The 243793-nt window shown below is 28.0% G+C and overlaps 3 protein-coding genes and 1 pseudogene across 6 annotated transcripts; 1 reads left to right on the forward strand and 3 right to left on the reverse strand.

Annotated features, from left to right (window-relative positions):
- The first annotated feature begins 3396 nt into the window (after positions 1–3396).
- Positions 3397–6677, forward strand: LOC132943304 (glutathione S-transferase-like). Of its 2 annotated transcripts, none has more exons than XM_061012240.1 (5): positions 3397–3767; positions 3842–3995; positions 5281–5448; positions 5539–5681; positions 6302–6677. In XM_061012240.1, exons 2-5 carry the CDS (start codon positions 3866–3868, stop codon positions 6467–6469), a joined length of 609 nt encoding a protein of 202 aa, XP_060868223.1. In that variant the 5' UTR covers positions 3397–3767; positions 3842–3865; the 3' UTR covers positions 6470–6677. The 2 variants fall into 2 exon arrangements, with proteins under 2 accessions (XP_060868223.1, XP_060868222.1); XM_061012239.1 differs by having other exon boundaries at positions 3400–3662.
- Positions 6678–7650: 973 nt separating this feature from the next.
- Positions 7651–8402, reverse strand: LOC132942404 (zinc finger MYM-type protein 1-like). The gene is made up of 2 exons (XM_061010732.1): positions 8313–8402; positions 7651–7945 (listed from the first exon to the last, which is right to left on the reverse strand). Exon 2 carries the CDS (start codon positions 7925–7927, stop codon positions 7661–7663), a length of 267 nt encoding a protein of 88 aa, XP_060866715.1. The 5' UTR covers positions 7928–7945; positions 8313–8402; the 3' UTR covers positions 7651–7660.
- Positions 8403–15295: 6893 nt separating this feature from the next.
- LOC132942648 (uncharacterized) lies at positions 15296–242841 on the reverse strand. Of its 3 annotated transcripts, none has more exons than XM_061011214.1 (6): positions 242657–242841; positions 221426–221601; positions 56037–56203; positions 16744–16880; positions 16412–16588; positions 15296–15583 (listed from the first exon to the last, which is right to left on the reverse strand). In XM_061011214.1, coding segments are annotated over exons 1-6 (774 nt in total). In that variant the 5' UTR covers positions 242658–242841; the 3' UTR covers positions 15296–15467. The 3 variants fall into 3 exon arrangements, with proteins under 3 accessions (XP_060867197.1, XP_060867198.1, XP_060867199.1); XM_061011215.1 differs by lacking the exons at positions 221426–221601; positions 242657–242841 and adding exons at positions 110309–110525; positions 121524–121841; XM_061011216.1 differs by lacking the exons at positions 221426–221601; positions 242657–242841 and adding an exon at positions 121524–121843.
- LOC132942647 (uncharacterized) lies at positions 149501–152995 on the reverse strand (annotated as a pseudogene).
- Positions 242842–243793: the final 952 nt, after the last annotated feature.

Here is a 243793-nt window from a genome sequence, read left to right on the forward strand (position 1 = left end):
TTCCAAATTTCAAGTTCGTACGTTATGAGTAGTTTTTGAGATACAGTGATCAGTGAGTCAGTTGATTTGGATTTTATATAGATTTCTGTCTTACCCTCTCCGAAAAAAAAAAAATGAAAAATCGGGTGATGTGGTGACACTCAAGATGGTATTTAGAACAACTCTGTGAAGAAAAATTGGAAAAATATTAAATAGTGTCGTCACAAAATTGGAACATAAAAAAGGCCTGTTCTTTTATATATATAAATTATTATAAGGATTACATTATATAAATATATTTATTAGGAACAATTTGACTATAAGGTACATTATTAATATAAATGAACATTTTGACTCATTTTAATTATAATTATATTATTTGAATATTTGACAGCTATTGCTTATATAAGCAATTTTAAAATAAATAATAACTATACATTGTATTAAATTTATTGTTGTAGCACAAAAATAAATCCGTGTCATTTTTATCCATGGCTCTTCTTAGTCTTTATAGTGGCTCTTTTATCCGGTTACCCTCTTAATCATTGAATGTTTAGTGTATGTTGCCATAGACATATATTTTTTTTTTTTTTTGGTAAATGTGAATATTAATTTTTTAATTTTTTTTTAAATATGAATTATGAATATTGACGATTATTTTCGTAAGTGTAAATAAAACCTGGTATACGTAATTTGGAATGCACAATCGGCCTATAAAAAGGTTATTTGTAACAATAGCTAGGGAAAACACCCTATGCCTTTTTAACAATAGCTATGCGCAAACGGCCTATATAAAGATTTTTTGTAACAATAGCAATCGGAAAACACCCTATGCCTTTTTTAACAATAGTGATGCGCAAACGGCCTACAAAAAAGGTCATTCATAACAATAGCGATGCGCAAACGTCCTACGCCCGGGCCAACTGGGCCTTGGCCCAGACTAATCGAGCCCGGTTTTAATCTATACAGTAGTCAGTAGGTACCTACTGGTACTACTATACGTCTAATGTCTATTGTACGTAATATATTAAATGGATATAATACACAATGCCCTGCTCGCCCCCTCCCTAAGGTGCCTATGCCGTGCCAATACGTGCGGTTGTGGTTATGAGATATTTTAAATATTGAAATAAAACATACAACTATGAACACTTAGTATTATTTCAGTTCCACTATTGTCTTCAGAAAATTGTATAAATTATCATTTATTATTAATAAAATATGTTATATACCCACGCCTGACTTTATTCCATCATTAAATAAACATAAATTATTGTCAACGCAGGAACTCAACATTATATGTTATATTATACATTATTACGATGTACATATATAATTATTACTTGAATTTTTAAATAACAATCATACACAAGTTAGTCTTAAAAAAATGGTATCAATGAATTTTCCACCCCCTCCTCCATACTATTTATAAGTCTACATCAGGGGTCGGCAACCTTTTTAACCTTATTTTTTTCAATTTTTCATCAAGGGCTGCGTTAATAAAAAACCATTTAGGTCCCCGCCTATGCTGTTAAAAGGTGTCTCGCCTTTATTAAAGTATTGTTTTAACACGTCCATAATATAATCATGACCGATTTTAATGGATGCCATTGCATTTACGTCTCTAGTGGTCACGTTGGGCGAATTTATTATAGCAAGCTGACCGTCTTCAATTTTTTTTGTTAGTTCTTTAATCTCTTTAAAAATTGTTTCAAGATTTGTCTGTTCCTTTAAAAAATAAACATAGCAATGCAGTCGCACCTAATTATCGTGTGATAAGCGCGTATATCAAATTCGAATCTTGTATGAGAAAAATTATATATTGCAATTTTTTTCGTAACGTAACGTTTTTCGATTTCGATTATATGTGCCAAAGCAAAGACATAAAATGTCAAAAATTGTACATATGATATAATACTAATAATTGTATTCCTATTATATTTAGTTATTTTGTATGGAAATATAAGTATGAAAAAATACAAATTTTACAGAAAAATTTAATACAAAAAAAAATATATAGGTATAAAATTTAGTTGCTACTTTGCTAGTGTGATTTTTGAGTTTGAATTTTTTCCGCTAGTTCATATTGAATGTTGTTGATATTCTAAAAACTGCATCCACGTGTTCGTCGCTTAATCGTGAACAATATTTATTTTTTCAAAATTTAAGTACTGAAAATGTCTGTTCACACATATAAGTGCTACAGAAAGCAGTTATCATTTTTTTAGCAAAACTTTTAAATTTTAATGCGTTTAAAATCTATTTTAGAAAGACTTGAATAAAATATTATAAGTATTATATTTAATATAAGTATCTATTTGTCGTAATCGGCGATATATACATTATAAACGATTAGATTATACGACCTAGATTACGTTCTCCCTCATACCTTATCTCACTTTAATAGTTATGATTCGATTTTATTCATTACAATTTAAGATATAAAATTAAAACTTTAAACACCATGAAATATATTTGGAGGGCCACAGAAAAAAGTTCCGAGGGTTGTCGGTGCCTAGTCTACATGTCTGAATTGATCAGGAAAAGTGGCCCAGTCCAATAAAAACGTCTAGTTCCGCCTATGTATGTTGCCATGTTGGCAAGGAGCTTTTTTCCCTAGATTCTATAATATATTAACTATTATTATTGTTATATATCTTGATATACCTATTCAGCTGTAGATCGTAGATGATATAAAGGTGTATAATAATATTTCATTAAAAACTAAATGAAAGTTTTTAAAATTACAGATCGTATTTTTCATGATAATATAAGTAAATTAATAAATACTGAATAGTCTTTCTTAAATATATTATTAATTGTATGACAATATACAAATTATATTTTGTATATTGTTATATACCTATGTACCGGACTTTTTAGGCTTAGGACTTAGGTATCTATACTGTAGACTTTTTATGCTTTGGATTTTTTTACCGCGATTAATTCTGTAGTTTTATCGTGGTATTTAAAATTTTTATAGCTGAGAGACTTGAAGTAAAGACTTGAACGCGTATTTGTATCTTGTATGTACATCGTTCGCAGTTCACAGGTTGTAATATTATTTTGTCATTTTGGCAACACTGAAATCACGCATTCGTCCTAAATCCTAAATGCATGTATTGTGACGGCCATCAATAATTTATTATTATTAATGTTATTATAATAATATACTGGGGACACGAACATAATATTATAATAGTACTGGGAATAAGTGAATATGCAACTTAAATAATAATATTATGTTATCGTTATTTACGAATGGGCGTGGAATGTGAATCCACGACCGTGACCGTGAGTCACCACTCACCACTTACCGCTGTCTAACCGCACCATACCCCACCGTCGCCACTATCCACCGATCGAACCCCCCCAACATGGACTACCAAAACACCATTACCCCACCCCAATACCAGAAAAATGACCTCCAGACGAGATATTTTATATTGTTATTTTCGTTAGAATGGTAATGGTTTATTTTTTTAATACCTATATAGACAGTCAGTGTTGTTGACAGTAGACACAAGAGTGAGCGTCAGCACAACACTGAACACGAAAGGATCTAGATTCTAGAGTAGTAGTGTAACTACTAACTAGTCATTACACAGTACGCGGTTGTGTCGTGCACACCTGTTTAACGAACTCTGGCGGAATTTCGTTTGATAAATTATTCACACTCTTGGGTACTTATATTTTATAAACTATTGTTACTATTATAATATTCTCGATTCCTGTACGGGGCTGTACAATCATTAATATAGTATATTCAGTAAATACTTCAATTTAAAGTATTAATTGTATATACGTTTTTTTAAATACTTAAAAATTATAATTATTAAACTTCTGTTTTTTTTTTTTTTAGTAAGTCGTTACTATTTTTTCAAAAATGTCGTACAAAGTCACGTACTTCAACATCACTGCTCTGGCCGAACCCATCAGATTCCTTCTGTCCTACTTGAACATCGATTTCGAAGACTTTCGTTTTGAACGTGAACAATGGCCTGCACTCAAGCCTAGTAAGTTTTTAAGAAAACTCATATGTAGGCACTTAATATCTTCAGCTGCGAACACAGCACTTAATGATGTACCTACATATACACACACTATAGGCATAGTCACAAATAGAGGGATGGGGGGTTAGGGGCTAAGCCTCCCAAATGTCCATAGCTCCAAAACAATTCCTACATTTTGTTTTAAGCTTATTCAATATTATATCTAAGTAAGACTTTAGCCCCCCCCCCCCCAAATCCCAAACACAATTTGCCCCTATACCTATAGGCTATATTATATTTAAATAGGTACTTTTACTAAATACTATAAGTACTTAGGTATTACTTATACTTGCTTATTAAAATCTAAATCATTAACAATTTGAGTATACTCTGTTTGTAATAAGAATCATCTACGGCGCCGGACCAAAACAGGTTAGGTTAACACAATTATATCTGAGACTCCTCTTAACCCTGTAGATATTTTATGTATTTAAAATAATTGGAACTTTTCCGTTTTATCATACACCCTTTTCGCAATTTTTTTTTGTTTTAACGTATGTTAAGTATGCTGAAAACGTTGGTGAAATCAGAATTTGGATGTTGGACTTAGTTTTAAAGTTATATCTAATTGAAATTTATAGTATTTTCATATACACCCAGGATATCCAGAAATTGTTGTGTATAAATCTGTGGTAAATATAAATAATAATCACAGTTAGATAGGCATATATACCTTGTTATATATTATTCAGTTATGTATATAAGTGGCTTACATAGACCTTATACTCACAGACCGGACCTGTGAACTGAAATCGGATCCATGATAGGGGATCTGGTGGTAGTATAAACTATAAATATTTATTATAAAGCATAATGTAAAACTGCCTGTATGCAATATGCATCAGTCACTCAGAGAACTTGTTCGTCTATGAGTATAAGGTTAATAGTGATTTATTAACCTGTAATCACAGACTTCTATATAATATTGAAGTCTCTGTCTGTAATATATCATATTATTGTAGTTTTGATCATAGATCTATAAACTAATGGACAGTGCTTAGAGAGAGTAACCAGTGGACGAAGTAGCCAAGAGAGAAAGAACTATGCGTTTGAGACGTTACTGCGTTTTTCTCTCTTACTCTATCTCGTCCACTAACTGTAGGTAAGGTGGTATGATAGGTGCTTTTCATTAGTTCTTAGGTCTGTAGTTTTGTTAGGTCGATAATAGATATTTATATAACGTATAGATTATAGATAGTATATACTTAAGTTTATTGATTAAGTACTAAATTGTTTTCATTTGTCTTAGCCATGCCATTTGGCAAAGTGCCCGTTGTGGAAATTGACGGCAAAGTATTGAATCAATCAACAGCTATTACTCGTTATTTATCCAAAAAAGCTGGATTAGCTGGTAGTGATGATTGGGAGTCTATGTTAATCGATATTGCTGTTGATAACATTCATGATTTACGACAAGGTAAATATTAACTTAAGTGATTATTAACTATAATAAATATTGTTTAAATTATTGATGGTAAGTATTATAATATAATAAATATTTTTATAGCTATAGCATTATATGCATATGATCCAAATGAGGCAACTAAAGAAGCAAGATATGCACCTTTGATCAATGAAACAATTCCATTCTATATGGATAAATTTGAAAAAATTGTTGAAGAAAATAATGGATACTTTGTAAATGGAAAGGTAAAACTACCCTTTTAATTCAAAATTTAATTTATTCAACCTATTTATAATTTATCTAAAAACTAATAAAAACTGTATAAAAATATTGGATACAACTCAAATTTAAAATCAATTTTCTTAAATTTTATTTAGTTACAATAAACTATCTTTTGTTTCTTATTTGACGAGATAGTGATACAGGTTATCCTAATTATTGCCATACCTGATATCCACTGTCATTTATCTATTTACTATCTTCCTTTAAAGTTTAAAATACATTAATTAAAAAATTGTGAATTACAAATGTTAACTCTTACAAGGTGCCCCTTGTCTATTTTAGGCTCTAAGAGTGTCTACTGTCTATGCTTAAATTAAATTAAATTTTATTCACCAAATACTTGGTTTTATACTTAACCTCTGGTCTCATTAATGTTAGGCGTATTTAATATTTTCTTTGTTTTTAATTTATTATAATTAATTAAAATTCAACTTTAACATTAATATATTCATGCTTGTCAATTATTTATTTACATTTTCAATTACATTTTTTTGTAATAACTAAGATTTTAATTAATAAGATATTTATAAATTATAAGTAATTAAAGAATTTTTTGTTAATTATAATCTTATTTTTTTTTCAGTTGTCATGGGCCGATTTATTTTTTGTAGCTATTTTAAACTACTTGAATTTTATGGCAAAAATTGATATATTAGAAGGTCGTCCAAAATTAATAGCACTTAAAGAAAAAGTATTGGAAGTGCCTCAAATTAAGGCATGGGTTGCTAAACGACCAACAGATAATCCTTAAATATCAAACAGTATCAAACAGCACATATTAATAATAATAATAATAAGATTATATTTATTTTTAATTTAATAGGACCTCATTCAGATGAATTTTATTTTTACACATTTTATAATAATATAATTAAAATAATGTATTCATTTTTTTTTATATGAAAGTAAAGCACTTGAAAAGTTTTATGGAAGTTAATAAAGTATACATTATACAAGTATATAATTTGTGTTTCTTACCATATGGCATATACTTATTGAAGATTTAAGAGTTGTTATTTTTTTTATTAGATTTATCTATAAATATTGAATATTTTATAAATTTTTAACTACTTGATAATTTTCAAATTTTTGAATTTTGTCAATATATTTGAAGTTCAAATGCTTGTAAAAAAAAAATCATGCATGCATTTTAAATATTTTTAAATTGCGATAATAACAACTTATGTGGGATCATGTATTACATTTTCAAGCTTTATGAACAAGCTTCACACTTTCATCAACATCATAAAAAACTAAAAAAAATATGATATAGATAAATAGCTAAAAGTTTGTCTTAACATTTTGAAAATGCCCAGAGTACAGAAAATGGTAATTTAAATAATAGTTTAAAGTTTCAAGTTTCTAGGGTAATTTTTTTTTGTATAATAAATTAATAACTAAAGAATAAAAATCAGTTGAGGTTAAATCGTTTTTAGGTATACGCTTGAATATCCAATATTGTAAAAATGAGAACTTAAATTAATAAATTATTATTCATTTAATTATTAATTAATAAAAAAAGTGGGTAAGTGGATGTCGCTCTGCTGTACAGTAGGTTACAAGTGGGTCACTGTATAATGGATGGTATTTAATTTGAAATCAATGATATAATATGATAGTATACGAAAAACGATTCTAAGCGTCGCCAGTTTATTAGTGGATATTTTATATTATATTTATATTGTTATAACCAGGGCTTAAAACCATAGGCGCAAATCACCCAAAAACATTAGGGGGGCTTAAGCACCAAACATTTTTGAGGAAACAGACCAAACTCGTGAGGGGCTTCGCCCCTCACACACCCCAATAGTACTATACCATATATTATTATATAAATAAAAATATAAAATAAAAATCAAACAAACACAACTAAACATTTTATTATTATTATTTATTTATTAAAAATGTAAAGGCAACGTGCGCTTATTTTCAGCAAACTTATTTAAGCAATATGAATTATCGATAAGTCAGATAGTCTTTCCTGACCCATCGTGGTACGTGTCCAAGATTTTATTCTTCTCATTGCAGAAAAGCTTCTTTCACATGAAGCAGATGATATCGGCAAAACTAAGGCAACTTGAAGTAGCTTGAACAGATTTGGATAAACAGTCTTACTGATTACCTGTTTTAGCTCTTTTAAGCCAAATTTGTTACTAAGTTGAATTGCACAATTTCTAGCAACTGTCATTTCCGACTTTAAACACTCCATGTTTATTGAAAACAAATCCTAAATATAGAATTATTTTATTATATAAATGTACTTAATAAAATATTTAAAAGGGACTCAAAAATATTTTTCAAACCTTGTAATGGTTAATAAAATATAATGAATTGATAAAGTCAAGACTTTGAATTGGGCTTGGAACCGTTCTGGTATTATAATTTTTAATACAAATAGTAAAAACTATTTATAATTTATAATCAATGATATTATGTTTGTAATAACTAATAATTGATATTTGATAATATTATATATATATATTATTATATTATAGTGACGGTCGACGGGACGGAATGCAATCAAGCTACAAAATTATTTTAATCCTATTTTATGGAATTCCTCACTGCGGGTCTAATTAAATAAAACTATATACCTGTAGTGTCGTTGCGGTCGGTCTGCGTAGATTATAGATACTCCGAATTTTATTATTTACATACCTATATGTTTAACAATTTATTATTTCCCGTTAATATCATAATTTCACAATTATTATGATATTATATAATATGTTTTATACGTCATTGCAGTTAAATATATCCAGACGTAAACTCGACATATACATATTATTATATTATAAATAATTAAATAAATATAAAACTGTTTTTGAATTTTTAATAAATGTAATTAATTTGAAAATGTGATGGTAATAGTACTATAAGTTATAATCACGGGATTCGGGTTCATTAAAATAAAATTCAGGGTGCTAAGCACCCTTAGCACCCCTGCGATTTGCGCCTATGCTTAAAACCGTTATCAATGAGATCGGTAACCGGTTATCGTTTAATTTATATTCTGGTAACCGGTAACCGTAGACTGCGTATTAGGATGACGGATAACGAATCGAGTAATCGACAGAGACTTCAATAAAGTTTCTTAGACTTGAGGTTATACAGCTCTAAACATAGAGTGCGTTTCCTTTTTATTTAGGTTCTAGAGTAATTATTATATTTAAATATCTATAATACTAGTATCGCAGACGCCACGCGTACATAGGGCAAACGTTGCACATAACATAATCTATATTATCTACCAATAAGCGTGTTGCGTCCATCAGTAATTTTCCTAGTTATTAAATTAATTTTATTTTAAAGCGATTTTTAATTTTACTAGAACTTAGTATTATCAAAAACCAAAAATCTATAATAATGGTGTTCTGTTTTTTGATTCGCCACATTTTTTGAAGGGCCCTCCCTCGGCTCTGGGTCCGTGGCACTTGCCCGTCGTAACACCCTATCGGTACGCCACTGTGCCTTTAAATAATATGAATTATATAATAAATAAAAATCCTGCAGTACAAACATGGTAATCTTATAAGAAATAAAAAATATAAATATCTTAAAAAAATTTTTGTTTTCACTGGAGTCGACCAGGTAAAAGTGACCGTAGTCTGAGTGTTTATTTTTTTCAATCAACGATAGTTAATAATTACTCCGAACGAATTTTACACTTAGGTTACGACAATAACGGTGGTCGAGATACAGCCACAAATAGCCACTAAGATTATTGCAAGACACTCAGAACTCATCGAATATTTTTAAATCCAGGGAGGATTAGATGGAATAAGGAGTTCAGTGTTACTGAGGTCTGAGACCATTGGTGACTAGGTGACATGGTGCGTATAATGGTCACTAAGCCTGATTGAACGGCCCCTCCATTTAACCAATTAAAACTAAAATTAATTAAAACCACGCTCACTAATACACCTTTACGATTATTTCGTTGTTATTTTCATAATTTTCTCATAAACTACAAATACATATTTTATAAAACGCCCTATTTTAAGGACTTAAGTACCACTCGTGTTACATTTTCAATCAATAGTGGTATTACACGAGAATCGTCGAGTGTTGAAATATAAAACATTATATGTATCAATACCAACACATTCACAGCTCTTATCACAATCTAATATTATTATTATATTGTTTTTTTTATAGTAAAGTAAAAATAATATGCATGCTCTGACATAATTGATTATAATTATTAACCATTATTTTTTATTTTTGATTCTGAGCGGAACGATGAATGTGTTGATTTTACAATGATGTGTGTTTTTTATTTTATTTTTGTGTCTGTGTACACGCTAAATAGTCGAAATAATGCTCCGATTTCCCACTCCAGTATCTTGTTCGATGGGAAAGTGAATATTGTTGTTGCATTGGGAAGGTCAAAATTCCCAATAGTTTTCAAAAGCGCCGGGAAAAACGACATAAAAGTTAAGGAAAAACGGGAATTCTTACGCAAAATCAGTTTTCCACAAAAGCGATTTTGGTTTTTGGTGAAACTCTAAAACAAATGAACGTAATATACATGACATTTTCACTGGTCGTTTATAAAATTTTCAAAATATTTTGATTTATTTTTAACTATTTATAGGAACATTTTCTGTTTCCAATTTTATTAGTCTTGTTTTCTATGAATGTCAATAAAACTTTATTTGTCGGGTAAAAAAAGCTTGAAAATCGAAACAAGGCTCCTACTATATTGTTACGATGACATTTGAAAAATATTAAAAATCCTTAGTCACAGTTTTATTTATAAGCATTTAAAGTTCAAATAACAACATCAAAACAAAATACGGAAAAATCACGAAAATTAGCAAATTATTAAGAGTTGAGAATTCATAAAAATTTTTCTTTTTAAAACTAAGATTTGAAAATGTAATACAAGGTTATTCATAAGTTTGTCTACCTTTATCAAAAAAAAAAAAATGTTTACAAGCAAATCAAATTAAATTTTTATTAGAGTTTGAAATTCATATTTTCACAATATTGGATATTACATTTCTCATGTAGCGGTTTTGTTATTTTATTGTTATTCAAAAACGAATAACTGTAGATACATGAAAATTGTATTGAATGTTTATATTTTCGTTTTCTATACACCATACAATTTTGAAAATATTTTGACTCTTTTTGGTCTGTTTACGGACATTGTCAGTTTTCAATTTTTTTAGTTTTTTATTTCTATAAATATCAATAAAATTTTATTTGTTGGGTAAAAAGCATGACAATTTAATGTAAGGCTCCTGATAATATATTGTTACGATAGCAGTTGAAAAATATTAAAAATACATAAACACAATTTTTTTTATAAGCATTTATAGTTAATTTTCGATAAAAGTTATCACATTTAAAATTTAATAATTATTTTGTAGTTAAAAATTTATAAAATATACAAATTTTATAGCTAAGGATTGAAAATTTAAAATAATATTCCACGTAAATATGTTATTTATAAATTACTTTATTCACCTTAATATCATCAAATATACTTAGTAGTATCATAGGCTGACTGACCGTTTTCGCTCAGAATCGTTTTTCTTATATAATATAATGATATTATATCATTTAACTCAAATTTAACACCATCCATTACAGTGACCCACTTGTAACTTACTGTACAGCAGAGTGACATTCACTTACCCACCTTTTTTTCAATGTTGTAAATACACATTTTTTAAAACTTTCAAGAATGGAAATCATAAGTAATATATTAATTATTTATTTAGACTAACATGTTTTTTTATTCTAACAAATAATTATATAAATATTTTTTGAAGTAAAAATAATGTCGAAAAAAACATAATTATTCAGCTTGCATGGCAAATAACTCTATTTACAATTTAGTTTTTACACCATTGATCATAATCATATATTGCATTTCCCGATCGCTGTGACGATGTTCAATATAAACTGTCATAGTATTATATGTATTCATTTATTTCGCCGACGCTGAAATTGATTTTAGTTCAGTAATCACTTGTTTATTAATTTTACATTTTCAAACAAAATTTTTGTTTACGATTTTATCATCAGATAATTTTTTTGGTTAGGCATTTGGAGAGTCATTTATATTGAACATGGATCCTCCAAGCGAGTAACACATTTACGGTTAAAACAACAATAATCGGTATGACCTACTGGTAAATTTTACATAAAACGTATCATAAAAACAGTAATACTAAATGTAATAATATATTAAATATTACTTATAACTATCGTGTTATAACACATTATATAGTATAATTATTAAGGTTATCAACTATTTAGTTTAAAAAATAAATGAACAATTATAATATATTATTACATTATAATATGAATATAATATAATAATATCAATCTAGACTAATATTAATGTCAACATCAATGTATATTGTATACATACATTTAAATATTTAATACCTAGTGAACGTTGAATAGCTTTTGAGCCATACGTAACATATTTTAATGGTCTTCTGAGTAAATTTGTTCTTCCCGATTATGACTTATTAAAGTAGATTTTTAAACACTAAATAATATTACTTAATATTCATAATACTATGTTATCATTACAACAGCTTACAACAAGTATCATTTTACATAATTCGGTGATAGTTGGTGCTTCGAGGTTGTATAGGGAATATATATTTAACTAATATTTTAATATTAGACACTTTTATGTATTCACAAATATAAAATTGTGTTCAAAATAATATTATTCACAACAATGTGAACGGTTGCTTAAATGCATATAATAAATCTTATAAAATAAAAATATGTAATAATAACACTGAAGGAAGGTCATTATTTTATAAAGACAAAAATTGGTATAGGACCGATAAATGATAATATATTATTATTATACATTTTAAGATCGCTACATACTTAATTTATCATTAATAAAGTATTATTATATTATAATAATATATAAGTCAACTAAAGTAGAGACTGAAAGTGTTTCATGCGCATTTAATCCATTCATTTAAAAATGTACATTTTAATACAATTGTAATACTATAAACAGAAACTTGATCGAGATTACTGTTGTATATTATTTTTAATTATTCGACTTCAAATATTGTTTTAAATAATAATCGGAACGTAACAAACTAAACTAAGTATATAGGTGAGAATTAAGATAAACAAAATAGTTTAAATTACGACTGATATAATAGTACAAGTGTATTATATAATATAAAGGAAAAAATTGACACGAATATATTATTAAACATATATTAAATAATGGTAACGGTTAATACAAATGCAAAGGAATAAAATTTGCAGGTACAAGAAGTATTGTAGACTGGGAAAATGCACGACGCGAAGAAAAAAGTAAAACGGTATTTACTGTGTGGAATATTTCATGTAAATAATTTATAATTTAATAAAAAAATAATATAATGCTGAATAACCCAAAACCAGTACCTAATGGTCCTATAGGTATCCTACAGTCAATGTATTGCGTCGTAAACACTCGTCGTTGTTTAGATTTATTTTTGTTTTGGACTTCTTTTATTTAGGTACTTTGAAATTCCTGCGATGTAACGAGTTTGAGTAGTTGTGATATCGTTAGAGTTTATGCGTAGGTATACCATATACCTAAAGTCAATATACGGTGGAATCTCGATAACGGTCGGCGAAAACGAAAAATATCCTCTCAGAAGTGTCTTAATATGTGTAAATAATGCAGATGGGCAATTTTTTTTCGGCAATTAACTATATTCGTGTGCGAATAAATGTGATGTGATGTGATCATCACAGCTGGTTTCATTACTAAAGATACAAAATATTGTTATGATATACAATAGTATCGATTTGCAATTTATTCTCCGGGCAATTCGCAACATCAACCCACCCTTCGTTTAGCGCTAGTACTTTTTTATTTCACGTCCCTGCTAAACAATAATAAAACCGAATTGCCGAACATTATCTACGTAATATATCGAATAATGTGAATCTGACCATATCCGTGCAGAAAGAGGAAACTAAATAAAAATATGTATTGACGTCGCTCAGTATAGAGTAACCCACGTTCTACATATTATAATAGGTAGGTACCGTTTGCGAGTAGGTACCTCCTATACTCTTATTGAACTATTTAGTTTGTGTAGGTATACTTGAAAACATTTCCGCGGTGTTTAGATGAAACGGGGGTTTATTTTATGAGTGCTTGTCAGACAAAACGTCGCCTTTGAAAGGAGCTAGTTGTTCGTTTCGATGGGAGGGGTGGTGGTTTGGTAAACAGGGCCAAGAAACCGTGTCGCTCTTTATAATAAATTATTAGAAGCAAATATATGCGTAGTGTACCGACTAATTAATCCCTTTTACGATTGGCCAGTCGGCCGAGCCTCAGACGTTTAATCAAATCTCAGCCATTTGGTTGTACGAGTCAAACATAAACTTCTCGGACGATCGACGAACTTTTAATCGCTCGCAATATTATAAACGGACCAGAAAAACAAAATCGAAAAAAATCAAACTTATCGTTACACGTCAATAAAATAGTGTGTCACGCCTGCGCAAATCCCACGGAATTGGATGAGCATCGCGCAGAGTTCTACTAAAAAAGTAGCTGTTAGTGTTTTCTTTACACTACGGAACAGCTCTCAGGAAACCATTTAACCATCACAATAGTATAATACGTGGTCGGAGAAACGCCGTGGTTATCATATTTCCTAAGCTATGCAGTGACGAAGGAAACTGGGAAACTGACGGTCAAACGCAAAATCATAATTGGTAAATTGGAATAAAGTAAGTATATCAAATATATCTACTTTTAGACCACAGCGAGAGTATGTTGAAAACGTGGTTTAAATATTTTGCTGTTTTGTAAATTCGTTTGAAAATAGAATTAGAAAAATCAAAAACAGCTTAGCATAAATCACTAAAAAAAAAAAAAAAATAGAAAATAATAAAAACTACAGTGATTTATTCCTACTTTTATTTATTGTTCATACTAAACTGCTTATACCTAGTAATTTGTTTTAAAAAAATACTTCATACATTATATTATATTGTATTCAATTGTTGATAACTAGAATATTATCTCACACCCTGGGACTTGAGAGTTATCGAGATCCCACTGCATCAACATCGTTTATTATATTATATTATGTTTCCTAAAAATGTTTATATATATTTTATATTCCGACTTATATTAAAGTTAAGACAGAGAAAGTTTTGCAGTTTAACCACCAAACCACCTACAACTATTCGGGAAATTAACCAATTTTCACTTTTTCTCACACACAGGTACATAATATATACGAACACACATAACTTATGTCATAAACAATCCCGTTTCGATTTATAATAAAATAAAACAATTGAGATAAAATTTTCAAGTTCTACCTACTTTTTGGTCTTGTCTTTTATTATTTCTTCATAGTTTATAAGTAAGTATAAACAATGAATAAGGAAACTCGCTGTACTTATTTAGTCCCCGTACGATGACGTTTTAAATATTTATTTTGGGCATGGTTATAGATTTAACACGAATATTGATAAATTAAAATATATAACCATGTAAGATTTAAACAAAATGTTGTACCTATACGGATTAAATTTGTCATCAACCAGTCACCAAGCACTAAACTATATATTATTATTATTTATTATATAAACAATAATTAAACAGCGAACATAGGTTGGTCATTATTATTGGGGTATGTGATACAATGCTGGACTCGTGTAATAGAGACGGTGTTTTTATTTTGAGCTTGGAAAAATAATATCTGTGTGAGCTCTAATACAACGAATATAAAACATCAAAGGTAAGTTGGCCTACAAAAACAACAACATGAGCTGACATTGGTGTATATTGAATTTCTTCTTCCTTTTCGTTTCCATTTGCTGTTTTCTGGTTCTAACGCTGCATTTTTTTCTGCAAAAATAAATAATAACAATAGTATTATTTTTTTATAAAAAATATGACAAATAATGTATGTTGTATCAAAATAGTGAAATGAAGATCAACAATATAGAGTAAATTATCGTTAAAAAAATACATAATTACAGTAAAGTTTATCAACAGATTATTTTTAGAGAACAAGACTATTATACAAGAGTATTATCCTAACTCAAAAGTCATAAAAGATAACGAGCACATACATTTTGGGCAAATTTCTACCTAAAATGTGAATATTTTTGTACAAATTGATGGCTAGACACTTAACAGGATGTAATATTTTGACATTAATGAAAATTAATACCGGATTTGCATTTTAATATCACAATTACCGATTTTAAAAAATATCATGCGACTTAGACTTTGGAAACCTTTGTACAATTATACACAATTTATAAAGTTTCAATTGTTCATTATTATTTTCGCTTAAAAATAATTCCATAGATCCTACCTAAATTTGAAAATAAAATTACGGAGAATGTGTAATATCGAAAATAAATTTATTTGAAAATTAATTTTATTTTATTATACAAGAAGAAAGATTAAACATTAAACAACTATAATCTATATAAAACGTTATGAATATCAGAACATAAAATTTGGATTTTTTGATAAAAAATAAAGAGTGTTTTATTAAATTATATAACATAACCATCAAATATATTTACCGTAGTTTTTTTTTTTTATTTTTATCGTTTAAATAAAACGCAAAGAAAAATAATAATAAAAAATAAATGGTTTTTTGTTATACCCGCATATCGTGCATAATAATATACATAGTTATAACGTCTATAACATACATACCAGCTGCGGTGTCTTGTTGTGGAAGGAATTCTTGCATGTCTTGGATAAGTCTGGCCAGGTCTTGACTGTCTTTGGCTATACTGCAGATTTCTTCTTGGTTGAAGTCCGGTTGGATTTGCTTGCACAAAAGTATTTGGCTAATGACGTTGCCGATGTTTGACGGTCCGGCGCGGTTTTCTGTGCGATAAATAATAATAATAATAATAATAATAATAATAATATTATCGACAGGAAAACAAAGTTAATAATATTAATGTGTGTTTGCAGCTATAATGACACGAAATCATTAGCTTGTCATTTATTTGTGCGATTTTTTTTCGATTTTCACCAACCAAAATATCCGGTCATGTCCATCGGTATGAGCTGTACAAGACGACTACATTTTCCGAGTTCTCGTAACATCATCTGGCACAGGTAGAACAGCAGGGCCAACTCGGGGTGATCCAACAGCGATGATTCTAAATTTGACCTGGCAAAAAAAAAAAAAATCTGATATAATTCTTTTTTTTTTTTTAATCGCGCACGTTTTTTAAAACGAATTCCTAAACGTCATTCAATACATGTAAAATGTGTATATATATATTATACACACAGCTACATTTCGCTGGTGCGTGCAATATCGATCAGACGAGTGTCACTGTACCTATATACCTATACAATTTTGGGTGTAGGCAACGCTGCGCTGCGACGTAACTCCCCCGACCGGGCTGGCGAGATTCGTACATTATATATTATATATATTTATTGCATTTATAACGATTATACATATGTTGATATATATATATATATATATATACATACATACACATAATTTATTATCTATATACGTTGGAATGTAATTACTTTACCATGGGTATATCGTAAATTTAAAATGCAATTTAATCGGTATTGTTTTAAAAATACATTTTGTGCGCGCTTTGCCTATGTAGCTATGATATATTTTTGAAGACGCGGGCATTCCATATTAATTAGAAAACGAGTAGGTACATAGTTACATTTCAAAAATATTAACATCCGGATTTATCTTTTCTTATTCGACTTACATTTATTTTATGAAACATCAATTTTTCCCACAGATATTATATCGTTCCCGTTTGGTTCGAGGTTTTTAATAACTTTATATTTTGTTTAATACGTCAATTGGATTTAACGGAGTGTAGTTTGTGTAGCAGGCTGTAATGGTTTTCGAAAGAAAATCCAGTAATTATATCGACAGTTTGGGTAGGTATTCGTTTTGAAAGAAATGATTTGTTTACAGACTTTTAAAGTGGCCACATCTGTTATTTTGCTGAATAAAGGTAAAAATCCACATTTTAATAATAATTGATTAATAAAAACAATATGAGTTTGGATAATCAAAAAAAAAAAAAAAAAAAACAGGGAAAATGAATATAATTTATGAATGTTATATTATATATTTTATGAAACAATGTAGTAGTTAACAACTTAAAAAATTTTCATATTACGAAGAATTATGAAAAACCAATATTATTATAGTATTATTACGGTAGGTATAGGTTAGGTTAGGTACCTATTATATTATTTTAATGAATTATCCAGTAACTATTAAGAATAATGGTAAGACATGCTCACTGGTTCATATGAGAAACGACAACTTTCATAAAACCTTCCAAGTAACAGATATCCAAGATCCAAAAATGTCCATAGGTATTTCATTTAATTTAGCCTTTGATTAAAGTAAAATAAAAATTTGTATTCATCAATTAAAGTACCTGTCTACCTAATTATACTATCATTGTTACTATCGTATTATTTGATTATTATTATTATTTTTATAACTATTACGTATAATACATTATTAAAAAAGTGAAACGTAAACTGAACTATTCTAGAGTATTCTGTATGCACTATGTAGATATTTAAATATTGAAATACAGAATGTTTTATTATAAAATAGTATAAAAGGTATAATATTAGGCCAAGAAAATATAATATTATAGGTACTAGGTAATCCATAATATACATGATGGGCGTTTTCATATTGTGAATCAACGGATTTAAGAAAATTTGATTTCGATTTTTCTTTTCATTAAGCTATAATACTTAGGCAACTACATTGGATTATATTTTTATTTAATAATCGGAACCAAAATAGTTTTCTGAGTAAAGAGGTCTTAATCATCATAATGCATAATATTGCATATGTATATTATATCGAACCAACAGTCAATTATTTATTGACATTTAATGTTTGGATGTTGCGGACAGTGGTTTGTAAAAATTAAGTGAGATATCTGCCACTCCATTCCACTTATCTAAACATTGACATTAAAATGATTGTAAATAATTGACTATTGGTTTAGTATTTGATATTAAAAAATGATAAAAAAATCACTTGGTATAATAATGTATTTATAACTTCGCAAATAAAAATATACCACAGTAAAACACTTCGACTGGTCGCCGGTAACCATGTTTTTAGTATACCATGAAACACGCACTAATTTCTATACATGATATTATACCAGCTTTAAATATTTGCCCAACCACGGGGTTACTATATAAACTGTACAAGAATCATGGCAACCAAATGATTTCAAATCCGTAACAAATATTCCCGTTTAATCGTGCATTTAAACTCACTCGTGTGTATAGTACTCAACGTTATAATAATATATAGTTGTAAAGTTCTTATTGCGTTTTTGAGTGTGAGGATGTACATTGGTATTATAAACAAATGTGTCTACAATGTGTTGTATCTAATATTATTTAATAATATTACATAGGTAATATATGCTATATTCGATTTGTACAATACTATATCGTCTTTAGCAATGATCATGATTACACTTATGATAACATGTGTGTTGAGTACGAAATCGAGTCTTTGCGACGACGAATACCGAATTGAAAACAACGGCGAGGGTGAGTTAAATTATGTAAACGACAAAACGGCTCGCACGAATCGAATTATGTTTGTACCTAAATGCACGTAAACTATATTGTTTCAGTGGCTCGCTCACGAATATTTTACGGGGGTCGATTATTCAATAATCACTTTTTTTATTTGATTTCCGCATACAAGTATAGTATAACTACCAGACATATTAATTATATTAACATATAATTATACCTATATGTTAGCAGAAAGCTAGCAAATATAATATGTATTAAATGCCAGCGTATCTAGTAGGTATTATTGAGTACTTAGTTTGAGTAGTATCAATGAATTACGATTAAAATAGTTATTTGTTAAATTATTGAGTTATTACTTAGGTAGATATGCCTGCCTACCCATATAGTAATACAGTTGTTAAAATAATTTTATTAATTATATAATCTGTTAAATTTAAAGGTAAAAATTTAAAATATTATCAAGGGCCCATATAGGGCAAAATTATAAGTTATTTCTAATTATTAAATTAAGAGCAACTTTTGAGCATATTAAAATTGTAAATTTCTATTAGAATATTATATATTCTTTCATATGCAAAGTTATTCGCCAAGCATACTCTCCCCTTTTTTTTCAATAACGCAGTTATTCAAAAGCTGATTTTTAAAATTTTTAAATATACTTAAAGACCATATTTTTAAATTCTTGAGATTCTTTGTACTTACTGCAAGGAGTGTCCTGTGGAGATACAAATTTCTTTAATTATTTTGTAAATTATTTAGTGGTTTTTCCGAACATTTTGACGTATCAGAATAAAAATTGGCTAAAAAGTAATTAACTTTGTGCAATAAGGATAATAGGTCCACGATAATGGGTTCGTATGATATGGGGCTATACTGCTATATAGTGATTTGGAAATTTTAGTGATTTATATTAATCCATCAACATTAATAATTTGTAAAAATGGCTCAAGTGGATTCAATATAAAATCTATTTTATTTTTTTGTAAAACATTTTTTTAGGATTACCTATTATCTTTAGTAGGTACAAACATTTTAATAACTGAGAAATTATTCGTTCGAATTTTAACTAGATATATCAAAATTTTCAAAAAATTATTCGCTAAATAATTCATAGTAAAAATGTTCTCATTTGAAATACAGAAGTTTGTATCGTCACAGGACACTCCTTAAGTAGTAAAACAAAATTCTAAAATGTGAAAAATGATCTTTGAGTATATTTAAAGTTTCAAAATCAGAATTTGAATAAATTCATTATTAAAATAAAAAAATGGGTGTTAGCGTGGTTCGTGGATCACCTTGTGGATGATTTTTATTTGACTATAGTTTAATGGCATAAAAACATTTTTTAATGTTGATATTTCAAGCGGGAGAACATAAAAATTCTCGCTTATCCCTATTAGTATACGCAACATGCAGTTTTATTTATGTTAAGAATTAAATACAACTGTTTACTATTACCTACATGTAATATTGCACTGGAAGGTATTACATCTCATAATCTAAAACATCATTTGTGGCTTAGGGTGACGATAAAATTTTGAGAATTCTTTACTTTACAAATCCGAAATCGGGTTCATTTAAGCACCAAATGTTGTAATCCAACTAAACTATATTTTATATTGAGCGGAGCGACTATAGAAAGTTTGGAAATGTTCGGTATATAATATTGTATACACTATACATGTATACAACGTTTACAGATTGTCTCTACAGATTGGGTATCCAGCTTGTATATTTAATATGTTTAGGTACACACTAACACACTTGTATAAAAACTTCACAATGTCAAATCAAAGAGAAAATAAAATGGCGTCGGGTTTTGGACGATTTCTGTATCTGACATTAATGAACCTATACGCTGGTATAAATATGTTCATAGTACAAAGACCCGACGTTGACTTCATGAAAAGCGCCCGTGAAAAGCACTTGATTTATTCCTATATCAACAACCATATACATTATAAAATATACATAATATGTACTTTATTATTTTATATGCTTATGTTTACTCGTTGTTTTAGGAAAAAAAATTATAACTAAAAATGTAGACGTCATTTTATATTTGGTCGTGATACAAGCTGAATTTTCACCACACAAAACGTGCACATCACATGCTAAAATATATCCCAGCTCTAAAATGTTTTTAATTAAGGGGAAAAGTTTTATCAGTATTTTGCAATTAATTATTTTATACATGAAACAAAAACAAGATGAAAGGATAAACTTTCGTAATATTGGATCCTAAATCCAATATTTGGCGAGATCTTTTGTTTTCCTAAACGTAAACACTATACACTGTCCGAAAACAATAATAATAAAGGCCCCGTTGTTGATAAAACTGCTTATTCATTATGACAGTCTCAGACGAGAACACCGCATAATTACGGTCTGTTAAAAATCGCAAATTTAATCGTCACATTCCCCACGTCTTACATAAAACCATTGTGTGTCGTATGTGTGTACAATGTAAAATGTATACAATAATTATTAGTGATACGCCGAATCTGCACCGCCTCTGGATGGGGAGGATTTTATTAAATATCGAATGTCGCAGCCATCGAGCCTTTTTTTTAGACTTCTTCTTATAAAATAACTTCGAACGGTATCGGTATGTATATAGAGTACAGAGTGGCTTATATCTTCTTGGCCAATCCACTGCTCATCTAGTGAACACAGTTTAATAAATTAACTGACCAACGTGCAGAAAATTATATTCTAGTGGCGATCGGTGAAATATCATTTGCATTGATGGAGAACGTGGCTGGTACGTCGCCGAGCGAACCGGAATTCACGCACCGGAGATTGCACCGGGACTACCAAGTCGGCACAAGCGAAACGTACGAGCGTAATCAAGGGAGACGAAATGGTCGTCACACGCAGCAGGTGTACTTAAAGAAGTCGGCAGGGGTCGCTAAGGGCAGACGAAGCAATGCGTCTTACGGAGACAAGGAAAACTCAATGTTCGATAGGTACGAAGGCGTGTTCGGCCACTGCGATGGACGTGGAAAACGAGTTATAAGGAATTGACCACTTAACCGTCAAATGTTCGTCTTCGTCGTTGTAGTTTATAATAATAAAACAACAATGGTTATATAATTAATGATTCATTATACATTCAATTTGTTCGTAAGGTATTGATATAGTTTGTTATTATTGATTAAAATGTATATATATATACCTATCTAAATAATATATCCGGACGAAGAGCTTTTATTTATAATGTGTAGTTATTTAATTGAATTTTAACCTTCACAGCTATACAATAAATCACTAACTGCTGCAGCTGTACCAGTTTTTTTTTTTTGAAGCATTTTCGAAACTATAATACGATAGTAAAATAAAATACGTATTTCGATTTATTTTACGCGCGGAATTTTATCAATAGGTAACGAGGTATGTACTTGTTTTTGTTACGTAGTATACCTATATTATATTATATTATGCATTATAAGCGTATTTAGGCATATACATTATAAACTGTATACTAGTAAAAGTTTTGAAAATATGTTATTTCATTCGTACCCATGTATGAAAACAGACTGTATTCAACTCGATGTCTCGATAATAATACAATGATTAATTTCTGATACGTGGAAACATATAGTTTATATATGCGCGCACGTTATTCCTCTATATAGATTATAGGTATTCATTTATATAATTATATCTCACGCACGCTCAAAAAGTTATATAATAAGTACGTTAGTAATTTAATTAAAAAATATATCTGATTTAATTATTTTGAAAATAAATTTTCTCGCTGTTTGCACTTGTATTTACACAACTTGCATCCATAATAAATTTTAAAATACCTAGAAAACGACGGAAAAAATAATCAATTGTTCGCTTATACTATATATTAATAAAAACATAATAAATATAAAATAATATAATACCATACTTGTAAATGGTAATCTCCGAATAGTTTGTTTAGCACACTTACACAGTATAAACTATAAATGTTAACGTTTGATGTATTTTTCAATGTTTTGAGATAATTGAATTGAAAATTGCATACATTATTGATATAATTTGATAATAATCCTATTTTAATATTACGTTTTCAATATAAATAAAATATGATCATAATTTATATCCTATAATATGTACAAAGATGAGTACAAATAAATTAGTAGGTAATGAAATAAATAAATTATACTTGAATTGGCGTCACCTAGCTTGACTTTTGACGGAGGTAGTAACTGTATAAGCTTAGCCGAATCACTTCGGGCAAACTTGGCGATTGTACAATAACCGAATATATATATAAAAGGTCTTTCGTATAGATCATCCCATTAATCTTTAAGGTAAAATAAATTTGTACGTAGAACATTGGATTATAAATAAAAAAAAAAAAAGTTTAAAGCCAATTTTCAGTTTTATATAATAATTGTATAAACTAATCACAGAAAATACACTACACGTTTACACAGTTAACCTTCAGACATGAAAAATTATTCATTATTTATTAAAATAAAAAATGCACAGGTAGGTATGCAATTGATGAAAGTATAAAACATAAATAATATAATAGTATGTTTATATTGCAGGTATATTATGGACACTTTTTCGGGAAGTAAAACACTTGAAAAGTTTCGAGTACCTATACCTCTATTTATCGATTTGAAACCGAATCCAGTTGGTATTTAAAAGGGGTCTGTTAGTTTTTACTATTATTTTTTCAAAAGTATTACTGCTGGGTAATTTCTTTATTCATGTTACTCGCTGTCTTTTTTGTATTAGATCACAATATATACTTATTGTAAACATATATTACAGATTGTATATTTAAATAATAATAAAAAAAAAAACTATTCTTTTTAATGTAGTTTCCTCGAGCTTAAATAAAACTTATCCACGAATAGCGGTAAATATTTAACATTTTAACAAGGTAGCAAGGCCGTATCTGAGGGGGGGGGGGGCAGGGGGTCCAGAAGGTCTGGACCCCCCCCCCCCCCCAAAAAAAAAAAAAATTACTTCATTATGCCTTATTTTTAACCAAATATAAAAACATAAATTCAATAAAATTGCAATATCCATGTTTTGGACTCCCCCGAAAAAAATTTCTAGATACGGCCTTGCTAGGTAGTAATTACATAGTTGGCTAGGTATATTGTAAATGGGAACATCGTAAATTGTGAACCGTTATTCCGTTCACATTAGTTTTAATCAAATGCGATGATTTATAATTTGTTTTGAATTTATAATAAAAATAATACACTATATTATTATCCTGCACCGAGGTGATTTGAGTACGACAAACGCATTCAATACTCAGTAGTTATCATATTTTGTCTGTATTTTAATGCGGTTGATTAAATATTCTATAATCTATAAGATTATAGATAGCTTAATTATAATATTTATAAATTTATAATAGTGAAAAGTGGAGAAGTATAACCGCTCTACTGTACAATATGTGTCAATGGGAGTATGCCGTGTACCTTTTCATTGATTAATTAATTGTAATGTATGTGTTAAATTTGAATTGTCAGTCTATATTACTGTATATTTTATGATATATTTAAATTGCTATTCAAGTAACATTTATTTTACTACTAGAAATATGGTTGGTTAAATTATTTCTTACCAAAAACATTATACTTTTTAAAATGTCATTATGTTTATAAATTATATTAAATAATATTTTATATTATGGTTACAAGTTCCCATGAATAATATTTTTGAATTACAACAAGATAATTAAAATCGTTATTCTTCGTTTAAATATCTAATTTCGTATAAATTTGAACTTCAAATGTCAGTAAAAATAAAAAAGTGCTTATATAATAGATTTGAACAAGAACTACTTACGAGGAGTCTTGTATTAAATTGTCAAGCCTTAGCTATATAATTTTAAAAATTATTTCAAGCATAGAAAATAATAATATGGTGACAGTTTAATGGGTCTATGGTTATTTGTATTGAAGTATACTAAAAAACAAAATTGATTTTCTCAAAAATTGGGTTTTTGTAAACATTTTCGGTTTTCCTTATTAGATTCTGAGCGGAGCGAGGAAGCTAGTGGTTTTACAATGGTGTTTATTATTTTTTTTTTTATATCCTGTATACAAAATGTCTACAGATGGAGTGCTTTGATTTCAACATATAGTACCTTATCTTTTCGCAAATTGGATCAAGATGGTACTTTAGAGAGGTCATTTTTCGATTTTCTCAATAGTTATTTAATGCCACGGGAAAAACTACTGACAAATTACGAAAAACCGCTTAAAATGGGATTTTAATTTCTAACGATTTGTTTATCACCGTAGCAACGAATAAAAAATGATAATAATTTCATGTACGGTTAGGTTCATCTACGGTCATTTGTTTTAGAGTTGCACCAAAAACCAAAATCGATTTTCTCGAAAGCAAATTTTGCGTAAGAATTCCCGTTTTCCCTTCATTTTTCTTTTGTTTTTCACGTCACGTTTGAAAACTACTGAGAAATTTTTGACCTCCCAAACTACCAACTAGATTCACTTTCCTTTCAGAAAACGTACTTTTGAAGAAAATCCAAGCACTTTTAATGTCCTAAAAGGTGATAACAGACACAAAAAAAAAAAACACATCATTGTAAAATCAATACATTCATCGCTTCGCTCAGAATCTAAAAAAATCCAGACTGATAAACCATTTCTGCTCAGAATCGTTTTTTTCATACAATGATATTATATCATTGAATTCAAGTATCCATTATAAATTGTCCCATTTGTAACCTACTGTACAGCAGAGCAACATCCACTTACCCGCTTTTTTTTTTGTTTTCTCAATTGTTTTGAAAAATACAAGTAATGTTTATTTATTTTACTTTTGACCACCAAAGTCTCTACTAGTTCTAATTTACTATTAACAATCACTCTCACTGGAAACTTAAAGCATTTTTTTCTACAAGAAAAAGTCTAAGCAGAGGAATAATACACACTTCATATAAAATATGGATTTCGAAGAGATAGGTATTTCAGTAATAATTTGTATTTTGAAATATTATCGGTGTTTTAAAAATAATCATATGTCTTTATTATGTAAGTCAAGAAAATATTAGATTTTGTATGTTTAGCAATATATTGATTACCTTTATGATATAAGATACAACAATTAGTAAAAAAAATCATAATAAAATACCTATAGACTACAATAGGTCAATACACATTATATCTAATATTAATTACTATATAGATTATAGGCTATACATTTATCTATAGAAATTAATAGTAATTTAAAATCACTAATAATTAGATTCTTATAAGTTATAAACATGTTGTATAAGCTTCAAATATTTAATAATATTCCATAATATGGTTTTAATATTAAAAGATTAATATAAGTATTTTGAAAACACATAAAATAAAAATTCTCAGAAAAATATTGATCAAAAGATTACTTACATCAACGATTCCTTTTTAAAATTATAAAAAAATTTTCTTTGATTTATTTTTATTTTATTAGATTTTAAGCTAGGTGAAAATGTATCATAAATTTGAGTTATGTGTCTAAAACAATTTAATGTAATTTCTTAATGGTTTTTTTCTCATTGGAAAAGTAATTTGTAATCAATTTTAGATTCTGAGCGGAGCGATGAATATATTGATTTTACAATGATGTGTTTTTTATTTTTGTATTTATTTTAGATTCAGAGCGGAGCGATAAATGTATTGATTTTACAACAAAGTGTGTTTCTTTTTTAATTTTTTTAATTTTTTTTTGTGTCTGTCATCACCTTTTAGTACTGTAAAACTGCTTTGATTTTCTTCAACACTATCTTTTCTGAAAGGAAATTGAATCTAGTTGGTACTTTGTGGGGAGGGGGGGGGTTCAAAAGTATTAATTTCTATTTTAGTTCATGTTATTAAAACATTGGATATTCACTCGATTTTTCATGTAACGATTTTCTTATTTTGTTGTTATTCAAAAACTAATAACTACAGATACTTGAAAATTTCACTGAATGTTTATATTGGCATTTTCTATACACCATACAATTTTGAAAATATTTTGTCTTGTTTTGAGCTGTTTGCGGACAATTTCAAATTTCAATTTTTTTAGTTTTTTTTTCTATGAATATCAATAAAGTTTTATTTATTGCGCCAAAAAGCGTGGAAATGTAATACAAGGCTCCTGATATATTATTACAATAGCAGTTTAAAAATAATAAAAATAAATTGGTACAATTTTTTTTATAAGCATTTATAAAGTTCAAATTTTGACAAAATTTATCAAATTTAAAATTTAATAATTATTATTTTGTTAATAATTTATAAAAGTAATAATATATATTTATGCGCATCATAATCTAATTGGATAATTCAACAAATTTCAAGTTAATTACATAAACTATGCAGACTTTCCACGCAAGTAAGTTTTAACTCAAAACCCCCCGAAAACCGTATAAATTGACAGTTATGAAATTAGAGTGAATATTTATGGGCTTAATGAGTAAATGTACCGGATTTCGAACAATCGATCATGGTAGTGTTGGGTCGCGTAACGACGATGATCTCTAACCCAATAAATGCAAATCATAAAATATATCCATTATAATAATATTATTATGTCCGGCATCGCTGACGTTGACCGGAATTCGTCAACAGGCTTTAAATGGACCATCGAAGCAGGTAGTATTATATAATATATATAATATATTATGTGGATAATAGGTAGGCGTTGTTTGTTGACGAGATGTATTGTTTAGCCATTGTCGGGCTAAAGACACTGTGGCGTATAATATTTTACTATTTATTTCACACTGATGCATTAGGTACTAATCGAATTACCATTCAGTTAATACATTTATGTTGATAACTAGATTCAATTAAAAAAAAAAAACATAGAATTTCACATTACATACTTATGTGCCTAGGTATTGAATTATGTTTTTAATATTTCACTTTTTGTTTTGGATTCCATTCGGGGAAAATAAGCTGCACATGTAGGTACCTACTATATTATATATATATATATTATATTGGCCTAAAAATGATATGATTTGTATCTTCGTCGATTCTTGTCAATTGCACTTCTTGAGTTCTACAATCGTTTAACGAATGCAGCCAATCTACGCAAGAGTCTAAGCAGCGCAGCGTGAAGATTGTATTTCGTTTTTACGGTAAAATTAAAATATTACAGAGAAGTCAATATAATACTGGCCACACGTGATTGTTCAACTCCTTTTGGGTGTAACTCGCTGCAGTTAGTGCAACTCGGCCACCTTGGTAGGCGATGTGCGAAAATTCAATTTGATGCATGCTTGTACCTACCTGATTTCCCCGAATAACCAATGGCAATCAATAATAAATAAATAGTAATTTCTACTAATTATTTCTCCTATATGACCAACAGCAACCATTTATAAACAAAAATTTCCATCGTAAATCTCAAAATCGCTGTTTTAGCACCTCCAAGCGTTGGGCTTACCGGGACCTATTGTGAACCTAAACCATTCAAGGACTCACTCAAGCACACGCAAAAAATTTCATCAAGATCACTGCTTGGTTGGCAACTCTCGGTTTGAACTCCGACAGAAGAAATATAATATTATATATTAATATTGTATATATAAAAAAAACCCGAAGAAAATTGTGAGAATTTTCGCATACATTGTTGATATTACAATTTATTTGTTTTTAAAATTTTTATTTGGGGATATTTTTGTATCCTCGGTTTAAATAAAACGTTTATTCATAATTTTCAATATTATTTGATACAAAATAAATATAATATCTACATTTGATTATCAGTTTGAAAATTTCGAATATTTAAAAACATTATAATAAGATACGAAGTAACATAAAGCGTTGAATTTTCATTGGATAAAATTAAAAAGCATACATTGCGTATTTGTGTCTGTCTTAAGTCAAAATTGTATATGTAAATTTTTATTTATAGCATGTAAATTGTACATAGTTCAGAGTAATATAATATATTGCACTGAATGAAAGTCGAAATTAACAAGTATAATGTTTAAAAAGCTATTACGATTGTATTGTTATTGTTATGTAGGTCGTTGGGTATATGCAAATACCAGGGTTATTTATATATTATGTTGTATTTTTGTAAAAGAAAATTCTTAAATTTATGATTCTATAAACAAAACGTATTATTTATTTATGTTTATGGAACTTAAAGGCTAAAGCACCGTAACAATTCTTTTTATATTTTATGTATCAACTCTAGGATTGCATTAAAAACAAATTATATATTATAATATGTCATTATAATATATTATATGAATACAATATATAAGCAATATTTAATGTTAAAAGATAAACGTAAAAACAATTAAGAATAAACTTTAATGAGTTATAATTTTATAAATATGCCTTTCGAAGGAATGTGATAAATATAGTTATTATTATAGAATTTGTATTAGATCTGTTACCCACTATAAATATTATGTATCTATTATTTATAGTAACATGCTAATGACCAAGTTGTCGAAGCAGAAATTTTATAGATTTCAAGACCAATAAAAAAAAAAAAAAAAAAAAAAAAAAAAAAATATAGAATTTGTATTTTTAATATTTTAATAATTGTTATTAAATTTAACATTTTTACTTCCAAATTTAAATTTAAATTTGTATTCAATATGTTTTATTCAATTAAAACATAATATTATGCAGTATTAAGATATTAAGATGTCAATATACAATACCTATGTTTTATTATACAGTATTGTATTGTACTGATGTACTAAGTACCTATTACAATACTTTCATTTCCATAATGACTACAATTTTCAACAAAAATGTACCTACAGTTTGTTGTATTATTTTGTATTGTTATTAATGAGAAAAGCAATTCATTATATTATAATAAGTAGTTGTACACATTTCGGTAGTTACTGTAGAATTATGTTTTTTGTAATTATATGGAAAAGAGTATATACAGCTTCAATTACTTGATTACTCAATTACTAGTTACTACTCTATGTGCGTATTAACAATAAATGTATCCTAATGTCAGCGTAACATGATATACAATTATATATTTCGGGGGACGAGGTGGCCGAGCGGTCTAACGCGTCGACTGCGGCGCTGGCAGTCGCGGGTTCGACTCCCGGCCACTGGGCGGCATTTTTCTTCGGGCAAGTCACGGTGTCCGGAGAACAAGTGCCGCCATCCCCCCACCCCGGGGCACGGCAGAAACCTACGGGTGCCCCATTAGAAATTCTGCCAAACACAACACACACGTGTACCAACCTACCCAATATAAAACCTACCAAACCTACCCAATATAAAACCTACAGTACCCTCCCCACACCCAATGGCCTATGTTGCCGCGGGTTACTCAATAAAAAAAAAAAAAAAAAAAAAAAAAAAAAAATTATATATTTCGAAAATCGTTCAATACCTCCAGAAGGAACGTTTTAAATTTAAATTAATATTAATTTACACACACACACACACACACACACACACACACACACACACACACACACACACACACACACACACACACACACACACACACACACATGCATGTATGCATGTATAGTGTATACAGGTATACCTACTATGATAAAATATAGTATATGTATTATACACATACAACAATATAATAGTTTAAATAATTTTCTCTCTTTCACCGGACTATCGAGACAATATAGTTTAGCTGAATAGAAATATGGCTTAATAATGTTCTACTTTAGTTTTACTCATGACAATGTAATATGTATTAAAAACTTTAGCGGTTATTCGGAAACTTTTGAAATTGGTCAGTCGGCGTTCATCTTGTGGAAAACTTTTTCACAATATCATTTATACACACATAATATATATTATTATATATACAACAATATAATATAGGCAGTAGGTAGAATATATTATGTTAGAATAAATACTGGACAATATATAGTTTTGGAAACAAAATACTTGTGTGTATATTATTTGTGTTGGGCGCGTCACGTGTATATTTAAATATGTAGGCCGCTCGTTGGAAAATCCTGACTTGAAGGATGTCTTCCTCGGTGGAATGCGAATTTTTTTTCCAAGTGAATGTATAAGTGTATATATATATGAATCCAAAACTTTTCATCTAAAAATGTAAAGTGAAATATTTCAAAACGAACAGCTCTACTGGATTCTTGAACTTCAAAACAGATAATGTTGGGAAAACTTAGCTAATTTACAGGATATGATTCCCGTAAAAAGAAGACAATTTATAGCACGAAGATTATATAGATATATCAGTTGGTTTATTTTCATTAACAAATAGTTTTTTGTCCATTTCTTACTTCTCAGTTCTTTTTTTATAACTTTTATATATCCGTGATATTAAAAAGAAATATTTTGTAACTTTGGGTTTTGGGAATTAATCTTAAGTGAACAATAAATTATTACTGTGCAAGACACTCGACTATCATACTAGCCAGAACACCTTTATCCCAGTGAAATAATAACAATATTTTTAGAATAGGCTTCTTGTTGTCCGTCTTAAGAAAGTTTTAAAAATCCATAATTGTGTACTACCCAACAAATGACAATCAATAATAAACATTAAATTTAAATTTAAAAATTAAAACAAATAACTAATATCTAGATTACAATTATTATAATTAAGAATAAAACAATTATATCCTTAAATATTGTATAGGTAACCATCGATTAGTGCCATTGATAACCATATAGACTTATATAATTTCATGTCTGTAAAAAGGGTTTGGCTGTAATATGAAAATAAATAATTGTTAATTAAAATAACTGTGGTTGAGATAACCAATAAGTACCCAATATATTAAACTTAATGGTATTAGTTCCTACGATTTATTTCCACTTGATTGTATGAAATTGGTTTAAAAAACAAAAAAATGTGTACGACAATAATTAAAAAAATATTGTTTGGAATAAACCTAATACTAATAAGCGATATTATATCCACACGGTGTGGGGTTTTTTTTTTTTTTTGGGGGGGGGTGGGTGTATTTAATTAAAATTTAATTAATAATATTATAATTTATAGTTGTTATTGGATATAAGGTAGGTACCTAATACATTGTATATTATCTATTATTATACCTCTATTCAAATATTATATTTTCTAATGACTTGAAATCAAATACAAAGCGATACGAGAACGAAAAATAAAACGGTTAGGTATTATGCACGCCTCCAGGCACATACAATTGTATACAACAATATAATAATAATAATAATAGTAATAATAATAATAATAATAATAATAATAATAATAATAATAATAAAGATCCGTGCGAGAGTGGTTTGGAGCCGTTAACGCGTGAATGATGATTAATTGTCAAGTAGAAAACTCGTCCGGCACAGACTACACTCATTAGCGTGCGTAATAATTTACCCACACCAGGTCGGTCGTTATATTCTGCAACGACTGATATTGTAAATCCAAAAGTATTTTCCTAAGGTTTCCGCGGTGCAAGCGTGATGAATTGTCGGCGAAATGGCGAATGTTGTGATCATCATTCGCAGGCCGTTTGGCGGAGGCATTCTCGTCCGTGTGCAATGATCTGTGTTCGATCTCCGTTTTCACCTGCACGACGAACCGAAACTTTACGACAATACTGTTGGACGCCTAAAGTTTTTTTTGTTTTCCGAAAGACGTGAATATATGACAAATTGTTAAATTCCTATTACAAAATATAAACGAAAGTCGTCGCACATTCAAAACACGTTGAAACATACATATTGTGATTAAACAATAATAGATATTTTCTCCGTTATTATATACTAATTATTAGGTTTGTATGTATATATTTTTGGAGATCGCTGTTCTAATGTAACAAATATAGCGCAAAAAATATAATAATTTGTCAATAAAATACAATTTATTTATTGGGTAGTTAATGTTTGGTTGCAATTTCAGCTCTAATTCGATTATGCGGAATAGCCAACGGGCTACACGAAATCGTTAAGAAAATAATCGATATAACTGAACAACAAATAATCGATCTTAAAAAGTTGATTAACATATTTATTGTAGTTATATTTTGGTTACCATGGCAACAGAAATGATCGGAAAAAAATTTATCTAGCCCAAAAACATAAATTATATTATGTTGTATTATAATATTATTAATTATTATGTTATGTAAAAATAACCATATTTTTTATAAAACAATGAAATAAAAATACTTATAGTGTAAATGCATGATGTCGTTCCTGAACAACAACCAATTTTATGAGCTTATAATTCATCATTTAAGGTTCATAATTTTTTTTATAAATTTCCCATGTTATTTAAACATTAAGAAACTTAAAATAATTATTGCCATGAAAAAAAAATCACGCATTGTAGGGTTAACATAATATTATAGTTATTGTTTGGTTACCGTGACATCAGAAATGGTCAGAAAAAAATCGTATCTAGCCCAGAAACATATATTATATTATGTTAAAATATTGAGATTGTGGGAAAATAAGACCAAAACGTAAATGCCAAATTACCTTATAGTGATAATATTGTTTGGCAAAGAAATTTCAGTTGATCTTACTGTCCCCAAAAATGAACTAATTGTTTTACATCGGACTCGTATGTCTTCAATGTATTGTATCAATAGTTTATTCCTACGAAAAGTAATTAAATTAAATTAATATATATTATATATTATTATTTTAGACAAACAGGATTTGATACCTAGTCCGAGTTTGAGGAATACAATTCCGTCGAAATGTGGAATAATAATTTTTTACGGCCTATTTGAATTAAAAACTATTATCTATTGTAATTAATACTGAAAATGTTCAAAAAACATTATTTGAAAGCATTCAATTAATTTATAGCAATACGTCATTAGTCAGTACCATCCGTGATACGTCGCTTAAACATAGTACTAATAATAAATTAATAGGCACACGCGTGATAAGTTCACTACCGCAGGGTATACAAAATCATGTTTATTTAAACTAATTGAAATAAAATTCATTAAAACTATTGTTTTAATTGAATTTAAGGTTAATGTTGATGGATTCGTAGTAAATAACAATGATATAAAATTAAATATAATATGTCTTATAATAGAAGTTTAACGTTGAAAAATATCAGATGAAAGTGCCCAAAAAACTTTCAAGATTTCCTCTATAATTTGTATACACTGTGTAATAAAAACGATTACGGTCTAAAATAAATGATTATACTTTTTCGTTGATAAGATAATAAAATGAAAAAAATTGAGGTAGAAGGATATTATAATCAACTGCCGTTGTTTGACAGGATTTTCAACACTACTAAAAGGCTTCTCAACGAGTTTTCATCAATCCTGTTATTTTGAAAGCTTACTTTTAGCATTTGATATATATAGTAATATTTCCCCTTCGCGTTCATCCTTTAACAGCATTTTAAATTCTTCACTCACCTTCTGAAGAAATAACTGACAGAGCAAATTTTTTAGATAAAAAAAAATGTATTTATACCTATCCATATTTCAATTTTTTTTTTTATATTCTAGCGGTTTCATAACAAGAGTTTTACAAGACAACAGTGTTTTTTATTTACAAAATTGAATGGGTTAGGTTCTTAGAAAATTAGTTCAGTTAAAAAAAAAATATATGATATATTATACACACACTATTCTTTCTACTCTTGTCCCTTTAACATAATACGCCACCTGCAATATACAGCATAACATCGGTTACCTGTAGTTGGCAGGCACAGTTAATTAATTAATTAATTTTGCTTCCTAGCGTGGGTACCTATGAGTATCGATTTGCTACTTTGGACCCGATCGTTTTGCCGATCGTCGTTGTCGACCCACAAGGGCCTCACTTGACGCCAGTGAGTCTAATACTTTTCCGAGGGAGGTATTCAACTGCACACGGTTGGAACATTTCCCCGATTTCAGTGGGGCCAATATCGGATCGATGTATACTACAGTTTGGGGTTGATAATAATCGGCCGATGCGCTTTTCGCGAACCCGTCGACAGTAACGCGCTTATACCGGATTACTGACGCAACCGCAGGATACATATACTTCGTTCCGGGAAGTCATTGATCAGATCGGATCTCTGAGATACCCAGTCAGAATCTATATAGGTGCACGAATATATATATACAGGTAGGTATACTTCCTATGGTCGTTGTGCACTTTTTCATTTTATCTTTATAGGTACTGTGTTCCAAAAGAAAATGCCCTGTTTTCGCGCATGTCGATTGACGGCTACAGTGATGCTGAACTCCAACTCCTCCCCCCCCTCTCCCCCTTACATCGAATCCAAAGCCAACGATCCTGTTCCAACTCACCCCGGGATAGGTTAGTTTATTAAACGAAACGCTGCAGCAGTGAGCGGACTGGATATTTTCTTTCCTTTTTTAATAGAATATAAATAATATTATATTATAATGTAGGTAGGTACCTATACCTACTTTATATTAATTCTCGTTCCAGATTTGACACCCAATGTAACTTTTAAATACATATTTTGAAGACAGCAGTTTTATTATAGGACGATAATAGTTAATAATATTGTATATTATCTGTACTTAAATAAATTGTGACAGGAAACGAATATTATTTTTGGTTTTTATCACGCATATAGTTGCATGTGTAATATATTAATAATGTGTTATAACATCATCCCATCTTATCACATTAAATATCTAGCTATATATCTTACAAGAATTGGTTAATATGTATTATTAGCGGAAAATGTTAAAATTATTAATGTAAGATGAAAATGGAAATAATTTAAAGTTCTATGTAAATTGAAAAATAGTCAAATAGTGATTCTTTAGGTGTAACTTCTAATAATCTTATTTAACTATGTATCAAGTAGCGTTTGAAAATGTAAACTTGAGGAATATTAAAATATACCTACGAATAGTGTTTTCTGACTTTTTCAAGTATTGTAATCCAAAATTAGTTTTAGAAGTTTCAAAATTATAAAGCTTCAAGAAATTCATCATGTTATGAAATATAATTGTAAAAATATGTCGTTTCCTAGCGTAGACTATGTAATATTGAATTCTCTTGAGAATTTTTCAATTATTAAATGTCGACATAATAGTGTTTAAATTATTATTTTTTCCAGTAATAATTGCCTTCTAAATTTAAATATTTCAACAAAAAATTCACCAGAGAATTACAACTCATCATCATTTTGGGAATAATGAACATTAATTAAGGTTATACTTGTTATGCGCGAAGTAGAAAAAATATTATATATTTCATTGTTCTCTTAAACGAGATTGGAATCAGTAGGTTTTAATTTTTTTAATTTAATGACCTAACTTTCAGAGCAAGTGTTTATTTAGTGAATAGTTCTTCAGATATTATAATATAATTGACAGCGGATATCGATAAATTAGGTATTTTTTTTTAAAAAATTAGCAGTAATTTTAATAATAAAAAAATTAGCAATCGATGTATACGATGAATTAAATGCACGATGACGGATAAAGTTGCATGTTTATTAAATATTATCAAACAGACGTTGTCTTGCGATGATATTTTACAAACCAAAAAAGCATTTATTATTATACATTTTGACGATAAAAACATATTATTTCTGTATAAAATAATAAAACGATGAACTAAATAATATTATTCATTTAAAAGTTACAGAACAACATTCAAAAATAAGAGACATCAAAATACAATTCAAAAGTAAAGGGGATGAAAAAAAAATGATGCTTTGAGTTTTCAAAGTGCTAAAGTTTAATAAGCGATGTACAAAAAAAAAATATATCGAGAAGATTTATTTATTTATTTTGTCAAAGTTTTTGAGTTATCAAAGTTATATAGAGTTACATTATTATTATTATTTCAAGGATAAGCCACCTCGCTTAAATATTTATCTATTGCCTTGTCAAATAGACCTATACTTACCTACTTATAACATATTATAACAAATGTAAAAGTAGTATTATATAGTTTTTGTATTTGTAGAGTGCTCGAAATTATATAGTAAGGAAAAATTATACACTGTGGATTACACGTGGAGATTTTCTAATTTAGTGTGTTGAAATAACTTATGTTTTCCATTAGTGTAGGTACACCACACGATACATCTATCACAATTCGCAATGTACGTAGGTGCCTACCACAAACGAGAAAATACCTTCGCAGAGCACCATGTACGGCATAATAATTGTATTGCACAAAGTACCTACTGAAAATGTTGTTTAATAAATGGTTAATTTTTTGTAATTTTAAATATTTAAAAACATCAATTAGGCTAAAATGAATTAGCATAATATTAATATGTTGCACTATAATAATGTGTAGGTAATTATTTTTATACGATCAAATTATGCATTATATGAAACAATCTATATGAAATCAGTATTTTGTATTGTACTTACGTTTTTTTTCCACTTTCTATCATTATTTTTGGGCAAAATATTTCTTGGTATACACGTCGGAGCAAACATTTTAGATCAATAGACAATATTTTATGGTTTGACATCGTACGATGGTTTATAACTGTATAGTATACACTATACAGACATAACATTTATTAAAGAACTGCGGACTGCGGTATTATAGACACAGCTTTACACTGCATGCTCGTATATAATATAATGTGTAAATACTTTTTTTTCGTAAAATTTTACGGTATAAATTAATGAAAATACATGTTTTGTGGGAAAGTCGTTAGGTTTTAGATTTAATATACATAAATTATAATATATACCATTTAAATTAGTAAATGAGAAATTATTCTTCAAATAGTTAAGTCTGAACAAATTTACGAGTGTACTCTTCAATGAACTTGGACTTTAGATTTAAATTTGTTGTAAATTCATCGTTTTGGTTTAAGATAATTGTCAGATAATTAGTTTTAAATTTAACACGGTATTATAAGTAACGGCCATTAACAATGTATACACTTATAGAAGTATGAAAATAAAAACAAAAATCCAATTTAATTTATAATAAAATAAATGAGAAAATAAAACTTAAAGAAATAGTAATAGGAAGCTGCAGTTGGACATGATTATTATAACGTAATATGTTTCATAGTGAAATAATTATTTTACAATAATAATAATTTTTGCCATACATATAACTTAATTATTCGTTGTATTATTTATATTTTTAAATAGTAGTATGTCTCTATCAAAAATTAAGTTTAATTTTATTTTAGATTCTGAGCAGGACAAGGAATGGGTTGATTTAATGATGATTTGTGTTTTAAAATTATTTTTATTTTTGAGTTATTTCTTATTTTGAACCAACAATTATGCTTTATCTTTAAATTTGAGGATAGTGAATTTGATCAAGTTGATACCTTTTATAATTATAAATGCGAAATACTTACAAAGAACAGCGTGAAAACCAACATTTTTACGCAACACCAGTTTTTGCACCATCGATTTTGTATTGTGGTTGTAATTCAGATATTAGAAATTATGTAGATATCGTATAGATTTGAAATTTTTACCATATACCTATTTAAACTATAGAATTTTGCAGACTTGATAATATTGGCTCTTTTTTGTTTCTTGGATTATAAGGATTATAGACATTTTAATATTCCAATTTTTTAGTGGGCTTTTTATGCATGTTTGTGAATAGTTTCTCCATAAAAAAGCTTGAAAATTTAATACTAGATTTTAAGTTTTTCTTATAACAGCTTAAAAAAATCAAAAATATATAATTACAGTTTTTTTTATACGCGTTTGAAGTTTAAATTTCGGAAAAATTGGATATTTAATCGAAAAATAACGATTTGTCCTCAATCGATTTTAGTTATTTTTATGTAGTTCAAAAAAAATTAACTATTGAGACTCGATACTTTAGTTTTATTACTAATACATATATTATTATTATTTATACGGCAAATACAATGAAATAGGAAAATTATTACGAGTCATTTTAAGGTATTTTAGAGCGAACGTTTTCCATACCATTCGATATTTTGGTACTGACTATTCTAATGTATTATTTATATTCAATGTAAATGACAAAAATGAATTAACCTACGGAATCAAGAACATACTAATAAGTAATAATAGGTAATATTAAATGTAATAGGTATAAACTATTCAATTGACTATAGCCTTAGAAATAGCCGTCACCTTTGCTCAGAATCTGCTTTTTGGTATACAGTGATTTATTATTGAATTCAAACTGAATTCAACCATGACAGTGACCTAGGTACTCAATGACGTGTCACATACCCAGAACAAGCGAGTTTCTATGTTATATATTTCTTAGCTTCTATAAATAATTATTTTTTTAATTATTTTTACTCACCAGGTATACTCTTTACTTGAGATCTCTTGGCTAAGGTTATGATTTCATGGGTAATGTACACAATACACATTGGCAATCCATTTAAAATAGACCATTTTCAATGTTTATTTTTCGATGGGCTATGTACGTGATTGGGTAAGATCGACTTAACCCGAAATCAGGGATTATCCGTAATATAATAATAATTATATTATAACTACACGGAAAGTAACGGAAACAATTTATGGATATTTAATAATGGATTATTATAATTTATCGAAGTAAGAAAAAAAATATTCAACTATACTTGTGCACATCACACATGCATGTTACCTATCGTATATTTATTGCACACATACGTAGGTATATATTTTATAATATAGTATAGGTATAATACTTATATAGTGCTATAGACAAGCTTAGATTTATATGAACGCATTTGGTTTACATGAACCATACAATCAATTGGCTAGAATTATATATATATATATATATATATGTGTATATGTTCTAGTATCTTGGTTACGGTTGGTGTGGCAAGGGGGAGGTAAGTTAAATTAACAAACAACGGAATATCACTTGCAGCCGGCTTTGGGTAACGGTGGCGGAGCGGGGACGTATTATATAGCAGGAAGGAGTGCACGACAATAATATAATTCTCAATTATCTCAAATTACATTAAATAGTAATAAGCCTCTAACTCGATCAACATGCTTCAACGTTCTATAAATATTATAATGCACAATTTGAATTTTTGATGATAGTCACTATTAAATATTAACGCCTGTCTGCCATGTGCCTTCAAACCGTAATGGAACAATTGAGTTCACAATACTACTTTCAAAGAACAAAAAAAATAAATAGTATCTAATTGATTTGGGTGCAACTTTTGATAATTTAAAATGTTTTTGATAATGTAGCGTGTCGCTTATTCGAATTATTAGTCTTTATCCATATAGTAAGTTTCACAACATAATGCCATATTTGATATTTAAGTACACAATTCAGTGACCGATTATTATTATTTTTTTCATCTTCAAAAATGTTTTAATTGGAAACCGTAGGTACTTACACATGATATTTTAGTACATACACACACACACACATTCATGCAAATTAAAGCAACATATTGACTGTACGAAAACGCATGCAATCGATGCTTTTTTTAAATTAAAAACATTAGCCGAGGGACGTGTCCAGGTAGGCCCGCCAACCCTTTTTGTTAGAGGTTGTCTATATGGCAACTACTTCAGGATATGCTTTTGGTTGTGTTTCGCAAGTGTGTTGGGTTGCCTGTATGGTCCACCATCCACAATTGCCCGAATGGCGAACTCTAGCTTGTGCACATTTTAGATTCTGAGTGGAGCGACGATTGTATTGATTTTACAATGATGTGTATTTTATTTTTATTTTTTTTTTTGTATCTGTGTTCACGATAAGTAGTGGTATTAATGCTTCAAGTTTCAACTTCAGTATTTTTTCCGACGGGAACGTGAATCTAACTGGTGCATTCAAGAGGTCAAAATTTAAAATTCCCTATATTTTTCAAAATTGCCGGGAAAAACAACATTGAAAATTTAGGAAAAACGGGAATTTTCAGCAAAATCAGTTTTTGCACCATCGATTTTGTATTGTGGTTGTAATTCAGAAATTAGAAATTATGTAGATATCGTATAGATTTGAAATTTTTACCATATACCTATTTATACTATAGAATTTTGCAGACTTGATAATATTGGCTCTTTTTTGTTTCTTGGTTTATAAGGATTATAAACATTTTAATATTCCAATTTTTTAGTTGGCTTTTTATGCATGTTTGTGAATTGATAGTTTCTCCATAAAAAAAACTTAAAACTGTAATACATGGTTTTTCGTAAGTTGTTATTAGTGGAAATTAAAAAAAAAAAGATGATAATATGCAAATATTATTAATTCAACTTACCGGATACCGTATTAAAAATAATAATATGTAACTATAATATAATATAAAATATCTTAGGCTGACAAACCGTCTCCACCCAGAATCGTTCTTCGTATACAATGGTATTATATCGTATTATATCATTGAATTCAAATTTAACACCATACATTACAGTGACCTATTCGTAACCTACTGTACACCAGAGCATCATGATTTTTTAGTTTAATTTTCACTAAATATGATAAATTCAACGCGTTTTACACAAAATAGTACTCAACCCAGATATAAAATAATCATGTAGGTACTGCGTAGTATGAAAATGTCAAATGGAATGAAAAATGTTTTAAAATAAATCACTTAAATGTCATGTTTTTTAATTTTTATGATTGTCTGTTCTGTTGAATTTTCATTCATATTTTATCGTTTGCGAATCAAACTTTGTCAGTCACAGTACTCAAGTTTGTTTCTTTAGAAACTTAAATAGAAATCAGTTTTTTTTTCGAATACATTTCTTTTTTGATGTATGGGCTTATATTATTCGGATTTGTCATGTAATCTTACTTTAACCGTTTGTTTGAAAGCAGCTTTAAACTAGTCGAATTATGGCTCACATACTGCATACAGACAAGTGTAACAAATCACGTTGCTTTACTATTAGGACAGTGTAAGGAAATGATTTATTTAATTATTAGCCGTAGCCACGTTGAGATAAACTAATAAACTATCTGTGGTTTACATATTGTACATATTATATGCAGTGCATATTATGGCGAAACATTCGTAAGAGTTCTTTAGGAGACAGTCAATAAGTACTGCATACACACAAACGAGTCGGTATGCGAAAATAAATGTTCATTAAATTAAAATATGTTTATATGGTCACATGGATATTATATTATGTAACTGATGTATTAAAAAAAAACTTTTAAAGTTTAACCGCATATATGTACACACATGGCCGCTGTTTAGTGTATAATACAAACACATATCTTGTAAGTTGTAATAAAATAGGTTGTTAAGATCGCAAATAATAATAAATAACATGTCCTTATAAATTGTACAACTATATAATGGTGGTTCTGAGTTTCCGATTATGTATACGCAAGACTGTCGAGTATAAAAATAATAATTTGTCCTTCTTAAAAGATTAATGCCGTCGATTTGTATGAGACACTCAGTCGAAAACCCATTATAGTAAAATTATTATTTAAAATCTTGACGTTATTATTTTTTTTCGAGGAAAATCAATACAAATGACCGTCAGCCGTGCACAAAACGTCTATAGAGCAAAGTTTCCAGACTACTTATATACAGCTGTATATTTCTGCAATAAAATCGCTGTGAACAGCGTCGCTGCAGCATTCTATCTCATCGGCGAATAAATCCATATCGGAGATCGAATTTCGCCTACTTTACGTTTAGGATTCAATCATATTAACTGCCGTAGACGGACGAACTGCCTCTAACCGGCCTATCATCCCGGTCATCGCTACGCCGTCGCCGTGTCACCGCCGGAGAGATAGAATAGGAAATTTGAAACGTTGAAATCGTACGACGGGATGAAAGAGTGAAAATAATTAAGACGAGGTACCTGCCCCACGAGAGGAGTGCATGCCCTCCCCCCTTATGTCGCCTCGTGTTTACATAGTACACGCAAACGCTGTCGAATCGGCGGCGGTGGCGTAACGTCCGGAGTATAACACCACTCGCGGTGAGCGCAAACCGTTCAAAGGCTACGCGAGCGACAAAAAGCGCGCGCGCCAGCAGTCCTCTTGACCGCAAAGTAGGAATCGCATGGTGTGGTGGTGTGGGTGGGTAGGGAAGTCCTCGTGACCGGAACCGTCCGCGATGACGCGCGAGAGAACAAATCTCAAGATCGGTCGGCGACACGTTTTCGAGTGAGCGGGAACCAAAACAAAAAACAAAAAAAAAAAAAAAAAAATAAAAGTGTGGAAAAAAACCACTACCACAATTGAGAGATATCAAGTCCCTCCCTTCCCTTTGCCCCGCCAGTCGCTACACACTTTTCCCACCGGGCAAACGACCGTTGAACATTGAAAACGTCCACTCGACCTGTTTTTGTCTATTTGTTTGTCTGTTGTATGATGTATCTATATTATGTATATTGTATACGTCGTGCGCACTGGGCACCGTCGAAACGAGACCTTTGGAGGGTTAGGTATTCTAATAATTGGCCGGTTTCATGTTGCTAGTGAGTGACGTTTGAACTTCGAAAATCATTGATAATATAGTATTATACCTAGCTATTACTTAACTATAAGTGATTTTATGTTCTAGTTAACATTATATTATATACAGGGCCGTCCATACAATTAGCGGGGCCCGGGGCATAACTTTTATAGCGGGGCCCACAAAAAAAAATTGATGCATTCCACAGAAAGGAAATTATTGCTCCCGTAACTTCTCAAATTTCAAAACCAAGGGCTCCAGAAGAGAGTTGCTAGAGTGGGGCATGCCCCCCTGCCTATTTTATTTAATAATAATTGTCGTAATATTACTTGTAAAAAAAAAAAATAGTATGTGCTGTATTACCAGACTTTTTACATTGATCCCACACTCCTGTTTACATTTCTGCTGGCGCCCTTTTTCAGTATGTAAAGTATTTTTACCTATACAGTATTACCTTTACCAATACCTCACCTAACCATTTTGCACCAATTCATCATACACATGTATATATCATCTGTGATTAAATTACTGTATATTTTTATTATAGATTAATAAAATTATTTACTATAGGTAACGACAGAAATAACAATAATAATTAAAAATTAATTTTTCCTGATTTGAGATCAGCAAATGTGTCGATAACATCGTCGAAGTCCAATCCGTCTACTATTTCATTTTCAGATGTTCTATAGATATTATTGCTAAATTTGTAGTTTTATCTTGACTTAATGTTGTTCTTAAGTAATTTTTTACAAACTTTAATTTTGAAAATGATTTTTCTGCTGTCGCTGTTGTAACTGGTGATGTGAGCATAATTCTTAATGCTATAGCAACATTTGGATAAATATCACGAACACTGTCGCAAAGGATTTTTTGTAAGACTCTTAAAGGTGATGTACCTTTATCAATAATTTCTGAAAGAAGGCAAAGTTCATGTGCGTGAGCGCGGGGCCCAAACCAGAAGTCCAAGGCGCGAGGCCCGGGGCGTGGGGGCGCTCGCCCCGGCCTAGGGACGGCCCTGATTATATATAATATATTATACTATTCAGTTTGTTGATTAAATTTAAATTTCAAGCTAATTCCCGCAACCATTTTTAACGACAGTAATGTATAATGATAGTACTGTACAAGTTAGTTTCAAAACGTCATAATTTGAGTTGAACAATAATTGCCAGTCGTCTTGAATTACCAGTGATTATAATAGAATATAAGGGTTGTGGCACGCACAGACAACGAACAAATAAAACATAGTTGTAATAAGCTGTGTACATAATCAACCATAATTGGTTCGAAAAATTAAATTAAACCATCTGCGCCAGTATAATTTTACAGTTCTTATTATAGTGCCTATGAGAAAGCATTTTACATGCGTTACGTGAACGGGGTACGAGATTACGGTTTGCACTTTAAATTAATTTGTTGTTGTACTTGTTAACAACTATGTGTCCTAAGTGATCCCATTGTTTTCTTAAATAGTTTTACTTACTTTAGTTTCGCAAAGTTTCTTGGAGATAACCCTCAGTTTGTAAATTGATGGATATTTGACAATATCGTCGACCATGTGTTTCACAACCCAATGGTTTTTTTGATGCCCCCAGCGAATCGATTGATTTATACATTTTATTTAAATTTGTGAGTATATTGGGGCTTACTCAGAACAATTTATTTTATCATCAGCACTATTATGATATGCCCACTGTATATATTATATATCCCTATCTAGTTTTTGAAAAGTTAAAATGACAATTCTGAAGTCAAACTGAATTAAGAAAATACATTTTGTATACAAAGTGAATACCGATCTTCAAAAAAAAAAAAAAAAAATAATAAAAGACTAAAAACACTTCAAACACCTTTTACAACTTTTTGCGTACTGCGATGTATTTTTAGGGTAAAATAGGATACAAAGCTTTGGTGTATTTTAATTTATCGTGGTATAATGAATTTCACCGTAGATTCTTCCGGAGATTAAGGGTGTATATATTGTCTCAAAAAAAAGGACATCAGCGTTTTTAGTTTTTACTCCGTTCAACGCTTGGATTTTAAAATCATTGTGCACAGATGGTGCACATTGAAATTTAGTTTGTCGTGCAGTTAAACGAAAACAAATCACAAACAGTATGCGTACTACTATATTTGAATACATTAAAACAAAACTTTAATATCAACATTAATTTAGAAAATATTCGTCGCAACAAATGATAAAATATATTCGAGTTGTCACGTTGTACTAGAATTTGCGTGTTTGTTCATATTGATATCGTAATATCAATGTCAATAAACAGTTCGAGTAAGATTATATAAACACTAACTCGACGTTGAAATTATGAAACTTTAAATTATCATACAAGTCATAAAATATTGATAGGTACAGATAGATCAAATAAATAAAAGGTTTCGCGTAACAAAACATAATATAACATTTAAACATAAAAGCGTCATTAAATGCACACAATAAAATATATGCATACTACATGGGTATAATACATACGTCATACATTTCGTTTCAAATAAACTAAATAGTGCTAAGACGCTGCAGAGACTGTGACTTGTGGAGTACGGAGCGGTACTTTTATTATTTTGCATACTCTCTTTTTTTTTTTGATGGTCATTCATTTTAATTAATCTGACGCAATAGTCTGTAAAAAAATATTCATTTTTGTGTACTCTATACAATTGCAAATAAAGAACAACATAATATTATGAAAGGACTCAGGCGTATTTCGCAAGTGGCCTCTTGACGATTGTTTTTTTTTTTTTATAGAGGTTATGTTGTCATTTTGAATATTATGTTTATGAATTTTACATACCAAAAAAATATAGGTTTCAGAGAAAACTCTATTTGATTATAAATTAATCGCATTCATAGGTATACATAATATATATATAAAAATAAGTTTTTTCAACTATTTTTAAAATTTAACAAAACTACTGTGAAAATTTAACTAAAAATAATTTGTTTAATCTTTCAGTTTTTATAAAAAACATTACACAAATGCTAACATTTCAATATAAGCATAATTTTGTTTACCAAGATATTTAGGTATATTGTGAAGAGTGAGAATAAAAAAAAATAATATCATTTATACAAAAAAAGTAATTTATAATTATTGACAGAATTATTAACATTCGTATCATACTTATTTTCCAAACTTAAAACCATAATTATTTTTATTAATTTGATTTCGTTAAAAACGGATTTTTAACCTTATAATATTTAGATTCAAATCTAATAATTTACTTGTGAAAGTATATTATTAACTATTTATTATTTTTTTAAGCAACATAATATTGTATTTGTGTATCAACTGCTAATATTAATTTTGTTGAATAATTTTTTATTTAAGAAGATGTGTACTTTTTTTTTTTATTGAACTTGAGCCTGGCAACTATGGTCATTAGCTATTTTAGGGATTACGGTTGGCAAGGTTGGTACGGTTGAAATGGTTGGTTAGCAACACGTGTATATGTGGCGAGGTTTTCGACACTATGAACCCGGGTGGTCACTGGTCACCCATCCGGGAACTTCAATTGATTTATTCATCAAGGTTTCGTGAGATGTAAGTGTATGTAGGTACCTCCTTGATTGTATTACAGATAATTATCATTTTTAATTATTTATCTTAAATGTATTATCATTTATAAATGCTATTTTATAAATGTTTTTTTAGACTTTTAAATTATTGTCGTAATACATTTTACAAGGATTTGCATTCATTCAAGTCTGGCATTTATACTCCATTTATTTTCACTCACACTTTAGATTTTATATACTAAAAACGTGTTTAAGATACCTTTACGTTTTCATAGAGTTAAAAGTTTTACATGTCCTTTTGTTTTTGGCGTAAACAAAGGCACCAAAAGTTTATTCGTTTCCGGGACCGAAATTGTATAAATAAATGTATATATACATGTCTAAGCCAAAGCTTTGGGTCTCGTAATCTTCAGACCGTGTAATTATCCACGGTAAACCATTTTAATCGACTTTCTACTGGGTGTATAGAATAAAAGTTTAAATTGGTGCCGAAAGTTCTGGACGAATCTCCTTTCACTAGGCGTGAACAAAATAATTAAACAAACCAATTAAAATGCGGCCGTTATATAAAAAAAAAACGGATGGACATTTTTGATATCTCTGAGGAAAGAAATGAAACATGACTATATTCAAAATGCAATAACAACTTCAGGTTTGCGTTACCGACCCCGGAAATTCGACCGTGGAATTAAAATTAACATTCAAGTATTAAATCATTAATACACAGTGTAGTCACTATACTATACTATATTATAGTGTATACATTGTTGGCTAACATTTTTTTTTATCAAACAATCTCTCGGAAACAAATTAAAATTGTGTTGAGATTAAACTAAAAATTATGTGCAGGAACATTTGCAACATTACATTTTGAAAAATTAAAAAAACAAAATTTACATTTCAATTTTATAAAAAATATAATTTTTCATGCATTGCGCTTGTGCACTTAATAATAACACACAGCAAAAAAATTCAATTCATACAGTGAATATCTCTAGAACTCTGAATGGAAATAGTATTATGGAAAACCTCAAATTTGAATCGATGAAAAAACTTTTGAAAACTTATAGATGGTACTGCTCATTGTTTTTTTTTTTTTAATGATGAATCACTTTATTATTATAAAATATATTTTTTTGGAATATTAAAAAATTAGTTTATTTTTTTATTTTGTTTAAACAACTATGTGAGTGCACTTATTAGTTTACGTGAAATTGTTAGAAACCATTGGGAATAAAAAAATTCAATAATGAGACAACAAAACTGGTACCTAAATCGTGAGTTTAAATTTAAACTTGCTTTAGCTCAGGCAATGTTGAGTCCAAGTATATATTTGATTGGTCAACATAGATAAAAATAAATGCGTCTATTTCAATCTGATATCAAAAATAAAGGTTCTTAAAAGTTTCCTAAAATATGTATTTTAGCATTCCCCTGGCTTTTACCAGATCAGATCCAAGTTCAAGGACTATGGTAAGATTGTACACGTAATTTCGTGTTAACTTTTAATTGGAACACATTCAATATATTATAAGTAATCGGTATAAACTGTATAGTAGTAAGTAGTATAGTTAAATGTATTGTAGATTATAGGGTACGTAATATAAATGTTTTGATTTATAATAAGTTAGAGAATAAATCCAGGTTAACTGCGTGCTGTAGTGAAACATTTAAAAATAAATTAAATATTTGATAGGGGAAATTATTAATTTTGGTAAATACTTTATTACAATTGGCAATCCACGTAAGAATTCATTCTGTGTCACTGATTTTTTTATTATTATTTTTTTTTTTTTTTATATTATTTCTATTTTATTTTACAGTTCATGGCATATCAACGGGAAATGAGATAAAAATTGTCGAGGAAGAGAATAAAAAAGGTGGAAAAGTAACTTCGACAACAGTGTTCGTGCGAAATACAAAGCTAATGAACCCGATATTTTGGAAATGTGAAGTCGTACGACGTGCAAAATGCAATTTATATATATTATTATTAAATGTATATATAGGTATATCGAATATCTATATATTTTGTGTTACTATAACAACCAGGCTGGAGAAGTAGAACTCAAAAATACAGTAAAATTGTTTATTATATAGTTTTAATACAGCAAAAAAAAAAAAAAACATTGCACATTTATACTTTAATTCTTTATTTTTACCCAATAAGACTTGAAGTTAAATACTATTACTAACATCGGGAAAACTGCATTAACATGAATCGTAAAATAGTCCAGGTGATCGTTGAGTTAAAAATTAAACGTATCTAAGCTTATAACTCAGTAGACTCATTAGTGAAAATTCCATATAGGCTTCATCGTTTCAAATTTTAAAGTTTTAAAAATGTATTTTTTTTATATACAATTTATAGTTTACATAATTTTTAAATACTTGACATTTATGATGCAATGGTTAATTTGTTTTAAATTTTATTTAAAAAATCAGAAATATTAGGTTAGTTCTTCTTGGTATTTAGATTAGATATGCAATGCCGCAATGGTATCATATCATATAAGCTTATTTGTATTATATATTATACTCATCCATACCTAATCAATATGCATTTCGAAAATCATTCAAAGCAATGATTTATATCACTGCATTTAAATTTAAAATTATTGTACGTGTCTTGTGCCGAAATAAGGCTGTACTTTTTTTCCTCGCATTGTATACAAATACTGCAAAGACGAATGAAATATCGAGAAAAAAAATAAAAGTAGTATGATGAATTTACATTTTTTTTTTATTTTGAAATTGAAATCGTGGTATAAACTATACATATCGTCACAGGAGGGGCGTAAGAATATAATATATTTGATCAAAAACGATACTCATAAATCGAAGAAGTTGACAAGCAAGCGCCCGTACTAACGTATTTTTGTTCATTTCCACGTCCATATCATATTAAAAGAGTCTAGTCATAGAATTGATTTGCACACATAAACTAAGATATTATAATATAACGTTTATTTACGTTTGAAAAAGCGATACTATAGCACTTTGAGTGTTGGTCAAGGTTTTTTAATTATTAAAAAAATTACAATTTCCAATATTTTCGGTATCTAAGTACTTGCTAAAATTGAAAACATTAAAATATCATACAATCCGCTTAATTTTTCCTATCGTTTATTTTGTCGAATAAGCTTAATATTGTTATATGCTTAAAGCGATTAAACACAATGTTTCGTTTAAATAAGCACGATGTAAAATTTCCATTTTTGTGGCCAGAATAATAATCGTAACGTCTTAACGTAACATTGCAATATTTTGTAGAAGAACAAAAACTGGATGAATAATAAAAATAAACATTTGTTATTTTATTTTATCAAGTTTTTGTAGGGTTCAAACCGACGTAACACCTACTCAATAATTTGGTTCCGATTGTTGATTCATTAAATGCGCTCACTATATATTCTTAAATTATGATTCTATTACCCCATAAAATAGCTAGCCCGCTTTATTGAATTTACCTACTGCGCTGCCACATACATGACTATCCGCAAACTGTAAACTATAGTGATATTTAGGTAAACCTTGCGCATAAACTTAATACTATTATGTATGTATAATGTATAATACATTTCAAACAGGTCCTTCCTTTGTTCGTCGCCCTTTATCTATACATTTTAATATTAATTTAAGAACGAACAAACACAATTATTATCTGTATATTATACATTTAAAATTGAAACTTATTCCACTGCAGTTACTTATTATTACTGTTATATGTATTTTGTCTGTTTAATAATACATTCACGCTTTTATTATTTCTGGACAATACTTAATATAAATGTTTAAATGTATGTGCTTCTTCTCTTACTATTCGTATGAACGTTTTACAAAAAAAAAAACACCTATTTCGTATTTTAGTTTTTAAGTCTATAACTGAAAAATGTACCGACATTGTTTTTGATATACATTTGAATAACAAACAATAATTAACTATTATTTTTTTTTATTATATAAATTGGTTAGGTTACTGGTTTTTATACTTCGTATTTATTAGTAGCTTTAATAAATAATAATAAAAAAAAATATTTCGTATTATCCAACTTCGTTCAGTAAAATTAATCAATTTTGGATAAACTTTTGATTTTTTCAAACCTTTTATAAAAAAGTACTGAAATAATTTTTTCAAGTATTAAAAGAGCACGAATTTTTTTCAACAATCATGTTATTGATATCTATAATTTTATATTTGTATACAATTGTATACAATATGCTTCACGTATGGTAATATAAACTAATGCTAAAATATTATTTATGCAATATTTTGTGTACTTTTATCACTTGGAAAAGTTATTTCAGTTTTGTGGTTTGAAAAAATCAAAAGTTTACATAAGATAAATGTTTTTTATACTTTATAGACAATAATATATATATAATATATGATAATATCATGTATATAGTATGCATTTTTGTGTGAGTGAAAAAATGACGGTCAACGACTGAGTAATCTCCCCGAAATGTGTATACGAAAAATAAAGATTTTTGAGTAGGACAATCCCGCTCGAATATAGTGTGATTATGGTAATCACCATGGTGGTCACAAATAAAAATGGGCTGTGAACATACAAATTTATAGGTACTTACTAATCATGTTAAAAATGTAAAATTACAAATATAAGCTTCGTAATATTATTACAATAAATTAGTTTGGGGGACGGAGTGGTCGAGCGGACTAAGGCGTCGGCTGCGACGCAGTCGACCCGAGTTCGATTCCTCGGCCACGGGCGACATTTTTCTTCGGACAAGACGTAACGGTGTCCGGAGAACAAGTGCCGCCATCCCCCACCCGGGCATGGCAGATACCTACGGGTGCCCACTTGAAAATCTGCCAAAAACTACACACACGTGTTTACCAACCAACAGTATCCTCCCCTACAAAATAAACAAACAAACAGCTAATGGCCATAGTTGCAGGGCTTAATGACCAATTAAAAAAAAAAAAATAATAAATTAGTTTTGAAATGTCATCGTATTCTCTAATAATGATTATACCTACCTATATTGACGTATATTATATTATTATCGTGTGAGCTTTGTTATTAATTTATGAATAACAATTACTACAACAACAACAATAAAGTATAACATTGAGATTAAACTCGGTGTTTGAGTTTTCTTAAGATTTCGTAGTAAGCGATAAATGTTTAATATTATACTACTACTGTATAAGTTAAATTTCTCGTTTTAACAACTAAAGTATTAAATATATATTGTACACACGACACTATATATAGGATTTGTTTACTTTCTTTAGAACTTAGAAGTAAAGTTTTTGTAAGGTAATACAAAATGTATAGTAAATAATAATATTATATATACCTATATTATACATTTGTCATTGAAAATTATATTATACGTAATGTCGATGAGCATTAAATCCCTAAAATTAGTACCTATATTAATTGAAAAATTACATAATAACAACTAAAATTATTATTTTTAATTTAAATGACCAATTTTGTCAAAATTAAAATTCTATAATAAAAAAATGTTGCACATTTATTTTTGTTTTTTTTTTTTAAAATTGTGTAATACTAACCTAAAAGAACCTTGAAATAAATGTTCAAGCTTAAATTATTTACATTGAAAATGCATTAAACTGCATCAAATAATTTGCCAATTTTCATGATTTTTTAGACGAATTATGTTGAACTTCAAAGTTAAAATGCTTCTAAAAATAATTGTGTCCGTGTATTTCGATATTTTTAAATAGCTATAAGTACAACTTAAGAGAAATCATGTATTATGTTTCCATGAAAAATACTGTATCAACATTTATAAAAAAAAAAACTATTAAACTTGACAATTTCAAATGTCTATAACTAATTAATCAGGTGATGTATAATTTTATTGTAGTGTAAATAACTTAAAATATTTACCTATCATATCAATTTTAAAATATCTACTTTTATTATGTGGTTAGAATATTTACAGCAGCTTTACTATTTCTTAAAATATCATTGTAACTTAAAGTTATAAATTTATAACTTAAGTAGGTAAAAACTTCCTATAACAAAAAAATGACATTAAAATATATATTTTAATTTTTTGTATTCCCGGGAACAATCACTTAACATTCACTTGGGATTTTTAGGGAACGTTCTTGGGAATCTCCAGAAGTGCCAACCTTAAATGTGGTAAACAATTATTTCTATTCAAAATTTGTTCAGAGGATTTTATATTACATATTACATTTTCATTAGGTTTTCATTCTTTCTTATTTGGAATTTTTTCCTTTAGCTGCCTTGAAATTTTACTTGTCGCTATGTCTGTAAGAAACATGATTTATGACTAGTATATATTTTATACTAAATATTTTCTTGCTTTACTTCATAACGTACACGGGAATGGTTTGCATTCCTATTTTAAAAGAGAAATAAATGAGGTTCTTATAAAGGAATTTGTTCTTATATTTCAATTATTCTATTACTTTTTTTTTTGATACAGTAAAAAAAAAATTAGGGTAATAACGAGATAGTATCACATAAATATGTTCTATAAGCCTTCCTGGTGTGACAAGAGGTTCATAACATCCTTTCCCAAAATAGTGACTAATATTTTGTTGAAACGATTTACATCGATGATTATGATTTTCAAGAAAACAATTTATCATAACTTAAATTGTTTATGGAATCATAAAAACTCAATTGTAAAATATTTGTATTTACATTATCGCTATTAATTCCATTTCCATGCATTATACGTATAGCTAGTATATAATATTAAAATATTAATATATTATTGATATATTTTTTGATCTTTAGGCATAATGTTTAATAATATATTTCTGAAGTGAAACTTACATAATCATATTATTAGGCAGGTATATAATTTTTTTTTTTAAACTATATTTGGTTTTTACTTAATAATGTTTATATATTGGAAGTGAAAAAAGGTGGGTAAGTGGGTGTCGCTCTGATGTAAAGTAGGTTACAAGTGGGTCACTGTAATGGATAGTGTTAAATTTGAATTCAATGATATAATATCAATGTATACGAAAAACGATTCTGAGCGAAGATGGTCAGTCAGTCTATGATATTATACTAGTAAGTATATTGATATTATTGTGAATAAAGTAACTTGTTTACCTATTTACGTGGAACTTTGTTTTAAATTTTCAATCTTTAGCTATAAAAGTTGAACGTTATATAAGTTTTAATAACAAAATCATTTTTAAATTTTAGATTTGATAAATTTTGTCAAAATTCAAACTTTAAATGCTTTATAAAAAAAATGTGTGCCAATGTATTTTTAATATTTTTAACGGCTATTGTAACAATAGGTATATCAGGAGCCTTGTATTAAATTTTCACGCTTTTTGACTCAACAGATAAAACTTTATTGACAAACCTATTTTGTAGAAAAAAAAAACTAAAAAATTGGAAAATTGAAAATGTCCGTAAACAGCTCGAAACCAGTAAAAGTATTTTAAAAATGTTATCAAATATAGGAATCGATAAAATTAACATATGGTATACATTTAAAGTATCTACAGTTATTCGTTTTTGAATTAAAACAAAATAAAAAAATCGCTACATGAGAAATCGAGTGAATATGCAATGTTGTAAGAATATGAACTTCAAACGCTCATAAAAAATTAATTTGATATTCTTGTAGACATTTTTTGATGAAGGTAGACAAACTTATGAGAAATATTGTATTACTATTAAATTATAATTTGTTTTAGAGTTAGACTAAGAAAACCGATTTTGCGTAAAAATGCCCTATTTTCCTTAATTTTTATGTTGTTTCCCGGTGATTTTGAAAACTATCGAGAATTTTAAATGTTGACCTCCTGAATGCAGCAACTAGACTCATTTTCCCATCAAACAATATACTGTTAAAAAAAATTGAACCAGTCTTACTGCCCTAAACGGTGATGACAGTCCCACAAAAAAAAACACACACATCATTGTAAAGTCAACACATTCATTGCTCTGTTCAGAATCTAAAATTAGATAAATCTATCTAACCTTATTATAAAAAGATAAAAATATAAGACTGTAATATATATTTATCGAGTTTTAAATTTTTAAATTTGAGATGGACAACATTTCACTATTTGATCACGATGTTTAACATTATTGATATCATGTGATTTCATGTTCACACGAACGTATTTCATCAAACGTTGTGTTCTACTCTTGAAGCAATAATAATTATGTAATAATATTTCAATGCAGCGTTTGTTGTTGGAAAATGTAAAATGTATACAGTACTGCTTCCTTCTCGTGTGGTATAAACGTACAATATAACCATATTATGACGATACTCAAACCAGCAATTCACCTACTTCATAGATAATTGCTTTGCAACACTGTGGCATTCGATATTTATCACAATGACTGATATAACTTATAATTTATTCATATTTACCTATATGCAAGAATATACAAATATATCCAAAAATGATTCAATTAATGAACAATATATTGTACATCACAAGTGTCAAATCTGCCTTAAAGAAAATATGAACTTTAATTTTGATTAAATTACAATTTGGTTGTTATTATCATCAATTTAATGGGGTACATTGTTTAGTCATATACACTAAAATGCATTACTTTGCATTATAGTTAGAGTTTGTAAATACGGAATGGATACATAGTTTTGTCACACTGTATGACTGTATAAGTCAAGCGCAAACCCTAGTATTGGAATAGTATAAAAAATGAAATATTATCTACGGTTCTTTTTTTGGTACAATCAACAAATCAGAAAATAAATATGATATAGGACAGAGGTAGACGGTTTATTTAATAACTTTGATTTTTCTTGGTGTTCATAATATGATTATTATATATTATGAGAACATATTTGCTCGTTTGTTTTCATACTCTGAAACGTTTCTCAAAGTCTATTATTATTATTATTTTTTATTTAATCGAAGCTTCCTGAAGATTTAATTTCTTAAAAATGTAAGAATACAAGGAAATTTACTACGCTTACCCTCTCATCTGAGGTATGAGTAATTGACTTGTGTGTTTGCATGTATCCACGCATCCTCTTCGCAACTTTCGGATCTTTTCCCTTGTTTCCGGAGAATCTCTAGCCGTACCGATGTGCACCAGTAGTTCCCGAAACTGAGCCACTTGGCTATTGATTTCGACCACCAACTGTAAGTAGAACAATTTAGTAAGTAGGAAAAATTTTAATCGGTTGAAATGTATTTTGATGTATGCATATTACTATTGATGTGGTGGAATTACATTGGAGTTATAATACAGTGATAATAAAACGGATGGTATTGAACATGAAATACTATTTTAGATGATTTATAGAACCCATTTAAGTAATTTTATACGCCAAAGTCTGATAAGTGATAATTTATCTTAAAGAGTATTTCAATATACTAAACATGTGTACAAATTAATATAGGGTTAGCCAGGTACAATAATATAACTATATACAAGTTGATTCACCAAGCATGCTTACTCCGATTTTTTCTTTTAGTTTTGGATTTATTCAAATTTTGGTTTTGGGAATTTTTAAATATACTTAAAGACCATATTTTAAAATCCTAGAGATTTTTTATATTACTTAAAGAGTGTCCTGTGAGGTATAATATAGGTAGGTATATATTCATACATTTTCCAATTTAAATGTATTTTTGTTTTTAATGATTCATTAAAAAATTATAAAAATATTATACTAGGACAACGGAGCTGTTTTATTTACAATGTTTGAACGTATAAAAGTTCTTGAAAGTCGTGATGTCCAACTTTGCATGTAACGATAAGTAAATAATAATTATATTCTACAGTGAGCGAGTGAAATAAACAAGACTGATGCCTGTTGTCTTAACACTTTGCATTGTATACTATTACAAATAAAAATAAATAAACAGTGACTAAATATGCTTCAAAGACAAAATGTTATTTATGCTTTAGGTATAAAATACAAATATATAAAATATGCAATGTACATTTATTATGAATGAATGTTGATAAAAACTTGATTCAAGTAAAACGATTTCATTTTTTATTTAATCACTGAATAATGAATATATTAAACTTAAAAAAAAACTTTAGTAGGTGGTTTATTTAATTTTTAAAATTGTATATTGTTTCATCACATGTTATAAACATTACAATATTAATATAAAACATAGTAGGTAACTATAATAACATATTTATATTCTAATAATGTGCTATGTGAATTGTTTATGATGTCAATAATATTTTACAACATCTGTTAGATACATTTTCATTTTTCAATAAATGTATTGTTATGACAACAAATTGAATTTTTGAATTAATTTAACTAATTTTGCAATTTGTATGCAAACCATGGTAATATGTCTGCATATCAGTTTCACATATACTCCGATTACAGTAGATGGTTTCGCTATCAGCTGGAATGCTCAAAATACATTATCCGATCGAAATATATTATATTATACGACTATGAAGTGCCTGTGACCTAATCGAAGCAAACATTTTGATCAAATCTTTTTTTTGTAATCGTTGTTCTGTTATTTGCGAGCTGAACAAAAATATGTTACCTACTATAGTTTGTATTATTTTTACAATATACATTTATAGTATAGGTACCTATAGTATATATTGTCTGAATGTACCTTAGCCAAGTAAGTGGTGTGTATATATAAACAATAGGTACTGCCTTCGTTAATATTGACACAACTACATGTTTACGCATCCATGATATACATTTACGGAAACAATAAGTACCTAATATGAGTTATATAAAACAAAACATTTTTTTACCCATAAATTAACTTTAAACCATATTCAGTAATTACATTGTACTTATTGGTAGATTTAGGATGGTCACTGATCAGAATATATATTATACTTATGTAAACTTTTTATTCTGTGTTTGAACGCAGGATAGAAATAAATAATATACCGAAACTATAATTATTTTGTATTAAATAACACTTAAGCAATACGTACACAACGTTGGCCGGTAACTGTTCCTATAGACAAATAGGAGCTAACAACATTCATTCAGTGATCAATAAGTGCTGACTTTGTGAAAAAAAAAAATAATAATATATTTACCTATTATAATTTACAATTCATATTATTGATTCCTATTGACAACAATAATATGTTCACAGATCACAGCAGAGTACTTACTACAAATTTCTAATTATTCATATATTATTATTTATTACGATGCAGGTGAATTTTTTTTCCATTTAAATTTTATAAGTATCCTAAATTAAAATTTTATGTTTGTACGTTTAACTCAACATCACCCGATACATGGGTGATTCACCAAGTATGCTAACCCCCCCCCCCCCTCTTTTCTTCATTAGCACAGTTATTCAAAATCTGTTGTTTGGAATTTTTAAATATACTCTAAGACCATACTTTTAATTTCTTGAAATTGTTTGTACTACTTAAGGAGTGTCCTGCGGAGATACAAACTTCTGTTTATCAAATTAGAACACCCCTTTTCAACTGTCAATTATACAGTGGATAATTTATTGAAATTTGTTACGTATTAGAATCAAGATTCGTACAAATAGTTTTTTAGTTATTCAACTTTGTGTTCTAACGATAAAAGTCCATGGTAATGGGTTTATAGGATATGGAGGCTATAGTGGTGATTTAAAATTTAACCTGTCAATATTAATAATTTGTAAAAATGGACCAAGTATAATAAATAATAGATCAAGTTTTACATCTATTTTATATTTATGTAAAACCATTTTTAAGGACTATTACCGTTAATACAAACATTTTAGTGGCTCGGCGCGGCGCAGTGGTTGAAATTAATCACGCGACGTGATTGAGAGTAAGCAATGGCCGCTGCCACTAGTTCTCGGATGGGTGACCACCCGGGTTTTTAGTGCACAAAAACCTTGCTACACATAAACGTGTTCCTAACCGACCATACCGACTGTCCCAACCTTACAGACTAATGACCACAGTCGTCGAAGCCTTAAACCTAATAAAAAACAAACATTTTAATAACTAAGAAACTACTCGTTCGAATTTTGAATTAGGTAAATCAACATTTTCAAAAAAAATTATCCACTAAATAATTTACAGTAAAAAGGGGGTTCACATTTGAAAAACAGAAGTTTGTATCGCCACAGGATACTCCTTAAATAGTACAAAATATTAATTGTTAAAGAAAAAAATGGTGGTGAGCATACTCGGTGAATCATCCTGTATATATATATATATATTATATTATATACCTTTACTTTTATTACATTTATTCGTGAAATATTAATAATATGAAATTGTAATAATAATAAATATATTATGTGAATTAAATTATTGGTGATGAATGCATTAGCACTGTAAGCAATCAATTGCTTTATAGTAGTGTTTCAGTGTTCCAAACTTATAATTGAATATTTACACTAATACATTATTTATTATTATTATATGCTTAGAAAGGCATATGAATGGTTCAAATCATATAATGCTAAAATGGTGGAGATTACATGAAAACTTACTGTAATCCTCACCATTTTTTCGACTTAAAATTTGAATAACCCTGTATATAGATAGACAATGATATATTATATGCATCCAGTTAAGTTATCTTATTAAATATATAAATACATTCAACTTAACATTAATCTGACAGTGAAAAATCGTTATTAATTTACTTATTTTTGGATTGATCATGGACTAAATACTATGTTCACTCTTATTTTTTTTAATTTAATTTTAGAACAGTTAATACCATTTCTGCTTTTAATTTTTTATCTGTTTATGAATTATTTCCTTAATAGTTTTAAGTCAATTATTTTTTTTTAAAACTTGCTTAAACAAAATGCATAATGAATTAAAATACCGCCATTTATTTATTTTAATAAACTAATTTTTATTATTTTTTTGCAATAGAGACATCAAACAAATTGTAAATATTGATTTACACAATTTGGTTGAAGTTATATTTGAGTACAATTTATTGTATTTAAATTCTAAAAATTTAATTTTGTTTGTGTTCATTGAAAAAATAGGACTAATTTAATCGGTGATTGTACAAACTAACAGAAAACAGTAAGAATACATTAAAATACATAGCTGAATAAAAATATACTTATTATTTGTTAAGAAAAATCAGATCTACTATAATTATTAAATTATAAAGATTACAGACATAATATGATTTAAACAATAAAAGTTTAATATGAAACAAAAAAAAAGTATCAAATATTATGACCATTCCCACAAATAAGATAAAAACAAAAAATAGATTTGAAAAAAGTGATGTGGCAAGAACAATAAACTGCTAGAGTGAGACAAATTGATTGCGGGGATTAATAAAAAAAAAAAAGGTTTCTTTTAAATCAATTTTTCTTTGTCAAATTGAGTCAAGTTGAGTCTGTTCAAGACCGGTGAACATTCCTAGATTGCACTACCTAGGACGTATAAATGTGATACAGGTAAACGTGAAAAAGATCTTTCACGAGATTTCTATGTACAACCACACGTTTCAAAGTTAATCATAATCGTAATTAAGTTTATTCAACGTGAGAAAATCGTATATTGTTTTATACCGTTTCGTGATTAGAATGGTTTGTTCTGCACTCGTTTTTTTTTTTTTTTTTTTGGCCACTTGTTTATATAACAGAGATAATAAAACCGGTACATACAAAAATACGTTACGGTCAGAAGATAATTAGTAAACGAAGTCATATTATGTTCCATCCACAGTTGTGATATATTTTATATGAAATACATATTATACAATATTATTATACACATATATTAGTATTGGCTGATAAAACAACAGTGAGTCGAAAAGTCGAATTCGCAAACGGTCAGAAGGATTGAAGTAATTTCATTGTACGGCGTGGTGTGTGTTTGACGGCCACCTGGAAACGACTATTCCCCGACCAGCCACGGTGTATATCTTTGCTTACAATATTGTCAACGAGAAACCCTTTTCAGTCTTATTGTAATTGATTGTTGTCCCGTGACCTAGCTTTTTTTGTGCATCACATTCTGCCTCGAGAATTTACGGACAACGTTGAAATAAAGTTTCAATAAACAATATAAACGCAGAATATGACATATTGTATGTAGGACGTAGGTGTATTAGAATATTATGGGCGGCGTATGTTTTTAAAATAATATCATAGTTGGAGATATTATAATTGTGTATGAACGTCATGTGAAAACATTTAAGATGACTGTATGGACGTCTTTGTTACCTTAGAAACGAAAAAAACCAACTAAACATTTTTCATTGATTTGTTGGGACTTTTAAAAGACGTGATCCAATGATTTTTTCTAAACATAAAATTATTTAAAAAAAAAAATCATTCCATGCTTTGTCTGGTATTTTTTACTTGAAACTCTCGTTTTTGCGGTGTGACTACGATATTGGATATTTGGATGTATAAATACAGATAAAATACGACAGATGGAGTACAATGAGTACCTACATACATGAAAAAAAAAGATATATAGGTTGTGAAATCCGTGTGCTTTTCGTATTACATACCGCAGGACATTTAAAATCCATCTTAAACGTTTGTTATTATTTGGGAGGGAATAGAGATGTTTGCACTTACTCAATATTTTTCTGTGAATTTCTTAAGTTGGGTTACAGAGGAGGTGATTTATAGAAATCTGTGTCAAAATAATTTTGTTTCATTAAAAAAAAGTGGTAAGATAGTTTGAAATACTTAAACCGTCATACACAACATACCCCAATAAAACCAATTATAAACATTTTTATTTTGTTGACAATTTACATTTGAACTGCGAATATATAAACGTTAAATGTTTTCTTACTCTTAATATAATACGCTCTATTATAATATCATGTCAGGAACAAAATTGAAAACTTTGACACTGTTTTTATTTAGGTTTATATGTTTTATAATGTATCAGCGTAAACAATGATCATCGCTGGTTAAGGTAACTAATAATAATAGCGCGGTAATCACGAGAAACAATAACGATTGATATTAATTATTGATGCATTGAACCAGATCTAATTCTGACGATCCTTTTACTACATATTTATTACGTTATGTTTGCTATATTATACCCACGGACATGCAGGATTATGATATTATTTTCAACTAGGTATAATATATTATATTATCTGTGCCGACCGGTGGTAATATACAGGTAGGTAATAGGCGTTTCATTGCGATTTATGATTCAAAGTATTTAGTTGATCGACGAAGAAATGTTATTAAATGGACGTTATGTAGTTATTAGTTTCATGGCAATAAATAATAATAATATAGTATACAATTTGTGATACTTTAATATTCTATATATTTTTGAAATACTAGGTCTAGGCATATATATAAGTATGTGTGTTTTTTGATTTAAACTTTTAGCCTTCAATGTCTGTGGCCATCATTAGCCCTCGACAATACGTATAACGTATATAGTTCACAATACAGTAAGCGATTAAATTAAAGTATTAAACCATACTATACGGTTTGACATGACGATATCTATTAGGAATTGAATTACATTAGCTTCATTATTCTCGTCAAGTGCTTGATCCCAGGAGTCTGGTGGTAATAATAGTTGTTGGTGTTGGTGTATCTTTCAGCTTTCGATGATGAACTATCGATAATATTGTCAATATTCAATATTTATTTGAGTTTTTCAATTTTTACACATTTTTTCACGAAGAAAATTAACATTGTAAAATGTCTAATATTTATTTTAATGATTTTTTAATAAATTAATATGTATTATATTATTTTGAATCAAACAATCTGGAATAAATACCTGGGGGCCGATCAATACGTTTTAATTGAGGCTTACAGTTTAGAGCAATAAATATCTTCAAAAATTAATTAATTCCACATACAATATTGCTATATTATGTCCATAGTATGGATTTATATATTACTTATGATATACCTTGAAAACACTTTTTGCTACATGGAATTCATTTGGTCAAATATTTGGTTCTTGCCAGATGTGAATTGTTTTAAAATTACCTAATCCTAAAGCATAAACTATTTGATTAATTCGCCAAATACGTGTCAAATACACCAATAAGACTGGAGGAAAAATGTATTAATATGTTTGTTTAATCAATGCAATAATTTAGAATTAATTCTATGAATTAGTATTTATCCATGATAAAGCATCTATTTTTAATGTATGGACTCAGTGTTTCAGCGCGTATGAAATAAAAAAGTTATATTTTTGAGATACGTAATAAAATATAATGTCACGAATTTGTATTTTTGAGAAATGTTGAACCTGATTTCATTTATATAATATGTTTTACATTTTGATATAATAGAATGATTGTATTTAAGAAATCCAGACAATGTTGAGTCTTTGTCCTGATTGATATAATATTAGTTCGTAAAAATGATTTCCTGAATGTCATTCCTATTTTATTTTTCGATCATATTTCACAACGAAAGTCAATTTGAAAAACATAAATATATTGGAACGACTAAGTTTAATATTTTACTTTGTTCAATCTGCTTCCGTTTATGTTTTGATGAAATAATTCAACTGCCATGGAATATATTGTATAGAACATCCTATAAAATATATTCTGTACTCACAATTTTTAAAGTAGGTATATTATATAATATAAAACCAGAGTTGTAAAAGATGGCCTTTAAAATCGTAAAATAATATAGGTAACAGAAGTATGATCAAAAAGCAAATATCCATATTTTCCATATTCAAAGTAAATATGGCTGAATATAGTAAAAATATAAGGTATAAAAATGAAATCAGTTATTTTCCAATCACGAAATACACCACAGACTAAAATTGGTTGTTGAAAAATAAAAATTACACCCCGAGTTCTTAATATCCAACTAAGAATACTATTGCTACAAGTTCTATCGTAAATCAAAAAACTGCAAATCAATAACTTTTTTAAATATTACTCTTAATATTTAGAATTTAGATCATTGAAATGAATACAATTTATACCTCCATAAAAAATGTGTGTACTATTGTATATTTTATAAATAATTCTCCAAATTGCTGCATTAATTTCGATAAAATCTGTTAAAAATATTATTAGATCAAAGAAAGTGCGGGTGTAGGGTGGAAATATTTCTTCGATACCTTGAAGGGTTTATGACTTTATATAGCCTATTATAGTTTTGAATCAATAAACACATAAATGTTACATAATTTATTATATTATAATAATATTTTTAATATTACTTAATTCGCTCAATAACCAACTTAAGTAAGGTCCTCCAATTTTGTTTTCTCTGGTCCTGGAATCTGGATGAAAATATACATCGTTCGAGATTTTCAGAACAAGTTTGGCACTGACATTCAGATAACTCTCAAGTATGACATATATGTCGTCCGATGACTTTCATTTTAACATCGATATCTATTTATTAATTGTTAAATTTCTCACATGATAATTCAGGTGATTAGGAAATATAATAATAATAAATCATCTGTTTTTATTTTGGCATTTTATTATTATAGAAGTTGTCACAAATAACCATGTAAACCGATAACTAGACCTTAAAAACAGCTATCAACATGATGTTTTTTATTTTAAAAAAAAATACACCTGATATGCATCGGGGCCATTTCCAGGTAAAATTACACCGGTGAAGAAGACTGATAACTAGACATTTAAACACAGCTTTAAATTTTACTCTATTTGTAACACATAAAATACTGGGACCCCACACCCCATCCACCGCAGGTGGAGGGCCCAATAAAGACTAATTTACACTAAATAAAAAATCCCTTACATGCCTCCCAAGTCCCAAGTGACTAGTAATCCCAGCTATACCAACATGAAAATACTTATTTTCTCCTTGGAAGACATGTATTAATTTACTATTAATACGATTGTTGTTTATACTTAAGCATTCCGCTCGTATATATTAGTAATAATTTATTCTAGTAATAATATTATTATAAATACTGTTTGAGAAATTCAAGTAATACTCCATCTTACATAATATTATTTTACTTCAGAAATTGTATTACAATGTAATGTAATACATATGTGGATTAAGGATATCGTCATAATCAATTTTCATACAAATTGATAAATTGATAAATATTGGGATAGTTCTAAGCACACGCGATTTTTAAATAATGTTATATTTCCTAGTACTAATAGTGAGACGTTTTTGGAATTCAACTTTTTAATACACCATTTTATTTTCTCTGATAATATTGAATACAGAAGGAGTGAACACGGTGATTTTCAGCCAACAATTTCAAGTATTCAACCTCTACATTCCTACACATTGTGTATTCAACAACTATATCCCTTACATAGGGCACACACGGTGCCATGGTGGTAAAAGTTTCCCATTAAAATATCCAATATGTAAAAATAGATTTACCTATTATATGGTAGACTGTAAATTAATTTAATTCGTCCAATTTATCATGTCTCAGGAACCTGCTGTACAGTTAAATTTGTATGATAAAATTAAACAAAAATAAATAGTATTTAAATCTGACGTGACGAACAGCAGAGAACAGTTTAAATCCCACTTCCGAGGTTTTTATGTTAAGAGCTGTCTTACCTCCGCGTTTTTAAGATTACCGACTGTCGATGGAACATAGTTGCTTTCATTAATTACTTTTCTTTAAGGCGTTTGGCCTGCCTAACATTTATTTATTTATTTTTATTGTTGTGTCCGCTCTTCATAATTCGATCTCGTCACTCTAATGTAATTAACTCGAATGAAAATAAAACATAGAAAATATGAAATATAACGTTTCATTATATTTTCAATTTTGTCATTGCGTTCGTTTGGCCTTTGTCTCCAGTGATACTGCATGAATACGATGTCCGCCTGATTGTTGCCAGGTAATTAGAACGGAGCCAAACACCGGTATTCCGTAGCCGGTTCACAGCGGACGTCTGCGATCGACAATAATATTGTCTTTGACGAGTAGATTTGTCTCAGCGTGTAGATAAATCTATCTGCCACTGTAAAAGTGGCTGAGCATTTAGACTAGCAATGTCCAAGACGGTCGTTCGATCAACTCATTAATCACATCACCGATAGCCATATTACTTTTTTTATGCAGATTTCCAAGTTTACTGATCAGTGAACATTTGTAATCTATCGCAGCATTATTATTGTAAGACACGGACGCGCATTGAAACATTAATTTTCCTCCTTTAGTAGTAAAACAGCGGAACACTTTTGTACCTTTAATATATTTGAAATGAAATTACGAATTCGTCCCACACAAAATAAAAATTCAATTGTAAGACGTTTGGTCTAAAATTCCAATGAACACTTTTCAAGATGTGTAACGCCGCACATTTTGATTTCACGTCGGATTAGGTAATGTGATTACATTCAAACTGCGAATTCAAACACTCAAACGTCATTAATACTTTATATTATTTCAAAAACCAGTAAATAATATATATACACAGTACAATAGTACATGTTACTATTAAACATCTAAAAAACAATAATCCATCAATCACGATGCTATCGTATGATTTGTTTTAAAAAATATTTTCTTTGAAAGAGGCTAAGATTAACATTTTTTTTTTTTTTTTTTTTAGAAGAAAATCTATATCTAAGACGTAATGAGTATATTATGTGCAATAAGAGGGCAACACATAAAACATGATTTACATAATTTGGGGAAAGAAGCCACCCACTGATGACACTTTCGACTTGGTTTAAATCTTGTGTAATTTAATTATATGAGTAGTTTTTTTTTTTTATATTTAAAGTAATAAATCTCTGCACCATTTACGTTTGAGTCGCCTTGGAGGGCTACCTGGGATATTGAGGGATAATAAGTTCTTGATGAGAGAATTCGAATGGGAAGATAGACAGTTATGAAATTTTTTATAAAAACGTTTAGCTTCGTCATGAATAGTTTTTAAGTTACAATCTATATGTAGGGTATGGTTTAATATGTATGGCGTTAACTAATTTCCTTAAGATAATATTTTGGAAAGCTTGTATCTTAAGCAGATTAGACTTTTTAGCATTTCCCCATGGGATTGACATTAGAACATTTAATGTTGATACAATTTTAATTTTTCACAAATAGGTTTAAATAAGTGGAGTATACATTTATATATACAAAATATAAGAATAACAAATTAAGGATAATAATATTTTAGTATATGATTAACATTTAAAATGAAAATAAAAGATAAGACTGACGAAAATTTCCATAAATAGAACCACAACGAGAAACAGCTCATATTATATTGTATATTGCACCTATGTTATATTAATATTACCTATTTATTGCAATAATTATAACCTAATTTTATAACGATTTCCAATGAACCATTTTGGTTACACCTGCGCCGTTCCTGTATAATAGCGACAAGCATAAACCGAAGACTAAAATGTAAAACCAATATACAAGTCGTAGTTGAGGATGAACTATACTATTATATACGTGAATGATTTACGTAGATGATTTTGCATTGTTACGTGTACACACAGTGCGTATTTGTGTATAACAACAACGCACAGTATATTTATTAGCATTGGGTTCTATTGTCTGAAGCTTGCATGAGAGGGTGAGTTGGTGAGTATAGGTATATGTATAGGATAGGGTTATGCTTCAAGAATATATGCAGCACAATATCAAAGGGGAATTTATCTTAGACGTTGACAGTGAATTAATTCTTGTCTAAGCTAGCATTCATTAAACGATATATTTTGATATGATGTACCTATTACTTCAAAATTTTTGTGAAGAATGTATTATTGTATAATGTATTTGTTGGAATTATAAACAAAACACCCTATATAATGTAGTGTATAAGTAATATATTCACACTGTAGTTCATCAGACGCTGACTATACATTTTTATATACTACAGCATATTATATGTCCTGCGTAGTGTAGCCGGGTATACATAGTTAGTCGTTGATTTATATTACGCCTCGTAACACTATTGTACATCGTATCATTATACTTATTATTATATTATATATATCCGATTATATTATTATTTACCTTTTAACTTCTGTATATCTGTGTACTTCAACAGGTTATGGGCCCAGAGTAAGGTCTTTATAATAAAGTCGTGAATAATTAGTAAAATAATAATTGATTAACGAATTGCGTGTTTTTTGTGTACAGACAGTGTACAGCAATAATAATTCGCGAAGTAAGTGCAGTGTAGTGTGCGTGCGTTTCTTAGTGTGCAGATAGTGTACATCTACGTTTTGTTTAAATATGGAAAACGAACAATATAAAATCAACAAACTCAAAGATGCATCAAATTGGGACATGTGGAAATTTCAAATTAAGGTTATCATGAATGCAGCTGAAATATTTGATGTAGTAACAGGAAAATCAAAGAAACCAATTTTAGCAAAAATCGGTAATGAAACTGAAGATGAAGCGAGAAAAAGGCATAGTGTTGATTTTTCAATATGGAAAAGGGCAGATAATAAGGCTCAAAAATGTATCGTCACTTCGCTAGATGAACAACCTCTACAATACATTATGAACTGTGACACAGCAAATGGTATGTGGAACAAATTACTTAGTGTGTACGAACAAATGTCGGACACAAGCATAACAATAGTACAACAAAAATTCTATCGTTATACAATGGATCCTAAGGACAATATAGCCGGTCATATTTCGAAACTAGAAAATTTAAGTAGACAACTAAAACAATTGGGAGAACCTATCTCAGAATCAATGTTGATTACAAAAATTTTGATGACATTACCTGATAGCTATAGGCACTTCTACAGTGCATGGGACTCAATGAATAGTACAAATAGAACGCTAGAACAGTTAACCACTCGATTGATGGTGGAAGAAACACGACAAGTGCAAGGACAGGAGGTCCGTAACGATGGTGCTGAAAGTATTGCTTTGACTGCAAACAAAGGCAAGTATATTAAAAGTCAAAAATACGGGAACAAAAATGATAATACAAAACTAGGAAAATGCAACCACTGTAAAAAACCAGGACACTGGAAAAGGGACTGCAGGATATTCAAAAGGGAACAAGAAGAAAAGAAATCAACTTCCGGTTTGGCGCTTATTGGTGTACAAAGAAAAATTGAAGAAATCGACGACTCAGACAAATGGTATGTGGACTCAGGTGCGAGCGACCACATGACAAATCGGAAAGAGTGGTTCGTCGATTATAAAAATTTTGATGTGCATTCGCCTGTACGTATTGGAGATGGTAAGCACATTATGGCAGTCGGAAAAGGTAACATAAATATTCATACTTATGTTAACAATAAGTGGATAAAAGGCTACTTAAAAAATGTTTTATATGTACCTGATATAAAAGTAAATTTATTTTCTTGTGGGGCATGCCTTGATAAAGGAATTACAATGGTGACAGACAGTAAAGGTTGTACATTTAAAATGGATAATCGTGTAATTGCAGTCGGTGTTCGTGAGAATAAATTGTTTTCAATGCTAATCAAAACAGATATTTCACAGGAAATTGGACACTGTGCTAACGTTGCAGTTAAGAAATTAACATTAGAACACTGGCACAAAATACTATGTCATCAGAATGTCAAACATGTTCGTGAGTATTTAAAACACAATCAAATACAATTTACAGATATACAAGGACAGTTATTCTGTGAACCATGCATCTATGGCAAACAGCATAAGGAGACGTTCACTCAGAGCGAAACAATAACTATTGAACCAGGGCAAATAATACACAGCGACGTATGTGGACCCATGGAAGAGAATTCATTAGGAGGTAAAAGATATTTCATTATTTTTAAAGATGATTATTCTAAATATACTTATGTTTATTTTATGAAACATAAATCTGAGGTTAAAGAAAAACTTAATTGTTTTCTGAGTATGGTTAAAACTCAAACTAAAAATGTTATTAAAACTATTAGAAGTGACTGTGGATTAGAATATAAGAATTCTGAAGTTCAATCAATTCTAAATATTTTTGGAATAAAGCATGAAACAAGTGTACCTTATACTCCTGAACAAAATGGAAGAGCTGAACGTTCAATGAGGACTATTTGTGAGGCAGCCAGAACAATGATATATGCCAAGAATTTTCCAAAATCACTGTGGGCAGAAGCAGTCAATACAGTAGTGTTCTCATTCAATTATACTGGTAATTCAGGGAAAGTATGTAAAACTCCATATGAGTTATGGTTTGATAAACTTCCTAAAATAGAAAAGTTTGTAGAATTTGGAATAAATGCTTATAGTTTAGTTCCAAAACAACGACGAAAGAAGTGGGATGCAAAAAGTCGAAAAGGATACTTTGTTGGATATTCAGAAACTTCAAAAGGGTATCGTATTTGGTATAAAGAAAATAACGAGGTGTCACTTAGTAGAGACGTTATTTTCAAGGATGAAAGTGTTGTAAATGACCAACGTGTAGAATGTTCTAATAATTTAAATGATAGTAATAACATTGATGTTCTTAGCTTACACAAAGACGGCTCTTTAGAACACAGCAATACATCAGAAGAAGATGAAGTCATGGAAAATAAATTTGGGTCAATAAGTGTAGATGACAATGAAAAACAAGAACATGAACAAGAAAATGGATCAAATGTCAACGTGTACAACTTGCGAGACAGAAGTAATATTAAGAAACCATTACGTTATGATAATTCAGCCTTTTTCGTAGTCGAATCCGATCCAGTGAATTTCAAGGAAGCTGTGGAGTCACAAAATTCAGAAAAATGGATAGAAGCCATGAACAATGAAATGGAATTTCTTGAACAAAACGGAACATGGTCGCTCGTAAGTTTACCTAAGGACAGAACTATTGTAAATTGTGGTTGGGTGTATAAAACAAAATATAATGTTCATGGACATGTTGATCGATACAAGGCTAGGCTAGTAGCAAAAGGGTATAGTCAAATGTTCGGTATTGATTTTAATGAAACCTTTAGTCCTGTAGTAAAGTTCGATTCAATTCGGTCTATATTAGCTATATCAGCAGCAGAACAATTACAACTTCGACAATTTGACGTTCAAACAGCCTTTCTATATGGAGATTTGGACGAAGAAATTTACATGAGACAACCAGAAGGGTTCAACGATGGTACCAAAATGGTGTGCAGACTTCAACGCAGTTTATATGGCCTAAAGCAGTCACCACGATGTTGGAACATAAAGTTCAAAACATTTCTTCTTAACTTTAATCTATTAGAAACAAAAGCAGATCCCTGTGTTTTTGTTAATAGAGAAAATAACAAAGTATTAATCGTCGCTATATTTGTTGATGATGGTCTAGTTGCAGCTACATCGAGTCAAGATGTACATGCATTAATTGAATATTTGAGACAACATTTCAATATTACCGAAGGAGAATTGAATCAATTTTTAGGTACAGAAATTGAGCGAAAATCTGATGGATCAATTGTAATGCACCAAGGGTTGTATTGTAAAAGAGTATTGGAGAAGTTCAATATGACTGAAGCAAAATCAGTTCAAATACCAGCAGACCCTCAACATTCATTAGATGACAAGCAACAAAATACTAATTTAACTAGTAAAGTCCCATATCGTGAAGCAGTCGGAAGCTTATTATATCTCAGTCAGATTACAAGACCGGACATAACTTTTTCAGTAAATCTAGTTAGTAGATACATCGAGGATCCAAAGGAACAACACTGGACAGCAGTGAAACGAATTTTAAAATATTTAAAGGGAACTATTAATTTTGGATTGGTATTTAGTTCTAGACAAAAACTCATGTTAAAAGGATACAGTGATGCTGACTATGCAGGTGACTTGGATACAAGAAGATCAACATCAGGGTCAGTATTTACATTAGGATCTGGAAGTATAGCATGGAGTTCACGTCGTCAACAGTGTGTTAGCCTTAGCACAACTGAATCAGAGTACATAGCTTTAAGTCAAGCAGTACAAGAATTAACTTGGTTAAAATTGTTTTTAGGTGAATTGCTGGACCAGCCAAAAACGGTGCCAACAATGTATGGAGACAATCAAAGTGCGATTAAACTCGTAAAAAATCCAGAGTTTCATAGAAGAACGAAGCACATAGATGTTCGCTACCACTATATAAGAGAAAAGTTCAATGAGGGATTGTTTTCATTGGAGTACATATCCAGCAAGGAGCAGATTGCGGACATTATGACAAAACCAACTCCACGAACGCGGTTCAATGAGCTAAGGGAGATGTTAGGAGTTATAAATATTGATGTATAAGGGTATATTGTTTAAGGGAAAGTGTTGGAATTATAAACAAAACACCCTATATAATGTAGTGTATAAGTAATATATTCACACTGTAGTTCATCAGACGCTGACTATACATTTTTATATACTACAGCATATTATATGTCCTGCGTAGTGTAGCCGGGTATACATAGTTAGTCGTTGATTTATATTACGCCTCGTAACACTATTGTACATCGTATCATTATACTTATTATTATATTATATATATCCGATTATATTATTATTTACCTTTTAACTTCTGTATATCTGTGTACTTCAACAGTATTATTTTGTGAAATAATATTTGGAATTTTTATGTTCATTATATTTTATTAATATAGTGCATTTCAAACAAATTATTCAAATGGTATTTTTTGATTTTTTGGACGCCCCCTTCTCTTATGTACCTTGTTATTAAATCCACTACTATTTGGTCAGCGTTACGATTAAACTTTTTGTTTTTTGTCAGCGTCTTCTATAAGCATTGTTTCATAGACAAGTGCAAACCGTACACTGATATTCTGTATTCTGTATCTTATATTATTTAAATAAAGTGTTGAACAAATTGGAATAGAAAATGAATGGAAATTTCGAAGGTTCCGAGAAGGGACAAGGTAAATTGATATTACCCAATAACACTGGAGCATCTATTATCCAACTCAAATTAAGTCTTTTATATAATTTTTATATTTATTAAAATAATAGTACCTAATGATATAATAGTGTACGGAAAAAGACAGGTAATGCATTTTGTTGTATTCGTGGTTGGATAGGGTATACGAGTAGGAATTTATTGATAAATGAGTATTATAAATTGTGTCTGTTTTTATTTTTATGTGATATAGCTTAGTATTGAGAAAATAAAACAAATATTTAATTAAACCAGTTTAACATGTTTAGTTTAAATCAGGTAGATAGGTATAATAAAATAAGTGAAATTGTATAAAATTATGTTCATGTAATCTTTTCCAGAAATAATATGAATGTAATTTTATTGTATTAGAGGAGGTAATCATAATCAACTAATTATTGTAAAAAGTATAAAATTAATCAATATAAAATAAACACATGATTAGTATCAAAATAGTATAATTATAAAGACCTATGTAGATTGTACAATTATGAACACAGATTTGTACTTAATACAAAGTACAGATGTAGGTATATGTATAATTGCTAGTTCATCAACCAAAACAATATATATATATACAGTTTAAGTAATTTAAGTATGTAATACAAGCCTGTGGTCATGTTATCGATGCTTTAACTTTAATAAATAATAATAAGAAAAAAAAAATACTTATATAATATGTATATTGTATATATATTAAAAATGTCTCCTAACATATTTTCAAGTTAAGTTGGGTATTTATTATTTTATAAATAGGTATTATAGCTTTTATATATACACATTACACGTAGTATTCTTAAGTGACTTCACGGGATAGACTTTGATGTGATGTAAAAATGAAAATTTCGTGGTTTCAGTATTACTATAATACATAAAATATTTTATGTCTATATATTATATCCCTTGGGTCAAAAAAGGTAGGTAGAACTGTAATACAGAAATTTATATAACTAAACTTCTACTAAATCAATTCCGGTATATTTTCCACGTCTGGGTAGCACAAATGTCTGCTTTACAAATACTAGTAACATAAAACCAACAAAAATTACCATAACTGAGTATTATATTTGTGGACATAATAGAAAGAAAGAAAGGTCAAATTAATTCAACGCCTTAAAAAAGACAAACGTAAACAAATAAATTCGTTCAGTTAAAAATAGATTTTAAATCACAACAAATATTTATTTAGGTTCGATTTAAATACCTATAAATACATCTATTTCATTTATCATACATTTTTGAAATGTTATCATACATTATTACAATCTAAAACTTATTATTTTACCTTCTTTAAATTGATATCATAAGGTTTTATACTACTGTTAAATATGCAGACGCAGAGTTGTATAATATAATATAATATAATGTAAGTACCTATGTTCTTATTAGTATAATAGTATACTTGTAGGCACTGTCTAGACAAAATCGGTAAAATATTAGAAGTCGTTGATGATTGGTAAATAAAGATGGTAATGTAGGCAATACTATAAAATATGTTAAGAAAGATAAAGAAAATAGAAGATGTCTATACAGTAATAATACGTTATGTGTAGGTAGTGTATTATGTAATAGGTAGTTTAAATCATTTTTAAAAAGTAAACAGAGAATGTTAAATAAAAAAAAATTGAAAATTGTTATTAGTATGATATAATTATCGATTGACTATGATTAATAAGCTATGACAAGCTGACATATATATATCATAAAATGTATATTATTATGCTACAAGTTATAATAATAATATAAAATATGTAATGTATATAATTTCAAAGCAACTAAGCGAGTCATAAGCTTTTAATATTTAAACTGCAAAATGTTTACTGTATACATATATAAAGTATACCGCTGAATGCTGATTTAAGAAGATAATTATGTTTTGCACATAATGTAGGTAATTAATATAATTAAAATCTATGCATTTTATTACATTTTCAATTTAACGCAACAGGGAATCAACTCGCTGTGCACGTTGTATAAATATTTAACTGCACCTACGCATATAAAAATACACAAATTTAAAATGTATAGTTCAGTTAAAAATAATATAAATACAATTTTCTTAAACATTTATCAATCTAGTTGATAATAATTATTTACTATATCAAATAATATACTATTATTACAGGTATGTATATAATATTGTATAATAATATTATTATTTATTAACGACCTAAAAAATTCAACCATGACGTGTACAGTGTACAGAATATATTTTACTATTGCTTATCGTACAATATCATATTTATTTAATATTTTAACGATATAAACGCTAATCGGCTTTTTACATATAAGTAGTATGAAATAGTACATATAAAGGTAATTATTATAACATTAGACGACATAAGTGTTGTACAATATGAAAGACAAACACCATGTTCTATGATTTCATTTACAGAAGGTTAAAATTAAAATGATATAAAATATACTGAATAGATGAAAACCTATTTTCCATTAGTCAAAAATCCAAACTGGTTAATAATATAATATATTTATTGTGTTATCATTAAAAGTATTTACATGATTATTTATTCTTTTTATTAGAATTGTAAATATAACCTAATTGGTGTTTTTCTCTAAGTTAACTATTGAATAAAATATATAGTATAACCTAACTATATATACGCTTAAAATTAAATTCAGATATATTATTTATGTTGGATGTAAGAAAAAGAATCAATTATAATGGTAAATAATAACAATAAAAAAAGTTACCTACTTCAGAAATAGGTTGTAAATTGTTATCGTGTAAATTATGACGGTAAATCCAATAAATACTTATCCATGGACAATGTGTTGAGCCAAAGTTCTCAAAAATTGAAAATCAATACTCTAAATATCGGAAAAATATCTGGTCAGGACGTTAAAATGATGGAAAGTAGCCATAAAATTAAATTATGCTGGAGAAAATGATAAAATTTATATGTCCTATTTAAGAATGTATTCTGGAATAAATACCTACACTTTAAAATCAATAAATGCATTAAAATATGGAATTCGATCAATATAAAATATAATCGAGTAACGACTCGACTTGTACCTATACCTGTAATTTTACGTATATAATATATATAATGTATTAATTATTAATGAGTTTACCTATTTATACAGGCATATATATATGATAGTTATATAAGTTTATATATAAACAAATCAAGGGGTTTTTCATTGAAATTTAATAATTAGTTTTTAACACACTTTACAAATTTAAATCGTTGAAAACTATACCTATCCTATGTACATTTTATTTTTGTACTATAATAATATATTTTCCTCAGTATTGATATTTCAATTTTTATTTTTATTACACCCATAAATCATTAAAACTAACGTTATTTTGTTTTGGTGTAATTAAAATTTATAATGAGTGACAGGTCAATCAACACGCGTTTACTTAACTTCTGTGAAAGAAAAATAAATGTTTTCATAAATAAATGCCAAGGTAAAATATTAATACATACAATATGTATTATATTTGTGTATAATAGGTATAATTATAAAATGTAATAACATTTTTAAAAATGAACGTTTTTCATACATTGAAATTGAGTCAGTTGAGTTACGGATGCGAATGTGTTATCATTATTTTAATTATAACAATTCTTGAATTCTAAAAACAATTGATATAGTGGAATCGATTAGTTAAATTTCTCAATTTGCTAAGAACGACGAAATTGGCAAAGAAAAATAAAATTTTAGTATCAATATTCAAGTCGTAACTTAATGTTATGGTTGGTATACTAATACGGTGATAAATAATAGTTAACTCGTGAATTATGCCGATATTGTATTTCGGAAAATATCACCCGACCGCAATGTGTTCTCCGAGAAAAAAATTTTCACTGTTCAACCAATATCAACTAGCTCGCTCTCAACGAGAATAATAATAATAATAATAATAATAATAATAATAATAATAAAAATTATATAAAACATATCTATATTTAAAAAGAATAGTGTTGTTTAGGTTAAGAGAAAATGTTTTCCACTACGTTGTTAGGGTGTTTGCGAAAAATATGTTTCTTCATTTTATTTTTTCTGTAACAGTGAAATGCTTTAGTGAAAGTTATGCACCGTTAAATTTCCATCGTTTGGTCTACGGTCCCTCGATCGATTTCGTTGGATTCAAAAAGCCACAGGGATTCGTATATATTTCGACCTACATCCTTTCTATATTATGTTACTATATACAGTCGCAATAATTATAGGATAGAAAAAAAAAATCAATTAGTTTTGTTTTATTCTTTTTTTAGATTAAACACAATACACATATACATACACATTATATTGTGTCCTCCCTGTGCATGAATAGTTTCAAATAATGGAACAGTTTTATAATATTATTACTTCTAGGCAAATGCCATATATATAGCACGGTAAACCGACTGTATTTTGTTCGTACGTGAAGGATGTACATAATTGTATACGGTTGCTGTGGTGGTCGCATTTTAATTTTAATTTTTTTACCCCACAATGCGCATGATATATTGCGGACTTGATAATATTATGCGAAATAAAAATGAAAAACGAAAATAAAAAACCATTAATTTGTTCACACGCAATACAAACAGTTATTTTACTATGATTATTTATGTCGACTACTCGTGGAAGTAGAGAATATATTAAATAATTTTAGTAGTATCCCCAATAAGCATATACATAGTTATACAAGTTTAGAGTAAAGCTCTTAGGTCTCAAGTTTTAAGTTGCACTATAGATGTAGATTCAAAACGATGATAAAAATAAAACGTTAAAAGAATACAATTCTCAATAAGTTATTTTTTATTAATTTAATGATAAAAAAATACAGCGCAGGTATAACATGTTTCTTTTTTTCGACGGTGGTAGATATGTTATGTGATATGCATATAATAGTAAAATATATTGGAACTTTTCAATTTATTTTAGTACTCTTAGGTTAGTATTTGTATATAGTCCAGAATATTGAATACACCGTTGCATTCATTACGTTTGAAACAGCCGTAAGTTTTCCAATTCATTTTTTTAAAAGAATTGTTGGATTCAGTTTTGTTGATAAGAAATAAAAACATATTTGAATAAAACGATGTTGTGCTTGTACTGACTGAGTATGTGGTTCTAAAGTTGGTGCAATATCCCAATGTGGATTTTTAATTTATTCAATGTAATATAAACTTGGCAGTATACTAATTAAATATCACTGTTCCAAATATTATAAAAACACTGTGTATTTCAGGCTTTATAATTAAAAATTATAACAAAGTGTTTTATTATTTCTTAATTAATTTATAGAAAAATGTTTGTAGAAATAATAGATAGGTAATGAAATGGAAAAATATGGTTAGGATCTAATTTAGACCAAAAAATAATATCGTATGCATCGGTGTTAGTTTAATAGTTTCAACTAGTTTATAATGTATATTATTATATATTGTGTATCAGCCATGCGGTATGGTAATCAATATTTTCTGTTTTTTTGAAGTATACATACACTTAATGAAAAACGACCAGACAATGTTTCAGGTTTTTAAAAACACAAAATAGACAAAACTGTTTATCTATCTAATGAAATTGATGTACATTTTCTCTTAAATTATTAATATTAATATATTAATAATATTTATTTTATATATGAAAATATGGGTTGGTAGGTATTCAAAAATCAAGACTCGTAATTACCTTATTTATCTAGATATCCATTTAGTGATATTTTGTTAATGATCTTGAAAAAACTATTGGACATTTTTTATATTGTTAAATAAACATTTTTTTCTTCATTATTTATTAAAAATGTAGACTTTAGTCTTTAGCAAGTACACAAAAAAAACTTCTGCCGTTAAAATTAAATTCTACATTTTTACTAACGCCATATATAACATCAATAATGCTAATAAAAAATATGGTAAATAATTATAAAATATAATAACAACGATAATAATAATAATAATAATGTAATATTGATGATTCGAATAATATCTGAGCAATCCATAAAACTATTACGTTAGAATAATGATAATACTGAACTCGTTTGATAGAAATGCATTGCAAAAAAAAAAAAAAATGGTTGAAAATTTAAATTGCAAACACCACGGTTTTTCTGCAATTTATATTTTGCATTTGTTGATGCGTCACGTTTATATTTTTAATGAGCGATTCACAACATAAAAAAGGTTTAAACTTCATGACAAGACGGTGGGAGAGGAGATGACGATAATAATGTAGGACACCTCCAATCCACAGAATTCAATGCATAAACACAATAATTTTGTACACATTGCACCAATTTTTATTCATCGTAATATACATAGGTACATCCACGTTTTATGCTTTATTGGCGAGATCCCTCGGCCGAGGCCTGTATTGTATTAGTACAATGGTGAATATAGCATGTCACGGACAATGGCCAATCTCTATTATTAATACAGTGTATCTATACACGTGTAGTTTATCAGGGACCGACCACCAAGAGTATTAAATTCAAATTAATCTATCCGACGTACTGTACAGTGTAAAGTGAACGTGTTTATTCTAGTTATCAATAATATAACCTGTTCTCGGAGACTAAAACTAAAACCACAAAGCGATGTGAGCTAAAAAAATTATACATGGACGCGCAGGTATATCATAAACTGATAAATTATATAAGTGCATAACACATATTATTATACATATTATAATATGTATGGATACCTATATATTTTTAATCTAGCTTTATAAAATAATAGGTATCTACATTATAATAATATTGTTTCATAATTTACGAAGACGTTAAATATTGTTTACATCCAATGAATGTTACATAAAAATGTATTTTAAAATAAAAAAATATAAAACTTCTATGAATTGAAAATATAACTAAATTACAATTAATCTAAAATGTAATATTAATTATTATACTATGGTATTTCTCAGTGGTGTAAGTAGGATTTAATTTCGGAATGGGGGATTGAACCCATAAAACCCCCCTAATATGCCACTGGTATTTCTATAGTGAATACTGACTAGGTTACATACGTATAATATACTAAAACCCTCTACCGTATTTCATTCGTTGTGATTACAATATTGAAATAACGGTGTCATCACCTATTATTACAACAATAGTTATAAAATATAGTAACATTATCTGTGTTTCGTCAGAAGCTTCTTCTTTTTTTTTAGAAGGTATTGTTTGTATTTATTTTTTACATTTTTAGTTATTTATTATTTATTAATAACATCCATAGAAATAAATATATTAAAATACGCTTCAGCTAAACACGATAGTTTATTCTTTAAAATTATTTAATTTCAATTTTAAACAATGTAATCAGTGACTGATTACTGAATCACAACGGGTGAAACACAAAGAAAAGTTATAAAGTCTATACAACTATAAACGACACGTGTGTAAGACAAAGAAAAACATTTTACTTTTGTGCCCTCTTAAGCTTAATAAATTACGTTTTTTGTCTTTTAAAAAACAAATCGATTTGGCTTCTGAATATTCTACCAAATTACATAATAATTCCATTTATGATAATGATGTTGTTTTTAAGATCTAAGGCTAAATTACTGGCATGAGTTATCATTTGTAGCGACTGATGTTCACATTTTGAAACATGAGAAGCTTTATGTAGCTCGAAAAATAATGTAGATTGGCACTCAAGAGACATTCTTTAATGTTTTGGAAGTATTTGAGTTTTGAGAGAAACAGAATATAGCCTAATATATATATTAATCTAGGGTTGAATAATAGAAATGTTTATAACTGTAAAATTATAATATTTATACATAATTTATTTTATGTGTGGCAAGCACTGTCGTCCAAGCTTTATGTAATCGTTTTGCTTCATTATAATGAGTGTTAGAATAACCGTTAAAACTTAAAATATTTATTATTGATAATTTTTGATAGATAAAAACTACATAAATCACTCCTATCAAAATCATTTTTACAATGGGTGTTAATAAAAGCTTTTAAATTAAATATAAAAAAAAATGCAATATTTTTACGTACCTATACCTAAATTACGTACACGAGGGAACAACTACTTTCCATTTTAGATTCTTGATCTGTCAATGTATAGGTATTATGTACCTATTGTATTGGTTTTACAATGATGTGTTTTTTCTTAGATTCTAAGTGGAGCGATAAATTGGTATCCGTGGTACCCGAGTATTGATTTTACAATGATATCAAGTGTGTTTTAGATTCTGAGCGGAGCGATGAATGCATTGATTATACAATGATATGTGTGTTCTTTTTGTGTATGTATACAATGTACATACACGATAAGTAGTCGGAATAATGTTTAGGTTTTCAATTTTAGTAACTTTTATGGTGGGAAAGTGATCTAGTTGGTGCATTAAAAAGGCAAATATGGACATTTTCAGCTGTTTTCAAAAACGTCGGGAAAAACAAACAAAAAAAAGAAGAAAAACGGGAATTTTTATGCAAAATAAAGTTTTGACGAAATTGATTTAGTTTTTGGAGTAAAATTAAAAAATAACCATAGAAACATGAAATTTTCATAAAATTTTTATACTAGTATTTCCTATACACCATAACATTTTCAAAATATTTTGATTCTTAATAAGTTATTTATAACCATTAGAAAATGTAAATGTTTATTAATTTTTTTTCGATAAAAAAAATATCTTGAAAATACTTGAAAATTGAATATAAGGTTTTTCATAACTTTTCTTACCTTTAACAAAAAAAAGAAGTTTACCTGAAAGTCAATACATTTTTTTGAGCATTTGAAGTTCAGATTTTTACAACGTTGAATATTCACACGATTTTGCACTCGATTCATACACACTTCAAAAACATTTTTGTTGGATTAATTAGCTCAACAATTTAAAACAAGTTTCCTCATTATTTGTTATTATAGAAGTTGAAAAATATTTAAGATACTTAAGTAAGATTTTTTTATGAAAAGCATTTTAAGTTTAAATTTTGAAACCATCAAAATCTTGAAAATTATTTTGTATTTAAAAATGTACAGAATGTTTAATTTTTAATGCTATGGATTGAACATTTTAAACAAGGTTTCTCGTAAGTAGATCATATTGTAACCAATAATCTAAAAAATATTTAATCACAGTTTTTTTTTTTGATTTTTTAAGTTCAAATTAAAATAATTTATATTGATATCAAGAATAACGATTTTATAGTTATTTGGTTGTAATTTAAAAATATTATTCGTGGGTACTTGGAACTTCTAAAGTATTATGTTATAATCTTTTTTTTTTTTGAGTTTAAACATCTGAGGTCATTATCCTGAAGGTTATTTTTAGTCGGTTATTACTGTGGGGGAGGGTCGGTTGGGAACACATGTATTATATGTGGCGAGGATTTATCACTAAAAACTCGGGTGGTCAACCATCCTAGAGCTAGTGACACCAGTTTATGCTTGACCTCAGAACACGTTACTGATTGAAGCCAACCACCGTGCCACACCAGGCCACTTATTATATTTTATAGACACAATGATATTTTAAAATGTAATGTTTTCGTAAAAATTAATTCAACCTACTGTATTACTAATGTAGTAGGTAAAATAAATTACTTTAATATCAACATTATCATAAAATATTCTTAGCAATATAGGCTGACAGATCGTCCTCGCTCGGGAAATCGTTTTTCTTAGCCAATGATTTTATATCATTGAATTCAAATTTAACACATCCATTTTGGTGACCCATTCGACAACTAGTGTACCGCAGAGGCCAGAGAGATATCCACATGCCGAAGTACACTCACACCTACTATCCAGGCATACTAACAGCAGAGTGACTTTTTTTTGTGTACACGATAATATGTAGTCGAAATATTATTTTGATTTTCAACTTTGAGTATGGTTTTGATAGTAAATTTTATCTAGTTGGTACTGTTGAGAAACCGAAACTGAAATAGAAAATTGGCTGTACTTTTCAAAAGCGCCGGGAAAAACAAAAAAATTCTTATGTAACAGTAAAAATGCTTCAATCTTCATCTCTGAGGGTGGTTTCTGGTAGAAAATTAGGCCGTTGTTTGGTTGTTAGGGGGAGGGGGGTTAAAAGTAAAATTTTCCTAGGTGCTTTTCAAAATAATCGGGGAAAAAAAAAATTCTGGGAAATATTTTTTTTGAGCGTTTGATTTTCAAATGTTTACTAAGCTTGTCGAAGTCTCGAATTATTTCTAGACATACCATTGACAGACCGTCTCCTCTCAGAATTGTTTTCATCGTATACAATGATTTATCATCAAATATCAATTTAACATGTCCATTAGAGTGACATAGGTACTCAATGACGAGATACATTTGACGCCTACTATATAGGTACAGCAGATTGAATTTCCTGGTTTTATATTTTATACACAAACATAATACTAATACATTAATACCTATATAATAGGTAATCCATACTAGTTATTGGATATATAAAAACCTGTATATGTATATAATATGCATATTGCATACAGATATACAATGTAATCATTTTAACTGTGTAGATTAAATAGTTTTTATTTATTTATTTTGGTTCCCATATTATTGTGAATTCAATTTTATTATAATATATTGTATAAAAACTAAGCTGTAAAACGTTGATATGTATTTGATACATTATGTCGAAATATATGCATAACAATAACAAACTGTATTAATTAATAATTGTATTATAATCAAAATAAAAAGTATATTACGTTAAATAATCTAATATTATATACCTACCTTCAAACTCTTACATACCTACCTATCACACACAGGCATACAACCAATACTTAAAAAATACTCGTTTAAAACAATGAATTATTTAATATTTTTCAAACAATTATAGGTTATAACACATATGAAGTTTACAAGATATTTGTAATACTCAAGTACCTATATATAAAAATATATTGAAAATAGAAATATAATATTTAAACGTTAGGCACCTACATAGTTGTTATACAAATTAATGTTCGAGTAATATTAATTACATGCATATAATTATTGAATTATATATAATTGTAATCAAATATTATTACTTATAGGTATTATTATTCATAAGTCATAACAAAACATGAACAATTAACGAAATAAAAAACATAGAAAAACATGTCGTTACCTTAACAGCAACAACACTTATCTCCAAAAGTACAATTTTACAGGAAGACCAAAAAACTGTTTAATTTTGAAAGTTTAAAAATGTTAGCAACTTTTGATTCTGAATTAAGTTTTTAAGTTATACTTACACATTTATACATAACAAACACTAATTTATTATTGTTATTAGATTATTTAGTGTAGATACGAGTTATTAACAACTTATTTTCAGTTACGTGTAGTTGTTACTAGTAGATACATGTTATTGATTCATACATTTGAGGGTATAACAGCACGTAACTGAATTGTATTAATCATTTAAATTAATAATAAATTACCTTTTTTTGTTGAATAAAACTTATTAAATTTGATTTTCAAGTTAAATATTTCATCAAATATAGCACATTTATATAAGAGCAATAAGTTCTAATCATTTCAATTAGTGGGTGGATATTTAACAATTTAAATAATAACAGTATGATATAAAAACATTATTTTTTTATTTTATCAGTTTTTTGTTTTTATATTATAATACGATTAAATAACAATTTAATAACCAGTCTTTTGGTTTCATATAAAATAATAATCATATTAAAATAACAATTAACATACTATAAAGTGATAAAAAAAAATATTATAACAATACAAATTGCACTAAATCATTTCATAACCAGTCCTTTGGTTTTATATAAAATAACAATATTAATCTAATTATATAAAAAAAAAAAAAATTAGTATAAGAATACAAATTTCACTAAATAATTTAATAACCAGTCTTTTGGTTTCATATACAATAACAATATTAATATAATTATAAATTGATAAAAATAAGTTAGTATAACAATACAAATTACACTAAACAATTTAATAACCAGTCTTTTGGTTGTACATAAAATAAAAATCATACAAAATAACAATTAATATTAAATAAAATATTAAATTTTACCCTTCTTAGTTTTGAAAGATGAAGCATGCTCTAAACTGTCATAAAATGAATGTGTGTCTGGTGGAAGAAATTGTTTGAGTTTTTGAAGATCTTGATATTTTGATAAAGTGATACTTAATGGTTTTTTATAGAGGTTTTCATATTTTATTTCATTTTGCATTAATACTGGTATTCTCCCAACAGGTATATCGTCATAAGGTTCATCAAATAATAATTTGTACATAATTCTCTTTGTAGTTGGATTATAAAGTAAACATCTAATATCCTTAACTTCAGGATCCCCTTTTGTGCGACCAGGCCTAATAGATGCATAGGTTTGATGTGTTTTAAAATTTAAAAAAAAGTCATAATTTAACAATATAGCTCCTAGTTGTGAAGGAGTTTTTCTTGCTGCTTTGGTTATTCTAATGTAATCTGAAGGCAAGTGTATGTCCTGTCCTTTAAGTTTTCTCTCGATAAGGCTGTGAACACTGTCACACTGCATTTGGGTATGCCCTTTAACAAGATAATTTTGTTGTATCATAATATTATATTATTATTGTTAATTAGCACACTATTTAATAATTTAATTAAAATTTAGATATTGATGTAATATCTTTACATATTGCATATTAATTATTTAAGTATAGAATATTAACTTACTTTTTAAGAAAACAGCATTGATAAAATTCCAATAGAAATACCACTTAACTGTCACTATTTGTAAATTTCTAAATCTGTAACAACACGTATGTGAAAACACAAACAAAATGTCAGTTATTAACGTAGATCTTCCTTTAGAAGTTATGTTTGATTGATTTTATAGTAAATAAATGATCATTTATGACTTTAAAATAACTTAAATAATAATTACCTGGTATTTAAGTAGACGGCAACAGTCAAACGTTCGTAACACAAAACACTACGGTAAATCTTGTACATACGTGTTGTCACATATCAAATTCAGATACGTGTTGTCACTATAATCTATTTTTTGAGATTATCAGTTTGTTTACGGAAAATATAGTCAATGAAACATGTGCGCAAAGAGATTCTAAATATTTTGATAACATAAAAAAAAAATCGAAAATTTGCAGATACGTGTTGTTGCTGTTAGGGTAACGATGTGTGTAAAAAATGAAAAATCCATTAGATAATTAGTTAAGATCAAGTTATTTACACTAGTGTAGGTACTAGACATAGGTAAGCATTAGTTGAATAACGGAGGTCTAATTGTTTTTAGTAATCCACTAATCCAATGCAATGTTAATTATGTAGGTGATTCAATTTGGTGCTGCGTGTAACCCATTTTGTATTTTCTACGTGGTTACTTGCTCATGAAATAGTTCAAGTGTCAAAATAATAAAACCTTACAATAGTTAATTTTTACTTCACTAATTTATAAATTATAATATTATATAGAATTACTGCTATAGATAAACTTATGGCGTTTTAGTCTATAGGTGTACAATATGTACATAGAGATGTAAGCTTCACCATGTTCAATTGTAAAATTTTATTTTAATTTTTAATGTATTTTTCTTAACTTAATTAGATACATTTTGAGGTTGTCTGGTTGGTATCACTGTATCATAGCTGTTTATTTTGAAGCCACGATTAAAGATATACCTAGGTATTTATTAGGATATTTCGTTAATCGTGTATGGGTTTAATATAGTTGAAAATAAGTACATATTATAATATCAATATCATTGAGTATATTGTATACTTAATATTCAATGATAAATGATAATATCAATGATTCTGTGACTGTTATGAGTGTATGTCTGCATGAGTGTTTACTGTTTTGACTTTTATTTTATTTTTATGAAAAAGTTAAATGTTTAATGTTTAATTACTAGTGTACTAGACACTAGTGTGTGATAGTTTTTACATTTCACAATAGCTAAGTAGTTACTAACAAGGATAAGAGTCTTTTAGATTAAAAATAGTTACTACTATTTGTGATATATTATATTTTCAAATATTTTATAAAATAACTGTTTCATTTTTAATTACATTGTAATATAGGTAGCTAATATATTTATTCCGTGCGTTGTAACAAGTACAACATCAGAGTCAAACAAAACACTTTTAGTAAAAATAATTATAATAATAATAATCTCGTATTAAACTTTTTAAAATGTTGTTATAAATTAAATATTATGTTCAATAAAATAATACCAAAATAATATTAAAATGGGTAAATAGTAATAAAAGTACACATTTTAAAATATAATTATGAAGCTTAAATATACTATACCTTATAATATCAAAGGATTTATTTCACAAGAAATTTAATATGATAAATTATAATATTTTCAAATGTTCAACTTTTTTTTTCATAAAAATTTACATCACTAGTATACAGCAGCGTAAGCGTATCTAGAATTTTTCACGGTGGGGGGATATAAAGATTTTAATAGACATATTCAGTATACACAAGATATATTCATATTATTATATACATGTTGTAATGCGTACAAAATTAGGTCTCTGGGGGGTGATCTGACACCCAGCCCCACCAGTAGATATGCCACAAGCAGCATATTTTGTAGACATCCGTACGACAACGCATTTTGTTCACACACGTTGTTATGAGTGGAAAATGATAAGTGCTGTTCTTTTTACATAATAAAAGAAAGTCAATCGATGTATAAATATATGTAATATGTATACAGTGAATATTTCAAAACTAATAATAATAAATGTTTGAATTGGGTTACAACTGAGTACTGAACTTAGCTTTTTTTTTACGTTTCCGGGTAGGTAGGTAGATTAGCCATTTTAATCTTACTAAAAGACATTGAAAACGTTGTAGGTACTCATATTTATTTCTATGCCCCTTTACTAGGTAGGTAGTAAAGGGGAATACAAATAGATATGGGTATTGATAAAGATTCCTACACAATATTTGAAAAGTAGGTAGGTATATTATAATTTATAGACAGCTATATTCGGGCTGTTACCCATTACAAAATGTCTTACTGCAGTCAGATGGTAAACTTTTTTTTTCAATAGGTACCTGTACATTTCATCTTTTTTTTTCATTCATAACGTCATAATAATATGGTACTTACATAGATTATGATACATTGATTATTCAGTTCACAAATTATATACTTTCGTATTGAACTTTACTATTTTTAGTTTTTACTAAACAAAATAACATCAACGATTTTATTAATTTCGTTAATTTTTTTATTTTGCTTATCAATTTTCACAATTTTATCGAAATTCTACTGTACTTTTTTTTAAATGAGCGTTCAAAATTAACGTTGTTACCTATTTTTTAAATGTACCTTCAACATACAGAGATAAAAGCAACATGGAACGTTCAAATCACTTATTCAGTCTAAAAAATGGTTACTCATGAAATACGAGTACCTACATTTAAAAAAAAAATGCACCTACAAAATACAACAATATTTATACATCATCCTGCTAAAAATATGTGTTGCTATATATTTAAAAAAAAAAATATTTTTTCTCTCATCTCAAAAATGGAGAATGTTAATCCCCTAATTAACAACTAGTTGAAGATACACCCGTATTTAAAAACGTGTTACTTATTAGTATATTACCAACTATATGGTTATTGTAAGCTAACATATTATATACTATAATAAACTATTTAATAACTATTACCAACCAAAAAGTTAGCCTAACGCCATCATTGATATTATTGAGAATATAGACAGTAGATATATTGCATAGTTATGATTACATAAGTTGTCCATAAAAACAGTGTTTGTTTATTTAAGTTTATTACCGTATTTACATTGGATACTCATTATTAAAATGCTTAATTAAATTGGTAAATGGTAAATTACTCATTACTTTTTAAAACAAACAAATGTAATTTATTAATGCTATACGGCCCGATCTTGACACACCGACAGGGTATCCACAACTAGAACCCGATATATTCGAGTTATTTCCCTGTTAATACATTTTCATGAACTAATTTGTTCCCTTCAGTGTTGCAGTATAAACATGCAATCAATAGTCATTTGATTTGTATGATTTTTATAAAAAAAAACTAAAAGTTAAATATTATGGATTTAATAATTAATATACCTATGTACTTCTGCATTTTCCATTTGAACTATAATTCTATAACTAAATAGGTTTTAATTCAACTAATATATTATATTTTACTTAAAAACAGTTAAAATAAATTAAATAACTGTGAACATTATTATACGCGCAGCAGAGAGAGAAGAATTGAGAGATTAAATACTTTTAATTAATTTTTGACGACTTGTACGTTTTTTTTAGTTTAATATCAAAAAATAAAGTAATATTGTTCTTAATGTTCAATTTTAATGCATTAACTACCCAAGTCAATATGACCACAATAACGTTTCGTAAATGTCAAGACGTACCGAGGTATGAAAAAAAATGGAATTTTTATCTTATAATGGAATTTTTAAAATATTTTCGTTTTAGTTAAAGTGTCACATATTTTATGTCAACAATGTAATAACATAATCTAAAAAAAATGTATTTCTTTCCACCGATTGGTCTTCCACCTAATACTTAATTTCTTTGTGAAACTTCAAACTTTGATTTTCACAAATAATTTTGTTTTTTAATTTTCATACTATGTATAAGCATAATACAACTTGTATGAATTTTTTTAACTTAAGATTATTATTTCAAATTATTTTGGTTTATGTTAGGAGTACCTATGTAACTGGGTAGATCTAAAATCCAAATTATAATAATGTAATGTAGGATGTCGATGACGATAATCGTTACAATAATATAATATGAATTTAGGGTTTGGCATGAAGCTCATTTTTTAATGGTTTTTCATTAAATATACTATTATTGTAATGTACTAAAGCAGCTATCATTATAAACTGATATCACAGCTAAAATATATATAACCCAATTGCTATGAACTAGTATTAGACATTTGGACCGGAACATTGATGATATATGTTATTGTGGTTACTTAAGGTATATTCCTTTTAAACATACTCTATCAAGGCTATAGCAATAACGATTTTTATACACATACAGGGTGATTTTTTTAAAGTGGCGAGGGTGACTTATTTTATGTTAAAATAATATTTTTTTCTAATATAAAACCCACTATAAACCATCGGACGTTGGAAAATCATCTGTCGTATATGTATAGACAAATGTCACGATACGTAACCTTACTGCAGTCCACAAATGGATTTCTCAATTTTAACCAGCACATATTGGTCTGAATTATAATCTCTAAACTGAAAACCATTGATAAAATTCATTGTTAACAACGAGAAAATACGTATAACGCCCAATGGAAATAAAAGTAATGAAAATCGCTGTCGATGAAAAATAATGTACCTAATAATCTAGGCCTAACATTTCCCACAAATGAGCTACAACTGCATTTTATATTTTCGTTGCACCGAGATTGATATTATGTACCTATTAGCCAATGATTATATTACATACAATGTTGAAGTTTGCATACAACCTTTGCAAGCTATTAATTTTGTCAATTTTTGTTGGTATAAACTATTAAAATATGTAAAATATGCTTTATTATATAATAATATATGCTCAAACCCTAAAATATGCTCAAACATGTAAAAATATGCAAAGTAGAATTTCTAAAATGCACGAATGTACGATAAAGTAATTTAATTATATTTTTAATAATCGACCGATTAAAGTTATTTAATTACTTTTCAATGGTACCTACCTAATTTTTCAAAAAATGGGTACATTAATTTACTATGTTGAGTTAGTCCAATTTGGTAAAACGTTATCGTAACTTGTATGATAAATTAAAATAAATATTTCATAAACTTAATACCCATTTTAAACTTATTAATAAATTAAATTATAAAATATTATAATATAATATTAACGGTGGAATAATTGCTGACGTATAATCATGAATTATATCAACACCATGATAAGGGTAATATATAAATGTACAGGAGCCTAACTCAGTATGTACGAGAAGAGTAGAAGACTAAGACTAGTCCAAACTAACCGAAAGTTCTTGACAGCGCGGACGACAACGACCTTTCCAGGGTTCTATTGTTTCTGCTGGCACTAAATAAAACTTTTTCACTTTGTTTGCATTCACATAATAAGAATTTATAAATCATACAAACTTACTACGTTTAGATCATAATATTATTTAATACTCCGTAATAAAGTAATTCCTATGGTAGTTATCAGATAAGAAATATTAATGAACAATAAAAACCGAACATTAAATTAGTATTTCTTAGTAAATGTATATGTAGGTACAACTGTCAATGTCACACGCAGGACTTTTCCGTAAGGGTTGGCGACAATTACAAAAATATTGTGACCCTTTCAAAAGTATAATATTATTTAAGTGCCCCGCATAGTTTTTAATAAATGCTTGTTAAAATTATTCCTTTTTTTCGTAAGGTGGTGTTTGGTCATTTTTTTGTAAAACACTGCATTATAATATCATAATCACATTATGATATGTTTACTTTTTATCAACATTTAGGTATGGAAATAGTCGAATACCACATTAGAAATTACAATTTCATGGCATAGGCATTCGGCATGTTTATTAAATTTTCAATGGTATAATAAGATGAATAGTTAATAGTTAAATTGTAAAATTGTACATCTACTGCACAAGTGCACAACTGTCGATCCTCGGTGTAATTTCGTATTTTGATTTAAATTAGTACTATCCATAATTATTACAATACCACTTTCTATATTAAAATATATAATTTAGGCCTAAGCTATTATGCTGTGGTGCATGCCAATAATATGAAAGATAATCATAGTATTTTGTATTAGAAGTTTTTATAAGTATAAAAGTATAGGTACATAAATAATGAGTATGTGTTTAAAATTTATTATTTATGTGAAACAAATACAAACTTTCAAATAGTTGGTAGGTTGCTAAAATATAATAAAATGAAAAAACATAATTTGATGATACAATTATAGAACCAACTTAGACTTGATGTGCATAATTACTTCTGCTTGTATAATAGTATGTATTTGTATTTATGTCATGAAAGTTACTAAACTCTGGTCGGTTGACATTAAGTGATGTTATTATAACACTAACATCATTATGATAAATTGTCTTGTCATGAACTTGAAATAATTTTAAATTATGTATTAGATTTTTTAAATTGTTTAAACAATTAATAAATTACAATGAGTATTATTTTTCTCAAATAATGTCAATCAATAATTATTTTTAGCATAAAGATACGTAATTCAAATATAATACATTAATACCTAGGTACCTATTATGTATGTATCTTTTTATATATTATATGTATAAATAGTAAAATGTTTTTAAATAATAAAATAACTGATAGTTTAAAAAATCAAATTTTTTAGACATTATATATAATATTATGTAAAACAATTTTGTAATAATTAATAATAGAGGACATTTGGTAAATGGTTACACTTTTTACAAATAAAAAGTATATGAAAGGTATTAGTTAGTACATATATATACATATATGTACATATGTGTATCTATATAGATCTTAATGTTCTATAATAATATAATGAAAAGCATTGAAATTGGGAATATTAATGACCTACTCTGTTCAAAGACATTATGTAAAGCAAGTCTATGTCTATAATACTTATACATTAAAATTATTAATTTTTCATAAAATTATAACATTTATTTTTAGACAAAACTTTACTTACTATCTCTTGTTTTTTTCTCATGATTAATCTATACATTTCAGTACCTATACAGTTAATGATGGTTGCGGTTTTACGTGGAATGTTAAAAATTATAAATACAAATTACCTAATTTTACATTTATTTATCGTTAGCCGAATCCTTTTTTGGTCAAAGTGTAACATTTTAAAATGTAATTGGATTTTCAGACAATATGCTTATCTAGTGAGAACTGCGTGCAGTGTTGTCAACGTCTATACAAATACATTATAGAGAAGGTCTACATATTACTCAACTGTCCACCCATTTTCCATTCAAAATGCCTACATAGACTTAAAAACTTGATTATACCATTGATAAAAATTAGGCTTGAGTCACGACCCCGACGATCGGTGTAAGACCTACTGACGTCAGGAATATGGTAGGTGTAACTGCCACTTACGAGGTACGTGCGTATTTTGTCTTTTCAATATCAGATTATTCTTTTAAATATTGTATAATTTTATGTTTCACTATTATTTGTGACCCGAGTACCGCCGAACGGCTCTATAAAATGTATAGTTGTTAAAACACTAAAAACAGACGTATATTCTCCAAAGTGTTTATCGAACGGGTTAATGACTTCTGTACCATGTATACTACCACGTGAATACGATTTTATGCTACCCAAACAAAATATTATTACTTAACCTTTATAGATAGGAACGTTGTAAGTAGTTGTTGAACACTTAAGCTCAAAAAAAAAAAAAAAAATTATATATAATAATGATAATAAAAACGATAGTGATCACTAGCTCGGATGCTGTATAAAAAGTTTTTAACGCAATCGGACACGCTACAATGAGTTTTTACTTTTTACACTAGTGCATTGTGTGTGGGCTGTGCGACTGCCACTCCGGCACACCGATTTCAGCGCGTCAATAATTCAAATTCTCTCTGTAAAGGATAATCTAAGTTTTTCCACTGGGGCACCACGGTGATAAAATAATAAACACATTTTAAGTACTTATTGGAAATTACGTTATCGGAGACCATGCGTGATACACTCACCACCCTAAAATGGTGCCAACTTAAAAGTGTATTGTACAATATTATATTATCTCAAATATAATGTAGGTATAATGCACAAATCGTTCATTTTTTTTTTTCAAAAATGTTCTTTTTTATATTATATTGTAATTTGTAATGCATATTTTTACACGAGTTACCGAGTAAATACAAATCGAGAAGGTTTATGATCCACCCGAACCATACTAAACTACGAAAACGTTATCGGGCGTTGTTAGTTATTATTTTCTATCATTCAGTGTAGTGTACGTCCTAATGTATACAAAATAAGTATTCTACCCTTTATAATATTATCTGACATGGCTTTCGTCGATATAAAACACCGACTTTCGCTTTATCTAAAGAAATGTAATGTAATATATTTTTTTAAGCTCTTTTATATGATAAACGTCGATATCACAACGTTCATCACACAGAAAATAATAATAATAGTAATATGTATATTATTATACAATTTGGTAAGACATTATAATTTTAACATAAGAAAAAAAGGTACGTGTTTACTAAAATATGTGTTCATTAATGATGATCATTAATCGATATACTGCGTCGAATGTAGATGGTGCGATGAAAACAAATTAATACAAAAATAACTAAATCACCAGAATGAGCTCTTTCAATAAACAACACATTGCCAGATGTAGAAAATATGAAGTAATATGCGTGGTGGTGGAATAAGTAAATGGAATTTAATGGGCTGGATAGAGGAACTTATTCGGATGCGCAACGAAAATTATGTTTTTACAATCCTATCAAATATTCGCCAGTAATTTGTCGGATACGTAACGGTAGTAACGTCTATTATAGAACTTAGACACCATGAATGTCCCAAGAGTCATTCGTGGCTATTTATTTAATATTCCAATAAAGGATAAAATAAAAATAAATATAAAAACAGTTTAATAGGTACCTAAGAAAGTGATTCGAATTTGGCGATTAAGCGTTTATATCGTCTTGAGATACTTATACAGAATATAAAATATGCCACTCCCTTCCGTTTATAATAACAATTCAAAATAATGTTCGATGTATGAATTCATTTAAAGTATGGACTAGAAAGAGAAAGAGAGAGACTGTGATGGTCATTTAATATTAAACTTATGTATTTTAACTTTATGATATTATATACAATACTCTGGTAATACTCGTAATGGTACCTATAACATAATTTATTAAATAATTATTATCATTTTTAAATTACTATTCATTACTAATTATTATTCTATTATAAAATAAAATAAAAATTACAATTTATTATTTTGTTAATATTTTAATCTAAAATGAATTATTTGTTTCATTTGTTATCCTATATAGATAGTTAAAAAAAAAAAAAACAATACGATTCTCCGTTAATATTGCTAAAAATTGACCAAATTGATGAACTCAAACTTTGCTCAGGGGATAGCCTAGGAAAAATAAGATATACCTACAGGAAAATACTGCGAGACCAGATTTTATTCAATATAAATTGTAATTGATACCTATTGAATATTGTACGAGTACTTATATCTATTTAGTAACTAGACCATAATTTACAATTTAGCCAAAATGAAATAATTAAATAAGCTCTCTTATGTAATAATAAGTACCAATATGATTTTTCGCCGTTTAATAGAATAATATTGTTTATTAAAACAATTTGTAGAAAAAAATAATGTTATTAATTTTATGTTCATAATTTATTCAACATCATTCATTTAGTAAAACTTAAAATTCGTGTGTAGAGTATATTCACTTCCTTTCTTTTTAAACTTACAACTAAATAAAATGTTATCAAAATTAAATAAGGATTTACTGTTAAAATAAAATATGCTGAAATGTGGTTCACAGTTTTAAGTTAATCAATTACAACAAAAAAAGTGTCAGTATCAGTAGTAAAAATTATAAAATATTAAACTCTGGAAGTGCTAAAAGAAAACAGCTGTTCGAGTAGTAAGCATCAATTAAAATGTATAACGAATTATTTTGAAAATGAATTGTTAGTTGTTACCGACAGTAGGTAATGTAACTAATACTTAGAAACTCATCAATCTTCTTCAGTTTTTAATAATCACATTAAATATATTTAACTCTTATACAGTTTTACTTTTAAACGAATGTTTAAATTATTAATTACATTCTTCGTATATTAATAATTTACTAACATCATAATTTGTATCGTTACAATTGTATAGTAAGTAAAAAAAAAAAAAAAAAACGATAATAGATTTTTTATAAAATGTTATCTTTAAAATATTATAAAGTAGATATTAATGCTAATTTTTTTATCGTGTATCAAAATCTATCATTAATACCTATCAGCCATAACTGTAAAAAAATGATACGGTTTCAAATTCTAAAAGTGAAAATAGTATGTATTTTATATATTATAAATCTATCACGAAAATGATGTTTATTTATTTATTTATTTAAACGGTCTAATGCCCAATAAAAGTTTTAGATATAAGTATAATAACACGGTGGATTTAAACGGTAAAAAGACAATAAAGATGATGAATGATAACGAATATAATAAAAAATAATTCACGCATAAAATGTAATAAACAATAATATAATTACAAAAAGATACAACACAGTTAAAATTAGATAAATAAATTTGGTTATTATTATCTAATCTCATATTTCTGTTTACAGGAGCATTTAGAGCATAACTAGTTTTGAGTAATTGTATATAAATGTACCATAAATTATTATTTCTAATTATAGGCAGACGAACAATAATCAATGCACCTCCAGAATAATGTACATAAGGATTAAACATGTTACATAATATTATATATAATAGTCACTAATAGAGTGAATGAGTAAGCACTCAATTAGTCAAACTTTTCAGTTTCTTATAATCGTTCGGCTAGGTACCTATTATAATTTCTAGCGTGATAATAGCTCCAACATCTGCAACAGACGATATAAAGTCCTTAAAACGTACATAAAATATATTATTGTGATTTATTCTTTTGACTGAAATAATGCGTTTTTAATACAAGCAACCAGTTTGCATGATCAGATAATCCTTCGAAGAAATTTAAATGGATATTACCTAATATACGGTTTTAGATCAACGATATTAAGATTAAAAAAGTCTAATACAATATGAATTTGGATGGAAAACTGGGGTGGGTGTGTTATATTTGTAAATTACGTTGTGATATTATTGTGATGTTGAATTTTAAAGCAATGATAGTCTTTTGTATTCGAAAAACGATTCTGAGTGGAGTTCGGATAAACTACTTAAATTATTCCATTTCTTCAACACTTCTCTGTCCTTACACTATGTGAAAATACTGATAAAAAAAAAAATGACTCTTAAAAGTACCGACTTGACTTGACTTACAATCAAGAAATATAGTTTCAAGAAACTTTTGAACTTTCTACCACCTTTTCTAAAAAAAACTGTTACGAAAAAATATAAAAATAATAAAATAAAAAAAATAATATAAAACTATAATACGTCATAGGTATTATTTACAGTTAATATAATATGAACAGTATAATTTTCTAAATTTATGCACATTTCCTTCAAATCTAATATATTATACTTTATAGTCTTACATACTATAAAAATAATATCATATGATTAAAGGTGTGAACAAATAAAATATTTACAGGAATTTAAATACATTCAATGAAGAAATTTATAATACATTTTTAATGTATCAAAAGGTTATAGATTTTCATAAAACTGCATTCAAAATAATTTTCCTGAATTTTAATCGACATTTGAAAATTTTTGTTTTAAACCATATAGGTAGATACTTATATTATTATAAGTAATGAATATACATAAATATTTTATTATAAACATGCATAGATATTATTATTATTTTTTAAATTAATTTATTAGAAATGTGTCAGCGAATCGCATGATTTTACAAGTTTTAAAATGTAATTATGAATAATGACAATATATTTTATAGCACTACATTAATTGTTATTATGCATTTATATTTTTTGTTATAATTTGTTAATTTATTGTTCATCTGATCTTGGTTGTTATCTGATAAGTTTTGTCTTGTGGTAGTTTCTGGTATTTTTATTTTGGTTCCAAAGCGGCAGAACGGTGTTCTATCGGAGGCATTGCAATTGATGTGGAATATTTGAATTGGTTTTTTATCCAAACTTGGAGGAGAGGTATTCCTATGTCGTGAATTTGCCTGTTCCTCAAGAGCCATGTGGTCTTTAGGCATAGTTATCTTCATAAACTTGTTTTGAGGATTTGAATTTTGATTATTTTGTTGAAGAGGCTGAAGCATCTATAAGTGATTAGTGGTCGAATTATTAAGATGTACAATAAGAGATGTTTTTATTTGAAACGTTGATTTATAGTTAACTAAAGAATAGAGGATACTTCTTATTACATATTCTTGTGCAATTTTTTTTTATTTAAATGGCTTTTATCACGTCAGTTTTGTGTCCAGGAATAATCAGAGGTATTTGACTGAGTTATTTTTTTATTCAATTCTATAACTTAGGTTTCTATGAGAATGAGCTGCAAAGAATGAGCTCTTTGTATTGTCTTAGGGTAAAGATTTTTGTTGCACTTTTTGTTGGATTCGGATTAAGTTTTTATTTTTTGAGCCAGATGGTTACCACTTACCGTGATTAGGGATAGTTGGAGATTTTGAATTAAATATTCCAGGGAGTTGTTTTAAATTATTATTATTATTATTATTATTATTATTATTATCAGCAAACATCACCAGTTAAGAGGTTTTTGGATTTGGGATATCTTGACAGTAGATATTGAAGATGGTTGGTCCTAGAACTGCAGAGCGTCGAGAGTCTCCGGCTTGTATTTTGTGAGGTTGGGGGAAATTGGTTCCTATTCTGACATATGAAGGAAAATATAGTTTCAAGTAGATATTTGAGGAAAGTTAGTGAATTAAATTTTAGTCCTAATCAGTGGTGCTATAATTTTTCAAAGACTTGATTTATGCCCAGAAAGACAGCCGTTATGTAACGTAAAATGTTTCTTTTAAAAGAGGTGGTATAAGTAGTTGTGATTCGTTGAATCTGATGACATGATCAGTGATAGTTTTAAATGCTTTGGGATGAAATGTAGGAATAATTTGTTTTATCTTATTGAGCATAACCCTAGTTCAGAAAGCGATGGGAGAATGATGATTAAGTGTATGGCTGTAATTTATAAGAAAATTGGGCGATTTACTATGTTAATTTTATTATTAACTAGCTGAATAACCGGGCTTCGCCTTTTTGCGATTATAAGTGTATCTCGGTTTGAGTGTATCTCAGTTTTAGTGTACCTCAGTTCACGCCTTCACGGGCAAATCGGAGTCAGTATACTTTGTGCTTTGTGAAATAATTCGACCTAGATGGACAACCGCCACTAGCAAGTCACGGAGTGGATTTAAAATTTATATTTTAAACTACTTACTTTCTATACTTTTCCGATGTGTCTAACAATATTTTCGTAAAAATCAATCGAGTATTTTTTGAGTATAAGCTACAAACATACATTTGGTTTTAAGATATAGTATCTCTAATCGAGGCCATAAAAACGACGATTTGATTCATGCTTTTACCTCATCTGCCCGAGTAACCAATGGCAACCATTTATATATATATAAAAAAAATACTTATTTCTGCTATATGGTACTATTATAATTTGCAACGAATGGTAACCATTTATAAATAAAAAAAATTTCTATCTATTTCCACCGTGAACCTCAAAATCCTTGTTTCAGGGCCTCTTTAAAATTTGAATTTTGGGAAAAAATTTTCTTAGTGGATTCCTACATTATAAAACGAAACTACAGACCAAATGTCGTACTAATATTAGATTCAGTAGTCTCCGGCTAGGCAATAACGAATCAGTCATTCATTCAGGAGTCAGGACAAGTTTTTTATATATATGTAGGTATATAGATTACTGCTTCAAAGGTTAATAACATTTTATTCACAACGTAAATGTATCACATTTTCTGTAATTATTTTGAAATTAATAAATAGGTAGCTACGTAACTACGTTTATATACGTTTATATATTATCACAAAAAATCAAAACCAGAATTAAAATCAATGGTACAAGTACAATATATCAATGTCACATAATTAATTTTTTTTTATTATTTTTGCATTTTTTAACGTATTTGTTTTTAAACAAAATTAATTTTATATCAATTATTGACAAAAATCGAATTTTAACTGGATTGGTTTTATATGAGTAACATTATTTATGATTGCACTACACAGTAGGATTTCACATTTTAAAGTTTTTTTCACTAGCTTAAATATTAATTAAATATAAGCAATTTTTACTGCAGAGCAATTTCACAGAAACAATACATAGAAAGTAATAGCAGGTCATCTTAGTTAAGTATACATTGGTATTGGGCATAATTTATTGTAAATAAAAAAATCATGAAAATGTTTTTACGACTCTAGTGTAGAATACCAAATAAATGGATACATTACATCTGTACATAAATATATTATACCTAATATTATTATCATGCACACGCGCCATATAAGAATTTCAGTTAATTTATTATATGATAGTAAGACACAAATAGTTTCGAAAGGGTGTAAAATATAGAAATAACCTCTGTGCGACATGGGTAACTATGGTGTTACCCTCAGAAATTTATGAGCGTTGGGGAAATAATATAACAACATATTAAGGCAACGTGGCATGGGTTTCAAAAATACTGCGTTTTGCATAAGTACTCTGGGGATAGTTGTTATAATATAGGCGATTTAATTCGCATACATTTGCCGGGGACTGCCATGAATACCCGCTGCGAAATTCCAGCAACCGTTTTATGCGAGTTGATTCGAATTCTGCATCAAATATCGGTGAACGACATTAAAACGCATTATGTATGACACGCACACGGGCGGGTGGTGAGCAGACAAACCAGGTGCTATTTCACATGGTTTAATGCAAATGCGACGGATTTGACACACACATTCCACTGGCGGTGGTTATGTCGGCCGTGGGTTGTACATGCAGATAATATGAGCTCCTAGGTATAATACATCTTTGGGAATACCGTTAACTGATCACCGAGTACCTACGCATTTCATACCTATACCTGCGATAAAAGTGATGGAACTACACCCAAAATGTGCGTGTGAAACGATTTGGGGGTGGTTTGTACCCAACCTCGCAAGTAAATCGACGGTGTGCTTGAATGAAATCGAAAATAGCTTCTTATGTAAGGTCAGGTGTCCTTAGCGGAAAAGGATAAATGTTATATTGTGCAGGGGTCTAGGGACACCCACGTTCATATACGACATTATACACGGTCCCGAGTTTACGTACAAATTACAATCGCATTATTATAATGTAAATAATTACAGGTGCACAGAGACAGAGTAGGTAATTAATACAGTGTGCCTGGTATTATCAATGGAAAATATATCCATTCTATTTCGAATTATTGATATCACAGAATACGAAATACAGTAATTTTTATTATTTATTACACATTATTTACTAATTTTACTTTTTGTTTATCTGACTTTGGATTCCGAGTGGACCGATGAATGCATCAGTTATACAACAATATTATAGTTTTTACATTGTATATTCGTGCGATAAATAGCGATTTATCCTCTAACGGTTTTTGATATTTTGTGATTATTCAAAAAACATTAATCGTATAAACTTAGTACATTCTATTATTAAATAATTGTGTGTACACAATTCAACTTTCAAAATATTTGGATTGATTTCAAGCTATAAATAGGTGATTGAAACTTCCAATTTTTTTTTCAACACAGGTAACGTATAATATTACAAAATACTAATAGAGAAATAAGTTTCTAATAATAATATAAGATACGTATATAAATTATTATAAAATATCCTTATAAATAAAGACTGACACACAGTCTCTGACCAGAATCGTTTTTCATTGTATACAATCATTTATCATTTTATTAAAAGTGTACACATTCATTGCAATGGCTTACTCAGTGTAGGTAATGTCCATATTACACGTACCTACACTTAGCAAGTTAGCAAATACTATAGGTACAGCGGAGCGACTTGCCTGGTTTTTATATCCGTTTATTGACAATATTCCATACAATTGTTATTTTAATTCAGTTAAAAATTAAAACAATTAAAATTAGATACCTACCAATCTATAGTTATAACATAATAATAACATATTATTATAAGTACCTACCTACTGTATTTTATAATGATAATGTTCTGATGTTCAACAGGATTTTAAGTAAGTACTATCATAACAATTTCACTAGTTTATAAACGGTAAACAAATATTATAACACGAGTGTTTTGGACAAATTTAAATAATAAAATATTAAGATGTACCGACAAAGTATATTATACTTTACATGAACAATTTACAGTTTTGTATAAGTTAGTAAAGAAAACACGTACATATAAACTAAAAAGTGATATACATCAGTACATTTTGAAACGATTTTGTATTAATGATGTGAATTTGTGAATTACTAAACTTGAAGTGCTAAACACATTTTAGCGTTATAATAACAAATTTAAAAGACGTAATATTATTAATTATTACTGTATTTTATTTAAGACATTTAGATAATATTGCAAATTGCATATTCGTAAAAACAAAATATAAACTTTTGTACATTTTTTTAAATGTATGTAAATTCAAATTCTGACAACTTTGTTAGTACCGCAAATTTCTCGTACTTATGATTGTTTATTCTATGGAAATTGTATATTATTTTTCTATAGATTATGGTTTCACCTATATTTCAGGAAATTTTAAACCAGCACTAGATTCGGTATGTTTTAAAATTGTTAAATTAAGTTTATTAAATAGATGGGTTAAAAAATAGGTACCTTTATTTTATATTAATTTTTCTGATCCAAGATTTTCAATCCATTAAACGCAAATTAACTAAGGTTTACACGAAAAACATGAGTTTCTAACAAATGTAATAATTTATGATAGTGTTGATTTTTTGAATGGGTAAAATAAAAAAAAATTCTTATAATAATATATATTTTTGATTAAATATAAAATTTAAGCATTGCAGTTTTTCATTTCAATTACTAACCCTCACATTTAAAGTATTTTTTTATAACTGTAATTGATACCACAGTGTTTAATAAATGTATTAGTTGTATTATAACACACAATATATTTTTTATTTAAATGTCTTGTTAAATTACAGCTATGCAGGTATGTAGGTAAGCATAGATACCTAATTTCTAATTTGAAAAACTAAAATTATTCCGTAAATAGCTTAGCTTAGTCTTCAATTGACATCAAATACTTTGCAAATAGACACTCACGTATATTTCTTAAGAAGTAGTTGAAGACTTATTGAAACTAAATAAACATTATTAAACAATTTAATTGATTTTATTACAAGATTTATTAAACATAACAAATCTGTTTTAGTAGTAATATAGTCTAATACTCTAATTAGTTGGCAACCTTGCTACGTTCATAACATGGGCTAGGAGCCAAATGATGAATTTAACATTTACAATTAAACACATCAAGGGATATGATCAAAAATTCAAAAATCATTATTCAACTTAACCGTTAATGCCAAAAGCATGATAACAGAAAGTTATTTTTTTCAACGACTATTTTTATAAGTATAGGTAGTAGGTACCTGGTACCTATGTGCAAATACTATAGTATGTGTTTTTACAAAATAACTGGTGAAATTATTAAATGCACTCATATATCACAATTTACAAGTTATAATATCAATTAACTATGCAATTTTATTATTAGAATAAAACATTTTGTACTTATAACTTTTCTTTATCTGCATCATAACTGTACACCAAATATAACAAATGTTAAGGGTATAAAACTTACGAAGAAAAGTTCTAGTCGTTTATGTAAGTTTTTCAATAAAAATCTCATGTTAGGTAAATAACCACCGTGTACTTGAAAGATGTTGGGTACACAAATCGAAAGCACCTGTGCTTCAAATGTCAAATGCAATAGGTACATAATTTATTGGTTTTTAACATGATATTATTATTTTAATTTTAATAACAGTATAATGATATTAAAAAATATTCAAGATGTATTAACGTGATAAGTGTCGTTGGATTTTATAATTCAATGAGAAAATACAAATTGTTAACTTTGTACAGGTTTCATTTCTTATCAACATTTAAAACGTTTTATTTATATATATTATTAAATTATAATAAAATGTAATATAATATTATTACTAAAATACATTTTTTGTACAATATTAAAATCTTAAGGTTCTAAAAATTGTTTTAAATGTTACAAATTAACTAATAATTATTATTTAGTAATCATCATTGCTTCACTCAAAATATAAAAATGAAAAATATTAAAAATCGGGTTGTTGTTAATATTATGGGTTTTTACTCAAAGTGAATTTTATACTAATTTAACGAACATCCAACAGAAAAGAAATGGCTCTTTCACTTAAAAACTATTTTGATTTCACAGACTTACATTTCATATGTTTTATATATTTTAAGTATAGGTATTATGTTAATCCAGTAGCTATCTCATTGGATTAACTTTTAAAACTTTCAAGTGAAAACAAATTAGGTTAGTAACAACTATAACGAGGTAATGCCTTGTAATGAAAAACGTTTTTATATTATGTCGTTTCTGTTCTTTATTGTTTATACTTACGATTTCTTAAGCTAGATTTAACCCTAGACCCTATTATATGGCTGGATGTGTTCTTATAGCTAAAGTTATTGTTATCACATATTAAAAATATTTCTAAGTTGTATTACAACTGGCATAAAACATTAAAGCATATTTTCTATTTTTGTAGAAATAGAATAGATAGTTAAAAATTAACAAATAAACTATTTTTGATGTATAAATTATTAAGTATTGTTTTTTAAGAACAATTTATTTTAAATATAAATGCCAAATCTATATGATAAACAATGTTTTAGATTGAATCCTAAAATTTTAAATGATAAATTAATTGTAACTTTACTGTAAATTGAGTTGCTCTGTTTGCTACTTTTTTTCATCGAATAATAAACAGTATGTAATTCTGTAAATTATATCTTTTTTTTTCAACGCAAAAAAAAATATGAATTATTTTAAGCCACTACATTATGTTCTTAATGCAAACAATTTAACATAAATAATATTTAAAATGTCTCGTTATTTACTTGAAAGTCACAATTAATTTATTCATTTGACCTGTTAAAGCTATTTTATTTATGTACTTACGTATCAATTATAAGAACATTCTTCGATTATATATCTATAATATATTATATTATTATGTACCTATGTAATATTTTAATTTGTTTAGTATATGAAAAATAAATATTATAATGATTAATGAATGTATGGATTGATGATTATCGTTTTTATATTTTTCAAAGTAAAAAAAAGAGTATTATAAGGCCAATAGATTCCTTGCTCAAAATAAAATATAAGATACATCCTATTTATTAAAGGTTACATAATATAAACAAACTATACATTTTGTTAAGCTTTTATTTGCGATAAAAAATTTATTTTATGTTTTGAAATAAAAATATGATGATAAAAATGTATTATTTAATCATTTAAATTTTTTATGTTATAAATTATATCAATAATAAACAATTAACTAACAATAAAAAATAAAACTTAAAAAGAGTAAACCTTATTTAATTTAAAAGTTAACGAGTGCAGTACCTATACATATCTAATATCTATTATATTCATAACGCACATAAATATAGTTTAAAAAAGGTGGACAAGTGGGTACCACTCTGCGGTACAGTAGTTACTAGTTCTGGAACATGTCGTTGTAATGTATATATTATATTTGAATTCAATGATAAATCATACTGATATACATAGATACATGCATACAAAAACGATTCTGAGCTGAGACGCTGTGTCATCAAAACATACTTGTACAAATCGAAAATATCTCATAACTAAAATTTACTTACAGCATAACTTACCGATGGACATTTGTTTTGTTGATAGAAATATAAAAACTTGTTGAGACTCTCTGTTATAATATCTAAGGTTAGAAGGTTAGCTGTAAAAAGAAAAACTTTTACAAATTTTTAAATGAAAAATAATTTACAAAATGTGGATAATTTTTCATGTCTATAAATAGCTCAAAAAGATTCAATATAGTTTGAAAATTTTAACGTGTATGGAAAATTACCAATTTAATATTTGGTAAAAACTACGAGTTTCTACTTTTATTCGTTTTTGAATTACTATAAAATATCAAAAATTGATAGATGAAAATTCATTAATTTACCGGTGAATATCCAAAATATCGAAATTTTTTTTAATTTAAACGCTACTAAAAAATCAATGTATCTTTCCGGTTATTTTTTTTTGTTTTGTTTTGAATAGAAAAATTAGTGCAGAATCTTCTATTAAAATGTTTAATATTAGATAAGAAAAGAAAAAATTTTATAAATTTCTAACCTAAAAATAATTTTAAAATTTTCGAAATTTTGTCAAAATTTGAACTTTAAATTCATATAAAAAATAAACGTGCCTATTTATCTTTTATATTTTTGAACTTACATTAATGAAACTGCGATCTTTCATTAAGTTGTCAAGCTTTTTACGAAGTGAAAAAGATTTATTGACAATAATTTTAAAAAATTCTAAAAATTTCTTAAGGCTATAATTAGCTCAAAAAGAATCAAAATATTTCGAAAATGTTATAAAATATGGAAAATTCTGATATAAATATATGGTGAAATGTCTTAGTCTACGGTTATTAATTTTTATTTTTTAAGTTACACCAAAAAATTTGGTTTTCCTTAAAAATTACAATTTTTTTTTTGTTTTTCCTGACGCTTTCTAAAACAACTACAACTGGAAATTTTTACCTCTCAAAAGTACCAATTTGATTCACTTTTCTATTATAAAAGATTCTGTTCTCGAAAATTGGAGCATTTATATGATTTATTTTTATTTTAAATGTTGATGACAGACAGATAACAATAAATAAAACACACACACATCAATGTAAATACAATACATTCGTTCTCTCCACTCAGAATCTAAAACCAATAAACCAATCAATAATATTTTAATTAATTTATCTATTTATTATTTAAACTTTAAATCATTGAATATTTTATAATATTGTATCACGATGAAATCAAATCCTACTTAGTGGATTTTTGAACGCGTGGGATACACTGTTGAAATGTCGTTTATTTTAATTACTGTTGAATTTAGTAAAAAGAAAGATACTAAAGTATAAGTTATTTAATTTAAAATAAATATTATATAATATATATAATATATTATACCTGTTATATATACATGTATATTTGGACATTTTGTCCTAACATATTTTATTTACATTATTATTCATCCTGTCTAAGGTTGCTAAGATTTAAAGAAGGTACCTAAACATAAAATAAATGACACAATAGTAATTGGTTCCTCGTATATGTTTATACACTATTATACAGAAGAACTATATTAGCAATGAACTCTCAATGTTTCATAAGATTGTTAATATTTTTGGATATTTTTGAAATTGTAAGATATTTAAGTTCTAAGTTCTAAAATATTATATAATATATATTGATTTAATTATATGATCAGATGTTGGTAACAATTTTGAATGAACTTTTGATTTTTAAATTTAAATTATTTTCTTAACTTCTATCATCTGAAGCAGAATATTTTTGATAAGATATGATGATGAATAAATATGAGATGAATTAATTGGATTGTTAGATTACTAATTATAAAGTATGTATTTTATTTTAGAACAGCATTAAGATAATAATAATGTAATTTTTTAAAGGAATTCAGTTACACATTTGTACTCCTATTTCGTGAACTTTAAATGCTTATTTATACATACAAAATCTATTAGTTTGATTGTGGATACATACATCTAATTTTTGTTTAAAAATTTTCTTAAGATTTTAAAATCACAAATTTTATGTTTTCCAAATTCCAAATTTCAAATAAAGTTATTACTTTTCAAAATAATGAGTGTACATTGTACATATATTCATTTGCATACATCGTACATTGTATTATATTATAATATACTATATACATATAACATTACATAGTTGCAAGACACGCCACCTAAAATGAATTACTACATTTTTCATTTTTTATTATTATAAATAATGAATATAAAACAACTTTTTGACGTGATTATTTAAATAACTAAATATTCAGCCAAGGAAAAAAATATAATTTTAACAAACTCAGACTTTTCAAGAAATTAACTCATTTTAATTTATTCACAAATGCAAAACTATGAAAACCATTGAGCTTAAATAAGTTTGTTAAAAAAAAAATTACTATGAAAAGATTAATATTTAATAACTAAACTGATTTAAAATATTATAGAATACATTACCTATGTATAATAATATTATACTATATCAAAAAGATTAACATAACTCAATTTTACTACAATTTTTCATACGTTAATAACATCTTTAACTAATAATTTAGGTACATTAACTTATTCATATAATTCTCATTTTTCATGAAAGGTTTTAGGTCTGTGTGCATAGGCGCAACAAAAGTAAATTTTTTTTTGGAGGGGGGTAGAATTTTATTAGTAGCACAGACCCGCAGGGGCTTTGCCCCCGCACCCTCATAACTAATATACCGACTGGCTACTAACAATAGACAAATAAGGGACGAAGTGGCCGAGTGAACTAAGGCATTGGTTGTGACGCACACCGTCGCCGGTTCGAAACTCGTTAAACGGTTCTATTACAAATTTTTTATTTTTTATAGAAAAAAAAAACGAATTTTTCAAATTAAAAAAACCCTCAAAATTGTCGATAATTTTTTTTTTAAATTATTTTATTAACTCGTTATAAATTATGATTTTTGGTGATAAGAAGCTTAGTGCTAAAAATTGCTTGGTTAAAATTAAAAAAAATTGATATTGATGATATTAAATATAATAGGTACAGATACAAACTAAAAACTACTTACTTTTTAATTTGTATTTGTACCTATAATGTGGAGGCTAGATAAATATTTGGGAGGGGCTAAGCCTATATTGTTGCTATATCTGTATGACTGTGTTACCTACTGCTAAATCTTAATATTTATTTGTCAAATATTTGATGTATAGCTACAATAGTACTAAATAGATGAAACCTTCATATTTGTATAATATTATACATACAACAAAAAATATATTTTATTACATATTTTTAGTGAATTTGATAAGATTAGTTTTTGAAATTGAGACCTTTTAAGGAAAATTTTGCTTTATTATTTATATAATTATTCACAATAATATATAGATAGTATAATATTTATCATCATTCGTAAAATATGTGTACCTATATAAGCGTACTATCTATATTTTATATTTTTAGAAGATCTGTATTCACCATTTCATTTTATTAGCACTTAAAGTTTGTAGAATGAAATAAACACTATAGTAAACGAAGCTCGGCTCAGAATCGTCTTTCGAATGTAATAGTAGTCGCTTTCAAATTTAATTTTAAAATACCTGCTCCTGCAACACTCATCAAAAACAATGGCCTACATAACGTGCATATTGCATAGGATGCTCTGTTTTCTATATATATTTTTTTATGAGCATTGGTTATTATTAAAATAAATAATCGTACAGTCTAAATAAACCGAGTAGGAATTCAAATACCTTAATACAAAATATAATATATTGTTATCTTCCTGGTTTTAATTAGAATAAAACAAAAATAAATAATAAAAAATAAAAAATAAAAAATAAAGCAAATACTAAATAGATGTTCTATTCAAGTGGATCACATTAGACCAAAGTATAACATAAATTACAAACAATAAAGTAACTATTCCTCATTAACTTGAAATTGATTATTCAAGTTTTTTTTATATAAGGTGGTTGCTCTATCATATTAAACTAATGTTTTAAAAATAAAAGAGATCAAAATACTTATGAAAATTTGAAAGTGCATTTGTAGCGAACGAAAAACATATTAACATTCTAAAGTCCATTACATCACTCATCCCTAACACGTGCTCACTTTAAGTTCTTTCCGTAACAGACTTTATACAGTTTATACCACAAGTTACTTTTTACTATTATACCTATGACTTTAAACGCCGATCACCAAATTAACTATATTTTTATTGAATTACTTTCACCTCTTATCCGTACAATGACTTCTAACAATGAATTACATATATAACTCAGCCAATGTTTAAAACTTACCCATGTATGATCATGACACTTACATTTCGTAAGTGGAATGTCGATGGAAACCAACATACTTTAAAGTTCTCTCACCCAAGTTAGAAGAACTCAATGCTATCGTTAAAATCGAAGTTGTAAAAACTAAAATTACCAAATTATACGAGAAATAAATTTATAAACACTTGCAGTTGTTAAGGCAAATAAATAAAATCTTATATTTTCTACTAGAGTTTTATCAAATACATTATAATACTTTTGCATCACATAAGACAGAAAATTAAGCATAATATTATTATGTATGCAACTTAGCGAAAATCCTGAATAGATTAAGGTAGTTTATAGAATTCCCGGACTATTTCTACGATAGTACAAAAACAGTAAACAAAATAAGAAATGGCTACACAACATTTTTTTTTTAAAAAAGGAACACCTTATAACACTAGCATAGCATAAGTTTAATATGCATATTATATCCTAATATAAATACAAGTTTAATTCATTAAGGTAATATTTTCATATATGATATTTCGTTTTTTATTATTCAAAAATAAAAATAAAATTGAAAGTCCAATAGATTTTTAAAATATCCACACTATATTTCAAAAAATGTATTTTACAATAATATTTTTTCGGTTCAAACATTTTAAACGATGTAATAAACTAAAAAAAAAACCATTTTAGTACTTACCGAGTATGCTTTTTCGTAAACATTGTCTGATTCAGGCGAATGAGCTGGAGTTGCCATTAGACGACTGGCATCGTAAATCGAATACAGTCTTTAGTTTATTGTCCGAATTGATGGCGGCGGCATATTGCTGCTCTAATATTACTATTGGAATGGTGAATAAAACACGACAACAATAGAGAAGAGTACTTCAGTTAGCCGGAATGAACAGTATTTTATTCTATAGCATAAAAATAAAATTTTTATATTATATGAATCAAGAATTATAGAAAAAAAACAGTAATAGTAAAAAAAAATGCAAAGTATTTTTAATATTATTAATTATTATTATTATTATTATTATTATTATTATTATTACAACGAATAAGATGTGATTATTTGATTATAAAAATATCTACAGTATATATCTTCATCTTCTCTCTATCAAATAAAATACTAAGTAGTTAGTGTTTTTCCACGCTTATATAATTCTCTGGCCCTACTCCAACCACTGTACCACGGCCGACCACTATTGCCATTGATGGTACCTACCCTTCCTGGACAGTTTTCTGCCACCGACACTTACTCAGTACACTTGGCAGGATCAAGTCAATCGGAATTTTGCCACAGAATTCATTATCTCTTCCATCTAACACAAAGTTGTTCAGACGGGGAAAAATAGCCCTAGGCTCTCTAAACCATTAAAGTCATTTTTCCATCTCAAGAAATTGCTTTTCAATTTTTATGATTTCAACGTTTCTAAGCGGTCTAGTAGTGAAAGGGTTCCTTTCGTGCAATCACAGCTGTTCTTGATCGGACAATAAAGGAGTGTCTTGAAATTCTGTGGGTTTATACTGACCTCGGAGTACGCAAGGAAAAGGATAGCCTAACATCACTGTTAGGTACTAAAATTGTGTTAGCTCTGGCATCAATACTCTCCAAAATGTTGGCATCTCAAAACTTTCTAAAAATCATCCAGTTACTCGATAAAAAAACAAATTTGGTCAGAGAGCATGTAAGTATAGTTGTAGCAAGTATAGTAAGTAAATCGGCTGCTGATTTTTTTTTTAACTCTAAGCTAAATGTAAGCGTTTAGAAAAATATGGTAATAATTCCTATATTAATATACCCGTGCGCATGCTTATCTCTAACTCTACTTCCTTTTAAAAGTTCACAAAATGTTTAAACTAGTACATAAATATTATTCCTTCTGTCTCTCTTAACAACGAATGGGCTGACTCTCTCATTGTTTCATACAACTTAATTTATCTCGAAATACTTTTTCTATACATTCAATAATCATCTACCTCCTTCTTTTAATCTTTCACTTATCAATTTTTATCCATATGATATTCGTTCCAACTATTGCCTCTAATATTGAATACGTTCAATCCAATCTCGATTCTTAAGAAAATATATTTTTGAACGGCCTTGACAGTATTTCACTTACCTACTTTTTAGCTACAAATGATCTCTAGTATATTTTTTAATCAACAATCTTTTACGTGCTCTCTAGATGAAGGTATATCTCCTGTAATCTGGAAAACAAGTCTATTACCCCATACTTAAAGTTGGTCGATGTATCTCTTGTACTCAATTAACACACCCATCTCCACACTCCCACACCTGTCCACATTGTTTGAATTAATTGTCTACTCGTGTATACAAAGAAACCTTAACTGCAAATTTGTTAACGACCAGCGTAGTTAGGCAAATCCATTGTTACAGCTTACAAGCACTCTTTCTTTCACAATTAACATTTTGAAAAGCTTTGAAGATAAATGGCTATTAGATGGTTATTGATTTTAATAAAGCATTTGACGCGATTGTTCATAGGTTCCTTATATCTGTGCTAGACACACTTTGAATTTGCGGCCCATAGCTCTCCCGGCTTCAGTTCTATAATCTTACCTCTCAAAAAAAAATTGTGACGGTTCATGCTGGTACCACCGATACTTTTGCCTTACCTTCTAATGTTGTCCTACGAGGCTACCTTTTCCTATTCCAAAGTTTTTTTTTACATTCTGGCGACATTCAATTTTACAGGACAATCAGTTTTTATTGCAGAATTCTTCTGCTGTCTGACCTTAATTATTTATGTAACTGTGTTCTATGTGCTAGACTTACTCTTAATCTCGGAAAATGTTACTCAATGTCATTTTTCGGAAACCACTTAATTTCTCCCTTGTCCGCTCCATTTTGGTCGTGTACCACTCGTATTAGGCCCGTTATCAACTATGTATAGAGTTGGTCCAAAACCAATTTCTATCATTAGCTGCCTATTTTTACTTAAAAAAATACACATCCCCTCATAACTACTTCGCTATTCGCTCCTCCCTAGGCCTTCTTATCATTGACCCTAGCCATGTGATCCGTCCTTTCTTAGCACCACGCGCCGCAGTTGACGCTTAAAACCTTTTCGCATCAATGTCTAACCGTGGCTCTGCCTACCCTCACTCGTAGAATGCTCCACCAGCTTCATAATTTATTTTAGGTTTTTGGCCAGTTAACTACTCTACTTCATTGACGTATCCAGGGGAATTGCACCCACCCCCCCCCCCCCGCCCAAAAAAAAAAAGTTTTAAATAATATAAAAATTCATTGATGAATCATTTTTAGATAAAATTTGTCAAAAATTAATTTTTACCCCCCCCTTCACAACAACCAAGAGAATTAGATATGTCACTGCTTTACTTAAACATAATAAGTATACTTATAATTTCCTCTTACATATTTTTATAAAGCAACTAATCGAAAGTGATTCAGTAAAATACTACACCATAAATACTGTGTAAAAATGAACATTAAGTTTAAACATGTTAATTGTATTGTTCTTTAAACTTGTATTCGTGTTATAAGCAAACTACACGTAAAATTACGTATGCATATACCGAAGAAGTAGTAAAGTATATTTCATACTTCTGTTGATACTCGGTAACTCGAGCTTTATCATGAAATTTCTCAAAAAGTTCCCCTCAATTCCCTCTTGAAATTCCCTTCAAAATTCAAATATCATAAATCGGAATTCGAGAGTAGGAACTTTTTTATTCCATTTGAACTTTGAGTTAAAGGAAGACGAAATTTTTCTAAAGAACAATACTCTATTGTCAATTTACCTGTTGGATGTATAATCAAATGTTTAAATGTGAATATTGATTCTCCCCAACAACGATTTCTTCACACTGTAGTATAAGTATATGAATGTTCTGAATAGGTATTTCAATTTATGAAAAAAAATTGAATTATACAAAAATATTGAGCCAACACATTTATTTTACTTCTACATTCATTTGGTGTTTTCTAGATAGATAACATTCTGTATTATAATTAATAAATATATAAAATTGTTTCTATCCACGATAATACTAAAATGAATTTTGTTGGGCGTATCCAATATGGTAGCATTAAAAGTAAAACATTTTTGGTTTATTTTAATATATAGGTAGATAGTATTTTATTCAAATACTAAACACGCCATACCATTAAAGCTGTTACAAATAACACTCGGTATTATTACGACATTTATAATACATAATATACATGAGAAATACATAGAGATAGATTTCGATATATCTCCTAATGGGATCCGTAGGTAAACGCGATTATGGAACCAAGGCAGGGTCGGGTGTAAAGTACTTAGAGATTTACATGGTAAAGGCATATGTGACGTTTTTGATTTAAGATTGGGTCGGAAAAATGGTCGAGGGTGAACATATAATCGAAATCCTAAGGTTCGTTACACCGAAAGAATCGTAAATGCTTGAACAAATTTATGTGTTGATATCATTGTTTCTCATAAAAGTTTTTCAAAAAAACAAACTGACACGTCGTGGCCAAACCAAAGTACAATATTAACCCGGGTCCGATCAAATTATAGATAGAGTTTTCTACTAGTGAATTAGTTACACTTAACTCATAAAAGTTGTACAATAGTATACCGAGGGTTCGACAAATGGTAAAATATATTATTATGTTGTAGATACAATTACATTTTTAATATATTTTCAATCCAACTATTGGTTAGTTGTACATTTAAACTGTATTACAATAAACGTAAATTGCAATGATAATACAAACAAAATAATTGATTGAATTGTTTATTTATAATAATGTTGAAGAATTTACAAAAGTATTCAAACGCATTGCAACCATCAGAAATAAAACCACTCGTTGAAAAAAACAAAAAGAATTAAATAATATGCAAGTTTACAGTGCTTTAATTTAATTATTTGTGGTATAATATAATATACAATTGTTAGTAAATCAATATTCAGTTATTGAATTTCATCAGTTAATAAAAGTTTAATACCGTTAAACAAAAATAAAACGAAAATATTATCACACTATTTAGATATGAACCATAATATTATGTAATATATTATTATAATAATATTGGTGCAATATTTTAAGATTTAATAAGGAATGGTATCAACTTTAGATAACGCTGTATCTTAAGCTGTTTGTTCTCATTTATACATGTTCTCCATTTCTAATTTCAATACATATTGTAAATGAATTATTTAATTACTATATATGTATAATGTATATATATATTATATAAACTGTACCTATGTATCAGATTCATAAAAAAAAATACTATAACAATCATATAAAGATTTTAAATATTGAAGAAATGCAAAACAAAAAATATAAGGTACAATACATGACGTGCCGTTTAATAATAGTAAGATTGAAATAAGAAAAGTAAGATTATATAATCTAGTTAAAAAATATTTCAAACTGTAAAAAACAAAATTCAAGATATTATTAAATTCATTACATCATAATGTTTTAAAAATTATAAATGACTAAATATTACGCAATCAATTAAGTCACTAAAGTATTATTTTCTTATTACAACATAAAAATGAATCATACTAATTTTAATAAAATGTCACCGTATTTTTTGGTTATCTGGAAAACTAGGAAGATATTTCAAAAATCCGTTTCTAAATTACTAACTGTAATCAAATTCCAATCTATAATTGTATACGATTTTACCAGAAAAAAATTGGTACGTACAGATTAATAAATTACGTCGTTTTAAAATCAGTATCGTTTAGCTGAAAATCTAAAATTAATTACAATCTATATATTATGTTCCTAAATTAATCTGAGCCAATTGGACCATATGATTGGATAATATTAGGAATATACTTAACTCCCAAAAGTCCTATATCATTTTAAATAAAAATATTTGAATGTAGTTTTTCATAAATTACATTTTTGAAATTTATCCTTTTAAATAGGAATTTATTTTATAGATTTCTGCTGAAAAACCACCTTTAAATATATTAATTTACCATTGAAATACTCCAAGTGGTATCGGATTATTGAGTTAGCTGACTTTTATTGTAATGTACATAATTTACAGGCTATAAGTAGCTATAAGCTTTAGATTTAAAAAAAAATCCATTTTAATAATTAAAAAAAAACACGATTGTTATATTCCTTAATTATTGATAACTATCACTTATATATATATATATATGTGTGCGTGTGTCTGAATGAAAAATATATTATTTGTTTAAGAAAGAATTATTTTTTGTTGAACGTGTTAAATTGTGTAGCAGAATATCTAATAATATTAAATATCAATAACATAGCTATAGTAGGATACTACTTTACAACCTATTCAAGATATTTTTCAGACACATAAATTTGAACAACGTGTTATATACTAGCATATCATGTTGAATGTTCTATAGATACTGCGTCCGAAAATTCTTCATAGGAAATATGGCGAATATAGAAATGTAGTCTTTAATAGTTATAGCGTATTCACGTGACATTAAATCGGGAAATACGACCCATAAGGGTCTACCGAAAGGACATTAATTTTAGCGTTCAATTTCAGACGGTACACAAAATTTGTACGGAAAGCTAACAAAATTACATACATGTACATTGTATAACATTTGTACATTATAGGAGGTGGTCGTTGAACATTATTAGCAAGACAAAGTGTCGGGGTCATACAATAGACGGGACATGGTTTTAATCATTTTGTCTTCATCGTCTCCATTGACTTCCTGCACTAATTAAAAAATCTATACAGTCGTAGTTTTAGGCGCTTTGAAACATAATATAGCCAGTAAATTAGAATAAAAACCTTACCTTTAAATACTGATTAAATTGTTTTGTGGTTTTTAAATAACTTTAAATTAGTAAAAAGCCATATTATATACTTTAGTAAACCGAAGTCTACATTGAATTGTTTTTTTTCGAATAGAAAGATTTATAATTACATTTAAATGTACAACAATAACTAATAATACACCTCTAACCAAAGTGAGCGTAACGAGGCGAGTTTCCAATTTCGGTGTTCCTAGCATTGCCCTTTCGCATTTTAATTATTATTGAATAATTGATGTAAATATTAAAATTAGTGTCAATAATATGTACCTAAATGTTAAAATTATTAATATTCAATTTAATTTACATTTTCTGTATACATAATATTATGATGAAGTCCTGCAAGTACAAAATAAAATCACTCTTTGTGGATTCATAATAAAAAATCAAAACAATAAAAATCCATTATCCTTTGTTATTAAATTGAACTATTAACTGTATAGCCGTATTATAGGCCTACTGTTATTTTGTCCGTAGTTTGTTAGTAGCTTGATAGTATTTTATAGTTACACTGTTCAAAATTATATGCTACATATCTGACTAATATTTGTCTAAAATATTAAATTGCTTTAAAATCCATATACTGTTCAACTGTTTAAAATATTTTAATACAATAGTATTTTAGCATAAGAAACTTATGTCTATGCATTATATCATTGTTAAATCAATAAAACCTCCAAATGTCATAAAAATGATCGATGTATTTAAAATATTTATAATGTGATATAGATTATAAACGGTGATTTCATATCAAGTTTCATCAACAATACTTTTTAAAATATCTGTCTGGTCGACTATTTCTTTATTAGGTATTCGTCATATTATCATAACTCACACATTTTAGTGTGGAGTATCCTTATTTGTAATTTGAATGTTAAATAATTTTAAGCTGAGCATGGTTTATTTAAAAATGATCAGTGTGTTTTCTTTTTTTAAGCAATAGGTGTTTATTTAAATGTCATATTTATCTTATTTTCACAATTTTCTCATTGACTACTTATACGTTAATACATGTGCCAGTTTAAGTGCTTATCATATGTACCTATTTATTTTTAAATCGATATGTACTTTATAAAACTCCCCTAAAAAGTGTTGATTAAAAACAAAAGAGCACAATAAATTATAAAAATACAATATCTCTCTTACTTCATTGAATAAAATAGTTTTAATACCTACAGGTATAAGTTAAAGCTAAAGTGCAGAAAAATACTAAAGGGGTTTGCAACTCACCACAAAAACTGGAGTTAAAAAAAAAAGGTTTTGGTCATTTAAAAATAAATCACTTTATATGAGTATTAAGATTTTATAAAATATTTAATAAATATGGCTTAAATTTTGTATTTCATATTTTCATATATTCATTGATATTATATATTAAACATGCAAACAGAATTGTTGGTATAGAAAACAACACCGAGAAAACAAACATAATGTATGAAAAATGCATAAAAAAGTTGAATTTGTTTATATTGGTATTTTATTTGTAATTGGGTAAATATCCATAATATTTAATAAATACATTGTGATATAGGTAATTACTAATTAACATGTTTCAAATAATGGACAAATTAAAATAATATATTAATTTAAAGATGGTTAAATAAAAAAAAATGAAATATGAAACTAAAAATATACTGTATGAACAAAAATTTACTTAAAACATTTAATAATAATAATAAAATTAACTAAATAGAAAAAAATGTATATAATACAGTAGGTACGTTAGTTTATAGTCTATATATACACAATATTTAAAGCATTTATCTGTATCAGTCATTTTCCCGTAGTAATTTAATAGAACAGCAAAGAGGTAAGTACTTATTACTTCATCAAATGTCCAAAAGTCAAGACATTAAAAAGCTACAAGAATTTATAGAATTTATAGAACTACAGAAGAATTTTTGTAAAACGTATCGTTGTTTGTTATTATTTTGTATGGGATAATTTTCTAAAATTATATTTAAAGTAGGTACATCTTAGAATATCTGTATTTCAAAATAAATTAAGAAAAACATTGAAATATACGGAATGAGCATTAGTTTAACTAATTTTGTTGTAAAGAAAAAAAGTTGAAATCCTTAATAAATTCAATATTTATCACTTTGTTGCCATAGATATAGTTTTCAGAGAAACTTGACAATGTGTAAGCCTTTTATTCGCATAAATAAGAAGGACTTTGTAGAGTTTTTTAGTTAACCTTCTCTCAAATAAAAAAGAAAATATTTGCATTCGTATTTCATAAAAATCTAAGATAAAGTTCACAAAGCTTATATGGTTAAGTTAATAATTTTAAAGTAAAATTAATAAATTTCATGAAGCACTTAGATTGTAATTTGAGATTTAAAGTTTAAGGAGATGTACAGTAGAGTATTGAGTATCACATATATATTATACATGGTAGGCAGACAGGCTTATGTACGAGGATAATCAATGTGAGACACCATGTTATAATGTTGAAAATATATTACTTATAAGTTATAATACCTATATGCTAAAATATAGAAAATGGTAATGTATAGCTTGGTAATTAGGTAACCTACTTATTATCATCACGCACGCAATTTCAAATTTAATACTTATTTAACTAGCTTTATTTTCATATTTTTTTACTTGTTTACCAAACATTATATTTTTTAGTGCACCCTTATTATGAATTTCATTATCATAGAATAACTGGATGTCACAGTAGATTGACCCTCCATGGGGCTTTGATAGATAAATACCTACATGATTTAATTTTTAAAATTAAAATATTCATCTATGTTTCAATATTGGGTTTATTCATATTTCATATACACGACCGTGATATACCTATTCATAAGTACTTACTTAAATTTAAATAACCGAGTGAAGTAACGTGACACATTTTATTACGTACCATAATCGGATATGAAATATCCATCAAAAACAAATGTTGCCAAAGAGTGAATGGTCGTTAAAAAACACTATTAAACGACATAAAAAAGTGAAATAAGTAAACACTTTTTCCTAGAAAAAAACGTCACATTACAATATTTGCGTCTGCGCTTGAATGCAAAAAAGGTCTTACTGGAAAAACTGTAAACTTTTACTCCATGACCGGCCTCAGTAAAAACTTGCGGCAGTGGAGTAATAAATAAAAAAAAATAATAAATATAACGTAGCCCGACAATATTAAAAGACGTGGGGGTTCTTCTAAATAGAAAATTATTAGTGGAGTAGATTTCGTTATATTTTCTAGAAATAATAGTAATTTTTCATCGTATTTTCCAATGAACTACACACGAGAGATTAATGTGTCGGAAATTATTTAGGTAGAAATATTTGTCATGTGAGTATTAATTGAAAACTGATGATTTCCTAATGATAATTTTTTTTTTTTTATTTATGTACCTTTTACATAGGTACCTATTTATTTCTTACCTATAAGTTATAAAATATTGAAACTACTTAAATACTGCCTAACTAGGTATCTATTATATTCGTAGGTATAATTACTAAATAATACATTTGAAAGTCAAAATAAAAATGTCTTTAATATCGCTACAATTTGTATTTAAATTTTAAACGTAATAACAATTATTAATAATATTTAACTAAACGTGTTGTAAAATAAAAACAATTGAATAATAAAATAATATAATTGATCAATATTGTAAAAATCGATTCTCTAACAAATAAAAATAAAACTTTTTCATTCTTACATACTTGGTGTAGGTACATACATGAACACTTTGTAGAGTGGTAAACATGCAGAGTAAGTAACATACAATATTCATGAACAGACAAGTAATTTTTATATTTAATTTTTATTTTTGACGGACTTTATAAGCCATCAGCCTTTTATTGAAAATTATTTATACCAGATAGGTTAGGTATATCTGCTTGGGTATAATCTGGTTTTAATTTACCTTACCTATTATGCAATGCATTTTATGAACTAAACAAATATTTCACAATTGTTAAATTTACATCCCAACGGCATTTTTTTTTGCTTATCACAAAAATATCAAAATTACTATATGAATATATTTGTATGATATACATACAGAATAATATACACATTGTTTTCACATTCTACTAGTTAATGTCTATCCATAATAAATTATATCACTAAATCACTTTCGATTATAAATTATAAAAGGTATATTATATTTATATTAGAATATCACATTTGAAATTTAAATAAAAAACATAATAATAATATTATGGCTGATAATACTGAACCTATATTAAACGTAGGTACCTAATAGATATTATCATACTATTTATGCTAGTCTTACTACAGTGGAATTGTTATAATTTAATAATAATAATAATAATAATAATGATGACAATATGTAGGTAATAATACGTAATAATATTATTTAACTGGTATCGTCTGTTCAAAAAAAAAAAACTCATTGAATTTAGTGTTTTGATTTTTGTGCTAATTACATTATGTTTTAGTCACTTTGAAATGCATTAAATTTTATGACATGACTTCGAATACCATAATAATATGTATTTCGTTATCAATCACAAAACACGTTTATCTTATATGTATAGCTGTTTCTGGAAATAAAAGACCCGATGATATCAGTTACCTGAGTATTTTTTCATGAAAAAATAAAAATAAAAATCACTGTAAAATATGTGAGTACCACCTAACATCTAAACGTTTATCAATAAATATAATATAATACATTTTATTGAAGATAAGTTATTTATTTAATTTAATTCTTGACATATGTATACAATTTGGCATATAGTAATCAGTATTTTTATATGCATAATAATAAGTGGCTTGTAGTTTTTTACTAATATGTTTGAATGTTTCTTATATTGGTTCTTAATTCTATTAATTAGTTCGTATATTATTAATTATAGACCAAATCATTAAACTAAAAACGTAAAACTGTGGGTTGAAAAAAATTGTAAAAATTACTTATATTAGATTAAAAAAATTGTGTCATAACTTTTAAGACAGCTTTATTATTTTTAATGGTTAATGTCATAAAAAATATACAAACAAAAATTTGTAAATATGTCCAGTCATTTATGACCCGACGATACCAGTTAGGTATGTACGTTGAGAAAATTGAGGAAATAATAATACAATGATAATTAATAACGTATTACTTACCCGGAAGCCGGCCGTTTGGATTATCATGCTTGTGTGCCTTTAAGTTGTTTTAAATTATTAGGTACATACAAACTTCGATGTTCACTTTAAGTGACACTCGATCGTCTTGGAAATAACTCAACAGACAGTAATAATGGTTATGGCTGTTTTCAAAAACAGGAAAAACGATGTTTTCGTACCATGGTCGAGACGCATTCCCGGTGGGTACAGCGTTTTCCCGACGAAACGTTTAGTCGAAAGTCGTCGCGTCCCGGACGGTTCGGCGGGTACGGCATAACTGCACTTCCGCGGGTCCGCCGCGTCATGCACACACGAGGTTTTGTGGGGTCATGTGCGCATGCACAGAATCGCGTTAGGGATTTTTGTTTTACTTTTTTCTTTCACTCCCCACCACATATACATAAGTGGTCCGACGATGAATTATAAAATAAAATAATAATAGTAAACATAAAAAAAAATAAATAAAAAAAAAATACTAATAACAAATATACGACGACCAGTTTTTTCCACTATTTCGAGTGCGCTTGACAAGCAAAAAGGAAATCGTTTTTTTTTTTTTTCGCGCGCGCACACGCACGCACACGTATATGAATTTTGAACTCTACGAACGCACAATAAAGCACAACACTGTAATAAAAATCACTGATTTCCAACATGCATCGTTTGGATCGCGTCCAAATATACAAATATACATTATTAAGGTTATTTTTTAAACCAGCGCCGGCCGTACGTTAATGCATATACGCGTTCATTGACTGTTTAGTTTTTAATAACAAAATAAATTATTATTGCTATACACATACGAGGCACACAATGAAATTAACGTTGTTGAACTAAAAAAAAAATATGACGACGTATACCTATATAGATATGCTTATTTCTAAACATTGAGAGACTTGTCATTTTTGTGGTTTTACAGTTTTACAGTTTTACATTATAATATTATGCGATATAATAATCATTATTATTAAACCACAATCATGTTTTCCATTTTTATCGTAATGTTAGTTTTGACACACAGTCGAGCTATGTCATGGACATAATAATTGTATTGAATTAGTAGCTTAAAAAGTAATATGGTTTGTTAATGTTATGCACTTATTGTGCCGTTGGGCTTTATAAAAGTTTAATAGGGGAAAAAAATGTTTGCGCTACATTAATTTGTCTAACTAGGTATTAAATATGCGTCTTGGAATTTATTGTCATATTTCCAGAGCTTATAAATGTTAAATATACACGTCAATTTATAAAAATATAATCGATGGACAAACTATAAACAAAATATAAAATATTCTATATTAGTTTGTTCGATATAAATAATGATATAAGCTCCATTGACTGTTGAATACATTTTTTGCTCACTAATAATAAATAATAAAAAAATATATACGTCTCAAGTATTGCTTATTTTTAGATTTTCATTTATACAAATAATTGTACTAAATAAAGATAAAATTGTTAGGTATAACAATAACATCAGTGTCACATTATATTGGTGAAAGGAGATACCCACACTGATACATTAGTAATTAAATCAAATTAGAAAACAATTTAAAATCAATATGTGTTGAGTGTTCGGAACTCATATCGCTTCGCTCCTCCTGGAATAGGCTAGTGAAGTGTTCACTGTAATGATATTACATTTTTTTAAATAAAATAATAATTATTCATGTCATTCGAAAGACTATTCTCATCTGATTTCTGTAAAAATTACGCTTCTTGATATCATTTCAAAATTTGTCCAACGTTGGGTTGTAGTTTTTACTTATGCTTAAAGGAAACACCGATAAAATCAAAATATGACCTAATATAATTACAATATAGACTGAAAGCTTTAAAGGTTCTCTTGAAACTTCTGAGCACTCATCGCGGTTCTACCCACAAACATGATCACAAAAGAACATAAAAAAAACATCATTGTAAAATCAATACATTCCACGCTTCGTTCAGAATCTAAAAATAAATATACATAATATAATATTATATGACATCAAAAGCTTAAAATCTAAACTATTCATCCAACATCAAATGAAAAAAAAAACATTGATAATGATTAATGATAAATCTGCCCAAAGAGGCATTATAGAAATTTGGATGGATTATTATTTATTAGTACCTACCTAACTATACTTAACTAATCTATTTTAACTTTTAGCCTAGGTAATCTCATAATTTATTTATTTAGAGGTGAACAAATTTTACACTTCAGAAATCATAAATAGTCACATATTAGGTACCAATATTCGTTATTATTAAAAAAATAAAAATATATACACAATAGGGAGTTTAATTTATTCTGAGAACACAATAATAATAGACATAATATATCAAAAAATATTCGTACAAACTATTTTATATGGGTACCTCCTAACCTATTGTGTATATATATTATATTTTAAGTGGTCGTTAACTCAAATACTCTGTTATTTTTATCAACAATATATTGTTTTGTTAGAGTTCATTTTTAATACCATTATAACAAATTGGAGGTAGTGAATAATAAAAGCGAAAAATAAATAATAAATTAGACGTCAATTTTTAAGGTGATTTAAAATAGGCAATTTTAATGTACCAGGTATTCTTTGAAAAATTTAAATTTAAAAATCAATAATATAAGTGAATACATTTTTTAAATAGGTATAGTTTACAACTGGTTCTGTGTAAGTGTACCTAATGGTTATTACACGATTACAAAATTTCATTTAAAAATGGTTTCATTTAAATTCCACAGCAGCTGATTAAAAAAACAAATTTGTATGTGATATAGAGAATAACATTATATTTTATGATCCAATGTTATTATTTTTTCGATTACACAAATGTGAAAATGTTAGGTGTACCATCTGTAAAAAACGACAAAAAGAAAATAATAATATCTTCTTTTTATAATTGAGTGCTCTCTTCCTATTTGTTTTATATGAAAATAAAACAATGGTAGATATTATTTAAATTATAATATATTTTCTATATAGTTTACATTCTTGATTCTGAGAGGAGCGATTAATGTATTGGTTTTACAATGACATTATGTAATATTTGTTTTGTGTGTAAGGTTCCTCATAAGTTTTTTTACCAGAATTGAAAAAAAATGTAACCGTTAAACTCCTCTTAACAAGGTATAAAATAATATACGTTACATAAAAGTGCAATAATACGTTATTTTTTCACGATTATAATGTCGTCTACGTTTGTCGGAACAAAGTTAAAGGAAATCGTAGAGACCATGTCATCGATTCTAATTTTTTTCGAGTAATTATTATTACCATCGTGTATTAATAATTATATACTAATGGTTACACTCCAATCGTATATACGGGCGCGAGCAAAAAAACATTAAGTACTATTCGACTTAGGAAACTTGTTCTCGAATGCAGCGAATCTAATCGGTATACGTTAATCGATCCGGACCGCTATAGCTTATACCTAATGATAATATTATGGCCGGTTGCGGTGTAGACGATCACCGAGAACGCGGTTTGAGTACACCATAGCGTCCATATAACTGCAGTATTACTGTTGTACAACTAAGAATATTATATATATTTTTTTTTGCACGATACGAACGTCGAGAGGGCTACTCGCGCGGTTTTCGATCGAAAGTTATTTTCAAGAATAAATTATAGCACAATACTGTCGCACAATAACATTGTATATACTCCTGTAGTTGACGTTCACATTATGATAATTACTATTGTCTTTTATAGTGGTCGTGTCGTGTGTGGGGTGAACGTGACGATGACGTGCTGGTCACTCGCTGTGTTGTCGGTGGCGGTGACAAAAAAAAATGTGCAGGCAATAATACACCCGTCCTATCCCGTCCATTTCGACTCGCAACTGGGGATTGTGTGTTGGCGCGTATTTCGTACTTCATTTTAGTGTTGTAGGTATATTATTATAATAATATACGACGCGCAGAGTCGTTCAAACGAACACGAATAGGTACCTATATGCTGGCGGTCATTATTAATAATAATAATATTAAATAATAATATAATATTACGTTCAGAGGCCCTCGCCCTCGCCGCCTAAGAGCGCCTTGGACGAGACGCAAGGGCAGTAGTCGCGTATAATATTTATCTGAGGTGGTGAGTGGTCAGTGGTCACCGAACGAAACGATGGACTCAAAGGCCGATAAAACCGTCGTTCCGAGAGATATTCCGGATGTATAACTCATATACTAATAAAGTCTTTCATATTAGTATTATATTAAATATCCATCTATAGGTATAGTTGAGTTGATTTTCGCATTCAAATTGTCTCACGATATTACTGCATAACTATGTATATATTATAATATAGGTACGTGTACATATGTATACCTGTAGCCACTGGCCAGAGGTTGAAACCGATATTGGATACTGATTTTGAATATCACGGTTAAAACCGTTAAAACCCGAAATCGACATCAAAACCGAAAACAAAATCGGAAAAAAATAAAAACCAGTGTTCAAAACTAAAAATGAAATCAGGAAAAATAAATACCGATATCCGAAACCGAAATAAAAATCGGAAATAATAAATACCGATAACCGAAACCGAAATCAAAATAGGAAAATATGTTTTCGGTTTCAAGCCCTGCCTAAATACATTGGTCAGAAACTAATATGATTTTAAATATAATTTCGACAACTATACATGATCGATTGCATAGGTTAAAGTTGTTGAATAGTCGTCGGCGTTGTGTGAATATTATTTTATAGAATGTTGAGTAGTCGACGACCGTATATTATGTAACCATAATATTATAATAATTATCCTCGTTCATATTTTGTAAATAACGCACGATAAACTACATTTATTTTATGAAAAATGTTTAAAAGTTCGCTATTACACGGGCTATTAATGCTTGAGAAAAATATAATAGGAAAACAACCCTTTTTTCATGGGGGGTGTGGTCCGTACCCACGACTCCACAAGTGTTATGTTAAACTCTTAGATCATTTTTTTTGTTTTTGTTTTTATAAATTACATTTACTTGACAGGTCTACCGGTCGATTTTATTTTTGTATACCGTACATACTATAGTAATACATATTATATAATTATTTTCCTGGTCTTGTATTACGAAAACTATACGCAAATTAAGAGTGCTTTAAATTTATGTTTTATACATTAAATATATAAATCGATAAATGCCCCACACAGGTACTAATGTTAATTGTGTATATTGTTTAGGTCTTTTTATTTTTTATATTTGATCATAATCATTTTCTCTTTCGAACATGCGGTTTGCTAATACTCACTATTGCGTGTGACGTGTGTGAAAATGAAACACTTTTGTTCAAAAACAGCTTACATGAAAGTGCACTTTGTAATATAGAGCAAGAATGTTCTGAGAGTGTGGTTGTCACATACAATAAGCTTTTGATATTAACGTGTGGAAAAAATGAATTCATACTTCGAACTTACGAATAAATCGCAACTTATTGGTGCATGGTGTATAATAGTATAATGCCTATAGTAAATTGTAAATGATTTCAGTTTATATGCTGCAAAGTAAAACAAATGATACGACTTAATCAGGGCTATCTAATATTTTGCCATCACAGCATTTTGAGTTGGTTAAAGGTTACCTTTATTGTTTAAGCACGCTGTGCTGTATCCATTTAACACATAGCTAAAACGTACCAATAAATACACGGAAATTATTAATATGTAACTAATATACACTGAAAGTTCGTATATTTTATTTATTTATAAATTTCATGGACTATCCACAGTTGATAAGTAATACCTTTATCAAGTTTATGATATTGTAGGTACCCATTATTTTTAATTTCCAAACAAAATGTATTATAATATGATAGAGAAAAAAAATTAAAATGTAATTTATCTGTCGAATATGTCTTATCGACCCTTGTTTCTGCTGGGTTAAATGCATTTCAATTATTATGTTTTTTTGCCATATAAACACTATACAATTCCCAGACACTAAAACAATAAACAGAAAAGGGTTTAGATGCTTTCTAGAATAAAGTCTACAATTTAATATACTTCGGTTTTGGCTTTTGATTGTCCGTGAAGCATTCGTTTTATGTGAACACATCGCTTGATGACCAGCCACACCGGACTGACACAAAAAGTGTATCGTTTTAAAAGCCAGCGGGTCATATAATAACGCGTTTCAACGAGGTATTTGGGACTTCCGTGTTATGACCGTTCTAAAAGCTAAAGCAAGTAAGTATATACTATTATACACAATACGCATCGTATAAGCAGGAAACACTAATGGCGTTTAATGTTAATCTTTTTTTCTGTTTTTGAAATGATTTATTTACTAGGTATAATATATTATAAGGGCAGGCATTGGGGTCAAATGGCTCTAATAACAAAATGCAGACATCCCACTTCTACTGTAGGTGTAGGTAATGATATGAAAACGTACATAATAGGTACGTGTAATTTACTGCATCACAATTCACAACTGCGTGGTCGAGTCGAAATAAATACTCAAAATATTAAAAACGCGAATAAAATGTCTAAAAAAATGTCAAATAGTTAGTATATACACATATTAGATACAAACACAACAATATTCGATATTTACAAATTAATAAGACACACATAATATACCTATTAACTACAGTGTAATATTATACTTTAGAAGTTATACAAGTGGTATTCAAGTTAGGTACCTACATAATATTAATAAAATTATTAAAAATGTATTAATCTAAATGTTTATATACACCTATTTATATTCTTATATTATAATATATTATTAAGGGCATACCTGTATATATTATATTAAAACATACAAATTAAAATGATAATATGTCTCCCGTAGTGACTCTATGCATAAAACGGTTATAAACAATAACATTTCTTTCGACGAGTTTACAGATATTAATTATATTATGCACACACACACACATAATAATATAATATGAAAATTTTTTTTTAGCTTTTCTTTTGAAAACATATTATACAGCTTGGTATTTTAATTTAAATTGAAGAAATCATATACATGTATGGTATAATATATATAATTATATGCGTTTTTCAAAACGAATTAAGTTTTGTGCTTATATATTCATCGTTAATTACATTCACCGTTCCAATTATTATAAAATCCCCTGACTAAGCCTGTCTCTTAAACGGATGTTTTTACCCCTCTCTCCCTTTGCCGAGTAGTACTGCTTAGTCCATAAATATAAATGCTCATGCACATGTATATGCTCATCAATTCACAACTCAGCCTCACTTGGTTATTAACAATGGACGCGTTTATGCCTCCATAACTCCGTGCAAACTCCAAATCACACTGCCTGGCCTACATTTCATTCAAATATACAGTATTTATCATGAAATGGACGTAATTCTTTGGAATTAATGATCATAGTGTATTAAAACATTGTTTTCATTTATCAGTGTAGTGTGTGTATTATTATATGCTATATAGGTACCTAATATTATTGTGTTGGACTAAGTGGGGTTTATATAATTTAATATTTTAATATACTCAACGGTACCTACCTACCTACCGTTTTAAGTCGCATTGCGTGGTCAGTGCCTCAATAATAATTATAGGGGACGCAGAGTACAATAATAAGTGTTTCATTCCGGAGGCCTATATGTTTGATTGTTGAAAAATTAAATTCAAAACATTTCGTGTGAATTCTATAATACAAAATAATATATACGTTAATAATCAACCAATTAAAACTGATACATTTGTGCTCAGAAATGAATCATAGACTAAATGTACAGTATTATATTATTATGAAAGGGATTTTATAGGAATATGCATTTAAATTTTTTAGTGGAATTATTTATGTGTAGTAATGGGACAACTACAGTGATGGGTAGTACGGATTCAGTTGATTTTTTAGTTCCATAAGAGAACAGTATTGTCATTCGTCAATATATCTTAGTAATTTAATTTCATTATACCTTAAATGTCTGATGTACAACATTTGGATCTGTTTAACTTGCGTCATATGACAAATCCATAGACCATGTCATTGTTAATAAAATATTTTACTATTTTAATCTATACGACTGTACAGTACTACATATTATGATATACATCATATCGATATTACGTCATAACACATTAAAATACAGTAAAAATGAAACATGTTAATATTATGTTATTTAGATAATTTCATAGTTATTAGTTAGAGTAGATTTAATTTTTTACCCTTATTCAAAATTAACTGTACGGATTTAGCTGTTGATTTTCTGTGGAAATGTTTGTTCATTTATTATGTACAGTGTACACCTATATAATATATAATATATAAATAATACAACTTACAGTTACAATACATAATTTTCTCGACACGTTGCAGTCAAGTTTTTTTTATACAAAACTACAAACTGAATCAAAACTTTGTACTCGTACTATGTTTTTTACAGTACACCTTTTTCAAGACTCATCATCGTTAATTATTATTTTGGAATAGGACAAAAACCCTGATTTTAGCAGACAGACCTTGATATTATAATCTATAAGCCACTATACTATCCTAGTTGACGCAAATAATGTTTAAATCACTAGTATGATTGCTAAGGTTTGTCTTAGGTTTTCCATAAGTTCCTAAACGAAATAAATAACAAGATATTGAATAATCCATTGTGTCTTTAAAAATATAACTCTGCTGGTAATTGTAAATAATTTCTATATAAATATATAATACCTACATATTATATTGTATAGTATACATTCATTCTTTCACGGCCATCATGTGAAAAGTCGACAAGTATGTACATTGTACCTTGTACAAAGTATTATTTATTATGATATAATTTAATGTGTATTATTATATTGAGTGCAACGCATCAATAAATAAACTAAGGTAAAGTCTTGTTCAAACAGTATAATATTATAAAAGTAGAAATGTAGAATGTCATTATGAACGCCAACAGCGTAAATCCAACATAAGTTTTTATTTTATCAGAAACATATTTAATATATATCCAAAGTCAGTTACTAATATTTAGTGGCTGATTTATTTAAGTAGATACCTACTGAAATAAATCAGACGTTAGACATGATTGGAAATATTTTGGAGTGTACTTGACATTTTGTCGAACTATGAAATCAGGGATAGTCGAACTCAGGATCCACTTTATACCTTCATTACAACATTTTTCCTCTCAACGAGTCATGAACACTGATTTTTATTTAATAGATTGTAGAATAAACATAGTATCAGTTGGGTCTTAGGTATAATGCATAAATATCATCTCGAAACAAGCACCTATTTAGATACCTATTGAGTACCTATTAAGAACGGTGATCCCCATTACAATTTTATAAACTTAAATAGGTTAATGATAACATGCTGTAGAATTAAATTGTTTAACATTTGAATTAAATTCTTTTCTTTTTTTTTAAACAACTCGAGGGAAAATAAAAATCAAACTTTGGAAGAGTAATATTTAAGAGTTATAATTTATGTGAGCGAAGTGGAGTAGCACAGGAGTACGTTAGTGCAGTACTCAGCTAATCTAAATGTCAATTAATATTTAGGGATTACTGCCTAATTAACTACTCATCGGCAATTGGGTTTTATATACATATTGAAATAGCTTGGTGTACCTACTCCAAATAATATTCCGTTTAAGAATGTGTAATTAAACATTTACAGTGAATTTTATACTTTAATTCAAAAAACTAAAAAACTAAAAAGTTAATAACGATAAAAATTAGTAAAAATATAATTCATTACAGATTTTTTATAAAAAAAAAGCACTGGATGACTAATGACTTGTGGGTGGTCGGAATAATAGGCCATCTACTGTGAAAATGTGTGTGTTGAATGTGTGTGAGTTCAATTTTCAGTTCTACTATACCTCTGGTTTGAGTTTTATTGCTGTACAAAATGGTTTTCTGAAGAGGTACACGTCATTCTATACTAATAGGTAGTTACCTCCCGCATACTATTAATACATAGATAGCAGATACGCAATACTATACTGCCCAAATGGTCAAGGGTTCTACAACATAATTTATCAATTTATAAAGTGACCACATTTATCGTTACCTTATATAATATAAAATACGTAATTTGACGTCTACAGCTTGTTGCGAGGTAGTCAGACGGTCAGATCTAAAACTAATTAGCCCACCCCTAGGCGAAGATCAAAGTGTCTACGTGTTTATTGCTGTGTTGTCTCAATGTTCGCATCTAGCAAATCAAAAACACTATATTTAAACTGTTGTTACAGTTGTATTTCGTCTACAACAATTAAAATGGTTCCAAAACGAGAGAATATATTGATGTGCGTTAATAAGAATATTGCCTCACTCATATTGGTTGTCTCAGTCTTACAAATGCGTGTCTTACAAGTGGCAAATTTGCGTTCAGTAGTTCGCGTTTAGTTTCATTAGTTTTTATCAGATAAACGGTCCTTGTAAATTCCGTCATTATGTCTCAAAGTGAACTTGAAAAATCGTATTCATGGAGGTCATGGTATTCTGTAATAATAATTGCTATGTTCCTCGCTGTGAAACGTGACGTTTAATATTCTAGATATACGATATGGCATATAACATCACAAATGTCGGGACCCTCAACATAGAATATGAGCATAAACGATTTATAAAAACGGTTCTTGATTTTCATTTTGAAATTGTATAGTGAGGCGTGTATTAAGGAGATGGACTTGTGTTTAATTTCTACCATTAATAAATTATTAGTTAGGCATTATAAATAAATAAAATATTAAGTTTGTTTATAGCTATAGAATCCAATATTTTTTTTTTATTTCTCAAATAAACTCGGCAGCTATGAATCCGATATTATATGCTCTATTATTGTCATTGCTATGTAGGTACTAATTAGTTATTATACCAAACCTCTAATAATAGATAATAATTGTGTATTTATTTTTTTATTCGACAGTTTATTAATTAAATGTCTATCATCGAGATTCCTAGACAATATGTTAGGTATCTATATGGATGGCACCTAAACTGAAAGTAGATAGATACTGTGATCTGATACATGAGGTGCCAACGATAGTTGTTCATTTTTCAGCGCACGATAACAAAATATTTCCTTACACATACCTACAAACTCGAACAAAACGACGCGTTTATAAGGGTATCAATTTCGAATATTATTTTGTTCAAAGACGAAAAAGGTAGTAGGTCACACCGCGTCATTATACACAACAATATATCGTGCAGAGGTTTATCCAAACGAATTTGTTTATCAGCGGCGACAACAAACGGATTTCACCGCGCGGGTAAAGATGAGATTTATATTATATTTTAACGATCTGCATTTTACGTCGTTAACGCGAGAAATAAGTCTATAACAGCGTTGTTATCGCGTCAAGGGGCATTTTAGTTTTCAGTGGTACAGCGCTATCTTCTGTGAATTTATAATATCGTTTCCCATTTGCGCCGAGAACGAAAGAGCTGCTGGTTTGACGGTAGATGTCGCCGTGCATTGGGTTCGAAATAATAATCTGACAGCCGTGGCCGTCTGTAACAATTATGTCATCGTGGCACTGAACTAAATACGTAAATAAACATTTTATATTACTTATATTATAATATTGTATTTAGTTCAGTGTCACGTGATCCTTCATTCACTGGGATCTTGCAGTAGTGGGACAGGGTGAATGGATACTACTCAATACCGATTAATACGACTATATAGGCTATATTATAACTAAATTAAACGCCGAATCTTTCTTTATCTCTCTCTCTCTCTCTCTCTCTCTCTCTCAGTATAATGGCGATGCACACATTGTTACGCGGGTTAAGTATGGTCAGCCTAAAATATTATTAGCACGGGAAAGATCAATATCAATTGTAAAAACAAACAACGCGGAATATGTGGTCACGTCCGAATAATAAGTCACATGCAAAAACGTTATTTGGTTAATCCAGGGGTCTCTAAACTATTATTATTTTAGGGCCATATACAAAAAAATAAAAAGCTCTTAGTTGAAAAAAATTATATAAACACGTATAGTTTTTAATTGTAAAACGTATAATAAATTATGATACAGATGATAATATACCTGTCACATGAAACACGCGACACGTCATGCCGAGGAGTGCATGCCATAGCGATTTGGCATATCATTATATACTATGTTTTCAGATTATTCATCGTCCTGTAGAAGGCTGGAGAAAACTTGTTTGCGGGCTGTAGTTTGGAGACCCTTGCACTTGGGTTAATGGGTCGACGGATCACGGTAATCAACTAATTGTTTGACATTAAAACATAAAGTTGATACTATTTGTACCTATACTATGTAAGAGAATAACAGATATTACTTTTTACTTATAGACTATAGTTTTTGTGGCTTGGTGTACTGCGGAAACGCACTGAGTGTACGTCATGGCCGGCGTTGCTAGTTCCCGGATGGGTGACCACCCGGGATTTTTAGCAACGAACCCTTGCCATACACATACAAAAACGTGTTTTCAACCTTCCTCCCCCTACTAACAACATACATAAACAAACAAAAAACCAACAGCTAATAGCCTGAGTTGTCGGGCTCAAGCTCAATTAAAAATAAAATAAAGATTATAGTTTATGAGTTACATAGTATTATACTAATAAGGTGAATAGTATACAATATCATTTATGATAGTTCGAGTTTAATGACCATTGTCCGTGTTGAATGAAATAAATATCACACCGTAATTTAACCGGATGATTTACGAATTTACGATGACTGATGAGTAGTAATTTTATATTTTTAATGAAAAACATTTTAACCATCATATAGTACAGTTTTGCCATCAAAGGCGTGTACAGCCTACGGGTCGTGCCTTTCATGCACATGGTCGACCTGTGAAATTTGATAAGACATGCGTAGATGTAATATCAATAGTATTGTGGTTCCTTTTAAATATATATTTTTTAATTTGTACCTATATCTTGTATTACTTATTATTTATGTATTTTTAATCAGTAAGGCAATTACGATTTTGTTTTCACAAAATGGTTATTCACATTCATATATCAAGATTGACTATTTCAGTCAACTTATAAGTTATTTCTAGAAACGATCAATGCAAGAACAGATGTCCCCATGTCCCTGTATGTATGCATTCGATAAATTATACAACTGTAACACACAATCTATACTATTTTATTAAAGAGAGAATACATTTTTTTTAAATTAACGATAGACATTGACGCATTAGCTGTTCAAAAGAAAATCACATCTGCCGCACCAAAGCGACACACGAAGTGGACGATATCCAGCTTGCTCGTCGTGTCTGCTCGATGTATCTATAATACATTTGTAATTGAAATTATTTCAAACCGTGTCTATACAAAAGTTTGTATTGATTTAAATTACAACCACCCTGTATGTAAATTATATACACCTTTTTTTACAGCTAGTATGCTCACCCCATTTTACTTATTTAATAATGAATTCAGGTTTTTCAAATACAAAATATGAATATTTTGTTAATTTTTAACGACAATAATATTAGAATTTGCAAGTTTCCGTGATTTTGACGAATTTTGCGGTCATTTGAAATCAAAATGATATTAAATAATAATTGTTTTGTGTGTATGTTTTTTCAACGTTTTGAAATGTCTACAGTGAAAACGAGGAACCTTTTATTGACGTATTGAAGTGTTCTTAGTGTCGCCTATATAGTAGTGTGACTCGTGTTGTAATGCATCTATGCACCAAAACAATTTCAAAAGACATGCTTCGTCAGCGGCCACTTACGATAAATAATAATATGTTGGACTATATATAACACCTAACCGATATATGGTACGACCCACTTATGTCTGATTCAGCCGATGACGATGATATCAAATGATAACCGACAGCGCGTCTCCAAAGTTATTCATTTCCGTATTTTGTAGGTACCTACTACGATGGCATATTGTTATATTGTTTATTTCGATTATTGCGCCGCCGATTAATATCCACTTTGATAATCTGCAGCTTGGATTGTATATCTGTACGTGCACAGTCCGCATACACGCTACTTTGTGATAATATGCAACTACATTGTTTGTTAACTATTCGTAATTTGTAAATAACCGTAGTTGGATGTGAACAATATTTATATATTTATACATAATATAGCTAGGTGAATCATCTTCTGTGTGAGTAGTTCCTTTACACACAGTCCGTCGTCGTTATCCCATAGAAATAACAGCTGCGGTGGCGCGTTTTGTCGGTCCGGAAGTTATGAGGCTCGCAAATAATATAAAACATAATATGTAGGTATATATTTTATAATATATGTATAGACGACTACTACACGAGACTATATCGTGTCGTCACACTACACAACACATCACGCAATCACAAAAACGTTTGATCGACAGACGAGAATCGAACGGCGCGACCGCTACGGCGAAAACGGAAATTATCGCGGTTATCCGTTATTCGTGAATATAGCACATGACCTTAAGCTCGTGGGCGTGAGTATGGAGTTTTAAAATTACAGTGGTTAAATCCTGGATATTAAAAATATACAAATCACTAAACTGATCTGGTATTATCAAAGTGTAACCACAGATTGAAATTTCATACTAAGATCATTTTCTAAAGTCTTAGGAGAGCTTTTTCTTGAGAGGGCTATAAATACAATTTTTGTCGGAGTTAAGATTCCCCTCCCCACAGTTGCACTGGTGCTTGTATATATAATAATATATAATAGTGTTAAAATCATTGAAAATCATTAAAAATCAGATGAAGTTTTGTGGACGTCAAAAAAAACCGTATAGTCAAACTAATAACGTTGATGACTGTATTATGGACGGCCACCGGCGGTGTTATAGATTTGACGACGACGGTCAATTATTATTTGTATACGGTATATTATGTAATCGTGAAAGGATAACTGCAATAATTTGGGTTAATCAGTCAGTGAGTCTGCGGAAAACTCCCGTTCTTTGTTTGGATCCTCATGCGCGCCAATCGTGTCGTTTGATTTTCAATTAAAAATATTTTCGCTCCATCGCCTGTGAGTGCGTATTCATATGGTGTGGTGTGCAGTGTGACGAAATTACAGTGGAACGAATCTCGAACGAATATTAGCGTTAGTCCCGCTAATAGCGGTTCACATATTTAATACAGAGTCCATGGGTTTTGTAATAAAAATTGTATTTATTTTTATATCATTTACCTGCGACGCCGTAATATTATTTAATAATGACGTTTTGAACAATTGATGTTTTTAAAAACAAACGATTCCAGGCAGTTACTGAAACTTTATTTTTAAATATTATGAGTATATTTTAATAATATAATAGTTTATAGCAATAAAATAGTCCCTATATCGATTCTCATACTAACTCATAACCCATAATAGAAGATATAATAAATAATACAATTATTATTATACCGCCTTTTTTTCCCAGAGAAATACAAATAAGTTTTGTCACAATACATGAGCATTACACAATGACAATTGAACGATGGATAAAAAATTAGAAATTAGACATAAAATAATATTGTTTATTTGATATGCAAGATAAATTAATATGTCGATTGTTGGGATATAATATACATTTGTATTGCTTGATGTAATTTGTTTTAACTATGATCTATTAATATGTTAGTATTTCAAAAATGTGTTGATTTAATAACTTAATTTTATTAAAAAAAGTAGTTGATAATGAAGTGCTTAAAATGCCTTAAATGTATTTTTTTTTTCTCATTTCAATAACTTTTTTCTATTTAAATGTAGGTAAGTACTTGAAAGTTTCACTAATCTTCTTATTCATATATGATTTCATAAACTTTATCTACTAGCATAATATAATAAAAACCTTAAGGGTACTGATGTATAAAACTTGGGGGAGCTAATTTTCAACAATGGGCTAAGCCTCACTCTCTTTGTTCAATTGAGCTTATGTCAACGAGGCAAGGATGTCTAAAATATTTTTCTTTCGATGCCTAAAATTGTAATAGTGACAATGTATAAAACATATTATTTACTTAGTTCTTTGACACCAGGCATGGTCCATCTTCATCCTGTTTTCTTCTTCAAACAACCCACAGAATTGTATGCGTATCTAGGTATAATAAAACCTATAGTTAATGTGAACCTTTAACATTTATTGGTTATCGAGCTATCATTTCCTACTTTTCTTTTTCATTAATTACCTATTTTATTTTTACTTTATTATAAAGTATCTATATTTTAATTACTGTGCATTCACATAATATATTAAATGGTTCGTTGCTCTTTGGCCAATAAATGAGTAATTATATATTTACCAATAATTATGTAAATAGTTAGATAATTATAACTATTTTTAGTTATTTATGTTAAATAAAAAAATTTAAATGAAGTAATTGAGCCTATTTTGTGTGTTGTAGTTTAGTTTTCACCATCGTAAGTTTAGCAATTTCACGCTTAATTTAAAGATTTTGTAAATTACCTAGGTCCTATAAGAATATAAATTAAAAGTAATTATAAATAAATATAAAAATATTGAGGGTTATAATAAAAATTAAGTACCTAGTTATAAGTACCTATGTGATGACATAGGAGAGAGTCACGAAGCATCATGTGTAGTGGATGGCTGTGTCTATAAAAAGACCAATCGGTTAAATCTCCAAACAAGTATTTAAATGTTTGTTAAATTCGAAATAAGTATACACTTAAGTGTAGCCCACTATTTGCTGACCTGGCTTGCACCTGGCAATGCTTTGTTAAAATAGGCACTATACGCGTTGAAACGCTTATAATATGAGTTTAGTATAATCACGTTATACTATTTAAAGTGAACTCTAGGTACTTAAACTTTAAAGAACCAATAATAGCCATCTAATGTGCGTTTAACGTATGTTTTTAAAATGAAAATATTGTTAAAAACTTAAACAACACTGCAGGATAAAGTATATGATAATAACAATAGGTATTTATAACACACATTTTACAAGTTGATTGCCTTGTTCATCATAATATGTAATACATGTGATACACGTTAAACTTTCAATTATTGCACTTCATATTTTACTTTTACTTGTAAATTTCGTCTCGAGTGTCATACGTGATACTCAATATTGTTCGAAATTATTTATTTATTTATCCCTAGGGAATTTCTCATGCCGGAGACTTATTAAAATCTGAGTAACATGTATCATACATAGCACGGGTTCATAGGACTACTGAGTGCATATACATGATACTCAAGGCGTTTTTGGCAAGATCAGTAAAATTAGTAGGACAGTCAGCTTGTATAATATAAATATATAATAATGATCTTTGTAAAGTCAAATAATATTTTGAAACATTTATTTCGTCGTAGTCGGTAATCGTTTTTAAATCTGCAAGACTGCAAAAGTGTAAAACAGCATTTCCGAAACGGTGTGAAATCGATGTCAATATAGAGATTTGTAACATAGGTACCTAACTATATTTTCTTAGCATAACGTTTACGATACCGTATTTATGATGGTACGGTTGTACCTGTATTATAAACTATAATTTGTATTAGGCATAATAATATATATTTAATATTCATATAATCTGTAAGATCATGCACTTGCGTAATATATACATTTTAATATGAACACATTTAATCTATTTTATATGTTTCCTGCGAAACCATACAAAGACTCAATACATTTTAGTTTAATTTTATCAACGCATCCACAATTAGCCGATGTTCGTGAATCATATTTTTTTTTAGGAATTTTAGGTCATATATGGAAAATATCAGTTACTTTAGTTGCATTTATTTAATTAACTTCTCTAGAGTCAAACATTCATACACAACAATAATAATAATACTGTTAACAAAATATAATTGTTAATAGAGTACGTCATAGTCAGCTTTCTATTAAGTTTAAATCGAAAAATTATTGGGAAATTTGTAATAAAATATTATGTATACTTTTGTATAACTTAGTTATAACTCTACAAGTTAATATTTATAAATACATTACAAGGCATAAATGGACAATTAGGGTTTTAAACTTGGAAGGGCTAATTACTGTCTCAAGCTAAATCTAATTTAGTAATAATTGCTATTATTACTGAAGGCTAATGACTGTTTTGGTGTTTTAGGGATCAACAAGCCCCTCTAGATCAAATTATAGTGTTTAGAAATCATTTAAAATTTAAAATAAATATTTTTTTATAGCTAAGTTTACCCATTATAAGTAAGTATGTGTTGGTGATTAAATAACCTTCTACATTTAATGTCTATATTTAATACTGATGTGACTTAACAGAAATGTTATCAAGATTGTAGAGCATAAAGTGAGCCTAGTTTTAAATTGTTTAGTTCAAAATGAGAAAATATTTTTGATTTGTAAATTTATAAACAATAAAACCTAATTTTATAAATGTTAATAATATTTTAATTTATTTATAAATTATAATTAGCACAGTCAATTTTATGATGGATATTTAATTGCATTCTCAATTACCTATAGACCATATAGTACAAAACCTGGAGAGTGGTGAGTATTAGATATAAGATACATTAAAACAATTAACTATAGATAAAATATTGTACACATTTTAGTATTATGTTTTATTGGTATACTATAATAAACAGAAGCTAATGACTAAAAATAAATAATTTTAGAAGAACGATATCAACGATCTGTATAGGTAGATCTTATTACTCGAATGGCCATGTTAACCAAAATATCATTTCAGTTCTCACGCTGTTCGGGTATTGAATATTGGTTTTGGTTTTTTACATTACTTGAGCAACTATATAATATTTATTTATTTTTAAATCAACGGGTAAGCACCCTTTGGTAAATATAACGGATATAATATGTTGTATTAACATAAAAAAAAAATTGACAATACACCTAACTATGAGATAAATTATTGTTATATCTAATAGACACATTTTTAAAAATAATTTATACAGGTACTCTTGAATCATAAAAAAAATTGGTATTCCCAGATAATTTGTGTGAACGGCCATACCTGTTATGTATTTTTACTATCGTTTATTTATAAATCTATCAAATAAGTACCTAAGAGATCATAGGAAAAAATTATTTTTTTTTTAGTACAAAATTAAGTTTTAACTGTCATACCTATAAATATAGATAAATAAAGAGCATACAACTGTTTAAAAGACATTGGTTTTCATCACGTCACGTTGGTTAAATCATTCTAAAAACATTGTTAGTTTTAAAAGCTGTGATATTAACACAAAAACAATATAATGTTCTTAGTTCTTTAAAAATAATATGAAATTAAGTATATTAAATTATAATCAGATAAATGCCCATGGAAAATGTTTTGCCAGTAAACTTGAAAATGTTACAAGGTTCTTCATAAGTTGTTATTGTTGAAATTAAAAAAAAATAAATTAGCAAAAGTCCATATTTTTAATAAGTATTTAATAACATATTTTTAATAAGTCATACATTTTATGAGCTTTTGAAGTTTAAATTTTGATGACATTGAATATTCACGTGTAAAATAAAAATTTCTTATCTAACGATTTTTTTATTTTGTTGTATTTTAAAAACGAATAACCGTCGATACTTGACATTAAAATGTGTATATCATTTCCTACTCATGGTGTTATTTTCTTAATATGTTGACTCTTTTTTATCTATTTAATCTAAAAATATATATAATTAACATTTTTTATATACATTTAAAGTTTAAATTTAGATAATATGATTATCTTTAAACAACTAATAACAATGTTAGTTATTTTGTTGTAGTTTAAAAAATCTATTTGTAGCGACTTGTAACATTTGCGTATATTAAAATATATCTTAATATTCATATGCAATGACATTTATAAAATATTTAGAATAATGTTAAGCTATTCCCTATTGGCTATTCGTACTACGAAACTATTCACACCGTTCTATGGTAAGGCGGTATTGACTCAATAGTTAATAACAATAATATATTATATAAATAGATAGGTGGTATATTATAATAATTAAATATTAATAATAAAATACATGCAATGTTTTCGCCGAAAATATAATCAGCTTACCGTAATACTAATCGTAACATAAATTATTTTAATAGTCATATCAAAAATTTTATCATGAAAATTGAAATATACTTAGTTATATAGGCTGACGGATACCGTCCATCCGCTCATAATCGTTTTCGTATACAATGGTATATCATCGATTTCAAATTCAAAACATCAGTTACAGTGATCCACTTGAAACCTATTTTACAGCAGAGTTTTATGTAGAACTACTGTATTTTAAATATTAATTAATAAATTAGTAAGACAAGACTTTAACTTATATTATAATATATATTGCATAAACAACTAAACAAGATAGACTACTATTTAACAATGTGCTAGTTCATTTATTTTACCAATGTCTTAAGTACATTGTAGACTTGGATATTTATTTAAACTTGTATACCTATGTATTGTTGTTGCTAATCGGCAGATAATAATTGTGTTTTACATTTTTTAGTATCTAAAATATAAATTTAGTCTTAAAATTGAAAGGGTTGTTGCCTATAGATCTTCAAATGTCTTCAGTTTAATAAATAAGTGACTCATGCGTAACTGTCATTAAGTCGAGTGGAGCTTGGCATATAAGTAGATGTATACATACCATTCATAAATATTTTATTAGCCAAACGGAGATAATCGCTGGACCAGTCCAACCACAAGCTTGATACCTATGTATTTGAAATGGTGCCTTAAGGAATTTTAACAACTACTCGCGAATTCATAGAGGTGTATACATAATTTACCTACGCATACAATTTAGCGACCCGTTCTGTAAAATTTAAAATTATTTAGGACGTGTCTAGTGTTTGAAACCTTGGAGATGAATTACTGTACTTTTGGTCAGTTATTTATGCTTACAATACGCTTATAGTTTAATAGTTTACACTAGTATTATAATATTGTATTATTCCAGATGTCTATTATGATATTATTATATTATTAGTGAATAGTGATTGTTATTCAACATAGGAAACTAATTTAATAAACCATATTATGCGTACTACAAACCTAAAGAGAACATTCAATTGATATTTTATACTTAACAATAATTTGTGATAAACGAGTTAGGTACCGAGAGTTATATAGGAATTGCGTAAACAATATTAATATCGTTAGAGATAAAAAGTGCTAGAAGTAAATATTTCAAAACGGTTTCGTCCCACGTAACAGCACATAATAACATATTATATTTTAACGTTTTCCGAGAACCCACCGTTTTAAAAACAGCACATCAATTTTTATAACGTTGCATATACTTACGTATATAGATCGACCAAGAAATGTCTGTATACACGGTATATGGTCGTTAGAATAGATATGCTCTCAAACACACATCGTTATCGATGGTTGTGAGCCGGAAACGTATTATTATTTTAAGACGGTAAAATTTGACAACCTTGGAAAAAAAGTATCTATACCTGACTATTTATATATTATAAAACATACAGTTACAATGATTTTGTACTTATGCTATTTTTCCTCGTTAACTATGTTCTTTTATGTAACAAACTATTTGAAAATTTTAACTTTAACTTTTAAAGGTAATAGGTAAGTATAGAATATAGAATATATTTTATAATAATAATTAATGAGAATAACATAATATATTTAATTGTTTTAATCGATTATCAACTAGGTACCTATATCTACAAAATTATATTCCTTTATTGTATACTTAAATAGTTAAATGTAATTAATTACATTAAAATCCATGTACGGGCATGCATTAAGATTTAAGACACACATATATTTCTATAACTTCTACTTAATATTACACAATATGAATCTAAGACGTCCCCTCCCCATATGCCTTCGCCCTTAGATTTATTGGATGTTGCCACCACGAACGGGACAATTCTCCCCCCCCCCCCCCCCCGGACTAAAAATTAAAACTAAAAATATTAAACAATACATAATATTCAATGAAATTTGCAAATCAATAAATGTTTAAATGATTAAATTAATACCCTAATTAATACATAAATATAATTCAATGATATGACATAATATCACTATTGCCAATACAAAATTGACTAATATAAATATTAAAAACATTTAAAACAATAATATACAAATTACAAATGCTAATAAACAATAATTGTACTGTTTACGAGATTTTTTATTAAATACCTAACCGTTAAATTAATATGTAATATATAATTCAATATTACTTTCACATAACTTTGGTCTATCAATCATTACCCATTTAATTAGGTAATAAATCCATAACGTGAATGATGATAGTCGATAGATGCCGATATGATGATCGTATATTTCGGGTAAAACAAAAGAACCTATTATCCAACCTATTATTATGTGTAAAAAAATATAATATATTGCTTCGGCGGGAAATGTCTCAGTCCAAGGGGGAAACGTCCAATACCGCTAAAATCTATGGTAGGAAGCTACGAAGAGGGGGGGGGGACGTCCAAACTATCACACAATAAACACATTCTAAGAATTTAGTTTTAAAAAAAAAATATATTTTTTTATTTAAATAGTACCTACGACGCATTCACTTATATTGAGATCCCACATGAACATGTTCAGTAGGGCTGATTACAATCTTGAAGATTAAATAAAAATATTGAATCACATAAATCAATTTAAAATTAATCTAAGCCATCCATTGAAATGGGTGATGTTTTTCTTTTAAATAAAAAGTTGTTCAAATTGAATTTAATCCAGAAAGCGTAAGCAGTAGGCATGTTATTATATTTCCATGTAAATTTAACCAATGTGCTGCCTTTACTTGAAAGTTGATGAAACTAAATTTATGTATTATAATAGTATACGGTTATACCTATATAGTTATATTACAGGAAGAACTAAAAAACTAGTATTTAATTATAATTTTATCATTCTTAATAATGTATTAACCATTTATACTGTATAATGTATAAATAATTAATTTAATAACAAGTTTGAGTATTATAATTTATAATCGGAAATTTACTAGGACTTATTGGACTTATTGTCTCAGCTATAAATGTATAACAGATGTCAGATCTAATAATTATAGATATCTTATAATACATGTTGATTTATTCAAATTAAATAATAATTCAATACATAGGTAGTAAAAAAATAAGTTCATAAACGTAAATTTACTGTTGGTTACAACAATAAAATAATGTACCTAAGAAAACAATTTCTAAAAATGAATATTATATTAAGAATATGTTATAAAACCTATGATGGTAAAATCGTTAATATTCGATCGTAAAATCAAAATTTTAATATTATTTTGTTTTTCCACCTGTAGACTATAAGAGGATACTATAAAACAGACATTATAGAGCGCCCTTGTGTTAATTTGTTTTTTTTTCTAAAACCAAAGTAGTATATAGGTAGTCGTGATATTTTTATTTCATGACAAGAATGCTACGTGGATAATCAATTTAAGATTACAAAATACAAAGTATACATTCTTTGGCTGATTTGCTGCAAGACTACGCATTCTCTGAGATCCGAGTGCATACCAATTCGTCAGCTTGTCTGTACCCTGCATAATAATATTATATGGTACACAAGACGTTTATCTCGGTCAACATAATATTGTAATCGTATACAAATCTACCAATACAGTATTATTGTGTTTATATTTCCGGATAGAATAAAAAATTAGTACAATTGTGTTATTTTGTTTTGTTATAAAAAAATAGGCAGTAGTGGCTCAAGTTTACCCAACTGACTTCAAATAATAAATCTTAAATAGACGCAAAAAAAATAAAATGATTTTTACACAATGAAATGATTTGTTGGTCTATGCGCGTATAGTTATTTATTATTATAATATGTATAACGGAACCGTCAATATTTATTATTTTTTTTTGTTCACGCCATTGATCGAAAAGCAAGCCGTTTGGTTTTAAACGACTACGGGAAGGTTTTTCGTGTCAGAAACGTACCTATTGAAAACTCTCGTTTCACAGCCTGCGGGGTGTAGTGAAGTTTCAAGTAAGTACGTAAAGAGAGCGGTTGAAACTCGATATCTATGGTGATAATCGAACACACGAGTCTGTTTGTTTTCTGTTTACAATGGATACATCGATGGGTTTTGATCTGCTCAGTTTCCACTAATCCTATGAGTTTTTTTATTTGAAAACCTCCAACATGTATAACATGTATTTCAGTATTTGAAACTCGATATGTCTACGATCATAAAACGTGTCATCGCTATAAAACGGGATCGGATTTTGTGTAAATCCCAAAAATGTATACTTAAGTTACTCTTTATATTCCATCCGCCTTAGTACCTCACTATGTTATTATATTTATTTAATCCTGTCGCGTTAATGAAATGATAATTATTACATTGCTGATTCGTGGTTACGGTTTATTTTAGGAAGTTAAATGGAAAATCACCGTGTAAGATGTGCGGGGCAATGGGCAGTCACATATAATTATAACTTTAAAAAAAAAAATCCGAGCAACTGTCGAAATTGCCTAACACCTCTATTCTCTACCTACTGCTCCTGCATCAGTGTTTATTGGTTGCCACTGTACTACAAAATATAATATAATCAATATTTCACTAAATTGAATCATGCCTAGTGAGTAGTGACCGCGCAAAGTTTCCCGTGTTCTCAAACTTTACCGGTTGATGAATGACTTATATACAATGGAAATTGGTTAACAGCACTATTAACTTTGGTGTAACCAGTACTTCACATTTCTATCCACATTTCTATTTGGTCTTTGAATTGGTCATTAATTGGCCATGGTTCAATGAGAATTAGGTTTACTACCTAGGTCTTGCGGTTTAATTATATATTTTTGTCTATTGTAATCACGTCACCTAAAAAAATATCCAAAAATATACCTTGAATATCCATAAACAATATCAACTTCTTAACTTCCAATTAACACATTAGCATTTAGCGTTCTTTATTGATTGATATTTTTAATCATTGCATAATATGGTCCATGTTACCATATTGTTCTATGATGTTACATAATATACTAATTTATAGGTAAATAAATGTCAGCACAAATGCCGTATCATAATTTAGTCGCTATCTCAAGAAGTTTTACAAGTTTTCTTTAGTAAATATTAATAATACAGTTTAGAAACGGGAGCATTTTTTTGGTTATCATTATTGAATTTAACCTAACCAAAAAAAATAAATACTAACCCTAATCATTAATTTTTTATTTCATTTGTATTTTAGATTCTGAGAGGAGCGAGAAAGCTAGTTGTTTTATAATGTTGTTTATTTTTTTTTATCCTGTAAACATAATTTCTACCAGAAAAAGTGTTTAGATTTCAATATAAATTATCTTATATTTTAGTAAACTGGATCAAGATGATACATTAGAGAGGTCATTTTTATATTTTCTCAATAGTTTTTTAACGCCACGGGAAAAACCACCAACATAAATTATTTTTCTAACGCTTTGTTTATCACCATAGGTACATAGAAACAAATACAATTTAAAAATTACCTAACTCACACTAGGTATATTATATACAACAAATGGTTACGTACTAATACATATTTATGATTCATACATTTTTTTTGTCTGCTCAGAATCGTTTTTATCGAATGCAATCATTGCATTCAAATCGAATACTATAATAATACACTATAGGGAATCGAAGACCGAAGGGACGATAGAAAAACTTCAACCACCGCTGACCTACTCCACTTCGCTGCACTTACCCGCTTTTTTAAAAAATATATTTGTTTATACATGTTTACTTTAGTGATTAGTTCAATAATATATTAATTAATGTATTATTCGCTAATATTATATTGTTAAGTAGGTATACTTAATTCAGATTCAATTTAAGTATTAGTGGCAATTGCATAATTATTCAAACAAATAATAATACCTAACATTAAACAAAAATATGTACATTTTACTTAGCTTCTTAAAAATCTGACAACCTATAAAAGTTATTTTGAAACTCGGTTAAAATAATAAAAAGGTGGATAAGTGGATGTCGCTCTGCTGTACAGTAGGTTACAAGTGGGTCACTGTAATGGATGGTGTTAAATTTGAATTCAATGATATAATATCATTGTATAAGAAAAACGATTCTGAGCGAAAACGGTCAGTCACCCTATGATATTACCAAGTATATTTGATGATATTATTGTGAATAAAGTAATTTATATATAACCTATTAACGTGGAGCCTTGTTTTAAATTTTCAATCCTTAGCCATAAAAGTTAAACATTTTATAAATTTTTAACCACAAAATAATTAATAAATTATAAATTTGATAAATGTTGTCAAAATTTGAACTTTAAATGCTTATAAAAAAAAATTGTGCCTATGTATTTTTAATATTTTTCAACTGCTATTAAAACGATATATCAGGAGTCTAATATTAAATTTTCACGCTTTTTTACCCAACAAATAAAAATTTATTGATATTTATAGAAAAAAAAACTAAAAAAATTGAAAACTGACAATGTCCGTAAACAGCTCAAAAAGAGTCAAAATATTTTCAACATTTTATGGTGTATATAAAATGCTAATATAAACATTCAGTGAAATTTTCAAGTATCTACAGTCATTCGTTTTTTAATTACAATAAAATAAGAAAATTGTTACATGAGAAATCGAGTAAATATCAAATGTTGTAAAATTATAAATTTCAGACGCTCATAATAATTTAATTTAAGTTTCTTCTAGACATTTTTTTTTTTGATAAAGGTAGACAAACTTATGAGTAATCTTATATTACATTTTCAAATCTTAGATTTAAAAAGAAAAATTTTTATGAATTCTCATCAAAATAATTTGCTATTTTTCGTGATTTTTCCGTATTTTGTCAAAATTTGAACTTTAAATGCTTATAATTAAAAACTGTGACTAAGGATTTTTAATTTTTTTCATCTGCCTTTGAAACAATAAACTAGGAGCCTTCTATTAAATTTTCAAGCTTTTTTACTCAACAGATAAAATTTTATTGATATTTATAGAAAAAAAATTTAAAAAAACTGCAAACTGACAATGTCCGTAAACAGTTCAAAAAAAGTCAAATTATTTTCAAAATTGTATTGTGTATAGAAAATGCAAATATAAACAACCAGTGAAAATTTCATGCATCTACGGTCATTTGTTTTAGAGTTACACCAATAACCAAAATCCATTTTGTTAAAAATCGATTTTGCGTAAAAATTCCCGTTTTTCCTTAATTTTTCTTTTGTTTTTCACATCGCTTTTGAAAACTACTGGGAAATTATAATTTTGACCTCCCCAATGCACCAACGATATTCACTTTCCCATCGAACAAGATACTGAAGTCGAAAATCGAAGCATTATTTCGACTACTTATCGTGTACACACACAATAATAAAAAAAAAAATAAAAAAAAAAAATAAAAAAAAGGTGGATAAGTGGATGTCGCTCTGCTGTACGGTAGGTTACAAGTGGGTCACTGTAATGGATGGTGTTAAATTTGAATTCAATGATATAATATCATTGTATAAGAAAAACGATTCTGAGCGAAAACGGTCAGTCACCCTATGATATTACCAAGTATATTTGATAATATTATTGTGAATAAAGTAATTTATATATAACCTATTAACGTGGAGCCTTGTTTTAAATTTTCAATCCTTAGCCATAAAAGTTAAACATTTTATAAATTTTTAACCACAAAATAATTAATAAATTATAAATTTGATAAATGTTGTCAAAATTTGAACTTTAAATGCTTATAAAAAAAAATTGTGCAAATGTATTTTTAATATTTTTCAACTGCTATTAAAACGATATATCAGGAGTCTAATATTAAATTTTCACGCTTTTTTACCCAACAAATAAAAATTTATTGATATTTATAGAAAAAAAAACTAAAAAAATTGAAAACTGACAATGTCCGTAAACAGCTCAAATAGAGTCAAAATATTTTCAAAATTGTATGGTGTATATAGAAAATGCTAATATAAACATTCAGTGAAATTTTCAAGTATCTACAGTCATTCGTTTTTTAATTACAATAAAATAAAAAAATCGTTACATGAGAAATCGAGTAAATATCAAATGTTGTAAAAATATAAATTTCAGACGCTCATAAAAATTTAATTTAAGTTTCTTCTAGACATTTTTCTTTTGATAAAGGTAGACAAACTTATGAGTAATCTTATATTACATTTTCAAATCTTAGATTTAAAAAGAAAAATTTTTATGAATTCTCATCAAAATAATTTGCTATTTTTCGTGATTTTTCCGTATTTTGTCAAAATTTGAACTTTAAATGCTTATAATTAAAAACTGTGACTAAGGATTTTTAATTTTTTTCATCTGCCTTTGAAACAATAAACTAGGAGCCTTCTATTAAATTTTCAAGCTTTTTTACTCAATAGATAAAATTTTATTGATATTTATAGAAAAAAAAAACTAAAAAAATTGAAAACTGACAATGGCTGTAAACAGCTCAAAAAGAGTCAAAATATTTGGAAAATTTTATGGTGTATAGAAAATGCTAATATAAACAACCAGTGAAAATTTCATGCATCTACGGTCATTTGTTTTAGAGTTACACCAATAACCAAAATCGATTTTGTTAAAAATCGATTTTGCGTAAAAATTCCCGTTTTTCCTTAATTTTTCTTTTGTTTTTCACATCGCTTTTGAAAACTACTGGGAAATTAAAATTTTGACCTCCCCAATGCACCAACGATATTCACTTTCCCATCGAACAAGATACTGAAGTCGAAAATCGAAGCATTATTTCGACTACTTATCGTGTACACAGACACAAAAATAAAAAAAAAAATAAAAAAAAAAACACACATCATTGTAAAATCAATACATTCATCGTTTCACTCAGAATCTAAAAAATAAAAAAAAAACACACATCATTGTAAAATCAATACATTCATCGTTTCACTCAGAATCTAAAAAATGATTAAAATTCATATGTGCCAGTTGTGGATTTTTCTTTGTATTTGTCTGTTGCTGTAATATAAATTCCAAATAGTAATTCAGTTGCTTACATACATGCATTTAATATGTCTCTTTCGGTTATTATTATTGTTATTCACGATTTTAATTTGTCGAATGTATATGAATAAATAGTAAAAACATAGTGCGAGAGGTTTAAATATTTGGTTTTATTATTCTATATGTATACAATGCAAGTGAATCAATTACTAGAGACTAGCAAACAAACTGTAATTTTTTTGGGGAAATCGTCATCTCTTCTTCTTTTTCCGCTACATAGCTGGTCTCTCCATTCCCTGTCCATAAGTTGCCATATCGGTTTCACCGTCTCCTTAACTTCTAGGTCTGTTAATCCATAGTCACCGCCAACTTAACCTGTTCACAAGTAGCTATTTTTACTTCCACGGTCAATGTCACATATTGTTGGTTATCCTTTTTGAGAATGTCCTCATACTGGAAATCTTCGAACCGCTCTAAGTTAGCCACCAGGTCGGCAGTCTGTGAATTTTTCTAGTAATTGGTTTTGTGTGCGTATGGGTTCTTAGGTGACTTCTTTAAAATGTCATTGAGCAAAGAGCTTTTACCTGCCCGTACGAACCAAGACGCGTCAAAATCATAGTAAAAAAGGAACGACGTATGAATGAAAATAAAGCAGTAATATATTTTGCAGTCTTGCAGTCTATAAGAAATGGTATACACCGACAGTGGCATATTATTTAGGTTTTTGTCTTGGGAGGGGGGGATATGATGTTATCCAGTATTTCCGTTTTTAAAGTAAGAGGCCTTAAGTTAGGACTCTGAAAACTTTTGTCTATTATATACAGCCTAAGATGGAGGCAGGTTGATCCCCTTGATCTCTTTTTAAATGCGTGACTGTACATCCACACTTGTATCCTAAATGAAAGTAGCAAATTTATATTTACAACAAATAACTATACAAAAATGTATATTACATTTATACCTTTATACATTTATGTTGGACAATTGCGAACAGTCACCAAATCAATGTGTGCATTATTAAATATAAATTCTGGTCCAATTATTAATTATAGGCACCTATAGGTACTACAAATCAAATGATAAATGCTCACTTCTTTATGATCTTTTATATAGATAAAATCTTCAAGACATAGTTTTATTTCCAGCTCCTTTAGTATACTTTGTTGACAAACGCTTATCACATCATCACGATCCATAGCTGTCGGTGCAGCATCCCCTGCTCGGAAGTCAAATTCAACCGACCCACTATATCATAATAAGAATTTTCTAAATCCACTTTTTGGCACCTACTCCAAAACAAATTGGTAAAAGTAAAAATGATTTTTTCAATAATAAGTGTATTAATGAAATACATGTATTTACGTAACTACCTATATGATCTATCAAACGATAATTTATTCGATAAAAATACATTATGTTGTGTATCTGAATACTTGATTAATTAATAATGATAAAAAAAAATTAATTAATTCTAATTATTTGTTCAGATAATTAGAATTATAATCACTTAATGTTTCAGATAGGTATTTTGACTTAAAATAATGTTTATAATAAAGTAATTTTAAACATTATATTTTACTTTTTTTGATTATTCACATGGTTGTATATCAGTATGGTTATAATATGTGTATAAGATATTTATATGCACATAATATATTAGTTACTTTTATACTTTAACAACTTAAGTATATTTAAAGTACATTTTCATTTAATTATACTTATATAATAGAAGTATACTTTTTTTATTTTAATCATAAAATGTGTCAATGTGAATTTCATTTTCTATATTCTGGGTAAATTCATTTTGCCTTTTGTTCATTGAAAACATTTTGTTTTTAAAAAATGTGAAAACTTTATTAAACACATACAATACTTACAAAATAAGTTAAACACAATTATTTTATTTCTGTTTATAGTTCAGTTGTTTTTATATTAGAAATAATAGTCGAAAAAGAGAAAGAAGATTTAATAAAATGGCTAAAAGAAATTTGAAAATAATACTGTTGTGCAAAATATTATTGGAAGATGAAGAAATTAAGAAAAATAACTTTGTCTGTTCCTAGTATTATTGAGTTAGTTTAAAATTGTAAGTTGTGAAAATCTATATAATGCTCGTGGTGATTGATTTAACTACTACATTTATTACATAATACAATTTATAAGACTGGGTTTAAGGTACCAATCACATTACTTACATATAACATTTTATTGTTACAACTCTACAATTTAGATTACCTATAAATATTATTTTAATATAAGAAATATTCATTTTTAATTAAATTTAATGAGAAATATTTGAGATTAACAATAGACTAATTTAGTAAATACTAATACGATACAAATCTATATATTATAACAATTTATCAGCCAGCCCAAAAAGAATTCTCTATAACATAAGTCAAATACAATGTAGGTACACATGTATAATCACTATAATCATTACCCTCCCCCTACCATGGTTTTCTGAAATTTCACTTTATCAACACACTATAGTTACGTTATCACGTTTATGGACGGGACATAGTCTGATTTCTTCCCATTCATATTTACTTCACTCAATATTCACCCCCCTTGTGCAATACATTTTCCTTATTCCATTTCATAGTGAACATCTCACCTGACCATAAAGTCTACTCCTAAAATTTCGGTCCCCGCTCTGGCACAGTGCCACCCTGTCATTTTCTCTATAATATTGTATTTATTATAAAGATTGCTAATCTAAATTAATAAACACTTTATTCATTGCCATCATTATTTACTAAGCTAAAATAATTAATTACATTATTAAAATTATTATCTCATTATTAAGATGATTGGTGTTCTAGAGGAATTTTTTTTTCAATAAAAGCACTAATAGTAATGTAAACAAGTGGGTACCGCTCTGCTGTACAGTAATTGTCGAGTATATCAATGTAATAGATGTGGTATATTTTAATTCAATGATAAACCATTGCATAACGAAACACGATTCTGTAAAAATAGTTTGAATATTTAACATTTGGTGCAAATTTCGAGTATTTAAATAAATAATAAGAGAAATTAGATTATTTTATTGATCTATGTGAAAATATATTGAATATAAAATTTTCTCCAGTAATTCGATTTGATCGAACGGCACGAGGTTATTTCGGTTATTCTTAGGATAATAAATCACACGATATTAATATTTAATATGTATCTTATTTACATGGTCCCACAATGACAATATATTATTATTATGCGTGTACCTACATGTTTTATCAGATTTTTTTTTTATTTCACATAATATTTCGTGAAGACGTGAGAAAAGAAAAGAAACAAAAATTCCAATTGGTCACAATATATTGGCTGTGACGGTAAAATGTACTCTGCGAGAAGTCGAGTCTCTCGTATAAAACAGCCAACAAACGAATATAAACGGTGTCAACTCTTTTTGGTTCTAATACCGTATTATACTATAATTGTCAAGTACCTATGATGTCCAGTGCCGAAAATGTTTTTGATCATAAGTCACCGCGGTACAGTCTCATCGTTGGCTGTCGTAGCATGACGTCCAGTCCCCCGAGACGACGCTACAGAAAGGAAACGACGATATTATACGAAAAAATCAATAATTTCTCATCACGATATTGATATTTTTATCGTTTTTATCTTCTCCGTTCAACTCTCCGTGCGTATATATATATATATATATATATATATACGGACTGTATAATAATCATATAGTATTTATATTACTTTATTACCATAATAGTATAACAGTATAAATAGTAATAGTAATAATGATGATAGTTGTGCAGCGTTTTGCAACCAATGGCACGAGATTATACGTGTTTATGCACGTATCATCGTCGTTCGTGTCGGGCAAAAGCGACTTTCTGTCGTAACGCGACGCCGTGTAAGACCTCTAAAGATCCGTCGCGAAATGTGAATTTGGCGCCGAAGTGGCCGAACATTAGTTCTATAAAACAGTCGTTTAGAACGTCTGCGTGTGTATGTTATTATATCGTATACAGTACGCATACGTCACACTGTTGTTGTATAATATGTTATTAAATTTAACAGGGATCCATGTCGATACGTCATCTGGAGGTAAGAGATCACTATAACTTGTTTACTTTATATTAGAGATTAAATAATGAACAATATTTCCTGCCTCGGTGACTTCGTTTTTTTGTTTGTGATTCTGAGCGTAGCGAATGAATGTGTAGGTATTTACTATGTTGTATTCACAACGATGAGTGTTTTTTTTTTCGGTCAACATAGGTACTTTGATTTTCTGATAGAACAGTGAATGTAGCTGGTGCATTCTGGTCAAAATTGAAAATTTCCAGTAGTTTTTGAGTGTCAGAAAAAACAAAAAAAAACAAAATAGGGTAAGTGAATATCGCTCTGCTGTACAATAGGTTACAAGTGAGTCCAATGTATAATGGATTGTATTAAACTTGAATTCAATGATATAATACCATTGTATAAGAAAAACGATTTTGAGCGGAGACGGTTTATCAGTCTGGATTTTTTAAATTGTTATTATTTATTATAGCCTTTAAATTAAAATATAGTATATTAATTAAATTATAATATTATAATTTTTTTTTTGTTGCTGCGGTGATAAACAAAGCGTTAGAAATTAAAATCCCATTTTAAGCGGTTTTTCGTAATTTGTCAGTAGTTTTTCCCGTGGAATTAAATAACTATTGAGAAAATCGAAAAATGACCTCTTTAAAATACCATCTTGATCCAATTTGCTAAAAGATAAGGTACTATACGTTGAAATCGAAGCACTCCTTCTGGTAAACATTTTGTATACAGAATATAAAAAAAAAAAATAAACACCATTGTAAAACCACTAGTTTCCTCGCTCCGATCAGAATCTAAAATGAAGGAATAATGGTAATTTTTACGCAAAACCCATTTTTGAGCTATTTATTATAGCCTTGCACAATGGTAATCCACTTGTCTAACCTTTTTGTTGTTGTTGGGTTTTTCGTTAAAAAACGATATAATTCACATTGAGAAAAATAGTAATTATTATTTTATTATTATACCTATTTTATATACAGATTATATAGATACGATAATATATGACTCTTGGTATCTACTCTCTTGCCTCTTGGTGTGTTTAATAGTCGAAGGGTATCTGTATATAAAATATCACCTAATAATAATACGAAATGTGGCTTGGTATGTGGTGGGTGTGGCGCGGTCCGTACACACAAGTACTCAACTGCGGAAATGCTCTGAGTGTACGTATCGGCCGGTGTTGCTAGCTCCCGGATAGGTGACCACTCGGGATTTTTAGCTACAAACCCTTTCCACATATACAAACGTGTTTCAAACCAACTGTTCCAACCGCTCTTCCCCCTACAAACAAAAAAAATAGCCAATGGCCATATAGTTGCCGGGCTTGGGCTCAATAAAAAAAAAGTAGGTCAGCGCATTTCGGTGGTGGATGTTTGTCCATCGTCCCTTCGGGCCTCGGACAGGACAGTGTAATTTTACTGTACTCGATTTGAATGCAATGATTGCATTCGATAAAAAACGATTCTGAGCGGACGAGGGAATTTTTTTTATTTAATTTAATTTTTTAATTTTAATTTCTATGGTGATAAACACAGCGTTTTAAGAACAGCTTAAGAACGATTTATATAAAATATGTAATTTATATAATTAGGAAATATCGTAAAAATGAAAAAAAAATATAAAATAAAATAAAAAGCTCATAAGTCGCTCAAATGTTTTGAAAATTTTACCATGTCTAGGTAAGGCTAATATAAGTAAACAACCTAAATTTCAAAATGTTTTTAACCGATTTACAACAAAAAAACTCCTAAAATTAAAATGTCTATAAATAGTTAAAAAATGGCTAAAATTTTCTGAATTTTAACCCGTAAGGAACAAAAGCCAAAATACAACAAAAAATATTTCTTTTCATTTTTCATCTGAAGCAATATTTCTGGTAGAAAACGTCGTCCGTAGTTATTTAATATTATAAAATTGTGAAATCGTACGTTTTTTCTCCTTTAACCGCTTTTATTTCAAGTAGCGTTTCGAAAATGACCTCTTTAAAGTACCAGCTCAAGAACATTACCTTTCAGAAAAGATGCTATACTTGATACTTTTGAGCAAGTTTAGAGGGAGAAAAAGTGTTTACAGAATAAAAAAGTGAAAGAAATAAACATCATTGTAAAACCATTACATCGCTCCGCTCAGAATCTAAAAATAATAATAATAATACGAATGATATTGATATTTTATTAAAAGACATCTCGTTTGTTTAACACAACTTATTTTTTGGCACGTCGTAAGCCATATTGTATACAATATTATGATACATTAGTTAATGCTTAATTAGAATAATACTATTATATTATTATACTATATTAACGTATAAAGCAATTTTGCACTCAGGAAAATAATAGGATCGATTGTTATTCATCACGTTCGATAATGATTTAAATAATACATTCATACATAAGATACATATCATTTTAAAAATATTAAAGTAAGAATAAAATACATACATTACATTTAGTGTTTGATTGGTAGGTATAGTACTTAATATATTCCTACTTATTACAAATAGGCGAAATATTTGTTTAAACTGATTAACGATAAGTTATGACCATTCGATATAGATTTAATGGATCACTCGAATTTGATGGATCGTCATTTGTCACTATATTTAAAAAAAATTTATATTATTTTTATATTAATGGATTGTTTAAATTCTAACAGACGTATTATTGTGCAACGTATAACTCTCGTGGGATAATGTATAAACGCGTACAGCGGAAAATTTCCACTGGAAAGCTTAGTGATGATTTGTTTTTTTGAGCACTGCGATACAACGACCTAACGAATTGAAGCGTTCGAAAACGCTTCAATACTAAAATGTGATAATATTATAATATTTAAGTTGTGTCTTATATTATATTGTAGACAGTAGTTGTCAACATAATATTATTTAATATATTATATGGAATATAGGTGGGAATATTTTGAGCAGTTAATCATTAATATAGGACAGGCCAGCGAAGCAAGATTATAGATTATAAAAATTATATTTTGCTATATAACATCGCGCAGGCACGGCACAGTCCCGTTGTCTCTGAGTGATTCGGCGAGAACATAGGTACGACGATTGTGCGCGAGAAGCGACAGTCGTACGGTACAACGGGCTAAGTGGTTTTTGATTTAGTGGTGATTTGTTCTACGTTTGTTTTACACCTGAATAAAAGTGTTTCCGACCCGAAACCCGAGTTTGAATATTATTTTAGTAATCTTACGTTCTTACCTTTTATAGGAACAGCGCCGCCGGGATATGCGCACTATGTGTCGATGAGGTTTTATTAAACTGAGTAGTGCCACGGTAGGTATATGTAATCATTGAGTCATTCCAGCTTAGAAGGAACGAACAAGTAGAATCGACAAGCGCATGCCATCGTACTCGCGAGTTAACAGTGCCATTATAATTTCAGAGTGTCATTAGCTAGAGAGTACGGAGGTAAAGCGTAATAGGTTTTACCGTGTGTCACTCTATGCCTATGCGGTATTGATACCACAGTTGTAACCCGCTTTCAGTAATAATGATAAGCTAGACAATTAATATTAGGTATAGACGTATAGTTGTAGTAAGTATAGTATTTATTATTAACGTGGTATCTGGGACTCTGTAAGAAAACACACCGATCGCCTCAGACGATATTATTTGCATGTAGACGCATTTAATGTACATATCTAATTAATTGCATCCTTCGTGACCTCCGTGGGATGTCGATTTTGTTTTATTTTTTATGTCAATGGTTCTGATGGGATATAATTCTAAAATGTATTATTGTTATTTTATTATTTCATCATCTAGGTATTATATTTTGTCAATCATACGTATATTTTTGTGCGAGTTTAATATTCAACAATATTATTCGATGATTTGTTTTCCTTTTTTATCGATACTGGAATTAAGGTCAGCAGACAAATAATATATTATATTATATGCGCTATTGTAATTTGAATCTTAAAGATTAGTGTTTAGATCATAAATCGGCTATAAACGGTTTTAAAACGATTCCATTGCGTATTAACTTCTCTGTAGTTTCTGCGGAATCTATAATATTTTGAAAACTTTGAGTCACATAATCGAATGTTAACTATTGTTGTATTCATCTTCTATACATTAGTACTTATCTGTAAATCACAACACGGCTTTCTAAGTCTAAAACGTATGTGCTTAAATACATAGTTGATTTTCAGAGTATTTATATATATATGCCTAATACAATTACATTTAAGTTTAATTTATATTTAAGTGTATTAAGTACTAAAGTTTTTAGTAACTAAACAATAGTTATTTATATAGCTATGCTGGAAAGCTGGCCAAAAAACCGAGTACTATAAAAGTGAAAAGTGAATTCAAACCCATTTAGTGATTTTGGAGGATAAGACGTATAGCGATAAGCAACTCTCATTTATAAATTATATAAGTTCAACTGTGGGGCGTGGACACATGTGGATTGTGACGTTGTGTTGACAGACGTCGTAGTAAATGTCGATTGCAATAAATAATTCCAGACGGATATAATGACCAATTGCATTATACTGAAATAATTATAAAATGCAAAACGTTGTCTAAAATAAAATATAATAAGATTGAAATATATATTATATTTGCGGTTTCTAGAACAACAACGCAGTATTGGATTATTACTATTTTGTTCACACATAAAGTCTTTATATACGTCCACCTCCGACCTCCACCCGTGTTGTAAAGTATTTGAGTAAAAGTGGAGAAAACTTTTTTAAATACTTTTAGTTTGAAAGTATTTGGAACGTTATTTTAAATATATTTTTATTACTGAATACTATTTTTGATTCCTATATTGTAAATTAGTTTCTTCTTGTAATCCTTGTTAAATAAAAATACCACGCTACCGTGCCTTAAGGGCCCGGCCCTAAAGTTTAAATATTTACGTCATAACGATTCTAATAAGAAAAAATAAATATAATTATAATTATATTGTGTATTCATGGACTGTCAAGATAAGTTAGGACTCCGAAAACTTTTGCATATTATATACAGCCTATGAAGAGGGGATTGATCCTCTTGACCTCCCCCCCCCCCTGTTAATACACCACTGTATCGATTTAATGTATATTGTATACATTGTGTATGTAGAACGATAACACATTAGTTAGTATGTTACACATGTTATTTTAAGTAATATTCGTTTTTGTTGTTTGCAATTTTGTGAGAGGGCAACGAGGTTAATGTTTTTGACCATCGTAATTCACATTTCACAATCGTATCGTGTTGACTGTTGACGTACCTATTATATGCTGCATCAAAGTAAAGCCGTTTTATATCTTGTTTTCATTATTCCAAGTTTTGTAAACTTGTTTTAATTGAGTGATTGTATTCATTGTAATTTGTAACGCAATTAACACATATTTTATTAAAAGAAATAATTTTTGAACTAGATCGATTTTTTTGAACTTAGGCTAATTTCAAATACCTATTACCCGTATAAATAATATTTGGGAGGTATTTTGAATTTGTATTTGAAAAGTATTCTTACCATACTGACCCCCGCTGTAATCCAATGTTTAGGGCAGAATTATAAGTATAAACAATGACATTTTTCAAAGAGGAATTTCTTTCCCGTGACAGCCAAATTTAGTAATAATAATTGCTTTTTTGTGTTTTCGACGGAAACCACTAAACTAGAAATAAACAAAAACAAAATTAGTTTTTAATTTTAATTATAAGGAAAAAATGCATGCGTGAGCCAGGTTTAGGTGTTGAATTCTGGAATACAAAGTAATCTATGATATTCCCAAAGTTTCAATGAATTTATTAATTTATCTTTTATTGAAATTAGTATACAATATGCTTTAAAAGTAGATTTCAGTTTAATTAATATATTTATATAATCATATAGAATAGATATATATTGATGGATTACATTTTTTCTAATCATTATTTTTATTTGTGAATAATAATTCTATAAAAAAGTTATTATCACGTCATTGGTTATATCAGAGTGCTGAATATTACGACCCTTGGCCGTAAAAGTTTGTAAAAATGATTTATTTTAAAAGAGTTTTGTTTAACTGTACAATATTGCGATTCCACAAAAATGTAAATTTTCATATATACCTATTATACATTTATTTTTCTATGTTAGGAAAAAATGTTTTAGATTATTTAATATTTTAATAATTTAAAAATATATATGAAACGGCAGTTGCAAACTAAAATGTATGCAAGTTTTTTTGCCCTACTTTTGTTTATTGTGTTCTTAGTTTAAAACTAATACCAATGCATGTTGAGGGCTTATTATGATTGTTTTATACCACATTTCATGCATTACAAAAATTATATAATGTATATTGTTGACAAAGTATATATTTATAGAAGAGCACGTTTGCGTATTCTGCAGCCATGCATAATTTTGCTGTAAAGACTTCAAAAAGCGTTTAACCATAAAGTGCTCTCAAAAGTGAATCAAACTCGTGTATTTTACCAAAAAATAAAAATAAAATCAACATTCAAATACTATTAGTTCTTAGATTTGTATTGATTTTTAGCATCCAACAACTTTTACCCAATACAGTTCATATTTTCTACAAAATGATTTATATGTGCAAAACTTTATAATATGTAACTGTTAAAAAAAAAAAAAAACTATATTAGAACGAAGTACACAATGTAATCTATACAAAACGAAGGAGCGGTGTCTTTGAAATGTAATGATATACTACCTGTAGCGGTAAAATATTGAAAGTTTTAATTTTTGTTTCTTTATCATTTTAATTTCCTCAAAACCCTTCACATTATCATTATTCATTGGCCTTATCTTATTTTCATATAAGTGATTCAACTGTTCATGTTTAAATGGTATGCTGCAGTGTATACTAATCATTTTTTTAGTCTCCGTTTCAGTACGAACAATTTTATGTAAATTTCATACTTTCCGTACAAATATTTCCGCCTGTAAATTTAATTTAGTACAGTACGAATGCGGTGAGAAAACTTATATCTCGATTTCTTGAAGAAACCATTTTACTATTCAAAACTTGTTAATTATAAACTACTTATTTAATATTTTGTCATAAATTTTTAAAAAAGTATTCTATATTTATTGGTAATTTGAGCTTAAGATATATGTTAAACATTTGTATTATAAAAATATAAAATGTATTGTATTTGGTATCATTCTAATTTAATACTATGATGAATTAGATGATTTGATTGTTGAATTTTTACCTAATATTTCAATCAACGAAAACGATTGAAAATAGAGTTGAAATAGTCTAAATATAACTTAACTATAATATAAACCAACGTCAGAATGAAAAAAAAAAATAATAATAATATTATGTGTATACAATTTTCAAAGAATAAATTATTTGGAAACATGTTTCTTACATATTATAAATTCAAATATTAAAGATAAGCAAACATGTACTTATATACTTGATTATAATTGTACTTATATGCATTATAATAACATTATTGTTTATCATACAAATATCTTTACATTAATCATAATATAATATTTTACAGCCATAATTTAAATTCATATCAATTATATTGTTGAACAATTTAGATTTTTGACATTAAAAAACTGTATTGTTTCATATTTTATATTGAATAATATCGGTGTTAAGTTAATCTTAGAGAAGAACATTTTTTAAATGAAAAACTAAATAAATTATAAAGTATGATAGAACAGATAATTTTATATTTTGTTTTCAACAACGTTCTTCATACATATAAAATAGTTTGTGAAAATTGATTTAGAAATAGTAGAAAATGGTAAGTACATTCACGAAATTCGACTTTTCATTAAAAATGATCAAATATTGTTTCTTGATGTACAATGTACATTATATATAATAATATATGTATGTATATACCCGATATAGATTTATGTGAATGTGATCTACTACAAGTGAAATATATAATTTAGGTTCATAATATGTAAAAATGTAAATAAACAAATAATATTTGTGATTATTATCCTACTATGAATAAATTAAGGGAACACGGCATACATGCCAATGCATTTATATTATATAAAGATAAGTTAAAATATTTTGATTAATCGTTAAAGTCACAATATTTTACCATATGGTGTTCATGTAGTATGAAACTCATATATAAACTCAGTACCTATATAAATATTTTTTAATGATACGAATAAATATAAAATCATGAATCACGTGTGCAGGTAAGTGGTGACGCTGATGGTTTTCAACTAAACATAATACGATGAAAGCATTTTATATCTGACGAGTAGAGATATTTTATAAACTCCTCTGTATGCGCACAAAAATTAAACAAACTATAATAGTGATTATGCATTTAATTTTTATTAAAATATATTAAAATACATTAATTAAGTATTAGCTACATTAGTGACTAGTCTTTTAGATTTTGATAAGAGCAATTAATATATTGGTTTCTCAAATAAGTGCGGTTTTTTTTTTGTCTGTCATCACACAGAAGCATAAGTAATAATTTTTCTTAAACTTTGAGGATTGTTTCTGGTAGCATTGTATCTCATTATCTAGTTGGTATATTGGATTTTTTGATTCCTCTAAGGATATTTTGTTATATATTTATATTGATATTGGTTATTTTTTTTTCTTATAGTATGTAATATAGTAGAATTAATCAATTATTGTAAAAAAAAATCCCATATTTTAAATACCTGGTAATTATACCTAACTTATAAGTTAATACAGACTTACCGTAGATCAGAAGAAATCGATTCGTGGTATAAAAAGCTTATAATGAACATTAATATTTTGATAGTTATATTTTGTATATTACAAATCAATAATACACATTATGGAAAAAGTTTTAAGTCCCTACGAATAATATTTTTTGATTTACAACCAAATAACTAAAACCGTTATTTAAATGTCCGATTTCGTATAGATTCAAACCAATTTCTATAATCAAAAATACTTCATACTTAGGTAATATAATGTTTTTCAATATTTTAAATTTGTCCTAAGATCACGTTATGTTGGACCTTGTATTACATTTTCAAGTTTTTGACTGAGCCTAAAAGGTTTATCAATCCTTTTAAAATAAAACTAAAAAATTTAAAAATATAAAATTTCAATATTTTATATTATGTCATATAAGAGTTTACCCTCAGGTGGCAGGATTCTGCGCTCCCAGATGCGTAAAAAAGTGTGGCCAACACGTGCGGAGTGCCGACCTCGAGAGCTTCGCTTTATTATTCAAATGCTTGCATTTTGCTAAGTTCTACGATTAACAAGGTACCTAGAGCAATTTTTTTTATTGAGGGGTGTGATTTAAATAAACCAAAATCAGTCGCCACCTGATGTTATTCTTATATTACATAGAATATATAAATATATTCGATGGATTGGATGGTTTATGGTTATGATCATTGGAAGTAGAATGAAATGGAACAAGGAAGGATGCTTGACTTCTAGATAAATATGAAGTTACATGAAAGTCAATGCTGACAAGAAGATCATTGTGTGTCTATTGAACCATTAAGAAGAGTGGAAAGAATATGATGTTATGTCTTAGCATCGCCACCGTTGTTATATCAGCGTTAATTTAAATAATCGTTTTTTTTCTTTTCAATATTGTATCAATATCATAATATTTCTGACTGAAATATTTATCATTTAGGTAGTAGGTACTATATTATTGTTACTTTAATACACTAATATTAGAATTTAAAAATCGTAGAAAAATGTCAAGCTAGATTTCATTCTTGCCTTCATTAAAATACCATTTACAATTTATGAGATAATATAGTATTCTCGTAACATAAATAGGTTATAATGATAAAATAGCATACTAAACTAGCATAGTTCAGCATTCTATATTGAAATAACTATATGCCAAGGTTAGGTTAGCTAACTATTTTTTTATAATAGTGTATTAGATTTGAACGATTTTATCAAAAACTAATTTTGCGTTAGAATTTAAAACCTTAGAATCTAAAACTCATACAATACTATTTTTTTAACCATCACAATTATTATCATTGCTTTCAAATATAGATTTCTAGTTCAGTACCTCACTACCCCACCTAACTCCTATTTTGAAATACGATATAATATCTTAATTGTGTAGTTAGTAGTAAATTATATGGGTTTACAGTTCTGGTCTGTTTTTGAATTGTGTTATTATTAATCTATCTACTCTTAGCTATTGTATGTGAAAATAACTAATCAAATAATATACAACTTAAGTTGCAAGAGTTATACTTTGTGTATAATTTATTTTCATAATATAATGGTTAAGTTTTTAAAGCGAATTTTACAACTTAATAATATTAATGACCATTTCTTGTAAACGCGTGTAAATGAAGTATAATCCTTTAAACAACTTTAAAACTTATTAGTTGAAGAATTTATAGAATAATGTACGTATGACGTATCCACTAAAAATGTATATTTACATACCTACCAATACAGGTACCAGAAACCAATATATTTATTCTATAAATGGATGATGGGTATCTTTTGTTTGAATTGTATGTGTTCTAAAAAATAAAAGTTCAAAATCAAAATTAAAATTGTATGAGTATATTTTATAATTATTAAAAACAATTTTATGGGTACCTAATAAAAACAACAAAGGTGGGCGTTATAATTCTAGTTTAATTGTTGGTATAATTATTTAACTAGTTAATATAAGTATCAATTGCTAAAACTAAGCTTTTTTGGTGATTTTAAAAAATATAGTATTGTAAGTTAAGAATATATCGATAAATATCTATAAATAGTTCATTATCCCGTTATAAACTACGATTTTAAATGAAAAAAAAATTATAATATGATTCGTTTGTATGATAACATGAATTTATTAATATGACTATGAGATATCATATTATTATCCGTATAAAATAGTAGAAATTATCATTTTCGCGGAATTCCTAAATTCTTGTTCGTTATCGCTACTTATTTTAAATTATTGAGATTTTGACGTGGCAAATAACATGATATTATAAAACCCCAATTGGTTTTTTTTGAACCGAACACTATGTAGCCACGGGAACTAGGTACACGACATCAGAGCTGAATGACGTACAGTGGCGATTATTTGTTGATTGAATAATGCAGTGGATTCGATCGGGGTGAAAATACAAGAGAGAAAATTGAAATATCGACGAAAAAAACGAGCTAAGAGATCTCGGACGGTCGAGGGAGTGAGTAAAAGTCTGGTCTCGGTATAATATAATATTATGTATAATGTATATAGTTACGTTATAATATGTAACTATAAACATATGTTTATATATTGTATACAGGGCGCGGTTTCGTGGACTCGGAGACCGGAGTACCAGATAAAATACGGAAACGGCGACATGCAGTGGGGCTCGCGGAGGTTGGTTTCCGGTGCGAATTGTAGGCGCCAAACACAGCAGACTATCATCATATATGTTATGTTATATTTATATACACGCTATACACATATCGCCAATGACGGTGTTATTATATTATTACACACACACACACACATATATATATATATATATATATACCGAAAATCTCTATAACGTCACTGCGCGCGTTCGCGGTCGTAAAAATGGAGTTTTTACGATTTAGCGATATTATCGGTTTTAACGGTGGCCCGGACGGGCGTGCGAAACGTTTATATGCTGTTCGCAGTTTGCGTTAATAAAAATGTGAGAGAAGGCTGACGCAGTAACTATATAATATGGAAAGAGTGGAGCGGCTGAGTGAGCTGAGGACTACGGAATTTTCAAAACGGTTTCGGTGAACCCACCGCCCACTCTGGTACGCGGTAGTTGTGTTCTCGTCGGTTTATTGCCGTCGACCACGCAGCCGTATTTTTATAAAAACGTCCGGAAAGCAGGCTCGGGACTTGAGAAGTCGTCGTCGTCGTCACCCATAGCGGCCAATGGTCATTCTCGCCGACCACCTTCTACTACACCACTATACCACCACCAATGTCAATTACCTATTTAAGAAATAAATTAAATTTAAACAAATTAAGTTCCGAGAGAGTTCCAAAATTGAATAGTTTAAAAACGAAAACTAAACAAATGAGTAGGTAATTTTTGATACAGAAATTACAAAAAAAATTACTAAATTAGAAAATACATCTAGTAAAACGGCATACATATTGTACGTTCTATTACAATTTATTTCAATATTTTAGAAAAATGAAGAATTAGTTCCTTAGTAATTTGGAAACGTCCCACTATAAATCCTACTATAAGACTCTTACACTCTTACTATAACTTTACAATACAAATATTACGTTATTATGCATACAACTATACCAAACATGACATGGTGTATAGATTTGGTATACACCAGGGTTAGTTTTTTTTTGGTTAGTGCAGTGTAGAGGCACTCCGATATCGTAGAAAAAGCAGACTCGAGAATAGTCCAGCTTAGCAGCGGCCCAACATGATGCATCGCACCAAACGGAAAACAAAATAGATCACACAAAAATAAAATATCGTTTAAAGCATTACAATATTTATTTTTTTTATTTTTGATACAGCATCAATAATTTACTAGGTTATTAACTTGCAATAAAACAAAAAAGTTAGTGACACATATATAATAACAATAGTTTACTCAAATTAAGTTGTACACATCAATACGTTTTAGAAATGTGATGATTTTGTTGATGTTGTCTTGGATTGGGCTGAGGGCTTCTAAGAGGTTGTCAGGCATTTCTAGGCTTTTTCTGGTATCTATCTATGGTTTCGACAGTAGACAGCGAGGTGCTTGGCTGCGAGCTAGTTTGTCTAAGGGTTTTTTAGGTTTATCAATAGAAGTTGGATCCCCACTATCTATTGCTTAGTTTGGTATTAAAAAATCGTTACTCCGGGTGATATAAATAATGTAAGCATTAACAATAAGTAGCAAGCAAGATGCATTTTTTTCTACATTTGAAGCTGTTGGTAAAGGGTTGCTTCCGTGTCGGTTTTGGTCATATCGACGATAGTGAATTTGATGAGGTATATTTTCACATTGGCTAGAAAAATACCTGGCTTGATGACATTGAAACCAAGTTAGGTATCATCGGTAATAAATATTCTAAACGTGGTGTTTTCTACAGTTACTGTGATTTGAGCAAGATAGTTTAGACACACTGTCTTGATTAATGTATACTTGTCTTCTGAAGCTTAATATATGTGAACATTTTTATGTTACAAATCCAGCTTTCATGTGAGAAATTTGATAAGTGGTTTTAATTAGTTGATTAGGGATGGTAGGGTAAACATTAGACAGAGCGATTCTTTTGGCTGCATTTATAAGTCTACGAATGAGGACTTCTATTTCATTGACATGAATTGAAGAATGTGTTTTAAGTAAATTTTCAACGATGGCTTGACTGTTGAAAACCTTGCAGAATCTATTATTTGAAATACGTGATATAAATTGTATATTTTCTGCTGGTATAATTTTACTGATTGCGGTTACATACTCGATTGATGTTGTCGATAGAGTTAAATACAATTGATTGGTACATTTTCGGTAACGTTACATTAGAGACTATCTCTGAAAATGTTTTATTATTACGTATATGTTGGGAAGCACCGTTGGTATTGTTCATATCACCCATCATTATAGGTTTTTGATAGCTATTTAATCAGTATAATTAAGACAATAATGATAATCATATTACCCGCAACGCTGAATTTTAAAACAAAATGGCGTGTTACTATAAACGCTATAAATGCGATACTATAAGAAACACATGTGTAGAACGGTCAGACGGTGAACATGAACAACACAATCTTTTTAAATCATTACACCGATCAATTAAGACTCCGTCCACGTCAATCTCAATGCTTGAAAAATTTTTAGTTATCTATTCTATTAATATATTGTATAGTTTATTAAAGGGATCTGAGTAGCAATATAATAACCACGGTAATATTTTATATGGTAATTTTTGTGAAGTGTAAATATGATAAAACAAGCGCTCGCTAAAACTCGATAGTGAATATTATGATCAATTTATATCTAATCATAAGTTACTATAGTTTTATGGAAATTCTGTCATTCGAAGTACCTACCATAATTTGTTTTTTTAATATTATGTATAGTAGTAACCATGATTTTACTGAAACCACTGATTTAATTTATTTTGGAAAAGTATAATTTAATGAAATGTTTTAAAACGTGTTAGAAACAATTTGTAAGAAAAATATTATAATATTGAACATGAATATTATAAAATATACTCTATGGCCTATGCTATGATTTTATACTGTACTAGCTGATCCTACACGGCATTGCCCGTGACAAAGAAAATAATGCCAGTGGATATTTTCTCTATCTTCAACACCACGCGCGTTAAATGTAAACTACACATATTTTAAACAAAATAATTTAGGTGGTCTTGACCAAACATAAAATACTGGTCTAAAATTAGATCCAATTATAATACCTATTTTGTTTTCTGCTGTATTATATCAATAAAAAAATATTCGTTTTTCGTGAGCCAACAAGTCTTTCTTTGTGTATGCCTTCTTTAGAATGAACATTTTGGGAAATCCTTCCTTAGTGTATCCCTGCGTGTTGGTACTGATACACAAGTACCATGTAAACTTCAAGTCTCGGCCTGAGGCCTGCCCATCATAGTTTTGGCTGTCCATTGATTAGTCAGTCAGGATATCTTCTTTTATATATAGGTACCGGTACAATACATATTTTGATTTCTCAAAACTTTGATTTTTTGTACAGTATACCAAACAACCTATTTGTGTATTGTATAATAATATACCAAATGTGGTTAAATAAAAAAACAACAACTGGTGAAGGTAAAGTTAAGTAAATATTAAGAGTGTTAAGATATAGGTTAATAAATTTGACTTTTAGTTTTAAGTAAAATGGAGAAAACTGAAAACCATTAACAAAACTCGGTTAAATATTATTTCATTCATTTTTTTTTTTTTTATTACTACCTAAATCTCACATGGTAATTGTACAAATTATTCAAATAATAATTTAACATTTTTTTCCCCATTTTAATTCCTATTTTCACTGCACACAAGGTATAGTGGCTATAGATAGACATTAAACGTTCATATTAAATTAATTATTTTATACTAGAATATATTATTATTGTCTACTTTTATTAAGTTACTAAGTCAATTAGAGAATTCATTAACCATGTAAGTTAAAAAGTAAAAAAAAAAATAACTTTTTACCTAGTTAATGCCCTCATATTATGTATATATTATCAACCAAGTTGTTTCTTCGTCATTTGTCAGCCATTAACTGTAATGCATAATATGAGTTATTTAGAAACGGTTGTTTATTAACAAAATAACTTTATTGGTTTGTTTCCTTACGAACTGTCACATTATTATTCTTTGCATCCACATTCGATATTGTATGATTTTTTTTTAAACTTTAAGTTTCATTGGTTATCTAGAATATATATTTATATACGTTGTATATTATGTTGAAACTGACGTGAGGAAATGCGTTTCTTGGAATAAGTATAGTGTAATGTGTCGTTATCGATGACAATCGTTCAATACCAGAGATTTCGAAGTCATCTCAATCCACCGATAATATAAGTTACGGGTGAACGCTACTTTAAATATATACGACCTATATTATCTTTTAAAGTTTGACATTATGTAGAATATAACAAAGAGATTCTGTAGTACACGTTTAAAATGTTGGAGTTTCGTTGGAAAAATCAAATTTAACAACAATTAGAGCGATTTGAATAGCCATTCCAGTAGGAATAGCTACTTATAAAATATCCACATTGATATAATGAGGAATAATTAAATCAACACTAACATATAACATCGGGAAAAAAACCAAACCCAACTCATATTATAACTCTATAAATATCTAATCTAATTTTTTTTCATAATAAAACGGTGTCATTCTGAAAAAAAACCATTGATAATAGGTAGCTTTAAAAAAATTTAACTTTGTACTTGGCTTTAACTTTTTATCAAATTAATGCCCACAATAGGTGTATATTATGATTGATATCAGATATATTATCAACCAATTTGTCTCTTCGCCGCTAGTCAACCATTAACTGTAATGCATAAAATGAGTTAACTATTTAAAAATAGAACAAAAAAAAAGCAAAATATAACAATGAGGCCAAATAGTTTTATGGGAATAGTAAATTTCGGGGTGACTGTTTGAGAGATCATATTAAGTGAATATACACAAAATAATAACCAGATCCAGACTATGGTGTTATTTGTAGATAAACATGATAGTTTATAGAACATTTATATAGGTTTGATAATACACATTAATACATTGAAATTGACAGTTGTAGAAAAAAAACTAAAAAAATTGAAAATGTCCGTAAACAGCTCAAAGGAAGTCAAAATATTTTTAAAATTGTATAGTGTATAGCAAATGCTAATATAAACATCCAGTGAAAATTGCGTATATCTACGGTAATTTGTTTTAGAATTACACCAAACACCAAAATCGATTTTGTCAAAATCCGATTTCGCGTAAAAATTCCTGTTTTCCTTTAATTTGTTTGTTGTTTTCCCCGGCGCTTTTGAAAATTACTGGGAATTTCAAGTATTAGATTTTTAAACCGTAGCATTATTTCAACTACTTATCGTGTACACAGACACAAATAATAAAAAAAACACATCATTGTAAAATCAATACATTCGTCGCTCAGCTCAAAATCTAAAAACCAATCAATACCGTACTCCAATAATATGGTAAATTATTACTAAAAATAACGCATAGACTTAGCTATTACTTAGGTCTTAGAATATTTGAATATTTCAAACTCATTTTCCAAGCACCATTTCTTGTCTTCACAATTACTATTATTCCGGTTTTTACTTCTGATACAATAATTACACTACGGTCTACAATACTCTTAGAAATCCTTACTTTTCTGTCATAGGGTTTTCTGGGGTATGTCTGACTTTGAGAAAAAAAGGTCAATTAGTCCCAATGGTATTGCTGGTGATTTTCCATACCATTTAAGTAGGTAGGTAATATACTTTCCCGATCTCTTCTTTTCAAATAAAGAAAACCTTTCAGTGAGAGTGTATATCGTAAGTCGTAACCTAGTTAAACTTAATACCTATAAACATCAATTTAAAAATCTGACGACCCCACTAATGTCGAGTGAAATTGAAGCATCGATCATTATCTTTATATGAAATATACCTCGTATTATGTTTCAACATTTTTTTTTTCATACTAAGTTAAGGTTTAGATATTATAGGTACATATAGTTGTCGTATGCACCGATCCCGTATGCACTTCGTTGCCCGTTAAAAGTGCCAACTTTATATGATTCAGATTTTGTTCTATTCGTTATTGAATATTCGGTGTATGGTGTTCAAAACATAAACATTTTCATCGATCACCTTGAATATCAAAATACTTGTGCAAGCACCACCGTGAGACATGCTTGTGATTATGCGAGCAATATATTAACAGGTAGCAAATTGCGGTCACCTCGAGGTGCTTACGTAATTACGAATATTTTATTAACACGTTGTTTATAATGTGCATGTGTGGTTTCCCGGGGCAACGTTCCAACAATTAGCGTAAAAGAATACCATTTTTACCAAGTTATAGGGTTTTGACCAAATATAATATACAAATATAAAATTATATTCAATCACAATCAATAGGACAGATGGCGTCACTGTTGTAGTTTTTACACCCAGATTTCCTACTTTTCCTATGGATTTTCCTAAAATTTTCTTTCATACAAACCTTTTTCTGACAGTTACGAACACAACAGAAAAAAAATCAGCAAATCGGTAAAGGCGTTCTCAAGTTATGGCGTGATCAAGCAAAATAGGGATTCATTTATATATACATATAATGTATTATATATTTATATATAGATTATACAAGTGCCATAGGTGACATGAAACTTCGGTGTGACTTGAAACAGTCTATTTTTTTGGTTAAATCAATATAATATACTCCCGAGATTCGTGAATCGTTCTAGGATTAAAATATTCTTAGCGTATTTATGATACTATATTAGGTTCTCGTTAATCGGATGATTTTTGATTTTTCTACAGAAAAAAAACTCTAGATGTCTATACTAATATAACTATTTTATGAACATATAAATAATGTTCATTAATAAAACATGCCTATTTTAGATAAAAATAATAGTGACCGTTAAAATTAGTTATTTTGAGGTCCTTGTCTCCCCAAATCTTCCTCTACATTCTAAATATTATTTTAATTTCTATAATGTGTACCCACTCTCTATGTTTAGTTCTATATGACAATATTATATAGATGTAGCGAGTTAATTTGTTTACCTATATTATTCTATAAATATACAATAATAATGTAACATTTAACTATTATCCGTATAAGTTTAAGTATTTATAATTTATTGTTATAACTGTCGAGCTGTAATACTGAAAAGTATTGGTAGTTATTAACAAGAAGAACTTTGACAAATATATTACTGCACTTATAGATTTTTGCCAGAACGGAAACATTTAAGTCCAGCTAACCCAATTTATTTTTTGTTATCCGATATCAAATAAATCGATTTTTCATGTAGATAGTATATTATAATATTTTCTTCTGTACTAAGTAAAACATACATTATAATAATGACTAAGCTTATTCTTTAAGAACATTTTTTGATAACAAATAATAACTTGTATTAATGTATCATAATATTATTATTAGTAGCTTAAAATATTCTTGATACCAGATTCATGCAAATATAGTTACGTTTTTTTTCCTACTCGTTGATTTTTAAATTAAAAATCTTTTTGAATTTCATAATCAGAAAAAAAACTTTAAAAAAATTTTGGGTTAAAATTATTAAAATATATTAAACATTTAAATTATTTAATTATTAATATTACGCGGAGATGACCACAAGTATTACGTCCGTGATTGACATTTTTCTTCACTGGTTTTAATTTAAATATTTATCACATTAAAGAAAAAAACTATTTGATCAATATTCAACACATGATAAATGTGAAATATCATACTTCTGATAATAAAGACAATAATATAGTTTGTCTTAAAGAAATTAAAAATTGAATTAATACATTTTTTTAAGGACCTGTTGAGTAAATTGGTAATTTTGATAGATAGGTACTAATTATGTATACTTTAAATGACTAAACATATTTTGGGTAAACACAGACAATACAGATATTTCAGATGAAATCACTGAAACACTGTATTCTAAGAACACTATTCTAAGTTCCAATAGATTATAATATAATCATAATATATTCATATGTTTATATATATACACTAATTTAATATAACATAATGAATGCAATCATTTAGCTACTAGGTGTGTGTTTAGTATAAGCCCTTAATGTCTGATAATAAATATTAACTGTCGTGCACACTGATATGCATAATATGAAGTTATAATAGCTGAAATTCGTTGTCTACTTATTACCTCAATTGTAAATTCTAATATTTTTACACTAATTTGGAATGTTTATTTCAGCAGGTATTCATTACAAAAATAATTTAAATAAAACTACATATTATTTTGAATAATATCTATAAACTAAACTGTAGTCTGAAATGATAACACGTGCGAGTAGATATTCACAATTATAAATGTAAGGTTTTATAGTGAATATGGTATGAAAATTATTCAAAAGTAAAGTTTTTAATAAACAATATTTATATAAAATACATATTAGTTATTCGTGAATATTAAGTGTAGTAATTAAAAAAGATGAGTGACTTTTAAGATTTGCTCTTAGTAATTATTTTTATCAACTAAGATATTATACATTTTTTTTTATTTTTTTGAGATATAAATCCACAAACTTTTAATTTTGTCACGTTTTAAAAATTAAAAATCTGTTTCTTGAGATTAAAAAGTGAGTAAAATTATTCATTGGCAAGAATCGTATAGTTAAAGCCCATTTAATTTCAACTTTGAATGAAAAATGTGTTACTTATAAGTTTTTCTTCTTCATAAAATGTGAAAAATATATTGAAACCAACAGCACACTCAATCATACATAAAACTCATCACCAAACAGCATCTCCTCAACAAATTGTCATATAAATACCTTCTGTTTAATATGTTCAGTAGTATCTGATAATAACATTACACTATCGTGACTAGTGACTACATATCAAATATGTATATGTATCAATATGTATATATCAAACCAATTAAGCGCAAAGAAGTTCAACCGAACACGTTTTTGTAAGGCAAAATGTATGATAGTATGAAAAGTTTTTAGTACCTAACCGTAATTTATTGTATTATTAAAAACTATTTACAAACAAATTATCATTATCAGGAGCCACCAAAATAATGAATTTATTATACTAAATGATGTCATCATAATATGATGTTTCGCTGATACGAAGTCGTGTATTGAGTATATTAATTAGATTTTAATGGAGTTTAGAAGTTTTTTTTTGACATTTCTTTTTTTGATTTTGTGTATAACACTTATTACTTATAAACTATAATATACTAATCTAGGTAATCCACATTTAATGAAGTCCCAATATATTACCATACTTAATAATTTAAGTATGGTAATTTATACGTCTATGTTTAACGCGTAGTCGTTATATTTGTTGATACGTTATTATAATAGATTAACGATATTGTTTAACTGTAAATTTCGTGTAGTCCAGTGAAAAATTGTGATTTCAAAAAAAAAAAAAATAATAGGATTGAAATCGATATTTGATTTCCCAAAAGAACTATGGAAAATTCTGATTATATTTCATGAATAAAATATATGTACTTAGGTACCTATTGTTATTTCTTTCTAAGTAACATGAAAAATTTTATCATTATAAAACTATTCCAATTAAAACTATTTTACTATGAAATATCTACTTTATAAAAAAATGCAAAATTTCAAATAACTATAGCATATCTTGATTAAAAAAAACTAACGTACCCACACGGCTACATGTCATATTCGACGGGGTTTTCACATAAACTATTATTTATATTTTATTTTTCATAGGAATAATAATATGATGTTTTTCATTGGTCACAGACTCGCAAAGCACTGGAAATATAGCGTAGATATCATAATGAAACTGTTATATATATATCCTTGACGGCGATATTAGTCGTAAACAAGTTTTAGAACATTCCAAAAGTGCGAGAAAATGATTAACATATATTTCCACGTAAATCTCAGTATTTTACTCATTCGTAAATACACTGTACCTATGCATATTATAATGTGTAGACCTTAATAATTTTCAATGACCAACGCGTGTAGATTATATCTTGTACGAAGTTTTTGATTCATAGTGTTATTAAAAATGAACTCTTTAAATGTTCTACCCTTAACCCGTAGGTGGGTGGGTATATGGGTATTCAGCATATTTGTATCTAAACATTATATTTTTAAAATCCATAACCCATTTAAAACACACGAAAGCATGGCATGGTATTAGCAGGGTACCGTAATTAATATTATGTTGTCAAACTTGTCGTTTAAAACATGTTGGCAATTACGAATCATCCTATCGTTGCATTCAAAAAATGATACTGTGTGGAATTAATTCGCTGGTAAATAAATCACTTTTTTGGGGAAAAAATGTAATAAGCTAAAAAAAAAAAATGACTTACGATAATTTTCAAAGATATTTAATGTTTATATATATACACTAAAATTTGATATGTTGATTATCATTAACCTTTTGATAAAAAAAAATATATTTTTTTATTAGTAGATATACCTTATATAACAAATAAAATGTAAAAAGTTTTAAAATTCACATACACTTATTTAATTATCTAGATAGTAATACAACAACAGACATAAAGTTGTATCTTTAAAAGTTGTATAATGTTTTTGTGACTCTAATAATTTATTATTATTACATTTATCAACGTATATTTTTCATGAATTTAGTATTCTTTATATAATAATATTCTAATATTTATTTTATCAGTATTGTGTGTGTGAAATACTAGTCACAAAATACCAACAATGCACTTAACTTAACCAAGTAGTAGATATACTTTCATTTTATATTATAAGTTAAGAGGAAGTTACATAAATGATCAATACATCTCATGCAGTCTGGTTTTCAATATATTATACTTTTCTCCTTTTAAATTAAGCTTCTAATATTAAAATTACGCCAAAAACTTTATGGTGAAACGGCTTTCATATAATCAGCCGTGGTGAACTTTCTTAGATCAGTTGAAGTATGTTCAAATTCATTTAGTTTAAATATTCGTTTATAAACTCAACATCATAATGGCCAAGAATAAATTTCAAGGTTTTATTATAATTATTCATATCTGACATAAATAGAATTACAAATCCATACAAATTATTATAGTATTATGTTATTATTATTATTATTATTATTATTATTATTACTAAGACACATAACAGTATGACATATTATTTGAATAAATTATAATAATTAAGATGTACAATGTTTGTTAACGTAGATACTTTGTAGGATTTAACATAATATTTTAATGTTATGAAAAATAATCTGTGAAATATCGAATTCAAATAATATTTTATTTTCAGTTATTATATTTAGAGAGCATTTCACAGATATAGACATAAGATAATTTAAACTTCATAAAAAGAAATAATTTTTAGCATCTGAATCTTAAAGTTTATTTTATATACATTTGTATAATAAGTAGGTATAGAAAAATAAAGTAATTTATTAAATACTTTTTCTATAGTTAAGATACTTGAGGTTAATTTAAACTTACATATTTGTTTCATTTACAGTACCTACCTACCAATATTAAATACGATGATTTAAAATCGTATAAATTGTGTGTATTATAAGGTTTATTCCATCTAGTTCATACTCTATAGTAAATTGTATAATTAAAGTCAGAAATTTAGATGACAATTATATATTTTGATGTATCATCTTTTAACTCTATGTAATAAATTTACAGTACAAACTACTAATGAAATACATTATTTTAGGTTTTCAAGCTTTTTGACAAAATGAAACAAATTTTATTGACATTTAAACAACAAAAAAACATAAAATTTAAAATATCTGTAAGTAATTTAAAATGAATATTGTATCATGGCATTGTATGGAAAGATAAAATATATATTTTGTGTCAAGTATCTACAGTTATTCGTTTTTGAATTACAACGAAATAAGAAAATCATTCGATGAGAAAACGTTAATTTACGTGTGAATATCCAATTTAAAAAAAACTTCAAACTCTCATAAACAATGAATTTGACTTTTCAGTAAACTTTTTTTTTAAGTAAGGTAGAAAAACTTTTTTTGAAATCTTGTATTACATTTTCAAATCCTATATATAAAAAGAAACATTTTTATGAATTTATAACCCAAAATAATTTGCAAATATTTTTGAATTTGACGAAGTTTTTAATATTAAAACTTCATACACTCGTGAAAAATAATTGGGGATTTACACAGTTTTCATTTTTTTTTAATTTCTACTAACAATCCCTTATGAGGAACCTTGTATTAAATTTTAAAGTATTTTTAATGAGCAAAATATGTTTTATCGGCATTAATTTAAATAAAAACTAATAAACAATGAACATTTCTTGTGTCTATAAATAACCTAAAAAGAGTCGAATAATTTCAAAAAATTAATGATGTGTAGAAAATGGTAATGTGAACATCCAGAAAAAGTTTAAACTATCTACGGTCATTAGTTTTTTAGTTCAAACAAAAAAACTAAATAAAACTGGTTTTGTGTAAAATTTCTTGTTGTTCCTTAATTTTTTTTTTCGACGCTTTTGAAAACTCCTAAGTATTTTTGTTTCTTATCTTTTTTTAGTACCAAGTAAATTCACTTTCCTACCTGAAAAGACACTGAAGTTGAAAATTGAAGCATTTATTCGATTATTTATCGTGTAGTATATTATATACAAAATAAAAACATATATACCATTGTAAAATAAATAAATTCATCGCTCCAATCAGAATCTAAAATATTAACAACTATGTTTAATAATAAAATTACTATATTAGTTTTTATTTTCTATTAGGTTAAAAGTATAAGCTAAGTATAGATTCGTAGATTTATAACGTTATATTCTTAATGCCATAAATGGGAAACGTATACGCCAAATGCCAAAACGATTAAGTTTTTAATAATAATAATTTTAATTGAAAATGATTATTTTTTGAATAATGTTAACATTTTATATAGGATTTTGTTTAGTTTTAAGATATCTACAAGTAATCCATTTAAAACTACCTATAATAGTTAAATATACCATTTTTATACCATTTTTACTTACTGTATTTCGAATGATATGACTATATGCACCATTTAAGGTATCACATACAATAGTTTTCTATCACTTTTATATTTACATGAATTAATGCATAAGTAATAAGGTATACAACTTGATTTTATTTAATTATTTTAATTCACCAAATAAAAATAAAATTATAAACATTATTTTATACAACAATAATTATTGTTTAATATTTAGTGTTGTAAAAGTGCATGGACTTAGGCATTTTTTTCAGCCACTAATGGATATTTTTGAATATTTAAATCTTATAATGGCATTATGAATTTGATTTTTAATAAAAAGTTTTATTTATTGTGGATTCCACATTGTCTGAACAAAGTCCATTCCAAATGGTCTATTGGTTGGGCAAGGGTTGGTCACCAACTATCGGATTATTCATATATAATTGATTACCATTACTACCATTAAATATTCCAAATATATCAATGAACTGTTTATCATTGTTGTGTCTTTCACAATTGGTAAACAATTAAGTTAGAACACCAATTGTTTTTCGCAAAGTATTATTATTTTATTTAACCAGCATTCATTCATAACTCAACCTTTTATTTTATCATTCAGAATATTCAAAACAAATCATCGTACGATAGTTGCATGAAACTTACTATTGATCCCCTATATATATACTATATTTCATTGCATTTGTATATACAAAATATATCTTGTAAAATAATATCAAACCAATATCACTAATAAATGTGCAATCATTTTTTATCTGATCGTGCCGATAGGAAAAAAATACAAATCAAAAACAGTAGAAGATATTATTTGGTACACTATAAGCATACAATCAATATTTAGATTTTTATTATTTAAGTTGATACTTAAAGTTGATTTATTGTAATTTCATGATATTAAAAATTAAATATTATAATACAATAAAAAACAAAACTTAAATTGGTCTCAAAGACTAATGATTTAAATAAATAAAGTAAAATAAAATAAAAATAAGCAATCAGAAATTATTAAGATAATGTATAATATAAATGCCGAAAAAATACAATAACAGACTGACTACCTATACATTTTGTATATAATTTACTGTGTGTCACTGTCTTAGAACAAAATATAATACTAACTAAACTATGATATCCTTTTTGGCACTTTTTTCCTTCCGTAATTTTATGTTTGTGCATATAATTTATTATTAGGTAAATCAAACCTTGTATTTCGTCACTCCGAAATACGTGCCCTAAATTCTGAATTACTATATCTAGATTCTTTTGAATGATTTAGTTGTGTTTTTTTTTATTATTTTTCCTTTTTCGTGGTTTAAAAATGTTTGCATTCTACTCATATATATCTAGTTTTACAGTGCCACTAGTATGTTTATTTAAACAATCGAACTAACTTTTTATACTCAAATCGCATATGTACACAATATTATATTCTAAAGATAAATCGAAATCAGACGTTCAATAAAATCCGTTCTCGGTATTTGGTCATGTTGATTTAAAATAACCTTTCATACATTATTGGTATTGTAGTATCGTTGTATCTAAGTATTGGCGTAAACACTACACATGCTATATAGTATAAACATAACATTATTATCGGTACGTTTGAAATAATGGTAATTTATTTATTTAATATATACGGTATGGGTGACGGGCGTGGTCAAATTTAAATACATATAGGTATTGACAAAATTGAAAATATGATAAAATACGAACACGATAGTGGTTAGTGCAAAATATAAAACAACTACCTATTAATTATTTGATCGCACAGGGGTCGTCGAATACATTGCGGCGCTCGGAACCGTCATAGGGTAAAAACGCAACTCTAATACGTCCATTTTCGCAGCAAAACAATTATCTCTACTATCGACAATAGTAGTTATCAATTGATTACGAAGAACCGATAATGGTATTATAATAATATGTAATAATATATCATCCTGATAAGATAAAATCATGTTCACCAGCGTCGCGCTGAATCAGATTAGGATCGGTAAAATCATGACATTATGTGCACCACCAAGCGCAGAGGTTAGGTTCCCGCGCCGTGCAACCCGTACAAGGATCTGGAAAAACGCACCCCCCCCCCCCACACACACACACACGCGCGCGCTCGCCCACATGCAGTACAGGCATAAACGCGCCAGAAAGTCGAAGAAACGTAATTGATGACGTCACCCAATGTATGATATTATGTGCACAATGCGCGCACACATCACTAGCGCGTTTATGATAATATATTACACAGCGGCGTTTGCGAATGATGGGAATACACGTATACCTGGTGCAAAACTATGAACCTATGCATTACGGTATTATGATAGGCGTGTACTCGTCCGTCCCGCCGCCGCCGCCTCACACGTCACCGGGCCCCAGAGATCGATAATAATATAATAATAATAATAATAATAATAATAACGCACGCGGTCCTGTTTGCAGATTAAAAGACGCGTCTCTCTCCCGGGTCGATGCGACGTCGCAGCGCGTATAACGTTACGGGCAGGTGTCCGCCGGTGGAAAAAAAAAAAAGGCCCGCACCCTATAAACCGCAGCGATACATAATTAATAACGTGGGCTGGTCGTCTATCTTGTCACCGCCGCCACTGCGTAACCCGCGCGTATATTATGTGATATACCGCCGACGATGTTATTGAATTTCCGCCGTCACAGACCACGCCACGTTACACACGAGTATAATAATATAATATATTATATTAATCATATAAGTATATACGGGCACACCATTGTATATTATTATTATGCCGGCCGGCCATCGCGTAAACAGTGAACACGCACGCGAGGAGAAAAACATTTTCGAAGTCTTGAACGATAGTTTAATGAGATTAAGGTTTCGTCCGTTGGGCCGCGCAGATTTTATACCGTACATTTCTCATACACTGCTATCGTTAATATCGTGACAAATCTGTGTTCGAGACCCGTTTTGATACCGCGACGCCCGCCCCTGCCGATGTATTTTATTTTCGTGTCACTGATCGAAAGAACACCACGAGCCATAAAACTTAAACGCCCGAGATGACGACCCGGATAAGTAATAATTACGTCTACGCATTACACGTGATAAAATATTTAAATCAACTAAATCAATTGGACGGGAATCTCCAACAACTATTTCATGTAATTTATACTATCAAACACGATCACCGATTTATTTGGCTTTATTTTAGCATCACGTTATTATTACTTATACTGTATAATACATGGCCGAGGGTATTAAAAACTGGGATGGGTAAGTCTTTATTATTTTGTACACTCATCCCGCAAACATATTATAATAATAATGATATTATACAAGTATAAGATGCGCCGCTGCGGTCACGTTGGTCGTGACGTGTCATCAAAACTATAATAATGCTTACCGACGGGACCGTGTGGCTTTCGCATTGTCATGCGCCGTGGACACTCATTGTTACCGTCTCCCATCCTATCCAGTAAATTTTATCACAACACAATATAATGATATGGACAATATCGTGTCACGTAAACTTTTCGATTGCATTATATTGTTGTCGCTGCGCGCGAAGAGAATGCTAAGTTTCCGCATCAAATTTTCTTGGCATCTATTACAATTAACTTTTCAGACCGGGTGGAAAAAAAAAATCGCATAATATAGAGACGACCGCGTTGGTTTTAGTACCCACACGGTCGACGACTTCGACGAAAGATTAACCGATCAAGAGCCGCGAAAAACCCGATTTAAGGACTGGGCCGAAACTGACCGCGTGGATCCGTGGTGATGATGTTCGATTGCGAAAAACGTATACTTACAGTGCAAAGTTCAATACTCGTGCTGGTAACCCGCGACAGTCGTTGAACACCGTGCACCATACTCGAGACAGTGTCGCGTATAGCGTTATAACCGTATATTAATCTCTGTACGTATAATATAAATAGAGACAGTTGTCGGTTCGCAACAAACCGGGGATTAAGCGTCGTGAGCCACGAACGATTCTGTTTTTGTCGGCGGTATCGCCCGACCGATGATGGATCGCTGCCGCCCCTCAACCCCACCAACCGTACACACATAAGCTACTGTAGTCGTCGCGCACGCGAAAACAATAGTTCGCTTATAATAATATTGCGGATCCGTGGCATAGACAGGCAGAAACGTACAATGTACAATATAATAATATTGTGAGTCTAGGTGAGCGTTGATACAGGGGCATGTACATTTTGCGGGTCATGATAGTATTATGTATTATACGCTCCAATGCGCTGTACAGGGTGGTTCACATTAATGCAAAATATATCTAAATACGAATATAAATGCTTTATTCGTATTATTAATATTTAACATGACGTACACGTCGATGTTATCATGAAACAGTTGTTCGGCTTTGGAGTGTGGCGTCTAAAAATAATACGTCGTACAATATTATTGTTAAATAATATTTTCATCCAAAACACAACAATGTACAGGCATAATTAGTATTCTGCATTAGGGGATCCCTGTATGTCGGTAGCAGATATCGGCCTTCCCCTATCATCTGGTATAAACAACTGGGAGCCCCAAGCTAGACGGCTGGCTGTGCGCACACCAGATAGTGGAGAGGGGATGTCTTGTCCACGTCTTACAACGCGAATAGAGTAAAATATCACGAGATAAACGATACATAATAAAAAGTTATTTTATGATTATTTTTACAATATTGTGCTGGTCTACATAGACGGCTAGTCCGAAGATCGTGATCCATACCAACAAATAGTTAATTATTTTGTGATATCGACATTATGGTGATTGTCGTAATGACGAAAACGTCGATCCAAAATATTGAATATAATAATATTTAAGTAGGTATAACATTTCACGAGGTTCGTTTTTCGAACACTACCCAACCTTACCAGTGAATGTCGACCCCGTGCACGACCCTGACGTATAATAGTGCATATTATTATCATAATATTGTTTGTAATCGATTATGTGTTTCTATTATGATAATATTATAAGTACATATCATATACCTAAAGTGACTTTATATGTATATATTATTGTACTTTCGATCGATGCAATGTCATTCATAAGCTATTATGCGTCGAAATATATGTACAAATATGTAAACGGTTTTCCAACTGTGTTGTTCAAAATTCGTCCTCAAATAATATTATTTAGATATTATTATACGATCCGTGGACAATATTATATTTCTTAATAATACCATATTAAGCACTGAAAAAATGTGTACATATTTTGTAATTTAGAATAAAAGCCAATGTAGTTGAATCAATAACTTATATGATGTAATTAATTGGTAAAATAGACGAATATAAACACACTGCGCATATATTTGATTAACTGCAATTGTATAAACAATTTATTAAGATCAAATAAATATAAAAACTGTTGGCAGTTATTTCATTCTCAGTCGTTTAGAATAGAATTCAGTAATAATAAACATAGATTTAGATTGTATACTAATTTTAATATACTCATTACTCATACACAACACACTACTTACAACTTATAAGTTATTACATTTTTCTTTGATTTATTTAATTTATCTTATAAGCCATAACTCATAATAATGTTACACAGGGAAACAAGTCGCACGACTACAGTGTAGCTGAAATGCCTATCCAACACGCCGTGTTACATAATTATTGCCGTGTAAGAATAATGTATGAATAATTTCATATATTACAATATTATCGGCATATGCCATAATATATCACTCTTCTAATGTTTAATACCTAAAGTAAGTACACCAAAGAAAATGTTTAGTTCTTACAAAAATGTATTATATCATTTACAAAAATAAGAGGCTATACATAAAATTGTTTTAAAAACAATTTCATTTTTAAACAATTAATATTCTAAATCTAAAAGATAAATAAAAATATTACTTGAAGACAAAATAAATTAACTAAACAAAAATTTAGGTAATATAAGCCATGTCTGAATATTATTTTAAAGGACGTACAATAAGTGTCCTCCATTTTCTCAGTAACTTTTTTTTTTTTATCTTGTATTAATTGATTTTAATTGCATTGAACTTACTAATTGTGCGTATTATTAAAAATTATAAAAATTATTTAAAAATGTTTATTATATTTATACATAAATATGAAGCAGGAACCAGTAAAAATCAAAAGATTTTTGTTGTTCAAAATAAATGTAAATTATATTTTATATAAATACATATGTAATACTTTAAAATATTGAATCAGTATATTATAATATAATAATATTATAACACTTTAGATTTTGAGCGACAAAGCAATGAGTATAATATTAATTTAAAATGACGTGTCTTGGGTTTATTATTTTGTGAGTTCAACAATAATTTATCATTTCAATTTAACACATATTATACTACAGCGACCTACTCAATGACCATTTAAAATCAAAATCTGTTATACATCAGAACAACTTCTCCCGTTTTAAAGCACTATTGTTGTCGTACTTACGTACAATCATAAGTTAAGTTATCACTATATTTTTCATACTATGTCATTGAATATTACAAGCTGTGGAAAATTAAAAATGTAATTATAAGTATATTAATTCACATTTAATTCATAGGAGTATTTAATTATGTTGCTAAATGTTTTGAACTAACTACAAATTATACTTCATTGTTGGAAATGCTTTACATTAAAATTAGGTGTAAACAAATTACTATAGTGCATACAGTATACGCGATCATTAAAACATGTATTAAACAATTAGGGTAAACAACAACAACTAAAATTAAAAGCACTCTGTATAAATTATTCATAAAAACCAATCAATAAAATAATACAACAAGAATTGTTACTATTTTAAAATATTGCTTTTTCGTTTATACACATACATTTGTAAACAAACTATAGAGGTGGTGTTTAAAATTTGATGTTGCTACTTAAATTATTTAATATGTTAATAGTTATTTATTCATATTTTTTTTTAACAGTTTTTGTACTTCGATAATTGTTTAACAATAATATATTTAAAATAAATGACAAGACGAAAATGAAACAATACTCAAATAAAAAAGAGGGAAAGTGGGTAACCGCTTTGCTCTACAGTAGGTGTTAAGTGCACCATATCATTGTGGAGTGTGTAACTGTAACGTATATTGTGTTAAATTTGAATTCAATGATAAATTATTATTGAATACGAAAAACGATTATACTGTCTGCAGTCAGTATATATTGCCAAGCAGATTTTATGATAATATGTTCATATTACTATTAATGTAATTTAGGTGTTTTAATATAAATAATAAAGAAGTTTGAGTTAATTTTTGCCAAAAATATAGCATTTAAAAATATCATGTTTGTGTTTATGAAATATAATAATATACGTCAAAAGTTACAAGTACCCTCAAATAATATTTTAAATATCTCAATTTATCAAAAATTGACCTTAGAATATCTATGAAAAAAATGTTGCTTATATATATTTTTTAATATTTTTGGTTACAATATGAACTACTTTTAGGAGCATTTTAATACATATTAAAGCTATTTTACCACAAAAAAATGTCTTTATCGACATTTACACAATTTTTTTTAAAAATATTTTTAAATACCTAGTTCAAAAAGATTCAAAATATTAAGACAATTTTATCATATTGTATAAAAAAGTTAGTATAAACATTTGACGAATACAAGTATTTAAAGTTATTTGTTTTTAAGTTATACTAAACAAACAGAATATTGTTTGATTTTGTTTAATACTGGTTATACCTTTGCATGAAAATTCCCATTTTTCATTAATTATTATTTTGTTTTTTCTGGTTATGCTGAAAAGTACTAGAAAATTTTACTTTTGGCCCTTCCACCTCCCTCCTCAAAAAAAAAAAAAATAACAAACTAAATCCAATTTTGTACCAATAACCACCCCCCGAAGTTGCTTATCGAAATCATTTTTTCTACTATAATAAGTGTCTCCAGACACAAAAAAAAACACACATTAATATAAATAAATAAATAAATAGTGAGACACTTACTAATACACGGCACATTAGCATTTAAGTAAATTACATATTCAATTTAAATTAAGTTATTTTAAACAAACTGACTCTCTAAAATGTTTAAAGAAATTAACTTTTCATGAATAAAATCAATAACCTGGTGTACACAGAATAAAACAAAATATAATTTTTAAGAAAACTTTATTATTAATGTATTTTAATAACTCTGAACAAATCGTTTAGAACCTATCGGCTTAAAATTGTGTGTTATTTGTTCCACGTGTATACTTACAATGTCTGGAAGGATTGTAACAAAATGTTTATACTAACCTTCCTTGATTGAAAATTGGCCACAGATGTTATAGAATTTTTGTTTTGAACAAGTTATACATATATGTTTTGGTTATTTACCTATTTGCAATTCATAAAACAACAACCATAAGTTTTCGGTTTTGAACTTTGTTTTTATTTAAAAATTTCCTAGACAAGATTAAGCTTTTTAAACATTTCTAACGTTCTTATATAAAATATTGAGAACATAATAGTATGTTTTAAAATTCTTTTTTTAACTAAATTTCAAATTTTTTTTAATTTATTTTTGAACACTAAATTTATCATGAGTTTTTCCATTTAAATTTAAGAAGTTACTATATTACAATATTTTTTAATGGTGTAATTATTATAAGCATGAGTCATAAATTAATTAAAAGTTACTTTTATTCACTTAAAATTTGTGGCAATATTTCAAATTAGTCTCATGTTAAATGTAAGTTTATTTGATACGATAATCATTTAAATTTTAAACTGGTGTAAGTATGGCCACTGATTGCATATAATATGCATTACAATAAGTACGACCTTGCGTGACATCAAGATCCTTCATGTGATAGGCTAGTGGTCTCTCCACTATTCTATGATTATAATTTCGCAGTGATATAAAAAATGTCAAGAATGTTTAATATCTATATTTTTAATGAATTTTTTACTCAGGATGAAGTTATTTGTAACTATACTACGGCCCACGAGAGTCCATACGCAAAAACGCGTCCGTCGCTGCGCATCGGTTCCCCTTCCATACGCCGATCATACCGATCGGAAGCCGACCGACAACGATCGCCGACAGGCGTCGTTGACATTCGTGTATACGTAGCGACAGCAGTAAACACGTTTACGAAATTCGACTAATTCGTTTTTATAACTGGTCATTTGTGTCGTTTACGTTATAAGTTTATAACGTATTTTTTTACGAGTTTTTTGCGAGTTTTTCCATTCAATAAGGAGAATCATACAACATCCCCAAAATGGCAATTAATTAGCCGTGTTTTTATGAGCCGCTGTATTCACGTTGCCTTGTGGGGGGAGAAAATTCGGCTGGCAGACGTCGCGTACGTCAGTATGGATGCGCGGTTTACGTATGGACTCTCGTGGGCCGGAATATACTGTAGAAAATTAAGTAAATTTATATGTATTTATACTTGAAATTGTCATTACTCATTATGTAATAGTTTTATAAAAACATTTATCTACCTGTATATAAAAAATAATTTACGGAAAAGTCAAATTCATTGTTTTTCGTTTGAAATTATTTTGACATTGGATATTAACCCGTAAATAACAATTTCTCATCGAACGATTTTTTTATTTTGTTGTAATTCAAAAAACGAACAATACTTTGTTTTTTTAGTGTAACGCTTGGTATACCTTTAAATAATTGAAATGTTCACCAAATGCTTATTTTATCGTTCTATATATTATAAAATTTTCAAAATATTTTGACTAGTTTTCAACCATTTAGAGATATTTTGAATATACTTACCAACTACCCACTTTTTTGGTTTTATATCGAAATAAATGAACATGGATAATTTCTAATAACGTGAATATTACGAAATTATGATTCCTAAACAATTTTATTGTTGATAAATAGGTTAGGTATACGTAGTAAGATTATGTGACTATTATTATTATAAGCAAAATCAGATAGTATACCTGTGTACGTGATAAAAATCAATATTATAGCTTCAACCTTCGTAAGCCTTCGGATTCCTAAAAGTCGGATTTTGGCTTATAGTGAAATACAGTTACATTGTACTCAGGCGTAGGGTATTTATAGGTATCAAAATATGTTTCCAAGGTGACAAACGAAAGAAATATGATTATGTGTGCAATAGAAAATAATTATCATATAAAAGTGACTCAAAAGTAATATAATACATCAATGCTTGGGTATTTATGTAATACATGTAGGTAATATATTATTATATTTATACAGTTCAATATGCATATATGTCTTATTTATTTAACGGTTATTTAACGTACGTAATACAAAATCCTAATCTAACATTTTTTTTTTAAATAAATATTAATACTTAATGTTTATTGTTGTAAATTAAATGTATGAAATTAATTTAATCATACTGGGCAGAATAATGTTAACCGAGCTGGTAGACAATAATAATTGTCGTTCAATATTTATTTAAGTACATATTATTATAGTCTATAGTTCTATAAGTATAGATAACATATAGATATAGTTATGTTCATTTTTCTGAATATTATTACACAATATATAACAATCATGAATACATTTTTTAAGAGAATAACGTTTGAAATGTAAATAATAATATCTATAATATGTAGTTCTTAATTATGTGCTTATAATTTTTTATTGACCTATAACTCAAAAATATATTAAAATTAAATCAAAGTTAACAATTTTTAATTATGTTACCTTAAGTAAAAAACAACTTTAAATAGGGTATATTTTAAAATTATTTAACTTTTCCTAATGATTAAAAAGTGTATTTTAACCACACAATGAATTTTAACAATAATCGCCTAAAAGTTTGTAATTACAATTTTAAAAGACTATTGTTATCCTTCGAGACCCTTCATATAGTATAGACTGTACACCAATCTATTTTGAAATGTATTTGTGTCTTTGTAAAAATATAAGTTATTACATGGACGTAAACAGTGATTATCAACTCTCATCCAATCATAGAAGCTAACAAAATATGTATCTCGTTCTTACTTGTATCTAACATAAAATATGTATTTAATAACTTTATTATATTGTCAGTAGCATTTTTAACTGTCTATAAAATAAATAATAATTAACGTTAAAAGTTTGTGTTAAATTTAAATTCTATGGAATAACTATTTTACTAGCATAAAAATATATTAATATTGTTTATTTTTTTACAATAAAATTTAAACTAACCTAGTTTGAACTATTTTAAGAATTATTTATTTGTATTATATTACATAATATAATACGCACATTACTCATAATTTACAATGTATAATATCAAATGTATTCAGTGTGATTCACCAAGTATGTTCATCCCCCACTTAATCATTTAAAAATAAACAAATTCGAATTTTTATTTTTAAGACCTTCGAGTACTATAGGTACTATAAGGAAACAAGGAACTTTATTTTCGAATAGTTCGATTTTTTGTAAAATTTAAGGACAGTCCTCCAACTTTTTAGTGTAGATTGTTAAGCAGTTGATGTCTTTTATACATTGACAAATTGAAATCTAAATTTTGATGATAAGTATATGAGTTATTAAAATGTATGTGCTCAAGTTAAATGGTTTTACATAAAATATAAAATATAAATAAGATATTGAGTCTTGTACTTATTATATGAGTACTCAGATAATTTTGATAGATTATAAAATGTTAAAATAGAATAATATTAATTAATATAATTTTCAAATCTATAAAACCCCGATATCTTCCAAACGACCAAACGTATTACTTATATTATGTGTACACATTTTAACAACACAAACATTGCTCATTTTAATTTAGATTAACATATTTTTCAAAAATATGTTGTAAAATATGCGTAACAAGTGAAAGTAAAAAATTGTGGTCCTCATTTAAAAAAAAAAAAAGTTTGTATCGTCACAGAATATTCCTTAACGGACTTAAATGGTATAAAAATCAAGTAATTGAAAATATGAACATTCAGTATATGTATTATGTATTTTTACATAAATTTCATGAATAAGAATTTGAACAAAAATAAATAATTAAAGGGAAAATTGAAGTGTATTATGCTGAGTATGCTTTTTGAATCACTCTGTACTTAAAATTTTAAGTATTAATGCATATTCAAAATCAAATATTAAAATAACGATTATTTAAAATCGAAATAAAAAATATAATAAATCATAATATTAGTTTTGTAATTATTATAATAATAATTAAACAATTATAATTGAAACAATATTAAAGTAATTAAAAATAATATAATTAATTTAATAAAAATTTAGTTTGGTTTGTTAAAAAAATATGCGTTTGGGCGAAAAACATTTCTAACAAAGTATAATTCATTCATTATTTTATTAAATACCAAATTTATAAGTTTTAAAACGTAAGCTAATTATTAGAAAATTCAAATTTTATTATTAATTATTATATTAAATCTTTTTTAATAGATTTTAATAGATTTACACAATATTATAAACTTCCTAATAAATATGAAATGTATAAGCTTATATTTTATTTTTGAAAATCATTTATTTGAATTAAACATCATAATAATATGAATCTCTTTTTATATTTTTAGTTTTGTTCACTGTAATATCCGATGGACGTCTAAAGTCTAGACAATTTAAGGTTACAACATTTTAAAAACATCGAAACGTGCATACATTTTTATGACATTTGCAGAGATTATACTAGGTATACTAGGTTCAACTGATAAATAGTTAGTATTTTACATTATTTCACTATAATAGGTCAAAGAGACAGTTTAATTTAGGCTAAAAGAAGTAAAGCGTGAATTCTTTTACACTGTTAGGTACTTAAAGTTAGTGCCACGACTACAGAATTCATCGATTTTACGGTGGTTGTACATAAAAGTAGCTATATACCGAATGTAAAATTTTACTATCTCTATAAATTGCATGAAAATAATATATGCACTAGATTTTTAAAAAGTATTTGTAACATTTCTCTTTTGACGATCTTCGTTAGTAGTGACAGATTAACAAATTTCTGATCTTATATTTATATCATAATATCATATACTATGATCAGTAGTAAAGAAAATGAATAAATAAAGAATATGTTATATTTATTAAGCATTTACTGAATGTATTAATTTATATTTTGTAATATATTCATACAAACAATTAAACAAAATTTTTAATAACTTGATTATTTAAATTATTATAAAAATAATTGTGATAAATTATAATACATTTTACATCAAAAGTATCTACTCTCTATATTTTGTTTATCGTATTTTTTGTTTTCGATTCACTACACCTAAAAGTTGGATAAAAGCTTCATTTTTATTTCATGTTTTTGGTTTTTCCAATAAAATAATAAAGTTTATTCCATCATTTAATAAATTGTACTCTGCATCTGTTGAGTCTGATTTTATTTTTATTTCAATTTAGTACATGTTTAATATTCCATATATTATTATTCGTAGTACAACTTACTGTAGCAATTATAATAATTATTACAAACAATACTGTATTATGTATTACGTATATATATGCCTATAAGTGAGTCCTTTGTCATATAGATTATATAGATATTATAGTCAAACTTAATTATGATAATAATTGTATATTTGTGTCTTAATTAAACTTCATTGATTTAACACCAGTTGTATAATAATATGTTATAATAAAATATGATAATAATTAATAACTAATGAGTAATAATGAATGATGACTTTTTTGATTAGTATGCTCAACGTGAAATTTTGATAACTATTCATATTTAATAGCACCAAAAGTAATTAATCACTACAGTTGTACATCTCAAAGGAAAATAATATATAAAATAATTATTGTGTAACGTAATATGTATCTTAATTTAAAAATATTTACTAAAAAATAAGTAAGTATATAATATGCTATTTAAAATTTATCAAATTTATATATTGATTTACCATTACTTTTTGGAAAAAATTATAAAAATACCCTTTTTGAATTATTTTAATATCTCGAAATTACGTTATTATATGCAAACTTGAATCATTAGGTAGTGTTATAATATGCAACAAACTACTGTATACAGAAACATGTTTTCATAAAAATTACCATTGTTTATATTAAATTCATATATAATCTGAGAATTAATTACTCCCGTATAATGCATTTAACGATTAACATAATGTTATGTAATAATATTATAGTTGCCTATTAAAAATGTAAATATTATTTCACGATTTATTTGATATTAAATGTATCAGACTTAATTAAGAACAAAATAATATAAAAGTTGTATTTGAATTGTTAGTATCAACAAATTATCTGACCATAATTCGCGTTAGATCAAAAATAACTTAGGTACCTACAAAAATAATATAAATACTTAAAAATTCTATATTTATGATTTTTTCAATATTTTTTATTTTGAACATACTAAAAACTATCTAAGTTAACATTTTATTGAGAAACACCAACCATCTATATTTTTAACAGGCTTAAAAATATTAGTTTCTGTGTTACGCTGTATATATTTTGAATGTTAAAATAATTGTTTAAGGGCTATAAGTGTATAAGTGTTTGATATTTAAAAAGAATGAATGGAATGGAGAAATAGTAAATACACCGCGGGGTTTTAAAATTTTTCTTTTTTTTTACTATTCCATATTCGATTAATTTAAATTTTAAACACATATAATTAGAAAACTATTCATTCATTGTTGGATATTGGTCCGAGAAAAATGCTACCTTGTAAAAATACAATTTCAAAAATATAATAAAAAAATAAGACTATAATAATTATAAATATAATATGAAAAGTACTCTACGTTCGTTCATTACATAGGAACACACCTTAGTGTCAGCATTTAAACTTTAAAAGTCAATTTAGATTTTTTATTAAAACAGGCAGCAATTTGTATTGTTATTTTAAGTTTGGCTATACCAAGACAATGTTTGCCCACGATATGGAATATTGTACGAAAATTAATTTAGAAAAATACTTAAAACCATAGTTATAAAACACTTCCTTAATTTTTTTGTTCATGGACAGGTTATTCTAATGGTATTACAAAAATTACAAATACAAAAACATATTTGGTATAAAATGTTAAACAATACGGCTCCTTCTTTATGAATTCTAAAATGTAATAGTTGATAACCTCAGGAGTTCATTTATTACATTTCTAGAAAATCGATTTTACGGTCGAATTGTCAAGTTGGGTCACAAGAGATGAATTAACAAAAGGAATTTAAGATGTTAGTCGTTATTTGAAATTGATTGTTCAAAGGCCTTTTGAATCCTTTTCGATGGTCATAATAGTAAAGTTATGTTGCTTGTCTGTCAAATAAAAGACAATTTAGTTTAATCTTTATCATTCAAACAAAGCTAAAGTCACCTTACACAATTAATTTAACTCACAGAAAGTCGACTGTTTGCATTATAAATATTCTAAATATATTTATAAAAATCTTGTTTTATAATGACTCTAAGGAAAAAAAATCATGGACATTTCTATAATTAACTCATTTATGTAAAAAAAAAATGTACACCATAATAGATAACAAATACATGTGTTTGACATTATTTTAAATATAAAATATAAATCAAAGAACCCAAACAGGATACATAGAACAATTGTTGGCACTTGTTTTACTTACTACTTTGCTTTACTTAACATGGCGTAAGATATAGTGATATATTTTTCTATTAAAAATGTAAGCACAATGATAAATCACCGCAATCGAAAAACAATTATTCTGAACGGAACTCGGTGTGCTATGTATAGTGTTTTTAGGACGTTTTAAAATTGTGTAAGTTATACTCATAAAAAGATTAAAGATTCTGAACATTTATTGAACGAGGTAATGAATATATGGGTAACCTTCAACCTCGTATAAAAACGTCAACTTTGAAATCCCGAGGCTACAAATTATATTAACCAATGATAAATCACCATGTTCGAAAAACAATTCAAAACAGTTAAGTTCTGATAAAAACAATAAAACTCGAAAGCTGAAATTGTGAAAATATTTTTCACAGGTTATCGATAGATTTTACTTACATTTAGGGAAACTACTGGAAAATTGAATAATAACAGGTCCGTAGTACCTACCAATTCCTTTAATTTAAAATCATTAAGTATAAAATATTAAAATGTATTTGGGTAACACAGTACAATTATTGTAACTTAAGCAAAAAAAAAAAAAACTGTAATAATTTCCTCGAAATGTAATAACTTAATAAGTTATCGTGGTAAATTTGGATATCAATAAAAACATTCAGAATGATTATTAAAAATAACTAACGACTAACAATACAGCGGATAATAATTGTCGATAGTCATAATACGGAGCGTAATTACTCATTATCGTCATTAGGTGTGCACACCGCAATCGATAAAGAATATGACGTAGCTTTCAAAATTATTCTGGTTTATTTTACATAATAATACTATTTACATATTATTATAATATACACATTACATATCTAGTCAAAATCCAAATATTATTAAAGACGACGGAACAGGAAATGCCCCGAGGTCAGGATTCATCGTAGTATTATAATCTAATGAGCATGCTACCCAAACCCAGACCGAGGATCATGAAACGCACACTAATATGGTGTTACAATAGAAAGGAATGATACTCTAATAATCACCTTGATATGAAAAGGAGAGTGCTCTTGCCGCGATCGATGGTCCTTGCCGTTTGTCCGGAATCACTGGTGGTATGTAAGAGATTACAGTGACGGGGTTTCTTCTCCCAGTCATATGCGGCGTTCTCTGGCAGCGAGTTAATGTTGCAATAGCTATTTCAATAGCTATGTTATTTCCACGTTGATAATTAACTATGAACGGTCATCGGTGCAAGAACATCGATATTGTAGTGAACTACCTGGTAAAAAAACACGGTCCAGTGTCCGGAGATTACGTCATTGGGAGACTATAGTTCCTTGACCGGTCACCGTAAACACAGCAGTTTAGCGTTGGATAGGTAATCCAGAACACTATTGTCCGTGAAATACCTACGAACGTTGGAAAAGTACTAGTGTTGAAGGGAACGATCGAACGAAATACACGGTCGTGTGATCGGAAGTGGTGCTATCGGGAGTCTATAGCTACTATCGACCAGTCGATATAGTGAAAACTACTATTTTATGGTCGAATCTGGTGTGTCTAGTGACTGGTGGCACTATCGCTGTAATCGGGGTTTGGCTGGGACGTTGGATTCGGCCTCTTGTCAATTAATTTCGTACGTCGTCTGATTTAATGACACTTGTCATCGGTGGTGACTTCAATGAAACTGGTATAGGCTTGGTATGTGTGCTTGTTAGTTCATCAGTTTCAGCGGTCTGGTTGGCGTTGGTTTCGACCGGTATTTAATATGTATACCATTCCGGTTTCCCTGTATTTGTCCTGATTCGTCAGTGTATACCACTAAACACAACCATACCGTAACTCTCCAATAAAAATCGGTAATGTTTAACATTTTCACTAGATTCGTCAACGTAAAACCATACATCTCATTTACTGTGTACTGTTCGTAATGTGTACTGACGTTTGTTCTTCTGCTAATGCCACACACATTAAAATCAATAGTATTTTCTTTTAATTTAGTAAAGGTTTTATTATTATTATATTATTTTATTTTTAAATTACTTTTATTCCAATAATATTATTGATTAAAAAATATATTTAAAATTACATACATTTTAGTCCATTGTTTTTAAAATAATTTGTTCATTTGAATCTTCCAACGGTTTTTTTTTTTATGTCATTATTCTTGAAAAGCCTTAATTTTAGATATATTTAATATACTTAAAATAAGAATTTAATATACTTATTTAAAGCAAGAGACAGCTTTAGCATGTGGAGCAATTAATGAGACCTTAAATTCGTTTCAAATATTACTTGGAGGTTTCCATAAATAAAACTTTTTAAAACATTTTTGTAACCTTTTTCAACAATATTTTTAAAATTATTAAACGTTATCTTAGTTTCAAAAATGTGATTTATTAATTAAAACGATACAACAATACAAAATGTTTAAATTAAAAAATAAACAAAGAATATGCTATTTATAAGACAATAAGACATTATAATAATAATAAAAAAAAATGATGGGTTAAACAACGAGAAATTATTTTCATCAGGCTGTAGACCACCTTTATAATAATATTAATAAACAACATCGTAATAAAATTATTCGAATCTTTACAAGATAGAAACCAGTAACCTCGTGCTTAACCATAATAATAACTAATAACCTCTGAACCTCCGAACTCTAATAACGCGTGCCCTTCCGGTCGAAAAAAATTAACTACCTATTCAAATTAATTTGGCTTTTGTAATTAATTTAACGTGTTACATCGTAAAATTCATGTTAATGTATGTATAATAATATAATATATATATATATATATTATTTTTTTTGTAGTTGAAGTTGTATTTTAATATACTTATTGTATATGTGACTCCTCGTGACCTCATCTCTGGTGCCTATTTGTGCATAACATTGTGAATAATATTAACACATTAAAACTATTAACGATGAAGTATGCTTTAAAGTTTAAATTATCGATACCTAATTGATTTTTTTGTAACACGATATATCTAATATAAATAAATTATTAATTTAAAAAATGTCAACATACAAACGCACGACATCACTACATTATAGTTCTCTGAAATCTGAAGTATTTAGGGTTATATTTTAATTTACACACATTTTTGGCATTGATACAAAAGAAGGAAAAATTGTTCGGAGCAAGGTGAAAAACCACCAATTCACCGAACGTTATCACATCTCTTTTGTAGACTTGTAGTAATGACTTTTGACTAAATGCCAGCGTGAAACCACACGGGACAAAATGTAATGGTAGCCTACGTGAATAGTTTTCATATTATTCCCTCGTCATTTTTTCGTATTTATTAATTTGAATTGCACTATCCATTCGTGTAAAGCTTAAAGTGTAAAGTTCACTCCGGTACAAACCACATGAAATATACTCGTCACACACATACAAATATTATTATTTATTATAAGTTATAACTTATAACATATTGATGTGACTTCAGCGAGTTTATTCGATTTTGCTTATTATAATAATATCAACGTGTTTTTTTTCCGATTAAACTAATTTAGTTTGTTCATTCAGCAATGCATTTGTATTGCATGTGATTAACTACAGAGCAACGATATCTACCAATTATATATAAATGGTTTACTACAAAATTCGAATACTACCTACACACAAATTATTATTAATCATTACGATTTATTTCTTATTAGTTATAAAAATAAATTAAATCGTCAAATAACTATTCATTAAAATATACAATATTACAATAATTATTATAAAATCAAGTACAAAATATGTACAATACACGTTTTGCATACAAATTAAAATTGAACGAATACCTACAATCTACATATATTGTTAGTTTTCATTTACAGCCACATTACTTTTGCTTCAATACAATGTCATAGTAAGAATTTGGAAATAGGTAGTACCATGTATTCTATAAAAGAAATGTGTTAGTAGGTAACCCCGTTTAGAAATATTCATACAACTAATAGAACACCGACTACATTTCAAATTAAAAGTCAGATGACTTGCTACATAAATGCTTTTAGCAGTTAACCGATATAAGTCGTTTCAATTAACACATTTTTATAATTATATGTACAAGGTTAATATAATAATAATAATAATAATAACATTGACACATTGTGATTGATAAGTGATTGGTAAAGCCAGTAAACGTAATAATTCGTACTATCGACCTTGAAACTCCAATGATTAAATCGTTTAAATCAGTAGGTATAGCTACTCGTATATTATTATATAACAGTATGAATTCATAGCTATACCACAGATAAAATAGTCTGTGGTTATAAACTTATACCTATATGCAGTGTTCAATAAATATAAATTAATAATACGTAATATACGTTTGCATATTGCATTTTATTGTTACATTTCATTATTATTATTATTATTATTATACTATTTTGAATGCCCGAATAAAATAACACGAGAAAAATATCGGGAGTAACAATAAAAAAGAAAAAAATTGTTTAGCCTGCAGCAGAATCCACACCCAGCGGTTTAGTCCGCGGATTCAGTTTCATGGGCCAAAATTTATTATGGCCATCGTTCTAGTCTCGCTTTGCCCCCCCCCCCCCCCATGTTATACTCTACAACGGTCGTTTAACGATGTACAGACCATTAATTTTTTGTGTTACTATCCTCCACCCGCCTAACTCGCTTTATTTTTTGCCCCTTCTGACTTGGGCATGTGTGTGCGTTCATGGTCTCGCGTGTACACTGTGCATATTATATACATGGTATACATTATACAATATATATGTATGTATGTATGTTTATACATATACATTTATATGTTATCCGCTTTGTCTTGTTTGTTAATAAAGCAACAAAAATAAACAAAATAATAATCATCGATTACTGCCCCGAAAATTATTTATTTTCCTCTATTTTCCGACCCATTACTCGGAATCGTTAACGTTTTAAAATCGTATATAAATCTTAGACGTCCGTTCGTAAATAACTCGTGCGTGTGTCATTTACTTATATAATATTTGTGATGCAGGTATAAGTATGCTTAGAGCACACTATACCGGTCTATACATGAACACAAATAAAATATAATACGATTAAAAATATAATCAACGTGCACAGTAATTACAAACGTTTCGGTTACTATGCGTTATGGTTATTATAGATATTGGTATCTACAGCAGCCGAACGCGAATTTCCCGACTCGCGATTTCTTTATCAACTAAAAACAATAATCGTACGCTCTCGTCTATGAAATTGGCCGCGGAAACGGTCTTCGCGCTGTTTGTCTGTGCACATAAATACTATTAACTATCGCTATATGGCATCACGTTTGGACACCACCCCATGTAACCGTACAAACAGTCGCAGACCATTGTTTCGGGCCGTGTCTGGTCTGCCGCTTTATTGTCACGGTGTTTTGCATAACTGCACGCGGGGCCCGAATATTTTACGATCGACCCGATTCGCAGCGGACCAAAAACGCCTTTAAAACGGTTCGGATACAGCCGTGTGAACACGCGTCCTTTGAATTCGAAGGCCGACACAACACATTTAATATATGTTTATGTATAGTATATATATATATATATATAACGTGTGTATGGTCCTATATAAAGACGTCATCATATAAATATCTTGATCCCATCGGAGGTGTAACGTATGAAAGCGTTTCAACGTTTCGACTTTAGAGGAGGATACGAAATTCATGTTATACAATACCCATATATATATATATATATATAAATATACTGTTCGGTCATCGCGTTGCCGTCTTTATCAATTCACCAAACGTCTGCAGTATCCGAATTGTGAGCAATTTACACGTGCGTTGTACTTAAAATAATATTGTATAGATAGGTATACTGTATTATTATATATATATATAATGTCAGTAGCTTTATTTTACCAGTGCGTGATCGGTCTGAACAAATCGCCATTCGTCCAAACAGTTCAATGCGTTGGTATAACTTAAACATAATATTATATTGTTTGGTGTGCGCATAGTAATAATATAATAATCTGAACGTGGTGTAATTTTCTTATACTATTAAAAAGGACTGTAGGACTGCTAAGGAGACAAATATAGACAAATGACGATTGGTGGTATTTTGGTGATTACTGACTTGTCGGTGTGTTACGAGTTATAATGGACATTAATGTGTCTGAGTCTAGACATTGCATAGGGTGGTTGAATGATGGTTTATTGGGATTTGAGATGTATGAGTGTATGACAATAATGCGATATGTACCCCCGTACGCACAGACATGGTTGGGCTGAATTTAGAGGTTTAATATGTAATTTAGGCGAAACGACTTACGTCCGGTTGAAATCGAAGATATCGTTTATATCTACATCCACACCGTTAGTAGTGTTTTCCTTATTATTAGATTGATGTACGTTGTTATGATTTATAAATTTAACCAGTACACTACTTGCTTTTATGGCGTGTGAAGTCCTGTTACATGGAGTGTGACGTATTTCAGTTTATTAATGATATTGATGGTTCATGTGTGATTTTTCTTAACTAAAAAAATGTTGTTTTCGGGTAATGGTTGAAGGCAAAATGCACTTAGGGCAGTAATATTCACAGAAACTTCAGACTCAAGCTTCCTGAATACAAGAGTATCACTTAAAATCATTAAAATTTAAATGAGGATTAGTATACATTTGAAATAATAAAAAGAACTGTATGAGCACACATCCGTGCGTATAGGATACAGTTACGTTTACTGGCACGAAACTGTTGAAATATTTTGGGTATTGTTATGCTATATTTTAGATATTTTAAATTTCCTTCTCCTGAGTTTTATCCTACCTACTTAAATGACGTATGATACAATTTTTGTTTGTGAGTAAAAAATATCAAAATACAGTCAACATTTTTATTATAAGCGTTTTAAGTTAAAATTTTGACTAAAGTCATCAGTCCTCCTCTAGAATCCTTTTTTTTTTAACGGATAAGCTATACTATTAAACGTATGTAGGTGTACGTTGGGTACGTGAGGTACCTACCTCATATAGTCATACTTACTTTGTAACTTTATCGAAACATAATATTTAGTATTCCGAACAACATTGTAGAATTCTCAACGGTGAAGATATTTAGATATTTGGTTCAAGGTATTTCTCAGATGTATAGGAGCGCAACGGTAACAAATTTTAAACTGTGTTCGTTGTTTTAGGCACGCTGTGTAAACGGTGCAGTATACGTATTAAAATTAACAACTTGTACATAATAAGCTTTGGAAATAACCTCTGTTTGGGTATCGCAAGACCACTCGACCTGGTTATTCAAAATGTTCAATTCATACTTTTTTATCCTTTGACGAGCGTATATTCTTTCAACAAGCGGTTTATGTAGGTATAATATATATTCAGAGTATATATAGAGTAATATTATGCAATAGCGAGTTTCTTGTAAGTAGATTTCTTCTACGAAATCGGGCAAACAAACTAGATATCGGTGAAAATTGTATATTAAAAACGAAAAACATTCTGTCAGTATGCATTACATATAGTTGTTTACTATTGTTATATTATTAAATCCCCACCATACGAAAACAATTGTTCGGATCGATATTCAGTTAAAACCGTTTGATTATATTATAATAATACATCTTTAATATATTCTACAGTTGTCTGTTCCGCATTGAATATGAACTACCTCTTAAAAATACCTATTAGTCTTAATTTATAACTGGTAGAGAGGGCATATTATGACTTTTGAAACTTTTACAAAGCAACACACACATTTACTAGCTCTTACACACCCCAATATTTTTATCACTTTGATCAGAATCCAGAGAAAAAATTCAAATTCAGTAAAAGTATATAAGTTATCAACATCGCATAATTTGTGTATTTTATTATTGTAAATTATAATATTGTATTATACGGTCTAAATATTCGATATTGATTCTTTTTTTGTGATGGGACGCATTATACCGAAAGTTTTTTTTTTGTATTATTTGCTTTTTACACGCACAACTTCAGAAAATAATATTCGTTGTATTCTGAATTCCATGTTAAATTTTAATATTAAAGAATATATTATTACGATATGCAAAGGCATATAAAAATAAAACACGTTTTCGAACGTTTATTTTAATATTACACAAGTATAAATGGCGTGTCGTGGTGTCACAGCAGTAGGTACCTATCAGTTATATTTTATAACAGTAAGAATAATAATTTCGATCGTTATAATTTTTTTTAAAGTCGTTCATTCTTTACTGATTGGCTAACTAGTTTTCTCATACATAAAAGATAAATTTTTTTTTTTTTTACAAAAGTATTGAAGTCGATTTTTTAGATTCTGAGCGAAGCGATGAATGTATTGATTCTACAATGATGTGTGTTTTTTTTTTATTTTTTTTTTTATTTTTATTTTTTATTTTTGTGTCTGTCATCACCTTTTAGGACAGTAAAAGTGCTTGGATTTTCTTCAATAGTAACTTTTCTGATAGGAAAGTGAATCTAGTTGGTACTTTGGGGGGTCAAAAGTAAAAATTTCCTAGTAGTTTTCACAAGCGCCGTGAAAAACAAAAGAAAAATTAAGGAAAAACGGGAATTTTTACGCAAAATCTGTTTTCGAGAAAATCGATTTTAGTTTTTGGTGTAACTCTAAAACAAATGACCGTAGGGACATGAAATTTTGACTGAATGTTTATATTACCATTTTCTATACACCATAAAATTTACAAAATATTTTGACTCTTTTTGAGCTGTTTACGACCATTGTCAGTTTTCAATTTTTTTAGTTTTTTTTTCTATAAATATCAATAAAATTTTATCTGTTGAGTAAAAAAGCTTGACAATTTAATAGAAGGCTCCTAGGTTATTGTTTCAAAGGCAGATGAAAAAGATTAAAAATCCTGAGTCACAGTTTTTAAATATAAGCATTTAAAGTTCAAATTTTGACAAAATACGGAAAAATCACGAAAAATAGCAAATTATTTTGATGAAAATTCATAAAAATTTTTCTTTTTAAATCTAAGATTTGAAAATGTAATATAAGATTACTCATAAGTTTGTCTACCTTTATCACAAAAAAAATGTCTAGAAGAAACTTAAATTAAATTTTTATGAGCGTCTGAAATTTATATTTTTACAACATTTGATATTTACTCGATTTCTCATGTAACAATTTTCTTATTTTATTGTGATTAAAAAACGAATGACTGTAGATACTTGAAAATTTCACTGAATGTTTATATTAGCATTTTCTATACACCATAAAATGTTGAAAATATTTTGACTCTTTTTGAGCTGTTTACGGACATTGTCAGTTTTCAATTTTTTTAGTTTTTTTTTTTCTATAAATATCAATAAATTTTTATTTGTTGGGTAAAAAAGCGTGAAAATTTAATATAAGGCTCCTGATATATCGTTCTAATAGCAGTTGAAAAATATTAAAAATACATAGGCATAATTTTTTTTTATAAGCATTTAAAGTTCAAATTTTGACAACATTTATCAAATTTCTAATTTATTAATTATTTTGTAGTTAAAAATTTATAAATTTATAACTTTTATGGCTAAGGATTGAAAATTTAAAACAAGGCTCCACGTAAATAGGTTATATATAAATTACTTTATTCACAACAATATCATCAAATATACTTGGTAAAATCATAGGCTGACTGACCGTTTTCGCTCAGAATCGTTTTTCTTATACAATGATATTATATCATTGAATTCAAATTTAACACCATCCATTACAGTGACCCACTTGTAACTTACCGTACAGCAGAGCGACATCCACTTATCCACCTTTTTTTTATCAAATTGATATATTGTTGAAAAAATATATATTTAAAAAAAATAGTATCTCTATAAATGAATATACGATTGCGTCATGTGCTGTTTGTCATAGATTTTTGACAAAATGTATCCATTTATTATTATTGTTATAATACAACATCAAATATTTTCTTCAAAAACGTCTGTCTGTAAAGTTCAGTCAAATCGCGGATGATACTATGGTGTCTTTTTCACAGCTTTTGAACTATGTCAGACATTATTAATGTAATTTTTCGCTTAAAAATGTTCGTTCTAAATAAAACCTTTCGTTTTGTATAATATTTCTTTTATCTATTTGACAGACATGCTAAAATTTATCAAACATCGCTTCCATTAAAAACTAATTATGATTGTTATTAAAATATTTATGTACGACAGCTTAAGTATTGTTATTATTAATATAATATGACTATTATAGGGTATTGTTATTACAAAAATAATAAATATTTCGTTACTTAAACATTTTGTAAAATTGTATTTTTTATATTCTATAATTTCCGAGGGAAGATGAATATTTCAAAAAAAAAATGCTATTATAATAATAATTGAATATTTTCATGTTGTGTAATTGTTATATACATGTTTGTAAAAACATTAGTATTATCAATATTAAAAATAAATAATAATAACAAGCGTGAGATTACATAAACTTTATTTTATGAATTTAAAATCGTGAACATTTATTTTTTCTAGTTAAAAAATAAAAATGTTTTAGGAAAATATATTGTTTTAATATATTTTACGATCTATAACTCTGTACCTAGAGGCACAAAAAGAATATATTATGCTATTGGCCATATATTATATCTGAGAAAAAATAATAAGCACAATTTTTAAAAGAAGTCACTCACTGGGCATTATTTAAACTATAGTTTTATTGAATAACTTGTTTATATGAATTGTAATAAATGGTGATTCTATTAAATGTAAATATTATTTTTTTTCGAATTTTCTGAACGTTTTTGGAAATATTTGTATTAGATAGGTACTTAATTTGTAATAATTTTTTGAATTAGCCTGAACTAGTGATATTTGGCCAGTAAAGATTTTTATCATTAATAATAAATTATATCACACTAATATTGTATACATATTATAATATACTATCGTATACTTCACATGTTTGGAAAAAAATACAATTATAGGTATTGTAAAAAATATGCCATTTAAATTAAATATGTTGAATTGGAATAATTAACTAACATAAAATATAATATAATATTTTTTTCAAAATAAAATTATTAATATAAATAAAAATATTAATTTTACTTACAATTGAAAAATTAATTAAACTATTGAAATAAAATAAAGACTGTGCAAGTGAAATAAGAAAAGGGTTTACCAAATGGAAAATAGAATATAAGAAATATAAAAAGGTTTTAACAAATTATATTTTTTTTTATTCCAAATTCTTGTCCAATGGAGTGTGATAAAAAATGTTCTTTTGTAATAAGATAAAGCACGACCAATTAATACTAAATTGTCATAATTTCAATACAAATGATACAATTTTAAATGGATAGGTGTAAAAAATATCGTTGGATACTTGGATAAAGTGACTTAAAGTAAAATAAAAATAATATATCATGGAAACTATACCACCTGAAGTTAATTTTCAATGTTTATATTACAAAAATTCGAAAGAATGGGATAACAAATAAAAAAATAGGTAATTATTGATTAATAAAAAGTACATCACTTTTGAATCTATAATTATAAGTTAAAATAATGATAAATTATTAAATAAAAGGATAGGATCCCTACTTTCCCATTATATGAAATTGTAAACATTGTAAATTAAATGTTATTATATAAATTCTACCACATGTTTAATCTTTAAGCCTTGTCATTTAACATAGTATTAACACATTATTATGGATTAAATATAATATAGAATATTACATTTCTATACTCTCAAGTATCTTATTTTATAAATATATATATATATAAGCTGAGATAATATATCTTGTAAGTTGTAACATTGTCTTACAATTTACCAAACCACATTATGATCAGATGAATATTGGTCAGGAATTTTTTTTGAAAAATAAATGTATTACGTTTAAGATAAAGTGTCTGAAATCAATACAACTAGAAGTGTATACAATTCATAGGTAGTTTTTATGAATGCTGAATATTTCAAAAGGAATTAAATTAAAATAGAAATGTCATAAGTTTATAATATATTACACAAAACTGGACTAAAATTCCATTCAATAAAAATATTTATTTATATTAATATAATTCACAAATAATTGTCAATATAATCAATTATGATAATGTTATCAAAATATTATAAGTCTTTTGGCAATAGTAAATCATTGGGATTACATGCCTGAAGAAGTTAAAGTCATTTCAACCAAGTCATTCTGTAAACATAATATATTGTGTTTATCGTTGATCAATGTTGCAAAATATCAAAAAATATGTAAGTATTAAAACAAACAACCTGTAGGCTTTAGGTGTATAATATTAAAAAAATATATCAGAAATTCTATTAGCGCATTCAAACGCGTTTGCATTATTTTATTCGAATGATATGGATTCGAATATCAAATACTAATATTCTAAGTAATGGTTTTATCTCGTTCACAGTGAAGTCGAGTTCACAGTAGTTATGAATCGTATGGTCGTGTCGTGTGCATTCTATCGTATTCTGATTTACCGCGTTGTTATCAATAAACATGGTATCATTCACTAACCATATGATCTACCGAGAAATGTCCCGTGTTGGGACGAGTTTAACTTTTGGACACGCCACGACAGACGACATAACTGTGATCCCGGCTTGATAACTCGAGCGATTTAACCGGGCAAATCTTTTTAGAAAAGTTTCGTCGACGTGCGATTTCTATTAGCAACCGTGTTTGTCAATTCGAGTGTCTAGAGAGAAGAAAGGCTTTCCGGGCCAGACCGCAGAAAACGAAATTAAATAATTTCATCATGTCATACATTTTGCCGCACATGCGTCGTAATTCGCGATTAAATTATCATGAATATTGTGTTCGGATTATATGGAAAATGCTATTGTTAAAAGCGACGTCTTATTTTACGAAGAGATTTCTGATATTTTGCTCTACGGTCTCGATACGGTCTTATTGTACGAGCAAACAGCATTCATCCGATTACAGATTCTTTAGCAACGGTGATTCGTGCACTTGTATGTCTCTGTGAAATAAGTCCCGCATGAATACCGTATGATATACTGCGCACGTTTCGTATACGATGAAAGATAATAATATACAAATGAAATGACATAACAATAATAATAATAAACAGATAGAATAAAATCTCGTTTATTTCATTGAAATCCAGTTACAAATCTCCATTGTTATTTGCGGCAGTATACTTGTTTTTGCCGGTCGTTTCGTTTTTTAATGATGATAATTATTGTATGTTCTGTTATTGTATTACCTAGTTCCTATATTGATTTTGCCTAGCCCAATCTTGGTGTTTAATCACGAGATTGCGTTCAAAATGTAAAAAAAAAAACCGTTTCAAACATTAATTTACAGTGCAAAATACTAAGAAAGCGAAAAAGACACGAAAGTCTCAGAAATAATTACAAAAGTTCGACTTTAAGTTGTACCGGTATCGCGGTGGGATGTATATCAATATTATCACGTATACACAGTAAGTGCACTAGCGTTTTTTTATTTATTTTTTACTTGATATTTATTTTACCGTGCACGGTAAACACCGTCCATCTTTGAAAAGGATTAATTTTACGCGCTAAAAAATTCATGACATCTATTGTGCGTGTGTATGTACCCATATGCGCCGTGCAAGCGCGCGCGATAAATCGAGGACAGTCACTCGTCTGGTTTTCATAACGCCAAGGAATTTCTCATGCGACAAGTTTAGATTAGTTTTATTTTTGTACTTTTTGAAACCTCGGAGCGGGGTGAAAAGACCTACACCGAAAACATCTCCCTAACGGCTGGTCGAAAATCAAAATACGCCACTCACACACACACACACACACACACACACACATACGAACACACGCACACACACCCACACCCACACCCACACTCGCGCTCGCCCGTGGGTATACCGTATACACTGGTACACGTACGAATATTTTGGCTCCAGTTTGAAACGTTTACTCGTGAATCAAACCCTCTTTCTTTCTCACCGCCCACACACGTTACTACAATATATACAACGCGAGGGCTGGTAAAGTTTTCACTGCCAATATAATTTATTCCTCGGTGTCCGGCTTTAAATCACGACTAAGAGTTTCCACAGAGTTGTGTAAACGGAGAATATGCCGCGTACTGTTCTTTTTTAACATTAATAAAATAAACTTTATAATTCAATTGTGTGGAAATGAATAGATATTTGATAAAACATCATTTCGTGTGTTTCAAATTGACTGTTAAGCAAGGCAATGCGTGTACCTATATAATATGAAATAAAAACTGTAAATGAGTACCTATATAATTTTATTTATTAATTACTCGAAAACCACAATCAATAATTTATCATTCACATAATTACAATAAGTTATTGTTAATGTACACACAACTATAATACACGTTAAACATTTCAAGCTATACACTAAGACGTGTTATGCTGTACGTTATGTTAAAATTTTCAAAATTATTAATCGCTTAATGTCAATACGTAGCAAACCAACTTGTTGAAATTCATATTAAAATTACATTTTATAAGGTCATATGAACAATTAGAGTTTTTAAGTATAGATTAATAGTCGCCTACTAATTCGCCATTTATTGATACTTATCGTATTGATAGAAGTATTTTAAATCCTTGATATATTTTATTTTTTGGTTTTTCTGAGAACATTTAATTTTTTATTCAATTTATAAGTCCCTCGTTTTATTTTAATGTTCTTTTTAAACATTAAAATGTATAAACTGCTGAGAGTTATTAAATTAATTTTTCAAGCTTGGTGATTGGGTCGAAGATACGGAGAGACTTTTGAATAATATATACCAATTTGTATTTTATCTTAAACAGTTCTTTAGTTTTTTTAATCTTCATTGACTGTGCAACGTGTAATAGATATTGTTATTTATTTAGATCGTAAATTTTAATAATCCACGATTACAAAGCATTCAATTATATTATGTATTACTAATATTGTTATTACAAAATTATATTAATATTTTATAATAACTAACCACATTCCCCAATAGTGATTGGTTCTTACTTCTTGCAGTAAAACCTAAAAGCACTTTTATTACTAGTTAGGTAATCAATGATCACTTAAAATGAATATGTTTTATTCTTATGATTTAACAGTGCCAATATATTTTGTCAACTATGAAATATTTTGCGATTTTAACTCATTTCTAAAGATTTATAGATTATCTATGTCCACAGCAGCTTACATACAGGTATAAACAAATAAAATCAACTTGGTACCTTTTATAGCGCCATATTAAATATTTAAAATCAACAAATCGGCAGCTTTTTGACATAGATATAAAGTGCAGCATCGGTAAAAAACAAAAGTTCGCAGCCATACTTTCGCGGACCCTCAAGGCTCAACTCGTATAAGAAGACATCCAAAGTTGGTAATAACGGTTGCGCCACATCATTAAATATTTTCCTAACAGTTTGGGAATTACATTTTGAAACTTTTCTGCGTGCTAATAGATACAACGTGGTTGAGAATACTTTTCTTTTTGAACAACACCAATTATTACGTTTGCTCGCGCATCGGCTGTCAACGTCAATCTGGAGCGACATATCGACTGCTGCAGTTTCTGAGTGAAAATGAAAAACTATAACATATTAAACAGTGTATTCTGACCCCCTTTGTTCCCACCATCCATCAATAACATTATTTTTTAACTATTATACTTTTAAAATATCACTTAATAAAATTATTACTACATTTTAAGCCTTAATTATTACAATTTATTTGGTACTTTTTGGTTAACTTAAATTCAACATTTTTAATTTCGCACTTCTTGAAATAATCGAATCACATAGCTGTTTTATATAGACATTTTCAAAGTTGAATTAGTGTAATATCCATTAAGTGTTCAAATAGCTATGGGAATTATAGGCTGCAAGAAGCTGGTAGAGTCATATATAATTTATTGTCAACGAGAGAATATAAACGAAGACAAATACGTCGAGTAACTCTATAGTGCATATACAATGTACGATACATATAAGGTATGACTAAAATATAACACTGCATAATTTCTCAAAATATTTCGTTGCAACCTTCAAGTACCGAATAACTCAGCATAAATTGACTGGAATAAAATTGCTTATTTTGATTTTCAATATTGTTCTATCGAATTATGTTTTTGGAAAAAAATAGTTGAATGTAGAGTTTTATTATTTTTATATTTACCATACATTGTTTCAAGAACAGTTGAATTCTCATAGATGTTTGGTTTTGACTTTAGGCGTATTTATTATAACTATTAGATATGCATTTAATATAGGACTTGGTACTTTACGTTATTCACTAAGGATTTTGTGACGGCTTGCTGATGAGCCAAATTATCTAACCAAGCCAATATAATATACCTAAGCTCGACTATACTTGAGAATCGAGATTACATGACGATAAAACTGAACTTAAAAGCATTATATATTGTACTATTTATATTTGATAACAACTAAGCATAATAGTAGATTAATACACTTTAAATGTGTTAATTTTTAGTCAACGCTAAACTATATCAAGCTAACAAACATCCAATAAATACCTTTAAAAAAAAATTGAACAACATATTCAATTTGACAAATATTAGCAAACCAAAAAGATAATACTTATTATAATGATTGATGAGATAAAATATTTATTTGTTATTGTCAGATAGATTTTTCAAACAAAAAAATATCCATTTGCATAAGAAAATCAACTCTACTAAAAAGTGATTATTTACATGACTTAATACATCTCGAATAATAAAAAAAAAAATCATTATTTCTTTTGTCCTTTTACAAAATATAATACATTAACGCAACTAAATTATGTCGTGGTTAAATAATTTTACTGTACAAATTTTACGAGACTGCAAAAACGCTTGGTACAGCAAAATTAATATTAGAGCCGACATTTTATTTTTGTTATTATCGATATCTCGTTATTTTTTATGTCATATACACGGAACAAACTTTTTTCATCGAAAAAAAAAAAACTAATTAATAATAATTGGTCACTGCGCTCTACATGAAATAAAATAGCTTAAATAAATTATCAAATATCAATGACTCGATTGTTTTGATGGAATATTTTTTCAATAATAAATCCAAACATTCTCGTTACTAAAATTACTATTTGATGTTACAAACTCTCTCGAAATAATTCTGCTGGCATACCTACAAAAGAATCTTCTACGTATATACTGGAGTATGGTGTATCGTACTTAGGATAATTATACAGTATTAAACTAATAACAAATAACATTGGAATGTGTTGTTTTTTTAGTACAAGTATAAAATGAAAAATATTAAAATATACATAAAGCAATATAATCGAATACATATATAATATGTACATTCGTTACAATAAGCTATTATCTCGTGTTTGTTTTTTACTTTTCATATAAAATTAACGATACCAATATTATTATGTATCAATGAAGAGAACACCGTCGCAATCAGTGAATTTTATGTCAATATGTGTGTTGAGGTTAAATGTTACTACTTTTGTTTAAATATTAAGTTAATGTAGCCCAAAAACATATATAGTAGAAGCCTTTTACCAAATATATATACATATATATATATATAAAATATTTTATTTTATTTAAACTTGACGGGCGGAAGCCCATTTAAGATATAGTATAGTATTTGGTATATAAATTTAGCAATAATATACAAAAATATACAGAATATATGAAAAAAGAGATTAAAAAAAAAACCATTCGTAATTTTATGAAAGCTACATAATTAAAATTATAATATTATGCGGATTATAATACGCTAAAGTTTTTGCTATCGTTTTTCACGTTATAGTACTGAATTTTGATTTAAAAAAATCAGTGTATTTATGACTATCTGAGAACTGTATCAATTTTTGTTCGTAGTTTTCAAACTATTCGTTTAAAAATAATACATCAAATTTTTATTTTAATGTTTCGTTTTATATTATAGTTTTATCGTCAAGGTTTATATGTATTATTATATGATTGATGGTTAAATGCAATTAATTCAATATGCTTTATAAAACATAATAAATATTTTAATAAATCAATGCATATTATACATACTAGCTATTAGACAAGGATTGAACGTAAAGACGATGATTTTGACATATATTTTAAATTATTTTGCTTTAAACATTTGATACATGTTCACAATAAATAATATCAAAATTAACCAATTGAAAAAAAAACCCTTCCTTTTCGACCTTTTGTTCAAAATCTATACAATTACTTGCTTTGAAATGTAAAGGGGTTAAATAATACCCACAAAATGGATATTAAATAATAAGAATGATTTTTGTGGTAAATCAAAATCATATTTAAACCCATCAACTATATTATGTTTGCCACATCATATTCAGCTACATATTTTGTTTGGTATCATAACTTTATCGTGCAATCAGACATTTGGATTAATTAATTAGGTAGTACATTACAATATTATAGAATCGCCAGAAAATAATATCCTAATGAATATATTGAAAAAAGTATACACTTGTAAGCTTTTAATATAAAATGCATGGGAAATAATTGCGTTTGAATCAAAATCCACTGATATTTTTAAGCCCTTCGACAAATACTATTTTTTATGTTAATTACATCATTTTAAATTTAATTGAAATGTAAATATAGTAATAAAGGTCTTTTGGTAGTGTGTCGTATGCAAAAGGCTAATTGGAATTGTTTTTTAAAACTTCTCATTACATGGTCGGCGAAATAATACAAATGAAAGTTTAATAATAAAAATAATAATGCGTGAATTGCAGTCTAAAAATCAAGCCTCTCGTGTATTTTGTTGATCAGTAGTCAGGATCAGTAGTAGAACGATCGATGATTGGAAGGTGATCCCCTTTTGTCAATCATATATGATTGTATACAAACGCATAGTAGGTATATAGGGTGATTTGCCAAAGTTCCTTACCAGGCTTACCAACTTCATTGTCCTTAAATAATGCATTTGTTCGAATTCTGACTTAAGTAATTGTTTAATATACCTTCTTTCCAATCACAGTTTAAATACTCAAATATTTCATATAATTAAAGAGAGTATATAGTATGTGGTGATACAAATTTTTTTTTAATGAGAACCATTCATTTTTCCTGTAAGTTATTAAATAGATGATTTGTTTAATAATGGTGATGCATCTAAATCAAAATTCAAACAAGTAGTTTCTTAGTTATTAAACTTTATTTACTACGAATTTTAATCCTTGATAATGGTTTCACGTTAAATATAAAATAGATAAAGCATGTATTTATTTTTACATAATATCACTTACCTATAAAAAGATAGTTATGACAGAGAAAAAAAATTATCCACTAAATAATTTACAGTAAAAGAAGAGTTTTCATATTTTGAAAACTGAAGTTTTTATTTTCACACGACAATTTATAAGTAACACACAAAATCCTAAAAATTTAAAAACCAGAATTTAAATAAATGTATCGTTAAAGCAAATAATGGAAGAGGAAAAGCATAAGTACTTGTAGAATCACCCTGTATAATGTATATATTTGTGTTTGTATTTCAACTCTGTGTATGAAATAATACTACTATTCGATGGTCGATATTTAAATTGAAACATACATTACAGCTGAATAATTACAGAATCACTAATTATTAGGATCATTCCAACTGATTTAAGACGTTCCGGTTACGTGCATAATATACAATATATACAAATGAACCATTAAATCAATACGAGTAAATAATAATGTTTATAAATAGATTTGTATCTTACGCGCTGTCAAAAATATAATATCTACTAAATAAAAATGTTTGTATTCTTCGTTATTAAACACACTATAACAACATTTCGATGAAATATTAGGTTAGGTCTCAATTATTGAGATCGGAAAAAGCATAAACGACATGCATAAAATGCAATATTCTGTTATATAAATACAAAAATACACTAGCATAACAAGACATCATGGTAAGGTGTTGCTTTAGGTTGGGTTAAACCAAATTAACATATAAATTAGCTTATTTTCAGGACCTCGGAGAATGCCAAGAACCAAAACACAACTCCCAGCATCCGCCGATGAGTAAATAGATACCGAGCACTCGTACGTACGTGGTTTCTCCATTGAATGGCTGAGAAGCGCTCATTGAAATCGTTTTTTTTTCAAAATAATGTATCTATATTATTTTGAAACCCAGGTGCTTATGACTATGACTGTGCCGATAATACATTACATGTAACGAGATTCAGTAGGTCTATAAAATAAAATTGCATTGCGAATAAAATTTCGATTACGGGAATAACAATTAAAAAATAATAATAATAATAAAACAGCGCATAGGTACGTAGGTTATGCAATATCACTATTTCTATGTCATTATTAAAAATATATAACTTATTCTTTATAAAGGAAAATTAAAATAATAAATTAACTGTGCTCACATAGTTTAGCAAACAAATAATTTATTATACTTATACAATTTATATAATTTAAAAGTACCCATATAATTTCTAACTTTAAATCCTTTTAAAATATATTTTCATATATACACGTCTTATATTAATCTAAAACAATCATTGAAACATTAACATAGTAACCAATTTGATAAATAGTATAAGATGTATATATAATTTAAAAGTATAACAAAATGTTAACACACGAAAGAACATTCAACATATTATTATTATTATTATTATGTAATATTATGTTACATAATGTGCCAAATTCAGTAGTATACTATATGATTATATTATATTACGATATTATATATAAATTATATGATGACTCGTGAATAAATCACACGGTAAGGTAAAAAAAAAAAAAATACCATAAAGCATATCATTATATAGCATGACAATGATTCTGTATAATATAAATAAATAATAATACTAGGAAATAGTATATAAATAGCAGATATCATCTGGAAGATTTAACAGTTTTAAATTGAAATTACATTAAAATATGTCGTATCTTCCAGATACACTCTGTGTAATGTGTATGTATTATATTCTAAACGAGTACCAGCGTGAAGTAAACATTTCCATAATATTTTGCAATCATGAGATTATTTTTATTTCGTTAATCAATACTATATAAGACAGTATTTTCAATATCACGTTAGTCGATTTCAATATTACATTTTACAAATTAAAATTAAATGTGCCCTTTTTACTTTTTAACCATAAATTACTTATTGTATTGTTGGAGATACGCTGTACAATTATTTTAATCGAAGCTTACACATGCTGGTCTCAATAAACACATTATAACGTAGTACGTACACTAAAGCATTGTTGAAATTATAATAATATGAATATTGATTAATCGTTCATATGACAGTGAAGTTTGTGGATTTCCTATAGAATTGTATATTTTTCATTCAACATTTCTTGACAAAAGCTTTTATAAAGTTTTAACGTTAAAAACTAGATTATCTACTTTTTTATGGATTTTTTGTGTAGCTTACATTTTCTACCAGTACTTGCAGATAATTAATTTAGTGAAATAAACTATAATTTATCATAAAAAACACTACCTATTTAGAAAATTATAATTTTACAAATAATTATTTTTTTTGAATTGATACAGTTGCTTGTTGCTACCTGGTGTATGGCATTTGTCTCTCTCCTCTCAACTTGGTACTGAATATTATGTAGATATTAAGCATAAAAATAAAAATAATAATTATAATAAATAAATGCGTTTTAAACTAAACTCGGTCCAAGCCACCCCGCTGACCTTTCTTACAACAATTTCTGATGGTTGATAGTATTTTTTAATAACGTTAAGAGAAATTATTGAGAAAATCAAAAACAGATTTTTCGTAAAACTTACCGACTATATATGATATTCATAATACATGCAACTTTTTGAACTATTTCCCAACCCAAAGTTTCTTTAGAAAATAATCACACAATACACATCTTAACCACTAATATAGTAATATTATCATAGAATCACGCTGAATCTTAAAAAAAAGCACCTATATTATTGTACTATATTAAGTACATGAAAATATGATCTAATAATATATTGTATTCATATTAATATGCTAATAAAAAACGAATTCACTAACGCGATCTTCAATATTTCTATCAACAATATTTCATATCGATATCAGTTTATTAATACTGATTGGCAAATTATATTATTGATAATTTGCTGGCCCAGTGGCATATTTTTTTATCTATAATAGATCACAGATTTTAATCCAATTGAAACAATAATTATGATACGGTCCAAGCTACCCTGAGAATAAATAAAACAAAACAGATATCATGTTCTTACAATGAATTTATGTGGCTTTCGAAAGCAATGAATATAATTGTGTCAAAATTATGTTTAAAATAAAAAAATCTTACCATACATATTTTAATATAGAGTAGAAAGAGCCATGTGTCATGTGTGCTATTGTTTGTTTGCATAAGCTAACACAGATAAACGGATTAACATTATGTCATATATTATACATTGATGATTGATATTATTTATATACCGTTGTACCTATTTATAAATATGAGGATAGTTTAAATATCATCAATAATCAATATACATAAACTGACAATTCTAATGTTTATTTTATGGAATCAATTTATCATACAAATTATAAATATAATGGTTACCTTATTACATTTTAGGATATTCTAACGGACAGAAAAGTATTTTTAGTTGTTGACCCATAAAATATAGAACTTTCACTGTTCATGAAAATGCAATAGTTCATCCGTCACTAGCAGAGATTGAAATATTAGACATACGTCTGTTTTGTTTGAGTTTGTTCAAATTTCCAACACGTGACGTTAAAAACAATAATATTATACCGTCGACTACACGTTGGATTTATTCGTATACGATATAAATAGCATAATATAGCAGGACAATAATTGTAAAAAAGCATATTATTTTTTTTTAGTTGGAAATTTAGATCAGTATTACAAATAATTGATATCATAATTTTAATGATCATTCATTACGAGTGTGTTTAGTAGGTTTTTATACTGTGCGCATAAAATTCTATATTTTTCATTTACGTATAGTATCTATAATAATGTATCGGATTTTATAAAAAACACACTGTCACGATTATCATAAAATTGTTAATTTTATAAAAACACAATACTTTGTAATAATAATTTTAATTTACATTCCTTGATGGTTTAATACAGGGGTGTCCAACCCACGCCCCTCGGGCCGCATGCGGCCCTCACTTCAATCTAAAAACCATTAATTAATTGTACATTATAATATATTAATATTACGAGAAAAATGTATTTAAGAATATAAAACTACAAAATATTAAACATCAAAAAAAGATAAATTGTATTAGTGTTTTATCTTTATTGGCTCCGATAGCAATATTCCGTGTCATTTATCAACAAAAATATTTCTGCTTATTATTGGCTATAGTAAAATTATAAAAAAAATGTATTGTTGTATTAAATAATATAATTTAATCATTCAAATACTCCATTTGAATGTATTAATATAAAAAGTATGTGGCCCACAACAACTTCTACCCATATGATGTGGGCCCAGTCTTCATAAAAAGTTGGACACCCCTGGTTTAATGTAATATGTATCATACACAACATTTGATCGAGCAATATTAATAATTACCTATTAGTTCTTTTTCATTTTATACCTATAAATTACGTAGAAAAAACCAGGAAGTCAGTGTTCATCGAGTGTAGGTACTCTTTATACTCATTTAATATTTATATTTTTTTCGAAGAATTAACTACATGAAAAATAAATGAATACGATCGATACTTGCTATAGTGACTGATTTACCTTTGTGGATAATTTATATTTACGAATTACAATACACTGATAAGATTTGTAACCACGACAACCACGAGAGTTAACTAAATATTTTTTTAAATATAGTATAGAATAATAATAATTGTTTACATATAATATTATAATAATTATAGAAATGTATATATTATACCGATTGTCCAAACAATAACGAGTAAAAGCATAGCCTGTATATAACAAATATCCATTAATTCAATACATATTTCGATGTAAGTTATTGTATAAGATAGATACAGGAAAATTAGATAAAAAATGTTTAATAAGTATCTATTGAGATATTCAGTCAGTTACATTTGGCTGGATATATATTTAACTAATGACTAAAAAAAAAATCTACTGTTGAGTTACCTATTGTTGACTTATTCATATTTCGTTTTAGAGTTTTTACCATACACCTATTAGATCTCACATGCAATTGTATATATATTGTACTTTGAAAACGATAAATGTATTATTTTTTTTCTTCCATTTCGGGAAATGTTTACACATTATTGTACTTATATTTAAGAAGAGTCTATATTACAGACCGTTACAGTACAGATCTAACTACGAAAAATGTAAAGCGGTACGCCAAAACATGGTTGAATCCAAATGAGACAGTTCACTAGACCATCTAATACTATTCAAATGTACAAAATTAGACATTGAGATATAATAATTTTCAACAATAGATAAATCATTACGGTATAAAAGTTTTTTTTTAATGAATTAAATTTTGCATAACTAATTGCACTTTTAATTGTTTGCATGATTTAAATTCGCTATTTATTAACCATCATGCAGTTGATTAATCATTATTCTAAATAATCATACCGAAGAAAAAAACTGTAAAACTTTAAGAAGAAAAAACAAGTGAATTTATTATAAACGATAATAAGACCAACATATTTTCATCTTTGGCAAAAAATGACACACAAGGGGCATGGCGATCACCCCGTGAGCACCTCTCCGAGGATGCCTTTGCCACCTATATATAATGTGCCCATATTATAAACGGCAGCGATTGACAGTCACGTGATATTGTGAGTTCTCTCGGCTGAAATTACATCAGACAAACGCCAACCGACGTGTCGCTGATACGCCATAACGGTCGGCGTATAATAATAATCATATAAACCTTGGGTGACATGTTTAGTTTTTATTTTTTTGGCGGTTCGTCGCATTTTATTGTGCCCTCGCTGCCATTGTAATCCACAGCGAATTCTCCTCCGGCGAATCTCAACTCGGCTCTCGTACAGGCGAATATAAATTCGTGTGTGTGAACCGTACGCAGGACTCCGCCAACGAGATTTGTTTACTAACTGTACCCGACAATAAATTGTTGATTTATATTGGTATTATATGGGCGCCATAAACACTTAATACACTGAGCTCGATGTACGAGTATATTACATTCATACTATACCATGTATACAATAAAGTATGTCCTAATTAAATTTGTAGTGTCAGTCATGTCTAAGTATTAAAGTATCTAACCTATATAATATATGACATGGAAACCATTTCTAAGACAATATACCTGTACTATTTACCTACGTCCTACGTGTTGCTATATATAATTATAATTTAAATAGTAAATTAAGATATTAAAATAGTAAATATATTGTTCAATACATTTAAAATCGAATCGAGACCATAACGTTAAATACGACAGTAAATTTAAATATTTCCCGATATGCCTATACCGAGGAAAATTGGTCACGATATTATACCCATTTCGATTAAATGCCGATATTTAAAAAAATATCAAAAAAATTACTATGCCATACCGAGGAAAATTGGTCAAAACATTTGGCGTGATAATTTTTTTAATATTTTTTTAAATACCGACATTATTCAATCAAAATGAGTATAATATCGTGTAACCGTCAAAGATGGTATTGTATTCATTCGCGAGATTATGAATTTATGTAAATATAAAATAATATAATCAATATCAAACGGTCTGCGGGTAAGTTATACTTGTCGTTGATAAATTCAATTTATTTGCGATATAGTGCGTGGCTGAATATATTATTATAGGCGTCATTGTTGTTATTTCACACGATTCTTAGTTATTATAGTTATTTTCGGTTAATGTTACGTGTATTGAATCGTTCATATATATTTTACTGGTGTGTGTGTGTGTGATGATAAATAATAATTAATAATTAATAATGATTAAAATCAATTATTATAATAATAACTATTGGTCGATTATTATATACAATTCACGATGATGTGTTATAATCAAATTAATTAAATTATTAAATTAATCTAGATGGATTTAACCTATAATTGATATCGAAAAGGTAACTTGTGTGTGTCATAATACATTCCATAATAACTAAAAATTATAAAATTGGTATATGTTAAATAAAAAAATTAAGTATGTATTGTACACATACTTTTTTAGACAGTTACATACTTTTAAAATAGACAAAATATTTTTGTTAAATACTCAACTAATATCATTAATAATATCATTGCAATGTATTCATCATTATTAAAACAAAGGTAATGCAATACTTCAGAAATTAACCGAAAATAATATACCATAAGGTATTATTATATTTCACAAGTTATTATGTTCTATACAAGTACATAACATTATAAAAATTGTAATATTTAACTGAAAAAATTGTATTACATATTTTTTGGACTTTTTAAAAATATGTTACCCTTTGTGGTACTCGAACAGTGTTATTTTAGATTTGTAAAGGTTTTTTATGGTTCGATCAAAGTTTATCCTTGTGCTACATTCTCTCGTCCATTCATAAGATTGTCAGCATGTTTACGCCAAACTTCCAGACTATCATGATTGATTCCACATCATTCATGGTATTGAAAACGTCTCAAGGTTTGCAATTCATTAGTGTCTTGGTAGGTATCGTTATAGTGGAAACCGGGACAGGAAAGGCTTATAGTCTTAAACTATGCCTGGTTTTCCTGGTTCTAAAAGCTAATGAGAAGGCCACTGAGTTTAACAAAACGGATTACCTCTAATGACTTTTACGCCGAACGCGATTATACGCACTGTTTGCGCTTATATAGCGCCTGTTAGACGCAATGATATTAAGTTTTTACATTTTACTTTCGTTGACTCTCTGGCACAGAATCTAAACATGAATACGAACGATCGCGTTTCGGTTAACAGTTTTTATTATCGACTACAACTGTGTGACTCCAATCGAAATGGATCGATATCTCTTTTTGAAAAATTAAGTTTAAAAAACTTTTATTCTACATAAAGTTCCATACAATATTTTTTCTTACTAAAAAGGATTAATCCAATGGCCTGTGATGGATGATACCGCTAACAACATTAATTATTTTTGCCCAGTTTGTTTCCGCCTATTATTGTCTTAATGACTTTTCAGTCACGAAAAATGTCATGTCTTATATCTTAATACATTTTAGTCACATAATATGTATGTGTATAATATTATGTGGAATATAAAATATTAAACAATTTTTTTTTTCAATAACACAGTGTTGACTTATTTTACACATTATGAATAATATTACAACCACTTTATAAAAAAACATAAATAAATGCAAACCAAAATCCAAATTAATAAAAAGTAATTGATAGTAAAGGTTATATGTAAATATCATACGAAGATCCATACATACATAAGCTGAATGAAACCTTAAATTGAACTACTAATGTAGGAAAGAATGGATATAAATATTCGGTTTTTTAGGTTATCAGTAAATTTGTATTTACCCTAGATGGATCCTGACAACTAGTCCAGGCAAGTAGGCCAGCAGACGATCGCCTTCCGATCATAAGAGATCGACAACCTATTGAACTGCTTCTCCGACTCGTTCTTGATATCCTTCGACTTGCTTGGCATCCTGGTGGGTTCCTGTTGACCACCGAATGTTTGGGTCTCTCTTCCACTACAAAATAATAACATCATATTAATTTCTATTTGTATTTTTAATCTGAAGAATGTATTAACCCATTTTATATCAAGACTAACACCCTTAAAGTTTAATATTAATAACGAGTTTAATAAACCGACTGAGAATCGGCCACATACACCTCACACATGGTCACACGGACACCTCATTAAACCAACCACCAACGGAATGCACCTCATGCGGAGAGTTATCCTTACAGTAAAACATAAGACGACAGAATAATGCAGATCGAATGAAGAAGAAAGAGAAAAACATAATATGCAACGAACCTATATGAAATAAACGGACCCAACTGTCAGCCATAAAAGTCATATTTCATTCCTCAGGAGCATCAAAATGGAGAAATACAAACAAATAGTTATAAGTCATAAAGTCTCTCAGTAATCAAATTGCTACTAAAAACTAGTTAAATATAATGTATAAACATAAAGCTAATGGTCCTGTAGCCGAAGCTACCGAACAATTAAAAAAAAAACGAGTTTAAGATAATATAATATATATTTGGGTTTAAAATTGCGGGGTGAAAATCCAAAACGTACTTTTGCGAAAATTGACAAAATCGAGTTAGATACCGATTCTTATGAAAAAAAACATCGATAAATCGACTGACGTCGTCAAAATAGATAAAAAACATGCTGATTCCTAGTCAAATTTGCGATTCAAAATAACTGGTTCATCCAAAACGAACCTTTTCCATACATAAAATAGATATTTAGAAAATCAAATATTACTTTTCCAGTTGTACGCCGAAACGTACTATTGCCTATGTTAAAATAATAGGCACCAACCATTAACTATAGCAAAACGTAATAAAATTTAATTTTTAAATTTTTAATTATGTTTGAAATTAAATTAAAAATATAACTCTAGAATAATATTTAACACATTTCAATCGTTTTAAATATAAATAATATATTATTAAATAATTTAAAAAAAAAACTTTTCTTCAAAATGATTTGTCTATTTATAAATGGTTTGTTTTTATTAGAAATGTTAAGATACAGAAAATCGCTTCGCCTGAAACAACAGTATTTTGGCAATAGTAAGTTTTGGATTTCTACCCATCAATTATCATTCATTAAAATATTGTGTTCATCATAAATTCGTAGCTAATGATCAACCTAGAAAGTTATGAACTGATTTTTTAAATATTTTTGGTAAAAAATATAAATTTTATTTTTGTATTATTATTACCTGTTAAGGCTTCAAAAATGTTAGTTATTAGTCTACTTTAAAACAAATACAAATTATAAGTAAAAATAAAAATAAATAAATTATTCTGATTATGTGCTCACTGCTCATATATTAGATATTGGAGATTGAAAATCAGGTTTATTTAATTGTTTATTTTGTTTTTGGTCGACACATGTCTTATTTTTCGACCATTTTTAGTACCATCACCATAGGCGCATATCTGTTCCAATATTTTTGCATAATATACGTACTACGTATATATATTATACTTTTAACTGACAATTTTTATAAAATATAATATTAAACGTAATAAGATCAAGAGGGCGGTGTCATTATTTTGGCGAAAATAGCCATTGCTGGTTTGTCCAATTTGTTGGTGTTTCTTGTTGAGGAATTAGATCTTAATGGGATTTCAGGGTTTTTTGTGTCATACTGTCATTATTTATATTAGCGATTTTTTGGATGTTAAGTTTTCAACTGTATCATCTTCAACTGTTATATTACAGCAAAAATAGGTTATAGTGAAGATGAGGGATTCTAGGGCTACTCTTTTGAAAGTACCTATCCGGTTGTTCCCGTGTGTCCATTATTTCTACATACCTAGTTATTATTCTTTAATAATAATTGATAATTGTCTTGGATACGTTGCACGTTAATTGGTGATCTTTCTATACTATTCGCAATAGTATTAGTGTTAGATTGATGGTTTGAGGTGTCTATTTTTTTCAAGGAGGGATAAGTTTGTATTTATATTTTTGCACGAGGAGAATAGGTGACCAGTTTGTTCACACAGGAACAAACAACTGTGTCATCGCGGTAATGAAAATTCGATATTGGAGATTCAGTAGCGTTCATTTTTTTATTCTTCATGGAAACTCGTAATATATGAGAATTTGTCTAGTTGAAAACCATCATTTAGTGCTGGGGTATAGGAAGTTATTTTAATCTCAACATTATCGAGCGCTTCAATAATATTTTTAGGAATAGTGGGTGAACATTTTATAATATAATACGTTTAAATGGGTTTTTTAATTATTTTTGTCAACTATTTGCTGGTATAAGAAAAATGCAAAATCTATTACTAGATTTACGTGATGCAGGAATAGTGTTTGTTCCTTCAGGAATGTGATTACTGATTCGTGCGTTGACATATTGTATTTATTTAATTCCATCTATTGAATTGATAACTATAGCTTGGTTCATTTTAGGAAATATAGAGTTAGCATTCTGCAAAGCTTTTGACCTGAATGTTTTCTTTTGGCACATTTGGGATGTTGAAAGATTCATTGATATCCTAAGTAGTGGGTTGATTTCGAGATGAATTTATTTTGAATTTGTTATTTTAAATGGAATTTTATTTAAAATTTAAAAATCTTTTTTTAACAAAAGATGTTTTGGTGAGATTTTAATCGCGTATCTAATCTTGGTGTATTTAACGGAATGTCACTCATTATGATTAATTGCCATTTTAGTGTATTATAATTTAATTCGTGATAAACTGTTTATTATAATTGTGAAAGATGGTAATATCACCAATGAAGCATGTGCTGTGTCACTTCTATCAAAAAATAAATATACGTATGTGATAGTTGCTTGATCGAAATCTTAACACAAATTGATAAATTATATTATCTTTACGCAGCACATAAATATAAGTTATATACGTTTGAATAAGAATTAAACAAAAACCAAACAAGCTTAAACTTTTAAAAACCAAAAAACCTGTGCCTTGAAATATCGGTTTTGATTTCAGTTCGACTTTGGTCCCTAAACAAAATGGTGCGTTTTTCAACTCCGTCGATTTTGTAACAACTCCACTGGGAATTTATTCGACCAAATACAGTACATTAGAACGTACTACCAAGAGGTGTGAGTCTTTTCATTCAAAATTATATTCCCATTTCACACATGTTTTAAAAACAAAAATAGAAACTGAAAGTTACATACTTATGAATGAAATAAATTTCCAATAAAAAAGTAAAAATAGTGCTTTCTAAAAAAAACTAAAATAAATTGAAAACATATCTAAGATTAGAATGATAAGACACTCGGTAAGTTCATTTATTTAAAACATGTGTAACAATATTGCCAAAAGTATTAATATATTTTCATTTTGTATTATATGTATAAATCATACATAAACATATTATCATTGTAACCATAATTATATCCATTTTAATTATACTAAATATATTATATTATAATATCTACATGTTACATGTACCAATAGGTAGTTACATTACATACAAACATTATGACTTTCACTTGATTGCGAAGGTTAAACATTTAAAAATAACTATACATTACGGCTTTGTTAAAATAAATAAATTAAAAATTTTAACGTAGCTTAAGACTTGTAGTAGCTATATACAATTGTTATACATTTAAAACTGAGCGAAATTGATAGATAGATGAGTTATAAACAGTAGCCGATGAAATCAAGATAAATCTTTTTTCTAAACAAAATGTTTTGGCGGAATCAATAAATCCCAAAACATGAAATAAATGGTTTTTTGCTTAGTTCCACTTTTAATAAAGTTCTGATTCTAATACCAGTTTTTTTTTTTAACTATTTTAGGTTTGCAGATTTTAATTTATATTGAGACTCATCAATGGTGTAACTTTAACCTTTAACTTTACAGGTTTTTAAATCCACATTTACTATAGTATTTTTGCTATAAATTTATGATGTTGAATATAAAAAACAATCTTAATTGTTTTAATTTTATATAGTAAAATGAATCCTTGGTTTAGTCTGTCGAGATTATAATGGTAATAACCCATTATTACTATGTTATAATTTAGATATTAAAAATAAAAATAAAATTGTATGATCTTATGAATACAGATGATTTTGTTTTTGTTTTCTGAGAAAAGGCAAAAGTTCGATTTAACAGTGTGCATGTATTTTTAATTGTACCTAATAATGATTATAAACGAACAAAATTTAAAACCATCATTATTAAAAACATTATTACGATTTATAAATATTAATTAAACAATAATATTCAATTTAATTATAATATGGATCTAATATGTACCTATGTTATAAACAAGCTGTATTCTTACACAAAATGTTACATCATATTTCTGACATCGAAATATTTTTGTATTTATGACATTTCTACTGCAATGTAATTTCCGCTACATTATGACGTGCGTTCATTTTTTTTCGTTACATTTAATCATCTGTTTTTATTTTCTCAAGTTCGTTAAACATAATACAATTAATTTTATTTGAATTTAACTTGATGTAGCAGATACAGAGCAGTATAATTCTTCTCCTCCTGTATAAAGTCAACAAAACTTATAAAACCTTTTCCGTCCTTTATTAAAATGTAATTTATAGAATCTTTGTTTTTACGTGTAATTTGAAATTTCTTCGTTTAAATATTTCCTATTGTCTACCATGCATGATAAATTTGCACAGTGTAATAAATGCTCGTTATATTCAGGAGTTTGCATGCATATTATTATTTTAGACGGGCTCATCGTCGATCCATTACGGTGTGAACTATTTTATAAATTCATATGCAAACATCATATTGACGACTATATTATATTGTTCCTTTTACTATATGTCACGAACGAATCGTAGTTAAATTTAATATATCAAATGCATAGGTACTTCGTCGATCAAAATGTACGTCTTACACCAATGATACACCAACACCTGCCCTTATTTCTGTCAGAAGACACTTGTTGACAGCTTTAAACAAACTACATACCCTTAACGTAATCACATTAGATATACTTTTAGATCATTGTATTTTTTTTTTCTTAGCATATATCCAATCCAGCAAGAAAAGTCTATAGTATTAACCTATCAAATAAACGCCACTTGCCAAACACAGTTTGTGAGAAACCTATTTGAATTTCTATTTCTCACGTTTTCAATCGCAAATAGTATATTATTGAAATGAATATATTATTAAACTCGTATAATTGTTTTGTATGCTGCAAATAATAATTTATGTTGTGTGTATATACAGTGTCAAACTGGATGGGGCCTCCAGTCACGTGTGTGTCAGGGGGCCACACACAACACAAGATTTATCAAATTTCGTCATATAACTACAAACCGTCTTTTGTGCATGTGTTTTTAGCAATATAATAAATATATATAATACCTAAGTTGACTACCTACTTGACTACACTGCTTACTTCAGTAAGATAATAAAATATTATATTATAATCATTTGTTAAGCGTAGGTATGTGCAAGTAAATTTATACACAAAATACTGAAAACTGAAATGTGGATATTATTTATAATTCATAATAATTAATAAATTTGTATCGCTGCTGCGAATATGTCGCTGCAAAATCCAATGCAATTTTTAAAAAACCTTATCGACTGGTGTAGTTATACTGACATGGTATGATTATGAATATAAATATAATATTTGAATTAGTTTTTCATGGCTTTTTTTATTTTTAGACTCTGAGCGGAGCGATGAATGTATTGATTTTACAATGATGTGTGTTTTTTATTTTAGATTCTGAGTGCAGCGATGGATCTATTGATTTTACAACGATATGTGTCCGTCATCACCTTTTAGAATAGTGAAAGTGTTTGGATTTTCTTCAAAATGCAGTATCTTTTCTGATAGGAAGGTGAATCTAGTTGGTACTTTGGGGGTTCAAAGTAAAAATTTCCCAGTAGTTTTCAAAAGCGCCATGAAAAACAAAAGAAACATGTAGGAAAAACGGGATTTTTTACTCAAAATCGATTTTAGTTTTTGGTGTAATTCTAAAAAAAATGACCGTAAATACATGCAATTCTCACTGGTTGTTTATATTTTCATTTTCTATACACCATCAATTTTTGAAAATATGTTTACTCTTTTTGAGCTGTTTACGGACATTGTCAGTTTTCAATTTTTTTAGTTTTTTTTTTCTATAACTATCATCAAAATTTTATTTGTTGGGTAAAAAAGTGTAATACAAGGCTTCTGATAATATATTGTTATAATAGCAGTTGAAAAAAAAAACATAAACACAATTTTTTTATAAGCATTTAAAGTTCGAATATTGACAACATTTATCATAATTCAAATTTAAAATGTAACAATTATTTTGTAGTTAAAAATGTATAAAATGTTCAACTTTCATAGCTAAGGATTGAAAATTTAAACAAGATTCCACGTAAACAGGTTGTATATAAATTACTTTATTCACAATAATATCATCAAATATACTTGGTAATATCATAGGCTGACTGACCGTCTTCACTCAAAATCATTTTTCTTATACAATGATATTATTATATCATTGAATTCAAATTTAACACCATCCATTACAGTGACCCAATTGTAACCTACTGTACAGCAGAGTAAAACCCACTTGCCCACCTCTTTTTATTAGTGCCTGTCTACAAGATAAGTGGTCAAAAAAATACTTCGATTTTCTGCAGCTTCAGTATCTTGTTCAATGGGAAAGTGAATCTAGTTGGTGCATTCGGGAAATGGAAAAATTTTAAATTCCCAGTCTTTTTCAAAAGCACCGGAAAAAAACTACAAAAACATAAAAGAAAAATGGGAATTTTTATGCATAATCGGTTTTTTGACAAAATAGATTTTGGTTTTGGTGTAACTCTAAAACAAATTAAGTATAACAAAAGAAAAAACTTAATCAGGCTAGAATTGACCACTCAAGAATGACACACGGATATTTGATGACAAAAGGAGACCCACCAATATGCCAAGCATGTGGCACCAAGTCCACAATCAAACATATATTCAAAGAATGCAGGTAGTATGAAAAACAAAGAGAGGAACTCAACTTAAGCAACTTTATTGGAGAAACCCAGACAACGAAATAAACACAATAGAACTTTTCAAAACAACACAAATATTAAACCTATTATAAGAAAAAACCAAATATATTGTAATGTAGGTACATAATTAACCAAATTGTTTTTAAAAGTATATGACATACCTATGTATTTAAGAAATAATTTTTTCTCTTCTTCTTAAATTTTAATATTATTCTAAGGAACATTATATGTTATGTTTTATATATTAAATAAAAATTAATTAATCAAAATATAATATACAGAACAGTTGCAGATGGAATTCTACGAAATAATACAAGTAGATACATATTGTTTACCATATTTTCCCAACCATTTATACAATTTATTTACAATCACCAACACAGTTATTGTAGGATTAAACATTGTAAAAAATATTAAGTACCTACTTAGAGTAAAGTTAAAAAAATATATTTAGATAAATATTTGTATTTACATTTGTATTTTTTCTTGAATACTTATTGACATAAGTATACTTGAAATACCATTTTAATACTTTTGTGTTTTGTATCACTAAAAATACCTACAAATGAAAAGTATCTTTTTACAAGATTGCATATTATACATCATATGGTATCGTATCTAATCAACTATTTCATTGAAATTGAGATTATGATAGTAATAATTAGCTAAGTTTAAATTATAAAAAAAAGTTAGACTGAACAAATTACAAAAATTAAATAGGTACAATACATTTTTAGTTTTATAGAAACACCAAATATAATAATAGAAGTACCTACTTTGTTACCTATTTTGAAAACATGTATAATAATATAAATCATAAACACGTGTATAATACAGTACACAAATATGATTCATCACGTATGGAAATAATTAGTATCGATACAAACGATTAAATAATCGGATACTATACAGTAATATAGTTTATTTACTAAATATTATACGATATGACGTAATTTCCCATTATTATTTAATTACCAAAAGTTTGGTGTCGACACGCTTAGGCATATGGACAAACGCTATTGAGCTTGTTTTAATATCGTAATTCGTAAGTGTTCGTACAGTATTATCTTTGTTTGGTTACATGTCCATTGTCCATACTCCATAACCATTAGTCCATAATAGCTCGGTGCGTCAACTGTATGTATTGATACGATGCTCATATGAATTAAAATCTACTCATACTAAATGTGTCATCATTGTAAACCAGTAGCCAGTAGGTAATGATAGAATTGATAAAACGTTTGGTCGGTACAACCAAACAATTTCTCCATCCTGTTACAGCAATACAAGAAATCGATGTAGATATCTGTCCTTCTAAATACATTATACGCTTACCTTATAATAACAGTTCCATATTATTGACACAATACTACAATAGCCCGTATAAAAGCCCGTAAACTCAATATACATGAATAAACACATTTCTATTCTAACTTCACTTTATTCTAATAAAAATTAATAATGATTGTTTTTTGCAAACAATTTATTTGACTACATTTTCCTCTTTTTTCCGTGTCATTCAGTGGCGTGTTTTACGGGGGGAGGGGGTCCATGGGGTCCGGATCCCCTCCCCCCCCCCATTGGCCTCATAAATATCTATCATCTAATATATATATATATATTAATATATTCTGTGCTAATATAAGTTGTAACCACATAAAATGTTATTTTTTTACGTAATCGATTGTAAAAAATTGTATCATAATATTTGTTATACATGGTGGCCAATTGCCAGTTGGAAATCGATAAGGATCCTTTAGAGTTTATCAACTTGGGGGGAACAACTACAGAATAGTTAAAATTGTACCTATTCTGTTTCTATAGAACAGTCTGCCCGATGCCCGCTATAAACATAGACATATTTCATAACATAACACGATTATAAAATATATACTTTGATCAATTTTGTTTATCAGTTTATCAGTAGGTATTCATATTTCAAATATTGTGGCTATTATCGTTATTAGTTTTGTACTGACGCTCACTACTCTAGTTTGCGTTATTAGTACGTACATACTTGTTTGCTTTTTTGTAAAATAAATTCTAAAATAACAATTTATTTTTTTCACAATTTAACAATATAACTTATAACTGTATTTTTAATTTTATTATTATGTAAACAAGGTTAAATGGACTAGCAATGATGTCTATTCATTGGGGACATACATCTAGATGTAGATGAAATAATCAAATTATGTGTTATAAAATATGTTGATCAAATATAAATAATTATTAACATCAAAATGGTTTTATGTTAATGTATATTGTGATAAATTAAATTTATATTACAATGCAATACTAGGGGGTGTGGGGTAGAGCCCCCCCACTTAAATGTGTTTGTAAAATTAGCTAGACTCCCTCCTCACAAAATTCCTAAATACGCCACAGGTGCCATGGTTTAAATATACAGGTTATTGCATAAAGACTCTGACTGTTATCATCAGAAACAAAATGGCTACGTAAAGGAAATAAGGGATATAGCAAATATCAATTTTTCTTATCATCAAAAATACGATGGGAAAAGCTAACCACGGATCTTATACTCAGTATAAGGTCTATGAAGCTAACAAGTTCAAAATTCCCGCGCATATATGCTTGATTATTATTAGCTCCCTATACGCTGCCGTTTTTGTTTTTTTCATCAAATATTTGATTGAGAAGGAGTGTATATATGCAATAACCTTGTATATTTCAACCATGACTGGTGCCATTAAACGCATTGATTTTAAGCTTTAACAACACTGTTGAACATTTGTACAGAGAAACAGTTACCAACATTATTTTTCAGTCTATACCGCGCCTTTCCAGGGATATGTAATGATTATTAATCATCGTTATTATACTCTCCTAGTCGAAAGATATATTGCCTATACCTCGTTTAAATTTTATCATTTAGTCGGGTATATCGAGCTTGCGAATTTAAGAATGTCTATTATTCGTGAAAATTACTTCGAACCTGATTGCAGTAACACAGATTTTTAATAATAACTGTTCTATATAATCTGCTTTATACGCTCCCCGATAGTAGAGAAACCACGAGCTAACTCCTTTGTGGACAACATCAATAGCACAGCTTCCAAACCTACAAGCATAATATGCGTTAATTCAGTGCTCTTACCTCTTGCGGCTCTTGGCGTGTAAAATGTGATACAAATAATCATTCGTTGGATGTATGATGTATGATATTGTTAATGAAATATAAGGCGATCCCATTAAATGTTCATTATATAGTAACCAGTTTGGTTGACAGTCATTGATGTAAAGAATTCCCAAGTGGCCAAGTGAATCTTAATAAAACACAAACTAGATATTCTTCTAAAACGCCAATAAAACCATTATACTTTTAATTTAAAAATCATTTCAATCCAATCCACTCCCTCGATATATCCTAAAATCCGGGTATCTTTTAAACTCCGTTAAGAACTAACTATATTTTAACTATTTATTTTCAAGTCGAGATTATGTCTGTCGATAATTCATTAAATCATATTAATATTAAATGAACTTATTACAAAATGTAATTTAACTTGTTCACTAATTTCGTTTATTGGTGTATGACTAAATTATAGTGATATAAGATAAAAAATATCACAACTAATTTTTATAATGTTTTAATCAAAATAAAAACTATACAGGACACTAGGTATGCCAGTTAGACCCAATGAGTTAAGAATAGCTACCTACCTAGATTTATAATTAAACAATAAATAATATTATATTATATCATATTTATTAATTAATATTTACATATTTTTTAATAGGTAACTATTGAATTCTCAAATAAAAAAACTTAAAATCTACAATGATGGTTTTTAAATAAGTTTTGTTTCTTATGTCATGCGGCAAGCAATTTGTATTTATGTCACTTCTTCTGGAATCTTTAATGAGTTTTAAACTGTTTACTACTGAACATTCATATAAACGATTAATTTTTTATTGGAAAATCTATAACCTGTGTTCATTGCCATACTGCCCATTCCCCTAGCATACAATAAAAAGCAATTAATGTAAATTTTATTGAAAAAAAAAAATGTTATTTGTTTTGTTTACTCGACACTAAAATAATCTTTGTTCAAATTTTTAACATTAAAATGATTTAAGAAAGCACAGTTTAAGTTCATACTTACTAATATTATTTTGCAGTACTTATATTAAATTTATAAACATTAATTTAAACCAACAAACTTATTCAGTATTTAGTAACAGCTAGTGGTGTGTATTCGAGTCATATTTAATTTAACCACAAAGGATTAGAAATGTAATTCTGAAAAACTTACAAATAAAATCAAAAAGTTCTAGAGCTTTTTGATCTCGAGTAATGATTTTTTTTTTACTTTTGTTATGATTTTGTTGAGTATAATGTTAAAATAATTTTTTTATTCATTAAGAACAATAATTTTTGTTTATACTTCAATTTTAGTCTTATATAATAGTTGACAGCAGCTGAAATTAGTTTTTACTTTATCAAGTGCCTATATTCATATTGTATATTGTTATAATATAATAATTGATAAATTATATCATTCTTGCTTCACAAAAACGAATCAGCTTAATCAATATATTACCCAAGACATTATAATTTAGTTTGCAACAATATAAAAATGTATAACTGAATTATTTTTAATTAAATTTTTATATTTATTAGGTTATTGCTTATTACACTATTGTCCTACATGTATAGTCGTATAGACAGTATAATATTTACTATATTAGATTCTGAGCGAAACGATATAAACGTATTGAATTATTTAAGTATTGTGATGTGTGTGTTTTTTTTTAATTTTGTCATCATCAGTTTAGGGCCCGGAAGTTTATGCACTAAAAACTACCGAAATATGCATGCACTTATGCGATTAAAAATCCCGATACACGCGCTTAAATATGCCATTATTTTTTTTTTAATTTATAAATATGAGGAAAAAACATTATTAGTTATGATAAATTACTCACGATTTTTATTTAAATTTCTTTGACTGGTAATTAAAACATTATTTTACTAATTAATATACATTTTAGTGGAATATTTGATTTTAAGAATGCTTCACATAAATCCTTAGAAAAATCAGATTTTCGTATTGGTGTAGTAGTAATTAGCTGTTGAGTTGTATTTTTATTTTGACGATTAGAGGCGATTATATGTTTTTCAGTACTTAAGTGCTGAGTGACACTAAAACGTTTTTCGCACTTTACCTTCATCTCTGATAATATCTAACAAAATAATACACTACCGTCGAACGCAAAAATATGTTTACCGAATTCAGTAACGCAGTTTTTACCTCTAGAAGTAGGTAGCTGATGTTTTTACTTTCGGAATTTTAACACAGTTTAATCAAAAAAGATGGACACTCGATATTATCTCACGGAACACGTCAAACAATATAAACGAGAAATCCAGAACTGACTACATTCTATAATTTTACAAGAAGACGAAAGAATCGTTATCGACGATCACTATTATACTACGATAACTTATCGTAATGGAAAATATCAGAACTTTTCTAAAAATAAACATAATATTGTCTATTAGCCGTTATCGGGCGCGACGTTATTTAGAAGTAATTTATTTTGTCAATTACATAATATTTGACTCAAATATGCAGTTAATAACAAAAAAAATTGAAAATATGTGAATAAATAAAAAAATATCCAAAATATCCAAAATATCCAAAATATGCAATTATATGCAAAATAAAATGTTGTATTTGGATTTGTATAAGTATAATTCAAATGTTTTGCGGATCTAGTAATTTTTTAGTCTATTCAGTAAAAACATGCATTTGGCATGAACTTCCAGGCCCTACTCATCACCTTTTGGGGCAGTATTTTTATAGTTGAACATTCATCAAAATCTCGACAATTTGTAAATTATTTTGTTATTAAAAATATATAAAATATTCAATTTTTTTAGCTATAAAGGATTGAAAATTTAAAACAAGGATTCTCATAAATAATTCATACTGTAACCGAAAAGTTAAAAATAAAAATAAACAAATACATATATTATGAAGTTCAAATTTGGACGAAATTAATATTTAAACGAAGAATAACGATTTTAGTTATTTTATTGTAATTTAAAAATATTATTCATCGGTACTTGAAACTTTTTAACGTATATTATTATATTTTATACCCACAAGGACATTTTCAAATACAATTTTTTTGGCAAAATCTAATTTAGCCTACTGTAATAATACTATTAATGCCTAATAGTAAAATTAGTTACCCACTTGCTCACTTATTTTTCTATACATTGGTGATGAAATAACTGTATACCCATATCTCAAATCTTTACAATCTTTTTTACAATGGAAAATCACACGCTTCATTTTAATACAGCACTGTTTTCTATATTTGAATAGTATAGACATTGTATAGTAATAATTAAATTAAATAGGTATTTCTTTTTTTTATAAATTATAATAAAATACAATTGGTTAAACTATTCAAGGCTAGCAAATGAACTGCTGCCGAATGTATTCTACCAAAAATCGTTCTTTTCTGGACAACCTTCCTGTTCGTAAATCGTAACCTCAATCCCACTATATTAATATACTGAGTCGTATACCACGCCATGCTTATTTTGAAAATGAAGTTGGACCAACATGCCAATCTCATATGCAAATTCATTCAGACAACTCGCCCCTTTCGGCTTTCATACCCACTAAAGCGTGCTTATACGACATTAACCTACCATACCCAGAAACATATTGGTTAGATTTTTCAGATTACGACCGGCTCAATCATCTTATTTCTGTACAGTGTACACACATATTAGGTTTTTTCCTTATAACTGTGTTGCAAAATCTGTGACTTATCTACTTCTTTACTACCCTTATAAATACTACCCTTATATGTAACAATAAACAACAATAATCATCTGACCATGCCTAAACCTAACCCAGTCTTCGCACATTAGTAAAAACCAAATCAAATCTTAGTTAGGTATATTTATAAATAAAGCTTGCATTTTTTAACTATTCGCAAACAAATTAAACAAAGTCTCGTAAATAAATCATATTCTGTCAATGTTTCAAACATGTATATTCTCTTTATTATAAATGATATACAATATATTTTAAGATAAAACAATATTATATTTAGAAATTACCTTTAATGACCAAACATAATATTTCTATAACAGAAAAAAAAGTAATGTATTTAACTTTATAGTTTTCATTTAATAACTCTAATTATTTTAAAATTGTAAATTATTTTTGAGAAAGACACAGTTTGGGTTGAAGATAAACAATCAACATAAAATAGAATCTAATCTATAAAAAAATGTACTAATTAATCGTTCTAATATAACATGCTATTAAACAGGCATATATTCGGGTTAACATGTTGGGAAGGGGGAATAAAAAAAATTAAACATTTATATCATTAAAGTTCCTTCCCGTCAAACTAGGTCATCAGCTCCCTTCGCTATTACTCCACACAATACTAATTACGGCAAAAACCAACCAATTGATAGGATGATGCGCCTTGGCAATGAGCACCCTCACTTGTTCATTAGATATTAAAAAAAAAATTGTATTATTACTAATATGTACCTAAAAATTTAAATGTATATGCCTCATTATATACTATATCATGTGTTTTTTATTATTACTATTATCTCTATAAAATTGCTACTTGTAGAGTAAGTTGGGTAACTGCAACACCCACTTAGGTTGATTTTATATATTTTTGTACATTATATTGGGCTCACTGTCCGTAATACATGAATAATAATAATAAAATAAATATCGGTGAGAAGCGATTTAATATTATTAATTAATCATTATGATGACGTTATCATAAACGTGTTTGACATCGCTATCATTATAAAAACAAAAAAATCTATGTAGATAATGTCTATATGAAATATTTTGTAGGGTTGAACGACAACCCATCCCCCTGTATACGTACTTACTATAAAATAGTTATATTGGTCAAGTGTGGAAATGTGGACTTTTGGGAGTCCAAGATCCCGTAATCCCTCCCACGATGTTCACCTTTGCTTCGACTTAATTTCTCTAGTATTCGATTCTTACTATATGGCATAGGTAGGGCCCTACCTATATTCAAATGCAAATGCCGTATATTCATACAACTAACATAAGTTAATTATTGAGAAAATTTATATTAATTTCATATTTCTGAATAAATGCATAATATATGATTGATAAGTTGCAGGTTCTATAAAATAATGTAAATTTATTTTAAATGTATATTGTATTGTTTTTTTACAACAAGAATTCTATGATTTTACTATAACAAAGTTCACTAAAGACTATGAGATACAATTATTATTATTCATGCAATGTTTTGAATGAATAAGAATTCAGAGAATGAAAAAAAAATCAAAATTATTATGTTTATTGCCTAAATTCGGTTAACCGGTGTGAAGAGACAATAGTTACGATTATATGTAGGAATACAAAATGTGGACATGGATCTTAAGCTTAACTTTTTGTTTGGGAAATTTATATAAATTAAAACAAGTACCTACTATATATCAGGAGAGTCAATTTTGGAATTTAGTAAGTTATATCCAGCGTAATATGCTGATATTGCATTATGCTTTTCTTTTATAATATTTTATCTAAATAACTAGTTAACTACTAATTTTAAAATATATATTTGTTATTATAATTTATAAGTGTAGATATTTGGCGATAGTAATATTAATGATAGTAAAACATATATGAAAATATAATAACTATACATTAATTGACAACATTGAATATTTTACTGTACATATTTTTTTGTAAGTGCATATTTTACATATTTATTTGAATATTAATCTTGGCCCTAGAAATATCGGATGTTTTATGAACATGAGATAATTGGAAGATTAAAATATATATCTGTGTTTTGAACGGATCCACTCCCGGTCAAAAGCGCCATTAGAAAAATAATTTGATGATAACAACGAACATAATCATCACTTATAAATTTATTCACAACGATAATAGTATAAAACTATAAAATCTTTTTTAGTTTTACAATATGTAGTATACTGTATAATATAATAATATGTACCTATGTTATATTATCTGTATTGACTATCAATATAAACTTAAATTAAATGTTTTAAATTATTATTTATATTTTTATAAGTTGTATTTGTGACTTGTTAGTTATTTACCTAATTCAATTTTTTATAAAATATAAATAAAAATACAATATTGATGTTTTTTCTAACGTTATATTTACAATAGTGTATTCATTTTTTTCTCTTGAAAACTGTGAACGATATGATCTTTGATGTTATGAATTATGATAATGTTAAGATTGAAAAACAATTCTGTAGTTCTACAAAGTTGTCAAAATAAATTACACATACAACGTTTTTGTCGATTTCAACTTCACATTTTTATGCCAGATTATTTATTGTTTATTTAACTTGTTTTATCTTTAGTAATTTTTACTACATAATATATATTTGTATGTTTTTGTATACTGATATATTCTAATTCGTACAAGTGTACAACCATGGTTGTGCAATGAATCATATATGACATCATGATCATTTCATTAGCATCGGACCATATCTCAAGAAACATGTTTATTTTCAATGATTTATGCCATCACGTGAAACATGTATACTGTATACTGTATATTAGAGGTTGAAAAACTGATTTTGTACATGCATTGTATTCCGTATTATTTTATTAAGTCTGAATAAGTTTTTGAGATATTTTAGATCGAGAAATTATTTTTTTGTAACGACTTCATTAGATTCGACGCCAAAAGTATTATCTTCGTTCAATTTCTTTATTATTTCCTTTGTTTTATTGTCTGGCTGCTGCTGAATAAGTAGCGAATATAAAAGAAGTTAAAAGTTAAAATAATAATAAATTATTGCTTGGATATTGTATTTAATAAATATCAGCTTGAATATATTATCATAAGAAACGTTCAAATTTTTGGTAAAAATATTCTTTATAGTAGTAGTTTATACTCTCAGCTAATGTTAAATGTTAAATTTTAAAATATATTGTATAATGTTAACGTTTTTTGTATTTGAAACATACTATTTAATAGTACTATAATATCTAATAACTAATAAGACGTATATTAAATTATAAATAACAAATGAGGTACGTATAGATATTATATTATATGTATAATATGTATAATATACCTACTAAGCAGATAATATATTTTGTTTTACATAGGTTTATGTTTTTACGTAACACAAATAATTCTTAATATAAAATTGAATGGCAGTGAATTGCAAGCTGATGTACCTAAACATGATAAATTAAAATAAGGAAGTTTGAATTTCAAAGCCCGTCTTATTCATAATCATTAGCATACTTTGAACACCTATAAATAGATAAGACTATTTATCTGAAATAATTTTGTACACATAATTCATGTAATTTCATATGCGATTAATAGCTTTGAATTAATAACCTGAACTACATTCACCACTCTATAATTTTAATAAACGAATATAAATGTATAATTCATGTCAAATATGAAGGGTTCATTGAAAATATTTTCATCACAGTAAAATAAAAATACTAAAATAATCTTATATTATGTTATATTATAATTATAAATGATAAAAACATACTAAAAATTAAAATCGTAAAACTTGGTGGTTCTAGCTTTCATGATTGATGATAAAGAAGCCAAAAGGTTTAATAGGTTGCTCTAAAAGACACGATGTGTACCTTCAAAATGTATCGATCATATCTTACACTTAACATGCCGTTACAAATAACTTTGAATAATACACAACAAAGTAAACCTTTAATAAAGTTGAAATCAGAAAGTTGTTAAGCCTTTTCTAATATAAATATTTATATTATATTCACTATACATATTATATTTGGGGAACTCAAGTTTTTTTCGTGTATTCCGATGGCTTGATAATTAAGAGACATTTCCTAATATAATATGTAGCTAGTACTATTAATGAGCAAATGACGCAGTTTTACGGATAACAAATTAAGAATAAAATCACTCTATTGATCTATAGTCTTATTTTATTAGTTCAAACCATATGAAAGAAGTTACACGAGATAGGCGCAAAATTGGTCGCAAGAGGTTATCTCGCGGGTACCCGATGGCCAAGACTAAACTTCTGAAATTTTGCCCATTTTGTAACATATAAATTATAGTCAAACATGTTTTCGACTTTTCGTCAACTGTACAAATTTTAAAAAAGGCCAGAAAAAAAATTGTCCTTACCAGCAACTCTATATATAGCAAATAGATACTTTTTAAATGTAAATAAACTTATTCCATATTATAGAAAAAAAATTAAAATGTGTAAATACATCCAATATATCCAAATTGTACATACTTATTGTATTATAATTATAATTACATTTTATTTTATTTTTAGTTATATACATTTCAACCACTTTTGTGTAGAAAAGATGCAATTAACTATAAACAAACGTGAAATAATATACACACAAATTGATAAAGTACAATGCAAAGAAAAAATTGCTAAATAGTAAATATTATGCATTATTATATTGACAGAAAAATAAATCTGTAGGGTGTTTAATGAAATATTTGGGAAACCCTCTTGGTCTTTTTTTTTGCTATTATTAAAGAATTTAAGTATATATTCCTAGACACTTAATCATATTTAATATTTACTATCTTAATGTATTTTTCATTTTTGTAAATAAAGTAAAAAAAAATCCGTTAAAAAGTTACTGATTGCCTGTTATTACGCCACTGAAACTCCGCCATGTCGTAGCTAGTGCGATTTCTGTTCGATTCTTATTCTATCGTGCTGTTCTGTATGCGAGCCGCACCGGTGCACCAGCAAGTCACGGGCAAGTTACTCATTTCTGTACAGTTGTAAATTTGTAATATAAAAATAAGACATTTTTAGAATAAAATGCCAAAATTAATATATTATAATATTACTATTGAATACCGGAATAGTCTAGTATATTCCACGTAATCAGGCTATCAGGCATTTTTATTTATTTTGAAAAACAACAATCGTATTTTTAGGCTAAGCACGAGCTGACTGCAACCTTATTTGTATTACATAATATTATGACATATTGAAATCTAAACGTTGAATCTAAATCTTAATCAATTTTGGAACTTGTCATGTGCATAGTGCGTTAATTGTGCAATCTTGCATTAAATTTCGCTATGCATAAAAATTGTTGTATAATTTGGATCTTCGGTGCTAAACTGTGAATATAATTTTAAATGAAAAAAAATACACACCCCCACTTTAATTCATGCCATTCAATGGCTCATTCCCTCTCTTAAATACGCCACTGCGGCAAGAACGTTATTTCAAACAAAAATGTGGGTTATAGGAAAAATTATAAGCCCTGTTATTGGTCGAGTCAAATTATAACTTTATTGTTTTCTAAATAATATGCACTTCCGTTATTTGTTGTCAATATGGATGTATGTCCCTCGAAGATTTCCTCATTTACGAGCTGACGACTAACACATTAATTGTATTGTATATGTAGGTATTCATATTGGGTTTATAAATGTATAATTAGTAAATTCTCGTGAGATGTTTTATCAGTTATCACAAACCTTACAAAGTAGCTATGCCATAATAATAAATTGTTTTTTTTCCTATATTTAAAAAAATGAACCGTTAAAAAATTAAGGACATTTTGTCATCAATGAATTATCGTGCATAAGTAATGTTACATTTTTAAAATGTATGATGTGTAGGTACATATTTTTTGATATAATATAAATGTTGTGGATAAACAGAGTGGGTGAACTAAACTTGTGCAGACGTATTTATGATTGTTCAATATTTGATGATTGATGGATGGTAGCAAAATCGTATTCATGAGATACATACCTATCAATGAAAACTTCATAATTATATGGTATTAATCTCCCTTTACTAATTACTTAATAAATAAATCGAAAATTAATGGATATAAGAATTTGGAATATAATGTATAACTAAAAATACACATTTTATAGTTACCAAACAAATTATTATATAATGATTCTGCAATAGACGTTTTTTAACAATGCGTACAAAGTTTGGCACTTCACAGTTAAAAACTTCACATAAATTATTACGCCCTACCCTATTTCACATACCTACATCATTTTTAAACATGTTAATACATTTTGTTCTAGTCAACGAATATGCATATTTTTTAATAAATGTTGATGAATAATTTCAAAATATTAAATGTATGCATTTATTCTTTGTTGTGTAATTTCATTATTTGCATATAGTACAAGTTACAAAATGGTTTAAATATGCTTGATGTTTGACGTGTAATTTAAGTGTAATTTAATTATAATATATGGGTAAACAAAATAAAAATGTATTTTATTTTATTATGTTCATGAAACACAAATGTATTGTATTTGTCTATGTCATAAAATACCTACAAAAAGATTAATTTCTTTAAAAATCAATAAATCATCGGGACTCATAAAAACAAACATTTTTAATGAATAGTAAATTGTACCGATATTAGCTGATAATCTTATTAATAGATGAGATTTTGTTTTTTCTTCGTAAAATGCTTTTTGCTTAGTATGTATATTTAAACATTAAAAATTCATAAACATTAAATTTGAAGAGTTCATGAAAATTGTTTGTAATAATTCTATTAAAATGATGTAGTTTTATTTATTGTAATGTAGGTTTATCATAAATGATCTTTTAAAATCAAATATATATTATAATTATTAAGATCTTTAAATTTGAACCATAAATCAATTTATGGATGAATTCATGGATTTATTAATGTTGGAAGTACAATAACGCTCATAATTTAATTTATTCAATGTTAATTTAAACAATTAGCCAAATATTATTGGCATATTGAACTTACTGAATTTATCAATTAATATATCACTGATGATAAATATTTGGATTGTCTTACACTGTTCAACGTTTAATTTTTGAATTAAATAAATAATAATTGTTGATACATAAGTGCACATAATTTTAAATATAGATTAATTTCAGTATGCATATTCAAATATTTGAATTTAACACTCACATACAAAATAATTTTAATTAATATAATCATTATACAATAGCTATATGGACGGAAATATATCACGAATTCATGAACGCTTACTTTGGACGGTTGAATCGCTTCGGAGTTATGGTTGATTTTTTAACATCGTGGTGAATGATTCAATTGAAATCGCACAATTTAAAACACGGGAAAAATCGAAACGTCAAAATATGCAACAACGGTCGCATCGGAAAAACGTATTTACGGCAAATGAAGTCGGCCGGGGGAAAACACCTCCGAATACTTCCGAACACGCCACTCGACTGACGTGGAAAACCACGAGGAAATCTCGCTCATACCCGAACGTTAGGGACTGTAATAATATTCTGGGGCGGCAGCGCGTATAGTGTCACAAACGAAACCAAACAGTATTCAATGTAATTGAATTATTGTTGTGGCGAAAGGTTTGCTTGATTCTGTTCAAATTGATATCTGTAATATTCGAAATAAGATCATTACATCATTTTTTGATTTATCAATTTATTATTACTCTTCCGGTAAATACTTACCAAATCTAGCCAATAGGCACTTACGTAATAATGTGTCATAATAGTTCATAAATAATAATTTTAATCGGTCGTATATATAAACCATAATTTTAACATTGTAATAAATAATAATATAACTGTGTGATATACTGATATCCAATGCAATTTTTAAATTGTAAATAATTAATTTACAATGGAATTTGGTTGGCCTTACAAAAAAAACAAATTACACCAATCACAATAAATTATTCATACAAATTTGTTTTATCCAACTTAAAATTCAACTACTTACAAATATTTTTAGTATCTACATAATATTATAACCAAAATAAACAAATAATTATACTCTCTATATTTTGATATTTACATATATTTGTGAAACAAAGAAGTCAATAATATGATATTGTACTTGTACAAATACACATGTACGTGTGTATTATTAAAATGTTATAGTACAATACGTGTCTCTGTCTTGATATACACTTGTTATATTGTATTGTTATCACATTATTTAGTTATTAAATAAATTATTGATTGTATTATGATTACAGAATTATTACTCTTACACAATAATTTTAATACAACAATACCTGCTATGACTATATAATATTATGATAGGTACACCGAACACTTCATATTATTGTTTAGAATATCGGCGTAATGGTTGGTTAGTATAAGCAATTGATGAATATTAAATTATATTTATGTA

Source organism: Metopolophium dirhodum, chromosome 4, assembly GCF_019925205.1.
Source record: "Metopolophium dirhodum isolate CAU chromosome 4, ASM1992520v1, whole genome shotgun sequence".
NCBI lineage: Eukaryota > Metazoa > Arthropoda > Insecta > Hemiptera > Aphididae > Metopolophium > Metopolophium dirhodum.

Excerpts from the sequence above, each read along its gene's own strand:
- LOC132943304 (XM_061012240.1), top strand. The coding sequence starts at position 3,866 with ATGTCGTACAAAGTCACGTACTTCAACATCACTGCTCTGGCCGAACCC. Across the intron at positions 5,449-5,538 it reads CATTCATGATTTACGACAAG|CTATAGCATTATATGCATAT; the intron begins GTAAATATTAAC and ends ATATTTTTATAG. Across the intron at positions 5,682-6,301 it reads GATACTTTGTAAATGGAAAG|TTGTCATGGGCCGATTTATT; the intron begins GTAAAACTACCC and ends TTTTTTTTTCAG.
- LOC132942404 (XM_061010732.1), bottom strand. The coding sequence starts at position 7,927 with ATGGAGTGTTTAAAGTCGGAAATGACAGTTGCTAGAAATTGTGCAATT.
- LOC132942648 (XM_061011214.1), bottom strand. Across the intron at positions 56,204-221,425 it reads GTTGTCAGGATCCATCTAGG|TTGGTGGTCGAAATCAATAG; the intron begins GTAAATACAAAT and ends TTCTACTTACAG. Across the intron at positions 15,584-16,411 it reads ACAACAAGACACCGCAGCTG|AAAAAAATGCAGCGTTAGAA; the intron begins GTATGTATGTTA and ends TTATTTTTGCAG.